At 42.8% G+C, this 287,366-nt stretch overlaps 1 protein-coding gene across 1 annotated transcript; it reads left to right on the top strand.

The window, feature by feature from the left end:
• Positions 1 to 46,824: 46,824 nt before the first annotated feature.
• SLX9 (SLX9 ribosome biogenesis factor) lies at positions 46,825 to 189,640 on the top strand. The gene is made up of 6 exons (XM_063429921.1): positions 46,825 to 47,042; positions 47,868 to 47,976; positions 133,032 to 133,094; positions 151,898 to 152,060; positions 166,264 to 166,332; positions 188,859 to 189,640. The coding sequence occupies exons 1-6, from the start codon at positions 46,887 to 46,889 to the stop codon at positions 188,983 to 188,985; spliced, it is 687 nt and encodes a 228-aa protein (XP_063285991.1). The 5' UTR covers positions 46,825 to 46,886; the 3' UTR covers positions 188,986 to 189,640.
• Positions 189,641 to 287,366: the final 97,726 nt, after the last annotated feature.

Genomic DNA, 287,366 nt, shown 5'->3' on the forward strand with positions numbered 1-287,366 from the left:
CCCTTGATTCGGCTTGTCTCTCGCTTACCTGTCTTCTGTTACCCTCGACCTCGGCTTGTCTTTGACCATTCTATACTGTACTACTTACGTTAGTCCGGCCATTCTAAGGTCCGGTATACGTATCTGGCTACTGTTTGTACTCTGCGTGTTGGATCCCTGTCCCGATCCTGACATTACGACAGGGCCAATGGATCCTGCAAGTACAAACAGTAAGCTGGCTGCTCCTGGATCAGATGGCGCTTGCGCTACAGGCTCTATTAGCTTGTTTCTCCTATCGGTTCAGGTCTAGAGGTAGCCACAGTGGGTGCTTCTTCTCACATTACCCCCCCAGTACGGTATGGTGGGGCTCCTGAGAAGTGTCGTGGTTTTTTAAACCAAATTAGTATCCACTTTGAATTGCAACCTCTCTCTTATCCTACAGATAGGGCAAAAGTAGGATTTATTATCACCCTACTCATTGAGAAAGCTCTGAGATGGGCCAACCCACTATGGGAGAACGATAACCCATTAGTTTATAACTATAACGCATTTGTAGCTGCTTTTAGAAGAACATTTGACCCTCCAGGTAGAAAGGTTAATGCAGCCAGATTACTGTTGCGCCTGAGACAGGAGAACCGAACACTGGTGGATTATGCACTAGAGTTCAGGTCTCTGGCGGCAGAAATCAAGTGGAATGAGCAGGCGTATATGGATGTATTTTTGAATGGCCTATCTGATGTAATCCTTGATGAGGTTGCTACTAGAGAACTCCCTGAGAATTTAGAGGATTTAATTTTGTTCATCTCTCGTATAGATGAACGTCTAAGAGAGAGACAGAACACTCGAGAGAGGAACCAGAGACCTTCTTTTAGGTTAGCTCCCGCTTTTCCAAGTCCTGACTCCACGATATCTTTGCTTACTGAACCTATGCAGATAGGGTATACCCGCCTCTCTGAGGAGGAAAGACAGCACAGGAGAAGAGAGGGTTTGTGTATGTATTGTGGAGTCAAGGGTCATTTACTCTCGAACTGTTCTAACCGCCCGGGAAACGCTCGCACCTAAGTCTCTCTAGAGGACAGGCCTTGGGTGTTTCTATTTTGTCCTCTACTCCTAATTATAAAGATCACAGGCTTCTGCTACCAGTTTCCTTAACTTGGGGGAAGGAAGTAGTAAGGGCTATGGCATTGATAGATTCCGGTGCTGCTGAGAATTTTATCCACCAAGCCTTTGCTAGTAAGAACAATTTCCCATCCCAGCTAACGGAGACACCTTTGGCCGTTGAGGCCATAGATGGTAGACCACTACTAGACCCTGTTATCTTTCGTGAGACCATACCCATTGATTTAAATGTTGGTATCCTACACGTGGAGAAATTATCTCTTATGCTCATTTCGTCTCCTTCCGTTCCCATAGTTCTGGGGTACCCATTGTTGAAAAAACATAACCCTATTATCGATTGGGAGTTAGGAGAGATACTCTCGTGGGGCCAGGGCTGCCAGGATCGGTGTTTGTGCAAGGTTTCTCCATTAGCTAATATTAACATACCGGAGAATCCTACTCAGTCCACAGAAAGACAAATACCAGACCTTTACCTAGACTTAAGGGCAGTGTTTGACAAGAAGAATGCCGATTCTTTGCCTCCACACAGGTCATTTGACTGTAAGATTAAGCTTCTACCCGGCACTATGCCTCCGAGGGGCCATGTATATCCTTTGTCTGTTCAGGAAAACTCGGTTCTAGAGGAGTATATTCGGGAGAATTTAGAAAAGGGATTCATCAGGAGGTCTTCTTCTCCGGCCGGGGCTGGGTTCTTTTTCATTAAGAAGAAGGATGGCACGCTGAGACCTTGTATCGATTACCGAGGCTTGAATAAAATAACTGTCAGAAATGCCTATCCTATCCCACTGATTACCGAGTTATTTGATCGTCTTAAGGGATCCAAAATCTTCACCAAGTTAGATCTCAGAGGGGCTTACAATTTGGTGAGAATCCAGCAAGGTCACGAGTGGATGACGGCATTCAATACCCGGTATGGCCATTACGAATACACTGTTATGCCATTTGGACTATGCAATGCTCCTGCAGTATTTCAAGATTTGATTAATGAGGTACTTAGGGAGTTTCAGCATGATTGTGTTATTGTTTACCTGGACGACATACTAATACACTCTAAGGAGATTGAGACTCACCATAGACAGGTCAGAAAGGTATTACACAAGCTGCTGCAACATGGTCTATATTGCAAATTGGAGAAGTGCAGTTTTGATCAGTCTCAGGTAGACTTTCTTGGATACGTGATTTCTGGGGAGGGTTTTAAAATGGATCCTGTAAAACTCCAATCTATTTTAGACTGGCCCTTGCCCAAAGGACTCAAGGCTATCCAAAGGTTTATTGGTTTTTCCAACTACTATAGGCGCTTCATTAAAGGATACTCCTCTATCATTGCGCCTATTACCAATATGACCAAACAAGGGGCTGATACTAAGTTCTGGTCTAAGGAAGCTCTTGGTGCTTTCAAGACTCTCAAGGAACTTTTTGCCTCGGCTCCCATTCTAGTCCATCCTGATACGACTCTGCCTTTCTTGCTTGAGGTCGATGCCTCTGAGACAGCAGTTGGGGCTGTTCTGTCTCAAAGGTTAGGGGTGGATAAAACGTTACACCCTTGTGGTTTCTTCTCTAAGAAATTTTCTGGGCCTGAGAGCAGATATGACATCGGGGAAAGGGAACTGTTAGCAGTCATTAAAGCCTTAAAGGAGTGGAGACATTTGTTGGAGGGGACCCTACACCCTATTACGATTTTGACGGACCACAAAAACTTGTCCTATATTGGGGAGGCTAAGCGCTTATCCTCTAGACAAGCTCGTTGGTCCTTATTCCTGACTCACTTCAATTATGTACTGACTTACAGACCTGGTTCTAAAAACTCTAAAGCCGATGCATTATCTCGCCAATATGAACCTTCTACTGTACCTGAACCAGTTCTTTCTTCTATAGTTCCGAAATGCAATATCATTGCTAATACGAATCTCAGGATTCATTCTCCATTACTGGCCGAGATCATTAAGTTGCAACATCTAGCACCTAAACAGACTCCTGCGGGCCGTCATTTCGTTCCTCCTGCTCTTCAACTGGAACTTTTACAGTGTTTACATAATAGCAAGATGGCGGGACATCCTGGTATTCGCAAAACTCTAAGGACTTCTGGTGGCCTGCTTTACGGAGGGATATTGAGGAGTTCATCGCTGCATGTGAAGTTTGTACTAAAACCAAACAACCCCATACGCTTCCATGTGGATTCCTGCACCCCTTGGAGGTTCCAGAAAAACCATGGTCCTGTTTGGCCATGTACTTTATTGTCGATCTACCTATCTCTAAAAGACAGACTGTTATCCTCACCGTGGTTGACAGGTTTACTAAGATGGCACACTTCATTCCCCTGCCTAAACTCCCGTCTTCTCCCGAATTGGCAGAGATATTCGCTAAGGAGATTTTTAGCCTACATGGGATACCCTCTCAAATTGTATCGGACAGAGGCTCCCAATTTGTTTCCCGCTTTTGGAGGTCCTTCTGCTCTCAACTTGGTATTAAATTAAACTTTTCTTCTGCCTATCATCCTCAGTCTAACGGAGCTGCTGAACGTACCAACCAGAAAATTGAACAATATTTACGATGCTTTGTTTCTGAACACCAGGATGATTGGGTCAGTTTGATTCCTTGGGCGGAGTTTGCACACAACAATCTCATTTGCGATTCTACTCATTCAAGCCCCTTCTTCATGAATTATGGTTTTCATCTGTCTATTCTTCCTTCGGTTTCTCCTTCCCAGGGGGTGCCGACGGTTGATGTTCATGTTGCCAATTTGAGGAAGTTGTGGGATCAAACTCGACAAATCCTTGTGCACAACTCTATGTTGGTCAAGAAACACGCTGATAAACGTAGAAGGGCGGCTCCGGTCTTTGTTCCAGGTGATAGGGTATGGTTGAGCACGAGGAACATCCGTTTAAAAGTGCCCTCCATGAAGTTCGCTCCTCGTTATATTGGACCCTACAGGGTGCTGACCCGTATCAATCCAGTTGCGTATCGTTTAGCTCTTCCTAATACCTTACGCATCCCGAACTCGTTTCACGTTTCATTGCTGAAACCACTCATATGTAACAGATTTTCCTCCACAATAGCCCCTCCTCGCTCCGTTCAGGTGAAGGGTCAGGAGGAGTATGAGGTTAACTCTATTATTGATTCTCGAATCTCCCGGGGGAGAGTACAATATCTGGTTGATTGGAAGGGATATGGTCCTGAGGAGAGGAGTTGTGTACCTCAGGAGGATGTTCATGCTCCCCGTCTCCGCAGGGCGTATCACTCTCGCTTCCCATCTCGTCCCGGTTCATTCCGCCCGGTGGGCGTATCTGAGAGGGGGGGTACTGTCAGGGTACCTTTGGTCTCTACCTCCGAAAGAGGTAGAGACTTAGCTGTTCCTCCATCCAGACGGTCTGATGGCTCCCTTCCCCGCGGTCTATCCGGTCATGCTAGGCCGGCCGCGAGGGAGTGACTGCCTTTTACAGCATCTAGGCAGGAAGTAGTCATCAGGACACTCCCCCGGAACGATCTGTCAGTCAATTGCTGCAGGACCAATCAGGACGCCTCAGAGGCGTGGTTACTGCTCTGAACAGGGTATTTAACAGAGCTTCTTTCATTAGCTCATTGCCCTGTCGTGGTTCTAGCTTGTTCTAGTCACTCAGTGCTTGTGTATTCTATTATCCCTTTTGGTTTTGACCCGGCTTGTTTACCTTACTCTGCTTATCTCTGTTACCCTTGATTCGGCTTGTCTCTCGCTTACCTGTCTTCTGTTACCCTCGACCTCGGCTTGTCTTTGACCATTCTATACTGTACTACTTACGTTAGTCCGGCCATTCTAAGGTCCGGTATACGCATCTGGCTACTGTTTGTACTCTGCGTGTTGGATCCCTGTCCCGATCCTGACACAGAGGCAGGCCACCCCACAGGGGCCGTCGTGGTCGTGGTGCTGTGATTCCCTTTTGCCCTAGAATAATGCCCAATTTTCAAAGGCCACGTACCCTGAACTTGAAAAGTTCTGAGGACATAGTTGACTGGCTAACACAGGACACCCAATCTTCTACAGCTTCCGCTCGGAACCTTGACGCACCATCCTCCTCCAGCTTAGCTTCGGGCACCTCTCAAGATACCACTCACCCGCCTCCCGCCACCACCAACACTAGCACCACAGCCGCTTCACTTTATCTGTCAGAGGAGTTATTTACACATCCGTTTGAAGAAATGAGTGATGCGCAACCATTATTGCCAGAGGATGTAGATAACAGGGATATGTCTCAGTCAGGCAGCATTACACACATGGACGTACGGTGTGATGATGATGATGTTGTACCCGCTGCTGCTTCCTTTGCTGAGTTGTCAGATACAAGTGAAACGGTTGATGATGACGATGCGTCCATGGATGTCACGTGGGTGCCCGCTCGGCAAGAAGAAGAACAGGGCGAAAGTTCAGATGGGAGACAGAGAGGAGGAGGAGATGAGTTGGAAGCAGGGGGAGGTCGTCTCAAGGAGCTAGTGGCACAGTCAGACAGCATGCATCGGCACCCGGGGTCAGCCCGACAGCAAGCCAATCAACGCATGCTGTGTCCACCACCAGAATGCCGTCATTGCAGAGCTCCGCAGTGTGGCATTTTTTTTGTGTGTCTGCCTCTGACAACAGCGATGCCATTTGCAACCTGTTCCAAAAGAAACTGAGTCGTGGGAAGTCCAACACCCACTTAGGTACAACTGCTTTGCATAGGCACATGATCGCACATCACAAACGCCTATGGGATCAACACATGAGTACAAGCAGCACACAAACTCAAAGCCGCCATCCTCCTCCTGGTCCAGCATCTTCAGCCACGTCAACCACTGCTGTCCTCCTTGCCCCCTCTCAACCATCCGCCACTCTGTCTCTCGCCTTGTGCAGTTCCCGCTCATTTGCCCACAGTCAGGTGTCTGTCAAGGACATGTTTGAGCATAAGAAGCCAATGTCAGAAAGTCACCACCTTGCCCAGCTTCTGACAGCTGGCTTGTCTGAACTATTAGCCCGCCAGCTTTTACCATACAAGCTATGGGGAGTCTGAGGTGTTCAAAAAATGTGTGGCTATTGGGACACCGCAGTGGAAGGTACCCGGACGAAATTTCTTTTCACAAAAGACCATCCCCAACCTGTACTCGATTATGCAAAAGGAAGTAATGGCATGTCTGGCACACAGTGTTGGGGCAAGGGTCCATCTGACCACTGATACCTGGTCTGCAAAGCATGGCCAGGTCAGGGCAGGTATATCACCTACACTGCGCATTTGGTAAACCTGCTGACGGCTGCCAAGCATGGAATGCGTGGCTCTGCAGAGGAGCTGGTGACACCGCCACGACTTGCAGGCAGGCCTGCTGCCACCTCCTCTACTCCTCCTACTCCATCCTCTTCCATAACCTCCTCGGCTGAGTCCTCTTCTGCTGCTGCGTCTTGCTCCACATCAACGGCACCCCCCCAGCTCCCCAGGTACTATTCCACATGCCGGATACGGCAGTGTCACGCCGTCTTGGGTTTGACTTGCTTGAAAGCAGAGAGTCACACCGGACAAGCACTCCTGTCCGCCCTGAACGCACAGGTGGAAAAGTGGCTGACTCCGCAGCAACTGGATATCGGCAAAGTGGTTTGTGACAACGGAACAAATATGTTGGCGGCATTGAAGTTGGGCAAGTTGACACGTGCCGTGCATGGCACATGTGTGTAATCTGAACGTACACAGGCTTACAGGACGTCCTGAAGCAGGCCAGGAAGGTGTGTGGCCATTTCAGGCGTTCCTACACGGCCATGGCGCACTTTGCAGATATCCAGCGGCGAAACAACATGCCAGTGAGGCGCTTGATTTGCGACAGCCCGACACATTGGAATTCAACACTCCTAATGTTCGACCGCCTGCTCCAACAAGAAAAAGCCATTAATGAATATTTGTATGACCGGGGTACTAGGACAGCCTCTGGGGAGCTGGGAATTTTTTTGCCACGTTACTGGACGCTCATGCGCAATGCCTGTAGGCTCATGCGTCCTTATGAGGAGGTGACAAACCTTGTCAGTCGCACCGAAGGCACCATCAGCGGCATCATACCATTTGTTTTCTTCCTGGAGCGTGCCCTGCGAAGAGTGCTGTTTCAGGCCGTAGATGAGCGTGAAGAGGAAGAGGAAGAGTTGTGGTCACCATCACCACCAGAAACAGCCTTATCAGCATCGCTTGCTGGACCTGCGGCAACGCTGGAAGAGGACTGTGGAGTCAGAGGAGGAATGTGGCTTTGAGGAGGAGGAGGAAGACCAACCTCAACAGGCATCCCAGGGTGCTCGTTATCACCTATCTGGTACCCGTGGTGTTGTACGTGGCTGGGGGGAAGAACATACCTTCATTGAGATCACTGAGGAGGAGGAACGGGAAATGAGTAGCTCGGCATCCAACCTTGTGCAAATGGGGTATTTCATGCTGTCGTGCCTGTTGAGGGACCCTCGTATAAAAAGGCTGAAGGAGAACGACCTGTACTAGGTGTCCACGCTACTAGACCCCCGGTATAAGCAGAACGTGGCTGAAATGTTACCAAATTACAACAAGTCGGAAAGAATGCAGCATTTGCAAAATAAATTAAAAAGTATGCTTTACACAGCGTATAAGGGTGATGTCACAGCACAACGGGAATCTAACAGGGGAAGAGGTGAAAGTAATCCTCCTCCTCCCACGACGATGCCGGCAAAGGACAGGACGCTTTAAAGACGTGTTGTTGATGGAAGACATGCAGAGCTTTTTAAGTGCTACGCATCGCCACAGCCCTTCGGGATCCACCCTCAGAGAGCAACTCGACCGACAGGTAGCAGACTACCTCGCCTTAACTGCAGATATCGACACTCTGAGGAGCGATGAACCCCTTGACTACTGGGTGTGCAGGCTTGACCTGTGGCCTGAGCTATCCCAATTTGCGATAGAACTTCTGGCCTGCCCCGCTTCAAGTGTCCTGTCAGAAAGGACCTTCAGTGCAGCAGGAGGTATTGTCACTGAGAAGAGAAGTCACCTAGGTCAAAAAAGTCTAGATTACCTCACCTTTATTAAGATGAATGAGGGATGGATCCCGAAGGGACTGACAGTGGGCGATACATTCGACTAAAAAAGGCCTGATGAGATGAGCTGCCTTGGGCTAATAATGGTGACCCTATGTAGGAGGAACAGTCCCTATTCTGCTCTGTGTCAGTGTGTATCAGGGTCCCTGAGGACAGGTGTCAATCCATATCTGCCAAGTGACCCTATGTAGGGGGAACAGTCCCTATTCTGCTCTGTGTCAGTGTGTATCAGGGTCCCTGAGGACAGGTGTGTAACGAGTATATACCCCTACACGCAGGATCCAGCCAAATAGAAGACAGCACAGAGGAGAGATACGTCTACCGGACCTTAGAGTGGCCGGACTCGACGTAATAGGAGAAGTACAGAGTCAGGAACGATCCGAGGTCAAGGGCACAAAGAGACAGCGTAAACGAGAACTAGCCGGGGTCTGGTACACAGGAATCAGCAAGCCGGCAAACAGTACAGACAAGGAGAAAGCGAAAACGAAGTCAGAATACAAAGCCAAGGTCAAATACGGAGAAACACAACTGAACACAACAAGCACTAAAGGGAACTGTAGCAGAAACCACGATAGGGCAACGAACTAAGGGAAAAGGGTAAGTATAAGTAGCCTTAAAACTAATGTGATTGGCTCCTGTCACTTCCACACCCCCAAAAGGTAAGTGTATGGGTTGATTGGCATGACAGGAGCCAATGGGAGCCTTTTTGCAATTTAGGCTCCCACTGTCTCTTTAAGAGCGCGACCGAGACTCGCGGCGCGCTCTTAGCTGCAGGCGGGACATGTGACCGCAACTCGCGGTCACTGCCCGTCTTCCTGTTAAGAGAGTCGGATGAGCCTCAGGCCCATAACCCTTCCAATGTACCAAGTTGTCAGACCTTCCGGCATTCGCTAACCGTGGACTTCCGGGTTCTCGGAGCGCGGCCACTCCCCCTCCTATGACGTGGTCGTTCCCAGGGTTCATAGAGAGTCCGCGTCAACACCACAGTGCTGGATCAACTCGAAAGCTCCCGCGAACTTCAAACTGAATATTTACTTCTACTGTGTATCGGACCCGGACTGTTTAATCATTTACCCTCCTTCTCCTCTCCTACGACCTCGGACTGTTTTTGGATATTCTCTTGCCTGCTGCAACCTCGATTCTCTGTGGAATCTCTATCACCAATTTGGATTAGCACTCCTTCATAAGTTAAGTAAACCAGATTGGCTCTAACTTAATATATATCCATCCTAAATCTAAGTGGTTCGCTATCTGCTCCACATCAACTCATAATCTTGTTTCCAACACCTACTTATTAAGTATCTGCATCCTAATTTGGAACTTATCGCTGGTTGTGCTAAATTCACCTTATCCTAAAACAACTTCAAACACCGCTGCTGGTTATAACCTGCCAGGAATTAAAGAGACAGTTCAATTTGATTATCTTTTTTTATTTAAAGTAATAAACATTATCAAACTCAGAAATCTGCAGTTGTTTCCATCTTATCAACAATTGAGCGTTACAGATTGATCCAGCCTAATTAATGGATACAGCAGATCTCACTTCTGAAATCACCAGACTAAACCAAAGAGTGGATACTCTCACTCAAGGCATGCAAGATCTACAGATCGCCAATGAAAGAATCCTTACTTATGTAAGGGACTTGCAAACCCATACTCCTCACACAGTTACACACTCGGCTAGTGACCCTGCTGTCTCCAACCCTGAAAAATTTTCTGGAGACAGGTCCCAATACCGAGAGTTCATCAATTCTTGCAAGTTGTTGATTGCATTAAAACCCCGATCATATCCCACTGAAAGATCTAAAGTCTGTTCTGTTATTTCATTTCTGAGAGGTGAACCCATGGCCTGGGCTCATTCCTTTCTTGAGAATGATGATCCCATATTGGATTCTCTGGATGAATTCTTTGAAGCCATGTCTCTCCTTTACGAAGACCCAAACAAACAAGCGACTGCAGATTTAACCATTAGAACACTGCAGCAAAGAAACCGGCCTGTTGAAGATTACATTGCTGAATTCAAACGATGGGCACCTGAAACTCAGTGGAATGACATAACTCTACGTAACCAGTTCCGTATTGGGTTATCTGAAGCTGTCAAAGATGAGCTCTCCAGAACTGAACTACCTACTACACTAAATACACTTATTCAACTGTCAATCAGTATCGACAGAAGACTTAGGGAAAGAAAAGCTGAGAAATCACTCACTAGCTCTCTATGGAAAAAACCCTTCACCTCTTCAAAGGCACCGGAGAAACCTATAACTCCCGCTGAACCTATGGAAATAGGGGTTGTGAGAAGTCCTCTTACTCCAGAAGAGAGAACCAGAAGAAGACAACTGAACCTCTGCATGTACTGTGCTTCGCAAGAACATGTTGTCCCAGACTGTCCCCTATTGAAACGTCCAAGAGGCGGTAAGCATGGTTCTACCACGACTATAATGAGTGTACTTCCTTCTAAACCAACCTCTCATTTTTCCTCTGTCTCTCTCATATTACAGTGGGACAAAGAAAGAATTACGACTAAGGCCATTATTGATTCCGGTGCTAATGGGGTGTTCCTGGACTCATCCTTTGTTACAAAAAATAAAATTCCTTGTGTTCAAAAACGTAATTCCGTCTCTGTCAGAGTTATTGATGGCTCCTTAATCTCCTCGGGGCCCATTCGCCTTGAAACTGTCCCTTTAAGGACTACTACTAATTATCTCCATTCTGAATTTCTCGTTTTTGATGTCATAAATTCTCCTCTTTATCCTATAATATTAGGGATAGACTGGTTACGGACTCACAACCCACTTATTACCTGGGCTCCTTTCTCTCTCACGTTTAACTCTGCATATTGCCAGAGAACATGTCTACAGCACATCCCCATTTTGCATGTTACTAGGGAATCCACTATACCTTCCAGCTATTCAGAGTTCGCTGATGTGTTCAGTAAAAAGGAAGCAGAGACACTTCCTCCTCATCGACCCTATGATTGTCCGATTGACCTTGTTCCTGGTGCTCCTATCCCTTTTGGACATATTTATCCCCTCTCTGAATCAGAGCTAAAAACCCTCAAGGAATACCTAGATGAAAACCTCCGGAAGGGGTTCATTAGACCTTCCTGTTCACCAGCCGCTTCCAGCATGTTTTTTGTAAGAAACAAGGACCAGACTATTCGGCCAATCATCGATTACAGGTCTTTAAATAAAATAACTATCAAGAATCGTTACCCTCTTCCCCTGATCAATGAGTTGATTGAAAGATTAAGAACAGCTACCATCTACACTAAACTTGACCTTCGTGGGGCATATAACCTTGTTAGAATCAAAGCCAATGATGAATGGAAAACGGCGTTCAGAACCCGATATGGTCTTTACGAATATCTTGTCATGCCCTTCGGGCTATGTAACGCCCCTGCAACCTTTCAGCATTTCATTAACGATATCTTCCGAGATCTCCTAGACGTTTGTGTCATCATTTACTTAGATGATATTCTCATCTACTCCAACAACCTTGAAGAACACAGAAAACACGTGAGATGGGTATTATCCAGATTAAGAACACACAAATTATACGCAAAACCAGAAAAATGTATATTTGAAGTCAATGAAATCACTTTTTTGGGATATGTTATCTCCCCTCATTCAATAAGTATGGATACCTCCAAAATAGATTGCATTGTCAACTGGTCTACTCCTACTAATACTAAAGACTTACAACGTTTTCTGGGATTTGCCAACTTCTATAGGAAGTTCATTAAAAATTACTCCAAGGTTGCTCATCCCCTCAACCTGCTCAATAGCAGTAAACGGTCCTTTGCTTGGAACGAAGAGGCTCAAGCAGCCTTTGATGAATTAAAACGGAGATTCACAAGTGCACCCATTCTTCAACTACCTAATCCTGCTTTTCTCTACGTCATGGAAACGGATGCTTCTGATACAGCTATCGGGGCTGTCCTCTCTCAACACCAAACGCCTCAAGATCCTCTCCATCCAGTAGCTTTTTTTTCACGATCCTTGTCTCCTGCTGAACGAAATTATCCTGTAGGAGAAAAAGAATTATTAAGTATTAAAGCTGCATTCGAAAACTGGCGTCACATACTTGAAGACACACGCACTCCTGTAATTGTTTATACCGACCATAGGAACCTTGAATATCTTCATTCCAACAAAACACTCTCTGCCAGACAAGTACGCTGGAATCTTTTCTTTTCCCGTTTCAATTTTCAAATCATCTACAGACCTGGATCCAGAAATAAAAAGGCAGATGCCCTGTCCAGAATTCACCAAGATCTTCCTGTAAACGAAACTCAACCTCCTAAAATCATAGGTATTATTTCGTCATTAACTGATGATATTAAACATCTCAAAGAAGAAGATCTTGAACTTCCCAAACAAGGCAATCTATCAAAAAAGGACGGTTTGTACTACTTCAAGGACAGGTTATACATTCCTCCCTTGCTTAGGAATAAAATACTCTCCTTGATTCATGATTCCCCTCTGGCTGGTCATCCTGGTACAAGAAAAACACTGGAGCTGTCTAAAAGATATTACTGGTGGCCTCGCCAGGACAGAACCATAGAATCTTATGTAAAAAACTGCCCAACCTGTCTGAGATCAAAATCTGACCATCATCCACCATTCGGTCAATTACTGAGCCTACCTGTTCCAGAAAGACCTTGGCAGTCCATCTCAATGGATTTCTTGGTAGAACTCCCTCCTTCGCAACATCATACCACCATTCTGGTAGTGGTAGACCGTTTCACCAAAATGTCCCATTTTATTCCTTTAAAGAAATTACCCTCTTCATCTGAACTTGCAAAAGTATTCATCAACAACATCGTGAAACTCCATGGTCTTCCTGAAGAAATCATATCAGACAGAGGAACACAGTTCACCTCCAAATTCTGGAATGAGATGTGTTCCTCCCTCAACATTCAACGTAAATTATCTTCAGCCTATCATCCTCAAACCAACGGACAAACAGAGAGAGTTAACCAATGTCTTGAACAATACTTGCGGTGTTATTGCTCTCATTTACAAGATGATTGGATCACGTGGTTACCAATGGCAGAGTTCTCATACAACAACTCGGTACACACTAGTAGCAAAATGACTCCATTCTTCTCAAATTTTGGATTCCATCCTTCTTCATTCCCCGATCAAGGACTTCCTTCTTCTAATCCATACGTCTCCAACCATAACTCGTTCATGTCTGCCCTCTTCCTCAGGTTACGTGATAACCTCAAAAATGCATCATCTGCTCAGAAAAAGTTTTTCGATACTGGTAGACGACCTTCCCCTACTTACAAGGTTGGTGATCTAGTATGGCTCTCTTCAAAAAACATTGTTACCAACCGTCCCTCAAAGAAACTAAGTTCACTCTTCCTTGGCCCTTTTCGTATATTGTCACTCATCAACGAAAACGTGGTTAGATTGAAACTTCCACCTACCATGAAACTACATCCAGTCTTCCATGTGTCATTGCTTAAACCACACCACTCCGACCCTTTCATGAGGGATGTTCTTACCACTCCTGATCCCATTCTGGTACAAGGTGAAGAGGAATACGAGGTTCAGAAGATTCTCGACTCACGAATCCATCGTGGTTCCTTGCAATATCTTGTCCGGTGGAAGGGCTACGGAGTTGACGAAGACTCATGGGTGTCGTCCTCCGCGGTGCATGCTCGTCGACTTATCAACGCGTACCATGCTCGCTACCCATCCAGACCTCGTTGACAGCATCCGGTGGCTGCTTCTTATGAGGGGGGTTCTGTCAGACCTTCCGGCATTCGCTAACCGTGGACTTCCGGGTTCTCGGAGCGCGGCCACTCCCCCTCCTATGACGTGGTCGTTCCCAGGGTTCATAGAGAGTCCGCGTCAACACCACAGTGCTGGATCAACTCGAAAGCTCCCGCGAACTTCAAACTGAATATTTACTTCTACTGTGTATCGGACCCGGACTGTTTAATCATTTACCCTCCTTCTCCTCTCCTACGACCTCGGACTGTTTTTGGATATTCTCTTGCCTGCTGCAACCTCGATTCTCTGTGGAATCTCTATCACCAATTTGGATTAGCACTCCTTCATAAGTTAAGTAAACCAGATTGGCTCTAACTTAATATATATCCATCCTAAATCTAAGTGGTTCGCTATCTGCTCCACATCAACTCATAATCTTGTTTCCAACACCTACTTATTAAGTATCTGCATCCTAATTTGGAACTTATCGCTGGTTGTGCTAAATTCACCTTATCCTAAAACAACTTCAAACACCGCTGCTGGTTATAACCTGCCAGGAATTAAAGAGACAGTTCAATTTGATTATCTTTTTTTATTTAAAGTAATAAACATTATCAAACTCAGAAATCTGCAGTTGTTTCCATCTTATCAACAATTGAGCGTTACACAAGTACTGAAGCCGACCCCTAAGGAAACGAGAGTCAATAACAGCAGACACTTCGAACTCCTCATGACCCTCCACAGAGACAGGAGGGGGAGGGGGAGTAAGCCAGGTAAAGCGGTTGCGTACATAAGGCTTCAACAACGAGGTGTGAAAGACATTAGGTATACGCAGATTCTTAGGCAGACCCAAGGCATAAGAAACGGGATTAACCTTATGTATAATGCGATAAGGACCAATAAAGCGGGGAGCCAATTTCATAGAAGGCACCCGGAGGTGAATATTCCGTGTGGAAAGCAAAACCCTGTCCCCCACAACATAGGAAGGAGCCGCTCTGCGATGCTTGTCAGCCTGAGCCTTCTGGCGAGCAGCAGAGTCCACCAAAGAACGCTGAACCTGTTCCCAAGTATTATGCGAACCAGCCAAATGCTCATCCAGAACTGGCATGCCCTGTGAGGAGAATGCAGCCGGAAGAACAACGGGATGCTGGCCATAGACAACGTAAAAAGGGCTTTTGCCGGAAGAATCATGAGTGGCGTTATTCCGAGCAAATTCAGCCCAAGGAAGCAGGTCAGACCAATTGTCCTGATGGTGAGACACAAAACAACGGAGGTACTGCTCCAGAGACTGGTTGGCACGTTCAGCAGCTCCATTAGACTGGGGATGGTAAGCGGAAGAAAATGAGAGAGAAATACCCATTTCCGAACAAAAGGCTTTCCAGAACCTGGAAATAAATTGGCTACCCCTATCGGATACAATAGATACGGGAATACCATGTAACCGAAATACTTCTCTAGCGAAGATAAGAGCCAGTTCCTTGGAAGTGGGCAACTTGCGAAGAGACACAAAGTGAGCCATTTTGGAAAACCGATCTACTATCATTAGGACGACTGTGTTACCATTCGAAGGGGGTAATTCAACAATAAAATCCATTGATAGATTAGACCAAGGTCTCTCGGGAACGGGTAACGGATGCAACAGCCCACAAGGAACTCTACGAGAGGATTTCATACATGCACAAGTAGTACAAGCACTTATATAGTCATTAACGTCCTTACGTAAGGTATCCCACCAGAAATACCGAGAAACGGCTGACACCGTTTTGGAAATACCAGGATGTCAAGCGGTCTTAGTATCATGATACAGTGACAGAATATCCCGTCTCTCGGGAACGTCAACGAACAATTTATCATTAGGCTTCTTGCTAGGTGCCATGCTTTGTTTCGCTTGTATGGCCTGCAAGAGGGACGAGGAAATAGACAATATAGTAGTTGCTATTATCCTGTCTGGGGGAATGACAGGAGTGACATCAATCTCCTGTTTGTCAATAGTCTCGAACTGTCTGGACAGAGCGTCCGCTTTAGTGTTCCGATCACCTGGCCTATAGGTGATTACATAATTAAAATGAGACAAGAACAGTGACCACCTAGCCTGCCTTGAAGACAATCTTTTAGCTTCGCTAAGGTAGGATAGGTTCTTATGATCCGTAAATATGAGGATAGGATCCTTAGTGCCCTCTAACAAATGTCTCCATTCTTTGAGTGCTAAAATGATAGCAAGGAGTTCGCGATTACCCACATCATAATTCCTTTCTGCTTTGGACATTTGTTTAGAAAAGAAGCCACAAGGATGCAATGGCTTGTCAGGAGACTCTCTTTGGGATAAGACAGCACCTACCCCTATATCGGAAGCATCAACCTCAAGTATTTATGGCAATGAGGGGACAGGATGCTGTAAAATAGGTGCAGAGGCGGACGTAGTCTTAAGAAAGTCAAAAGCCTGAAGTGCCTCGGTAGACCAGGCACGTGTATTGCCATCCTTTTTAGTCATACGAGTAATAGGTGCTACTATAGACGAAAAACCTTTGATAAAACGTCTATAATAATTAGAGAAACCCAGAAAACGCTGGATGGCTTTCAGACCTTGCGGCAGAGGCCATTCTATGACCGCAGCGAGCTTCTGGGGATCCATCCGAAAACCTTTAGCGGAAATCAAATACCCTAAAAACTGGACCTCGGATTGGTCGAATAGACATTTTTCTAGTTTGCAATAAAGACCATTAGCAAGAAGGGTCTTCAGAACTGTCGTAACATGTCTGCGATGAGTGTGTAAGTCTGTAGAATATATTAAAATGTCATCCAAGTACACAATAACAAATGAGTGAATAAAGTCCCTTAAGACATCATTAATAAATTCTTGGAATACTGCTGGGGCATTGCAAAGCCCAAATGGCATGACGGTATACTCATAATGGCCTGACCTAGTGTTAAAGGCTGTCTTCCATTCGTGGTCCTTTTTTATACGTATCAAATTGTATGCTCCTCTAAGATCTAATTTGGTGAATACCGTAGCATGTTTGAGCCTGTCAAACAATTCTGTTATTAATGGTATAGGGTAAGCATTTTTGATGGTGATCTTATTAAGACCTCTATAATCAATGCAAGGTCTTAAATCACCTTCTTTCTTTGATACAAAGAAGAACCCCGCTCCAGCCGAAGAAGAGGATCTCCTAATAAATCCCTTATCTAATGATTCTTTAATGTACTCCTCCATGACACGGTTTTCTTGAACCGATAGAGGGTACACCCTGCCCTTGGGAGGTATAGTGCCAGGCAACAAGTCAATAGCACAATCGTAGGGTCTGTGAGGCGGTAATTTGTCAGCCTCTCTTTTATCAAAGACAGTCTTTAAAGATAAATATTGAGAGGGTATAGCCGTAGACAAAGGAGGAACAGTAGGAACGTTAATAGAATTCACAGGCATGACTTCAATAGTCCATGACTCATGGCAGGTTTCACTCCATGATTTTATCTGCCCTGTCTCCCAGTCAAAAATGGGATTGTGGGCACGTAACCATGGATACCCTAACACCAACTGTGAAGAGGGAGAGGTGATGACCTGGAACCGAATGGTTTCCTAGTGTAGAACCCCTGTGTACATGTGTAGCGGTGCAGTCTCGTGAGTAACAACTGGAGATATCAATGGTCTACCATCTATGGCCTCAACGGCCAAGGGTATCTCCTTCTCCCTGATGGGAATATTGTTTTTCTTTACAAAACCAGAGTCTATAAAATTCTCAGCTGCCCCAGAGTCAACCAGGGCGTATATATTTTCAACTATACAACTCTCTCCCATATGTAAAGAAACAGGGAGAAGCAGTCTGTTAGGAGGCAATGTAGGAGACTTAGAAATCACACCCAAGGCCAGTCCCCTATAAGGTCTTCGGTGCGAGAGTTTTCCGGGAGCAAAGGACACTCCTTTACCATATGGTCTCTCCTACCACAATATAGGCAGAGTCCCTCCCTTCTCCTATGTAATTTTTCATTATCAGAGAGTTTGGCAACCCCTAATTGCATGGGTTCCTCTTCAGATACTTTTACACTCTCCGGTGTATTAACTCTCTGGTGAATAGGTGTAACAAAACGTCTATTCCTGTTCTTGGTATAGAGCCTGTCACGAATCCTATTATCTATATCGATGAGGTAGTCAATAAGGTCTTCTAAGGCAACAGGAAGCTCCTTAGCTGCTACCTCATCCAATATAGAGTCTGATAAGCCTTCCATGAAGGCGGTAGTTAACCCATTGTTGGTCCAATCTACCTGTGAGGCAAGGGTACGAAACTGTATAGCGTAATCAGCCACAGACCTAGAACCCTGTTTAACCCTCATTAATGCTCTCGCGGCATTTTTAGACCTTTTCATAGTGTCAAAAGTTCTGCGAAAAGCTGTAAGGAAACTGTGAAAGTCATGCACCATAGGTCCATTAGCCTCCCAAATAGGGTTTGCCCATTCAAGTGCTTTGTCGGTAAGTTGGTGCATAAAGAACCCAACTTTAGACCTCTCTGTGGGAAATGAACGTGGATACATCTCAAAATGAAACTCTATTTGGTTAATGAACCCTCTGCATGTCTTAGGATCCCCTCCATACCTAGGAGGAGGCGTTAAATGGGCCGTAGCATTAGGCACCGTCGATACTTCAGGAAGGGGTGTAGGAGGGTTAGGTGCGGTTGCTGGAATGGTTCTAGCTAAGAGCGTCTGGAGAGCCTGAGCTATCTGATCCATACGGTGATCCTGCTCTACAAATCTAGCCTCATGGGACGCCATCTGTTGAGCTAAATCTGCGGGGTCCATGGCCCTATTGTAATGTAACGAGTATATACCCCTACACGCAGGATCCAGCCAAACAGAAGACAGCACAGAGGAGAGATACGTCTACCGGACCTTAGAGTGGCCGGACTCGACGTAATAGGAGAAGTACAGAGTCAGGAACGATCCGAGGTCAAGGGCACAAAGAGACAGCGTAAACGAGAACTAGCCGGGGTCTGGTACACAGGAATCAGCAAGCCGGCAAACAGTACAGACAAGGAGAAAGCGAAAACGAAGTCAGAATACAAAGCCAAGGTCAAATACGGAGAAACACAACTGAACACAACAAGCACTAAAGGGAACTGTAGCAGAAACCACAATAGGGCAACGAACTAAGGGAAAAGGGTAAGTATAAGTAGCCTTAAAACTAATGTGATTGGCTCCTGTCACTTCCACACCCCCAAAAGGTAAGTGTATGGGTTGATTGGCATGACAGGAGCCAATGGGAGCCTTTTTGCAATTTAGGCTCCCACTGTCTCTTTAAGAGCGCGCCCGAGACTCGCGGCGCGCTCTTAGCTGCAGGCGGGACATGTGACCGCAACTCGCCAATCCATATCTGCCAAGTGACCCTGGAGAACCAAGCAGTACAAGACTATATAGAGAAGTTTAGATTCACGAGTTTAAAGAGCCAGTGAACCTAACTGTTATATGCATAAAATACAATCACAATAGATCAGCAAACAGTGTTATCTTATCAAGATTTAGATAGAATAGACACAATACTCATTCTACATTGTTCAAAGAACATTTCAACAAAAAACACATTTTAAAGGGCATTTAAACAAGTTAGCAGAGTTTATAAACAAAACCAAAATTTACTTTCTGGTATAATGAGCTAACTGTGCAAAAAAAAAGTTATTCAAGCAATAATTCAAAGGAAATTGACTTGATAAAGGAGATATATATATATAACAAAATATATATATATATATAGATATATATATATATGTAACAAAATAAAATGCTTAAAGCAATGGAAGTCCCTATTATTTGTGGAAACTAGGACAAAGTGTGGAACTAAAATTATAAAACATTCATGAAGTATAAGTTTATCATGCCCTTTCTTTTTAAGTTCCAGAGATTTCAAAATTCTTACTACTGTATTTTCAAAGACCTTCATCTTAAGATGATAATCTTACATTTCATGAAAGTCCTGTAAGATCTAATGAAAGATGAAAGAATCACGATCAGATCTGCTACTACGGGGGGGATTGGTAATGTTCCGATCGCAAAAGAGAAATTGATAGACTTTTAAGTGATGTTTAGACATATCAACCTCTTGAATATAACGCTACTAACCAATTTCTAGAAGAACTATGTGATCTGTTAAATGTAGGGTTATATATATATATAAAATATATATTTTAGTGTATAGTGTTTATTTCAAATCCACAACTTTTTTTTGGAATTATAGACATTTGTATTTGCAATCTGAGGGGAACGCCATGGGAACTAAATTTGCGCCGAGTTATGCCAACCTCTTCATGGGAAATGGGAAGTTGATTTCATTTGGAACAATTGCCAATTTGGTGCAACTCTAGTTCTCTGGCCAAGATTGAATAATATCATACCCTTTGGACAATTTAGAAGACAGAAGAGAAATTGTTCAGAGACAGAAATCTGTTTGTCACAGATGAGTGATATAAAACAGGATTCTCTTGCTAAAAGTTACAATAAGGACCTTTGAGATAAAGCTTTCAAACGATCCATTGAGCCACCCTCTAACATCCTTATAAAAAGGACAACGACAGAAGTTTTTAACAAAGTTCATCATATATTACTCAATCCAGCAGACATTTGAAACAAATTAAATCAATATTGAACTTACATTTAAAGATCCAATTCTCAGGAATATATTGCAGAATAAGCCCACAGTCATTTATTCCAAAGTCCCTAGCTTTAAAAGTCTATTGACTCCTACTGTAAGTTATTTTAGAACCCTTATCCAAAATAATTTCAAACCTGTTTTTTTTTTATTTTTTATAAATGTAGCAAATGCTTAGGATGGAGCCCTTTAGGGAATAATTTTATCATAGCAAAGCAGAAAAGAAAAATAAAAGTTAAAACTCGTATAGATTGTAATTCCTCTGGTGTCATTTATTTGTTGGCATGTCCCTGCAAAAAAATTATATGTGGGACATACGAAAAGACCCCTAAAGATAAGAATAGTGAAACACTTTAGGAATATCAAAAAGGTTTTAATGTCGCATAATCTCTCTAGACATTTGGATTTATTTCATAACATATTCCCTACAGATCTTAAATTCATGTGCAAACAAATAATAGCCCATCATTGGTAGGAGATGATATCAAAAGGGAACTGCATAAAACAGAAGCTTTCTGGATTTTTAACCTTCATACGTTAGACCCCGAGGGCCTAAATGCGGATTTTGTGCTTAATGCCTTTTTATAGATTTTATGTCGTCATCTGATTTATATAGTTGGTCTACATATGTGTGTTTATGCTAGTGTTTTGATTGCTAGTGTATTGATTTATTCATTCCCCCCCCCCCACACCTAACTAGAGTGTAACTATTTAAAAATGTTATTGCAATATTTTGTATGGTTTTGATTCTATTTATACCCATTTGTATACTTTGATGTTTCTTTTTCGAGAGTAAAAATTTTGATGAAATATTTATAGTTTGTATTTATCTAGCATATTCATTTTAAGATATACATTTTGTAACATACATGGTTAATCCCGTTAATATTTTTTATTACATAATATTTTGAAAACGTTATTTTGTTAATCTTTGTTTTTATTGAGGCATTATGTTCAGTTACAATAGTACAGACATGACAAGAACAGTAACAACAAGAATGCACATAGCATGACAACATAGTGAGTTGGATTAAGTTGCAGTAGTAACTACGGCGTTGACAAGATTGTATACAGCAATACAGTGCAGTAATTTCGATGTGGTCACAATTGCGATACATGCAAGAATGTGCACATTAGTGCATTACGGCAAGTTTTAATAAGCCACAGTCTAAATAAACTACCCTCTTTTATAGTAAGATAAACAGGGCAAGTGCAAGCAGCTCAATATTTTGGGGCCCCTTACACAGCTCAAGATCTGGGCTCTCAGGGCCTCACCGTGAGTATGCCTACAAGACCCGCCTATAAGCCTTATGCCTACAAGACCCACCCATGAGTTCGCTCACAGGAAGTGGAGTGTATGTGTGTAGGGAATGTGTTATGTGTAATTGTAGAGAATGTAATGTGTGTGATCTTATAGAATGTGGTGTATAGGGATATCAGTTTGTGTAAGGATGTAGTGTGTGTTTGTAAGGAATGCATTGTGTGTTTCTGTGTGTGTGTGTGTGTGTGTAAGGGATGCATTGTAGGAATCTGCGTTTGTATGTGTAATGGATGCAATGTGTGTTTCTGTGTATGCAATTTAATGCAGTGTGTGTGTAAGGGATGTGTTGTGTGCTTCTGTGTATGTGTGCGAGGGCTGCACTGTGTGTGTGTTTGTGAGGTATGCATTGTGTGTGTGTAAGGGATGCATTGTGTGTATATAATGGATGCATTGTGTGTTTATGTGAGTGTAAGGGAAGCATGTTGTGTTTCTGTGTGAGTGTAGGATGCATTGTATTTTTCGGTGTGTCTGTGTGTGAGTAGGGATGCATTGTATGTTTCTGTGCGTGTGTGTGTGTAGGGATACATTGTGTGTTTCTGTGTATGTTTAAGGATGCATTGTGTATGTGTGTAGTTTAAAGGGAGGGTTTGAGGGGTATGATGGGGTCTGAGAGGGGAGAAGCTCTTTATTTTTATTATTATTATTTTGTTAATATCTTTTTGTTTGGTATATTTTTTCTTTACGTTTTGTGTCTTACACCCACTTTAGTGTATCACTTACAAGCCCCTTGTGTGTCTAATACCCCCTCTACTTTGTATGTCTCCGACATCCTCCCAACCCCTTTACGTGTCTTACTCTTACCCAGCTCCTTGGTGTGTCTCTTTTCCCTCTTGGCCCCTTTGTGTGTCTCCCTCACAAGCGACTCTGTGTGTCTCTCTCCTGAGCACCTCTGTGTCTCTCTCTCCTGAGCCCCTCTGTGTGTCTCTGTCTCCCTTACCAGCCCTTATGTGCTTCTATTTTACCCCTTGCTCAGCCTCTCTGTGTGTCTTACACTATACCTGTCCCTAAATGATCTTTTACTTCCCCCATCCCTTAGTGGTCTCATCTCCACTTCTCCCCCTTATCTCTTAGAGGTTCCCCCTCCTGTCCCTTAGAACTCTCCCCTCTCTCCCTTAGTGTTCCCTCCTCCCTTACTGTCCCTTAGTGTTGGCCCCTTTCCTCCTTTCCCTTAGTGCCCTCCCCTCCCCTCCTGTCCCTTAGTACTCTCCCATCCCCTTATGTTCCTGAGTGCTCTCCTATCCCTTAGTGCTCTCCCATCCCTTAGTGATCTCCCCTCCCCACCTGTTCCTTGGTGATCTCCCATGCCCCCTTTCCCTTAGTGCTCTCCCCTTCCCCCTGTCCCTTAGTGCTCTCCACTGCCCCCCTGTCCCTTAGTGCTCTCCACTGCCCTCCTGTCTCTTAGTGATCTCCCCTCTCCTCCTGTCCCTTTGTGCTCTCCCCTACACCTTAGTGATCTCCCCCACCCCTAAATGATCTATCCTGCCCCTTGTCTCTTAGTTCTCTCCACAGCCCTCTTGTCCCTTAGTGTTCTTCCCTCCTGTCCCTTAGTGCTCTCCCCTGCCCCCTGCCCCCTGCCCCCTGTCCCTTAGTGCTCTCCAGTGCCCTCCTGTCCCTTAGTGATCTCCCTTCCACTCCTGTCCCTTAGTGCTAACCCTGTCCGTTAGTGCTCTCCAGTGCCCTCCTGTCCCTTAGTGATCTCCCCTCCCATCCCTTAGTGCTCTCCCCTGCCCCTTAGTGGTCTCCCCTGCTCCCATGTTCCTTAGTGCCCTCCCCTGGCCCTTAGTCCTCTCCGCTGCCCTCCTGTCCCTTAGTGATCTCCACTCCCCTCCTGTCCCTTAGTCCTCTTCCCTACCTGTTAGTAATCTCCCCTGCCCCCCAATGCTCCTGTAACCACTAGTACCCCTATTTACCACTATTAGGTCTTAAAACATAGAATTTAACATGTAATTTATTGTACAATTGCCCATCACACTCCCCCCATTCCCATAGTGCTCTCTCTCCCCCCCTGTCGCTTAGAGTTCTTCCCCCTCCCCTATCTTTTCCTTAGTGGTCTCTCCTCCCCCATCTTTCCCTTAGTGGTCCCCCCCCCCCCCCCATCTGTCCCTTAATGGTCTCTCTCCCCCCCCACCCCATCTTTCCCTTAGTGGTCTCCCCGCCATCTTTCCATTAGTGATCTCTCCTCTCCTGCCCCCACCCCACCCCCAGTATCCCTTAGTGCCGTCCCCTCCCTTCCCTGTTGTGCCTCCTACCTATTTGTAGCGTGGCCGTGCGGCACGGACCGCGGTACAGGAGCTTATGTTTCCTGTACCCGGCCAGACTGACAGGAAGTGCTCAATAAGAGAGAGAGCACTGTGCGCTACCTTCCTGCCAGGTCACTCGAATCTTGCGCCCCCCAGGCCGGTGCACCCTAGGCGACTGCATATATACATATATATACTAAATCCGTCAGTAGATAATTGAAACTAAAAAGTCACTTAGTTTAAACTGACAGTATGGGAATAGAGAAACCGCTGGGAAGCAGACATAAAAGATAAGAAATTAACAAGAAAGAGAGATGACATCATATAGTAATGGTTGTAGAGTGTGCCAAGGTCCACAGATGAGCCAGCAGGGCATTTCACCCTATGCCACATGATGTCCAATGCCAAAAAAAAAAAAATATAGAGTTCTAATAAGGATAAACCCAGAGTCTTCAACCCCAAACCTTGCAAGAGGCCAATGCCTCCAGTCCATCGATTCACCGTCTCCCAGAGGTGAGATTATGACCCCCAGGTTCTACATAGCACTGGTGGTTCTGTGGGTGTATAGACTGCTGCTTGGAGGGAACTCCGAGCTGGCCCCTGGCACAGAAGAGGAGCAGGATCCTAATGCTGTAGCTGGTACCACATGGACCGGTGGGGGGGGGGGGTGTAATGTATGAAAGTGAGATTGGATGTTCAACCAGAACTCCTGGCATAACGCATCAAATATAGAGTTAAAGATGCCCCTCCATTTCCAGGTCTTCAGATCCACTTGATGCTGCTGTGGTTCACCTGCAGAAGCCATTTTGGACCCGCCACGCGGATCCCTGCTTACTGGGGTCACAGGCTTCATCCTACAGGTTTAGCGTCCCATTGAGGACCGGGACATTTCCTCACTGGTCCAAAGAGGGGGGGGGGGGGGCTGCTAAATGAACTTTGGAGAACGCAGCATTGTGCAGAGCGAGAGATCAGCCACCTCACCAGTTTAGCAGTTGTTTTATGTCTCACTGGAATCTCTGGGAAAATATCAAAAACGCAAGCAACCTGAGTTCTACCTCACATAGGGCTCCATGTACAGGTAAGTTGCAAATTAAATCTCTTGTGGCGAGTTGACTTTTGAGAAATCAACTAAATTTGAGAGTCAAGCTGGAAGCTCACTTGATACACAACCAGCAGCCATGATGCTCAGGCCTCGTCCCTATCATTTTTATTCAATACTTTGTTGTGACCACCTATTTGCTGATAGTTATTTTTACTTTTTTTTTTTTAATTTATAATTTTTTATTTTTCAAAAAGATGTATCACAATAGACAGTACAGGACAGTACAGGACTTATTTAAAAAAAAAAAAAAAATATAGACAATAAAACAATAAATACGTTTCGACAGTACTAGCCCTCTAAGATACTGAATCTTTTAGTTTATTACCCTTAATTATCCTCTTAATTATAAATTGGACGACATACCAAATTTAGTATCTTTACTTCATCTTGAGAGAACCTTAAATAGCTATTTACTGTCTATGATAAACCATGTAAGCATAACAACAAAACAAACATAAAGTCGCACTGTGCCGAGATCTATATATCCTGATAAATAATACCTTACTATGGGGCTTGATATTTTCCCCTTTACTTTTTCCCTTTCTTCTACTTTCTCTTTCTTTTTTCTTTAAAAAAAAAAAAAAAATGTATATTATTAATCGCCAAAACAACCATTATTTTCTGTATTAATTTATTTAGAGTTTTTGTTTTATTGCAGGATACTGTCATGGTTCTCACTGTGACATCCAGACATGGTTGCCCCAGAAGTGCCCAACAGGGGATTTGAGCCTGCATCCTTCTGTGTCCTGTCTTCCCTCTGAACCACACTTCAGTTCTTGTTTCAGCCTGATGTTTATCCTTGCCTTGTCTCCAGCACTGGGTCCTGGACTTTTCCTGTGGCTGCTCCTGTCTATCTCGGTCCACCTGAAGCATATCGCTAATTAGCCAGTTATAAAACACTGCCTCTCTCTGAGGGTAGTGTCAGTTCATTGACTCTGGTTCTCATTATTGTGTGTCCTGATCGTGTGTTCTCTAGTTTGATCTCGCTCCTGACCTTGGCTTATCCCATCGTTTACTCTGACCAGGCCCGGACTGGCCATCGGGCATACCGGGCAAATGCCCGGTGGGCCGCGATGGCCGTGGGGCCGAGGCCGGCAGGGGAGATCACAGGATCTCCCCTGCCAGTCTCTGCAGGGCCAGCGCTATCCGAGCGCCGGCCCTGCTGTGTGCCTCCATGGGCCGGTGGGGAGATCAAAGATCTCCCTCACCGGCCCTGAGACACTGAGATGCGGCCGCCGGCAGGAGAGGGAGGGAGGGAGGCAGGAGAGAGGACCGGCGGAGCTCTAGCCAGCAGCTCCGCCGGGTCCTCTCGCGAGGTCTGAGCGTTGCCGCGGTAACCGCGGCAATGCTCAGATCTCGCGAGAGTGAACTCTAGCCTGCAGGGGCTAGAGTTCACTCTCACCACTGGACCACCAGGGAAGGATGGCAGCACCCTCCATGGCAGCATGGCACCCCACCCACAGGCAGAACGGATCTCCCCCCCCTCCCAGGATAAAGGTAAGAAGGGGGGGGGGGATATAACTTTTTTTTTTTTTAAATTATTAATACAAAAATATATATTTTAATTTAAATAAAAAATATATTCACACACACAGCACCCAGACACACACAGCACCCCCAGACACACACAGCACCCCCTGACACACACAGCGCACCCAGACACACACAGCAGCCAGACACACACAGCACCCCCAGACACACACAGCACCCCCAGACACACACAGCACCCAGACATACACAGCAGCCAGACACACACAGCGCACCCAGACACACACAGCGCACCCAGACACACACAGCGCACCCAGACACACACAGCACCCCCAGACACACACAGCACCCCCAGACACACACAGCACCCCCAGACACACACAGCACCCCCAGACACACACAGCACCCAGACACACACAGCGCATCCAGACACACACAGCAGCCAGACACAAACAGCACCCCCAGACACACACAGCACCCCCAGACACACACAGCACCCCCAGACACACACAGCACCCAGACATACACAGCAGCCAGACACACACAGCGCACCCAGACACACACAGCAGCCAGACACAAACAGCACCCCCAGACACACACAGCACCCCCAGACACACACAGCACCCAGACATACACAGCAGCCAGACACACACAGCGCACCCAGACACACACAGCGCACCCAGACACACACAGCGCACCCAGACACACACAGCGCACCCAAACACACACAGCACCCCCAGACACACACAGCACCCCCAGACACGCACAGCACCCCCAGACACACACAGCACCCAGACACACACAGCACCCCCAGACACACACAGCACCCAGACACACACAGCACCCCCAGACACACACAGCACCCCCAGACACACACAGCACCCAGACACACACAGCACCCCCAGACACACACAGCACACCCTCAGACACACAGCACCTTTGCTCACACACACAGCACACTCCCACACATATATATGTGTATATATATATATATATAATAACCCTCAGTGAGTTATCAAAGAAAATTAGAAACCTAGAATGTGACGGCAGATAAAAACACCCTCACACACAGCACCCCTCTTACATTCACACACACTGCGCCCCTCACAAATACAATACGTCCAAATAAATATATATATATATATACACACACACTACAGCACCCCTCACCCTGCACCACTACACACATTACGCTCCAGATACACGCTAGATCCCTTACCCTATATGCACTCTTAATCCTCTATACACACACACACACACACTCTCTCCTATACACACTCTGGGTCCTTTAACCCCTTAAGGACACATGACATGTGTGACATGTCATGATTCCCTTTTATTCGAGAAGTTTGGTCCTTAAAGGGTTAAACACTAGAACTCCTACACACACACTGCATTGCTTGTCAGCAAACACATACAACATTCTCTAAACACACCCTCTCTACAACTCCTACACACACTACGTCACCTATACACACACACACTACAGTCCGTATGCACACACTCGCTACATCCCCTATAACACTATGCCCCATATACACACACTCTCTACAGCCCCTAGCCACACATATTACACCACAAACACAAATGAAATTGACCTATTTACACAATACCACACCACACTCTACACACACGCAATCCCTCAAGCAGGCTCCAAACACATGCACCATGCACTTTCCTGGCCCTTTTGTCCTCTGGTATCCCACTTGTGGAGACACCAGAGACAATTTAAAAGCAAACTCAGTGCAAGCATGTTACTAAATTTGCTTGCGCTGCGCAGAACAAATCCAGGGCCTTTTTCTAATGCCAGAGCTCTTCAGCGGGGCTCTGCGCATTGAACCAACATGCTCACTTTGAAAGGGGGCGTGCTTGTCATTAGTGATGACAAAACACACCCTCTCTGGCCCCGCCCCCTTCTTAGGGGGCCACTGTGATTGAAAAATGCCCGGGCCTAATTTTTTTCCCAGTCCGGCCCTGACTCTGACCTCTGGCTTCCCCTGACTTTGGCTTTCCACGACTACTCTTCTACTTATCCTTGCCTGTACTCCGACTTGGAGCATATTCCTGCATAGCCCTCATGCACAGACTCACAGCCCAGTTGGCTTTTTATTTTGTCACCTTGGTCTGTGTTTATTTGCAGTTGAGTTGAGCGTATAACTCTGCACGTCGGACTCCACATCAGTTAAGATCCTGACAGATACTCATTTTGGATGCATTTTACATGATTAATTTTTATTTTTATAGGATTGGTATTGTGTACCATGACCCAATTTCAGCCAAGCTTTAGATGTCAGACATATGGCATCACATTTCACTCTGGAATACTTTTGTGTACAGAGGAGTTCATGGTCGACTCAATAACAGCAAGATTCCCAGGTCCTGTAGTTGTGTAACAGGCCCAAATCATCACCTCTCCACCACCATGCTTGCAAGTCGGTATGAGGTGATTATGCTGATATGCTGTGTTTGTTTTTTGCCAAATGTGGCACTATGCATTAACCCCTTAAGACCGGAGGGCGTACCATTACGTCCTTTTTTAAGCGGCTCTAAATGCCGCTGGGCGTAATTGTATGCTCTCCGTTTTTTTTTTTACTTACCCGGTCGCCGGCGATCCCACGCCGGCAATCGCGGTTGGGGGGACTCCCAGGGAGCCCCCCGTGGCACGTCCGCCCTCTTCAGCCCCCCCGGGCCATGTGAGAGTGAGGTCCTTGCGAGGACCTCACAATCACATGGCCGGTATAGCTGGCTGCAGCAATGCTAGCAGGGGGATTAACTGTAATGACAGTTAGTCCCCCTGCTGGCTGAAATCAAATAAAAAAAAATTTAAATAAGTGTAAAAAAAATAAATTATATACTTAGATCATATATATATATATTATATATATATATATATGATCTAAGTATATATATATATATATATATATATATATATATATACACATATACACCGTCTAGGTGTATTTTACTATTAATATATATATATAAATATATATATATATATATATATATATTTATTAATATCAAATTACACGTAGACTGATATTGATTAAATATATAATTATTGTTATATATATATTTATATATATAATATAAAAAATAAATATGTAAATACGTAAAAAAAATAAAATAAAAAAAATAATTAAAAATAAATAATTAAAAACTATATAGATGTGTGTTATTTCGTTCTAACTGTATTGTGATATTAATATATATATATTTTTATCAAAATACACGTAGAACGAAATAATATATATATCTATATACATAAATATATACGTATATATCACAATATATATACCTATATATAAATAAAAATATAAAAAAAAATTATATATATATATATATATAAATATACACGTATATGTATATATATATACATATATTAATTCTACACATATATTTATGTAATATTTTTACATAATTAGGTATCCTAATTAATTACAATTAGTGTTTCAAAACAGTAAAATGTATTACAACGATGATATCGCCAGTAAAAGTGAAGTTTTTTGCATTTTTCACGCACAAACAGCACTTACACGGACAATATTATTGCTGCAATACTTTTTACTGTTTTGAAACACAAATATTTGTGTTCAGCAAAGTCTCCCGAGTACAACAGTACCCCTCATGTACAGGTTTTATGGTGTTTTCAAAAGTCAAATATAATTTCAAATGTAACGTGCTATATTTGACCCTGTAACTTCCCAAAACACCATAAAACCTGTACATAGGGGGTACTGTTTTACACGTGAGACTTTGCTGAATACAAATATGTGTATTTTATTGCAGTAAAAGCAAACAGTATTATGACATTGACAGTTAAAATGTCATGTAGAACTAAAAAAATAACAAAATGTCTTATTTTCTCCCATTTTTTCATATTAAATTATGTTTCATAGCTAAATATTTGATATTAAATGAAAGCCCTGCTTCCCCTGAATAAAATGATATATAATAAGGGGGGGTGCATTTAGTATGAAAGAGGTGAATTACGGTTGGACAGACAAATAGCACAAATGCCAGGTTTTGTTTACGTTTTGTTTTGTTCACAACTTGTACATTTGGCTCAGTCCTTAAGGGGTTAAAGTCAAACATCTGCACTTATCTTATCTGTCCAAATTACATTGTTCCAGAAGTCTTGTGGTTTGTTCAGATACAACTTTGCAAACCTTAGCTGTGCTTCCATGTACTTTTTAGAGAGAATAGGCTTTCTCCTGGTAACCCTTCTAAATAAATCATACTTGTTCAATCTTTTTCCATTTGTATTATTATGAACTTTAAAGGGAAACTCCAGTGCCAGGAAAACAATGCGTTTTACTGGCACTGGAGGGTCCCTCTCCCTCCCACCCACCAATCCCCAGTTACTGAAGGGGTGAAAACCCCTTCAGTCACTTACCTGAGGCAGCGACGATGTCCCTCGTCGCTGTCTCCTCCTCCATGCCGCTCCTCCCTGTGATTCCGTCGGCCGGTGGGCGAGACTGATCCCGCCCACCAGCCGAGGAGACCTAATGCGCATGCGCGACAATGCCACGCATGCGCATTAGGTCTCCCCATAGGAAAGCTTTGAAAACAAATTTCAATGCTTTCCTATGGGGAAATGAGCGACGCTGGAGGTCCTCACACAGCGTGAGGACGTCCAGCGACGCTCTAGCAAGGAAAATCCTTGCTATAATCCAGGAAGTGACCTCTAGTGGCTGTCTAGTAGACAGCCACTAGAGGTGGAGTTAACCCTGCAATGTAATTATTGCAGTTTATAAAAAACTGCAATAATCACAGTTACAGGGTTAGGAGTAATGGGAGTTGGCACCCAGACCACTCCAATGGGCAGAAGTGGTCTGGGTGCCTGCAGTGTCCCTTTAACATTTAACATGCTAATTGAGCCCCGTAGAGTCTGAGATGCAACTCTTAGGATTTTTGCAATTTTTCTGAGCATTGCATGGTCTGATCTTGAGGTGAATTTACTGGGATGTCTACTCCTGGGAAGATTGGCAACTGTCTTGAATGTTTTCCACTTTTTAATAATCTTTCTCACTGTAGAATGAGGGACTTTAAATTACCGTATTTATCGGCGTATAACACGCCCCGGCGTATAACACGCACCTCATTTCCAGAAGGAAATTCCAGGAAATTTCCACCCCTCCCATAGTATTCCCCCCCCCCCCATCCCATAGTGTTCCCCCCCCTTTCCATAGTAATCCCCCCCCCCTCCCATAGTATTCTCTCCCCCCTCCCATAGTATTCTCCACCCCCTCCCATAGTATTCTCCACCCCCTCCCATAGTGTCCCCCCCCTTTCCATAGTATTCTTCCCCCCCCTCCCATAGTATTCTCCACCCCCTCCCATAGTATCCCCCCTCTTTCCATAGTATCCCCCCCCTTTCCATAGTATTCTTCCCCCCCTCCCATACTATTCTCCACCCCCCATAGTGTGTCCCCCCCCTCCCATAGTGTCCCCTAGTGCACTTTCCCTCTGTCCCATATTTACTTACCTGTCTTGAAGCGTGGGCCGGCTTCACAGCGCGCACCGCGGAACTGGAACTTAAATTTCAGGTTCCGGTTTCCGGCGGGACTGAAAGGAAGTGTGCACACAATAGTGTGCACACTTCCTTTCAGTCCCGCCGGAAACCGGAACCTGAAATTTAAGTTCCAGTACCGGCGGGACTGAAAGGAAGTGTGCACACAATAGTGTGCACACTTCCTTTCAGTCCCGCCGGAAACCGGAACCTGAAATTTAAGTTCCAGTTCCGCGGTGCGCGCTGTGAAGCCGTCCCACGCTTCAAGACAGGTAAGTAAATGTGGGATATCGGCGTATAACACGCACCCATGATTTTCTCCCTATTTTCAGGGAGAAAAAGTGCATGTTATACGCCGATAAATACGGTATTTGGAAATGGCCTTATAACCCTTCCCAGTTTGATGGGCAGCAATTGCTTCTCTAATATTATTGCTGATGTCTTTCCTCCTTGGCATTGTGTTGCATACCAACTTGCTAAAACTCCGGCTTTTATAGAGATGGTCACACTTGCTGATGATCAGTTAATTAAAGCAATTGATTAGCAGCACCTGTCTGCTATTTAGCCTCTTAATTCCTAAGGAAGCAGTAAGGGTGTACTTAATTTTATATAGCTTCCCCATTTTGGCTTTATTTTGTTTAATAACTCCTGATACAGTGCAATATGTCATGTGCTGTTCATCTGAGGTTGTATTTACCTAATTTTAAGACCTGGTAAGGAACAGATGATTGATATAATGTCCTGATATGTAAAACCATAGAATTCAAAGAGGGTGTGCTTTCTTTTTCCCATGACTATATGCAGGAGTCCTATCAAGCCAATTTCTTTTGCTTGAATTACTTTCTTTTTTTTGCACAGTTAACTCTTAATACCATAACGTTAATTATATTTAGGTTTATAAACTTTGCTAACTTGTTTAAATGCCCTTCTAAATGTTTATATATTCTATTGTATATTGTGTAGAATTGTATCCTATTGTGTAGAATTGTATCCCTAGTTTGACTTTACCTAGAATACTGTGTAAAGTTCTGGAGACATTTCCAGAAGCATAAATAGGCTAAAAGCTTTTTAATGAAAGGCTTGTAAAATTATACCTGGTTTAAAAAAGTACTGAAACTTCATGACCTAAACTATCCTAAGAACTAATTACTTATACCACTTTTACCAGACCCAGATTAGCCTCAGGGAAAGCGAGTTAATGTCTGAAAAGCTGCAATGGCAAAGGGCTGGGTCCAACAGGTGAGAGCAAAGGATCTCTCAGTCAGTCGGCCCAACACTAAATGAGCACCAGACCAAACAGAGAACTCTATTCCTTCATGGGGCGGTGGGAAGGTCAAAGATCTACTACTTCGGACCAGGATGTACACATATGCGGCAGAGGTGAGTCGGGAATGAAGCATCTCTTCTGCATCTCCGGTATGTGTGGAACAAGTAAATTTATCTCACAAGATCAAGCCACTCAGCACATTGCCGTGCTTAAACTAATTAATGCTGGAGGTCACTGGAGGAATATACTTGGCTTTTCCCTATCGAGGTGCAGGCCATCTACTCCACCCACTGGACCTACAGGCATCTACATGCTCACCTATGTAAGGTAACAAGAGGGTGGAATAAATATATATTTTTTCTATTTTGAAGCACACTCGGCATGGCCTAATGAGATACTTGTGCTGTACTAGCTAGTGACAGTTTACTGGTGTCCCCGGATGTGATACACCAGAGAACCAACCCTGGTGTTGCCTCTCCACACATTCAAAACACTCTTCACAGAACCCTGTCTCATGACATGCGCATAGTCGCCTCATCGGCATCTTGATAACCTTAACCCATATATAACCCCTTATAACCATAAAACAAAGAGATCTTGAAGTTGGGTTAAAATGATCACAGCTTTATTATTAATTAGAATTTTATTTTAAATTGTATTTAATGAAATAAAGGTCATTGTCAATAACACTTAATAACATCACAACACCATAACTTTTACATATAACTTTTATCCACAGACAATGTTCCCACCATAAATAACATCAATACATCCATATAAACATATAACATTACTATAACCCAAACAGTTAACACAGCCACCAATGGCACATTTTTCACTGCAACCAAGGGCATATTTTCCACTTGTAGGGGTATACCGAGATATCCCTACACACCCAGGTTCCGCATTACCGACGAGCTGGAACCTACCAAAACCAAACCAACTGTCCTATTGTTCCCGAACTAACAATATATCCCACTAACCCCCAATTACTCTCTCCATCCCCTGCCACAGCACAGGGCTTGACCTTCTCAAGTCACCTGAGCGCCCCCACCCCGCCTGAATAACGCCTGCCTAAGACCGTCCTGAAAATCCAGATTTAAAAAGTCAATGCCCACATCTGAGAGATGCAACCCATCATGCCAGTAATAACCTAGAAGCATTGCTTCCAACTCTTGGAGCCTAATCACCACCCCCCCAAAACTTTTAATATAGACTGCCATTAACAGATTGATCTTACGTCGACACCTAGCAATCGTGGTAGGATCCCTAGAATAGCGCCAGTGAAGATGCAGCACCATTTCTGACCAAAAGATTATCATCCCCCAGGGCCAATCCCCTAATCTTATCCACATCCTTCTTAATGCTAAGCACCAATTCCCTCTGAGGCACAAGCCCCAGATCATTCCCTCCGGCGTGAATTAGAATCAAATCCGGAGCCTTACCCTAACCTAGCCTTCGAAAAACAGTTCAGAACAGACATCATTCCACCCAAAACCACGAAAACCCAACCAGTGTAAAGAAGCCAGATCTTGCGGAAAGCCCAGCTGCATGCCTTGGTGACGAACCGAGGCTCTCCGTGAAGATTAATAGATGAAGGAGTGGCCTATCAGCCAGGCGACCCATCTTGTAGGAAGAAAGGAAACCACTTAACACCACCATAACATAACAAACCCCATTCCACAATCCATGAATCACACCAAACGATCAGGACGCACATAGGACCGGAACCTGATTCCCAACGCCTGATTGTCAGGATACTAGTTGATCCCGCACGCAGAACTGTATCACACCTAGGACTAAAAGGTAACGTCTTACCGGGCCTCAGAATGTCAGGACTTAACGTACCAGAGAAAAGTCAGAATACTTGCCGAGGTCAGGGATACAGAAAGAGACACAACGATTAGGGAAAGCCAAAAGTCAGGGATACCAGAATACAGGGAAGTCAAACGAAGTCAAAGTTAAATACCAAAAATAAAACGCTCAGGAATACACTATCGGACAAACACTAGGGAAACCACGACAGGGCAATGAGCAGAAAGAATAGGCAACCTTAAATACCCCACTTGTGGATCCAATTGACCGAAACCGGCCTTTGACCCCAGAACGTGCCTGTGTGTCCTTTACATGATGTCACGCGCATGTCAACATCTTCCATGCCGTGGGCGGACATGAGGTTATAAATTAGTGTGGATCCGCAGTGGCCGGCATCCATCAACATGCTGCAGGTGTCAGACATATTGACGTGTGGCCGCTGAATGGCACTACCACGTTTATTGGCAAGGAAACCACCATCAATGTCGCAAGGTGAGGATGAACATGTGACACCGATCTTCTTCACCAACTCATCACCCAATCCCAACCGGGCTGCCTCCGTCACCGCTCTGATATGAAAGGAATGTGTACCAAACTGCGATGCATCCAAACCCAATTGACCCAAACCGAGATGAAAAACGCAAACAAACTAAAAACTTTAACAAGGAGGAACCATCCTCATGTATGACGAAAGATCCCCCAACATTGGAACGAACTGCCATGTACTCCGAAGCACAACCCACCGTGCAGACAAGTGCCCCTGATATGGAAATCAAGGTAATTAAGCATCCCTTAATGAAGACATCAGTTTTCAAAGACGAATCAATACCTTATCACCCCAAATTTCCATGTCTGACACCTGGAGACCACCTCCCCGAAGCCGGCTACTACTTACCAGTTCACTGACTCGAAATGCCCCAAATAAGGCCCAAACAAAAGCAACCGAAAACAGTAAAACCTCAAAACGAGAAACAAATATCCGGTAATAACCCGACAAGCCGGTGAAGCAACGCAAATGACACTGGCCTCTGAGAGTCTGGAGCTTTTTTCCCTTTCCGAAAACCCTTAAGGGCTTGATAAACCAAGAAGTGTTTCGTCAGGTCCTCTCATCCGTTCAATTTATAGAGGAAAGCCAACGCAGCCATATTCCAATCGACTACTGACAGAGAAGCAACAGAAGCAAGGATTCATTAGGAGATCCTCCTCTCCTGCCGGGGCTGGGTTTTTTTTTGTTAAAAAGAAGGATGGTACACTAAGACCTTGCATTGATTATCGAGGTTTGAACAAAATAACCATTAGAAATGCCTACCCAATTCCTTTGATTACCGAGCTCTTTGATCGTCTAAAAGGCTCCAAGATTTTCACCAAGTTAGATCTCAGAGGGGCGTATAACTTGGTGAGAATTCAGCAGGGACACGAGTGGATGACGGCGTTCAATACCCGTTATGGGCACTATGAATACACAGTAATGCCTTTTGGCCTCTGTAATGCACCGGCAGTATTTCAGGACCTGATCAATGAAGTTCTTAGGGAATTTCAACATGACTGCGTTATTGTATATCTGGATGATATACTTATACACTCTAGAGAGATTGAGACTCACCACAGACAAGTCAGAAGGGTATTGCGCAAGCTTCTTCAACATGGCCTGTACTGCAAATTGGAGAAATGCAGCTTTGACCAATCCCAGATAAACTTTCTTGGTTATGTGATTTCTGGGGAAGGGTTTAAGATGGACCCGGATAAGCTCCAGTCCATTTTGGATTGGCCTTTACCCAGGGGCCTCAAGGCCATTCAGAGGTTTATTGGATTCTCCAACTATTATAGGCGCTTCATTAAGGGTTACTCTTCAATTATAGCTCCTATTACCAATATGACCAGACAGGGGGCTGACACTAAGAACTGGTCTACTGAAGCCCTTCTTGCCTTCAAAACACTCAAGGAACTGTTTGCTTCTGCACCAATTTTAGTTCACCCTGATACGACTCTGCCTTTCCTACTCGAGGTAGACGCCTCAGAGACAGGTATAGGTGCTATCCTGTCCCAAAGGTTAGGTGTGGATAAGCCCTTACATCCATGTGTTTTTTTTTCCAAGAAACTATCAGGCCCTGAGAGCAGATATGACATTGGTGACAGGGAACTACTAGCAGTTATCATGGCTTTAAAGGAGTGGAGACATTTAGTGGAGGGCACCTTACATCCTGTTACTATTTTGACAGACCACAAGAACCTGTCCTATATTGGGGAGGCCAAGCGCTTGTCCTCCAGGCAAGCTCGTTGGTCTTTATTCCTCACGCATTTCAATTACGTGCTCACTTATAGACCTGGTTCTAAGAATTCTAAAGCCGATGCTTTGTCTCGACAATATGAACCTTCTGCGATATCTGAGCCGGTTTTGTCTTCTATAGTACCCAGGTGCAATATTATCGCCAACACGAGTCTTAAGATTCACTCTCCGTTGCTTGGTCAGATCATGAAGTTGCAGCATCTGGCGCCTAGACAGACTCCTGGGGCAAGGCATTTCGTTCCTCCTGAACTCCAACTGGAACTCTTACAGTGTTTTCACAACAGTAAGGCGGCTGGGCATCCGGGTATTCGCAAGACATGTTCCTTGATCTCTAAAGATTTCTGGTGGCCTTCTTTACGGAAGGATATTAGGGATTTCATCGGAGCATGTGAGGTCTGTATGAAGACTAAGCAACCTCATACGCTTCCATGTGGGTTGTTACATCCCTTGAACATTCCAGAGAAACCATGGTCCTGTTTGGCTATGGACTGCATTGTAGATTTGCCTGTTTCTAAAAAACAGACTGTGATCCTTACGGTGGTTGATAGGTTTACTAAGATGGCTCATTTCGTGCCCTTAACTAAACTCCCGACTTCTCCTGAATTGGCGGAGATATTCGCGAGAGAGATTTTTCGCTTACATGGGATACCTTCCGAAATTGTTTCCGATAGAGGTTCCCAATTTGTTTCACGTTTTTGGAGATCCTTCTGTTCTCAACTAGGCATCAAATTGAATTTTTCTTCTGCCTATCACCCTCAGTCTAACGGAGCTGCTGAACGTACCAATCAAAAGATTGAACAATATTTGCGTTGTTTTGTTTCTGAACACCAGGACGATTGGGTCGGTTTGATTCCTTGGGCGGAGTTTGCACACAATAATCTCGTTTGTGATTCTACTCGTTCCAGTCCCTTCTTCATGAATTATGGCTTTCATCCTTCCATTCTTCCCTCGGTTTCTCCTTCCCAAGGGGTACCGTCGGTTGATGTTCATGTTGCCAATTTGAGGAAGTTGTGGGATCAGACTCGACAAATTCTCCTACATAATTCCATGTTGTTCAAGAAACACGCTGATAAGCACAGAAGGGCGGCTCTGGTTTTTGTTCCAGGTGATAGGGTATGGTTGAGTACTAGAAACATTCGTTTGAAGGTTCCTTCTATGAAATTCGCTCCTCGTTACATTGGCCCTTACAGGGTTCTGACTCGAATTAACCCAGTTGCGTATCGCCTAGCTCTTCCAGCTGCCTTACGCATTCCTAACTCCTTTCATGCTTCTTTACTGAAACCGCTAGTCTGTAACAGATTTTCCTCCACTATATCCTCTCCTCGCTCTGTTCAGGTTGAGGGTCAGGAGGAGTATGAAATCAACTCCATCATCGATTCTCGAATCTCCTGGGGGAAGTTACAATATCTTATTGACTGGAAGGGATATGGTCCTGAGGAGAGGACTTGGGTACCTCAGGAGGATGTACATGCTCCTCGCCTCCGCAGGGCTTTTCACTCCCGTTTTCCATCTCGTCCCGGTTCCTTCCGCCCGGTGGGCGTTTCTGAGAGGGGAGGTACTGTCAGGGTACCTGTAGTCTCTACCTCAGAGGAGGTGAGAGACTTAGACGTTTATCCTCCCAGAGGGGTTGTTTCTTCCGTTCCTCGCGGTTCTCTCGGCCATTTACAAGCCGACCGCGAGGGATCCACTTCCTTATATGACGCGACGCTCAGTAGTCGACGTCATGACGCCAACCCGGGTCGACCTGTCAGTCAAGTCCCGAGCACTAATCAGGACTCGTCGGGGGCGTGATTACCCTCTAGAATCAAGGTATAAAGTAAGGCTTTCGGCATCTGCTCATTGCCCTGTCGTGGTTCTAGCCTGTCTAGTCACTCAGTGCTCTTGTATTCTAGTTGTCTCTTTGGTTCTGACCCGGCTTGTTTGTACTACCCTGTTTATCTCTGTTACCCTTTGACTCGGCTTGTCTCTCGCTTACCTGTCCTCTCGTTCCCTCGACCTCGGCTTGTTCCTAGACCATTCTCTACTTACTCCTTACGTTAAGTCCGGCCATTCTAAGGTCCGGTATACGTACCTACCACCTGTTTGTACTCTGCGTGTTGGATCCCTGTCCCGATCCTGACACCTAGATGCCGACTCACCCAGCACTCCTGAGCCTGCATCCTGCTGCTCCACAATCATGTACGTCCGATGACCCACCCCTTTCCTACTTGGTAATCATATCGAAGTATCTCCAGCATACAACTCCCATTAGGAGTTGTGGCCGATCACGTGACGTAATACGGATCTTTACATTTTTGGGAATAAATATTCTTGGTGATTCAACCCTCGTTTTGATTAAATAAATGTATTTTTATTAACCTATATTAATAACTGTCATCCTATTAAACTTTCAACATGTTTTGTATAATATATGTCTCATGCAGATGTCAATTTGTAGCACCAAAATTCTAACTGCAATTGTTTGTATTGCCTATATAAACCCTCATATACCAGCTTAATGTTTTTACTGCCAGTTGATGAAGCCCTGTGTTGGCGAAACGCGTTTTGGCTGTTTTTAATACTTTTTTTGTGTACTATTAAAGGAATATTGGCCTTTTAAACTTCTCTTGTGTCATATACCTTTTTTATTTTTTACCTTCTTATTATTTTAACCTTGTCACCAAAAACATTTAAGATCCACTCGCAAAAGAATTATACCACAAAAGCGAGCAGTATATCCTCTCATTCCCCCTGAAAACACGCGTGGGGGCTCGGTTCAGAAGCTTTCATATGACGGCTTACTTTATATTGATAATTCCCCCTCTACGGCATCTTACCATTTGAGCGGATGATAAGCTAGATAAGCATTTGCATAACTAATGAGATGTGTATTTCTATGTTCGAGTTTCTGTTATTAAGATAATTGTTAATGTGCATGTATGTGTGTGGCTTATAAGAGGTGTACAGATTGCTAATTATATATATACATATATATATATATGTGTGTGTGTGTGTTTGTGTTTGTTAAATACATGCGTACGACAGGTAAGTATGTTTGAAGGTGAAACTTAAGGAAGTCTGGTATCATTATGTTATTTTTGGACCCAGGCAGTAAAATATTTTGGACCAGCAATGGCTCAATGTTTTTTTTTGTTTGTTTTTTTAACGCTTATTCCTGGTTTAATAAAACTCTACAGATTTATTTTTTATTACAGAGGGTTATTTATAAAACCAGAAATTGTCATACATTGACCATGGAATCTTACATTTTTACGGCAAAATTGGAAACTTTTTCCAATTCCTGATAGTTTTTGCCTTTAAACATTGTCCTAAAATTAGAAATTTCCGTATACATGGGCAGCTAATGACAGTTTTGTAAGAGGAAGATCGTTTCATTTTGTTGCAGGGTTCATTTATTCATGGAGAAGGTTTTTTTTTTTCTTGTTTAACATTTACATTTTTTTTTATACCAACTGGCTTTCACACTAATGTCATTGCTACATAAAGTCAGAAAAGAGGAAATGACTATGCTTATTTACACAGCAGTGTTGAAACAACTTATTTTCTAATTAATATGTGAGTGTTTAAAGGGAAACTCCAGTGCCAGGAAAACAATCCGCTCCTCCCTGTGATTTCGTTGGCCGGTGGGCAAGACTGATCCTGCCCACCGGCCGAGGAGACCTAATGCGCATTAGCGGCAATGCCGCGCATGCGCATTAGCACTCCCCATAGGAAAGCATTGAAAAAGATTTTCAATGCTTTCCTATGGGGAAATGAGCGACGCTCGAGGTCCTCACACAGCGCGAGGACGTCCAGCGACGCTCTAGCAAGGAAAATCCTTGCTATAAATCAGGAAGTGACCTCTAGTGGCTGTCTACTAGACAGCCACTAGAGGTGCAGTTAACCCTGCAAGGTAATTATTGCAGTTTATAAAAAAACTGCAATAATTACACTTGCAGGATTAGGAGTAGTGGGAGTTGGCACCCAGACCACTCCAATGAGCAGAAGTGGTCTGGGTGCCTGGAGTGTCCCTTTAAGGGTGGAGGAACTTTACACTCTAACCTAAGCTGGGAAATGTCATGGTTTTTATGGTGTAAACATTGATTGCAGCGTTACGATTCCTTAAATTACATTGCAACATTGCAAATTACATCAGAAAACTCAATTCTCTAATATTTTTTTAACCCCTTAAGGACCAAACTTCTGGAATAAAAGGGAATCATGACGTGTCATACATGTCATGTGTCCTTAAGGGGTTAATAATTACGGGGTAATTCATTAAACGCAGCATTGTAGCAGATTAATTTCCAAATAGAAAACTGAGCCAAAAATAGTTGATTTGGAAACCTCTCAAATCACAAATGCTGTTACTCAAATTTTAGTTTGCTACAATATGGAGCTTGGTGAATAATCCATACAGTGATGCAATTACATAAACATAAAATACACAAATATTACCATTTTGGTCATGAGTCTTGTCTACATGTCTTATGGTACTGAGACATGCTCAAGTCAAAAGGAACACACTACGCACCATAACCACTACATTATACTGTAAAGGTTATGGTACCGTTCTAAACAGTTTTAGAACGGGTGCAGAACTTTTTAGACTTCTTACCTGGTGGATGTCTGTTTTTGCTGTCCCCTGCCTCTTTTCGTCCAGTAGCCTTCCTGAGCTAAGCCATACTTTGTTGGACCAGATTGGCTGAGAGCATCAGCTGATTGCCCTTAACTAATTAGCTAAGCCCCAGGTAAGATGTCAAAGCACTAAAAAATGGTTTGACTACTTACATTCGGGAGGGTGGGGGGCTCTAGTGTATTACTGCCACCATAACTACTACAGTGCACTGTAGTGGTTATTGTGAATTTAGTGTTTATTTAACAATATTACAACTGAATAAATAAGTCTATTTTTCCAATTGCATTGACTTTAGACTATGATTATGAATATCTTTTGGTGACATCTAAACACAAAAGTGGCGAACATTCTAATAAAAAATATAAAGGTTGGGTGTACAATGAACCTGACCACAAAACTGTAGTAAAGATAATTCAGCACAGTATTGTACAAAGTTCTGGTCTTTGTCATAATAGTACTTAGCACTTTGTTGAATCACTGTTGCCTTTTATATACCTCAATAAATAATCATTGTTTTGGGAGTTGAGGTATACCATGTTCTGTAACTAGACCATTTATTTTCCTTCTGTTGACCCACACACAGATTGTATCAGTACTAAGCTTATATCACTACAATCACTCTAGTTCCAGTTCTCAACTGACATCTGCGGAATGGAGTTAGCTCTATATTAGCACAATAATACTGCATCTCTGTATGCAAAGAGACAGTCTAAAAAAAATGACAAGAACAAGATTAGTGCCATGATTATGGTGCCGATTGTCTTTGGGAACTGCCCCTGTTTCTTCGTCAAAACACTGGGGAATGCTTGGATGTAAATATGGAGGTGTGTATTTGGCCATTTACATGGTTATTGCTAAAGTGAATTCAAATGGAAATTCAAATTTAAAGGGACTCTCCAGTTCCAGGAAAACATATGTTTTCCTGGCACTGAAGGACTCTGCAGTGCCCCTCTCCCTCCCAGCCCCCATCCCACGTTGCTGAAGGGGTTAAACCCCTTCAGTGAATTACCTGCCGGCGGGGGAGACCTAATGCGCATGTGCGGCAATGGTCGCGCGCGCATTAGACCTCCCCATAGGAAAGCATGTGGTGTGCAGGAACGGACAATCTGGTAGGCCTGTAAAAAAAAGGGCCAACCAAATTGAATGGTTTGATAAAGGAGCGGTAGGTGGGCTGAACCAGGCAGCAACAGCACAAAGGAAGGGGAAGCCTGTATATTTATAGGCAAACTAACTTCTCCCACTATTCCAGGCAGTGGCGGATCCAGAGCCTGATCTCGGGAGGGGCACTTGTAGATTATTTAAATAAATAATCCAGACACAATAACCACTACAGCTCAGTGTAGTGGTTATGGTGCCAATAGTGCCAGGACACCCTCCCAGAGTAAGTAGTCAAACCATTTAAGAACAGTTTGACAACTTACCTGAGGTCTGCTGGGAAATGGGGCTGTCATAGGGCATAGGAGCAGTGGTGTGTGTGAGTGGTGCAATGTGTGAGGGGTGCAGTGTGTGTGTGTGAGGGGGACAGTGTGTGAAGGTTGCAGTGTGTGTGTGAGGGCGGCAGTGTATATCAGGGGTGCAGTGTGTGTGTTAGGGGGGCAGTGTATGTGTGGGTCAGTATGTGTGTGTGACAGTTGCAGTGTATGTGTGTATGGGGGGGCAGTGTATGTGTAGGGCAATGTGTGTATGGGGCAGTGTATGTGTATGGGGGCAGTATATGTGTGTGAGGGGGGAGGGGCAATGTGTGTGTAGGGTGTGAGAGTGTGTTATAAGGCATGTTTTTTTATAATATGCTTTTTTTTAAAATTTATTTAATTAAAATAAATATTAATGATGTCCCCCCCTCCCTTTTTACCTTTACTGGGAGGAGGGGGGACATTTCCCTGGTGGTCCCAGTGGGATTCCCTGGTGGCCCAGTGGTTACAGTGAACTCTAGCCCGCGCTCCAGGGCTAGAGTTCACTCTCGCGAGATTTGGAGCGTTGCCGTGGTAACCGCGGCAACGCTCCAAGCTTGTGAAAGGAGGACCAGGAGGAGCTGCAGGCTGAGCTCCCGGGTCCTCTCTCCTCCCTCTCCCTCCCCCCACCGGCTGCCAGCATAGTGCCTGCGGACAGGGAGGGAGATCTCTGATTTCCCTCCCCGGTCCGCAGGCACATTGCAGGGCTAGCGCCTGCATGTGCTGGCAGGGGAGAGGGAGACCCGTTGCCCCTGTTGCCCCCCCCCCCCGGATCCGCCACTGATTCCAGGCTTCACCCACAGGCTCACCCTTCTATTTGTGGTCGGAGACAATAAGCCGAGTTATAGAAGTAGTGGCATAAGTCGGTTGTGGTGTGCGGGAACCGACGTTCAGGTAGGCCTGTAAAAAGAGGGGAAAAGTTTAATAGTTTACAACTTATTACATGTTAACATTACATAATCAATACTTAAATATTTATCAACATTATAACCATACCTGAAAGAGAAACGGTTTGTTAATGGGAGATACTGTATAACACCCAGGTACTGGCTGACCCTTATTAAGCCAAGTGGCGAAACGATTAAGCTAAATTGGTGAATTGGGAACCTAACTTGTTGCCAAGTGGCGATGAGAGGCTCTACCTATGATTTGGCCCGTGAGGTAGGTTTGCCACTGAGCGTTGTGGTGGGGTGTTGGCCTCTCAGTGAGTGCTTAAGAGATAATATAAGTTGGCCGTGACTGATGAGGCCCTAACTACTTTGCCAAGAGGGTGGAGAAGCGAGGCAGTAACTATGATTTGACCTGAGGGGCGAAATACCTTTGCTGAGTTGGCCTCACGGGACAGCATTGTAAGGGCATAAGAGGCCGAAAACTACCTATGGCCACCTAGGGTACCCCAACAGCCAGACCAAGCTAATTATAGCATTCTGTAGAGCAAGTTGTTGTTGTAGGTAGGAAGGTATTATCGTAAAAGCAAATCACTTGCGTGGTGATAGAAAATGTGAAATACGAAATAATTCACGAGTGAAATGATTAAATAGACGTATACCTAGATGATAAATTAAAGTTGATAGTAATAAGTGAATATGTAATAAAGGGCAAATAAATACTTGTACAGTGATTCAATTAACCAAAATCTGAGAGTTACCCCAGAGAACCTGTGTTACTATTTTGATAAAGTTAACTTCCCCTCCATCTTGTTTAACTTGGACAGGGAGAGGGGAATGCTAGTCTCTGGTGATCTGGTGGTTAAATGATTTGGTCTACACTCCGGCACTGGCAGGAGCAGATTATGCGTTGCCATGGTAAACTGCTGCACTTGTGATTGTTCTGGCCAGTGAAGAAGATCTTTGATCTCCCCACTGACCAATGAGTGTTACAGCTCCATCACATTGGGCCATCACTCCTTTATTGACAGCTTTGTATGGGCCAGCAAGAAAGATCTTCTGTTAGACGTGGCCATTGGACCCACCAGGCATTTGCCTGATGGCCAGTCCTGGGCTAAAAGAGGTGAGTTATGCAGCCGTGAGGCCTCATGCGTAGTGCTGCCTAACTCTCCTAATTAGAGAGCCATCTGTGCTCCTGTCCCAGCAAAGATCAATGCTGGGACCTGTCCTGCATGACATGCACAAAGTCGTCTTTTCGGCATGTGTGTTTACTAGTGTATGCATGTTGTGCAAATAGAGCATACCCCCCACATTAAATGTAATAAATGTTATTCCCCCCTCCCTGCTTCTTACCTGGCTCAGGGAGGGGGAGACTCCATTCCCTGGTGGTCCGGTGGCATGGTGGGGCCCCCTGCTCCCTACACTTGCAGAGGAGGCCCAGCAGACTGCATCTGTATGTTACAGCTCTTTGCTCTCTCTAACTCCCCACAAGTGTGACGTCCGTGCCGCGGAGTGTTGCCATGGTAACCCGTGGCAACGCTCTGATGGCTACGGGTCTCGCGGTTAGAGAGAGCAAACATCTGTAACATACAGATGCAGTCTGCTGGGCCCCCTCTGCAAGTGTAGGGAGCCGGGGGCCTACAGCTGCACATATATATAGCGATCAAATGAGCACCTACCCATCCCAAAACTTGCCTCATAATATCAGAGACCCAGCATGTGCAAATTTGTCTCTGTTTTGCTATACCCTGGTATACCTTCAAATCATATCCTGGTGATTATTACTCATTCCTTTGTATGCTGCTGCTTTTTTATGAAACAAACCCCTACATTAAAATTTAAGACAGATTAACACTTTAAGTTATTGAGTTATGCTGTTCTTGTCAGCCTTTGCTTTTACAACAATCAAATCTATGATAACCTGGGTGGTAAGTGCAGCAGTGTAATAGAACAGATTATGGCAATTAGGAGACTCTAATTAGTATGTGGAGCAATTGGCAGGTATTCATTTTTAAGCATTTGCAAATATATATATGCAGAGAGGGAATGTGGGGCCAAAGCAGTTCGGGCCCCCAGTACTGCCGGGCCCATGACAACCGTCATGGTTGTCACCCCCTGATAGCGGCCCTGATTTCTCGATTTACTGAAGAGCCCTATTGCAGGGTTTTTACTAAAGTGATAATTCAAGGTGAATTCAAAGTGAATATTTAATTTAAGGTCAAAATAGCCTTTCAATTCTCTTTGAATTCTCACTTTAGAATGTTTGAATAGCCTGGGAACAAATCGTTGCAAAGATAACATAGGAACGTTTTTAGCGCCGCACCATGTTCCGGACGGACGTTTGTTGTGCACGGACAAGCATTAGGGTGTCCTGGAGACGCGGTCCCCACTTCCGGAATCTTGAAGTATGGTTGGAAAAGTGAAGCGTGCTCGGCAGAAACTGCACCAAGCTGCGGTGCGGCCAGCTGTTTCCGAGGAGTTACCTCCAGCTCCAGCCTACCAAGCTCCCAATGCGGAGGAGCTGCCTGGATCATTGGGCTGGAGCAAGCAGGTTGGGGGGAAGGTGAGCCAGAGCTTTAAAGATGGCATCCATCTAAGAGTCAAATACTGAGCTTTCACTCCCCTTTTCAATTAGATCTGAGCAATAAATAATTGCTCCCCTTAAATCAGGGTTTCCCCAGGGGCATCCAATATTGTGTTTGTTATACAGCTGCTCTATTATCTTAAGAATTATGGGGGTGGAGTTAGGGGGCATGTCAACACAAATGAGCACCTACCCATCCCAAAACTTGCCTCATAATATCAGAGACCCAGCATGTGCAAATTTGTCTCTGTTTTGCTATACCCTGGTATACCTTCAAATCATATCCTGGTGATTATTACTCATTCCTTTGTATGCTGCTGCTTTTTTATGAAACAAACCCCTACATTAAAATTTAAGACAGATTAACACTTTAAGTTATTGAGTTATGCTGTTCTTGTCAGCCTTTGCTTTTACAACAATCAAATCTATGATAACCTGGGTGGTAAGTGCAGCAGTGTAATAGAACAGATTATGGCAATTAGGAGACTCTAATTAGTATGTGGAGCAATTGGCAGGTATTCATTTTTAAGCATTTGCAAATGCTATGTGGTGAAAAGTTATTGGTTAAAATTCTAAAAGTGGAGCAGTCACAATGGGAGATATTAATTTCAGCTGTTTCTATAGGACTGACTAGTGATTGCTCAAAGTTTATAGGACTGTGCCATTTATTCATTTAGAACAATACTAAATTCTCTCTTCTGTAACTTGCAAAACATTCCAAAACAATTGGTTCTAGGATTATTTAAACATTGCAAGAAATATATATTTTTGCTGTATGTTTGATAGATTAATTTTCTTTGCCAGGATTGGAATTTTCTATCCTCTGATATATTTGCAACAACCAAGATTGATCTTCAGAATGTGACAAAAACATTGGAAGAAGACAGACAAAGTGTAGTCTCTGCTAAAAAAGGTAAGAGTGAGGCACTCAAGTCAGTTAAACAATGCGTAGTGTTATAGGTGATTGTTTAATTTTTTATAATCGTTTCTATCCTTTCTTGTCATATTGATTTGTATATCCCATTGCCTGAAAGTGGCTATTTCAAATGAACTTTGGTCTGTTTGTCTGTTCCAACTGTGCATTATTGGGTTGTGTCCAATTAAAAGAAACACTTCACACATACAAAGCACTTCAGCTTGTTGAAGAACTGTTGTTGCCTGGATCCTGTAATGTTTGTGACATTTTCAAAAAAATTGCAGATTGCAATAGAAATTGGCATTTTTATAATTGGAGGCAGATGAACCTCCCTATTTGTCAATCAGAAAATCAGGGACTTTTTCTTCTGCATCTCTTGGCTCCACTGAGAAGAGGCAGGTGTGCTAAGAAAAAAACACACCTGCCTTCCCCCATTGAGTTGTATTATTATTCCTTTAAATGGATACTCCAGGCACCCAGACCACTTCTCACACTGCCAACTGCCAACTCACACTACCCTTAACCCTGCAACTGTAAATATTGCAGTTTTCATAAACTGCAATATTTACATTGCAGGGTTAACTCCTCAGCTACTAGAGGGCACTTCCTGGTCTATAGCACAGGTTTTCTGTGCTATAGCGTCGCTGGACTATCTCACGCTATGTGAGGACCTCCACCGTCGCTAAAATCCCCATAGGAAAGCATTGAAAGCATTTGCAATGCTTTCCTATGGGGAGGTCTAATGCGTGTGCGCGGCATTGCTGCACATGCGCATTAAGTCTCATCCCGCCGGCGGCTGCGCATGCGCAATCGGTCTCCCCTGCTGGCTGACGTCGGCGGGGTAGGAGCGTGGGTGGACCCTAAACCACCGCCGAGGGACATCATCAGTGGTCTCAGGTAAGTCACTGAAGGGGTTTTCACCCCTTCAGCAACATGGGCTGGAGGGTGTGAGGGAGAGGGGGGACCTGCAGTGCCAGGGAAACTATTTGTTTTCCTTGCACTGGAGTGTCCCTTTAAAGCGGCACTGTCCCCTCTCCCTCCCACCCCCCATCCTATGTTGCTGAAGGGGTGAAAACCCCTTCAGTGACTTACCTGAGACCACTGGCGGTGGTTTAGGGTCCGCCCACGCTCCTACCCCGCCGGCGGGGGAGACCGAATGCGCGGCTGGTGGCGGGATGAGACCTAATGCACAAATGCTTGCAATGCTTTCCTATGTGGATTTTAGCGACGCTGGAGGTCCTCACATAGCGTAACATCGCTGCTGGGGGCCTGGTGACCAAGTAGAAATGCAAAGGTGAGTTCAGCTTTTCATGAACCTATGCCTCGTGGCCACCACTGTCCTTTTCCAGTCAGTTCTCTTTTGCTCCTGGTGCTTTAGCTGCTAGGAGCCAACACCATACGTGACAGTACAGCATTGAGGTCTATGGAGATTCTTGCGAGACTGCTTGATCCTTCACAGAGCTAAATTCTCTGCAGTTGTCACTGGTGACAGCTGGGGGATTGACACTTCTTGACGGCGGGGACAGTGCCACTTAAACAAGGAGCTTTATTTGATTATTACAGCTAGACCGCATTCTGTGGAGGATTCTCTGCTCTCACAATGATAACCACTGCTTCGCAATACTGTTTCCTGTGCATTTATCAAAATACGATGTGGATTATATTTTGAGCACACTAGCATGAAATGACCATGCTCAGGGAGCAAAAATTATAAGCACTGCCCCAGAAAGCACCTCTTGAAGCCATATTAGGAGTGGCCAGTGGAGGTATCCTTAGGCTGTAATGTAAACACTTTTCTTTGAAAAGACAGTGTTTACAGCAAAAAGCCTAAATGGAATGATTCTACTCACCAGAACAAATACAATAAGCCGTAGTTGTTCTGGTGACTATAGTGTCTATTTAACCCCTTAAGGACCAAACTTCTGGAATAAAAGAGAATCATGACATGTCACACATGTCATGTGTCCTTAAGGGGTTAAAGTTAATCATCTAATTGAAGTGGTCTGGGTGCTGTGTCCCAATATTAGTCTTTGCAGATTTAGAGAAACTACAATGTTTATATTGCAGGGTTAAGACTGGTGCTAGTGGCTGTCTCTCAGACAGCCACTAGAGGCACTTCCTGCAGTTTCACGGAGTATAACTCTGTGAAACGATGCTGGACGTCCTCACGCTTTGCATGCAAACGGCCAGCGTCTTTTAATAACCCCATAGGAAGGCATTATCCTATTTTTGATGTTGGTGTTCATTTAATGTCTGCTTTAAAAAGCACTCTAGCTGGTATTTGGTGTATAATGTTAATGTGTGATTGTTGAGTAATGCGCTAATCTAAGCAAATTGTTTATTCTTTAGAAGTAAATATGTCAGAACCATGCATGTTCCAAATTGTTCCAAATATCTGTATGGATGCTATGTTAATTTCCTTCCTTTTTTATAGAGTGTAGTTTCAATTCCATTTTATACTTCTGCTTCTCTCTATTCCCCACAGTAGCTTTATGGAGATCCAAATATGTACATTATAACAGTGATTTTACCTGCTGCTTTAAATATCACAAACCACAGAAGTGATTAACATTTTTTTTCTTTTAAATCATTTTTCTTGAGAGAAACAGAGGAAGAAACGCAACATGTCTTTTAATTTTAGGACTGCACATTAATTAATTTCTAATCCAAGCAACAGTCAAAGTATTAAAAATAGAGTAATCTTTCAATTAGATGGTGAGTTTATTTTAAAATAAAACAAGTGAGACACACACCAAAGCAGTGTAGGCTCTAGAAAAATAAGATAATAATCAAACCGGATTATTGCAGTAAAAACAAAATAATCCATAATATGCAACAAAAAGGCTAAGACACAAACCAGGTCAATGCAAGACCAAGGACTTAAAAAATCAAAGGCAAGACAGTACAGATTAGCCAAAACAACCAGGTGAGAACAAGATGGGAGGGAAGGATTTTGTGAACTTCGGTGCTGTTGGTTTTCAAAGTGTTTTTGTAATCTGCATGATGTGAATTTATCACTTTTTTTTTTTTTTTTATTAAACACATATAGTGGCTATCTACTGATCGTCTATTCTCTTTTAGAAAGCTGATACTTTTTTAAAGTTATTGTTTTCCATATTTACACGTTATGGTATAATTAGACTTGTATTGTGTTATCCAAATTCAAATAGATGCTTATTAAAATATTAAGAGTAACATCCGACATGCAACCCTGAATCTATTTACAATGATCAAAATTATACTTGATCATTTAAAACTTGTATACATTGAAAGTTAACGCCATAGTCACTGAGATAAATGGTTGCTTTAAAATATTATAATGTATATCATATACATGTGCTTCCATTTCCCACTGGTGCTGCAAACATAATATTGCTTTTACTTACCAAGATGTATTTGCAGTGCTTCTCACAATTATAACGTAACCCATTTCTCCCCTTATGCATCCCATATATAATAAACACATTATTGATGAAAATAAATGCAAAAATCGTACATACAAACCGTTTTAAATTAATCTCATAGCTAAAGACTTGCGAGCAGATCCAAAGCATTGCTCGCTCCATTTTCCAAGTCTGCTTTGGAGTATTCTTAAATGGCAAAAAATTTTTTGCTATTGTACTACGTGATCTTTAAGCCGTCCTTTAAAGTAACACTAATCCGTCCATTAAAACCACTATATGGCCCCCCTCGCCCTTCTAAATATAGTAAAGTCTTACCTTTATTACAATCTGCTGGTGCTGGATGTCCCCCTGATCTGCCTCCTTGGCTGACACCATAAGAAATGATGATCTTCGCCAATCGCAATGCTTTTCCATAGGATTGTCCATTCTGATCTGCTCAATCAGCATCGCCTCATAAAGATGCATTAAATCAATGTATCTCTATAAAGAAAATTCAGTGCCTCCATATAGAGCATGGATACATTGAATGACAGTGCTGCACATTGTGCCCCAGGAAGCACCTCTAGTGGCTGTCCGAGGAGTGGCCACTAGAGGTATCCCTAGACCAGGGGTAGGCAACCTACGGCACTAGTGCCATGCACGGCACTCAAGGTGTCTTTGCACGGCACTCAAGGCTGCTAGAGCCAAACAGGCTCTGGCTATCAGGAGACCCAGTAAAACTTCAGATATCTGCTAATACGAAGAGGTGGTGAAGGACAATCCTCAATTTATGCATTGCAGCACATAGAGGAAGTGATCTCAGATCACTTCCTATCGGCACTTGTGAATAGGAATCCACACTGTAGTAGAACAACCCGCAGCTGCTGTTGCAGCTCCTGTCCTTGACCTGTACCTTGCCAGCCTGGTCCCCACTGGAACCCAGGGAAGCCACCCACACTGCTAGATATACGCATAAATGCATAATAACCCTCCCCTCATACAAATAATAACAGCCCACACACAAACATACACACAATGCCCACAAACGCAACACCACTAACAATCCATATACATGCACACAACCACACACGCAGCCTCTCACGTGTGTTATGGTACTTTTTGAAAGTAAACCAAAATGTTCAAATGTCTATCTGTTCCTGTCCAAATCAGTAAAATTAAATTGCGTATATACGCTGAAGTAATTAAGTCTGACACACAAGGTTCAGGTTAAAATAACTTCGAGAAAGTTTATTGGCAAGTGAAGAAAAAGCGGGCGCGCAGGCCCTTTTAAGAGGCATTTTGCGTCATCATTGATTATTAGAATATCAGCAAATAAACACCATCAATTGGATTAATTGTTAAGTGTCGGTGTTAGTGTCTTACCTATTGGTTCAAAAATAAAAAGGTTAGTCCCGTGCCCACCCATCAGAGGTGGGATTATTCTGGACACGGGTGGGGATAAGGGAAGGGGGTCCTAAACGTCATTTTACACGGTCAATGATATCAGGCTTCATGTCCAGGTGCAAGGTCTCTTATGAATAGAACATTTCATTACTACTGTGTTCTCGTGGCCTTCAAACTATACTATCTTACAAATTCTAAGGAGTAGCCGGCAAGTCTTAAGGAGTAACCAGCACCTCCTGGTATTTGTCCTTGTAGGAAAACACAGTCTTTGTCTACTGTACTAATTGGGTTGAGAAGTTCAGTCACGTAATGTAGTTTTAAAATGAACAAGTTAAGTCATGAGGACAAAATGGAGGATTGAAAGAGTCAGGTTAGGGGGACAAAATGGAGGAGGAAGTCACAGTATAAGGTTAAAATGGAGTTAGTACAATAATTCAATACAAGTACAATAGTAATTTTTAATAATTCCACATCAGTCCCCCCTATGAAATGTTAGATTCTAAGAGATAAAAACTTTATTATGTTAGTATGAGAAGACGTGTTAACCCAAAGGCACAGAAACCCCGTGGCCGCTAGCTAGGTGTTAATGCAAAGTGCAAGTCTGTCCCTAGAGCTGACCCTAATAGGCTAACTCATCCATCAGTATGGCTCTCGAACACTTCACACCCATGGGTATCCCATGGCAGCTAATCCACCACTTCTCCAACACGGGGCCTTTACCATTCACTGACAGATGCTGTCCCTAAGCTAGTCCCTTCCTAGAATTCCTGCACTTTATCAACAAAAGGGAATGTTTGCAGCGGCAGACAGGGTGAATTGATGTCTTGGGATTCTTGGTCATCAACTTCGAGATGGGTGAAAGTGGGTGCCGCTTGGTCAACAGTCTTCATGAGGGATTTTCTCAGACATGGGAGGATACAACAAAAGAGAAGAGCAAAGATAAAAAGAAAAATTAGTATACCCATACCAATCTGCATTAAAGCCTTTTGCCATCCTGTCATCCAACCAAACCATCTTTCCCAGGGATCTTTTATCCCAGAATTCCTTTTTAACTCTTCAGACAGGTCATTTAATTTTTCTATGGCTAATGTAACTTTACCATTAGGGCCTGTGTTTTCTGGGATATATGTACAACATGTCATGGTGTCGGGCAAAATTTTACAAACCCCTCCTTTTTCGGCTAAGATCATATCTAGGGCCATTCTATTCTGGAAAGCCATTTGGGATGTGGCCTGCAGCTGTTCGGCCAACCCCTGGAGGGCGTCTCTGGTGTAATTAACAAAACGCTGTTGATTATAATAAATGTAATTTATCCAATTTAAATTCTTGTTTGCGGTAACTATGGTAAAAATTGATTCAAATCCTGCGGCAACTTCATCCCTTGCTTTAAACTCATTGGGCACCCCCCTAGGCACTCCAATGGCATCAATATACACATGAGGATCAAAACTTCCTTTCACTGGGGCGTCACGCTTAACCTTAGTGTGTTTGGACCCATGGGTGACGAGGTGTGTGTCAGAGATGATATGTATAGGCATAATAGCTTTAGCCAAAGTACACTCCCCCCACCACTGTTTGTCCATTCTGGATCTTAGCTGTAAATCCCCACACAACCAATAAATATCCCCTAATGACCTGGTGTGAAACTGCAACAAGTCCATAGAGACATTTCTGTAGGTAGCACAATACCCCTTGGAAAAGTTACCCAAGAATTTACCTATTCCATCGTAATTAGCATAACAAGTGTAATTACCTTTATACACGGTAATACCATCTGGGGGTTTGACATCCTGGGTTAGGAGAGGATACTCCTTTGTCCATGCAATACATATGGACCTGTTAAAATTATAGTGATAGGCAAAAAGGCTTAAAACACATTCTTCTATATCTACTGGTAGGATTAAAGGCACGGTACCCAGGTGAGGCCGGGCACCGCCACACACATAACATGCAGTTCTATTATGCTTATTAGCATTATATTTCATCCATTCTAACCATAAATTTACATCATTAAAACCTGTTTCAGCGGCCATGGTATCTTCAAAAGTGGGGTTAGCAATGGCCATCATGTCTTGAAAGGTCTGGATATGAGGTTTTAATGGGTTAGGGACCATATGGGTGGCCCCTTGCCACTCAGAAGAGTTGCACATATCTTTGAGGTAGAAATGCCCTAGCTTTTTATAGGAACCCTTTTTCCAATACATTCCCATCACATACTGGTCTGCATCTGTTGGGCTTGGATGCTCAATGTTAAGAATTAATTTCATTGGTGTACTCCCCCCAGGCTTTCTCAAAGTCATCCTCTGGAGGAGGGATCTACCATGATCATCTACTTTAGATACGGCACTTTTTGGTTTGTAACCCCAGGCAGGCCCGGCATTCCATCCCGCCGCCCCCCAATGGTCACAATTGTGCCCCCATTGCCTGTCAACTACACAAACATATGGGTCTTTCGAATGAGGGATATCTCTATAGATGCTCTGGATTTGTGGTGTGGGAAATGGGCATTCTACAATATCACAGTAGTCAAAGGTATAAGTAGCCACCTGGGTGCACGATGAATTATACCAGAAAGTGTACCCACTAGTGTCTTTGGTAATGGCTACTTGCTGGGCCTTCATAAGGCTAATTAAGGAGAAGATGTACCAGAGATACATGTTTGTGCGATATTCGCTGCCTCTGGAGCGGGAGATTTCTTGCAGTGGGAAGCGTGGACCCAATTTGGCCTACCGGCCAATTTGACGGAGGTTGCGGTAATCAGGAGAACTTGGAATGGACCGTCAAATCTTGGTTCTAGGGTATTTTTCCGCACAAACTTCTTGACCAGGACCCAATCTCCGGGAAGTAGGTTATGGGAACCTGTATCCAATTCGGGATCTGGAATTGAAGAGAAAACTTGGGCATGTATTTTGTTTAGGACACTTGCAAGTTCAGTTACATAGTCTACTAAAACATCTGATTGGAGTTGTAACTGCTGCGGATAATAACAACCTAGCCTGGGTGCTGTCCCAAATAGAACCTCATATGGGGACAGTGAATGCTTCCCTCTAGGTGTGTGCCTAACACTAAATAAAGCTATTGGTAGGCTTTCTGGCCAGGGCATCTTTGTTTCTTGTGACATTTTTAACATTCTGGTTTTTAGGGTGCCATTCATGCGCTCCACTTTACCACTACTTTGTGGGTGGTAAGGGGTATGGAAGGCTAGAGTCACCCCTAGGGCAGTCCAAATTTCTTTAGTCACAGTTGCTGTAAAGGCTGGGCCTTGATCACTCTCAATGACTTCTGGGAGTCCGAACCTACATACAATATCTGTAAGTAGGCGCCTTGCGGTTGTTTTTGCAGTGATATTGGCCACTGGGTAGGCTTCTGGCCAGCCTGAGAACATGTCCACTATTACTAGTGCATATTCATGGGGCCCACTCTTGGGCATTTGGATGTGGTCAATTTGAATCCGCTGGAAGGGGTACATGGGCTTTGCCAGGTGTTTCGCAGGTACTTTAACTGGTCTTCCTGGATTGCATTTTGCACAAATGACACAGGCCTTGCAGAAGCTATTGATCAATGTTGTGATTCCAGGTGCTTCATAATACTTCTGTATGAGGGCGGCCATCAATTCTTTTGACAGGTGTGCAGGCCCATGTGCCCATTGGACAACTGCTGGATACAAATTTCTGGGAAGACAAAATTTGAAGTTGTTGTAATATATTCCGTCCTTTTGGACAGCTCCTTTCTTTTTCCATTTCTGGATTTCTTCAGGAGTGACTGCAGCTTGCTGTTCTTGTAAAATTCGCAAATCAGTAGGAAGAGTTTGCAGAGCAAAAATAGGGACTTCTTCTTCTTCTTGTCCGGACACTTCTTCATCCACTTCCTGCAGATCCCTGGCCGCTAACTTAGCAGCCTGATCAGCCAAATGGTTGCCCTTTGCTTCATCTGTATCCAATTTCCCATGGGCCTTGACTTTCAAAACGGCCACTTCTTCGGGAAGTAGGAGGGCATCCATTAGCTCCTTGATTGCAGTGCTGTGTTTGACTGGTGTACCGGCGGTGGTAAGAAATCCTCTTGTCTTCCAAATTAGGCCGAAGTCATGTGCCACACCCAGAGCATATCTTGAATCTGTATAGATGTTGGCACGTTTTCCTTCGGAAATTTTGCATGCTGAAGTCAGAGCCTGTAATTCAGCTTCTTGCGCAGACATTGCTGGCGGTAAGGATGATGATTTGATGACTTCGTCTGTTGTGGTTACGGCATATCCTGTGTGATATGTTCCTCCTTCATCGGCATATCTCGATCCGTCCACAAACAGGGTAAAATCCGGATCTGGTAATGGATTCTCATGCACAGTTGGTAAGTGCACTGTTTCCATTTTCATCTGTTCAAAACAGTCATGAGGTGTTTCTGGGTCATAATCATTCTTTATGACCAGGTCTTGAAATTCCTTTTCCAGGAAATGGCGTGGCCATGCTTCCAGAAGGTCAGTTGTTGGGTATTTGGCAATACCATTTTCCTGTAGCTGTTCTTCATTCATGGTGGCCCATAGTTTTGCCATGGGCCCAAGATCATTCCATGACCTTGTCTTCAACTTGGTAACAGGAATATGTGGGATAGCGGTATCCCAATGGCGGTAGAGGTAGTTAAGTTGTTGAGGTAGCTGGACCAAGACCATGCTATTACCTTCAGAGTCACAATAGAAGTCTTGTGCAGTGAGCTTTACATCGGTCCGGTGGTAAAGCTCATCTTCATAGCAAGGTTCGGGAGTAATGTTTGGCTTGTACCACATGGTACAGAAGGCGTAATCCGGGCCTTCACAAAGAGGTGTCTCATCTTCATAAAATGACAAATGTGGATGCATGACTTTCTTGATACATCCACAGAGCAGGTAGATGTAGGTTTCATCTGTGATAAATCCATAATAGATACCCCCCTCAGGGAGTGGAAGAAGAGTGGACGGATTAAGCACTTGACATCTTTGGATGGAAATGTTGTCAGGCAAAAGAAGGTGACACTGTAGGCGCAGGTGTCTGGCTGGAGACACGTGCTTGAGCTGGACTTGGTTGATAATAGCAGAAATGTCATGAGGGGCCAAAACAACCAGAGGGTGGCCAAGGACCAGGTCCGAGGTTCTTTCAATGAGCTCTCTTGCGGCAAAAACAGCCCTGAGACAGGAAGGAGTCCCTCTGGCCACAATGTCTAGTTGACATGAGAAATATCCAATAGGCCTCTGGCGGCCTCTTAAGTCATTTGTTTGGGTGAGCACTCCTGTTGCGTGGCCTTGTCTTTCAGAGACAAATAATTTGAAGGGTTTGGAGTAGTCAGGTAGGCCCAAGGCAGGAGCAGAAGCAATGGCCCGTTTTAAAGCACCGAAATTGTCCAGAGCTTCATTGGTCAGACAGAACGGGTCAGACTTAAGAGCATCATAGAGAGGTTGCATAAGCAGAGAGGCTTCTGGGATCCATGCTCTGCAGTAGGAAATGAGGCCTAGGAAGGCATGAAGAGACTTTGAAGTCCTCGGAGGTGGAATGTCCAGAACAGCTCTTACCCGGTCCCGAGTAAGATGTCTGGTACCTTGAGATAGGCAATGTCCAAGAAAAATCACTGAAGATTGGCAGAATTGCAACTTGGTGAGTGAAGCTTTGCACCCTTGTTCTGCCAAATAGGAAAGAAGACTAATTGAACACCTTTCAGTAGTGGGTATATCATCTCCACAGAGCAGTAAATCATCCACATACTGGAGCAAGACAACTTCTGGGTGCTCAGCTTGCCATGGGTCAAGGATGGTGCCCATGGCCTTTGCAAATTGACTTGGAGAATTTTGTGCCCCTTGGGGCATGACAGTCCAGGTATACTGTTGCATCTCATGAGTGAAAGCAAACAGGTATTGACAGGACGGGTCCAGTGGGACACTGAAAAAGGCATTGGCCAGGTCAATGACTGTGAAGAATTTCGCAGATGGTGGGACTCCAGAGAGCAGAGTATGGGGATTTGGTACAAGAGGGGTGTCCAGGACGGTAGCTTCATTGACAGCACGGAGATCCTGAACCATCCTGTACTTCTCTGGCTCACCCTTTGGAGTTTTCTTTTTCACAGGAAATAACGGGGTGTTGCATTCAGATTTACATTTTACCAGGGCACCCTTCTCCAAGAGTGCCATGATGTGGACAGAAATTGCAGCAGACTGTGCTGGTTTTAATGGATATTGTGGTTTTCTTGGTAACTTAGCCCCTGGAATAAGCTTTACCACCACAGGGGGAACATTTAGGTGACCTATGTCCTCTGGGCCTGAGGACCACAACTTGGCGGGCACCTGTGTTTTTAATTCTTCTGGGAAATTGGACCTTAATTCTGCTGCTTCCTCACGGGGCTTTTCTAAATGCAGCATCAGAGGCAAGGAGCACAGGGCTGAAGTGTCTGATACAGATAGAGGTGTAAACATTTCTACCTGCCCATCTGGGGTAAAAGTGATGGATGCTTGCAGGCGTGAGAGAACATCAGCACCTAACAGGTTAATTGGGCATGTGGAGGATACTACAAAGCGAGCGAGCAGGCTAGAACCAACTCGTAGTGGAGTTGTTAGAGGGCTATGTCTCGGTTGGCCATCCACTCCAACACAAGAGACATCAATATTTGACAGAAAAGATGGATCTGGCAAGTCTTGTTCTCGCAGAACACTACGGGCTGCACCTGTGTCAACAAGAAATGTGGTGGGGTGGCCTTCAATGGGCAAAGTCACTGTGGCAAGTGGCCCCCCTTTATCCCCTGTAGACACTGCCATTACAGGGGTTACAGACACAGGCTTGCCAGTTTCCTATTCATCGGGCTCCTCAACTATTGGAACCTGTTTGGTGGCTTTGGGAGCCGGGGCAGGCTTGGGTGGTTTTCTGGGTTCCCTTTGCTCCCTTTTAGGTTCTGGACAGTCATTTCTAAAGTGTCCCTTTGCTCCACAATTAAAGCAATGTCCCCCCTCCTCCGGTCTGGGACCTCTTGGGGCTGGAGCGGAGCGGGATACCATGAGAGGAGCTGAAGTAGGTCTTCTTGGGGTCTGAACAGATTCCAAACCTCTAGCAACTAAAAGCAGGGTATCCAGGGGAACAACCTTATATTCAGGGCGTGCGGCAATGATTCCCTTGCGTATAGAGTCTTTAACGCCTTGGACAAACGCACCTGACAGCATTTGTGAATGAATTTTGTCAGTAAGATCAAATCCCAAGTCTGTGAACATTTGATACAGTCTTGCATGAAACCTTTCCACTGATTCTCCTTTATCTTGAATAACATCAGTAAGGCCAGCAGCCTGATCTGCAAGTTTATCCTTAGCCCATTCTCTTAATTGGGTGCAAAAGGTTACCCCGGAAGGGTAATCAACATCACTGGAAAGCAGATCTGTACTGAGGTGACGGGCCATGCTCGGCCAATATGCATCCCCCGCTTTAATAGCACAAATGCTCAGTAAGTCACGCCATGCGGCGGAATAAGTCTTTTGAATTTGAACTATCCCTCGGTAAAAAGGCATAGGCTGTTTTTCTGGGTCAGGGAGTGATTTCATTAATGCGCTAGCTTGAGTGGGGTTAAAGGCAACATATTTGGGAGGGGTCCGTTCACCCCGGCCCTTGTGTCCAAAGGGATCATCGATGGAACGATGAGTTGAGGCTCCTGCAGCGGCTCCTGCAGCCTCCGACGAGTCCTGGGATGAACTATCCTCATCTCTCTCATCTAATTCTATGATCTGAGCTTTCTTTCGTGCAGGGCCTGGGTAAGGTGACAGGACCGGAGGATGAGCGGGGGTCCCAGATGCGGGGGTGGCTAGCGAGTCATAACCGGGGGATAGGTAGTCACCGGGAATTACCGGCATCAGGGCTGTACTGGGGGCCGCCATACTGGTGGCTGGAAAGGGTACTGTAATAGGGTTAAGGGAAGAAGTGGCGGCCATGTTGGATGTGGGCACATCCGGGGCAGACTGTGCCGGACTGGGCATGACCGGAACCTGGGGAGTGGCTTGGGGAATGGGTAGTGGATATCCGGGATAGGGCAGGGCCATGGGATATGGGAAGGGGTAGGGCCAGGCTGGGAAGGGGAAGGAGGTGGGGTATTGAACTGGGGTGGAGATGGGAGGGAACGTAGAGGGATTGGTAGGGGTGGGTGTAGAGGGAGGAGCCGGGGCAAGGGTGGAGGAGGTGGTTAGTTGGGCGGAGGAAGAGGGGAGGGGATCATTAACGGAGAGAGAGTGTAGGGAAGGAATGGCAGGTGAAATTTTAGGGGGAGGTACAGCAGGTAGCGTAGGGATGGATGAGGATGATGGGAATGTTAGAGACGGGGAGGGGGAAAAGAAAGATCCATCAGAATTCAGGACCGGGCAGACAGGGGAGGTGACGGGATGGGTGTTAGGAGGATTGGGAGTGGGGAACATAGTCAGCTGGCTATCACCTACTGCTGACTGAACCTTGGGGATAGACGTCCCCTGGGCGCCACTTTGGGGCGCTGGCTGAGGGTAAACCCCAGCAACACAGTTATTATGATACACAAACAATTTCACACCTTTGTGATTTATCTCTTCCTCAACCCAACCTTCTAGCTGAATAGCCTTCGCTACTCTGTACCATGCTTCAGCAGTCTTTAATAAGCCATTATCTGTAAGCTTGCCTTTCATTTCTGCCAGTAACTTGCGCCAACTTTCTGGTTGCAATCTTCCACCCGTTGGTATAATAATTTTACATACTTTTGCAATCTTTTCAACACCTTTAACCATCTCCTCACCTTCTCTGTTTTCTACCAAATCACATGCTAACCAGCCCTTACTGGGCTTGTTTAAATCCTGTCCCATAATCCCTTTACCCCTATACCAGCGTCCTGGATATAGAGAGAGAGAGAGAAGACTGAACAAGAACGTCTACAATGCTCGACTGCCACCCGAGAACCGTGGGACTTTCTCAGGTGCGTCTTCCCAAAACGTAGACTAGTCACTGAATCCGCCTACCCGGGGTGGTAGACACGGATTGGAGCGAGGTGAGAAGTGTGTGACCAATCACTTCTCTTTTAAGAGGAATGGGAGTGGATAGTATAATAATATAGGAAGTATAGAAAAGATGAAAGGCAAGGAAAATCCTTAGAGACAGACACAGGAGTTCATGAGACTCCTAATTAGACAAACAAGACAACAATACAATTGAAATACAGTGCATGCATCACAGTTCAAATGAAATCAACAATAATCCCTTTCCTTTACTCGTGTGCTTACTCCAAAGTCACCTCCCTCAACCCCGTAGTGTCTCTGCTCGGAGAACGACTTTCGTAAGTCTTACTACCAGCGGCCACGGAAAACAACTGACACCGGTCCGAGTTCCGTCAGCCTCCCTCTACACAGCAGTCCACAAGAATGTGGCCACCTCTATCCTCACTCCCGTAGTGCCCCTATAAAACCCACTTATAAGTCTCACTACCACGTGATGCGGAAAACAAGCAATGCCTACTTGAATCCCCCCAGGAAACAAAGTCCTCTGCCACAAGACTAAGCCCCCTCACAAATAAACAGAAATACCATGTGCACAAAGAAGCTAGCTAGGCTCTCAAAGTGACACAAGAAGGATCACAGGAAATTATGAGTCTACACAAAATCCACAGTTCCAACACCCCCCTTTTTCCTTACAGCCACAGCCACGAGGCTCCTAAAAGAGGTAAACAGGTAAAGAAGACCCCCAGGAACGCATCCGCAGGTCAACCCCTCCTTTTCCTTACAACCACAACACCGTGGTTCCTAAAAGAGGTAAACAGGCAACAGAGACCCCCAGGAACGCATCCGCAGGTCACCCCCCTTTTTCCTTACAGCCACAGCCACGAGGCTCCTAAAAGAGGTAAACAGGCAAAGAAGACCCCCAGGAACGCATCCGCAGGTCAACCCCCCTTTTTCCTTACAACCACAACACCGTGGTTCCTAAAAGAGGTAAAACAGGCAACAGAAGACCCCCAGGAACGAATCCGCAGGTCCACCCCCCTTTATCCCAAAAGAGGTAAAATACAAACAGATAGAGACACACACTCTGAAGACCCAGGCAAGTCCCCTCAGGTCCACCCCCCTTTATCCCAAAAAGGGGAAAACAAGCAAGACAGAACCCCAGGCAAATCCCCTCAGGTCCACCCCCCTTTATCCCAAAAAGGGGAAAACAAGCAAGACAGAACCCCAGGCAAATCCCCTGCAGGTCCACCCCCCCTTTATCTCAAAATGGGGAAACAGGCAAACAATTCAAACACACCCAGGCAACAGATAGACTAAAATGCAGGTAAACAAGTGAGTAACGAGGCACCGGGCAAGATATTACCTGTCTTTGATGTCCTCCCGGGAAGCAGTCACAGACACGTGGACGGGTCAATCAAAGGGGCCGGAACATACCGGTGGCTCTGCAGAAGTCTCTACCGTGTACCTGGAGGTGATCAGTCTCCTTTCCTTCCCCCCGGATTCCTCCGTCCACCCTTGTCTTCCTTAGGACGGCTCACCGGCCGGACATAGCCCGATGCCCCACGTTGGGCGCCAAGTTGTTATGGTACTTTTTGAAAGTAAACCAAAATGTTCAAATGTCTATCTGTTCCTGTCCAAATCAGTAAAATTAAATTGCGTATATACGCTGAAGTAATTAAGTCTGACACACAAGGTTCAGGTTAAAATAACTTCGAGAAAGTTTATTGGCAAGTGAAGAAAAAGCGGGCGCGCAGGCCCTTTTAAGAGGCATTTTGCGTCATCATTGATTATTAGAATATCAGCAAATAAACACCATCAATTGGATTCATTGTTAAGTGTCGGTGTTAGTGTCTTACCTATTGGTTCAAAAATAAAAAGGTTAGTCCCGTGCCCACCCATCAGAGGTGGGATTATTCTGGACACGGGTGGGGATAAGGGGGTCCTAAACGTCATTTTACACGGTCAATGATATCAGGCTTCATGTCCAGGTGCAAGGTCTCTTATGAATAGAACATTTCATTACTACTGTGTTCTCGTGGCCTTCAAACTATACTATCTTACAAATTCTAAGGAGTAGCCGGCAAGTCTTAAGGAGTAACCAGCACCTCCTGGTATTTGTCCTTGTAGGAAAACACAGTCTTTGTCTACTGTACTAATTGGGTTGAGAAGTTCAGTCACGTAATGTAGTTTTAAAATGAACAAGTTAAGTCATGAGGACAAAATGGAGGATTGAAAGAGTCAGGTTAGGGGGACAAAATGGAGGAGGAAGTCACAGTATAAGGTTAAAATGGAGTTAGTACAATAATTCAATACAAGTACAATAGTAATTTTTAATAATTCCACATCACGTGCAATACCCCAAACAGCCCCACACATACACACACTACCAAACACACAATGTGACATATCCATCCACACACAATTCCACAAGCAGCCCTCATACACAGCCCACATTCAAATGTATCATACACAATACCATAAACTACTACTGAACATCTACAATATCATAGCTCATGTACGCACAAATACAACAATACAAAGCAATTACAGTAAAAATAACACAAGCAGAATACGGCAACATGCACACCTCAATTTAAAAAAAATAGGATTGGCACGCTACAGGACATCACAATTCTATATCGGCACAGTGCTGCTAAAAGGTTGCTTACCCCTGCCCTAGACTGTAATGTAAACACTGCCTTTTCTCTGAAAAGACAGTGTTTACTGCAAAAAGCATGCAGGGACTGACTATACCCAACAGAACAAATACAATAAGCTGTGGTTTTTCTGGTGAAAATCGGCTGTTCTGATGATGCCATCAAGGAGGCGAATCAGGGGCGGGGCCAGTGCCATCAGACCCGCCGGTGCTGGAAATAAGGTGAGATTTAACCCCTTCTAAGGGGGGAGGGGGCAAGCCACTTAGTTGGTGGATTAAACACTATAGGGTCAGGAATACATGTTTGTGTTCCTGACCCTATAGTGTTCCATTAAACTGTCCTACCAAGCACAAAACAGACGTTTGTTTGAGAACCTGAGCTCATGAGCTGTTAAACTTTGAGCCACCTACTCACAACTCGCCACACAACATATGTGTTTGACACAGGCAAGGTTTCTTCATTTGAAGTTGTGTAAAAGCAGAAATCACAATGCATTTGAACTTACTGCCACCCCCTCAATGTTTATCACTTTGGTTTAACAGTTCGTTTGAGTGTGGGTTCATTTTCTTTTTCCCTTGTTAGTCATTGTTTTATTTTTCTATACATTGTGCTATATACAAGTACCAAATTAGGCAATTTCCTTTTAAGTTGGCTTTTTTTTTTTTTATTGTAAAATATATATACCAACTCTCTTCTTTAGCAGCTTTTAATTTTGGAAACATTTCCTGTAACAGACACACCCACCTATGAATAGTTTAATATCACAGAACGCAATTTAGCAGTACATATTCTGCAGCTAATAGGAAGGGAGAAGCCATGATCGTGGAAGCCAGTATTTATGGGTAAACAAAATACACTGAATATGAAATATTGGTATACTTACTAAGATGACTCGGTGCATCAATATGAGGAGATGCGAATTGTGAATAACGACAATTGACGCACATGCGCTCTAGACACCAGTGTTACCTTATAGGGAAGCATTGGGCTGACTGAGATTATCCACATGATTATCTGTGATGATTTCAGCCAGAGGAGGAGCGATGGGCTGCTGCGAGACCAGTGCACCAAGGGAAATAAGGCAATTTTATTACTTCTGGAAGAAGTGGATAATCTAACTAGATCGCATAACACATTAGCATTAGGCGTTAATGGCACGTTAGTCTTGTCTGAATGCACCCCAAGCTGCCTGTAGATCCTGCAGGCCGGCCCACTGAGGACAGAAATACCCTAAAAAATTGGGACTATCCTGCCCAATTTGCACGATTACATGACAGACTACCGAACACAGGCCACTTCAATGAGATAAAGTGCTCTGGGGTAACTTTAGTGGTCATAAACAGCCAGATTATTATTATTATTTTTTTTTTACTAGTTGCTGGCTATGAACAGTACAGAGGTTTTCCTTTGAGACTTCTGTTCATCAGTGTGACATGATGCACAGAAAAACTTTTGTAAAACAATACTATACAGTGCAAGTCTAGAGGTCATCAAAGAAAACATAAAAATGTTTAAAGGGACATTATGAGCTCCATAATCACAAGAGTGTGCTGTAGCGCTTATGTTGCGAGTAGAAACCGGGCACGGTCATGCGGTAATGAGTCAAAATGTTTTTTTCTTTGGTTTTATTTTTTTTGTTTTAATATTTTAGATTGACTGACAGAGTTTGGGTAATATTTATACTATCTTGAGTTCACCATTTTGTATTTTTTTCTATCACTTATTGTATTTGTGGTGGTGTGGCCCACAAAGGTGATTGTAGCACCATTTCATTTTAGGAATTTTTTATTATATCTTTATTGTTCATTGCATTTCAAAGCTTGGCGACACTTAACGTGCAGTACTGACTCAGGAATTCTTTCTCTTGGATCCAGCGTGGGGCTTGCGTGATCTTTATGCTCTTCCAGCACTGCTCGCTCGCGTGCTGCTTAGTGATGCAGGGACCGGAGTGACCTGATAACCTGGCTCCTGGTATCACCGTAGGGAGCAGTGCTGGAAGATCATGAAGACCACATCTCCCTTTCTGCCTCCATTCTTCCTCTGCTAGCCACATCCTGGCGTTCAGCCTGCTTTTGGTGTGCATCTAACCCCTGGACTACGCGTGCCAAGTGTTGAGAAACTAGGCCATAGGATACAGTTGGTCAAACATTAGTATTGCCATTGCCAGCGAGGTATATTCAGAAGCTTTTTAAAAGGGTGAAATCTAGTCATTATGACACATTTATTCTTACATTCTTCCAGTGATTGCAGGATACATTAGTCTTTTCAGCACTTAGCATACAGTCCATTCCTGTTTGTGTTCTATTTGTGAGATTGATAAGCTTATTGGGTTTTGTCTCTAGCTAACATATTCATTTCTCCTTTGGGATGGAGAGGGCAGCAAGGTTATATTACATGTTCTTTGTGTACATAATACAGAGATGTGAGATTGCTGTGGTCCACTGGGATAGGAGTAGAAACAGTGATATTTATCTTTTCTGTTTCCCAGCACAACGTGCTCAGCTCATTCTTCTCATCGCTACCATTGAAGAATCATGCTTCATGGATACTGTTGTACTTGTACCTTTTCACATCCGTGAGTGCAATCTAAATACGCAAGCCTGCAGGTCCTATTCTTATACAGAATATAGCTGTAGAAAATATCAAGAGGTGGCTTTATATAAATAGAACATGGTTATATGTACATATACATAACATCAAGATGATGTGGCATTTTGTAAATGGTCATACCTTCATATTAATTTCCTTTTGGCGCTAGATTTGCTGGCCAGTGGTTTAATTGCTTTACTTGGGTATAATGTCCATAATTAAATGGGTGTTGAAAGGTGCTCTATGTCCCAGAAGGAACAAAGATGTTAATATTGAACATACATTTATTTTATAACCTGGCAACGGTCTGATAGAATTACTCACAGCCAAATTCTCCAATTAGAAAGTGGTTCGTTATAGGTACCACTGTATCTGCACATTGTGAGTTACAGTTTTACGTTGCTTGACTTTTTAAGAGGCGGTATCTTGCAAATGCTTCGCATAGGGAGGGAATGGGGAAAAAAAAAGGAATAATGCAGAATGTAGAAAAGCAGGGATTACTGGAAGGAAGCGTACCACGGTAGGAAGGGTAGGGAGATACAAGATTCCCCTTGAACAAGCGAATTGTGTGCAGTGATAGCGACAGACGTAATTTTGGACAGAACGAACATTAGGCCTGCCTAAGTCAAATGTGTCAGTGGTGCAACTAGCCCTGACACAAAAGTGCACATATCTGTATGTGCAGCATTTCAAGGAGAAAGGCTTTACATACAGATTCCTACCACCATGACCCTTTCTAAAAGTAAAGGTGGTCATGGACATTGGAGTAGCCCTTTAAGAAAATTAAATAAAAATCAGATCTATATGTGGAATCTTATTTGTTTATTTTTTTTTTAATGTGAACTGGATTTGTTTTTATTTTGCAAGTGCATTCTGTGTTTACAATTTTTTGCAATTCGCTCCTGTGACTCACTATCAGTACCTGTATAGTCAGGGGATTTCTTTTCCCTTCCATGATTATTTTTGGCATTTTCTGCATTTCCACTCTTCCTTTTTGTAAAATTTAATTTCTTAGTCTGAATCTGAATAACAATTAGTACTATATTTAGGCTCATTTTTTCACCCCAATATATGTCCCACCGTTTCCGAGCAATTTGACCCAAACCTGGGTTTTCCTGTAACCTAATATAACTTTGCTGAGTAAAATTCCACGTTAACATGTCCACATTCCGGATTGAAGTGCATCACTGCTGCCAGAAGGTTTGCACTTGGTGTCCCATAATATGAATGAATATATATGATCATGCTGCTACCATATGTTCATACATTGTGGTACTTTGTGTTTCTTCTTTGTTACTCTTTGTGGTTGGTTGTGCTTCTTTGTAGACTAGAGTGATAGAATGTGACCACATTTTGCAGTATTGCACAGAGCTGGTAAGCCCAAAAAGATGCTACACTATGTCACTTATTGTCTGTGTCAAAACTCATATAGTAGTGATTGACGGCAGGTGGCATAGTCTGATGACTACAAAACCTTCTCCCAGACCAGCCTGTTCAAAGTGCACAACCAAATGATATGGAGACATGTCCCATTTTCTTAAGCAGTCATAGGAGGAAGTTGGGTAAATGTCAGCCTCAGAGTGTGCAGGTACCATGTTGAGGACCTTCCAGCAATTATTTTAAATGGTTACAGGCCATGATTTTGAATTCCTTCCACTATTATATTAATCTAGTTTAAAGCGGCACTGTCATGCCGAACTTACCTTTCTTTAATCGATTCCTCTTCTCTCCCACTGTCAGGATCTGATCTTCATTTCTTCCTGTCTGCTCTAGTTTTCTTTAAAACATAAGACAAAGTAGGATTATCTTGTCTTCTGGAGGTATCATACGCGTGACCAGCGGAGGAGCAAAGTGTGCTTCATTTCCAGTGGTCAGAGCAATTTTCCCACAATTCTCACCTTTGATCCCTGATCTTGCGATGCTTCCTGTCAGTATTCCCGAATGTCCTTAGACAGAACGCAGGCGAAACTACCGAATTTTGTCCTAACAGAATGAGAACAGTTTCTCCATTCGTGTTAGGATGCAATTCAGGACTTTGTTTGGACTGGAATTTCATTAGAATGAATGAAACTCCGATCCTATTCGTGCCGCGGCTCCCTAATTCTCACTGTATCAGGGAGCTATCTACCAAAAGGCTGAAAAACCTAAGTTGGTATTTTAGCCAAATTTACTAATACCAAGTAAAGATTACTTGTCTATTATGGGCATGTCTATTAACCCCTTAAGGACAGAGCTTCAGAAGCTTGTCTTTCACTTAATGACAACGGCATTTTTTGCATTTTTTGCTATTTGCGTTCAACTGCAATTTGCATTTTACTAATTTATTGCACCGACACATATTATATACCGTTTTTTAAAGGACAGAAAGGGCTTTAATTTGATGTAACACATGTATATATAAATGCTTATTTATTATAAAAAAATACAGAAATATGCAAAAAAATGAATTTTTGTGTGTTTTTTTTACAGTTTTTGCAATAATAATGTATACATAATTAGTGCAGGTTAAGGAAAGTAATTAAAAATAAATTCATTTAGTTGTTCTGAATTACAGAATATATAATGTGTCTGGGATTTTCAGTTTTTTTTGGTAGTTACAGGTCACAAAGCACAAGGAGTAAAATAAACTTTTTATGTGGAGCGATTTTAGAATTTGGTATGTTTGTCTTGTAAGCCTAATAGCCATAAAAGAAAACAAAATTGCCACACAAAAGTATATATTTATATAAAGTAGACACCACAGGCTATTTACCTAAGGTTGTTTTGACACTTTCTACGTAGCCATTTTACCGCCAACCTCTGCTAAATATTGGAGTAAAATTGTGTTTTTTGGGGGTTTTCGCACACAAACTTATAACAAAGAACTTCTCATGTGTATTTTGTAAATTTGGTGTGTGCTATTCCTGTACAAAGTTTTATTATGTGTTCAGTTACTTCTGCTGAGTACAACGGTACCCCCATTGTATGTCTTTGGCACTATTTCGTGAAGCTACAGTGCCATATAGGAGACCTGTCCTTTTCAGTATTCACAGTAGAATTTTGAGAGACGGATTTAATGAGCCTATGCTTCCATTTGGGGTATTATAGTAGTTTGACTGTTCAAAAAAACCCCACAAAGGCCTACCATTTGTAAAAGTAGACACTCCAGGGTATCTCATAAGGTGCATATTGTGCCTTAACATGCCCCCATTTTTTTACCATTACATGCCAAAGTATGTGGTAAAAAATAATTTTGTGCATATTTTACATACGGATTGCATTTTTGCTGGGCATTTTGTATATTTCATGTGTGCCACTAAGTTCAAACCCCCCAAATTATGCTCAGCTAAGTCTTCTGAGTAAAAGGACACCCCCATTGTATGTCTATGGCACTATTTCGTGAAGCTACAGTGCCATACAGGAGACCTGTCCTTTTCAGTATTCACAGTAGAATTTTGAGAGACGGATTTAATGAGCCTATGCTTCCATTTGGGGTATTATAACAGTTTTACTGTTCAAAACACCCCACAAAGGCCTACCATTTGTAAAAGAAGACACTCCAGGGTATCTCATAAGGTGCATATTGTGCCTTAACATGCCCCCATTTTTTTACCATTACATGCCAAAGTATGTGGTAAAAAATAATTTTGTGCATTTTTTACATACGGATTGCATTTTTGCTGGGCATTTTGTATATTTCATGTGTGCCACTAAGTTCAAACCCCCCAAATTATGCTCAGCTAAGTCTTCTGAGTAAAAGGACACCCCCATTGTATGTCTATGGCACTATTTTGTGAAGCTACAGTGCCATATAGGAGACCAAGCCATATCAGTTTTGACCGAACTTTGAATTTTGACGCCGGGCCTATGTGCAATTTCCAAGCATCTTTGCAGGTTTTAAATTCAAACTACCCCACAAAGGCCTACCATTTCTTAAAGTAGACACCCCAGGGTATTTCAAAAGGCATATTTTGAACCTTAGCGTGGGATCATTTTTCCGCTAGCTTGTACCAGGTGTAGTGGTAATAAGCGTTTTTTCTGCCTTTTTGACACACAAAGTGAGTTTGCACAGTATATTTTGCAAACCTTATGTGTACTACCACTGTATAATACTTCATATGTTGCTCAGCTATGTCTGCTGAGTACAAAAATACCCCCGTATGTACCTTTGCCAGGTATATGTGGACATCGGAGGGGCACATTTGGGACAGAGCCATTCCATTTTTTTTCAAATTTTGAATTTTTACGCTGTGCCCATGTCCCATTTTAGAGTATTTTACCAGGCTATATAATCCAAATACCCCATAAAGCCATACCATTTCTTAAAGAAGACATCCCAGGGTATTTCAAAAGGCATAGTTTGAACCTTAGCGTGGGATCATTTTTCCGCTAGCTTGTACCAGGTGTAGTGGTAATGAGCGTTATTAAATGTATTTTTTTACTTTTTAAAACTTTTTTTACTTTTTAAAACTATTTTTTAAACTTTTGTTTTGATTATTCATTTTTTTAAAGTTTCCTAAACTTTCGTAAAACTTTTTTTTACAGATTTAACATTTTTCTAAGCTTTTTTTTTTACGTTAACCCCTAACTAGCAGTAAGCAGCACTAACAGTAAATTCCCCATTTTCCCATAACTCCCACCCACCCCAGCTAGCAAAATATTTAATTATACAATATTTAAATTAGTTAATTAAATAACTTTAACCCCTGAGGGTTAAAAAATAAATAAAAGTTAATCGTCAGGGGTTAAAAAAAAAATTAGATCACAGTATAATACTGTGATCTGTATTTTGATCACTGTAGGCAGTGATCGACTGGCAGGGAAGGGGTTAATTTTTATTTGGACTGGGTAAAGGGTTTATTTTTTTAAATTTTTTACTTAAATGTTATTAAAACTTTTTTTTTAACTTAATTTTTTAACTTTTTAAAGCGTATTTTTAAACTTTTTTTAACGTTAACCCCTAGTTAGCGTAATACTAAATCCCCCAATTCCCCACTAACTTCCACCCTCCCCAGCTAGCTAAATTTATAATTTTAAAATATTTAAATTAATTAATAAAATAAATTGAACCCCTGAGGGTTAAAAAAAAAAAAGAATTAACCCTCAGGGGTTAAAAAAAAAATCAGATCTTAGTAAAATGTAATCCCTGCCAATTGATCACTGTAGTCACTGATCAATTGGCAGGGAAGGGGTTAATTTTTTATTAAAATGGGTAAAGGGGGGGGGGGATTTTAATTTTACTATATTTTCTTTCCACCAGGGGGCAGGATCACTGAAGATCCGTCTCCCTGCACTTCACACAGAACCAGGAAGTGCAGGGAGGCAGAGGTGAGTATACACAGCACATGTGCCCGCTCTGGCATGCTGTCAGAGCGGGCACATGTACTCTGACAGCCCGATCCGGTGCTCCCGGTCTGCCTCTAATGCAGAGGCAGACCGGAGCACCATTAACCCCGCGATCGCCGCGATTGCGGCGATCTGGGGTTAATTTTAACGGGTGACGGACGAGGTCCGTCACTCGTCATTAACGCATTCCCCTGAGTGACGGACCTCGTCCGTCACTCGTCGTTAAGGGGTTAAACAGTGAGAAGCCTGCTCACTGTTATAAAAAAAAAAAAAAAACACAACCCTAGTGTCCCCCCTCCAGAGCCCCCACCCGAGCTGCGTGAGTGAGGGCTACTATTACACTGAATGGGGGACCTTTTGCTTCCACCCTGAGCGGCGGGTGGGGGCCCTGAATGAAAATGGGGGAGGGACACCTATTGTCCTCTCCCCTGGCCCCCACCCCCGAGCGGCGGGTGGGGGCCCTAAATAACAATAAGGGGGGGACCTATTGTCTGTCCGCCCCCTCCCGGACCCCACCATTGAGTGGCAGGTGGGGGCCCTAAATGAAAATGTTAGCCCCCCCAGGTGACTAGAGGTCCTCAAGCCCCTAGTCGGCCCCTACCCAAAAAAAAAAGAATAATCCCTTCCCTATCCCCCCTCACCCTAAAAATAGTGAGGGGGGAAGACACAATAAAACTATCCTTGTAAATAAAAAAATTACTTGCCATTTGATGTCTTTTTTTTCTTTCTAAAATCTTATTTTTTTTCAGCCCCATTAAATGCCAAATAAGTCTATAATACCCATCGAACTTTGAAAATAAAATAAACCCGAGCGCAAAAAAACTCAGACGCTAGGAATTAATCCATCTTCACCCATGGAGGGCAGGGCGGGGAAAGGCTTATAAAGCCTTCCCACGCCCTGCAGTTAGGCTCAGAGCGGTCTGATTGGTTGGTTTAAGCCAATCAACCAGAGGGTTCTGACAGGTAAATTTAGAGACTTACTTGTCAGTCTCCATTTACCTGTCACAGCACTCTGGTTGGCCTGAAATCCAACCAATCAGAGAGTTATGAGTCAAATTACACAGCATGGGAAAATTCCAAAGAACTTTCCCACACTGTGTAAAATGACACAGAGCACTCTGGTTGGATTTCAAGCTAAAGAGCTAAAGAGGTTTGAACAGGTAGAAAAATACAGAGTGGGTATGAGAAAACATATGAAATTCACTTAAATAAAAAAGGGTAAAAAAAAAAAATGAAAACAGTTAAACAGTTCTTTGATTCCCTCAGCACTTGGTCTGTCTCTTTCGATGTAGATGTGACCTGGGAACCGAATGCACATGTGCAGCGAGCTCCGCATGCGCATTATGCCTTCCCCAAAAGGAAAGCATTGAATCAATGCTTTTCTATGGGGTTTTGCTAAATGCTGGATGTCCAGAGTCATTTCACGGAGTTACACAGCCACTACTGTCAGTCTTAACTCTGCAGTGTAAACATTGCAGTTTCTATAAAGGGTTAAGGGGACCTGGGTGTGGATAGTATCCCTTTAAGTTGTATTGGCAGCCAGATTGTTCCCGATTACCCAATTAAAGCTTACAGAATGTGTATTTATTTTCTTTAGTATGGAATATCCATAATGACCGTGTTGGGTTTTCTGTATCAACACTGCCTGTGGTATGTTCATATGAAGCTCATGCAGTCTTTTGGATGGCTGACATTGATGAGGAATCTGTTCTGCTACTGTTTGTTTAAAATATCCTTTTCTAAGCTAAAAGGATTGTCCATCTCTGTGACAGAAGATCCCATGACAAATTTGATACCTTTTAAGTAGGTTAATTGATCTTTGAATGTCAAGTGATGTTTTCAAAGGGTAAGCCTCTTGACTTAAATCAATGAGATAAATTTGCTTTGGGTTAATGGGCCAAAATGATTTATTAATTATTCATGTACACTGCAGCAATCTGGGTCTCTGGTTTTCCTTCATGTATTGTTGAAAGGGCTTACACTTCCCTTTACATGGTTTTCTTTTTATAAAGAAATTGTGGTTGATGACTATCTTTTTGACATGCTCTGCAATTCTGCAATGAATCACTAGAGGATGTACCCTGTTCGGAGATATATCCTCATGAAACTGAGAATTCAATTATCATCTTTACACAGTTGCTGAAACTGTACTTTCACACCACCAAAGGCTGATGTGTTGCAGAGAAGCACTGTCTCCTACAGGCACTAAATAGAATTGTCGGAACTTGACACAAAAGTTTGGATAGTTAGAAAAGTGTTGGGAATTTAGTGTTCTTATTTACAATTATGTACAACTCTATGAAATGATACAAAATTGTTTATGTCAAAAAATATTGTTAAATACTCAGATCACCACAGCAAAATTGTGGACCGTTGGCCACACTTTTTTCCAAAATTGCAAAACTACAGCCGTGTGATTTAAGAATAAATTTTATAGAATATATTTGGTGGATAATTCTAAAACCATTCACTTTTAAAAGTGAATATTGGGACATTCTAAGCTCTCGTTATGCTCTAAATCAGTGTTTCCCAACCCAGTCCTCAAGGCACACCTACCAGTCCAGGATTTAAGGATTACCCAGTTTTGTCTAAGGTGTTTTTTCTTTTTTTTTTCTAAAAACACCTTAGACAAAACTGGGTAATCCTTAAATCCTGGACTGGTAGGTGTGCCTTGAGGACTGGGCTGGGAAACACTGCTCTAAATAGGTGAAGGTGTGATTAAAATTTAGGAGCCATGGGGGAAGATAATCTCGGCACTCCAAGTCCAACCTTATGCCTGCTGCACAGATAATGAATACATTTCATTTCCCAATGTTTCTCTTCAACGCTGTTGACAATGTACAATAAGAGAAAAGGTAGTGTTTACATTGGTGCCTAGGAACATCTCTAGTGGCAGTCACTCAGACTGCCACTAGAGGTGCTTTCTGGTCCAGTGCTGCACAGTGTGCAATACTGACGTTCAGTGTCTCCACGCTCTGCATGGAGACGCTGAATGTTCCTTATGCAGATGCATTGATTCAAGGCATCTCAATGAGGAGGTGCAGATTGGCGCAGTGTGGCAGTGATTGCTCTGATGACTTCTTAGCCAGCACTTCTAATAAGGAGTATTTTTTATTTTAATTGTAATTTTTTTAGATGTCAGCACCATGGATGAGATTTACCCTGCTTGGGTAGGTGTCCTGAAACAGATCAAATCATAGCATTGGCCAGATATTGTAGTGACCTGGCGAGGCTGTTACAATTGTGTAATATCCTACCGAGTTGCAAACATGGCGGTGCTGGAGCAAAGTAGTGTAGTAGTAATGTATACTCAAGTTTTTAGTTGAATCTATAAATTTATCCACGATAAAGGTATATTAGTTGTCTATTATAGGTGGGGGCTGTTTCAAAGTGAACCTGTCTTGACAGGTTAACGTTAAGCTCTGGTTGGGCTGTCGAGCAAATCATTGCAGTTGTACACACACACCCATATTAATTCCTGTGCTGAGTGATGTAAAGAGGTATTCAATGTTTGTTTTTTAAATATTTACTATTATAATCATACCAGTGTTTGACTTGAATACGTACTGTATAAAACTGATCTGTATCTTTATTATTAATATTATCATATATTGCCATTTATATAGTGCCAACAGATTCCGTTTGAGAGAGGGGATTTAACTATAATTAGGACAATTACAAGAAAACTTACAGGAACGATAGGTTGAAGAGGACCCTGCTCAAACAAGCTTACAGTCTATAGGCGGTGGGATATAAAACACATTGGGACAGGAAATGGCACTCATAAGGTTGGAGTGAAGCAGAGCGGAAGGAGAGAGTAGAGTGCTGCCCTTTAGGAGAGAGCAAGAGGCAGTTATGTGAGGTAGAGCTTATTCTGGGAGGCCATAAGCTTTCCTAAAGAGAATGGGTTTAAGGCACTTCCTAAACAATTTAAGACTAGGGGAGAGTCTGATAGCGGTAGGCAGGCTATTCCATAGGAAGGGAGTTGCCCGCGAGAAGTCCTGCAAGCGTGAGTTGGCCGTACAGGTGCCAGCAGCGGACAGGAGAAGGTCACTGGTAGAGCGGAGAGACCGAGAAGGGGCATTCTTATGGATATGTGAAGAGATATAAGATGGGCTAGAATTGTTCAGTGCTTTTATAAGCCTCTAGAATGTAAGCTCATGGAGCAGGGCCCTCCACCCCTCTGTTCCTGTACGTCCTGTTGTCTGGTTACAATTACGTGTCTGTTAGTCCACCCATTTTACAGCGCTACGGAATCTGATGGCGCTATATAAATTAATAAAATAATAGGTATGTAAAACACGAAAACAGAAATGAAAAGGGTGCGCCTAACTTACATAAAAATAATATTATGCATAAATAAATAAAATAATAATAAAATAATAGTCCAAAGTCCTACAATAAGTCCGAAGTGGTAAGTTCCACAAAGTATGGAGGATGCTTGAGGATGATGTCAGTCTTTACGCCTATGCACTTGTAGTTCGGTGATGATATGTGAAGATAAAAGCAGGAAAACAAAAATCCCAATGGTACAGTATGTCAGCAAGGTGAAAGGGGATAAAATAGTGATAATGAAAATTACTCACAATTTTCAGAGCTAAAATCCAGCTCTGATATTATATGCGTGAAGTGGAATGATCCCCACTCAAGGATATATAGGGTGACGCTGGTCAGCAAGTAGTGCAGGTGAAAAGTCCAGCGATGATCCGGCTCGGCCGATAATAAGAGAAAATAAAATATAGTGCTCTCTGTATGGCAGATAAAAATGCTAGAAGAAAATAAAAATATACTCCCAGTATATAGAGCAGGCTGAACTGCTCGGTGTAAGCGTATGGGTGGTATAATCCCCACCTATGGATTCTTTGCGCTATTGCGTGGGTTTATAAATTATAAGTAAGGTCAGGTTAAAAAAGGTAAAAAAAAAAAAAAGGATATTTAAAGGAATATGGCAAACAAGATATTTTGGTGCCAAAAATTCCTTTATTACAAATATAAAATATAAAATGTATAATATCTAGACGCGTTTCGCCTAAAGAGGCTTCTTCAAGTAGATAATAGAAAACATAACCTGACATACATGAACTTATGTAGGGTACAATAGTATTAGTAAAATTTGAATATCCCGCCAAAATGGCGTCATTACCATAATTAGCATAAAACATAAAATATAATAAAAGTGTTTTTTAAACACAATAGGATAAAATATTATAAGAGGCCAATCTTATGGGACCAGAAAGAACAGGAAAAGAGGCTTTAATCCTGTAAAAAATGATATATTAAGAACGAATTCGGAAATTAGCATAAAAAAATAAAAATGACTTTTACAGGTATAGAAGTGAAGCTATAACCCAAACTAACTGAGTGGTAATATTGGTTTATAAAAACGAAGCTTGTAGCTTGATAAATTAAAGAAAGAAAACGGGTCATGTGACGCGCGACTAGAATACTTCCGCGTCACGTGACTGATGTTTAGATAAATTAACATACTCCCTGGAGGGGATAATGGGGATATAAACAGGGAGGGGGGATAAAACTTAGGCACAGTGAGGGAAATTATAATTGTCAACAAATTTGATTAAGGTTAACATCATATATGCATATCTTGGGGAAGGTTAACTAAACTGTGAAATACAAAGTTTATAAAAACATAATAAAGATAATAAAATTAATAAAAATATATATGAAATGTAGTTAGTACATACTCATATAAGTAATATTTGTGTAGATAAACAATGATTGGAATGAGGAGCAGAAAGTAGTAGAAAAGTTATTGTTGCTGTGTAATAAAAAGTTATTGTTACTGTGTAATAAAACCATTATTGCTACCATCATTCATATCATAAAGGATTAGAGGGGCATTTTTTATTTTTATAAAAAGTTAAAAAGGTCAAAGTCTATATTGAGACCTTTTGGAGTAAGGGTTTTTAGGTTATAGACCCTCTCCATTTCTTTTTTTCCCAGAATCTTTTTGATGTCACCTCCTCTCCATGGGACATTACATATATCTATACCAATGCATTTTAAAAGTTTTGGATTTTTATCGTGTTTCAGAAAGTGCTTAGATACCGAATGGTTATCATAGCCTTTTGCAATGTTGCGACAATGTTCGGCCAGTCTTGTTTTTAGATCTCTAGTGGTCATACCTACATATTGTAAGCCACATGGGCATTCTAATAGATAAATGACGTTTTTTGTATTGCAGTGAATAAAGTGTTTTATCTGATAGTTTTTTTGTGTAATTGATGATTTAAAATAAGTAGTTTTAGACTTAATAATGTCACTGGTGCGTTTACATACTATGCACTTGTTGCATTTAAAAAAACCACTAGGTTTAGGTAAAAAAGTAAGAAGGTTAGGAGGGGGTTTATCGTATTTTTGTTTGGTATAGTTAGTTGTGAGGATGGACTTAAAGCTGGGTGCCCCTCTGAATATGACATGTGGATTATCTGGGATAACTCCAGCTAGAGTTTCATCCTGTTTTAATATATGCCAATGTTTCTTAATAATCTTCTTCATAACATTGCTTTTGTTATTGAAGTCGAAAATAATTGGCAAAGATGGTGCATCTTTAGTGTCTTTTTTATTTTTGTATTCAAGAAGTTCTGATCTGTTTTTATCTTTAATATTTTTTAGAGTGAGGTCTAAATTTTGTTTGGGGTAATTTTTCTCAGAAAATTTGTCTAACAGCGTCTGAGATTGGGCTTCAAAGTCTTGGGTAAGGGAGCAGTTCCTCCGAAGACGGAGGAACTGGCTTTTTGGTATGCCTTGGAGCCAGGGTTTATGATGGCAGCTAGTAACATCAATAACATTATTAGTGCATACTTTCTTAAAAAAAAGTTTTGGTGTTAATTGCATCATCTTTAATAAAAATTTCTAAATCTAAAAAATGAATGGAAGAGTTACTGTATTCCCAAGTTAAAATAATACTTCTGTCATTTTTGTTTAGATGCTGTAAAAACTGGTTCAAGGAATCCTCCGTCCCTTCCCAAATAAAAAACAGATCATCTATATATCTAAAATATGTGACCAAGTTTGCCCGCCAGTCATGCCCTCCCAGAATGGCAGTGGATTCCCAATCTGCCATAAAGAGATTGGCATAACTAGGGGCAAACCTGGTCCCCATAGCCGTACCCTGTTTCTGTAAATAAAAAGAATCTAAAAACCAAAAATAGTTGTTTTTTAAAATAATATTAATACCTTGTATAATAAAATCAAAAAATGGGTTAGCACTTTCAATCAACTCTTATAGGATACAGGAAGCTAATGTATGGACTGACAGGGGTGAGGTGAGAGAGGACTGACTAGAGAAGAAAATCAGTCTGGCGGCAGCATTTATTACAGACTGTAGCAGGGCAATATGGCTTTTGGGAAGACCAATTAGGAGAGGGTTACAACAATCCATGCGGGAAATTACTAGAGCATCTTGTGTAAGAAAGGGGTGGATGCAGGCTATGTTTTTAAGATTGAATCTCCAGGATTTGGCAACATACTGGATGTGAGGCCAGAATCAAGTATGAAGCAAAGACAGCGCGCTTGCAAGGATGGACTGATGTGGATACCACTAACTTAAAGGGAGAGTGAAAGAGGAGGATCAGTTTTAGGGAGAGGAAAGACAAGGAGCTCCATTTTTTTTGTTTTAGAGAGAGATTTAGTTTCAGAAAGCAGGAGGACATCCAGTCAGAGATTGAAGAAAGGCAAGCAGTGACACATTGCAGGATGGCAGGGGAGAGGTCTGGGGAGGAGAGATATATCTGGGTGTCATCAGAGTACAGGTACAGAGAAAATAGAAGGGAACCAATGACCGATGCCTTGCGGGACTCCAACCGAGACAGGACCTGCAAGGGGAAGAGGTATCATTAGAAAAGGAGAGACTGAATGAGCATTGGGAGAGATAAGAGGACAGAGTCACAGAGACTGAGTGATTGAAGAGTTTGAAGAAGGAGAGCATGATCAGCGGTGTCCAAGGCAGCAGAGAGGTCAAGAAGAATTAGTATGGAGTAGTGGCCTTTGGATCTAGCTGCAAATTAGGTCGTTGGTAACTTTTGATAAGATCAGTCTCAGTAGAGTGGAGAGGATGGAAGCCAGATTGAAGAGGATCATGGAGAGAGTTGGAATTGAGGAAGCGAGACATACGGGCAAAGACAAGTCTTTCCAGAAGCTTATATGGGACGATGGTTAGAGGGGGAGGATGGGTAAAGAGATTTAAAAAAAATTTAAAGGGACACTATAGTCACCTGAACAACTTCAGCTTAATGAAGTTGTTCAGGTGAGAGCTACAGCTCCCTGCAGCCTTTTTCTTGTAAGCACTGTATTTTCTGAAAAAATGCAGTGTTTACATTGAAAGCTTGGAACACCTCTTGTTGCAGTCAATCAGACGGCCACCAGAGGGACTTCCGAGTTAAAAGGCCTCTCGTCTGATGCATTCTGGGTGAATACTTCAGACGGGCTATCAGCACACAAAGCACTGTGAACGCGCTTTGTGTGCTGAGGCTGTCAGCACTGCTGTGGGCGTGACTTCAGCTGGCAGCTGAAGCCCGAACCCACAGGGACGCTATCTGGCCACAATAGTGGCTTGAAATCCATCCAATCACAGTGCTCTGTGTCATTTTACAAGCGTGGGAAAATTCCAAAGAACTTTCCCACGCTTGTAAAATGACAAAGAGCACTCTGATTGGCTTAAATCCACCAATCAGAGTGTTCTTAGCTTAATTGCAGGGCGGGGCAAGGCTTTATAAGCCTTCCCCCGCCCTGCGGAGCTCAGTCTGCGCGGAGCCCTCCATGGGTGAAGATGGATTATTTTTTTTGCGCTCGTATTTTTATTTTTATTGCGTCGGTTATTATGGCTTTTTATTTGGCCTTTTTTGGGGCTGAAGAAAGAAGATTTTAGAAGAAAGAAAACATTGAATGGTAAGTTGTTTTTATCTCTTATTTTTTTTTTTTTTTACAGGTTTTTAGTTAAAGGTCCCCCCCTCATTATTTTTAGGGTGGGGGGGGGGTAACTAGGGTCCCCCCCCTTTGTACTGCTCAGGGGTGGGGACCGGGGGGGACTGTAGGTCCCCCCCTATTGAGAATTTTAGGGCCCCCACCCGCCGCTCAGGGGTGGGGGCCGGGGGGGGCAGTAGATCCCCCCCCCTATTGAGAATTTTAGGGCCCCCACCCGCCGCTCAGGGGTGGGGGCCGGGGGGGGGCAGGAGGTCCCCCCTTATTGTGAATTTTAGGGCCCCCTCCTGCCGCACAGGGGTGGGGGCCGGGGGGGGACAGTAGGTTCCCCCCCTATTGTGAATTTTAGGGCCCCCACCCACCGCTCAGGGGTGGGGGTCGGGGGGGACAGTAGGTCCCCCCCTTATGTTTATTTTTAGGGCCTACACCCACCGCTCAGGGGTGGGGGCCGGGGGGGGGACAGTAGGTCCCCCCCCTTATTGTTAGTTTTAGAAAGCGAGCTGAGCTGTCAGTCAGACAGCTCAGCTCGCGAACGCGCACATGCGCGGTAAAGCGCTGAGGTTCTTCATAGGGCGGCTGTCAATGCCGCTCTATGAAGAACGCGATTGGTGCAGCGCGAAGCCGCGCATGCGCACCACATCGCGATGCCGCTTCTCTGTGAGAAGCGTCCTATTGGGACCCGCGATTTCGTCATTTTTACGAAAAAGGGGGCGCGGCATGGCTGGGATTTCGGCGCTGGAACGGAGGTAAGTTTTTAATATAAAAACACCTCCAAAATAATTTTTAATCCATGAAAGTTCATATAAAAGCAAGAAGGAAGGCTGGGGGACCTGTCTTTCTTGCTTTTATATGTTGACTATAGAGTCCCTTTAAGGTCAGCAGGGACAATGCCAGAAGAGAGAGAGCAGTTGAAGATGTGTTAAGAAAGGCACAAGACAGGGGAGAGAGATCTGATAAGGTGAGATGGGACAGGATTTTGCATTTTGGATTGATGATCTCAGCCAATTAGGTGGGGCCAGTTGCGGAAAGAACTGTGTGTGGGGAAAAAATGTGAGTAAACCTAATCATAATAATTTAGGATCTTTTGTCTCAAATGTTATGCTTGCTGGTAGACAACATACATGAACCATGTGTGTCAATCTGTGTGTTTCCATTTCTTAGAGGTAATTTGTTAGGCTGTAAATGTACAAAATTAAACTAGCATAAACTCCTTTAATCTCGTGCTTGCAAGTGGTCTTTTTTTACTTTACTGATGATACTAAATACATGGGAATGTATTTACTTAAACTAGTGAGTTTAAAACATATTTTAATTTAAGAGAACAAAGTTGAAAATAATGCCAAGTTGGGTATGTTTCAAGTACAGCGGTCTTGGCAGTAATGTCTGCAAAATGATAAATTAACTATACTTCACTGTTAACAAAGCAAACCAAACATTTTTGTAAACATTACTTGCACATTGGGTCTACCTCTGGTCTCCTTTTCTTTTTAGACAGCATAAGTGAAAAGGAGCAGTAGAGCTACACTTCATGCTCAGATCTTATTAAAGTCCATATTACCCACTTCAGGCCTTTATGAAGCAGCCTTGGATGTTTCATCCTCTAGTACAGGCTTCCCCAAACTCCGGCCTTCCAGATGTTGCTGAACTACAACCCCCATGATTCTCAGCCTATTTCATTCATAGAATCATGGGAGTTGTACTTCAGCAAAATCTGGAAGGCCGGAGTTTGGGGAAGCATGCGGTCTAGAAAATGGTAAATATTTTTTAGACATGGTATCACATAAAAATCCCAGTTTGTTTTTTTCTCCCAATCTAAGATTTAACTATATATTCAGATTTTGTTGCACAATCAAACAAACCTTAAAGTGAGATTATTATTTTATATGTATTTTTATTATTTAAATTTTTCCCCCGACTTCCAACTGTACCATATGTTGCTCTGTGGGATGATTTTTTTTTTCACATTCTCGCGTTCATACTTAGCTTTTCTTATTTTCACACTTGGTACCTTGCTTTTATCCAGCCCACTGAGTGTGGGCTGCGAACCACACATTCTAATTTCACTTTTGAATGTTTATGCATTCAGACACTGTTCCAAATGCCTTGCTTTTTTGAGGAGCATATTGAAGAAGTAATTGGGAAAATGTTGTATGTTTTTGTGTGTGTATTGCTGTAGCAGTCCAACACACAAGCGTGCTTACTTGGGGCCTCATGCTCAACCATAGATTAAAATGTTTGTGTTTTTATGTCTAGTTTCTGTGCAAGGGTACCTCTGTGTTGCTTAAAATTGAAGATTATGCTAGCGCTAGTGTACTTATAATCTTAATTTTAATAATGACAGGAGGCGAGTATTTTGCATAAACTCTCTTTACTAACTCACACAGCAGTAAAGAAAAGTGAAAACATTAACCAATCAAAAAATAGTAGGAGGTATAGTATTCACAGAGATGAGGCTCCTCCCCCTCTTTCGAAAGCGACATCAAATACAAGATAACATATTTAAGAAAAACGGATAAAGTCTTGAAACATGCACCAACGGGTGACTATCCAAAGTACGGAGTCCTAGAGGTTGGAGGAAGGTCCGAACGTGTACCAATGGTTGATTTTCCAAATTACGAAGTCTTGGTGGCTGAAGGAAGGTCCAAACATGTCCATCCTGAGCGTAAACTGTAATGTCTTGGAGTTAAAGGACCACTCTAGTGCCAGGAAAGCATACTCGTTTTCCTGGCACTAGAGTGCCCTGAGGGTGCCCCCACCCTCAGGGACCCCCTCCCGCCCGGCTCTGGAAAGGGGAAAAGGGTTAAAACTTACCTTTTTCCAGCGCTGGGCGGAGAGCTCTCCTCCTCCTCTCCGCCTCCGTTCCTCCCCGTCGGCTGAATGCGCACGCGCGGCAAGAGCTGCGCGCGCATTCAGCCGGTCGCATAGGAAAGCATTCATAATGCTTTCCTATGGACGCTTGCGTGCTCTCACTGTGATTTTCACAGTGAGAATCACGCAAGCGCCTCTAGCGGCTGTCAGTGAGACAGCCACTAGAGGAAAAAGGGGAAGGCTTAACTAATTGATAAACATAGCAGTTTCTCTGAAACTGCTATGTTTATAAAAAAATTAGTTAACCCTAGCTGGACCTGGCACCCATACCACTTCATTAAGCTGAAGTGGTCTGGGTGCCTAGAGTGGTCCTTTAAGCTGAAAAAGAGCGTGGGAAAGGTTAGGAACCGGTCTGGCAACTGTTTGCAGTAATAAACCCAACACAAACTCCACCGAGATGTAATTAGTCTAGGTAATACATTGAACGGTAACAAGGTTGTAGCTAAACAAGGTACAAGTCCGCCTATACAAGGTGAGAATGGAAAATAGAGAAAGGAAGGAAAACTCAGAGTAAAGGTATACTTACATGAGATCTCATCCCTCGAGGGTGCGGAGGGTGGGAAAATACTCGCCTCCTGTCATTATTAAAATTAAGATTATAAGTACACTAGCGCTAGCATAATCTTCAATTTTACCACATGACAGGAGGCTTCATATTTTGCATTTTTAACGCTGAAACAGGAGAGACGTGGCTGCCCCCGAGTTCGGGCTGAAGTAGAAGGTCCGAAAGGTTGATTCTCGTGACCAATCTGCGGCTCGTAGAATGTCTGCCAGGGACGCTCCTGCGACGAAAGCTGAGGAGGCCACCGCACCCCGGATGGAGTGGGCTCCGAAGGTCTCCTCTACGCCCGCCAGAGATAGAATCCATCTTACCCATCTGGCCAGGGTGGTGGTAGAGACTGGTATGTGGGGTCTAACGTAGGACACCAAGAGTTGGCCCGAAGGTGAGACCCGTAATCGGGATGTGACTTCCACGTACCGATGTAGGGTGGACACCACGCAGAGAAGCGGTTCTGTAGGGAAAAAGGGGTAGAAAACTGATGTGAAGTCGGATTTCGTACGGCGTGAAATTTGGAAGGTAACTCCCTCCGGGGAGACCGAGAAAGCATCGATGTCGAATGCTCGTACGTCCGAGACTCTGCGGAACGAGACCAGACAAAGCAGAAGCATCAGTTTAGCTGATAGCTGTCGGAGCGAGAGTCTGTTGTTGTCCGGCCAGTCCCTAAGGAATTGTAGGATGATCTCGACATCCCACAGTCGGGAATATTTAGGTCTTGGAGGCCTCTGTAGTCTGATGCCCCTGAGAAGACTGCATACCAGTGGGTCTTTTCCAACGGGGATCCCCCGGGCCGGTACATGGGCTGCCGAAATTGTGGAGCGTACTACGTTGAGGGACCGATAAGATCGGCCCATGGAGAAGAGGTGGGAGAGGAAATTCAGGATGGCTGCTATAGGTGCCGTAAAGGGATCGAAATTCCGCACACTGCACCAAGTAGACCAGGAGTTCCATGCTGATAAGTAACATCGTCTGGTTCCTGGCGCCCATGAGTCCCATAGGAGGTCCCGAGACGTTTGCGATAAGTCTTCGGTTTGCCAGGCTCCCCTGAAAGCGTCCAAGCCACCAGCGTGAGACGGTCTTCCAGGATGAGCGGGTGTTGGTTCCCTTTCGGGTCCGTAAGGAGCGTCGGATAAGACGGTATGAGGAGAGGATCCTTGTAGGATGCTGTTAGGAGGTCCGGAAACCATGGTTGACCCGGCCATAGGGGCGAGATGAGGAGCAGGGAGCCGCGTTGGGCCTTCAGGTATTGCATCGTCCTTGCCACCATGGCGAATGGGGGAAAGGCATACGCTCCCAAGGGAGGCCAAGGTTGGAGAAATGCATCTACTGCCTTGCTCTCTGGATCCGGGAGCCAGCTGAAGTACTCGTCTGTCTGCCTGTTGCTGCGGGAAGCAAAAAGGTCGAGGTGGAGGGGACCCCTCCTGTCCGAAAGACGTTGGAAGATCGCTGGGTCCAGTCTCCAGTCGCTGCTGTCCCGCCAGTGGCGTGAGAACCAGTCCGCTGTCAGGTTCGTTTCTCCCGGGAGGTATTCTGCCATGAGGGAGATTCTTCGGGGTAGACCGAATTTGAAGATGTCCTTGGTGATCTTTGAAAGGAGCCTGGATCGGGCTCCCCCCAGGCGGTTGATGTAGCGGACCGCCGAGATGTTGTCCATCCGGAGGAGGATGCAGCAGTCCGTCCGGTCCCTCGCTAGGCTGCGGATCGCGAATGACCCCGCCAGGAGTTCCAAGCAGTTTATGTGGAGGTTGGTTTCCTGAGAAGTCCAAGTGCCTCCTGTCGAACAGCCCTCGCCTGTGGCGCCCCAGCCCCAAAGGCTGGCGTCCGATTCCAGGACGATGTCGGGAGTATTCCCGAAGATGGCTCGGCCATTCCAGGCTTCCATGCTGTCCAGCCACCATCCGAGTTCTTCCTTGACTTCTTCCGTTACTGGAATGGACTGGTCATAGGATGGGTTCTGGCGGAGGAAGGAGGCCTTCAGATGTTGCATCGCCCTGTAGTGTAGTGGGCCCGGGAAGATTGCCTGTATGGATGCGGACAGAAGTCCTACGATCCGAGCTAGGTTGCGTAGTGGAATGGTGCGGCAGCGGATGACTGCGCAGTTCCTTCTTGATGGCTGTGTTTTTTGAGATCGGGAGTCTTAGGGTGCTGGTCCTGGAGTCGATCTCGAAACCTAGGAACTGTATCGTCTGGGTTGGGGCTAGTTCCGATTTTTGCTAGTTCACCACGAAGCCTAGGGACGTCAGGAGTTGAATGGTATATCGTGTGTGTTGCGTTAGACTTCACCTGTCTGAGGAGAACAGTAGCAGGTCATCCAGGTAGATAATGCACCGAATTCCTTGAGTTCGTAGTCGTGAAACGACTGGTTTGAGAAGCTTGGTGAAGCACCACGGCGCTGAGCTTAGGCCGAAAGGGAGGCATGTGAACTGCCAGGGTTGGTTTCGCCATAGGAATCTGAGGAATTGACGGCAAGATGCGTGGATGGGGACCGACAGGTAAGCGTCCTTGAGGTCTAGCCTCGTAAACCAGTCCCTGTCTTGGAGGAGATCTCTCAGAAGATGAAGATGGTCATCCAGTTCTGAAAAGACAGAGCAATACGGCCTGCGGTATAAGGGGTAAGTGAAACCAGAGGAGAGATATTGCTTACCTGTGGGGAAGCGTGCTCTGCCACGGCTACGAGGTCCTCTGCCTCGGTCTGCTCCTCGGGTATAGGAGAAGGGTTGTCTGAAGCCCACTTCCGGGTAGAAGGGTTGTGGTCTGTGTGACCAGGGGCCAGAAGGCCAGAAACGGCTGGCTGCAAGGCCCCTGTAGCGGCCAGCCCGTCCAAAAACACCCCGACTGGGGTAGCCTCTGAAGACTCACTTCATGGATGTCTGAGCTTTATTCAGGGACGTAAAAATGTTAACATGCTTGTTCAGCTCTTTTAAGAAGGGTTCCCCAAATAGTTTGCTCTGTGCCAACGGTCCCAGTTCCTTGGTGCCCAATTCCACCAGTTTTCCGTCAATACGGAGTAAGGCTGCCTTGCGTCTCTCAGAGGAGAGGGCTACGTTGGTGTTGCCAACGAAACCGAAGCACCTTTGTGCCCATTCTCTGATGTCGTGTGCCCATTCCTTGACCATGCTAGAGTCAAATTGATCGGCTCTGGTGAAAGCATCATCTGCCAGGTATAATATGCGTGAGAGTGGGCCGATAGCGTCCAGAAGCTTGTCCTGGACCCCGTGGAATCCCTTCTCCACGCCCCGTCGAGGGTCGCGGCCACCCCGGGACATAAAGGTGTTCATCACCTGGTCAAACTCCGGGGTTTGAGTTACGTGGTCGGGAAGCGAGGGGCGCGGGCATTCCGAGCGTAGACGGTTGCGCACCGTTTTATCAAGTGGTTTGCGAAGCCAGCGGTGCATAAATTGGGAGAGGTGGTCGGGGGGCGTCCAGTCCCCAGAGCGTGGGTGGCGGATATTGCGAGGGTCAAAAAGATGTTGCCCTGTGGGGTCTAGGATGGCTTCCTCTTCCTGAGTAGGTGTGAGGTCGTCTGGTAACTGACTGTCATCTCGGAAGGTGCCTCGTAGGAGGCCCTTATGGGAGCCGGAGTCAGAGTCCCAATTGTCATCTTGCGGATCAGAGTCCCCGGCTTGCCACTCGTCCAACACGGCCATAGAGCGCGTGTGTTCTTCCCCCTCATCCGAGGAGTAGTGGGCAGGTGTAGGTGGGGCTGGCCTATGTCGTTTAGGCGCCTTACCCTTGCCCGGTGCGTCGCCCGCTTTCTCACCTTTCCAGTGACGCTTGGTGGGGCGTGGGTCCGCCAGTACGTGTGACTCCGAAGCCTCAGAGTCCTCGTCCTGAGGTTGGGTCAGCGTGGCTTTTTTTAGATTTGTCGGTAGATGCCGACATAACTCTGGACAGTGCTTTTTCCATAGAGGCGGAGATGGCTTCCGCAATCATAGACTGGAAGTCCGCAGGGGTTTGGGATGCTTCCATCGTGATTATGTTGGAACAGGGTAGATGGCTAGGGGTCAAGTAACTAGGTATGCACTCAGTAACAATAAAGTTAGCAATAACAACACCCCAGCAGGATGTGTAGCAGTATAGGTACAAGTAGTAGTACCAGGAAAAAACAACCCCAGCAGGGTAAATTGGGTTTTTGTCTTACTGGGCTGCACCCAGGAATGTATATGTATATATATCTGTGAGGGTGGCACGAAATCCACCTAATCTGATAGCAATATGGGGTTGGACTGTCCCTTTAACATATACATATATAGGTGGCACGAAATCCACCTGAAGGCGGCAGTGTAATAAGGGCTTCACCCTGTAGAATTAAGGGTGGCACGAAATCCACCCTGTAAATAAGTAGGGAACAACAAATTGACAGTGGACTCACCACTGAGTAGGGCCAGCAGCCTCTGAGTCCTTACAGGACGATAGTGACCCCTGCCAGAGCGATAAGTAGCGTTTCGGAACAAATCTTGTATCCCCGACGGCTGGGATAAGAGGAGAGCGTGCGGTCGGAGCCTGCACTAGATCGCGGAACACCCAAAATGGCGGCAGAGAATCTCGCGAGACGCGAGATCCAAGATGGCCGCCGGGAAGAGGTTTCCCTGCGTGTCGGCAATACAGAATGCGGCTGGGGAGCCGCAGGGGAGTAATGGAGACAGGGTGAGCGTTACCCTGAGGGAGAAAAGAGCTGGGAGGCCAGTGAAACGGAGGGGAAACGGAGGAGTCCCTGAGGGCAGGGGAAAAAAAGGAAGGTAAAACGAAATAAATCGAAAAATCACATGAAGAAAGTAGAACATGAGATAAACATGTAATAAAGGGGTAAAGCCCCTCAGGATTGGAGGGGGAAGTCCCCCAGAGGAAAAACAGTAATGTAAGAAAAGAAAATATACATATATAACAGGAATACAATGTAAATAAAGGGAAGAGCCTGAAACTCTGACCTGTCTGCTGATGGAGCAGTAAAGAAAGAGGGGGAGGAGCCTCATCTCTGTGAATACTATACCTCCTACTATTTTTTGATTGGTTAATGTTTTCACTTTTCTTTACTGCTGTGTGAGTTAGTAAAGAGTTTATGCAAAATATGAAGCCTCCTGTCATGTGGTAAAATTATGAGCCGCCCTTTAAAAATGATAAAAAATAAATAAAAATAAACTTACCAGCAGTCCAGTCCAGGAATGGCCTCCTCTTGGGAGCTTCTCCAGTGCCAGAAAAACAAAGCCGTTTTCCTGGCACTGTAGAATCCTGGGTCTCCCTCCCTCCTACCCCCTATCCCATGTCGCTGAGCCACTTACCTGAATCCAGCGCTGGGTCTGGCTCCACCCATGCTCCTCAGCTGATATCAGCGAGGGAGACCTAATGCACGGCATGTGCGGCAATGTTTTACTATGGGTAAAATCTGATGCTGGAGGTCCATGAGGCCATCCAGCATCCGATAACAGACCAAAAGTCTGTTTGAATTCTGGTAGACAGGCACAGAGGGCAGACTTGGAGCTGCAATGTAAACATGTAAATGGTGTGATTGGGATCATATGAGAGTTGGTAAGGCAGTTGGTTGTGGTTATTGAAGTTTAAATGTTTTTAGTGTTGGAGGGGTTAAAGAAAGTTTAAGGAGATGCCTTAGTGATTAAAAGGTTGAATTAGAGGAACAATATGTTTGGGCTGTGGTAAAGGAATGAATCACGGATCCCAAGAGGTTTTGGTGCACTGTTGCTATGACAACATTTAAATATTTCCTTACGAAGACTGCTTTCCACACTTGTCAAAAAAACTGCCCACTCCATCCATACTTTTAAAAAAAAAATATTTTTTTAGAGAATAATTACAATCAATTACTGTCTGCAGCTGATTCTGTGTGTTTTTTTTTATTTATTTTTTGTGTGTTTTAACCCCTTAAAACCGGAGGGCGTACTATTACACCCTATTCTAAGCAGCTCTAAACGCCGCAGGACGTAATAGTACGCCCTCTGTTTTTTTTTTTTTTTTTTACTAACCCGGACGCCGGCGGTTGGGGGGACTCCCAGGGAGCCCCCCGCGGCACATCCGTCCTCCTGCAGCCCTCCTGGCCATGTGAGAGTGAGGTCCTTGCGAGGAACTCACAATCACATGGCTGGGTTAGCTGTCTGCTGCATTGCCAGCAGGGGGACTGCCTGTAATGACAGGTAGTCCCCCTGCTGGCTGGAAATAAAAGTTAAATAAGTGTAAAAAAAAATATATATATATACTTAGATCATATATATTGTATGTGTATATATACATATACACACTTACACTGTCTAGGTGTATTTTACTATTAATATATATATATATTATCAAATTACACGTAGACTGATACTGATTAAATATACCGTATATACTCGAGTATAAGCCGACCTGAATATAAGCCGAGGCCCCTAATTTTACCCCAAAAAACTGGGAAAACGTATTGACTCGAGTATAAGACTAGGGTGGGAAATGCAGCAGCTACTGGTAAATTTCTAAATAAAATTAGATCCTAAAAATTTATATTAATTGAATATTTATTTACAGTGTGTGTATATAATGAATGCAGTGTGTGCGTATGAGTGCAGTGTGTGTATGAGTGCAGTGTGTGTGTAGTGCGTGTATGAGTGCAGTGTGTGTGCGTATATATTAATTGAATATTTATTTTCAGTGTGTGTATATAATGAGTGCAGTGTGTATGAGTGCAGTGTGTATGAGTGCAGTGTGTGTATGAGTGCAGTGTGTGTGTGAGTGCAGTGTGTGTGTGAGTGCAGTGTGTGTGTGAGTGCAGTGTGTGTGTGAGTGCAGTGTGTGTGTGTGAGTGCAGTGTGTGTGTGTGAGTGCAGTGTGTGTGTGTGAGTGCAGTGTGTGTGTGTGTGTGTGAGTGCAGTGTGAGTGCAGTGTGTGTGTATATATTAATTGAATATTTATTTCCAGTGTGTGTATATAATGAATGCAGTGTGTGTGTATGAGTGCAGTGCGTGTATGAATGCAGTGTGTGTGTATGAGTGCAGTGTGTGTGTATGAGTGCAGTGTGTGTGTATGAGTGCAGTGTGTGTGTATGAGTGCAGTGTGTGTGTATGAGTGCAGTGTGTGTGTGATGCAGTGTGTGTTTGTGTATGTGTTGGTGGGGGTGGGCATTTGATATATTATTATTTTTTTTATATTATTATTTTTTTTATTATTATTATTTATTATTTAATTATTATTAATTATTTTTTTTTAATTATCTTTTTTTTTTCGTCCCCCCTCCCTGCTTGCTAGCTGGCCAGGGAGGGGGGCTCCTTCCCTGGTGGTCCATTGGCAGTTCAGTGGGGGGAGAGGGGGGCTGGCAGAGCTGTACTTACCTTTCCTGCAGCTCCTGTCAGCTCTCTCCTCCTCCGCGCGGTCTGTGCAGCTCCCTCTGTCAGCTCCCAGTGTAAGTCTCGCGAGAGCCGCGGCTCTCGCGAGACTTACACTGGGAGCTGACCGAGGTGCTGAACGGACGGCGCGGAGGAGGAGAGAGCTGACAGGAGCTGCAGGAAAGGTAAGTACAGCTCTGCCAGCTCCCCTCTCCCCCCAGTCTGTATTATGGCAATGCAAATTGCCATAATACAGACTCGGACTCGAGTATAAGCCGAGTTGGGGTTTTTCAGCACAAAAAATGTGCTGAAAAACTCGGCTTATACTCGAGTATATACGGTGTATATATATAATTATGGTTATATATAATATTTACAAAATTAAATTAAAAAAATAATTAAAAATAAATAATTAAAAAATATATAGATGTGTTATTTCGTTCTAACTGTATTGTGATATTAATATATATATATTTATATCAAAATACACGTAGAACGAAATAATATATATATCTATGTACATAAATATATACATATATATATATATATATATATATAAAAATTTTTTACAAAATTATAATATATATACACGTGTGTGTATATATATATATATATATATATATATATATATATATATATATATATATATATATATATATATATATATATATATATATATATATATATATATATATATATATATAGTAATATTTTTACATAATTAGGTATCTTAATTAATTACAATTAGCGGGACCTGGCTGACAACCCATGCCGAAAGTATAGGGAATTTAATTTGCTAGCACTATATTTAACCCTATAACTTTCCAAGACACCATAAAACCTGTACATGGGGGGGGTACTGTTTTACTCGGGAGACTTCACTGAACACAAATATTAGGGTTTCAAAACAGTAAAATGTATTACAACGATGATATAGCCAGTAAAAGGGAAGTTTTTTGCATTTTTCACGCACAAACAGCACTTACACGGACGATATTATTGCTGTGATACTTTTTACTGTTTTGAAACACATATTTGTGTTCAGCGAAGTCTCCCGAGTACAACAGTAACCCTCATATACAGGTTTTATGGTGTTTTCAAAAGTTACAGCGTCAAATATAAGGCTTGTGTTTCATTTTTTTTCACATTAAAATTCGCCAGATTGGTTACGTTGCCTTTGAGACAATATGGTAGCCCAAGAATGAAAATTACCCTTATGATGGCACACCATTTGCAATAGTAGACAACCCAAGGTAATGCAAATGGGGTATGTCCAGTCTTTTTTAGTAGCCACTTAGTCACAAACACTGGCCAAAATTGGTGTTTTTTTGAATTTTTCACACACAAACAAATACTAACGCTAACTTTGGCCAGTATTTGTGACCAAATGGCTACTAAAAAAGACTGGACATACCCCATTTGCAATACCTTGGGTTGTCTACTATTGCAAATGGTATGCCATTATGGGTGTTAATTTAATTCCTGGGCTACTATACAGTCTCAAAGGCAACGTAACCAATCGGACGAATTTCAATTTCAAATGTAGCATGCTATATTTGACCCTGCAACTTCCCAAAACACCATAAAAGCTGTACATAGGGGGTACTGTTTTACACGTGAGACTTTGCTGAATACAAATGTGTATTTTATTGCAGTAAAAGCAAACCGTATTATGACATTGACCGTTAAAATGTCATGTAGAACTAAAAAAATAACATTTCTTATTTTCTCCCATTTTTTTTTTCATATTAAATTGTTTCATAGCTAAATATTTGATATGAAATGAAAGCCCTGTTTCCCCTGAATAAAATGATATATAATAAGGGGGTGTGCATTTAGTATGAAAGAGCTGAATTACAGTTGGACAGACATATAGCGCAAATGCCAGGTTTTGTTTACGTTTTGTTTTGTTCACAACATGTACATTTGGCTCAGTCCTTAAGGGGTTAAACTAGGGAGTGTGAAATATATTTAGTTTTTCATGGGTTAAGCAGAAATTCCATCATACACTCTTCCTTAAAATACGGACCCCCCCAATAATCCATATTTTATCGAATGTTTCTTTATACTATGGATTCTTGGGTGAATAGGTCTGAAAGATGTTCATGTTACATTGTACCCACATCTTTCCAATTGATTAAGAATGTTCTGCTGCTGTCGTCACTAATTGGTAGTCATCTGTTTCTCCCAGGCATGCTTCATCCTATGCATATATATTTTGCAACTATTAATGCCATAAATGGCATGTGTGTGAAAATGGCATGGGTACAATATGAAGTGATTAGAATGTCTGGGCATTGTGCTAGTAAATGGTTATATTAATATTTTATCTATCTAATCATACTCACATATACACCCAGTTGCATAGAAATCTAATCCCTTCTTGATCTGCTCACTGAATGTGACTTCAATGTACTTAAGAGCATTATTGGGCCAAAGCCCAGCTTCTTGTTCCAGGTGGAGAGAGGACGTGCAACTTTTTGTACTGGGGGAAAAAAAACTAATATTTAATTTTATTTTTTTTGGTGCCCATCTTGCTAATCTCACTTTTTGGGTTGTCCTACACAATCCAAACACACACCCTGGTTTGACAGGTGAGAGAACCAGTAACTACAGTTAAATTGAATTGTACAGCATGACCGATTCACAGAATCTGTGCATGGCTGAGCGGCTCAGACCTGCTATCTGTAGGATGTGTTCTACATCTCATGAGCACTGCCTCATATTACCCTGCAGTCACTTTCAAACACCTTGGGGTACTTCACACATACTCCTCAAAGTATAACCTTTTAGTCGGCCCTAAATAATGCAGTCCACTGATAAATATCACAGTGGCAAGTTCAGGCCTGGAAACCATTGAGATTGTGGGCCACCATCCCATTCTAAGGCCCAGACATCCCAATCTTCTGCCTGCTATTTCTATCTGCAGAAGACTGGTTTAATGCTGTAGACTACAACTCCTGTAGCAGTCTGAGATAATTGCTCCCCTACCCTCTTTTGCTAGCTCTAACCTGTTTTTCCCTTCGTATAGTGGCAGTACTCACAGTTGGGATGTTCCTTCCTATCTGGGACAAGAAGCTCCCCCTTCTTCCGGTTTTTATGCCTGTGCTCCGCCTGCTGCCTCCATAAATCCTGTATGCCCTGTACACTCGCCAGTTCTTCTTGTCCCGATAACGGGACGGACAGGTTCCCCAGCTGGTGGAGATGGTGCGATCAGCACAGGCTGCTGATCGAGGAGGTGTGCGCCCGATAGCTCCCCGGGTGGGAGCTGAGTGGCAGAGAGGTTTCCGGTCTGGCGTTACGGAACCAGACCAGGTAGGACTTTTTATGTGGCTTCCCCTTTGGAGTTCCCGGGCGGTCCTCCTCGTGGGACTTGCGCATGCGCACAGCAGTGGAACGCACGCCCGGGTGGCGTTGCGTTCCACCAGACCCGGTATCGCGCTACTGCGCATGCGCGATCCAGAGTTTTTTGGCGCGAAATTCAAAATAGGTATATAAGCTGTGCTAAACCCTTCTGGCCCCAAAGGTGGGTGTACAGTTCGGTTTCTCCGTGTCACCAGCCCTCCTGCACGGATCTCAGGTGGATAAAGGTGAGGTTTATCTATTTAAACTCTCCTCTTTATCACCTATTATAATGCATGCGTAAATTTTAAATTTTAAATTTTTATTAATTGCTTCCTTATTCTGGTTTACAGATATGTCCAGCCCTATAGCTCCGGACAAGGCAGATAAGGACAAGATGTCTACTTCTGTGCCCAAAAAAGCCACAAGCAAGTCTAAGCACTTAAGTTGTCTGGAATGTGCTGTTCCTCTACCTGACGGATGTCGTAAAAAGACGTGTAACCAGTGCGCTTCTGAATTACTTGAAAAAACAAAACAATCGGATATGACATCCTTCCTGAGCTGGTTTCAGGAAAATTTGTCCCAGACATTTGAGTCCTTTAAGGATACCATGAAGAAAGATCCTGCAATTCAAGAGAAATTGCCTAAAAAACGTAGGAGGAATAGATCCCCTTCTGAGTCGGACGTCTCTTCTGGAGAATGTTCCCTTTCTTCCCCTTCGGATATTTCCAGCCTGACTTCTAGTGTGGAGGAGGGTTTTCCACCAGAAGAATTGAAAAGATTCATTAAAGAAGTGAGTGCGGCTTTTCAAGAGACGGAACCTACCAATGTGAAAGTTAAAGGTTTCCCTATGTCTCCAAAAATATTGGATCTCCTTCACAGGGAATGGAAGAATCCTGAAAGGCGGGCGTTCATTTCAAAACATTTTAAACTACTGTTCAAACTACAGTCTGAGGAAAAGTGGGAAGATCTTCCTAAGGTAGATATTCAAATTGCCCAACTATCTAAAAAGACCACTATACCTATTGGCGAAGTCTCTGGCCTCAAGGATCCTATGGACAAAAGAGCCGAAACTTCATGTAGACGAATATACCAGGCCGCAGGCTTTCAGTGCAGAGCTGAAATTGCGGGTTCAGCAGTGCTCAGAGCCCAGAGTGTTTGGCTTCACGCACTGGAAGATTCCCTTATGGGAAAATCCGATATGGACCCTTCCCATCTCATGTTCCTGCTGAAGCTATCCAATGAATTCCTTTCGGATACTGCTGAAGAGTGTCTTCGTTTCTCAGCAAGAATTATGGGGTTATCATCAGTAGCCAGGAGGGCCCTTTGGCTTCGTACATGGACAGCTGATTCAGCATCGAAGGCAGCGTTATGTGAATTACCCTTCGAGAGGAACAAGCTGTTTGGTACCCCTTTGGAAGACATTATTAAACAAATGTCAGATACGAAGAAAGCCCTTCCGCTGGAACCAAGAGCCCAGGGATATAAGAGATTCCAGTACAAGAACCAGCGGTCCTTTCGTTACCAAGGGCGGTTTCGCAGGTTCCACAAACAGGGTGGCAATAACAGCCAGTGGTCTAGGCATGAATTCAACAAACAAGATAAAAAGAGGAAGTTTTGACGCCAAAAGAGTGGGAGGACGCCTTCGGTTCTTCTCCCACGAATGGAGAAAAAGTTCTTCAAATGGGTGGATTTTAAGAACCGTTTCAGAAGGTTACAGGATAAAGTTTTCTTCAAGTCCTCGACCATCCTTCCTTCTGTCAAGCTATCCTTCAAAGGTAAAATCAGAGGCCCTGCTTACGGAAGCACTCATCCTTTTAAGAAAAAATGTAGTGGAGAAGGTACCCAAAGGTTGGGAATTTCAAGGAGTCTACTCACGTCTTTTCCTGGTGCAAAAACCAGATGGATCCTTTCGTCCGATCCTAGACCTAAAGCAAGTCAACACCTGCATACCATACCAGAAGTTCCGTATGGAGAGCATTCTGTCTGTAACACACATATTACAAAAGGGAGATTTCATGGCAAAGTTGGATTTAAAAGACGCCTATCTGCATATTCCAGTGGCAGAACCTTCCAGGAAGTTTCTCAGATTTGCAGTTCTAACGAGAAGGCGAAGGATTCTCCATTTGCAGTTCAAGGCGCTTCCCTTTGGCCTATCTTCGGCTCCTCGAGTTTTTACAAAAATTCTGGCACCCGTGGCAGCAGTTTTGCGTCTGAAAGGTATTGCAATCGTTCCATACCTGGACGATTGGTTCCTGAAGGCACAGTCAAGGCAACTGCTGGAACTTCATCTAGAGATTGCAATGAAGGTTTTAAAAGATCACGGTTGGATCCTGAACCTGGAAAAGTCCGAATTAACCCCGTCCCAGAGTTTAGTATTCCTGGGGCTTCGGATAGATTCCCAGTCCCTATCTCTTTTTCTTCCAAAAAAGAAACAAGTGGGGATTTTCAAAGCAGTATCAAAGCTGCAAAGAAACCTAAGCTCAATCAGAGATGCTATGAGGTTGCTAGGCCTCCTAACGTCTTCAATACCGGCCGTCGCCTGGGCAAAGGCGGAATCCAAACCATTACAGTGGGACATTCTGTCCCAGTGGACGCGAAAACAGGAAGATCTGGACGCCCCATTCCGTCTATCCGACACGGTAAAAAGACAACTGAACTGGTGGAAAGTAAGAGACAACATTTCAAAGGGCCTGTCGTTCGCTCTGAAACGATGGATTACAATAACCACAGATGCCTCCCAGAAGGGTTGGGGCGCTCATCTAGGCTCTCATTTCCATCAAGGGCTTTGGAACAAAGAAGAGGCATGCGCTTCCTCGAATTTCAGGGAGTTAAAAGCGGTCTGGGAAGCCCTAATTGCCTTCCGTTCTCTCATCGCCAATCAGTCGGTGAGGATTCAGTCGGACAACGCCACTACGGTGGCCTACTTGAATCACCAAGGGGGCACAAAGATCAAAGCTCTTCAAGGTCTTTGCTACCACATAATGTCTTGGGCCCAAGCGAATCTTCGCGCAATATCAGCTACCCATATCAAAGGGTCTCTAAACGTGATTGCAGACGACCTCAGCAGAAGACATTGGTCTCAAGCAGACTGGGCTCTATCAAACGAAGTTTTTTTGGAGCTGGTTGCACGCTTCGGCAGGCCAGAGATGGACTTGTTGGCAACAAGGAGGAACAGAAAGGTGCGGAGATTTGCGTCGCTTCATTCAGAAGATTACCCAGATGTCCTAGACGGTCTATCGTTCCCTTGGATTTTCGATCTGGCTTATGTCTTCCCGCCTATAGCCCTTATCCCAAGAATTGTTCAGAAAATAAGATGGGAGAAGGCAAGAATTCTGGCAGTCCTGCCCTTCTGGCCGAACAGAAGTTGGTTTTCGGAAGTAGAAAACATGGCCATCTCTCATTGGCACCTCCCGGTCTCTTCTCACATTTTAGAGAACGTGAAGCTTCCAGAAGAAACTCTGTCAATGTTTCACCTGACGGCATGGTTGCTGCAAGGATGATACTCCAAGGTCAGGGTCTTTCTGACCGTCTATGTGACGTTTTGCTGTCATCTGTCCGCTCGTCTACTTCAAGAATCTATTTCAGGGTTTGGATGAAGTTCAGAACCTGGTGTCGTCTCCGGAATTCTGATCCGGCCAATGCCTCAGTTCCGGAAATTCTTTCTTTTTTGCAAGATGGGTTTGAAGCCGGCCTAGGGGTATCCACACTCAAGGGCCAGATTTCTGCGCTTAGTCACTTCCTGGTTCAGGATATTGCTTCTAACCCTCTGGTTCGAAGGTTTATTAAGTCCATACGGTTGAAGAGGCCTCCCAGGCTGGTTTCCTTTCCTACGTGGGACTTGTCTCTGGTTCTTCAAGCCCTTTGTGAACCTCCTTTTGAACCTTTGTTTCAAGTCTCCATCAAATTCCTTACCCTCAAGACGGCCTTCCTGGTGGCAATTACCTCCGCTAGGAGAATTGGTGAGATCCGAGCTCTATCTTCTTCGCCGGAATTCACCATATTTCATCGAGAAAAAGTAGTTCTACATCCCAGACCTTCTTTTTTGCCTAAGGTTATTTCAAGTGCTGCAATCAACCAGCCTATTGTTCTGCCAGCCTTTTGTCAATCGCCCACGTCTAAGCTGGAAGAGAAATGGCATTTCCTTGATGTTAGGAGATCCCTGAAATGTTACCTTCATAAAACTCGGGAGTTTAGATCCTCAGATCATCTTTTCATCTACTTTCAAGGCAAATGTGTGGGTAATGCTGTCTCTGGACCCTCATTAGCTAGATGGCTGACCAATACCATCAGGTTGGCCTATCGCTCCAAAGGGATTCCCCTAAAATTTCCATTGAGGGCTCATTCGACTAGGGCTATGGCTACCTCATGGGCTGAAAGAGCTGCGGCTTCGCCTGAAGACATCTGCAAAGCGGCTACCTGGTCTTCATTGCATACCTTTATCAAGCATTATAGGCTGGACATATTCTCATCATCTGAGGCTGAATTTGGGCGTAAGGTGTTGCAAGCTGTGGCCTGCTGAGTTCCCACCCTTTCTTTTTTACGGGGATCTTGATATATCCCAACTGTGAGTACTGCCACTATACGAAGGGAAAAACAGCAATTTTACTTACCGTAAATTCCTTTTTTCTTTGTATAGTGGCAGTACTGGCTTTCCCTCCACTTTTTGTATAGATTAAATGAATTTTGCATGATTCTGTCTCCGTTTGGGTTCTTTTTTATTACTGGCGAGTGTACAGGGCATACAGGATTTATGGAGGCAGCAGGCGGAGCACAGGCATAAAAACCGGAAGAAGGGGGAGCTTCTTGTCCCAGATAGGAAGGAACATCCCAACTGTGAGTACTGCCACTATACAAAGAAAAAAGGAATTTACGGTAAGTAAAATTGCTGTTTTCCAGCAAGGGATGGTAGGAGAAATTACATTATTCTGTAATAAAGTATTTTACCTCAAGCCTCCAGGGCAAACCAGTTTGTTTTTTCCAAAATATTTCAGTGCTTTGTAGTTGAACCCTGTGCATTTAGAGAGCCAACACATTAACACATTAAACATTAAAGAACACTATAGGGTCAGGAACACAAATATATATGGTAAGAACACTAAATATAGTAAAATCTTACCCCTGGGCCAAGAACCCGCAGGGAACCCAGACCCGGCTGGAAACATGGCTCCGCAGGGTACTTACCGAAAAACAAAGCTTTGCCGGAGAGTCTAACACTGGCCCAGGATAGACACGGGAGGTAAAGCGGAAGCCTCCACCGCTCCTTTACTCAGCGGGATCTCTGACTCGTTCCTCCGCACCGAAGCAGCGTGCAAAGCACACAAAAAGAGTCTTTGGACGCTGCGTTCCACGGTGAAACACATAACAATGACAGTGGTGGAACCCGTTTGAATTGGATTCATCGTTACTGGAGATGAAGTAGATAGAAATCACTGGTAAACACTGCTGTGAGAGCTTTACATATTATTTATTCGGTGTCTGCTTATATAACGGTTTCACACTCATAGCTGTTATAACTGCAATGTACTTGGTGTATAGTGTGGAGGCAAATTGTGCAATGTAAGGTACAGTAAGGAAGAGGCTTTGTGATTGCTGTAGTGGTTTAAAAGTGTGGCTGACTATTAGAGCTAGTCACTAAATACGGAATTGTGGTGAATATAAAATGGTTTTAAAATAATTTGGAGAAAAGTCGTTTTCTGGCAAGGGCATCCTGAATTTTTGGTTTCGGTGCATCCCTAGTTTAGACCATTGCTTGACAAATTTGTTTGGAATCTAGGAGCCAACTAAAAAAGTTAGGAGAGTTTTTTTGTTTTTTTTTTAAATCTAGCGAAGTTTAAAGGACCACTATAGGCACCAAGACCACTTCAGCTCAATGAAGTGGTCTGGGTGCCGGGTCCATCTAGGGTTAACCCTGCAGCTGCAAACATAGCAGTTTCAGAGAAACTGCTAGGTTTACAATTGGGTTAATCCAGCCTCTAGTGGCTGTCTCATTGACATACGCTAGAGGCGCTTCCGCACTTCTCACTGTGAAAATCACAGTGAGAAGACGCTGCCGTCCATAGGAAAGCATTGAGAAATGCTTTCCTATGGACTGATTGAATGCGCACGCAGTCGGCAGATGACGTCGGAAGAGGGAGGAGAGTCCCCAGCACCAAGGGAGCCCGGCGCTAGAGAAAGTTAAGAGTTTAACCCCTTAACCACTCTTGAGCCTGGCGGGAGGGGAGCTATGAGGGTGGGGAGGACCTATTAACACTACAGTGCCAAGAAAATGAGTTTGTTTTCCTGGCACTATAGTGGTCCTTTAATTTACAAGAAATATACAATTCTTATAGGGACACTATAGTCACCAGAACCACTACAGCTTAATGTAGTTGTTCTGGTGCCTATAGCCTGTCCCTGTAGCCTTTTCAGTGTAAATGCTGCCTTTTCAGAGAAAAGTCAGTGTTTACATCGCTGCCTAGTAAACCTCTAGTGACAGTCACTGAGACGGCACTAGAGTCCTGTGTCAGTGCTGCACAGTGTTCAGCGTCTCCACGCTCTGCATGGAGGTGCTGAATGTTCAATGCATCTCTGAGGAGATGCTGGTTGGCCACCAGGGTTTTTGGCCCTACTTCTTGGGCAATCAAGGCCAATGTGATTGGCTGAGATGTTCAACTCTGATGTCAGCCAAGGAGGTGAATCGGGGCCAGTGCTGTAAATAAGAGGAGTTTTCACCCTATGTAAGGGTGGTAAGGGGCTAAGTATTTGTGTTCCTTTAATACAAAATTATTTATTTATATATATATATATATATATATATATATATATATATATATATATATATATATATATATATATATATATATATATATCATGCTATTATGTGAATCATTTATTTAGTTTAGTTTTCCTATGTCACATAGACTCAAATTTGACCAGTTGTCATGGAGACTAGAAATTGCATCATTCTTTGGAATTTTCCCACGCTGTGTAAAATGACAAAGAGCACTCTGAAGATGTATAATTTATTTTATTTTTTTGCGCTTTTTTTTTTTTTTTTTTTTTTTAATTGCGTCGATTATGGTCTTTTATTTGGCCTTTTTTGGGGCTGAAAAAAGAAGATTTTAGAAGAAAGAAAGCATTGAATGGTAAGTTTTTTGTTTTTTTGTTTTTCTTTGACAGGTTCTTAGTTAAAGGTCCCCCCTCATTATTTTTAGGGTGAGGGGGGTAGGTAGGGGGATATTTTTTTTGGTGGGGGGGAGGGGGTGACTAGGGTCCCCCCCATTTGTATTTAGGGCCCCCACCCGCCGCTCAGGGGTGGGTGCCGGGGGGAGGACAGTAGGTCCCCCCCCCTCATTATCATTATGGCCCCCACCCGCCGCACAGGGGTGGGGGCCTGGAGGGGAGGACAGTAGATCCCCCCCCCCCCTCATTATCTTTATGGCCCCCACCCGCCGCCCAGGGGGGGGAAGGAGAGTAGGTGTCCCCCCCCCCCCCCCTTCAATCACTATTGTGGCCAGAAAGAGTCCCTGTGGGTTTTAAAATTCGCCTGCCTATTGAAGTCTATGGTGGCTCGCCCGGTTAGCGAACATTTGCGGAAATTCGCGTTCGCGATTCGCGAACCGAAAATTTTATGTTCGCGACATCACTAAATGTAAATGTTATTACCCTATTCAATAACACAAGGGTTGTTGTGTTTTTTTTTTTGTTTGTTTGTTTTTTTTGTATATAATTTTTGCTTTGCGTGTTTTTTTTTTTTGATACTTTAAACTTTTTTTTTTTCATTGAAAATGAATGTAGTTGTACTGTTTTTCAGTATGATTTGCGTGTCCACACTGCACACATACCCACAAAAAAAACTATTTTAGCATTCTAATTTTAAACAGTTCTGCTTTTAAGGTATGAGTGAGCAAGTAAGGTACTTTAATGATATTAAAGATGCACTGTAACATGTGATTTTGAGAAATTCCAACTCAATCTTAAAATTTACATGCAACACAGTAGAAACAACTTTTTCACATGTAGCAAACACATCCTGCCATTTCCTTTCATCCATCCGTCAAAGCTTATTGGTCACAGTATCCACTTGCATATCTTCAATATGAAGAGTTTTTTAATCTTGTGCATGAACAAGAGAAAGTAGTGATGGCTGCTCTTGGCAGGGAAAGGTCCAGGAGATGAAGAAAGAAGATGGAGCATTAGTTCAGGTAAGTATAACTAGCTTTGCCTTCTCCATCCTAGCACTACCTTCCAAACAGAAATGTCACATTGGGAAGTCTTTACAAAAACTGAAAAGACTTCAAAAGTGAGTGCTACTGTAAAGGGTCACTCACACAGTAACCAGGTTTGGCCTACTTACAGAAGTTTCCCAAAGCAGGGCAAAGAAACAGAGGAGGAGTGTGGGGCACTCTCTTAAGTGGCTGTTACAGAAGTGTAAAACCCACCTCTTTAATGAGATTGCAGCATGGGAGCGGGGACTAAGTTAGTAGTACAGATTCCCTTCAAATAAGGGGTGCTGATCCTTTTTGAATTTGAGAGCCACTGTGAAAATGTGGTACTTGTTATACTATAGCAGTGAAAGGAATTATAAATTCAGTTAATAAGTAGTTTTTTTACACTATTCAATATTAGGAGCCGTTTCTCTAGTACCTATTCAGAGAGTTGTCCAGATGACTATAAGTAATTGTTTGTTGTCCATTTAGGACTCCAGGTAAGAAGTTCAGGTGTAGTGATGTCCCGAACAGTTTGCCGGGAACCGTTTGCTGGCGAACATAGCTTGTTCGTGGCGAACGCGGCGGGCGAACATATGCGATGGTCGGTCCGCCCCCTATTCGACATGGAGGAGGGAGGGTCTGCTGCTGATTGGCTGGAATGTGTCTGCTGACTGTGAGGTACAGGGTCAAAGTTTACTCAATGAGGACGAATAGGGGGCAGACCGACGATCACATATGTTTGCCCACCGCGTTCGCCACGAACAAGCTATGTTCGCCAGCGAACGGTTCCTGGCGAACTGTTCGGGACATCACTATTCAGGTGTATTGCAGATGAGCAGACAAACCATACAAAAGGTATGACTGGGACAAAACAATCTGACTGTACATAGGGGGTGGAGTGGAGGCAGGGGGGAGTTCCAGGGAACTCCTGGCTCCATAAATCACTACAGTGATTTTTTTTTTTTTTTTTTTTTTATAAATGTTTTGGTAAATTGGTCAGTAATTGTTTCTGTGATAGCAGGTTTAGCATTGTGGGAAACTACGTTTGCAATCCTCTGCACTACCATGGTTGTCCATCAATGCACAAGGTTCTACACACACACACACATATATATATATGACAAACATCCTCTGAAGGAAATGTACAAGATATCAGAGACTTACAGCCTTTGTTAACAGAGGATGCATATTACCAAAACTTCCTATCCTGCTATTCAAACAGCCGTCAACATGGAAAATTTATAGAAAGTATGATCTGTGAGTAAACACATGTGAATAAGACATAATCAAGCATAACCAAGCATAGTGTGTTGCTGTAAGCATTGACGAAAGAGTTGATAAAAAAACTAAAAAAAGTTCTCCATACTGTGCATGTGATGATTGTGTGTAATGTGTGTGTATGCATGCTGATTTCGCATAGGCCACAATGCCTCGGATGTGGAGAAGCTCAATTAAGGTATCTCCAGAGTCGCCTCCTTAAAGGGACTCTCCAGTGCCAGGAAAACAATCTGTTTTCCTGGCACTGCAGGTTCCCCTCTCCCTCTCACCACCCATCCCCGGTTGCTGAAGGGGTGAAAACTAATCCCGCCCGCCGGCGGCGGAGACCTAATGAGCATGAACGCGCAGCAATGCCGCGCATGTGCATTAGAGCTCTCCATAGGAAAGCATTGAAAATGCTTTCCTATGGGGAATTGAGCAACGCTGGAGGTCCTCACATAGCGTGAGAACGTCAAGCGACGCTCTAGCACAGAAAACCTGTGCTATGAAGCAGGAAGTGCCATCTAGTGGCTGTCTTGTAGACAGCCACTAGAGGAGGAGTAAACCCTGCAAGGTAATCATTGCAGTTTATAAAAACCGCAATAATTACAGTTGCAGGGTTAAGGGTAGTGGGAGTTGGCACCCAGACCACTCTAATGGGCAGAAGTGGTCTGGGTGCCTGGAGTGTCCCTTTAACCAAGGATCATGCTTGATTGCGGTCATATGAGCAAACAGGCTGGGGATATCACCCGATTTTTTTTTTTTTTTTTTTTGTGCCAGACATGGGAGTCCTTGCAGCACACGTCTGGTCTGCTTGACATTCAGTCTCCGGCCCGTGCGATAGCTACTTTATGCATGATAAGGGCTTACTTGGGGCCATGTGGGGGGAGCTCGTGTTGTCCGCATCAAAGTTATCACCCGCGATCTCCTCCAATCTATGGTGTCTCATAAAAAAAGCAATGGGTTGGAACAAGGCATGCACAGCCAAATGCAGTGCTCCTTCAATCAAATACTGCAATGAGCAACATCTGATTCACAGATAATTTACTCGGTTTGAATGAGGAAGCACCTTCAGTGCCCATCAGGAAGACATCTGTTAGAGGGTGGGTTTAACCTCTTAAGAACTGAGCCAAATGTACACTTTTTCAAAATAAAACGTCAACAAAACTTGGAATTTGACTGTCTGTTCAACCGTAATTCATCTCTTTCATATTAAGTGCACCCACACTTATTATATAATTTTATTCAGAAGAAATAGGGCTTTCATTTAACATCAAATATGTAGATATGTAACATAATTTAATATGAATAAAATATAAAAAAAAAATTGAAAAATTAAGACATTTAATTTTTTTAGTTCTGCGTGCCATTTTAACTGTGAATGTCATAGTTCTGCTCGACATTTTAACTGTGAATGTCATGTACACATGTTTTGATTCAGCGATGTCTCACGTGTAAAACAGTACCCACTATGTACAGGTTCTACGGTGTTTTGAGAAGTTACAGGGTCAAATATAGCATGTTACATTTTTCAGTTTTTTTCACATTGAAATTCGCAAGCTTGGTTACGTTTCCTTTGAGACCGTATGGTAGCTCAGGAATGAGAATTACCTCCATGATGGCATACCATTTCCAATAGTAGACAACCAAGGTAGTGCAAATGGGTTATGTCCAGTCTTTTTTAGTAGCCACTTAGTCACAAACACTGGCCAAAGTTAGCATTGATATTTGTGTGTGAAAAATGCAAAAAACAAATTTGAATGCCAAGTTTGCTTTGGGACTAAAGCCCCAGATGTGCGACTCTTTAGCCCTTTAACCCCTTAAGGACACATGACGTGTGTGACACGTCATGATTCCCTTTTATTCCAGAAGTTTGGTCCTTAAGGGGTTAAAGCGGCACTGTCACGCTGAACTTGCCTTTCTCCTATGGTTTCCTCTTCTCTTCCTCTCTCAGAATCTGTTCTTCTTTTCTTGATTTCTGATTTTAGTTTTCTTTAAAGCATAAAACAAAGTAGGGACTACTTTGTCTTATGTATTTTTCCTACGCTTGACTTTCTTTGACCGAAGGAGGAGCTTAACTCCGCTCCATTTCCTGTGTCAGAGAAAGTACTCAACCTCCTTCTGGACACAGGAACTGAAGCTGACTTAAGCTCTTCCTTTGGTCAAAGAAAGTCAAGCGTCAAAGCTTTTCCATCTAGGGTATATCTACTAAACTGATTTTATTTTGTATTTGGGCAGTGGAATTTTAAATGTGAAATTCACTTGAGTAGCCTTGCAAGTATTATTTTACTGCAGTTAAAACTGTTAGTCTTTGGGGGTTTGTCAGTTTTGTACTGGATTCTGTGATTTAAAAAAATAATAATAATTTACCATATCGGTATAATTGCTCAAGCTCTGATATTTTGGATATGTTTAAGTCAATTTTCAAGACTCGGGAGATTCTGTTGCACTGGGGTCTGGAAATGTTTTTGGGAGGATACTTACTGCGATATTTATTTGGAATTTGAATCGACATTTTATAGTATTGTCAAACATGGACATCTCCTTTTCCATAAGGGTATCAGCAAGCCTGTATCTGCTCTTCTCCTGCACTAATCCTTCAACTATTTCAGTGGCCTTTTTAGCATCACACCCTACTTGGCCCTGTCATGTTTGACTTGCCTGCTCACGTTCCTATGGAACCAAATGCTTCTGCTGTGTTATATGTCTTTGTTTCAAATCCCCCTTTTCAAGATTGAACATTTGCTTGTTTTCAAGATTCCGGCGCCTTTTCATTTTCAACAAAGTCCAACTGTCTCTTGTCTATCTAAGCAGACCTGGTTTACTGAATTAATTCAGGGAAAATCATTCAGCAAGCTCTGTTAGAGTGTGTAGAATATCTGCTTAATTTCAATGCAAACATTACAAACATTACAGATATCCAGGCCAAGCCCCAGTGCATGTTACTTCTCAGAAAATTTGGCTTAACTGCACAGGGGAGATTATAGGTTAGGACAGAATTAAAGTTCTGTGGTTTTAAATAACTATTTTTAAAATTGTCCCTTGTGTTCTGCGTGATGTACATATACGTTAATGGTTTTGCGCACAAAATATCAAATGTTGAGTGTATTGATAGTTCTTGCTAATATTAGAAATGTTTTTTTTCCCATTGGTTTCCGTTCTCTGTATAGTTCACGTAGAGGTTGGATGACTGAGAATCTTGTTGTAGATTTAAATTAAAGGGACACTCTAAGTACCAGCACAACTACATGTTTATCTAATGGTTTTGGTGCATAAATACTTACCCGTTTCTCAGACAATGTCAGACACTGTCGCTTGAGCCACTTAATTTTCACAGGTCTTCATGTTTATCAGCACACACATCATTACTTTTCATTTATTTCTTTATTTTTATAAACCAGTCTAGTAATCTCAATTAAAAAAAAAAATAAAAAAAAAAATACTGTTAAAAATAAACATCTAGTTTTTAATTGTAATAAAAATCAAATCAAGTTTAGGCCAAAATAGCCGAACTGGACAAAGTCTTCAACACTTTATCTTACCAACTTAAATATTTTGGCTTAACATTTTTAAATCTACTGATCAATTCCCAGGTTACTTAATAACCCCACCACTCTATCCGTAGCTGAGATCATCATTATTGATTAAATAAGGCAATGCAATGCAAAAAAATGCCTTCGTGGAGCCTACTGTGCGTGCACAACAATTGCTGCAAGTCATAAATTTATCTCTATGGGGAGTGTTTGTGTCTTCATGCTGACGTTGGTCCTGCAATCCTTGGAAGCACCTCTAGTGGCTGTCAGAATGACAACAAATAGAGGCATCCTTAGGGGTAAATGTAAACACAGAAAAGGCAGTGTTTTTGGACCACAGGGTCCAGGAACAGGCTTTTTGCAACAAAAACACTACATTAAATGGACACTCTAAGCACCAAAAATACTTCTGATTTAACGAAATAATCATTTGGACTTTTATCAGGAAATGTGTAGGCAGACTCCGCCACGGGAGGTGTGACTACGTAAACAAATGGATTTGGTCCTTTAGATTTTAAGCTCACGGGCTATCTAGCTAAGCACTTTAAATAAAAGAGCTTCAATGACTTGATATCTGCTTAAGGGCAGGGCCCTCTTTACCGTTTGTATTTGTCTGTGTATATTGTACGTCCTCCACTAATTGTACAAGGCTTTATAAATACCAGTATTAAAGAAATCCTAAATGGCATAGATTTGATCAGCGAGACTGCAGACGCATGACTTGTACACCAAGACCACTTCATGAAGATAAAGCTGTTTTGGTGCTTAGTGTTCCTTTAAGCTGTAGTGGTTCTGGTGCTTCGACTGCTTTTTAACTCCCAAAGTGCCAAAATCTGCTTTTTGATGCAAGTTGTTGTGATTACTAACAATTGTTCTGTGAACTTACAGGGATCCTATAGTTCTAGGAAAACCTGTTTTCTGGCACTATAGGCTCTTACGGATCCCCCCCGCCCTCGGCGCTGAAGGGGTAAAAACCCCTTCAGCCACTTACCTTAATCCAGCACCGGGCTCCCTCCGTGCCAGTGACCTCTCCTCCTCCGCCGACGTCAGGGGGAGGAGAGCCGAAAACGAAGGCGCGGCCAGAGGCACGTGCGCGGATTCAAACCCGTGCCCAGACCACTTCATTGAGCTGAAGTGGTCTGGGTGCCTATAGTGATCTTTTAATAAAGGTTGTGGTTTCTTGTTTTTTCTGCATAGTCTGTGCCTATTGCCTGTAATGTAAAAAGATTGCTGCTTAGAGAAACTGCAGTGTTTACATTCAAGCCACTTAAGGGGAACTTTCTAATTGAAGACATTACATTTTTGAAGTCTTCACATTTGGCATCATCATGTACAGTTTGATTGTGCCAAACTTGATAAATGAGCTGCATAGAAAAGCTTTGCCAATTGGATGCTCCTCATAGGAAAATATTGAATTTGGAGTGTGGCAATAGTTGCACTTTCACCAAAGTTCACCCATTGATTCTCATGATAAGTATTGGATTAGACCAATAAGACTTCAGAAGAGGAGAAGCAGCTGGCTGTCAGTCTGTCTCGGTGTTTAAAACCTGTGAATCAAATCATGTGTGTTTTATTTTTTATCATTATTATTATACAAGGGAGAGCCCTTAATCTAAAGAGAAATAAAACACACCGGTTTATGTTGTATCTTAGAATGTTCCTTTAAGAATGATTCACCTACTGTAATGCATTTGTCAGTACTGATGGTTTTTGTGAAGAAATGTGCTGAAAACTGTATACTATTTTAATTTGCTATTTATCCAAAGTGCAGACTTTTTGTCTTGAGGTTGTGAGGTCCAAGGACGCGATTGTGTATAGTCTTTTCTCTGCTTTTCAAAAGAAGTAAAACACATTTAAACTTAATATTGTTTTAAAAGGTTTTTGGCATAAACATGTGCTGTTAAATTGCTCGTTAATGTATATAACAAATATATATAGAACATTAAATATGTTCTTTCTGTGAACTGCAATTTCACATTAATGCTTTGGTTCATTAATCAGTCTGACAGAGGCAGAAAAACAATATGGGATACTGTTTCAGTTGTGATGGGTAAATGTCAATGATTTTTGCTGCCTTTGGACAGTGAGTGGCTAAATTAAGCAATTCCATGCCTAGGCCATCTGTAATGCAAGTGCGATCTTGAGATACTGTTGTTGATGAAGAGCTGGTATTTTTTTATTTAGTTTTTTTACCAAGTCTGGTTTAAGTTTAACATAGAGATTGTAACTTTTTTATTTTTAATATATTAGCAAGGATGTCAAGAGCAGCCATCAAACTGCAACAAAGAGCAGACTTTATTTGCTTAGTATCATAACTGTTAAAGGTAGACGCAGAGCATTATAACATTTGCTCTCCGCATAACTTTATAGTTTTGCTGGTCTGAAGCTCTCATCTCTTCTATTCCAAAAAGGACGGGAGACACATGGACAGGGCAAAAAGGTTAATGGAACACTATAGGATCAGGAACACAAACATGTATTCCTGACCCTATAGTGTTAAACTATTTAGCCCTCCTGGTCCCCTTTAAAACTAGTAAAAACTCCACTTATTTCTAGCACTGCGCAGGTCCAGGTCTTTTATGTTCGTCAAAGAGGCAAATCGGGGGGCAAAGACAGCTTTGCCCCCTGATTTGCCTCTTTGACTAACATAATCCGAATCCCTTAGGAAAGCATTGGATTGGCTGAGATAGTCTCAGCCAAGTAGGCAGGCTGGGGGCGGAGCCAAACTCTACCCTGGCCAATCAACATCTCCTGCATTGATTCAATGCATCTCTATAAGAACGTGGAGACGCTGAACTTCATGGCAGCACGGCCCCAAGAAGCATCCCTTTAACCTTGACTCAGGAAGGTTCTAAGCATACTAGTTACATACTAACCTGTATTTCCAATACTATAATGTTCCTATTTTGATTAAAGGGCCCTCTAAATGTAATTAAAAAGGAGGGGGGCGGAGCCGAACGACTGAGGCAAACGGACGCATATCTCTGGAGCTCTGTACTAAGCGCTGAGAAATAAAGCCTAATTACAGCAAAAACTATCCCCACGAAACACCGACCACAAGTAGACACCCCACGAACTCCATGGGCCGTAAAAATAAGAAAAAGTCGCCAGACCACCCAGCCCCGGGGCTCACAATAGGGGAAATGTGGAGGCAAGCACGCGGCCCCAGTGAAGCCAATATGGCGGCGCTCCACGGAGGCTGCACGGATTTCTCTGATGGCTACTCAGAGGAAGATGATGAGGAATACCTCCGAGCACCAGACCCAAAACCAAAAGAAAAGCCAAGCAAGATAAGGACTGACCCTGATGCCGATCTAGTGACCACCGGGGTGCTGAAAGCCCTCCTCGCAGACCTGCAGAAAAACATTCTCGCGGACGTCACAGCACTGAGGGGAGAGCTGCAGGGATTGGCAGGCCGCATTACTGAGCTGGAGGCCTCCTCTCACGACCAACAACGCACTATCGCTACACTGCAGAGCGACATGCAGGATTTGAGCCGCAAAAACTCGATGCTTGAACGGTGCCTGGACGCCCAGGAGGACGCGAGAAGGAGACACAACATTAAGGTTAGGGGAGTCCCGGAGGAGCTGCCGGAGACACAACTCCCGAACACGATCAAACGCCTCCTAACACACACACTGCCCCCGGGTCCAACTAAACCTATCGCACCCACAGACCTTTTCCGGATCCCAAAACCCGCTAAGGCCCCAGACACGGCCACAAGGGACACTATTCTAACCTTTAAAAATGGACCGGACAAAACAACAGTCCTCACCGCCCTACGGGGAAAAAAATTTGAAAATGCGCAGTTAACCTTTTATAACGACCTGTCAAAGGGAACCCTGGAGTGGCGTAGATCGCTCCGACCCCTCACCGCCATACTCCAACAACGCAAAATTCAATATCGCTGGCGGTCCCCTCACATACTATCTGTGCAGCGAGGTGAGACATCCTATCAAATCCATGACCCACAGGACGCAACGGAGTTGCTACAGGCCTTGGGCCAAACCTGGGACTCACTCCTCCAAACGGGCCTTCGAGCCCCCACAACACCGAATCGGAGCTGGGATCCGGCGAACAGCGCCACGTTCGTACCCCGAAACCTCACACCAGTCACCTTTGCTGCGGTTACTACCTAAATGGAGCTGAGGAACTTGCGCTCCAACCCCAGCGCCACCATTACCTGGCTATACCGGACTAATACATCCGCCCTCTCAGAGCAACCTATAACCCCAAGGACTTATCTAACCAACGTCTGGGATAACGACACCAGCCCTGCACGAACTGTCTTCACAGGGAAGTTTACAGCCCAGCCAGGGAATTGGTTGAATGACTGCTTGACTGTACTGGCATGCCAGGCTTACTGCCAGGGCAGATCACTCCTACATTGCCAGTGCTGTATGGCTAACTGACCAAGTTCTCTTTGCCACCAGTTGATGCTTAAATGATTTCGTTAGCTATGTCTTTTTCAACATTTATGTAATTTTTGTAAACATTTTGTAACTTTCTTCTCACGCTGACATAGCTTTACATACAGGCTCTTAAGCCATGCACGGTTATAATTGGAGTGTATCTTATAAATGCAAAGCCAGCATACAATCACACTTATGAGCCTCAGAATTATACCTAACCTGTGTTATTGTAGATCAGATCTGTCGGCAGTATATACAATGCAGATTTCTCATCTATATATATAATTAAGACTTAGTGTTGTCGCATTTAGCGTGGTTTACCATGTTTAAGCTGTCTCCCCTTAAAGATCTAAAGCGACAGTAGCAGATATTGATGCAAATGCTGATGATTAACCTTATGTTGCCACTCAACACGCACACCCTTAAATAACACTTGATCTAACATAGACGCTAGCATAGCATGTTAGGTCCTATAGGATTTTTGTTATCAGTTCAAGCTTTATCTTTTGTTGTTATTAAGTCTAAGACCTGGTTACCTCACCATAACGTGACCTACCAAGCATTAACACTAAGGCACTTATTCGGAGACATACTGGTTGCAAGCATGTTAACTTACAATGAGTGAAATAGCCTCTGGAGCAATAGGGCAAACAGCGAGTAACCAGTCCTTTTCTATCACAATAGTCAGCATGTTCCTGCTAGATCACGGTTTCCTCTCATAAGTGTAATTCTACGTGCCAGAGCAGTTAGGATGATACAAACATATATACTCGCGAATAGAAAACTACTTAATTTACCAAACCTTTAAACAAAATGTGCAAGTTTTCAAAGCCACTGTTTAATCTTACGATGTTACCATATTATTGAACGCTGTTGTGGCGCATGACTATACTCTGTACCCACCTGCACAATAAAAATAAAGAATTTAAAAAAAAAATACAAAAATTCTTACCTACCCTTTTCCAGCTCAGAGACTTAACTCGGTGCTGCCGTCTGTTTCTTCTCTCGTGATGTCACTCATCAGGCATCGCTTCCATTGTGTCTTGTCAATGGTTTTCATAGAAAATGTGCATGGTCAGCAAGTGCTGTTCATCCACTGAAATGTTTCTCATAGGGAAGCATCCAATCCAATGCTTTCATAAGACTGGCATTTGTTGACATTCCGCATCCTCATGCAGTGTATGAGGATATCAAACTCTTTTTGCATTTGTCCTGGGTTGCATGGACCAAGCAGCCAGCCAACCAGTCCCAAAACTGTTACTGGTATCCCTGAACAAATCCACAAAGGACATTCTTTATTTTGAACAAGGCCTCTGGGGGACAGTCTTTAGCCATGTGGTGATAATCATTTAAAATATAAATATATATAACATTGGATCAGCCAGTGCTGGTACAGATTATCGGTCGCCTTCCGCACCAATTGCCAATGACCAGTGCTAATATTCTGTACATTTAAAGTTTTGAAAAAGTAACACAATTTCTATACAAGTCTGGCATTAATTGAACATACTGACAGCAGTCATGCTCCTATTACTCTCAGGTAGCTAGTACATGCTGAGATCAGTGAGATCCCAGCATGTACATTGTTAGTGATAGGAGTGCGGACAGCAATCCCATTCCTATCCCTCTTGGTCTGCCAGCCCATTAAATGAGTAGATTATTCACTCTCACTTCCCTGCCTTAGGCTAAGCTCTATATGCGGAGACTCGGGGAAGGGTGCCTTTTTTAATTTAATTTAATTTATTTATTTTTGGCGGCTAGAGTTACTGGATGTAAAATATTGCGTACGGTGACTGAGAAGGATAAGTTATTGATAAATTACAAAATCAATACCAATTATCCGAAATACACAAAATGTCGACTCTGATAATTGGTCTATCGCTTGTCCAAATTTAGTCACTTGTGTAAAATAAATAAATAAAATACATTATAAAATTGGTGTGGTCGGATGAACTGGGATTCATCTATGTATTGGTTTCTACGAACTCTCAATGTGATTGTTTCAAGAAAATAAATCAGATCATTTAAAATGGTGCAAAAAATGAGCCTGTTAGTCCTTCATAATACAAAATGGCTACAGTATTGCCTAGAGATTAAAGGGACACTATAGGCACCCACACATTATGTCAATGAAGTGGGCAGGATGCCATGTGCCTGCAACTAAATACATTGCCATTCCTGAATAACCACAGTGTTTTAACACTGACAACCACTAGATTTGCCTCCACCACAATAGACACCATTTGATTGGTGCAGTGTGGCGTTTTGCCGCGCATGCACACTAGTTTTCTAATGTCCCTTTGGCGACTTTTTGGATTGGCTGAGATCATCCATACTGAGATGCAGATGAGCTGCAAGGAGAGCAGTGCGGTGTGGGCTGTTTTTCGTTTTGCAGTCTTGTCAATTAATGAAAAAGAGAGCACCAGGAAGAGTAACTTAACCCCTTAAGGACCGGACTGTTTTTGCGATGTTGTACATTTGCGACCAGGCCTCTTTTTACACTTTTGTGGTGTTTGTGTTTAGCTGTAATTTTCCGCGCTCTTATTTACTGTTCCCATACAAATTAAATATATATTTTTTTCAGGACAAAATTGGCTTTTTTAACATACCATTATTTATATAATCTCGGGTAATTTAATTAAAAAAAATATGATGAAAAAGGGGGAAAAAATACATGGTTTTTTTTTTTACTTGAAAAATCTTTTACTCATCTACAAACGCTAATGAAAAAAACTGCTAAATAGATTCAAAATTTTGTCCTAAGTTTAAAAATACCCAGTGTTTATATGCTTTTTTGCTTCTTCTTTTTTTGCAAGTTATAGGGCTATAAGTACAATTAGGATATTGCTGTTTCAAAACATACATTTTTAAAATTTATCAATAGTGACATTGTAACACTATTATCTGTCATAAATCTCTGAATAACACCCCACATTTACATATTTTTTTTTTAAGTAGGCAACCCAGGGTATTCAATATGGGGTATGTCCAGTCTTTTTTAGTAGCCACTTAGTCACAAACACTGGACAAAGTTAGCGTTCATCTTTGTTTGTGTGTTTAAAATGCAAAAAATGCTAATTTTGGCCAGTGTTTGTGACTAAGTGGCTACTAAAAAAAAAATGGACATACCCCATTTGCAATACCTTGGGTTGTCTTCTTTTGCAAATAGTATGCCATCATGGGTGTAATTCTCATTCCTGGGCTACCCTACGCTCTCAAAGGCAATGTAACCAACCTGGCAATTTTCAATGTAAAAATATTTGACCCTGTAACTTTCAAAAATGCTATAAAACTTGTACATGGGGGGTACTGTTATACGCGGGAGACTTTAGTGTTTCAAAACAGGAAAACGTATAACAACAATTATATCATCAGTAAAAGTGCTGTTTGTGTGTGAAACATGCAAAAAAAGTCACTTTCACTGACAATATCGTCACTGTGATATGTTTTACTGTTTTGAATCACAATTTTTTGTATTCAGCGAAGTCTCCCGAGTAAAACCGTACCCCCCATGTACAGGTATTAGGGTGTCATAGAAAGTTACAGGGTAAAATACAGTGCTAGCAAATTAAATTATCTGGACTTTCGGCCTGGGTTGTCAGGCAGGTCCCTCTAATCGCAATCAATAAAATTACTTAATTATGTAAAAATATTACATAAATACGCACGGAGAATTTAAATATATATGCATACTTGTATATTTGAAGTCTACGTGTATATTTATATAATTATTTATGTAATTTTGTATATGGACATATGTATATTTCGGATTTTTATTTATTTATATATACATAGATATATATACAATTTCATTCTAAGTGTGTTTTGATATAAATATACATGTATATTAATATCAAATACAGTTAGAATAAAATTTCATATAGATATATTATTTTTAAAAAATAATTTAATATTTTTAAATGTTTTGATTTAATTTACTTATTTGTATTTTATAATATATATCTATACACATGTGTATTTTTATATTAATATATGTATATATTATAAAAATACACTTGGTGTGACATTTTATATATATATGTATGTATGTGTATTGTGTGTGTGTGTGTGTGTGTGTGTGTGTGTGTGTGTGTATATATATATATATATATATATTTTTTTTTTATTATTATTATTTTTTATTAACATTTAAATTTTTTATTTTTTTTTGATTTTACACTTGCAGGGAGACTGCCTGTCAGCACAGGCAGTCCCCCTGCAGGCAGACACATGGACACCTTTTGTGACCATGTGATCGCTCTGTTGAGCGATCACATGGCCCCAGGGGTCCTAATCCACCATGGGGAGACTGCCAGTCTCCCCACACCGGGAGCGACGCCGATCGCCGCGGGGTAAGTACATCTGACTGTTGTGACGGTTCAGGACCGGCAGCGGTCAGCAACGCAAAAATGCTGATGACGGTCCTGAACAGTCACTGGTCCTTAAGGGGTTATATAATTTTTTTTTTAAAATTGAGTGAGCAATTGATGGCCCATTCACCTGATACACCCCGAGACATAAAGAGCTTTCCCACACATTGGATCTTTAGCTTGAGTGACCTACTTCAGTGTTGGAATAAACCGTGCTCTATCAGCATGCATCCTCAGCACATGATGAGTCAGACTGTCCTTGTCCAACCTGCCTCTGTCGACTATTACCATTATCCTCAACATCCCCCTGCTCTGCCTTAGTGTGATGGTAGTGGAGGAGGTGCTGTTGCTTGCTGCTCTCCCTTTTTAAATGCCTTTTATTGTTGTTTCACCCTGCCTTATGTTGAAAAAGTAGTTGCTACTAGGTGGATTTCGTACTACTGTAATGTTACTGTAACTGCACTAAACCTAAACCAGTGATTTAAAGTTAGTGTAAGGGGCAGTGGCTAGGGGCGCAGCAATAACCTAACAAACAACCTCACCAGTCGAACACTAGAATCTGTGAGAGCCCATCTCCTATGCTAACACAGACCCACCAATACCATTGTACAGCGCTGTGGAATTTGTTGGCGCTTTAGAAATGGTAATAATAGTGAAATACACAATCGCTGCTGGTCTGCCTCCCTGAATAGCTGAATTTAAAACATCTTGAAGTATTCTGCTTGAAAATAGATTTATATATATTATTTATTTTATATTCTATATAAAAAATTATGCTCCTCCTTTGTCCCCTATGCTGGTCACTTCTCACTTGATCTGTAAATAAAATAAACATTTAGTGACTGCTAGCCATTAAACATCATATTGGGGGAAAGTTATCAAGGCCAAACAGGTTGTATTTTAGATGCAAAGTGCTACGTTTCCATGGAGATTGCTCCTTCTTTAGCACTTTGTCCCAGAATACCACCTGTTTTTGCCTTGATAAAAACACCCTCATGGTTTATTTATGGATCATAATCTTTTTAGCCCAGAGAGTTTGGAGTGTCCATGAAAACAGACACTTGGCATCAATAGCAACTGTCCGACTAGATTGCAAACACGTGTGGGGGGAGATAAAGGGGGGGGGGGGGGGGAGTTTTAAATAATGCAGAATGTACAGTCTCCTTTGATTAAGGCCAGTCTGGCTGCTTACATCGAAATGTGACAATATTTACTGTCTATTATCACTTTTCTATTTTATAAACATCAGCCACAATGTTGGCCTCTGAAAGCATAATGAACCGCAAAAAGGAAAAGCAGAAAATAAATTATTTATTTTATTTATTTATAAAATATTTTACCAGGAAAGATACATTGAGATTTCTCTTGTTTTCAAGTATGTCCTGGGTCCACAAAACATTGCATTGATACAATAGGGTACAATATTAATACACAATATATACAAAATTTACCATTAAACCGGTAGGAAATATATACTGTAATCAACCATGACAGGTGCATTCTGTTTTGAGGTATGTAGAGAGGGATCTCTTAAAGTATTTTAGGCCTGGGGAAGATTTGAAAGTGTGCAGGAGGTCGTTCAATAATTGCAGTGCTCTGTAGGAAAATGAGGATCAAGCTGCTTTCTTTTTGTATTGAGGTAGATTAAATAAAGGGCTGGTACTGGATCGGATGTTATAGGAGGTGGGAACAGCCGGGGAGAGCATTCTGCTAAGGTAGGGTGGGAGTTTCCCAGAAAAGCTCTTAAACACAAGGCTGGAAAGAAGAAAGGTGCGTCTGGATTCCTGCGACAGCCAGTTTAGTTCTTTTAGCATGTCACAATGGTGGGTCGTGTAATTACATTGTAGCACAAAGCGACAGAACTAGTTACACAATGTATTGAGTTTATTAAGGTGGGTTTGCGGAGCAGGTGCATATACTACATCCCCATAATCAAGGATTGGCATCAGCATTTGCTGTACAATCTTTTCCTTTACCGTAGGGCGTAGGCAGGATTTGTTTCTGTACAGGGCACCTAGGTTTAGATGGAGTTTAGATGCAAGTTTTTCTATGTGGAGGCCAAAAGATAGATTTGGGTCTAACGACATACTCAAGTATTTGAAAGAGTGGACTGCGGTCAGTGTACTAATTGAATTTGTTTTGATGCATAGATGAGAATTTTGTAATTTGTGTAATTTAGGTACTGTTCCAAATATCATTGTGACAATTTTGTCAGTGTTTAGGAAGAGTTTTTTCTTTTTTTTCTTTTTTGTGATTCACTTTTCTACCTCTATGAACTGGTCTTGGAGCACAGCCTCAAGCTGCGATAGATCGGATTTGCTTGCATAGATTACTGAGTCGTCTGTGTACATGTGTACATTTGATGATTTGCAGATCATTTAAAAATAATGTGAATAGTAAGGGGACGAGAATGGAACCTTGGGGAACACCACACGTGACTGGGAGATGTATGTATGTATGTGTGTGTGTATGTGTGTATATATATATATATGTGTAAATATGTGTATGTGTGTGTGTATATATATATATATATATATATATATATATATATATATATATATATATATATATATATATATATATATATATATATATATATATATAAAATGTGTGTGTATATATAACGTCATACTAAGTGTATTTTTTTATTAATATATGTGTGTGTATATGTATGTATATATTTATATCAAAATACACTAAGAATGAAATTATATATATATATATATATATATGTATATGTATATATATATATGTATATTTACATACTCTGTGTATATCCCCTTTAACGACCGCTGATGTACTATGTACATCCGATAAAAAAAAAACAAACAAACAAAAAAAAAAAACATTAAGGAACACGGACTTACCTAGTACGACCGTGGCAAATAGGAGTGGTCGGGGGGACTGCCGCAGACCCCAGCAGCTCTCGCCCATTCACCATGATCACATAGCCGCAATAGGAGTCTAGGAGCTGCCAGCAGGGGGACTGTCTGAACTGTCAGACAGTCCCCCAGGCTGCTAAAAAAAAAATATATATATATATATATATATATATATATATATATATATATATATATATATATATATATATATGTATGTATATATATATGTATATATATATATATGTATATATATATATATATATGTGTGTGTGTGTGTATAATATATTATAAAATAATTAAAGCATTTTATAATATATTTATACATATTTATTTATTTTTCAATTCTTTATTTTATTTGTGCGTAAAGGAACAACAAGTGTGCAGAGCCACGACAGCAGCTGCAAGCATTTTCATATTATTGCAAAGTGTGGCAATTTAATACAGCACTTTTTGTTTTTTACTTGAAAATAACAAGTTATGAGGCGTCAGTAGTTTGTAGTACACATGCTAAGTTAAAGATTCATATGATAACGTTAATTACGTTTAAGCATCTGGTATGATATGTAACATTACATTTTCAAGAGGGGAGATGAGTATACTTATGGCAATATTACAACGTTATAGAAAATTGCAGTCTAAATGAATGTTTGCTACCGAAGTGATCGGCTAGATAGCCTGAGTTGCCTCTCTATGAGTGTTACATGTTGAGAAATAATAAAAATGAACGATTTTGAAACTAAAGTAAAACAAGCTTAAGTCATACAACTATTATTTGCTAAGCGAGGGGCGTTAGCTTTGAACATGAGAGGCGTCTAAGCGGTTCAGCCATTGAGCCATGGTTGAGCTCAGTAGTCTTCCGCTAAGTATGGCCTCCCTTTTATAATATGATAAAGATAAGATGGCCATGTCTGGCTACGAGATTATAACAAGGAGGGTCTAGTTCCGTACATCAAGCTTGTTATGCTCGTTAATTGTTGAGGACCAAGACAGCCAACTAAGCATGTTAGTATATACAAGTGTAATTGTAAATAAACACGCTATCCAATTTGAAGCTGAGGTGTAGCAGGGAAGTTTATGGTCCTTATTGCATGAGTGTGCCCTGTGTGGGGGACATTAAAGCTGTGTGGTGTAGTCACAGGTGTGGGGGGGGGATGAGCTCTGTCGTGATGGTGATCAGGGTAGCGAGCCAGTTAAGGTGGTGTCCCCATATTGTGTCTGGTCAGTGTGGGCTGCTTGTGGTTAGTGGGTAATCGCAATGCTGTTTGGGTGACTCCTTAGTCTTAGAGGCATTGAGGTAGTGGGAATATATATATTAGACATCACAGAATTGTGAGAAAAGGGAGAGGTGTGATCTATAGTTTGCCTTGGGAAACAGTCCATGACCGTATATGGACATCTGGTGCTCTTCTTGGTCGCTGACCCAGCTTTCAGGTCTCAGCTCCTGCCGGGTCCAAGCTAGCCAGGCTAGTCTCCCCATTCGCAGCCGTCAGCATAATACCCTGGGCTCTCATGAGATCCTCCAGCTCCCGATATGTGCCCGCTCTGTGTGTTGCACCTTTAAAGGTGAGCTGGATGGTGCGTGGTTGGCTCCACCTGTATTGGATGTCCCGGGTCCGGAGCACTTGCAAGAGGGGTCTCAGGGACCCTCGCCAGCTCAGTGTGTGTCTTGTTAGATCCGGAAAGACCAGCAGCGTCACTCCTTCAAGTTATCGGGGTCTTCCCCCGGACAGCCGCCAAAAGTGAGGACCTGTCCTGCAGGGATTGGAATCGGAGGATGAGGTCAGGTGTCATGTCCTGCGGGGCCCCTGCTGGCCTGTGGAGGCGGAACATGCCGTCCAGTTTCATGGCTTTGGCCTGTTTAGGTGGGAGGAAGGCTTCCATGAACCGCCGTATGAAATGAGGTAGGTCTGTAATCCCCTGTGATTCTGGTACTCCCCTTATTTTGAGGTTGCATCGCCTCCAGTGCTCTTCTAGTGCATTAATTCTGCTGTCTGTCTGCTGTAGTTTGTATTGTAGGTTTTCCAGACCTTGTTCTACCGCAGTCAGCCTGGTGGTGTGGTCGTTGTTGGAGATTTCTAACTGGGTGAGCTTCGAGATGTTGCTTTCGATCGCCTTTCTAAAATGGGCCATGTCTCCCTGTAGGTTTGCTTTAATTGTGGTGCAGTGACCGGTTCTCTGTCCCCCGCTATTGGGGGGGTAGGTCCTGTTTTTTTGCTGGAAGTGGCCCCTTCCCTCAGTCCTGGGGAGGATTTCTCAGAGCAGCACGATGAGCCCTCATCCAGGAGTGCCATTTTATCCCACACAGCCCTCTGCGAGCAGCGGAATAACTCGCCAATGTCATGGCTTATCGGTCGTTTGTCAGCCTTTGGTCGTTTGTTTTTGCGTCCTATGTTGTCAGGCGTATAACAGTGGAGTTTGATTCCCCCTATTTCTTCCGATGTTTCAAGTTTTAGGGCAATAGTTTGCAGAGCACGGGGAAAGTGCGACTGCTCTGGTTCGCTGCTTGGCTCCGCCCCCCCATATTATACATATTTAATGCATATATATGATTTCATTATAAGTGTATTTTGAGATATGATATAATGAAATCATATATATGCATAATATATTATAAAATGCTTTAAAGGACCACTATAGTGCCAGGAAAACATACTCGTTTTCCTGTCTCTATAGGGTCCTTGGGTCTCCCTCACCCTCGTGGCCACCCAGCACCGGGCTCCCTCGGTGGTGGGGACTCTCCTCCTCCTTTCCCGTCATCGGCTGAATGCGCATGAGCCGCACACGCATTCAGTCAGTCTCATAGTAAAGCATTCTCATTTCTGTCATCTTCTCACTGTGAAAATCACAGTCAGAAGCGCGTAAGCGCCTCTAGCGGCTGTCAATGAGTTTCTCTGAAACTATGTTTTCAGCTGCAGGGTTAAACCTAGATGGACCTGGCACCCAGACCACTTCATTAAGCAGAAGTGGTCTCGGTGCCAATTATAATATTTTATACATATATAGGAAATGATAGTGTGTGTGTGTATATATATGTATATGTATATATATATATAGCCCCTGCACTCCAACCATGCCAATAAAATTGAAAAAATACCGGGTGCTCTGGTAGCTGAATAATACAAAACAAGAAAAATACCGGCACTCAAGGGTTTTCATCAGATTAAGTCTTCATTTATTGAGAAGAAAGAGGATCGACGTTTCAGCTCCTCACAGGAGCTTTCATCAGGATTTCATCAGTCTTTCGGTACTTTCTTCCAATCTATGTATTCGTGACTTTTCTGAAGAGCTGAGGCTAAAATGTATTTCGTGCGGCGTTCGGTTAATTGTACTGCGATCTGAGCGGTACTTTCACAAAGTGTGCGCTCAGACCCCAGCTGTCTGCCGATCGGTCATTCGGTACAATGGCACGAATAAAGTACAAGTTACAGATTTTTGTGTGAAAAGCCGGTTCTGCTGTACAGAGGGATAATTCACTTGACAGGATATTCTCGTGGGAGTATCCCTCTCGTACAGGAGTGCATGGTGGGAGAAATGTCCTGTATGTTAAGTTCCCCATGTAGTCCTCTACTGTATAACCCCTGTAAAGTGATTAAGGAAACCCCTTGCATTGGGAGCCACATAAATACTGGAGCTTGTGAATAAAATCGTCAGTTGACTCCCAGAACTGTGTTTCGTCCGGTTACTGGGGGGATTTGGGATATTGCCTTACTTTTCAGCGTTTTCTTTGGATTACCTTCTTTTACCAGCGGAGATATTGGGATTTAATATTGCAGCTCCACTACAATACCCTAGTATTGCTGATTCCTTACTGTCAAACAGCAAGATTTGCTCGGGTAATCCGTTTTAAATTTATATATATATATATATCTGGCAATATAAATCAGGATTACAAGGACAGCTGTATATTTATTATTTATTATAAACAATGATTATGTGAAAGACATTTTGTTGCTGGATTGAGAGAAGACAAGTCTGGAATAAAGATATTTCTAAATCTAATCTATAAATCATGTTTTGAGATGCTTTTTTTTTTTTTTTGAGGCTTCCGAAGCTCTGCCTGTGTGCGGAGTGGGTCGAGGCACTCAGTGAAGATAAATTAATAAAAAAATAATAATAATTAAAAAATTACCTCCGAGGTAATCCTATTAATCCTATGTACTTACCCGATCGCCGCCATTCCCCCGCCGGCGATCGGTGGTCTTCTCCACTGGGGGGACTGTCTGAGCCCAGCCCAGACTTTCCCCCCCCCTCTGCAAATTAGCCGGATCCTGACGAAAGAACTGAAACGTTGATCTACTACTGGCAGATGCCTGACTAAAAGCTAAGTTTTTTCACAATATATTTCTTTGAAGTCCTTGGAGTGCTATCATTACTACATTTCTATATATAAAAAAAATATCATTACTACATTTCTATATATAAAAAAAATACACTTAGTATGACGTTATATACAAAAGAATATATATATATAGATATATAGATAGATATATAGATATAGATAGATAATCTCTTGTATATAACGTCATACTAAGTGTATTTTTTTTATTAATGTATACATAATATAAAATTTCGTGTATATATATATATATATATATATATATATATAACATGGGCTAGCACTCAGTCTTGTAGTTAAAAGGTAGAAAGCTTTATTGCGTTATTCCATAAAATCGACGTTACAGTCCACGTCCGGGGCTTTCCTCAGGATCAACAAACAACGTTGTTCACAAATCTGTCTAAATCTGTGTTAGTGAGCATTTCTCCTTTGCTGAGATAATCCATCCACCTCACAGGTGTGGCATATCAAGATGCTGATTAGACAGCATGAATATTCAGATATGTTCAGAGCCCACACATTTGATGACATAAAAAAATTGGCAGAGTCTTAAGTTACTTTGGCTGTTATTCCAGGTGGGCTTACATCTGTATTGCAGCCCCTAGATGTGTGTTTAAATAAACCTTTCAAAGACCGTGTGCGAAAGATGTGGCATGAATGGATGTCATCTGGTCAAGCCTGACTGACAAAAGTTCGAAATCTGATGAAGCCCGACCATTGGTAGCAAAGTGGGTTCGTGATGCATGGGAAGAGATCCCAGAGGACATGGTGCAACGCGCCTTCAAGAAATGTGGCATTAGTAATGCTATGGATGACAGTGAAGACAGCGCATTGTATGAGAATGACCGCAATGGTGGTGATGACTGCGAACTCAGTGATGATGACAATGTCTATGCTGATAACCTCACACCAGCTAAAGCTGAAGCTCTGTTTGGACATAGAGATGACGATGAGGAGGAATCCAGTTTTGAAGGATTTTAACTCTTGTGTTTTAGCTTGGTTGCTGATTCAGCTAAGGTTTTTGTACTTTTAAAGTTATTGTTGATACCATATTGTTTTTATTGACCCTCTTTTCTGCTTACAGAGCTAGCTTACTGTTTTTCTTTGAAATAAATATGCAAAAACCTTTAACCTGCTGATGCCTCAATTAATGTAATTTTATTGGTATCTACCGTATATACTCGAGTATAAGCCGAGTTTTTCAGCCCATTTTTTGGGCTGAAAAACCCCAACTCGGCTTATACTCGAGTCAAGGTCTGTATTATGGCAATTTACATTGCCATAATACAGACTGGGGGGAGAGGGGGGCTGGCAGAGCTGTAACTTACCTGTTCTGCAGCTCCTGTCAGCTCTCTCCTCCTCCGCGCCGTCCGTTCAGCACCTCGGTCAGCTCCCAGTGTAAATCTCGCGAGAGCCGCGGCTCTCGCGAGACTTACAGTGTGAGCTGATAGAAGGAGCTGCACGGACGGCGCAGAGGAGGAGAGAGCTGACAGGAGCTGCAGAACAGGTAAGTTACAGCTCTGCCAGCCCCCCTCTCCCCCCCACTGAACTGCCACTGGACCACCAGGGAAGGAGAGCCCCCCTCCCTGCCATGTATCAAGCAGGGAGGGGGGACGAAAAATAAATAAAAATATAAATAAAAAAATAATAATAAAAAAAAAAAATAATAAAAAAAAGGGGGTATAAGGACCACTATGGGAGGGAGGGGGTGGGATAAGTACCACTATGGGAGGGAGGGGGGGTATAAGGACCACTATGGGAGGGAGGGGGGGTATAAGGACCGCTATGGGAGGGAGGGGGGGTATAAGGACCGCTATGGGAGGGAGGGGGGTATAAGGACCGCTATGGGAGGGAGGGGGGGTATAAGGACCGCTATGGGAGGGAGGGGGGGTATAAGGACCGCTATGGGAGGGAGGGGGGGTATAAGGACCACTATGGGAGGGAGGGGGGGGGATAAGGACCACTATGGGAGGGAGGGGGGGATAAGGACCACTATGGGAGGGAGGGGGGATAAGGACCACTATGGGAGGGAGGGGGGATAAGGACCACTATGGGAGGGGAGGGGGGGATAAGGACCACTAGGGGAGGGGAGGGGGGGATAAGGACCACTAGGGGAGGGGAGGGGGAAGTAAGGACCACTAGGGGAGGGGAGGGGAGGGGGAAGTAAGGACCACTAGGGGAGGGGAGGGGAGGGGGAAGTAAGGACCACTAGGGGAGGGGAGGGGGAAGTAAGGACCACTAGGGGAGGGGAGGGGAGGGGGAAGTAAGGACCACTAGGGGAGGGGAGGGGGAAGTAAGGACCACTAGGGGAGGGGAGGGTAAGGACCACTAGGGGAGGGGAGGGTAAGGACCACTAGGGGAGGGGAGGGTAAGGACCACTAGGGGAGGGGGGTGAAGGAACACGGGGGTGGGGAGGTAAGGACCACTGAGGGAGGAGGAGGGGAGGTCAGGACATATGGGGGGGGGGGGCAAATATCCTTGCACCGGCCCTGCACACACTGCATTCATACACTGCATTCATACACACACTGCATTCATACACACACTGCACTCATACACACACACACTGCACTCACACACACTGCATTCATACACACACACACTGCACTCATACACACACACTGCACTCATACACACACACTGCACTCACACACACTGCATTCATACACACACACACACACTGCATTCATACACACGCTGCACTCATACACACACACGCTGCACTCATACGCACACACGCTGCACTCATACGCACACACTGCATTCTTTATACACACACTGTAAATAAATATTAAATTAATATATTTTTTTTAGGATCTAATTTTATTTAGAAATTTACCAGTAGCTGCTGCATTTCCCACCCTAGTCTTATACTCGAGTCAATAAGTTTTCCCAGTTTTTTTGGGAAAAATTAGGGGCCTCGGCTTATATTCGGGTCGGCTTATACTCGAGTATATACGGTATTTTTATTTTTGAAATTTACCGGTAACTGATGCATTTCCCACCCTAGGTTTATACTCGAGTCAATACGTTTTCCCAGTTTTTTGTTGAAAAATTAGGTGCCTTGTCTTATATTCGGGTCGGCTTATACTCTCGTGTATATACAGTAATTTTTTTTTTATTTTTTTTTTTCATACAGGTTTTATTATGGGAAAAGTCAGACCACGTGTGTCCCACTACTGCAAACATCCAGAGTTTGTGTTTTGCTGTCATTCCTGGGTACAATGATAACCCACATGTATACCTTTTGTCTTAATCCTGCCTATAATCCAACCATAACCCTACCTATAATTCTATTCCTAATCTCACCTTTCAAGGGATTCCTTCTGCTAAAGTCCTAGCTTACACAGTCCACAGGACTCGATTTCAGTAAGGCTTTTGGCACTGTTGCACATAGAAGGCTTATCAATAAACTGCAATCTTTGAGTTTGGATTCCAATATTGTTGAATGGGTAAGGCAGTGGCTGAGTGACAGGCAACAGAGGGTTGTAGTCAATGGAGTATATTCGAAGCTTGGGCTTGTCACCAGTGGGGTACCTCAGGGATCTGTACTTGGCCCCATTCTCTTTAATATTTTTATTAGTGATATTGCAGAAGGTCTTGATGGTAAGGTGTGTCTTTTTGCGGATGATACTAAGATATGTAACAGGGTTGATGTTCCAGGAGGGATAAGCCAAATGGCAAATGATTTAGGTAAACTAGAAAAATGGTCAGAGTTGTGGCAACTGACATTTAATGTGGATAAGTGCAAGATAATGCATCTTGTACGTAAAAACCCAAGGGCAGAGTACAGAATATTTGATAGAGTCCTAACCTCAACATCTGAGGAAAGGGATTTAGGGGTGATTATTTCTGAGGACTTAAAGGTAGGCAGACAATGTAATAGAGCAGCAGGAAATGCTAGCAGAATGCTTGGTTGTATAGGGAGAGGTATTGGCAGTAGAAAGAGGGAAGTGCTCATGCCATTGTACATAACACTGGTGAGACCTCACTTGGAGTACTGTACACAGTACTGGAGACCATATCTTCAGAAGGATATTGATACCTTAGAGAGAGTTCAAAGAAGGGCTACTAAACTGGTTCATGGATTGCAGGATAAAACTTACCAGGAAAGGTTAAAGGATCTTAACATGTATAGCTTGGAGGAAAGACGAGACAGGGGGGATATGCTAGAAACATTTAAATACATAAAGGGAATCAACACAGTAAAGGAGGAGACTATATTTAAAAGAAGAAAAACTACCACAACAAGAGAACATAGTCTTAAATTAGAGGGACAAAGGTTTAAAAATAATACCAGGAAGTATTACTTTACTGAGAGGGTAGTCGATGCATGGAATAGCCTTCCAGCTGAAGTGGTAGAGGTTAACACAGTAAAGGAGTTTAAGCATGCGTGGGATAGGCATAAGGCTATCCTAACTATAAGATAATGCCAGGGACTAATGAAAGTATTTAGAAAACTTGGCAGACTAGATGGGCCGAATGGTTCTTATCTGCCGTCACATTCTATGTTTCTATGACTCTAGAGCCCTCTGTACAGTGTAGTAGCAGCATGAGAGGGAGTGCCAACTGTCATGCTGCAGCACACAGAGATTGGTGCTGGGCAGCTGACAGAGCCCAGCACCGATCCTGTTGCAGGGCATAAGCAGGGAGGCCCTCTTGGGTCTCCCTGAAATTTGGGGAGACAGTACCAGGCTGGGGAGATTTAGAACATTCTTAAAATTACGGGTGTCATAGCCCTCCTGTCAGTCTGACAGAGTGGACCCTCAGGTAATCGCGGCAAGCCTTTGAATGAGTGGGCAACAATTACAACAGGAAAGTCTTCCCAGAAGAGTCGGTGGGACCTGTTATTGTTTTTTTTAATGCACTAGAGAAATTTCATACCAGGATGCCCTTCACACCCTGTCATTCTGGCTTTGTTTTAGATAACAACCTGGGCATCTTTATGGCTATTTTGAAAGATAACATGGCTTACAGTTCTTCCATTCAATGTGCGCACCCACCCTGTGTGTCCAGACAAGCTGATAAAACATATAGTTTCCCAACGGCATAGAAAGATTGTCCGGGAACAGCAAAACACAGTAAATACAGATTGTGCCAGAATTCACAAAGATATGAAGAAAAATTGAGTTATCTGCCAAGTCATTGAGATGTTCCTGAGAACAGCTGGCTTACTGCAGCTTCCCAGATGATGGTATAATGTTTTTGCTATTTTTGAAAGAAAGTCTTGCTTTAATGCTCGGGACAAACACTGCTCTTTTTATTAGCACTTATTTAGAACTGATTACTGTATTTCCCCCATAATTAAAAGGTGAAAGAAAAAAACATAATAAGAGAAATCCTATCCATCTCATTAATTTGTAAACTCCCCATTCATCCCTTCATTGTACTCTTACTTTTCTTCCCTTTTTCAATCAACACGTGTGGAAGGCAAGGTCAATGTAAATCAGTTGGGTGGGGGGATGAGGTCAGTCCCGCCCCCCACAGTCCCAGGGGGCCCGCCTGCAGCTGCAACCGTGGGCCACCTGCATGCCTTTTTGGGCCAGTGCATAGCCGCACCAGCCCAGGTCTGTGGTTCCCGGGTGTCTGGCAGAAGGGGAGAGCTATGCTGCTCTCCTCCTGCCTGTGTGTAGCGTGGCCGAGCGGTCTGACAGGAAGTGCTCACTATGAGAGCACTTCCTGTCAGACCGGGAACCGCTGTGAGACATGCTGGTACCAGAGGGGCAGGGGAGAAAGAGGAAGGAATTGGACACAGAAAGTGGTGGGGGAGAGAGGGAGGGTATGGGATGCATGGAGGGGGCAGGAGAGGGAAGAATGTGAAACATGGAGAGGAGTGGGGAGAAAGGGCGGTATGGGACACATGGAGGTGCTAGGGGGGTAGATGTAATGGGAAATGTGAGTGGGGAGGGAATGGGACACATGGAGGGGCTGAGGTAATGAGACACATGGGAGGAGGGACCCCAGGGCAAAGGCAAGTTTCTAGTTACGCCTCTGGATGAGGTATAACTGTTACATATTTGATATTGGTTTTCAAACACTTACTATTAGAAATAGTTTTTTTTTTTTTTTTTATTATATATTCTTGATTCTTTTTTTTTTTTTGGTTAAATGGTTGGGACCATAAGAAACTAAAATATATTACTAAGTATTGTGTTAGCCGGAACAGATGTTTTATGGTTTCCAGCCTTCATGTGCTTTTATGTTCTATATTTAAAGAGGCAAGAATAGCACATTTTAGCTTTGAAAAAAATATGTTCTTACAACACAAAATCTTGTCAGGCTGTGCCACAGGGAAATTAGCGAACTAAAAGATGCCGGGTGTTTTTATTTTTTTATTTGTATTTTTTTATTTTTTTTAATTCTTCAGTTACATGCATTCAAGTGATACAGTATTATTCAATCATTACAGTGTTTGCATGAGCCCATGATTTTATCAAATTTATTATTGGCATTTATATAGTGCCATCTTATTTTGCATTGCTACAGTGATAAATGTAATTACTGCAACCTAAGTCACTTTTATTTCCTGTGTGTCTGCTTGTAGATCAGAAGTTAATAACAAATATAAGTGGAAAGAGGTACACAAATTTAAAATAAAACCCCAAAACAAAAGTCCATGTTTTTTTTTTTTGTTTTTTTTTTGGTGCATTTCAACCTTGGTTTTTTTTTTGTTTGTTTTTTTAACATTTCTTCTCTCTCGCAGATGACATTCAAACGTTACATATATTTTAATGCCTTCTGCACAGTATTTAAAATTTTTCATTTATTGCAATGGATTTGTGACCTCTCTTTTTCTGCAGATCTATTCTGGGGCAATACTAGCACTTCTAAAAGCCCTGCAAAATTTGCTGGTCCTGCCAAGAACTGCAGGTCATGAATTATTGACCTGTGAATATGAATGTTTAAAGATCATATAAAACGTCTGTTTCCCTCAATTGTTTTGTTTTTGTAACAAGTAGGGCAGCAGTGTTTATATAACTCAATGACACAAATTTTCTTACTCATTTGGTTTATTATGATGATTTTATTAAACCAGCTTTGTCATCTGAAACTTAGTTTAATTAAATCGCAAAAAACAGTAACATTTCCACAAGAGAGCTTTGTCATGTTTAGAATTTTATATCAGCTGACTCTAATCAACTAATCTCTAAGGTACCTTATAAAAATGTGGTTTGGAAGTGTCCGTGCTCAGTTGCATGGCATTCTTGGAGTCTTGTGAAAACACGTTGTTCCAGAGCTGCTCTGCTGAATAGGGATTCATTTGATGAAATCCAATTTGGAATATGCATATGATAAGTAAATGTATATTTAGGGTTCAAATTCTCTTCTTGCCCACTCATGAGCTACTCAGTGTAGCAGTGAAAAAGGTGTCTGAAGCACCTTTGTCTTCATTCACTTGACTCCATTGAATCCCCCCACCCCTGAGAAGAATGGATTTTGTTCAGAATAAAGGGGATGATGAGAATTTTATTTGTATTGTGCAGTCAGTTTGAAAAGTGACATCAATGTATATTTGTACATTCTTGTTTTGTTATTAAATCCTTTGTGCAACATTTTTGGTTGGATGGCTGCCTACTGCCCCTTAGGTTATGTAATAAATCACTAGTGACCACCTTTTTCAGAAATACTAGTGGCTTTTTATTTAATTTTTACATATGTTTGAGAGGAGGGGGCATTTTCCTTGCCAACATCTGACAGTGTCCTCTCCACCAAGATTATCCCTCCCATATCATTGTCCACTCCACCCAAATTCAAATATTTTGCCTCTGCATTATGTGCGATGACAATGTTGATAGATCCCTGCATTCACACGCAGTGACATGTCGCATATAGATCATGCTGATAGACCCATGCAGGGACATGCCACACATAACTTGCTCATGTACTACTTGTCTGTGTAGATTGTACGTCCTCCACTAATTGTACAGTGCTGCGGATTCTGTTACCTTATAAATACCAGTAATAAAAAAATTATATATATATATATATATATATATATATATATATATATATATATACCCCCTTCTTTCACATGCGATGACATTCCCTATATGACCCTTGCAAAAACCATTTCTGCATTCATCTGCAGAGCTTTGCTTATGCTTTTTTAAGGGAAAAGTACATTTTAGTCATTGCTTATAGAATTGAACTTGCAATTTTGAGTCCTGCTATATTAGGATATCAGAAAGGTAGCTTTACTAGCTGCCTTAAAGGGACTCTCCAGTGCCAGGAGAACAATCCGTTTTCCTGGCACTGCAGGTCCCCTCTCCCTCCCACGTCCCATGTCCGGTTGCTGAAGGGGTGAAAATCCCTTCAGTGACTTACCTGAGACCCTCAGCGGTGGTTTTCGGGTCGCCGCCGCTCCTCCTCTTCATTACGTCAGCCGACGGGGGAGACTGATCCTGCCCGCCGGCTGAGGAGACCTAATGCGCCACTAGAGGAGGAGTTAACCCTGCAAGGTAATTATTGCAGCTTGTGAAAACTGCAATAGTTGCAGGGTTAAGGGTAGTGGGAGTTGGCACCCAGACCACTCCAACGGGCAGAAGTGGTCTGGGTGCCTGGAGTGTCCCTTTAATGTACACAGAAGTTTTGTTTGTTTTTTGCATGTTTATCTAGGTTTTTTTTTTTTTTTTTTATTGCTTTCAGTTCTGGAGCTATAGCATAGTACCTAGAAGTACCAGGTTGTCATAGCTTTTAGAAATATTAATCCTAATATTATATATCTATTTATTTTTTGTCTCTTTCATTTCAGAAAAGAAAGCATTAGTACCCAAGAAGGAAAAGGCTAAGCAAAGACGGGAGCAATGGCTGCAGAGTAAGAATTTTGCTCCTAATAATCAATTATTTTCTCATATGTTGTAAAATCTCTTTAAACTCAGAAACCAAGGAAAAGTGTATTTTATAGTGGTACTGGAAGTATTAAAAGAGTATCTTAATCCTCTTGGTTTTATTCAAACAATGCACGGAAGTCCTGTTATGATATCCTTCATTATTATTCTAAAACAGTAACAGAGTTGGTAAACAACTAGAGATAATGAGTGTGGTTTTCTCGCAAACAGTAAAGTGTTAATGGAGTCTTTGATAAGTAATGGCGTCTGTGCAGCTATCACGTTTGCTAACTGTTAAATTGAATAAAAAATGTTTTCTCTATAGGGGGAGCCATAATTTTAAAATGTCCAAGTGTTATGTACCTTAAATTTACAGTATATATGTGTTTATCACAGATATTATTTGTTTAAAAATGTTTAACCAGGATGGATACATTGATATTTCTCCAGTTTTCATGTCATGGGTTCACAAAACATTGCATTGATACAATAAGGTACAATAAAATACAAAAACAATATTAATACACAATATATACAAAATGTAACATAGAACAGGTAAGAAATATATAATCAACCATGACTGGTGCAGACATTTCTTAAACACACGGCCGGAAAGAGGAAAGGTGCGTCTGGATTCCAGCGACAGTCAATTTAGTTCTTTTAACATGTCACAATGGTGGGTCCTGTAATTACATTGTAGCACAAAGCAGCATAGATAAATATAATATATAGAAAGAGGGAGAGAGAATACTATGTACTATGACATTGTAAAATGAGGCTACTTCAGTGGAAAAATCCCTCTCCCCATCCCTACATTTGCACAGTTCCTGATTCTCCATAGATGTTTGTGGTGACCAGTAACTTTCAGGCCTGGTTAGAAGGCTAGAATTTGAAATTGTGAGCGGAGTGCACATATAAAATATTTGCTTTTACTAATGATAAAGGAAAATGAATTGCTGTTTCCAATTTTTGTCTTCTGCAATACTGTGATATTTGTTTACAGTGAATTTGTGTACAGTATACAGATAATCTTTTAAAGCAGCTTTGTCACCTTATGGGTCTTTGCATATTTTGCAAAGACCTCTGACTGTGTCTGCTCTGTTTCCATTGTAGGGTGCATGGGAAGGTAGTGTTTATTTTTTTTTGTGTGTAATTCTTTATTTTAGACCTGCAGCTTAAGAATAACATTGATATGAGTTGGTGTCCCATCACTCACCATGTTAGGTAACCTTCAAAGAGGTATCACTGGCTGTCATACAGTAAACTAAAGCATGAAAGTGGGTAACTGCATTCTGTCGGTTAGATACTGAAAACATGAAAATACGACCATTGCTAGCCTAATAGTCTGTTAATTCTAAAGTGGCAATTGTAGTTTCAGATATGGGACATATGCAATAGAAACCACTAACCTAAATCACTAAAGAATAGCTAAAGCCACATTAAGAGTGCGAAGTCCGCTCTGTGTAATACAACATATACGAAACAAACTCATACAGTAAACATTAACAGATCGTAGTGAAAAGACTACATTTTTTTTTGTTTGTTAGTAAGATAGTAAGTGCACGGTATGCTTAAATCTCAAGATGGTTAGGAATGAAAGCGTGAACTCTGCTCCGGCTGAGAACATAAACATAAAATTAAAGTTGGAAATAGCCTATACTGTAAGGGCTGAATAATGCTTTAGCCAACATTAGTAGAATTAAGTGTGCTGCTATAAGACCTCTGAAGCAATTCACTACTAACCACTAACCTTTAGATTTAGGCCTTGTAGAGATTAGAAATCTGTATGTTGCACTCGATGGAGGCATGAAAAGTACTGCAGTAACCAGAGTTGCATTTACGCCATTGCAGTACTTGAAAGGGTAAGTGTCTGTTGATCATGAACTTAAGGTTAGTATAGTTAATATGACCCCTTGTCTGCGCCTTTTGCAGTATCACTATTTTGTATTCTACGCGGGTGAATTGTGCCACCACATTCCGGAAAGAGTCCACCAGGGCCACAATGGCCCTGTGTATTCTGTATACCCCATCCACCTCACTGCCAGTGAGTCCACAAGACCCTGCTGCACAAGTCTTTTTGTGCAATACTATCTGGTATTCCCCTGATCCTCACGTTTCTTTTTCTCTGCTGGAGTAGAAGGGACTCCTCCCGACAAATCCAGGATCTTACTCTGCTGGTCGGGTGGAAACAAAGAAGGTGGCTGGTGCGGATGCTAGGCAGATTCCAGGGTAAGTATGCGCTGGGATAGTTTTCTCACCTCTTGTTGGAGGCCTTCCAAATCAGCTTGGAACATCTGCTTAAATTCCCGGAACAACTGATGGGGTAGTATCATCATTCGAACCTTTTGTTCTGTAGGAGAAGGTCTTCAGGTTTGATACAGGCTACCCTTCCTCGTAGTCATCTGAGCATTCTGATTCGGTGCGTTCCTCGGCCACCATCTTCAGTAAAATCCGCGAGGGCCTTCGTATCAGGAAGGACTCCATAGCAGCAAGTTTAGCAGGCTGATTTGGAGCATTTTTATTGTCTCCAGCCCATAGTGAATCGTGGGAGCCTCAAGTACTATGTGTCCTGCTAGCTCAGTCGGATCCGCCCCCGGGAAGGTAGTTTTAACTTACCGAACATGTCCCTAGCGACAGCCGTTATTTCCTTCTGCGAGGTGCTCTTTAAATCTTGACCCTTAATCTTCCAGGAGCTGATGTCTTTGCTGTACTCTTGCGCATGCACATGGATCCTCCATAGAAAGAGCTTTTTCCCCCTGTCACTAGTGAGGGCTGAGGGCTTGACAAAGATTAAAACTAATCTGCCACTGTTTAGTATTTCATAAAAAAATAATCCCTGAAATTCCAATATAATCCAGATACAATAGAAAAGTTGGGATTACTTGAGGGGCACTTCTGTCAACTTTTGGCAATCCCCGCAGCTGTCACAAATGATGGCTGTGGGATTCAGGTATTGTCTATGGCGTATACTGCCATCTCACATTAACAAGAGTACAGAACTAAAGTGACTCTAGGGAGCTGAAGCGCCAGGAGCCAAAGAGGACCTGTATTATGAACATGGCAGCTGCTGCGAGGGACAGCCGGAGATATGTAAAACTCACTTCCCTTGTGTGATGGTAGTAAACTGTATAGTAGAATAATCACAATAATCCACAGGAATAAATATCGCTGATATCGCCAAATAATCCACACATGAGCCAAAGCTTAATGCTGGAACAAGACTGATTTACTGGAAGCAACAGGCATTCAATTTATACAATAAGACTCCTCCTCTGGGCCAGGCTAGATAATTGAGTTTCAGCAACATACTAAACTCAATTATCTGCTGGCCAGAAACATTACGATTTTCAACATTTTTAGAAAAATACTTTCTGCATAACATTGAAATATATATATATATATACCACATCCCTGGGTAGCTGAGGATACTAGGAGTCACATATCCAAATTTCACGAAAATCCGTTCGGTTATTTCCGCGTCGCATCGTGTGTAAGTTTGACCGGCTCGCCATGTGGTGGTATCCGATTTAGAGTTCCATGAAATTAGTAGCAAGACCCGGTCTCCGTTCGCGCATAATTACACGAAAACCTACCACAGCTATGTTGCAGCTTGTTACATGAGAATGCTCCCCCCGTTCGGTAGATTAAAACTCCCGAATGCCGGTTTGATACTTTGAGTGGAAAGGAGTCAGCCGGGACTTCCATAATGACCGGACGTTCGTGTGATTGCCATGCCGAAAACAGCTCCAGGCAATCCACGAGTAAGTCCCGCTGACCGCATTCGGGAGATTTAAGATGGCCGTCATCCTTTGTTCTCGCCACGTGATCGTATGCCAAATGGCGGCCACCTAGGAGCACTCAATTAAGTTGCGTTTTTTCGTGTGATTACTCGGTGTTCCAAATTCTTATTGCTACCCAGGGTGGTCTCCGTTCGGTAGAACTAATGCATTTCCCGAACACATAGTTAAAACGAAACGTTCAAAAGTAGTTAAACAGCAGGGAGAGGACATAACCGAATGAACACCGGTGAATACAGGAAAATCCTTTACACCTTGCTACCCCGTGGTCACTAGACCCCCACTGGATCCGTCTGTTTCGGGGGTCTTTGAGAAATATGCAAAAAATGACAGATCCACTTTAACAGCTGTAGTCCAGAAAATAAAAAATACAAAAGACAAAGTAGTGTCTTATTTCTTTTCACTGAAATTCCAACACCATCTTGTCCAGGACATACTTGGAAAATAGATAAATCTCAATGTATCCTTCCTGGTAAGATATTTTATAAATCCTTTTTTTTTTCTTTTTTTTTAGGGGTAGAGGGGGAAAAGAAACTGAATTTTAGCTAATACAAGCTCCTGGTATTTTCAGTTCTCTGTCAAAGGTTGGAAGTTGGGAATTGTGCCTGTCAGACCCCAGGTAATAGGTCCAACAGTTCTAAAGACATTTTACAATTTTCAGTGGGAGAGGGCAGGGCATTCCTGGCACCATAACCGCTACATTGTGCTGTAGTTGTTATGGTGCTTGTAGTATCCCTTTGAAGAGCCTATGCCATTAATGATTAGCTTACTTGACGTGCTAGTGGTCAATGGTAGTGTATTCCTTGTCAGAGCAGGACCTCTAAAAATCTGATTTTTATGATGAACTATACTAATATTGGTCCATAATGGGTTAAAAGCATAATTCTTACATTGACATATTTTAATAGTCTATGTTTAAATGCAGGATCAGTTCATGCCATAAGCGTGGGTACAGAGCACTCTGTAATTTTAAAATGCAACCAGTTTATTAAGTCCCTACAGCAACATTTCACTTCTATTTAGCAACATTTATCAAGGGCTAATTATTTGCAGTAAGGGTATAAGTCCCCTGTGAAAGTTCTTATCCAAATATAAACATCAATTTCAAGATTGCATGAATTGGTTGATTGATTTTACACTTTGGAGTGCCCCATTCCCACGATTATCTACGGGTTAGATTGTTTGGAAACATGCAAACAAGATGCAATAAGCTATATATGGTACCATTAAAGTAAAAGTAAATGAAGGCAATTCTAAATATAGCATCTCTTATCTCTGAATTCTTTGTCAGATCAAATAGTATTTCAGCAATAACCATTAACTATTTCGGTGTATCTAATGGAATTATTGTGTTCTACAAGTTTAAGGCTGCCTATAACTCTTTGCATTGCTATCTTCATATTCCATTCTTCTGATGTCATGCATTTGTCCTTTGGTAGTCTTGACCCATCCTACTGCATGTAGACCCCCCCCCCCATTGCAAGTAGTCTAACGGTAGTTGGAACGTTTTTTCTACTTACCTGGGGTCTGCTGGGTGCCGCTTCCCCACTTCTCTACCTGGCCAGGGAGCTCTTGCTTAGGAGACTTCTGTTGGCTCTCCCGAGTTAAACCTTGCAGTGAAGGACTTACTTATGACAGAGAGCTTCTGGCTCACATAGTAAAGAGGGAGGGGGGACAAAAAAAATAATAAAACATAAATATTAAAATGTAAATTAAAAAATGCCCCCCCCCCCTCTCCCATTTTACACAAATTACATCCCTTCAGAAACACACACACTCTGCATTCATTATATACATACACTATACACACACACACACACTGCATTAATTATATACATATACTATACACACACACTGCATTAATTATATACATACACTATACAAACACACACACTGCATTAATTATATACACACACTATACAAACACACACACTGCATTAATTATATACACACACTATACAAACACACACTGCATTAATTATATACATACACTATACAAACACACACACTGCATTAATTATATATACACACACTATACAAACACACACACTGCATTAATTATATATACACACACTATACAAACACACACACTGCATTAATTATATATACACACACTATACAAACACACACACTGCATTAATTATATATACACACACTATACAAACACACACACTGCATTAATTATATATACACACACTATACAAACACACACACTGCATTAATTATATACACACACTATACAAACACACACACTGCATTAATTATATACACACACTATACAAACACACACACTGCATTAATTATATACACACACTATACAAACACACACACTGCATTAATTATATACACACACTATACAAACACACACACTGCATTCATTATATACACACACTATACAAACACACACACTGCATTAATTATATACACACACTATACAAACACACACACTGCATTAATTATATACACACACTATACAAACACACACACTGCATTAATTATATACACACACTATACAAACACACACACTGCATTCATTATATACACACACTATACAAACACACACACTGCATTCATTATATACACACACTATACAAACACACACACTGCATTCATTATATACACACACTATACAAACACACACACTGCATTCATTATATACACACACTATACAAACACACACACTGCATTCATTATATACACACACTATACAAACACACACACTGCATTCATTATATACACACACTGCATTCATTATATACATGCACTATACAAACACACTGCATTCATTATATACATGCACTATACAAACACACTGCATTCATTATATACACACACTGCATTCATTATACCCTGTTCCAAATTATTATGAAAATTATATTTTTCTCATTTACCTAAATAATTGATGTAAATAACAGTCAGCATAATTCTCATGTTATCAACTATTAAGAGTACAATTCAAATTTTATTGAACAAACCTCCTAATAACAGTTTTTTTTTTTAAACATAAAAAACAATGCACTGTTCCAAATTATTACGCACAGTAAGTTTCAAAACACTTTATAGGTTGTAAAGAACTGAAAATTGTCATTTGTTGTGTTTGCAGCATATGTACTGAAATCAAAAGCTATTTCAATCAAACTTATAACAACATTTTAACAGGTCACGTTACATTTCAACATAGGACCCCTTATTTGATAGCAGCTTCACAAGTCTTGCATCCATTGAACTTGTGAGTTTTTGGACAGTTTCTGCTTGAATTTGTTTGCAAGATTTCAGAATAGCCTCCCATAGCTGCTGTTTGGATTGTGACAGAGTCTATGGGAGGGTAATAGAAGGAAGGTATCTAGGACCCATAATCCTCCATAGTCTATACTCATTCACCTGCCCAATTAGCAACTGCTGATGCTTTAATTAGCAGGTCTCAGAGCAGAAAGAGTGAGATACAATCTGACCTGCAGAGAGAGAGCAGGTCTGTGCAGAGCAGCATCTAAACAATGTGCTAAAGGTTGGTGAAACCAATGCTTATTTTTGATTTGTGTAGTTTATTACCCTGGTGAGTAAGGGACATTTCTTTTTGAACAAACTGATTGCTGTATGGATTTTGTGTACGCTATAAATAAACCACACCACTTTTGCACCAGAGACTGTTGTTCTATGCCTGTTACCCTAGAGGACTGTGTTGCTTTGCCCATAAAGGTCACAAGATGGTGGAGGATGCGGGCATTTAAAGCACATTTATACGGTCTGTGGGTATAGAGGCCTAAGGTACTGCGACTCTGCAAACTGAGACTGGTTGTTTGAAACAGAGGCCTGCAGGTGTGGTGTGTGGTATTTACCAAGTGGCTGAAAAAACAACAACAAGCAAGATGGAAGAGTTGGTAAAAGCCTTGGTACAGGCCACTACTACCCAGCAAGACACAAACCGTGTAACAGCGGCGCAGATCAGTAGCCTCATGGAGACACAGCGACAGGCTGTTGCGGTCCAACAGGAGACAAACCGCTTATTGGCCACACAAATAGACTGCATTATGGAAACTCAGCGGGAAAACAGAGACAAACTAACAAGTGCTTTGCAACAAACCATGCTGTCAAGTGTAACTACCCCTACTATGGATAGGGGGCGCCGGATTAGTGTTACTGACTTTTTACATAAAGTGAGTGAGGTTGATGATATGGAGGCTTACCTGACAACCTTTGAAAGGATTGCTACCCAAGAAGGATGGCCTCCAGGTCAGTGGGCAGGATTATTAGCCCCTTGCCTCAGTGGAGAATCACAGAAAGTGTATGATGATTTGCCTCTCAGCCAAGCACAAGACTATGACCGATTGAAAGCGGAAATACTAACACGGCTTGGAGTTACGCCTGCAGTGCGAGCCCAAAGATATAATGCTTGGGTTTATGATACCGAGAAACCTACTAGGTCACAAATGTATGACCTCTTGAGACTTGCCCAGAAGTGGCTACAGCCAGAAATCAACTCTGCTGCAGTAATCATTGAAAAGGTGGTTATGGATCGCTTCCTCAGGAGTCTGCCGATAGCGCTACGGAAATGGGTCAGTCAAGCGGATCCAAAGGACCCTGAATAAATGATGAACTTGACAGAGAGATACCGGTTTGCTAATGAAACTCAGAGTAAAGAACCTTACCTCAACGCCAAATTGCAAGGTAACCGGATACCTTCAAAGAAGTCTGGTGGGTTTAAAGAAACCGATGGGGAAAAAAGATTATGTACAGACCCATAGACAGACTGACTACCTGGAAAATTGGGTACCCAGGTTCCCAACCCGGCCACAAGGCCAGACTGAGAAAGAGAGAAAGTGTTATAGATGTCAGGAGATTGGACATATTGCACGTAACTGTCCACAGACTGATGAACCTATGGAATGTAATTTGGGGAGGGGGGAGAAACATGGTGCAATGTTGGTATACACACAAATGTCTGCTTTAACAAGTACTGGTGGTATTAATCATGTCAAATCTGTAAATATGGAGCATAGAGCTGGTAAAGACCAGGGGAATGCAGATGGTTTATCCAGAGTCCATTGTTCGTTGTCAAAGGTCACTACGACCGATGGGTCTAAGCTGGCGCGGGGGGGGGGGGGGATATGTGACAGAGTCTATGGGAGGGTAATAGAAGGAAGGTATCTAGGACCCAGAATCCTCCATAGTCTATGTAACGGAACCGCTGGCACCCCGACCGGGTACCCTCCGCTGACGGATGCTCCTAGTGCTTTCCGAGGTCTCCAAGCACTCCACCAGACACCATAACCACTGTAGACTCCCACGAACCGCCGCAGCTTGGTTGGGGTCTCGCCACGCTACCCACTCTGGACCCAGGACCAGGGTCTAGCTTCCAGTAGATGGACCTCTCCGAATTCCAGAGAGCAGGCACAGGAACAACTCTTAGCAGAGCTCAGCGATAATACCCTGGGGAGTATAGTGATTATAGCAATCCCCAGAGTGTAGTTCTCCAATCCCCCAAACATGAGCCGAAACTTCATGAAGGTACAAGATGATCTGAGGTGCTAGCACACCCAGTCTGCTTTTATTTCCATCTTACACATAAAAGACCGCCCACAGGGGCGGGGTAAAACAGCCAATAGCATAACGGTTACAACCCACAAGTTCCCTCCCCTCAGATAACCAGTTAACATAATTATTACAGCCAGGGAAAATGCAGTTTTTATACATGTGCTATAACTTTAAAACCGTACATCCAATCTTCCCAAAAACCACATATTTAGAATCAGCACACTTTAAACATACACCCTTCCAAAATTCAGCCAAATCCCTCCAGCGGATCAAAAGTTAGCTGGAGGTCCCTTTATGACCGACCGCAAGCACAATTTCCTGCCCAAAACAGTTCCATAGATTTGGGCTGTGCGGCCGGTCAATTTCATGCGAAAAAACGACTAAGTCCCATTTCGAACGGGACTTAGTCTCTGGAGCTGCAAGTTCCGTATGGGAGAAGGTAAGGGTCAGCGGTGTTCGGTAAAATGTGTAGCCGATTTTAGTTCCACAGAATCTTTAGCATACACCGCTGACCGCATTCGACTGAACAAAGATGGCCGCCGCCACGTGCAATTAACCGGCAGTAACCTCACAGCCTGGGAGGTAAATTGCCTGCACACTTTATCTTCTGGGTGGTCCGCCTGTGTGGTACTTGGTTCAGTAAGCCCTATTTACTGAACCAAGTGTGGGAAAGCCAGGAACAAGTTATTTTACAGGTCTGGTGACATAGTCTTAAAGGGGCATTGTTCAGCAAAGTCACAATATGTCCCCAGACGGTTCTTAAAGGGCCATACACACACAATAAAAGTTCATACTTTTCAGGGGCCATAGTCTTAAAGGGTATTGTTACCCAAAGTCTCAATATGTCCCCAGACAGTTCTTAAAGGGCCAGCAGCAGTACAATAAAATACCATTCACTGTGCTTAAAGGGCCAGCAGTCGCACAATAAAATACAATATGCCCAAATATAGTTCTCTAAACGTACCAATTTTCAAGGGGCCATAGTCAGCAGGTAGGAGGCGGGCAAACAGGCTTCTCCAATGCCCAGTGGCGAGGTTGGTTTCGTCACAGTCTATACTCATTCACCTGCCCAATTAGCAACTGCTGATGCTTTAATTAGCAGGTATCAGAGCAGAAAGAGTGAGATACAATCTGACCTGCAGAGAGAGAGCAGGTCTGTGCAGAGCAGCATCTAAACAATGTGCTAAAGGTTGGTGAAACCAATGCTTATTTTTGATTTGTGTAGTTTATTACCCTGGTGAGTAAGGGACATTTCTTTATGTTTAGTTAGTGCTCAAATTTGAGCTAGGATTTATTTTGTAGATTTTCCTTTCTGTTGTGCTGCAGTTTTTGAACAAACTGATTGCTGTATGGATTTTGTGCACGCTATAAATAAACCACACCATTTTTGCACCAGAGACTGTTGTTCTATGCCTGTTACCCTAGAGGACTGTGTTGCTTTGCCCATAAAGGTCACAGGATGTAAACTGCATCCCACCCTCATAGATCTTTTGCTTGAGGATGCTCCAAAGGTTCTCAATAGGATTGAGGTCAGGGGAGGATGGAGGCCACACCATGACTTTCTCTCATTTTATCCCCATAGCAGCCATTGATGCAGAGGTATTCTTTACAGCATGAGTTGGTGCATTGTCATGCATGAAGATGATTTTATTACGGAAAGCATAGTTCTTCCTTCTGTACCAGGGAAGAAAGTGGTAAGTCAGAAACTCCACGTACTTTGCAGAGGTCATCTTTACACCTTTTGGGGAGCCTAAAGGGGCCGACCAGCTCTCTTCCCATGATTCCGGTCCAAAACATGACTCCCCCACCGCCTTGCTGACGTTGCAGCCTTGTTGCAACCGGGTGGCTGTCCACCAACCATCCACTACTCCATCCATCTGGACCATCCAGGGTTGCACGGCACTCATCAGTGAACAGGACTGTTTGAAAATTAGTCTTCATGTATTTTTCTGCCCAATGCAGCTGTTTCTGCTTGTGAGCATTGGTTAGTGGTGGCTGAATAGAAGGTTTATGCACAGTTGCAAGACTCTGGAGGACTCTACATCTTGATGTCCGTGGGACTCCAGAGGCACCAGCAGCTTCAAATATCTGTTTGCTGCCATGTAATGGTATTTTAGCAGCCGCTCTCTTGATCCGATGCATGTATCTGGCAGAAATCTTCCTCAATGTGCCTTTATCTGCACGAGCCCTTCTGTGCTCTGAATCAGCCACAAATCTCTTAATAGTGCGATGATCACGCTTAGGTTTTCGTGAAATATCGAATGTTTTCATACCTCGTCCATATTGCATGAAAATGGTGCTTTGCTTAATAACGTGGAACACCCTCCTTTAGTAGTTTTTCATTAAATTGGGCTCACCTGGTTGGGCTCACCTAATTATCACAGGTGTCCGAGATTGTTTTCAGTGATCAAAAGAGCCATGAGACATAATGCCATCCATGAGTTAAACTGAAAAACAAAATATTTAATCTTTGTGACACTTATATAGCATTTGCATAATAATTTGGAACAGGGTGGATATACACACTGCATTCATTATATACACACACTGCATTCATTATATACACACATTATATACACACACACACACACACACACTGCATTCATTATATACACACAGTACATACACACTGCATTCATTATATACACACACACTGCATTCATTATATACACACACTGCATTCATTATATATATATATATATATATATATATATATATATATATATATATACACACACACAGCTCCCCTGTCTAAACACACTGCATCCACTACATGTTGCATGTATATTTTGTGCATTACCTTTAGAAATGGTTTCATTTTTCAAAATGGTAAATGTACAGAATATCGGCAAGTTATCTGCTCCCGGCCTGAAAGTTCAGATTATCTGTATCGGTATCGGCTCTAAAAAAATCAATATCGGTTGATTCCTAATATTTACTGGGACCATCAAAGGGTCAAGTGCCACCGGACGGCACAGATGTTGATGTCCATCTAGAGGCTCTAATCCATGTGAGTTTACATCTCATAAGTCTCTTCTCTATTTCCATGTATTCATCACAGATTTATGCTGTGATTATTTTTTTTTTTCCTCTCCTTTCTCCCCCATTTATGTTCCATTAATGTCCGAACATTCCATCTGTTTGGAGTTAGTGTGATCACCCTTTCTGCCCCTAACTATAGCGCTCAACTCATATATACGACTTGGGCTGATGTATTTCAGACCTAGCCAGATATTTATCCAATTGTGGTTTAAACATCTGTATGGACTCTGATAAAACCACCTCTTTAGGCAGAGAATTCCACATCCTTATAGTTCTTACTGTAAAAAAAACTTTTCTTTGCCTAAGACTAAATCTCCTTTCTTCCAGCTTAAATGCGTGACCTTGTATCCTATGTATAGCCCCGTTTATGAATATATTTCCAGATAATCGTTTGTACTGGCCCTGAATATATTTGTATAATGTTATCGTATCCCCTCTGAGGCGCTGTTTTTCCAAACTAAAGAGATTTAAATTTTTTAACCTTTCTTCATAACTAAAATGCACTAGGGATGCACCGAAATGAAAATTCTGGGCCGAAACCGAAAATTCAGGATGCCCTTGGCCGAAAACTGAAAACGAAAATCACTTTTTTTCCCCCCTCCAAATTAATTTTAAAATAGTTTTTTCTAAAATTTTATTATTAGCCTTTTTAATGAATTAAACAAGCAATATAAATTTTTGTGAAGGGCAGGGCGCAGTGCTTTAGAAGGAAAATACATGAAAAGCATTAAGCTCACATAGGTTGGTATACAGTCAGAATACCAAGTACTGAGCGTGTTATTAAATGTATCCCTATACACAAAGGGTGGCTCTGCACACATGCAAGCACTGTCCACAAGTTAAAGAAAAATACAAATTTATATTCTGCACATTAATGAATAATCACCAATATGTTCATTGCTGTACACATCTATATAATGAATGAAAAGGGAAACAAATGTGTATATTGGCTGATCTACACAGCACTGGATATACTACAGGCAAAACTACATGAACGCTAATGTAATCCTATGTATAGTAGCCAACTCAAAATGCATTGGGAATACTGTATTTCATATTTGGTAATCCCCATGTTGGCACAGCACTGGTTATATCACAAGCATTAAAAGCCTTTTTTTTATTGGAGGCTCACATGCCATGATTTGGGAATCTGCAGGCATGTAACACTCACTGTACACAGCACAGAACTCTTTGTAGATGATCATGGAAACAGCACTGTGTATATACAGCATGTGAGTCTTTTTACTGGATTGTCATGGACACAGCACCGAATATACAGCAATACTATAATAACCCTTAGTACACAGCACTGGGTATACTATCTCCCCCTGGGTGACCTTGCTTGTTACCTTGACTCTTTCTCCTACTGGTTCTCCAGTCTTCGGGGGTCTCCGGTTGCCCCCCATACACCCCGCCATGATGCCCAGCCAGGATGCCTGGCCTCCATGGAAGCCCTCTCTTTCTTCAGTGGGGTCCTCTCCAGAGCGACCCCGGTGTCCGGCGAGGTCATGATCCCGGAGGAGGATGATAAGGAGATGGAGGGTAGGGGTAGGGTCACCCGTGGCCGCTCTTTCTTCTTCACAGTCAGCATGGAAGTGGGGCGTGGCCAGGGGAAGCGGTGATTCCTCTCTTTTTGAAAGGCAAGCTGTCTTTTCAGCATATTTGACCCTTTTTCTACAGAAATGGGATAGGCCCATTTTCGGCCAAAATTTTTAGTGCATCCGTAAAATGCACCATTCCTTTTGTAAATGTTGTAGTCAGTCTCTGCACTTTTTCTAGTGCCATGATATCCTTATTTAGAACAGGTGCCCAAAATTGCACAGCATATTCAAGGTGTGGTCTTACCAGCGATTTTATAAAGAGGCAAAATTATATTTTCATCCCGAGAATCCATGCCCCTATTTGTACATGATAAAACCTTACTAGCCTTAGCAACTGCCGATTGACATTGCATATTGCTGCCTAATTTGTTGTCTATAACAATTCCCAAATCCTTCTCATGTGTTGTTATCCCTAATTGACTATCAGTTAGAATGTAAGTTGCTTGTGCGTTCTTTACCCCAAAGTGCATAACTTTGCATTTCTCTACATTAAATTTAATCTGCCATTTTAATGCCCAGTCCCCCAATCTATCTACATCCCTCTGCAGCAAAACAATATCCTGCTCACGTTTTATTACTGTACAAAGTTTTGTCATCTACAAACACTAAAACATGGCTTTCAATGCCTATTTCAAGATCATTTATAAATAAGTTAAATAGAAGCGGTCCCAAAACAGAACTCTGAGTTACGTCTTTTGTCCAGTTAGAAAATGTACCATTAATGACAACTCATTGCACTCTATCCTTAAACCAATGTTCTACCCAAGAACAAGAATATTCATCTAGACCAATTTCTTTTAGTTTGAACACTAACCTATTGTGAGGAACTGTATGAAATGTCTTGGAAAAATCCAAGTAGATCACATCCACTGCAACACCCTGATTTATACTTCTACTTACTTCTTCGTAGATTGCAATTAGGTTAGTTTGACATGACCTATGTGTCATAAAACCATGCTGATTATTGCCAATAACAATGTTCTTCCCAATGAATTCCTGAATATTATCCATTAATAGCCCTTAAAATACTTTCTCAGTCACAGAAGTTAAGCTCACAGGTCTATAATTTCCAGGCAATGATTTTGAACCCTTTTAAAATATAGGAATGACATCTGCCCTCCTCCAATCCTCTGTTACAATTCCTGAAAGAAAGGAATCTTGAAAGATTAAATACAGAGGTTCACTTATTTTCACATGTAGCTCCTTTAGTACACATAGGTGAATACCGTCAGGCCCCGGAGCTTTATTTACATTAATTTTCTTTAACTGCTGTAGCACCTTGCCTTGAGTCATCCAATCAGCAAGTTTTTTGCAGCAATCATTTGCATATCTCTTGTCATAGAATCCTCAATATATACTGAAGAAAAATGGTTATTTAAAATTTCTGCCTTTTCCTGGTTTTCATTAACGAATAGACCCCGTCTCTGTTTCTAGTGTACCTACACTTTCATTTATTGTTTTTTTTTTTTTTTGTTTTTTTTTTTTTTAGAATTGGTGTACTTGAAAAGAAATTTGGGGTTGGTTTTGCTTTCTTTGGCTATCAATTTTTCATTTTCTAGTTTAGCCACTTTAATTGCCTTTTCCCTCTCCTCCCTGCTGTCTACAGTAGCATGCCCATACCAGCTTCATTCCTACAAGCACTCTGGTTGGCTGCAGATTTCAAAGTCATCCCCTGGTGACATCAGAAGGCTAACCCTAGACTGCAGCTCACTCAGAGCTCAATCAGGAGGAGAGAAATGAGTCAGCTGCAAGATTGACAGGTCAGCCAGTAGTGTGCACCTAGAACAGCAGGATGGGCCTGGAGCTGGAGATCCACCCACCCCTGTGTTAATCCGACCCTGGGTACTAGAAGAGCCTATGCCAAAGAATTGATTGACAGCTGGGAGGAAGACCTGTTTTTAAATAGGTATTTCTCCTAATCTTTACATTTGCTAGTAAACTGCTAGCACAATGTATAAATCAAATTTGATGCTCTTTAAAAAGACCAAAGGAGCTTTGGGAATGACAGGTGACCTTTAAATAACAGATGAATTTACTAGGTACAACTACCTTTAACCTGCTCGCTCCCTGAAACTGAAATTTCAGAAGCTGGATGCAGCCTGGAGGGGAATGGAGATCGGAACTGGAGGCAAGTTTGGGGTTAAACAATTTAACCCCTGGAGGTGAGAGCCTGTAAGGGCTTCCTGGCACCATGACAACTTAATGAAGATGAAGTTGTTATGGTGCCTTGGGCAGCCTAAACTGCCTTTTTAAAGGTGGTTTGTGGCCCCTTGTTTTATGAAAGCTTTGATAGTGAATCTGGCAGTTTAACTAGCATCTTGGCCACATAAACCCATATAAAGTTTAATTTCACATCCTGCTTGCAATGAAACTTCAGTCTGGTGTCAGAGCCCACGTAAGCATACACATGAAAGCAAGCCATGGATACAAGCCATGGCAGCTGTTCTATCAAACTGCTACAGTAGGATGGATAATTTATTTGGTGTCAGGAGTCTCAGAACTATATTTTTCTTGCACCTCAACATCTGTGTTCCATTGCACTTTGTCTCTGGATTCCCTCCATGTCAGTGCACAGCCTATTCAGAATTAAAAACCTTTTCTCTTGTAAAAAGGGTTGTACAATCTCCATTGCAGGGGCCAATAGAAAAGGCCAGGTGAAACCAGAGCTGGTGTAGTTCAAGTCCACAAAGAAATGTATTTTCCATTAATTGTAAACTCATAGTAAAACTGTATTTTTGTGATGTGCATTTAAGCAGCTGAATGCTTTAGTCGGATAACTCAAAAACCAGATCCACTTTTTTATGTGAATCTAATCCTCTTCCCACTGCACTGACGGACAGCAATATGACGCACTGTTTAATAGACAGCCTGTTGATATTTAAAGCTTTGTATAATTATTGTGTAGTTACGGTAATCACATTTATAATGCATAACATAGATGAAAACAAAATTTGATTTAAACTTTTGATTTTAAACTTGTTTATCTTGTTACTTTTTGTTTTCTGTTTTTATTTAAATTTATATTAAAAAAAAATCAGCAAATAACATCTGAAACCAGTTTAAAGCCAAGGCAAATATTGCAAGTGAAAAGGAGAAATAGAAACATTATTTAATTTCTCCTCTCCTCTCTTTGCTAGTTGCCAAGTGCAAAAACAGATCTTCTAAGTATGTTTAATAGGAAGTTAAAGGAACACTAATATAGCCATAGGAAAGCATTGGGAGGCTGTTGCACCTGCGTGGCAAAATACTGCGCTATGCCAATAAGCACCTCCTCTTAGTGATGCATTGTGTCAATGCATGCCTATGTGGAGCGTTCAGTGTCTCCATGCAGAGCGTAGAGACTCTGAACGCCAGTGCTACACACTGTGCAGTACTGGACTCAAAAGCACCTTTAGTGGCCGTCTGAGTGACAGCCACTAGAGGTGTTCCTAGGCAGCAACGTAAACACTGCATTTTTTCTGAAAAAGTTTCACATAAAAAAAAAACCTGCAGGGACGGAAAATAATCTGTAGTGGTTTATCTTAGTGTCCTTTTAAGATGGCAGCACTCTGTTACAGGATAATGAGGTGTGGATTTCAACATTTATAGGGACACTATAGTCACCCAGACCACTTCAGCTCAATGAAGTGGTCTGGGTGCCAGGTCCCTCAGGTTTTAACCCTGCAGATGCAAACATAGCAGTTTCAGAGAAGTCTTCTGGCCAGCCACTAGAGGCGCATCTGCGACGCTGGAGGCATATTATGCCTCCATCGAGCAGAGCATCAATAGGAAAGCTTCGAGAAATGCTTTCCTATGGACACTTTGAATGCGCGCGCGGCACTTGCCGCGCATGTGCATTCGGCTCCGCTGACGTCGGCAGGGGGAGCTGAAGTCGGCGGGAAAGGAGAGGTCACCAGCGCCAAGGGAGCCCGGCGCTGGAATAATGTATGTTTCTGAAGGAGTTTTAACCCCTTCACCGCCACGGGAGGGGGACCCTGAGGGTGGGGACATCTCTCAGGGCACTATAGTGTCAGGAAAACCGCTATGTTTTCCTGACACTATAGTGATCCTTCAACTTCATTTTCAACATCTCACAAATATCTGTTAAATATATGGACAAATATAGTGTTACTATACTATAGTTAAAATACTGGGAAATTATAGTTCCTCTTTAAAAAAGGATACATTTTGAAGAATAAACGTATTGGCATATTTTAAAGTTGTTTTGTGTAAATTTAATGGACATAAGTTTAAGCTGCACTTACAAGCAAATGAAGATTAAATTGCTACACTCTGTGTGGTTGCTTGTGATGACAATATAGTCAAATACACATGCCGATAATTTGTTTTTTTATTATTTTTTTTTAGGGGGTCAAAATGTGTAAAATCTGAAGGCAAATACAGATCATACAAGTGAAAAAGATTGGACTTCTAAAACATTTTCACTTAATCACTAGTTGTAAACACCTAACGTTGGTGACCAGGGGATTGTTTTTACCCCTGTTATGGAAATTGAATTTTTGTTTGCAATTGTTTGACAACTAGCTACCAAATTAATCTGCCCTTGGTCCTTGTGAGCCATTACTATTTACAAAGTGTTTTTAAGTTACACATTACTTGATATATTGTGCTTTTAAAACCCCTTAAGGACAGACGACGGATATATTACGTCATGATTCCCTTTTATTCCAGAAGTTGTGTCATTTTAATAGAATATCTGTCTTCTAATTGTGCAATGTAAATGCCTATCAATTCTGATTGATCCATTTAACAATGTATATCAGTTTTTGGTGGTGTGAATTATTTTACCTAATTGCCACAATGATTTAATTTCTACAGAAATCGAATCTTTGGCTTTGGCTCGACAGAAACTAAAAGCCCAAGTCAAGAGGAAAGCTACACCTATAGTTGGGGACATGCAGCCGCTTGTGGACGCACTGCCAGAACTTTCAGAATTAACCACAGTTCGCAAGCCGAGAGCCCCCAGAAAGCAGCCGAACGCGTAAGTGATTTACTAACTTCAACATTCCTTTCTCTAATGAAGTAACACTGTACTGCTAACATTATATTGATTTATTGCACCCACATATTTAATCTGCAGTGCTGTACAATGAGCAAAAAATAAATAATGCAAAGTAGCTGGAATAGCTATTCTGACAGTTTTTTAGATGTCACATCAGCCAGCACTTTGGACAAGTTCAGTGAATTGTCACTCCCAGTTTCTTGTCTTGTAATTGTCTCATTTGTTGTTAATTCTCCCCCTCTTATAATATTGTAAAGAGCTACAGAATTTTTCTCTGATGCCAAAACTATGCTGCCCCTGGTGTTAGGATGTGTGCTCTTTCTCTTTACTCCCATTTATATATATATGTATGTCTATATATCTTTCTAGAAGTAGCTTTGTGCACCACATTTCCTATGAATAGACGAAGACCTTTGGCTCACATACATTCACAAGAATAAGGTGTAAAAAAGTTTACTCCCCCTTTTCTCCCACACAGCACTGCTTTCTCCGCAGCTGGCCCTGCATCCTTGTGTGATCAGAGTGATGGCCACTAGAGACATTTAAACCCTGCAATGTAAACATTGCCGTTCCATCAGAATGCCACTGTTTTGTTTTTTTGTTGTTGTTTGTTTGTTTACACTGCAGGGTTAAAACGAGGGTAACATGGCACACAGACCAATTCAATCAGATGAATTAAGTGGTCTTGGTGCTATGGTGTCCCTCAAAGCAAGTTGAATGGGTAGCAGCAGGTAAAAAGTAGGGTCATTTTTTATTTTGATAAAATGAGTGTGCTTGTAATTAACATGTAGTAACAAATCCAGCTTGAAGCGCAAGTTACATATATGTAGAGCAAAGAACTAGTGTAAAGTGTATTTATAACTTTATAGTACTAGTAATATGATCCTCAAACTGTGTAGCATGCCCTGCTTATTTCAATCCGGGAGCGGAATTGATTCATGCATTTGTTAAATGATTAGATTTAATCCGCATGTATGCTTTAAGGCCAGAAACTGAAACCATGCAGCTATGTCATCTAACCCATGTCGATAAGCTATATCATTGTCAACGTATTTAATTGCATTTTAATGTAAATGTAATTGAAGTCATATGCATTTGTATCATTTTAATGGCATATGTTACCTTTCAATTAAAACATGGCAAAATGAGAAGCTATACTTGTAAGCCTTTTGATTTTTGGCCAGAGTTGGCTCCATATTAAGAATAGCTATTAGTGCAGATCTTTTCACATCATTATTTATCTGGGGACTAGTAGGGGATGGTGGACAGATGTGGCATTGTGAGAATTGAGGATTAAATTCTGCAGTGACGTGGAAAGGATCTTGTTTATAGCATTTCAGTTTTTAAACCCACATGAGGCCCCATGAGGAATTAGGAAGGTTTTTGGGTCATTATTGTTTTCTTAATCTACTGGTTTAGGCTTATATTTACTGAGTAGGGCTGTGTGGTAATTCACTTTCTGATGCTGAGAGATAGAACAATGATTCTATTTTTTGTGATTTGTAGCGATCATTTTTTTAATGTTAAAACCATTAAAGTATGGAGAATTATCAAACACGATTGGATAAAGAAAAAGAGTGCGGCAAGCTCTCTTGTGCGAGACTATATATTGTGTAAATAGCAACTTGAATAGGCACACTGAAATGGATTTTCCACCATTCAAATGCATTATACAGTCTGCAAAATCCTTAGAATTTAAAGATAACACGTGTCCCTCATTTGCAGTAATTCCCGTGATCTGTTTCTCTAGTGTTGTCCATATACAGTATATAGATAAAGAGAGAGTTAAAATATATCAAAATACACTTAAAATGAAAAAAAGAGAGCTGATTTTTTTTTTTTTATTTTTAGTATTACTCATCACTGAACACGTGTGTTTTAGAGCAGTAAAACGTATAATGATGTTGATATCAATGAAAGTGCCGTTTTGTGTGAACAATGCAAAAAAACAAATGAGTGCTAACTTTGGCCAGAGTTTGTGACTAAGTGGGTACTAAAAAGACAGGACATATACCCCATTTTGAATAGCCTGGGTTGTCTACTTTTGCAAATAGTATGCCATGATGGGGGTAATTCTCGTTTCTGGGATGCCAGAATAGGCAAGCTCTTTATTTGACCCTGTAACTTGCCTAAACACAATGAAATCTGTACATGGAGGGCATTGTTGTACTGGGACATCACAGCTTTCAAATATGTGTTTTATTGCACTAAAAGATAACCATAGTATGACATTTAGAGTTAAAAGGCCATGCAGAATGTGAAAAATTAAATTTCTCAATTTCTCACTCCTATTTATATTTTAAACATAATTTAATATGAAAAGAAAAATTGATGTGCAATGGAAGCCCGGTTTCTCCTGGACAAAATTATATGTGTGTGTGTGCACTTAATATGAAAGAGGTGGATTACGTTTGAACTGACAGCTCAGATTTTGGGTTTTGTTTTTGTTCAGAAGTTGGACAATTGCCTCTGTCCTTAAGGGGTTAAAGTGAACCTGTCACTCAGCATGAGGGAAGTTTATATGGCATTTCTCTGTCACTAAATCCTTGGCCTTAGTCTCTCTGTGCCACTGGTATGCAGGTCTAATGCTGGGATTGAGTGACGGGTAGCGGAGAGACCATATTTTTAAATTATATTACATGTATATCCATACATTTTGTAGTATTTCTACTGGCACAATGTATGGATGATGTGTGAATTTAAGCCCACGTTTTGTTGGATTGGCCAGTACACTTAAAAGTTTCCACTAGACCAGCGGTTCCCAAACTGTGTGCCGTGGCACCCTGGGGCGCCGCGACGTGCACACAGGGGTGTAGCGACTGGACCCCTGTAATGTTGGCCGGCTGGGAGGAAATGCCAGCCTGTCACTTCCTCCCAGCATCATGCAGGGAGGCAGCCGCAGCATGAGGGTAGAGATGCATGAAGAGCTCCAGACCCCTCACTCCCACCAGCAGGAGGACTCCAAGCCACCCTCCTGGCACAGAAGGTAAGCTAACAGAAGGGAGGCTGGAGGTGTGTGTGTGTGTGTATATGTATGTATGTATGTATGTATGTATGTATGTATGTGTGTGTGTGTGTGTGTGTGTATATATATGTGTGTGTATATATATATATATATAACCTACTATACCTTGCACTCAGGCTTCAGTTATGTGACCGGGTGCATCACCGAGGCTCCAATATCCAAAAAGTAGTGATGGTAGGCTGCACTCACGGATTCTTTAAAACGTAACTTTTATTTTTTAGTATAAAGAGCAGATCAACGTTTCAGTCCCTCTTTTGGGCTTTCATCAGGATTATCCGTGAGTGCAGCCTACCATCACTACTTTGTGTGTGTGTATATATATATATATATATATATATATATATATATATATATATATATATATAATGTATATGTATGTGTGTGTGTATGTATATATGTCAGGGTGTGTATCTGTTTGTGTATGTGTCTATATGAATTTGTGTCGTGTGTTAATGTGCATGAATATCTGTGTAAGTACGTATGTGGTAGTAGTGTATGTGCATACAACCAAGCAGTCAAACACCAGCACAACATACAAGCACACTCCTGCAATCTAGCTCAAATATTACATACACACACCCTTGCATTTAAACTAAAATAATTATATATACAAACATACCCCTTTACTCAAACACAAATACTTCACACAAATCTACAACTGCACTCAAACACAAATATTACATACAAACAACCCCCTGTATTAAAACACAATAACTCTATACATGCACCCCTTCAAACACCAACACTGCACATTACACTATGCCAGTAAATGCCGCAACGCTGTACATATATGCAACCTAGAAATTTTGACTTGGGGTGCCTTGGAAAAATACTGAAATATTAAGGGTACCATGAACCTAAAAAGTTTGGGAACCAACAAATGAAAGATCTCCTCCCGTGCATACATTAGTAATGTGTGTCACCAGTCTTATTTTAGATCCGTTCTCAAGTGAATAATAATGTCTGTGGGTCCAATGCATGTCTCCTTCAGTACATTATTGTACACAGTACTGTGTTAGAGATCTGACATCTTTGCAGAAAAAGTAAACAATTCAGCAACATCTGTAAGGAGAGATTTTTCTATCTTAATTTATCACCACCCACACTCTGTACTTTGTCAGGAAAGCGGTTTCATATGAGCCGGGGGAGTATTCGACATATGTTTGCACAGTTAACTGAAGGCACTAGCACACATTAGCACAAGGAAAAGCTGTTGAAAATCCATTCAAGACCTGGTACTGAATATCTGATCTAGCTGCTCATACAAAGTTATGGCCACACTAACTTGTAACTGATTGGTTGACAAAACCCTTACATATTAAAGGAACACTCCAATCATCATAACCACTTCAGCTTATTATAGTTTTTAATGTACTTGGAATATTTCCTTGAAAGTGTACATTTTAAATCCTTAACATTTTCTTAATTTCTCTTGTTAATCTGCAATGCCCACACTCCGCCTCCATCCAACAAACTTCATAACTTTATAGGGCCATTAAAGGCACCTAGACTACTACAGCTCAATGAAGTGAGACAGGTTCACTTTAATGGAAACCCACCCCCATAGATATTGAATATATAATTTATCATGTGGTTAATAAAATTACTGACCTCCTTTGCAGCCCCCCTATGTCCACTGGCATGTGTTACACTATTGCAACACACACTTTCAGTCTCTCCTTCGTGCTCTGTAAATTGATTGACCCTGCGTAGGGACACTTACCCGGCAGAGCAGTTGACCTTCATAGAGCTGTCATATTAGCTTCATTGCCAGCGTCACAGCATCTCAATGGAGTGACATCACTCAGTCTGTTCCTGTAGACCTCGGGAGTCTAGCCAATTCTAGAAGTGCTGCCTAGGCAAGTAGCCCTGGGCGCTAATGTGCATTCACTGTTCCTATGTTTGAGTAGTAAGGGGAGCCTCTGTAGATGGTCTCTCCTGCTTTCCCTGTTAGGTACTGCTGATTGACAGGTCGAGGAGGCACCTATTTTTAAATCTGTTTTTCTTCCAATCTATACATTTGTTAAGAATACTGTTGGCATAATGTATCTATGGAATTGAATGTAATTTTTAAAACTGCACGCAGTATGAGACTAAAGTAGAAAATTATTTTAGAGATCTATGCCATATTAAAGGGAATCTCCAGTGCCAGGAAAACAATCCGTTTTCCTGGCACTGGAGTTACCCTCTCCCTCCCACCCCCCCCCCCCAAAACCCTTCAGTCACTTACCTGAGGCAGCGGCGATGTCCCTCGTCGCTGTCTCCTCCTTCTGATTCCGTCAGCCGGTGGGCGAGACTGATCCCGCCCACCGGCCGAGGAGACCTAATGCGCATGCAATGCTTTCCTATGGGGAAATGAGCGACGCTGGAGGTCCTCACAACAGCGTAAGGACGTCCAGCGACGCTCTAGCAAAGAAAATCTTTGCTAGAAATCAGGAAGTTCCCTCTAGTGGCTGTCTAGTAGACAGCCACTAGAGGAGGAGTTAACCCTGCAATGTAATTATTGCAGTTTATAAAAAAAAAAAACTGCAATAATTACACCTGCAGGGTTAGGAGTAGTGGGAGTTGGCACCCAGACCACTCCAATGGGCAGAAGTGGTCAGGGTGCCTGGAGTGTCCCTTTAACTTTTGGAGGGTGTCTCCATGTTTCAGCTAGAAGCATGCAGACTAATAGGGATACCAGTAGTCACTCACTGCTACACATATTAAAGGACCACTCTAGTGCTAGGAAAACATACTCGTTTTCCTGGCACTAGAGTGCCCTAAGGGTGCCCTCCCCCTCAGAGTCCCCCTCCCGCCCGGCTCTGGAAAGGGGAAAAGGGGTAAAACTTACCTTTTTCCAGCGCTGGGCGGGGAGCTCTCCTCCTCCTCTCCGCCTCCTCTCCGCCCCGTCGGCTGAATGCGCACGCGCTGCAAGAGCTGCGCGCGCATTCAGCCGGTCGCATAGGAAAGCATTTACAATGCTTTCCTATGGACGCTTGCGTGCTCTCACTGTGATTTTCACAGTGAGAATCACGCAAGCGCCTCTAGCGGCTGTCAATGAGACAGCCACTAGAGGATTAGGGGGAAGGCTTAACCAATTTATAAACATAGCAGTTTCTCTGAAACTGCTATGTTTATTAAAAAAAAAATGGGTTAACCCTAGCTGGACCTGGCACCCAGACCACTTCATTAAGCTGAAGTGGTCTGGGTGCCTAGAGTGGTCCTTTAAGTTACCTGTTGTAACATGAGAGTCAATAGAGAGAATTTTTTAAGGAACACTTGAAGCACCATAATCACTATAATCTGCTGTAGTGGTTTTGGTTCCAGGTGGCTCTGTCCTACGGTGACATCAGACTTTGCAGTTTCACAATGCATCTGGCCTTCTCAAACAGGCTGTGTGGAACCAAATTGTATTATCCAGGACATTGCTCGCTGACAGAGCACCAATCAGTGTGGTCCTGCAGCAGCTGCACCTTTCTCTACCGAGACAATAGCTGCAGTGGATGCTGCATCGGCACCCGTTAGGACTCGAGGTATGTTGTCAAACCGTGCTGATATGATTTGACATCTTACCTTGGGACAGCACCAGGGCACTCCTGGCACCATAACAACTATAGTGTACTGTAAAGGTTATTGTGCTTGGAGTGTTCGTTCAACTATATGCTGTTAATGAATTTCATATAAAAGCTAATTGTTGTCTCTGATACCAGTAAGAGAGTATTAGTATGCAACTGCCTTAAGCTGCGTCTGATGCTCTCTGTGCCCACTATTGGCTGGAAAAGAGGGCATGATGTTTGGAATACATTGGTTAAAAAATATATTTTACAATAGGAGTAATAAATGCATAGTAAATCCCTCCAGTGGATGTTGAAAATGTGAGCACAGTAAAGGAATGATGACCGGGTTGGTTCTTAACTACTATAATATGTTTCAAACTCAATGTGAATCCAGAGCAAATTGTGTGGTTTGATTTAACTTTATTAAAGGACCACTCTAGTGCCAGGAAAACATACTCGTTTTCCTGGCACTAGAGTGCCCTGAGGGTGCCCCCACCCTCTGGGACCCACTCCCGCCGGGCTCTGGGGGGAGTAAGGGGTTAAACTTACCTCTTTCTCCAGCGCCGGGCGGGGAGCTTTCCTCCTCCTCTCCTTCTTCCTTGCGACGTCATCGGCTGAATGCGCATGCGCGGCAGGAGCCGCGCTCGCATTCAGCCGGTCGCATAGGAAAGCATTTACAATGCTTTCCTATGGACGCTTGCGTGCTCTCACTGTGATTTTCACAGTGAGAAGCACGCAAGCGCCTCTAGCGGCTGTCAATGAGACAGCCACCAGAGGATTTGGAGGCTGGATTAACCCTCAGTATAAACATAGCAGTTTCTCTGAAACTGCTATGTTTATAAAAAAAAAAGGGGTTAATCCTAGAGGGACCTGGCATCCAGACCACCTCATTAAGCTGAAGTGGTCTGGGTGCCTAGAGTGGTCCTTTAAAGTATTGTATGGTTACTGTAGGTAGCCAAACTAATATTAGTGTTCTTTCCATGAATGAGAAGTATTCTCCGCTGCAGAGCTTTTAATACAGACATCTTACTCCCCTTGTGTGTACTAGAGTATAAACATGAGCCCGGAAATCCTTTCTTATATTAAAGCTGAAAGATGTTCTAATAGAACACTTAATGAATTTCTAGTGGGATACAATGTGGCTGACAGACCAGACTCCCGGCGCTCACCCCACAATGTGGTTACTGGTTGGAAGGCTTACCTTTTTATTTTAATTGCTTTATGACTACCAGCATTTTCTCGCTGAGCTCATATCTGATGAAGATAATCCATAAACATTTCAACAGATGCGTTTATTTGAAGAGATTATAATTGATTGTGTAGAAAGATAAAAATCCTTGAGCCATTTCCAAGGGTTATTAATAAAAGATTAGTGCCTACTGGAAGCACGGTTTCCCCGCTGCTGCAGAAAGCAGAGCCCTGTTACCGTTGTGTTTTTTTATTGGAAAGGGATTTTGATTTGTAATGCACAATAGAAGCATAGCACATTGAAGTAAGGGCCTCAATTGTAAATGCAAACAAAGCCAGTACAGACACCAATCATTGTGCCACCCTAGATAGGAAGTTTGAAACAATAGACCCAGTTAGGAAAGCAGCCAGCCAAAATGTGCAGGGGCAACCCGGCCTGCAACCACTCTGCCAACACGATTTATTCTTCCTCCTGCAATTCATTTTCTATTATGCAAATCTAATTGTTTAAACGATCGCTGAGAATGTTTACACATGAATTGTTTTCGGAACGGAGTGCTTCTTAAAGATAGGGTGACCAGATGTCCCTGTTCTCAAGGGGAAATGCTCTGCTCTGGACCTCGTGTGTTTGAGTAATATAATAATTTGTCTATAGAGATACCCACTGATCCATAGTGAAATGTCAGGACAAAGCATGTCTAAAAACTAATGTGCTCTGCTGATGTCAATGTCATGAAATGGTATTGGAAAACTCTGTTCCATTATGGATATATCCATAGGCAGATGCACTTTAGTGAGGCGTGTTTATAACGGTCTGAAATACTGAAACTGACTAATGCATTAAATATTATCCCAGATTGTATTTAAAAAAGAAAATCATCTGAATTAAAGGAGTAGTATGCTACAAGATACCCAGTTTTAATAGATAACCCTGATAATGCATTATAGTGTGAAAATAAATGCAATAGTAATAATAGGAAACAAAGTTTATCATTCGAAGTGCTAAAACTACTGCAGTGCAGACAAGTGTTATTTAGCAGGCAGAATCCTTCCAGGAAAAGACTGCACCAGGAACCTCTCCTTTTGATGTATGGAATTTTTGTTCAACCATTAAATCCATGTCTCACAGGATAAGCAGTTAATTCCCCGGCTGCAGTTCCACTTATCCCATAGGGTGGGTGGAAATGATCAATAAGCTGCTATAGGTCAATTCACATCCCTTTTCAAAATTCTGTATCACCTCCGCATTGACATCTTGAAGACCATTGACTTCAAGTCAATTATAAAGCAATTCTCTGCAAAGAAGTTTCGCAAATGTTTGAACACTTGATTAATAATAAATAATTCATGGTAATTTCTTATAGTGTGCCTTCTATGTCTGTATGATTTACCAACGGAGCTCAATTTTTATGTTTAATTTCTTTGTTATAGTGTGCAAACATTTGTGTGGATTAAGCTCTGCTGTGCAGTATGTTATTTAATGTTTAAACACTGATTTTGTTGGAGGTACCAATAAATATAAGCTTCATTATATCGATAATTAGAATTTTTATTCCTACGAGTGGTTGTGTAGGCAGGGCAGTTAAGAATGCCATGGCATATTGGTATAAAGGCCAAACCTTCCTCATACTGCATTACAAAGAGGGAGCAGCCTTGGGATGCCAGAACCCCAACTTTGGGGATAAATGTTCACAAAACATCTTAACACCTGAATACTGTATATGAACAAGTTATTTGAGCTTAGTTGTTATGAGGGGAGTGTTCCTTGAACTCCATCTGCTCATTTTTCCTAACTCTTCATATTTATTCCCTAAAGGGAGAAGAGGAAAAAATATATATATTTATTTTTATTTTTTTTCTTCATTACATGTATATCCATTGGACATTTCTTGAATGCAGGACATAATGAACTGTTGGGAGATGAGGCATAAAGTCGATCCATAGTAACCATGTCTGCAATCACCTCTCAGAATTATCTCGCGGGGTCGCAGTTCGGGACTCTATAGCATAAATATCTTTAACCCTCGACACCCATTCCAGGAGAATGAGAGCAGAATGTTGTTGCAACATAGTCTGGATAAGGGTCTTAGCTGGATCTAATAAGGCTAAAGTTTCATTCGGAATGTGGTATGGTGCAAGAACATCGACAAGACAGTTCTTTCCTTGATCTCTCACATTTTTTTCTTTAGCTGATTTTTTTTTTTTTTTAATATAATTCGACTCTAACATCTGCCTGTGTTGCCATTTTGAGTGATCATTCACAGAGCAGTTCACAGTCAGCCATCTTTCACGTGTTTTGAGTGTGTAAACATGGTTTGAATTAACAGTTCTGAAAGTTGTTGAATAAGCAAAATAATGATAATGGTCAGAACTCCACAATGATGTCCAGGGTTTATTATATCATACAAACAAAGGGGGAACATTTCAACAACCTAAAGTGCCTCTCAATGATTAAGGGTGTCAAAATGTTTGGTGGAATGATCGATAGCTGGAAATCATCATAGAGTGCTTAGTATTACTATTGTATTGCTTATTGAAGTTTAGAATAGGGGCTTATATCTCAGCGCACCCACTCCTGCACCTAGATATGGGGACTTTTCCATAGGAGTGCCTGCTGTATGTTATCTCTTGTTTATGTACTCACCTTGAATATTGAGCATCTTTTTGCTCTCTGAAAGTATTGTACCTGTTATCAGGGAAGTAGACATGGGGGAGAGGATTTCAGCAGAAAAGATGACACCTGTCACGAAGGAGTAGGCAGATCAGTTATGTTAACAAGGTTGTACAGATACCAGGAAATCATGCAGGTTTCTTTTTCCGTGACATGTTTCTTACATTTAATGCATACATTGCGTCCTCCTCCATAGGATTAGATTAACAGTTAATCTTCTGTTGTACATTAGTTCCCATTGCCCATAAACAAAATTTTTTTGACAATCTGCCCAAATACCTTGATACCCTTAGAATCTACTCATTCATTTTAAGAACCTGGGAATTTGCCCAAACACTCTGTGATTCATTTGCAAATTTTAAAGCAAAACATCTGCAATTGAAACATTCTACTCCTCTATTTATCCAGCTTGTCAGTGTATTAAAGCAACACTCCGAGCATCGTAACTCCTACAGACCAGTTTAGCTGAATGGAGCCACCTGGGGCTTTCTCCTTCAGGAGTAGATTGGACGTGACACAGACACCCAGATGGCCCAGGTAACCTGTCAAACTATTCAAAACAGTGACAAAAAGGGGGCGGGGCCGGGCCGCCGAGCTGAGCGGCAGCCATCAGAGCTAGCTCCGGCAATGGGCCGCATGAATATAAAGTAATAATGCTTTAAAAGCCCACCTGGACCCGAGACAGACATGGGCATTGAGTGAGAGGTGGAACGGGAGCACACCGCATGAGCCTCAGCTGGATCACGACCGAGTTATCCGCATGACTTGCAAGACGAGCCCACGGGGCATACGCACATGTGGAGATGACAGGAGGTGAGAGACAGCATGACAGAGGGAGAGAGGGGGACCAGGCCCCGCTCCCCCCCCCCTCGGGCCGGCGGGGGTGATCCCGGCCCACAAGTCGAATCTCCGGAGCCTGGAGGTGAAGGGCCCATATAATGAGGAATCCTTCCTCATGAAGGGCCAAGATGGCCGCTGAATGTGCCAGATGCAGGGAGTTACGCGGGGTCGCCTGGGCCTTCGGTGTGGCGGATCCCGTGGATGGACCCCTCCAGGCGGCAGAACGGTCGGCGCGGAGCCGGCCCTTACCCCAGGATTTGGTGGTGGTCCAGGGAAGGATGCCCCTGACTTTGTGAGCCCTGTGTCGTTGGGGTGAGCTGGACCCCCGGCGGACCGGTGACCGGGGAGGCGAGCGCTGGCGACATGCATGAGACCGGAGAAGGGTGAGGCACCATGGGGCTGGAGCTCCGACGGGGTACTGCAGGAGTTGGGGAGGTGCAGGGGATAAGGGGCCGAGGACTTTTCAGGGGTGGGAGTCTGCCGGACCGCCGACATCCCTGAGTGCCCACAGCACCGCAGTGTTCCCGGTTGCACGGCCGGAGCAGGCCTGGAGGGGAAAAGAGTGGGACAGATGCACCGGAGGTGCTAGAGAGACCTTGCAATGACCGACTGACTGGACACATAGAAGCACACTTGGCATAAGCACACTTGGCATAAGCAAACCAGAGGCCACGGTAGGGAGCAGCCTGCACAATTACACCTTATCTTGCCAGGCACTGCTATGCCACCTCCAGCGGAGAGACTTAATTATTATTACTAACCTCGTCTGAGCACTGTCCCAAGCAAAGAATAAATAAAACAACGAAGGACAGATAAGGATAAAGGGACTGTTTCATGATAATGGGATTGAGAAGCCGTTCTTCATGCAATTTTAGTTTTTCCTTGCTTTGATTAGTTGATACTCGTTGGTCCTTATTAAGTTAGCTTGAAAAGCTACAGGAATTCATAGTGTATGCTATAATACCCATAGGGATTAATGATTACATCGCTATATTAAGTTTGCTCTATGTGGGCTAAACATGCCACTTCTTTTTAAACGTGGAAGCCCTTGTGCAATAGATATATATAATTTGTTTGCTTACCTATGTTCATCTTTTTGAAAATCCTGCATATGAAGGATTCTTTATTATTACTATTATTATTTTTTTTTTTATTATTATTATTTTTTTTTTTTTAACCCCTTAAGGACACATGACGTGTGTGACACGTCATTATTCCATTTTATTCCAGAAGTTTGGTCCTTAAGGGGTTAATCAAGCGCACTTCCAGGCACTATTTGAAGTTAAATAACGGTTGAGTCTCTTTTCTGAACTGTCCATACTGGTAATAACACACAATATACAGTGTACAATGTCCTATTTGGTTATATATAAGCAAGGTAGATGTAATGTTTTAATACTGCACAAATACTGCATTATACGTTCCAAAGTCTCAGTACTCACGCATCCTACCTAACATAAAACACAGACACAAGCCAGCGACCACAAAACTTTTGCATACAGCCTGCTGACACAGACCAAAGGCATACACCAACGGCCATGGGATAATGGCTCGAACAGCTAACACAAGGCACCCTCGTATCCAGCACACACGCAGCACTCGCACGCACCAGTCAACGGACAACATATGCTTAGGGTTAGACAGGAATATGGCTCAGATGACTAAACAGCTTGCATAGTACGTTAATAAGCCTGATGAATATGCCCTTGATATACCTAATCTAAATTTAGATTTTGTAAAGTTTATGTACACTTAATTTACTTAAATGCATGTTTATTTGACTAAGTATGGGACAACCCATGCGGAAAGCGCCATCGCACACATGGTTAGACATGGGTATGGCTCGGACGACTAAACAGCCTGCATAATGCGTTAATATGCCGATGGAATGCCCTTGATGTCTTAAATCTCGCAAATTTATGTATAACCAGTTTACTATACTACTCGTTTGTTCTGACTTATATGCCTCTGCGCAGGCACCCTTATGTTACTTTTACCGATTCATAACATGCCTGCCCACGCTCTAGTGCGGCTTTAATAAACATATTTAAAACAAAACAGTGACAAATTACACTCGGACCGCTCCTGGCACCATAACCACTGCAACAGGCTGTATTGGTTATGGTACTTTTTAATTTATAGTAACTTGTTTTTCCACGAGCCGTGTGTGAGAAGCAGCGCCATACCCTGAACATCTAACATCACCCTCAGTCCGTTAAATACTGGCTAGTGATGGTGGTCGTTGTAATCCAAGAATGGAGAGATGCTGAAAACTGTTCGTTTTATTTTTATCTCCCTTCCCCTCATGTTCACCTGTAGCTAGCATTGCAATGTTTTTGTATCCACACTTTTATGCTCAGCAAAATCAAGGAAGGAGATGGGTTCATATCGGCAACTTTAGATGACTTTCCATCTGTGCACCTCTGAGTGATGTGTTACAACCAATTCATACTTAATCTCTGGTGCACAGGAGAGCAAAATTGCACCTGGTCTACCAGATAGCATCTGGTAGGAATGTCAGGAATGACAAGAGTGTTGTCAGGTGATGGGTCTATCTGGAGATAGAAGTCCATGCTCCCTCGAGTGTTTTCATGCTGTGTTTATACAGCTGGCTTTGACAGTGTCCCTTGTTCTATAACTCACTTGGTAGTTGTTTAAGATGCCTGTATAGCCAGGTCAGTTGGTCATGGACCAGCAGTTGTGCATATTTTGTATACACATGCTCACATACTTGTATTATATCTTTGAATTTGATCGATACTCCAGTGCTCCTCAACATACGATTTACTAAAGTAATTTTTTCTCCCTATCCTACTGCATATCTTTGACAACAGAAAACTATATTTGCAATATGTGACACACAAGCTGTTCACTGACACAGGAGATTTCACTTAATCCTCGTTTTCCTTCTGTTTTCAGAGCGGTGAAGAAGAAGCCAGAGCCAACAGACTATACCAAAATGAAGCAGGCACAGAAGCGCAAGATCATGTGAGTATATCAAACCACGTTCTAATGGTTGGGTGGCTTAGTGTGATGGGTTCAAGTGTTATGGACAAGAATGGCAGCTATGTTGCAAACCGTTGATTTGACAATTATTTTGTACCCAGGCTTGGCCTAGTGGGGATATGCCACATACAAACCATTGACATACACTGAGGGGAAAAAAGTATTTGATCCCCTGCTGATTTTGAATGTTTGTCATTTTAATGGTTGGTGTATTTTAACTGTGAGAGACAGAATAACAAAAATAGATCCAGAAAAATGCATGTCCAAAAAGTTATGAATTGATTTGCATGTCAATGAGTAAAATAAGTATTTGACCCCTTCGACTTAGTACTTAATAGCAAAACCCTTGTTGGCAGTCACAGAGGTCAGATGTTTCTTGTTTTTGGACACCAGGTTTGCACACATCTCAGGAGGTATTTTGTCCCACTCCTCTTTGCAGATCCTTTCCAAGTTATTAAGGTTTCAAGGCTGATGTTTGGCAACTTGAACCTTCAGCTCATTCCACAGATTTTCTATGGAATTAAGGTCTGGAGGCTAGCTGGGCCACTCCAGGAACTTAAAGTGCTTCTTCTTGAGCCACTCCTTTGTTGCCTTGGCTGTGTGTTTTGGATCATTGACGTGCTGGAATACCCATCCACTACCCATTTTCAATGCCCTGGCTGAGGGAAGGAGGTTCTCACCCAAGATTTGATGGTACATGGCCCGTCCATTGTCCCTTTGAAGCGGTGCAGTGACCCTGTCCCCTAAGCAGAAAAACACCCCTAAAGCATAATGTTTCCACCTCCATGTTTGATGGTGGGGATGGTGTTCAAGGGGTGATAGGCAGCATTCCTCCTCCTCCAAACATGCCAAAGAGCTCGATTTTGGTCTTATCTGACCACAACACTTTCACCCAGTTCTCCTCTGAATCATTCAGATGTTCATTGGCAAACTTCAGACGGACCTGTACATGTGCTGTATTGAGCAGGGGGACCTTGCTGGCGCCGCAGGATTTCAGTCCTTCACGGCGTATCATGTTAGCAATTGTTTTCTTGATGACTATGGTCCCAGGTGCCTTGAGATCATTAACAAGATCCTCCTGTGTAGTTCTGGACTGATTCCTCACCATTCTCATGATCATTGAAGCTCCACAAGGTGAGATCTTGCATGGAGCACCAGACCAAGGAGACTGACCGTCATTTTGTGTTTCTTCCATTTGTGAATAATCGCACCAACTGTTGTCACCTTCTCACCAAGCTGCTTGGTGATGGTCTTGTAGCCCATTCCAGCCTTGTGTAGGTCTACAATCTTGTCCCTGACATCCTTGGACAGCTCTTTGGTCTTGGCCATGGTTGAGAGTTTGGAATCTGATTGATTGCTTCTGTGGACTGGTGTCTTTTATACAGGTAACGAGCGGAGATTAGGAGCACTCCCTTTAAGAGAGTGCTCCTAATCTCAGCTTGTTACCTGTATAAAAGACACCTGGTAGCCAGAAATCTTGCTGATTACTAGGGGATCAAATACTTATTTCACTCATTGACATGCAAATCCATTTATAACTTTTTTGACATGCGTTTTTCTGGATTTTGTTTTATTTTATTTATTTTATTCTGTCTCTCACTGTTAAAATACACCTACTATTAAAATTATAGACTGATTATTTGTCAGTGGACAAACTTTCAAAATCAGCAGGGGATCAAATACTTTTTTCCCCTCACTGTATGTTAACAATGGAATGCTTATGGGATGCTTTTTTTTTTTAATTTGTACTTTTTTTATATTTGTATATACTGTATAAATATTTTAAATAAACAGGTCTCTTACACATTGAGTGTTGAATATAAAATTCTATTCTAAAGTTCTAAAATACTATTAACTTGCAATAACACTATTCAGACCTGTTACAGACAAGTGGGGCTAAGAGATAATCACAAGGGAAAAGTAATACTCAAAGAATGGAGTCAACTGGAAAAGGGACAACATGGCAGAAAATAGAGCGAGATCAAGTATTCTGGAGGCAGCTAAGAAAAAGTCTATGTATATGTGGCAGGATGGTACAGAAAATAAGTCAAGGGAAATATCATTGGAGAAGAGAGAGACAGCTTCAAGTAGCAGGAGACTGGATAAGAATCAAGAAAATTTATTTAAAAAATGTGCAGTCTGCAAAGGGCTAGATAGAGCAGACTGGATGGAGTAGTTGAGGTTAAATAGGGTACAGATTGGTGGAAACACTAGTTCGGGATGTGGGGGACACAATGTATAGACTCCTATCTAAGACAGTGTGCACACTTGTCTCCATGTTGATCATTTTTGAAGTCTGAGATTTGTAAATTTTCTGGTAAACAAACTCAGGCTGGAACTGCTGCAAAGCCACTGCCGCAGAGACATACTAGGAATGGCAGATGGATCACTGTAGGATCTGGTAGACTTAGAGTTGTGGATAAAAGGCATATTGCACAGTCTGTTGCTCTACATAATTCATTTTCTGCACTTTCAGAGTGTAATGGTGTTATGGAGACGGGCACTGAGGCTAGTGGTGTTGTGGAGAGGAACTGAGGCTAGTGGTGTTGTGGAGAGAGGAACTGAGGCTAGTGGTGTTGTGGAGAGAGGAACTGAGGCTAGTGGTGTTGTGGAGAGAGGAACTGAGGCTAGTGGTGTTGTGGAGAGAGGAACTGAGGCTAGTGGCGTTGTGGAGAGAGGAACTGAGGCTAGTGGCGTTGTGGAGAGAGGCACTGAGGCTAGTGGTGTTGTGGAGAGAGGAACTGAGGCTAGTGGTGTTGTGGAGAGAGGAACTGAGGCTAGTGGTGTTGTGGAGAGAGGAACTGAGGCTAGTGGTGTTGTGGAGAGAGGAACTGAGGCTAGTGGTGTTGTGGAGAGAGGAACTGAGGCTAGTGGTGTTGTGGAGAGAGGAACTGAGGCTAGCGGTGTTGTGGAGAGAGGCACTGAGGCTAGCGGTGTTGTGGAGAGAGGCACTGAGGCTAGCGGTGTTGTGGAGAGAGGCACTGAGGCTAGCGGTGTTGTGGAGAGAGGCACTGAGGCTAGCGGTGTTGTGGAGAGAGGCACTGAGGCTAGCGGTGTTGTGGAGAGAGGCACTGAGGCTAGCGGTGTTGTGGAGAGAGGCACTGAGGCTAGTGGTGTTGTGGAGAGAGGCACTGAGGCTAGCGGTGTTGTGGAGAGAGGCACTGAGGCTAGCGGTGTTGTGGAGAGAGGCACTGAGGCTAGCGGTGTTGTGGAGAGAGGCACTGAGGCTAGCGGTGTTGTGGAGAGAGGCACTGAGGCTAGCGGTGTTGTGGAGAGAGGCACTGAGGCTAGCGGTGTTGTGGAGAGAGGCACTGAGGCTAGCGGTGTTGTGGAGAGAGGCACTGAGGCTAGCGGTGTTGTGGAGAGAGGCACTGAGGCTAGTGGTGTTGTGGAGAGAGGCACTGAGGCTAGTGGTGTTGTGGAGAGAGGCACTGAGGCTAGTGGTGTTGTGGAGAGAGGCACTGAGGCTAGTGGTGTTGTGGAGAGAGGCACTGAGGCTAGTGGTGTTGTGGAGAGAGGCACTGAGGCTAGTGGTGTTGTGGAGAGAGGCACTGAGGCTAGTGGTGTTGTGGAGAGAGGCACTGAGGCTAGTGGTGTTGTGGAGAGAGGCACTGAGGCTAGTGGTGTTGTGGAGAGAGGCACTGAGGCTAGTGGTGTTGTGGAGAGAGGCACTGAGGCTAGTGGTGTTGTGGAGAGAGGCACTGAGGCTAGTGGTGTTGTGGAGAGAGGCACTGAGGCTAGTGGTGTTGTGGAGAGAGGCACTGAGGCTAGCGGTGTTGTGGAGAGAGGCACTGAGGCTAGCGGTGTTGTGGAGAGAGGCACTGAGGCTAGCGGTGTTGTGGAGAGAGGCACTGAGGCTAGCGGTGTTGTGGAGAGAGGCACTGAGGCTAGCGGTGTTGTGGAGAGAGGCACTGAGGCTAGCGGTGTTGTGGAGAGAGGCACTGAGGCTAGCGGTGTTGTGGAGAGAGGCACTGAGGCTAGCGGTGTTGTGGAGAGAGGCACTGAGGCTAGCGGTGTTGTGGAGAGAGGCACTGAGGCTAGCGGTGTTGTGGAGAGAGGCACTGAGGCTAGCGGTGTTGTGGAGAGAGGCACTGAGGCTAGCGGTGTTGTGGAGAGAGGCACTGAGGCTAGCGGTGTTGTGGAGAGAGGCACTGAGGCTAGCGGTGTTGTGGAGAGAGGCACTGAGGCTAGCGGTGTTGTGGAGAGAGGCACTGAGGCTAGCGGTGTTGTGGAGAGAGGCACTGAGGCTAGCGGTGTTGTGGAGAGAGGCACTGAGGCTAGCGGTGTTGTGGAGAGAGGCACTGAGGCTAGCGGTGTTGTGGAGAGAGGCACTGAGGCTAGCGGTGTTGTGGAGAGAGGCACTGAGGCTAGCGGTGTTGTGGAGAGAGGCACTGAGGCTAGCGGTGTTGTGGAGAGAGGCACTGAGGCTAGTGGTGTTGTGGAGAGAGGCACTGAGGCTAGTGGTGTTGTGGAGAGAGGCACTGAGGCTAGTGGTGTTGTGGAGAGAGGCACTGAGGCTAGTGGTGTTGTGGAGAGAGGCACTGAGGCTAGTGGTGTTGTGGAGAGAGGCACTGAGGCTAGTGGTGTTGTGGAGAGAGGCACTGAGGCTAGTGGTGTTGTGGAGAGAGGCACTGAGGCTAGTGGTGTTGTGGAGAGAGGCACTGAGGCTAGTGGTGTTGTGGAGAGAGGCACTGAGGCTAGTGGTGTTGTGGAGAGAGGCACTGAGGCTAGTGGTGTTGTGGAGAGAGGCACTGAGGCTAGTGGTGTTGTGGAGAGAGGCACTGAGGCTAGTGGTGTTGTGGAGAGAGGCACTGAGGCTAGTGGTGTTGTGGAGAGAGGCACTGAGGCTAGTGGTGTTGTGGAGAGAGGCACTGAGGCTAGTGGTGTTGTGGAGAGAGGCACTGAGGCTAGTGGTGTTGTGGAGAGAGGCTTGGAGACTATGGTGAGGCCTAATAGAAAGCAGTTGTTGTTGGGGGATCCATCATAAGAGGTGTGGAGATGGACAATGGTGGTCTTGTGAGGTGTCTTCCCGGAGCTACTGCTCACAGAGACAGGAGACGTATCTGTAATATTGTTAAGCGAGCAAAGCAGGAAGGGGAATTGGATGTACTTGTCCATCTAGGGACAAATGACTTGGCTTGCAATGAGGTTTCAGAGGTTAAAGGACCACTCTAGGCACCCAGACCACTTCAGCTTAATGAAGTGGTCTGGGTGCCAGGTCCAGCTAGCTGTTACCCTTTTTTTTATAAACATAGCAGTTTCAGAGAAACTGCTATGTTTATACTGAGGGTTAAGCCAGCCTCCAGAGCCTCTAGTGGCTGTCTCATTGACAGCCGCTAGAGGCGCTTGCGTGCTTCTCACTGTGAAAATCACAGTGAGAGCACGCAAGCGTCCATAGGAAAGCATTATGAATGCTTTCCTATGCGACCGGCTGAATGCGAGCGCGGCTCCTGCCGCGCATGCGCATTCAGCCGATTTTGTCGCGAGGAAGAAGAGGAGGAGGAGGAAAGCTCCCCGCCCGGCGCTGGAGAAAGAGGTAAGTTTAACCCCTTCCTCCCCCCAGAGCCCGGCAGGAGTGGGTCCCTGAGGGTGGGGGCACCCTCAGGGCACTCTAGTGCCAGTAAAACGAGTATGTTTTCCTGGCACTAGAGTGGTCCTTTAAGGACGTTTTTAGTGTTTTTGCCAATGATATACGGCAGGTTGCTTCCACACTGTCATTCTCTGAAGTTCTGACAGGCGGATGCGTATTAGGGACTTTAACTTGTGGCTTGGTGAATGGTGTCGGGAGCAAGGATTTGGCTTTATTTCTCATGGTAGCTCTGTTTGGAATGGAAATAAACTGTACAAAAAAGATGGTTTGCATCTTTCTCAAAAGGGAACAAATGTTCTCAGTGAGCAGTTCAGAGGTTTTGCTAGGATGTATTTAAACTACGAGGGGGGGGGGGCAAAAGGGTGATAAAACATCAATCCAATTGTCCCCCAAAACAAGGACAGAAGGTGCCTGTAGCAAGTGGGTTAAAAGATGATAAGCTTAGAGTCATGTCTACAAATGCTCGCAGTTTAGGGAATAAGATCCATGAACTTGTGGCAATAATGGCAACTGATAGTGTAGATTTAGTCGCTGTTACTGAGACATGGTATAATGAGAAAAATGACTGGGACATAGCAATACCAGGGTACTCTTTATATAGAAAAGACAGGGAAGGCAGGAAAGGGGGAGTGGTGGCCCTGTATGTGAAGGATAGCATAAAATCTAGCCTAATAAAAGTTATTGAGGTGAACATAGAGTTACGTTAGAATTTGGTAATCACACAGTAATTCGTGTAGGTGTGATTTATAGGCCCCCAGGACAAATTGAAGAGTTAGATAATCTACTAGTTGAGGAAATGGCTAAAATGACAATGAATGGGGTAGTTATCATTATGGGTGACTTTAATCTTCCTGATGTGAATTGGAAAACAAAAATAGCTGCTTGTGCCAGGAGCACACATATTCTAAACTCCCTACTGGGATTGTCTCTAAAACAACTCGTTGAGGAGCCAACTCGTAAAGAGGCCATACTAGTTTAGTGTTAACAAATGGAGATTTGGTATCCGATATTACTCTAGGTCAAAGTTTAGGATCCAGTGATCATCAGTCAGTGTGGTTTAATATAAGAACAGTGACTGAGTCACACCACACAAAAACAAAAGTTTTAGACTTTAGAAAAACAGACTTTTCTAAAATTAGAATATGTGTAAAGGAGTCATTATCAGACTGGAGCAATTTAAATGGTGTCCAAGAGAAATGGGATTATTTAAAAGTTGCACTACTGAAGGCAACAGAAAATTGCATTAGGCTTGTCAGTAAAAGCAAAAAATTCAAGAAACCACTGTGGTACTCCGCAGATGTGGCCAAAATAGTAAAAAACTAAAAGTTAGCATTTAGTAATTATAAAAAAAAAAAACAGTGAGGAAGACAGAATGATCTATAAGATTAGGCAGAAAGAGGCTAAGCAAGTTATAAGAGCTTCCAAATTACACACAGAAGAGGAAATAGCACAGTCAGTAAAAAAAAGGGGGACAAAACACTTTTTTTAGATACATAAATGAGAAAAGAAAAGTAAAACAAGGATTAGTTAGATTAAAAACAAAAGAAGGAAGGTATGTAGAAGAGGATAAAGGTCTAGCTGACTGCCTCAATTAATATTTTTGTTCGGTGTTTACAGATGAAAATGAAGGAGAGGGACCTCAGTTAAGAAAAAGGATAAATTAGTTATTTATTACACGTGAGTTTACAGAGGAAGAGGTTCTATTTCAACTGTCAAAAGTAAAGACAAATAAGTCAATGGGACCTGATGGAATACACCCAAAGCTATTAAAAGAGCTTAGTGGTGGGGGCGGAGCTTACCTGCCGAGCGAGCCAGACGTGCATGGCGAGAGCTCCCGCATCCGACGTCCTGATTCTGGGCATAACGCCCGACTGCCGGCCGCGGACAACTCTCTACTTATCCAGGAGGGGATGCTGCATCGGGGGATACCTGATATGGGGCTCCCCGTCGCTGTACCTTCCGCATCGCGGCCTGCGCGGGTGGGAGCTGCGGAGAGACGGCCGCTCTCCTGGTTCTCAGGCGGAGGAGGGGGCACTCACACATCGCCCCCCCCCCCCCCTGGACCGGTGGGGGATATCCCGGTCCCCGCCAGAAGGGGAAGCTGCAACCTTAACCATATCGGCAGCAGCCGATGAAATCACAAGCAGAGCTGAAGCGGCGATTCCCAAGATGGCGGACATGCCTGTATCCACTACACGTGGCATGGAAACTTTGCAACTCAGGGTGGATGGCCCTACAAGCAAAGCGACTGACACACTCAAAGCGATCTTCGACAGATTCTGGGCACAGCTAGCAGACAGAGCATGGTACACAGGTATGGCACAAGAACCACCTGTAAGCGACAGCAAACACTGCAAGATGAAGGGTGGGGGTAAGCCTATAAGGGGACAGATAGCCCAAGCTCACACATTCAGGCGGAGGGCCCTGACCCACAAGTCCCAGTCAAACGCTCAGAGGGCTATGAACCGCAAGAGACAGACCATAAACCAGTTACGCAAACCCCGGAACAAGATGGGAGCCTTATCACCGCCTCACCCTAAAGATCCCACCCTTATGGTCAAGCGGAGGAGACCGGCGCACCAGCAAAAGAATTGGCCAGGGGTGGCCACCCGCAAGCCACCAGACGACAACTCCAGGGCCACAGTGAGTCCACAAGAACGTGGTAAAAAGAGGCAAGACCCAGCACAGTCCGCAGGCAAGAGGAGCCTCACAACGCCACATTGCACACGGACCCTCCCACGTTATACCTGCTTCCTTGGGGCACACCTCACCGACGTTACACCGCTCCCGAGCGAGGGGGTGGGTTGATACGAGACTTTCCTCCTGAGGCATGCAGCGGACTTTGGGTGAGAACCCTTCCTACACGTATCTAGGCCTCCGAGCCACGTCTTGCCCTCACACTTGAAAAACAAGACATCCCCACTCTTGTTTGACCACAGTTGTACTTTCCATAATTGTTTGTTTCGTTTCCCTGCTAGCAACCAGAGTAATTGTGCTTCTTAAGATGCCGACCTGTAACAGAGATGTTTTGTTTTTTTTTTTTTTAGCTCCACAGTGATCTGCAGTATGTTTATAACAGGTCTCTGTGTAGTCCAGCCACCCACAAAAGCGAAGATAGAGGAGGTTTAAATGTGGTGCGTAACGATTATCTATGTGATGCCACTACTACTGAAAGCATGTTTCATTATTAATAATGTTGGTTAGAAACGCGTGTCTGGGACCGAGCTTTATATAACCGAGGCCGACTTTCAAAAATGCCACCAGACATGCTAGACGTACCTCACACTGTTTATTACTGTACCACATGTATGCTCCTATCTGCATAAGATGCGGCGGTACACGCAGCATGACACTTTAAGCTTGAACCGTCCCTGGAACAAGCATTGCATAGTCCTGTAACTCAAGCCGTGGGTGACTGCCCGCTTAACTTTAATAGTTTTCTATTAGACGGATCATAGTTTGTTACCGTTCATAAAACCGTTGTCTTATGCTATAACCCCTGATATGACCTCACAATATCATTACATAATGCGTGCCTAAGCTACGGCATAGTGTAACGTTGCTCTTTTGTATACCTAAGATAGATATCGCTACAAGAATAGTCTGTTATTTACATATAAAAATGTGCTGATATTCACATGCCATGAGTGTACACCAACTGTGTTTAAATATTTTGAATATGCTGTTGTGGCATTGACGAACGTCTTGTTATTCCTCGCACAAAGAAAAATAAAGAATTAAAAAAAAAAAAAAAGAGCTTAGTGGTGTACTAGCAAAACCATTAACAGATTTATTTAACCAATCATTGATAACAGGAGTAGTCCCAGAAGATTGGAAGTTGGTAAATGTTCTGCCCATTCACAAGAAAGGTAATAGGGAGGAGTCGGGCAACTATAGGCCAGTAAGCCTTACTTCAGTAGTGGGGAAAGTAATGGAAACCATGTTAAAGGATAGGATTGTTGAACATCTAAAAACACATGGATTTCAAGATCAGAGACAACATGGGTTTACTTCAGGGAGATCATGCCAAACTAATCTTATTGAATTTTTTGATTGGGTAACTAAAATTATAGATCAGGGTGGTGCAGTAGACATTGCTTACCTACATTGCACATAGAAGGCTTATCAATAAACTGCAATCTTTAAGTTTGGATTCCAATATTGTTGAATGGGTGAGGCAGTGGCTGAGTGACAGGCAACAGAGGGTTGTAGTCAATGGAGTATATTCGAAGCTTGGGCTTGTCACCAGTGGGGTACCTCAGGGATCTGTACTTGGACCCATTCTCTTTAATATTTTTATTAGTGATATTGCAGAAGGTCTTGATGGTAAGGTATGTATTTTTGTTGATGATACTAAGATATGTAACAGGGTTGATGTTCCAGGAGGGATAAGCCAAATGGCTAATGATTTAGGTAAACTAGAAAAATGGTCAGAGTTGTGGCAACTGACATTTAATGTGGATAAGTGCAAGATAATGCATCTTGGACGTAAAAACCCAAGGGCAGAGTACAGAATATTTGATAGAGTCCTAACCTCAACATCTGAGGAAAGGGATTTAGGGGTGATTATTTCTGATGACTTAAAGGTAGGCAGACAATGTAACAGAGCAGCAGGAAATGCTAGCAGAATGCTTGGTTGTATAGGGAGAGGTATTAGCAGTAGAAAGAGGGAAGTTCTCATGCCATTGTACAGAACACTGGTGAGACCTCACTTGGAGTATTGTACGCATTACTGGAGACCGTATCTTCAGAAAGATATTGATACCTTAGAGAGAGTTCAGAGAAGGGCTACTAAACCGATTCATGGATTGCAGGATAAAACTTACCAGGAAAGGCTAAAGGATCTTAACATGTATAGCTTGGAGGAAAGACGAGACAGGGGGGATATGATAGAAAAAATTAAATAAATAAAGGGAATCAACACAGTAAAGGAGGAGACTATATTTAAAAGAAGAAAAACTACCACAACAAGAGAACATAGTCTTAAATTAGAGGGACAAAGGTTTAAAAATAATACCAGGAAGTATTACTTTACTGAGAGGGTAGTCGATGCATGGAATAGCCTTCCAGCTGAAGTGGTAGAGGTTAACACAGTAAAGGAGTTTAAGCATGCGTGGGATAGGCATAAGGCTATCCTAACTATAAGATAAGGCCAGAGACTAATGAAAGTATTTAGAAAATTGGGCAGACTAGATGGGCCGAATGGTTCTTATCTGCTGTCACATTCTATGTTTCTATCTGTATATAACTATATACTATTTTACACACACAGAAAGGAGTGTCTGTAAATGTTGGTTTGGTGGAGAATGGGATTGAAATTTTGGGATATATAGTTTTAAAGTCATGTTTAACTTGGCAAGTTGTAATATACAAGGCTTTCTATAAATGGTTGCGTGCTGTGCCTGCTGCATTCACAATCTATTTGCGGGCTGTCTCATGCTGCATATACCATCACTGATTTGTCCCTCTGGAAGCAAACAAAAGAGATGGATCAGCTGTTAGCAGCTGGCAGGCAGCCGTCTGAAATGTTCTGGGATTTATTGCCATGCTCCAAAACTCCTGGAAAACCGGTGTGAAGCCATAGGAGACAATGTGAGACCGTTGGAGAATATTACTCTGCTCCACAGGCAGCATTTTAAGATATTTTTTTAAAAATCCACATTTCCTTTTAGGGAAAATATCTTGATTTTGCTGTGTGCTAGATGTCGACACTCACGTTCCATTTGCTATAAATTGATAATTATTCAGAAGAAATTATTAGCCTTCATATAAAATAAATATTTTAGAAATGCTGTTGGCTTTACACTTGCTATCATGGGAAAGCTGGCAAAGAGGTTGCAATTGCCTCCTGCTAATTAAACCTTGTGTGGATTTAACTAGCAGGAGGTACATTGTGATATCTGTTGGCACAGTACTGCAGGAGTGAGGCAGCAGGTAAGAATGGAGCATGATCCTTGCTAGTCCAGCACTGTGTAGGTTTGTGCATTGGATGGTGACCTGTGATCATCATGTTATTATGGCCTGGACTGACCAATGGGGACATTTCCTGAGAGACTGCAATATCTGGGGCTGATCAGTCTTCCAGTCTCTGATACAAATGACAGATTAATAAAACATAGCATACATACATAAAAAGGTGGAGCTCAATGCAGCAAATATTCTGAAAAACAAGATAATGCAGCAAAATAGTGTAACACAGTACATGTAAAATTTTGGTTTAAAAATATATAATGGTGTCACTCACAAGCCTGGAGTCATACCGTCATATGACTCCGGTGGTATATGCCTCTGGACCATTCAAGGTTGTCCAAACCCCTTCTGTGTGAGGTGTTTTCCTTTAAAGTGCTGTAGTTCTTCTTTCCAGTGCTTTGGATTCTTTCTCTCACTTTGTTTGCCGGTTTGAAATAATAGATACACCAGGTCCAGGGTAGTGAATCCAATAAAGTGCTTTATTACTTTAAAATCAAAGAGTAAAAAATAAATAAATGAATCTGTGCCAGGTAAATACCTGGATAGACTAAGTAGTCAAATGTCCAATGTCCAAAACGCGTTTCGCCTTGTTAAAAGGCTTCCTCAGTTGGTTGTTCTGTCTCTTCCTCTCTTCTCCTGTTTTTAAATCGCCCGCTTCAGGTTGTTAATTGTTTGTGTTTCCGGTCTTTCATTTCCGGTTTTTCGTTTCGTGGAACGCACGTGCGTTCCACTGTGCGTCCTCGCTTCCTGAATCATCATTCTGGTGAAACGCACCTTGTGTTCTGTTTCCGCTTCCGGTTCCGCGGTCAGTGGAACGCACTTGCGTTCCAGCGAGTGTTATCACGGTCACCTTAGTTTTACCTTCTAGGCATTAATGCATGAGGTTTACTTTATATGTAAATAACACAATCTTTAGTGGTAAACCTTATTTTTATAAAGATTGTGTTATTTACATATAAAGTAAACCTCATGCATTAATGCCTAGAAGGTAAAACTAAGGTGACCGTGATAACACTCGCTGGAACGCAAGTGCGTTCCACTGACCGCGGAACCGGAAGCGGAAACAGAACACAAGGTGCGTTTCACCAGAATGATGATTCAGGAAGCGAGGACGCACAGTGGAACGCACGTGCGTTCCACGAAACGAAAAACCAGAAATGAAAGACCGGAAACACAAACAATTAACAACCTGAAGCGGGCGATTTAAAAACAGGAGAAGAGAGGAAGAGACAGAACAACCAACTGAGGAAGCCTTTTAACAAGGCGAAACGCGTTTTGGACATTGGACATTTGACTACTTAGTCTATCCAGGTATTTACCTGGCACAGATTCATTTATTTATTTTTTACTCTTTGATTTTAAAGTAATAAAGCACTTTATTGGATTCACTACCCTGGACCTGGTGTATCTATTATTTCAAACCGGCAAACAAAGTGAGAGAAAGAATCCAAAGCACTGGAAAGAAGAACTACAGCACTTTAAAGGAAAACACCTCACACAGAAGGGGTTTGGACAACCTTGAATGGTCCAGAGGCATATACCACCGGAGTCATATGACGGTATGACTCCAGGCTTGTGAGTGACACCATTATATATTTTTAAACCAAAATTTTACATGTACTGTGTTACACTATTTTGCTGCATTATCTTGTTTTTCAGAATATTTGCTGCATTGAGCTCCACCTTTTTATATATGTATGCTATGTATTTTTAAGTGGTGTAGGGGATACCACTTTTTAGGTGTTTGAGCATCAGTCCCTAATCACCCCCACATTGTGCACCCATTTTATTAGATTAATAAAACAGTTTGGCTATTACTGGTGACAATGGAGTCACAGGAAATAGTCCAGAGATCTTTTTAAATGCTCAGTTATGCTTCACAGGTCTTGCTTATAGAGGCTACAGGAGCTTATGAAGTTACACATCTTCATTCCAGAAGCCTCAATTTGTTTTATTAGTATATTGTGTGCTCCATGGGAGTAGGGCCATCCACACGGAGATCTGTGAGTAATAAAGTTATTTCTTTGTACTCGCCAGCCGTCTCCCATAGCAAAGGGTACAGATTGGTGGAATCAGTAGTTTGGGATGTAGGAGGCACAATATATAGACTCCTAAATAAGGCCATGTGCATACTCGTCTCATCTATAGCCCCCAATCATCCAAGGCTATTCATTGAACACCTTTTCTCCTCTAGCACTCCTTCCCTCATACTTGGGGACTTTAACATCCCAATCAACAACCTCAACTGCCCTGATGCCTCTCGTCTGCTCTCTGTAACCTCCTCCTTCGGCCTCACACAGTGGTCTACTTCAGCAACTCATACAGCGGGAAACACTCTTGACCTCATCTTCACCAATCTCTGTACAACCCATAATCTCTCCAATGTTCAATGTCCTCTATCTGATCACCATCTGCTGACCTTTGACTTCAGCATACCCCTTACCCAAATTTCACCACCCTTAACTCCAATCTCGCAGAAACCTTCACTGCCTTAAACTCCAGCATCTCTCCTTTTACCCATCTTAAATCTCACCTGCCCTAATTCTGCAACCTCACTCTACAACTCCACTCTCTCCTCTCAACTAGACATCATGGCACCTCCTACATTTAAAGGCAGCAAGCGTTCCCAATTACAAACTTGGCACACCACGTTGACCCGATATCTCAATTTTTTTTCCAGAACTGCTGAATGCTGTAAGAGAGTCTCACTCTGCACCCGGACTTCCTCCCCTATAAATTTATGATCCATGCCTACACTCTGGCTCTTTGCTCTGCAAAAGTAAATTACTTCAACGCCCTCATCAGCACACTGTCCCACCAACCCAAATGCCTATTTCACACTTTTAATGCCTACCCTGTTGCTTCCCACCTTCTACCACCATGGTCTTTCCTCCCTCAAGTGTTGCTACTCCCATGTCTGTCTGTCTCCAAGTCAACATGGCCACCATCACCTCTACATCGCAGGCTCGCTGCCTAGGTGTTCTCTTTGACTCCGACCTCTCCACCCCTCATGTCCAGTCGATCGCCAAATCCTGCCGCTTCAATCTCAAAAACATAGCTCGCATCCGCCCCTATTTAACACCAGACCCGGTTCAGGTGCTGGTCCATGCCGTTGTTCTTTCTTGCCATTACTACTGCAACCCCCTTCTCAGTGGTCTTACATGTTCCCAGATTGCACCGCTGCAATCTATAACGAATGCGGCGGAAAAGCTCATTTTCCTTTCCGCATGCACCTCCCACGCCTCCCCCCTCTGTCAGTCCCTAAATTGGCTTCCAGTTAGATATAGGGCTCAATTTAAGATTCTGGAGTTTGCTTACAAGTCACTACATAATGCTGCTCCAACCTACCTATCCTCCCTAATACATAAGTATGTCCCGTTTAGGCCCCTCCGCTCTGCCGAAGACCTATGTCTATCCTCTGTCCGTACTCCCACATCTGATGCTTGCCTCCAAGACTTCTCCAGGGCTGCACGTTTTCTGTGGAACTCCCTTCCCTTCTCCGTTAGACTTTCACCCAGTCTCCACTCCTTCAAAAAATCTTTGAAAACACACTTCTTCAGGAAAACCTATCATTTAAAAGAATAAAGAGGTGGGTGAAAAGTAGTGAGACCCAAGTGCAGGCAAGCCTCTGTGTAAAGGTCACTCCAACCCTAATTGCAAAATATAAAAACTAGAAAGTACAGGGCGCCACAGTCACTATGCTGGTAATACGATGAATGGGGGTTTAAAAAGGAATAAAGTGATAAGGTAAAAACAGCAAAGTTGAGCATAACCTGGGACCCTGCAATTTGGTATCAGCGGTTCCTTATTTACATGTACACTGGTTATATATATTGCTTGTGCGGTATTTGTGTTTGGCTGAGTGTTGTTCACCTATACTAGTGATTGGCTTTATGCTCTCTCGCTTTGTTTGCTTTGCACTCTAGCATTTGCACTTTATGACTTAGCACAGTACCATGTTATATTGAGCTGCTATACTTATGGGTCCTTAGCCTATTGTGGCTTTTATATATCTTTTGTATATTGCACATATTTTGTGCTGAGATTGTTTATATGTTTATCAATAAACTTTGCTGTTTTTACCTTATCACTTTATTCCTTTTTAAACCCTCATTCATCGTATTACCAGCATAGTGACTGTGGCGCCCTGTACTTTCTAGTTTTTATATTAAGCATATCATTTAAACTGTTAGTAGGTTTTTATTTCCCCCGCCCCCCATGACTCCTCTCCTGCAACTGTCAAAAGTAAATTTTTTACTTTAATTTTTTAAGTTTTCCGTGAATACTTTTCTAGCAACCTATTTCATTACCCCTACTTATACCCTTTGTGTCACTATACCCCACTCCCTCTTGCATGTAAGCTCATTGAGCAGGGCCCTCATCCCCTCTGTTCCTGTGGTTCCATTTGTCTGGTTACAATTACGTGTCTGTTAGTCCACCCATAGTACAGCGCTATGGAATTTGCAGGCGCTATATAAATAATACAATAATAATCTGCTTATATAACACACAGAGAAAGGAGTGTGTGTAAATGCTGATTTGGTGGAGAACATGATAGACAATTTGGGATATATATGTCCCTTTTGTCTGGAAGAATGTCCAGACAACAGGGATATATTCTACTCTTGTCATATAAATCTTTTTGTACAGGAGCCTGGATTTGCTGTTTATACAAAGACTGTCCTTTGGTGGTCCTTTGGTGGTCTTCACTTTACCCACAATCCAAGACAAGCGGAGATTAAAGGTGGCGGTGTAGGTTTTCTTCTCTCACCCCACTGCTCCTTTAAAACCCTGCCCACCCCCCCTTCCCTCTCTTTCCCATCATTCGAAATTCATTCAATTCGCCTTTTCAAACCCTTCTCTGCTAACATTGCCGTCATCTATCGTCCCCCTGGTTCCCCTCTCCTCTTCCTTGACCACTTTGCTGCCTGGCTACCCTACTTCCTCTCTTCCAACATTCCATCCCTAATTCTTGGAGACTTCAATATTCCCATTAACCCACCTTTAACCCCAGCAGCCTCTAAACTACTTTCAATTACTTCCTCCCTTGGACTATTGCAGTGGGCTAATTCTCCCACTCATGTAGCTGGCAATACCCTCGACCTTATTTTCTCCTATTCATGTACATTATCTAATATCTGCAATACTCCATTTCCTCTCTCTGATCACCACCTCTTATCGTTTGCTCTCAATTACCCCCTCACCCAACAACCTCAGCCTAACCCCCCTCAGCTCAGGAGGAACCTTAACTCTATTGACCTCCAGCAGCTGTCGGCTGACATTGATTCACAACTGCTATCCATCCCTTCCCTCTCCTGTCCCTCACTGGCCATCTCCACATATAACACTACCCTCACATCTGCCTTGAACACTGCAGCCCCACTCCAAACATGCACCACGAGGAGAACACGACCCCAACCTTGGCATAATAAATCAACACGCTATCTGCAGAGTTGCTCCCGCTGTGCTGAACGCTCCTGGAGGAAGTCCCGCACCCAGGCAGACTATCTTCATTATAGATTCATGTTGCTTTCGTACAGCGCAGCCCTTGCCCTCGCCAAACAGTCCTACTTTTCCTCTCTCATTAGTTCATGCTCCCGCAATCCCAGACGTCTCTTTGACACTTTTAATTCCCTTCTCCGCCCTGCTGTGGCCACCCCCCAAACTAACCTTACAGCTGATAGCTTTGCATATTACTTTACTGACAAGATTGAACAGCTAAGGAAACAATTCTCCCCTCCTTGCCGTTCTCTTTCTCAACCACACATAAATCATGCTTTCCCTACTCTTCAGACTTTCTCCCCAGCTACTGAACAAGAGGTGGCTGCACTTCTCCATTCCTCTCACCCCACCACTTGCCCACTTGATCCTGTCCCATCTCACCTCATCAGATCTCTCTCCCCTTGTCTTGTGCCTATCCTAACACACATCTTTAACTGCTCTCTCTCTTCTGGCACTGTTCCTGCTGACCTTAAACATGCCACTGTAATACCTATCCTGAAAAAACCATCTCTTGACCCGTCCTCCCCCTCGAACTATCGTCCCATATCCCTGCTCCCTTACTCATCAAAGCTTTTGGAAAGACTTGTCTTTACCCGTGTGTCTCACTTCCTTAATTCCAACTCTCTCCTTGACCCTCTTCAGTCTGGCTTCCGCCCTCTCCACTCTACTGAGACCGCTCTTATCAAAGTGACTAATGACCTAATCTCCGCTAAATCCAAAGGTCACTACTCCATATTAATTCTCCTTGACCTCTCTGCTGCCTTTGACACAGTTGATCATTCTCTCCTCCTTCAAACTCTTCAATCACTCGGTCTCTGTGACTCTGTCCTCTCTTGGTTTTCCTCCTATCTCTCCCAACGCTCATTTAGTGTCTCCTTTTCCAAGGATACCTCCTCCCCTCGCCCTGTCTCGGTTGGAGTTCCCCAAGGCTCTGTCCTTGGTCCCCTTCTATTTTCTCTTTATACTGCCTCTCTTGGAAAACTTATTGCCTCTTTTGGATTCAACTACCACCTGTACGCTGATGACACTCAGATATACCTCTCCTCACCGGACCTCTCCCCGGCCGTCCTGCAACGTGTCACTGCTTGCCTCTCTTCCATCTCTGACTGGATGTCGTCACGCTTTCTCAAACTTAACCTCTCTAATACTGAACTCCTTGTCTTTCCTCCTCCTAATACTGATCCTCCTCTCTCACTCTCCCTTCAAGTCAGTGATATCCACATAAGTCCATCCCTACAAGCGCGCTGTCTTGGCGTCATACTTGACTCTGGTCTCACCTTTGAGTCTCACATCCAGTTTGTTTCCAAGTCCTGTAGGTTCCAACTCAAAAACATAGCCCGCATCCGCCCCTTTCTTACGCAAGATGCTACCAAGGAGCTTGTCCATGCTCTAGTAATTTCCCGCATGGATTACTGTAACCCTCTCCTGATTGGTCTCCCCAAAAGCCGTACTGCCCCGCTACAGTCTGTAATGAATGCTGCAGCTAGACTGATTTTCCTATCCAGTCGGTCCTCTCACACCTCGCCCCTCTGCCAGTCCTTACATTGGCTCCCTGTATCCTATAGGAGTCAATTCAAAGTGCTAACCCATGCATTTAAAGCACTGAACAATTCCAGCCCCTCTTATATCTCTTCACTGATCCAGAGGTATGCCCCTCCTCGTACCCTCCGCTCTGCCCGCGACTACCTCCTGACCGCTGCTCGCACCCGTACGGCCAACTCACGCTTGCAGGACTTCTCACGGGCGGCTCCTCTCCTATGGAATAACTTGCCTACTGCCATCAGACTCTCCCCTAGTCTTCAATCATTTAAGAAGGGCCTTAAATCCCATCTCTTCAGGAAAGCGTATGGCCTCCCAGAGTAATCTCTCCCTTACATACCTGTCCCTATGGGATAGTGCTTTGCTCTCTCCTCCAGCTCTGCTTCACTCCTACTTGATATTTCCTATCCTAATGTTTCTAATACCCCACCTCCTATAGACTGTAAGCTCATTTGAGCAGGGTCCTCTTCAACCTATTATTCCTGTAAGTTTTCTTGTAATTGTCTTATTTATTGTTACATCCCCCCCTCTCAAAATATTGTAAAGCGCTACGGAATCTGTTGGCGCTATATAAATGGCAATAATAATAATAATAATAATAATACATGAATAGACTTAACACTTATGGTGACACCTTAATCTAGATTTCTGCACATGCTAATGGTTTGTCTCTTTTTACATCCAATACTAAGGACAATAATCCATGAATGCATATATTAATAACACCGTATTTAACCAGGAAAGGTACATTCGGATTATTCTGGTTTCCAAGTACATCCTGGGGAATGCTAGAATACTAATAGAATTATTCCATTCTCTCCTAGAGAATGATGAAAGGAGCCAATCAATGCCTGTAATCGCGGATAGGCATTTGTACATGTGGAATTCAAAACACCATAACAACTTATGCCATTTGCATTGGTTATGGTGCAAGAAGGCCCCCTGTCTTCCTGAACATTCTTTTATAACTGGAATTATTCATTAAGAATAAGACCTGGCAGATGAGAATACTTCAGGCATGACCATACTGCAGTCATTGTAGGAAGGAGGAGAGAGGGGTGCGGATATAGAGCTCCTAATTCTCAAATCCTGAAGCCTGAAAGTGGACTGCTGTTCTTTCAAATACCCAGGCCTCTAATTTAGTCCTAGCCTGGTCCTGTAGGCAGCCTATTGTTGGTTTCCATTAAATACTTGGTTTGTACACCAAGATGTGTGCATGTCTGCTGTTCAATCTCCCAAGGGTGGTAGAAATGAGCAAGAGTATGTATGTTCTCATTCTGGCAGACTGAAACCACCTGGGAAATCATACAAATACTATCAGCTGGGGAGGTGTCTCTGGAGGCTTATACTGAATTCACTACACCTCATTCTTATCAAAATGTTGTGATCTCCAAAAGATAATAAGGGTAGCCTACATTTACTTGTGTGCTCAAGGCAGATTAAAATGCGGATATATAACATTTTGTGATTCACATCACCTCTCATCCCTCTGCAGTTTGCTTTGGACAGCGCACACATTTTCTTTGGCTGTCGGCCTTTGAATTTTATGAACGTTATGATTTCCGAGGCCCCAGGGAATCAGAGCCACTTCTCAGTCATAACAGCCCATGTGCAGTTCGAGCTGGCACAGCTGCCACAGCCAGAGCTTCAGATTGTGATGCATACAAAGCGTCATAGTGAATGATTACCTCTCTAGACCCAGTGGATCATCTGCATGTACTGGGTGCTCACCGTACTGTCTCAATTACATATCTTTCTCTTGAACATTTATTAATGTGACCTGCAGTAGGCCTACATGGTCAATACACAGAACTGTTTTTAACAGGCATAGAAATGATTTGATTTAGTTTAATATTTATCTGAGGTTAATTAATGGAAATAACATGTACTGAAACTCTGAACTGAAAGCACAGAAACCAAAATAGGAATAATTATCATATATCATGCTAAAGTAAATCTAAGTGCATTTAAAATGTGATGCTACGACCCAAATAACGCAGATTAAATAATAGTGATTCATAGCCATTTTTGGTTGGGTCATATAACCCTGTGTGTTTATAGTCTAATGTCATGCACATAATTGGAGTCCCTTTCTTTAATTGTAATGCGGGATGTGGCTTTTCCAGTCATTGGCAATCTAGTTCTGGGGCACGAACCAATGATCTAATCAAGAACTGAGAATATTTTGATTTGAGTGCCAATAAGTAGAGTTTTGCATGAGAGTGCTCACTCCAATGTGTTCAGAAGGCAGAATGGGCTGTTTCTCAGTTTCATTAATTAGTTGAAGCTCCTTTTGGCAGCGATTAAAACCTCAAGTCTTTTTGGATCTGATGCAACATGCTTCGCAATCTGGATTTAGATAGTTTCGGCCATTCAGATCTACAGATCCTCTCAAGCTCTGTCAGGTTGGATGGGGAGTGTTGGTAGCCAGCCATTTCCCAGTCTCTCTAGTGATGTTCGATTGGGTTCATGTCTGAGTTCTGGCTGGACATGAACAGAGTTGTCCCAAAGTCACTCTTGCATTGTCTTGGCTGTGTGCGTAGGGTAACTGTCCTGTTGGATGGTGAACCTTTGGCCCAGTCGAAGGTTCCGAGCGCTCTGGACCACCTTTTCATTAAGGATATCTCTGTATTTTGCTATGTGCAGCATTCCCTCAACAGTCTCCCAGTCCACGCTGTTGAAAAACTCCCCGAAAAGCATGCTGCTACCACAGCCATGTTTCACAGTTGGGATGATATTGCACCGGTGATGAATGGAGACTAGTTTCCCCTAGATATACATCTTTGAATTGAGGCCAAACAGGTTCAATCTTTCTTTCAGATTGTAAGAAACAAGATTCCCTGGTCCTTATTTTGTAAACTCCAAGTGGGCTTTCATATGTCTAGCAGTGATAAGGTGTTTTTGTCTGGCCAGTCTGCCATAATGGACAGATCTGTGATATGTTGCGTTAATGTTTGTTTTTCTGCAAGTTTCTCCCATATCCACACACGATCGCTGGAGCTAACCCAGCGCAACCATCAGGTCCTTGGTCACCTCTCTTAGCAAGGCACTTATACCCCAATTGCTCAGTTTGGCTAGACGGCAAGCTCTAGGAAGGGTCCTGTTTTTTTCCAAATTTCCAGTTAAGAATTATAGAGACCACTGTGCTCTGGGAAGCCTTAGATACAGTAGACAATTGCACGCGTGTGTGTGTGTGCTGTGACACAATGCTGTCTTTGAGCTCTGCAGATAGTTTTCTTTGACCTCATTGCTTGGTTTGTGTGCTGATCTGCAATAACAGGTGTGAGACCTTGCATAGACCTGTGTGTGTGCCTTTCCAAATCATTGTCAAATTAATTGAATTTTCAACAGGCGTACTCGAATCAAAGGGTATAAACATGTCAGAGCTATTCCAGAGAAATGGGATGCATCAGAGCTAAATTTTAAGTGTCATAGCAAAGGGTCTGAGTACTTGTGCTAGTGTGATATTTCAATTTATTCTGTTTAATACATACAAGTTTGGTGTGTTTTTTTTTTTTTTTGTTTTTTGTTTTTCGAAAATGTTTTTGGTTTGCCCTTATGGGGTATTAGGTGTAGATCAACGTGAAAAAGAAAATTATGTAAACTATTGTAGCAAAGCTGCAACATAACAAATGATAAAGCTAGACATATAGATCTATAGGTATAGACTAGATGTAGTCAGGATACGGGATTGGTATATGAGAGGAAAACAAATACTATATCTTTAAGTTTGTTAGTTTTCACAGTTCTATTTTAACATAATATTGCATGTCTCTTTATCACTATAATTTAAGTAAAAACACATTTTTGTTTACATTGAGAAAAATTGTAGAGCAGTTATTAACAATAACATACCGAGACTCAGATGTATAGTGGCCTATATCCTCAATATTTTTCTCCTTAACAGAGAGGAAGAAGTATCCCGGGTTCAAGAACTGATGAAAAACCCTTCCTTCAAAGCCAATCCTCTGGCCGCTGTGGGACAGCACCTTATGAAACGTATGAGAGAAGAGCAAGAGGGTAACCCAGGCTAAATCATCAAGAGTTTGGAGCTTTAAGAATGGACAGCTAATCTCGTGAATGACCAACTGCATAGCTCTGATACATTATGGAGTACTTGTAATTGTATTTCAAAGTTTGTTTTCTCATTGGAGATTGCATTTCCAAGCTACAAACCCCCTATACTCCAGTCTCTGTCAGAACTTCATTCTTCCTAAACTGACAATAGGATAACCCTGAACACTGAATTTTTTCTGTGCCTTTGTCAAGCTCTTGCAATGCCTGTGACAAAAACTATGTGATAAATGTTATTTACAACCTATGAAATAAAGCATACCTCTTGGTCGGTGTAAATAATCACAACTAGCCTTCTTATTGGAATGGCTGAACCATGGGCCAGTTACTCAAAAGCCATCCCAAGTCAATATATCCTTTTAATGGGTGTGAATAATCACAGGTAAATATTGCAATGTTACAAATATATATATAAGTAAAATATCGTATATATTTAACCCCATCCATGAAAAATCCTGGAAATACAGATTCCACTTGTGTGATGAATCAAAATCCATAAACTGGTTTGAAATAATGTGTGCAAGGTTTATAAGTTTAATGAAATGTATTTGAATTGTGTAATGTGTGCTTCATTAAGGCAACTTGTTAAATAAACCATTTGTTTAAGTTTCTGCACACAGTCTGATTGTATGATTGTCGTTACATGGGTTAATGCTAATTTAGTTAATGGAACGGCCTCGCTACTCACATCAGGGTGAACTCTACAAACCATTACTGAAGATCAGAGTACATTCAGTAAATATGATGGCACACGTCAGAGGTTAGGCCTCCAGGCCCTTTTTTTGTGGTTTTCCTGAGCATCTGCAACTTATTTTCTAAGCTAAGTGTTTGATTTATTACAGCAAGTCCGTTCCAGCTCCATCACAGGTTCTTGAGCCAATCTACGCTGGTTATATATTTCATATTAGGAAGATAATGATAAGCAAATGTACTGATGCACAGTGGGCTTATATCAATGGGTTAAAGCAGGTCAATGCATTGACTCGTGTTACAATCTAATGTGCTTATTTTAAAGTAAGAGTTGGAGAAAGAGCTGGAAATATCCAATATTTTCACTAAAATGTGCAGTCCTGGAATGTGTTTATTTACAGACTGGATATTAAGGCTCAAATATTGCGTCTGTGGGATTTTCATCCACTATGCAGTGGAAAATGCCTCATGGCTTCTCCGTACATGTGCCCAGGGATATCCAACCTATGCCATCCAGCTGTTTTATCAGGACTTGCGATCACTGCGTTAACAAATTAATGTTACATTACATTAAGTCAGCTGGGGCAGGTGGCGTGCTGTCTTCATAATGGAAAAATGCCATATTACCTATAAATACAATAAAAAGCATGTATTCAGAATTATCACACACCTATATCTTGTAAAGGAACATATTCCTGCTTGTACACGTACCCTACACCAGGGTCTGTGGATCTTGCAGGCCGAGTCGGGGGAATTGATGGAGCACATTTGCTGACTCTGACTATATAAATATATGCACACAGGGCTTTGTGTTGGAAAAGCAGCTTCATAACATGCTCAGTCTTATGGAAGCATAATATAATGCAGATCATTTCTTATTTGAAACTGACTGCAGATTTCAGTGTGAATTTGATGCAGCATGCATCCCAAGCAAAGGACTCCCTATTGAATTGGGCTAAGGGTATCTTGGGAACATTCCTTCTTATCTTTGTTTGCATGTTTACTCCTGGAGTATTTATACTACTCTGGAAATCTTACAAGCTTTGGGTTTTGTTTAAAATACTTATCTCACCAAGTGGTTTCATTACCTGTTAGTGTATATACACATAATTTGGCCCCCAGCAGCACCCATATATATATATATATATATATATATATATATATATATAATGAAACAAGGGGGGTTGGCTGTACTCACCTGAACATGCATAAATGGGGGCCAAATTATACAATACACAAGATCCAGTGCACTCACCCTCTAGGTGAGTGTGCTGGATCTTGTGTAATATATATATATTTATTTAGTGCACTTAACTGGGAAGGTACAGTAAATCAAGTAGTTTTCATTTCTGTTTTACCATCTGTATAATCCATGTGAATAGATTAAAAGGAAACTCCAGGCACCCAGACCACTTCTGCCCATTGGAGTGGTCTGGGTGCCAACTCCTATCACCCTGTACGCTGCAAGTGTAATTATTGCAGTTTTTATAAACTGCAAACATTACATTGCAGGGTTAAAGGGACACTATAGTCACCTGAACAACTTCAGCTTAATGATGTTGTTCAGGTGAGAACTATAGCTCCCTGCAGCCTTTCTCATGTAAACACTGTATTTTCTGGGAAAATACAGTGTTTACATTGAAAGCTAGGAACACCTCCAGTTGCAGTCACTCAGAGTGAACCAGAGGGACATAATATGCCTCCATCCACTCAGATCTGCTGTGCACGAGCATCCTGTGATTTAGTATCTCCTCCCACTGCATGCACACACTGAACTTTCCTCATAGAGATTAATTGACTAAATTCATCTCTATGAGGAGATGCTGATTGGCCAGGGCTGTGTTTGAATCATGCTGGCTCTGCCCCTGATCTGCCTCCTTGTCAGTCTCGGCCAATCCTATGAGGAAGCACTGTGATTGGATCAGGCTATCACATGTCAGCAGATAGCTAGTTTTTATCCTGAGTCTAACAGCATATGCAGATTTACAGCTTCTGGCTTGAATACAGTAAGTGTTTTACTATATTTATGGAGGCATGAGGGGCCCAGGGGGGCTAGATGATCGTGTTAACACTATAGGATCAGGAATAGATATAGTTGCACTGGTGACTATCAGACAGCTGCTAGAGGGACTTCCGGGTTCTTAAAACACAAAAAGTGTTTTAAATGACACTGGGCGTACTTGCGCTTTGCATGAGGACCTCCAGCGTTGCCGGAATCCCATAGGAAAGCATTAAATATAGGGGGGGGGGGGATAGTGGGAAGGATGGCTGCTGCTAAAAGGGTATTATAGTGGCATTCCAATGTAAAGTTGCTTGTGACGTTATTTGTGAATGGTTGGAGCTAAGCTCACCTATTATGCATGTACAAACACAGTGATATGTCAGAGCCATTGCTTCCAGGCCAAGAACAAGAGGCTCCCAGTTATGTACATAAGTATACTTTGTCACAAATCTCTGCCCTTCCGTAAAGTGTAATCAATTGCTTTCAAATCCAGTCACTACTATTAACAAAGCTGACTCATTATTCAATAAGTGAAATGGTTTAATGTTTAAATAAAGGGATACACTGCTGGCCATAAAGATGTCCTTTTCACTCTATGAATGTGTGAATTAGTATCTACTAATAGGCTGAGAGTGTCAGGGCCCACTTTAAGGCTTCCTGATACGAGCCTCTGGCTGGAACAAAAATTAAGGGGCAGAGTTGACAAATTGAAGACTTGTGAGTTTATCCGTTCGTTAATGGTTTAACCTTGTGAGGTAAGCTGGTGCCGTGACATCCTCGCACCATAACAACTTTATTCCAAATAATTTTGGTGCCCAGATTGTCCCTTTAAGTGGTTTTGGTGTATAACCTGCCATCTCACTTCTCTGCTATTTAGGAGTTATCGTATATACTCGAGTATAAGCCGAGTTTTTCAGCACATTTTTTGTGCTGAAAAACCCCAACTCGGCTTATACTCGAGTCAGTGTCTGTATTATGGCAATTTACATTGCCATAATACAGACAAGGGGCTGGCAGAGTTTACTTACCTCTCCTGCAGCTCCCTCCTCCTCCGCGGCGGTCCTTTCAGCACCTCGGTCAGCTCCCAGTGTAAGTCTCGCGAGAGCCGCGGGGTCATAGTGCGGCTCTCGCGAGACTTACAGTGTGAGTTGACAGAAGAGCTGCACGGACCGGCGCGGAGGAGAAGGGAGCTGCAGGAGAGGTAAGTAAACTCTGCCAGCCCCCCTCCCCCCCCCCCCCTGAACTGCCAATGCCACTGGACCACCAGGGAAGGAGAGCCCCCCTCCCTGTCATGTATCAAGCAGGGAGGGGGGGACGAAAAAAATAAATATAATAAAATAATATTAATAAAAAAATAATATAACAAAAATAAAATAATAATAAAAAAATATATTCAAAATTCCCACCCCCCACCAAGGCTCTGCATCACACACATACACACTGCACTCATACACACACTGCACTCATACACACACTGCACTCATACACACACTGCACTCATACACACACTGCACTCATACACACACTGCACTCATACACACACTGCACTCATACACACACTGCACTCATACACACACTGCATTCACACACACACTGCACTCCTACACATACACACTGCATTCATACACACACTGCATTCATATACACACACTGCATTCATTATATACACACACTGTAAATAAATATTCAATTAATATAATTTTTTTAGGATCTAATTTTATTTAGAAATTTACCAGTAGCTGCTGCATTTCCCACCCTAGTCTTATACTCGAGTCAATAAGTTTTCCCAGTTTTTTGGGGTAAAATTAGGGGCCTCTGCTTATATTCGGGTCGGCTTATACTCGAGTATATACGGTAAATCATTTTGTGTATGTTCTAGCCCTCTATCTAGAGTGGATTTCTTCATAATATCCAATGAAGATAAGACAGCTGTCACACTCCAAACAACATTGTGCTAGCAAATGTATAGATTAGGAGAAAAACCTAAAAATCGTTTTTTTTTTCTTGTTGTCATTCAGTGCCTCTGCGTACGAGGGCATTGACTGAAAATGGAGAGCAAAAAGGACCTCCCACAGGAAGTCCCTTTGCTCTCCACCCATAGCAATCACAGCACATGTGTTGTGGTTGCATTGGAAACTCTAGCTGACGCTTCTATAGCTGTCTAGGGAGTTTAGGAACATAATGATGTGACGACACAACGTTTAGACGCTGGTAATACACCCTGCCAATATTACTGATTAAATTTACCCTACTTGGGCATGCGTACCAAGCAGGGCAAATCAAAGAAGACTTCAGGACGAGTGGAGTCTGGCCATGGGGCGGATGTTACGCGAAGAGCTGGCGCAGACATTTCTGATGGCTGCCCTGGCCTTCTTTTATGGAACACATTGAGATAATTTCATTTATTAGCTCTTCTTGGTCCAATCCACTTAACTCATTTTTTTTCCATAATGCTGGCATAGCTTGGTGTCTAAGTAGGCAGCTTACTGCCTGTGAAACTTTTTTTTTTTTTTTTTAAGGTTTAATTTTTCAAAAATGTCTCTGGGTCAGCTCATTTAGAAAGTTCTCAGGTATCGTTATATATAAACTAAAATAATAGGCCCTGAAGTCTAGAATAAATAGTAATTGTTAGAATGACGCAATGCGTGAGTCCCAAGTGGGAAAAATCTACATGAAGCATCAACCTCTTTTTGACTTTGATGAGATGAAAGAAAACCGTATGCAGAGAACCTTTTCGTCTGTTGCGCTTCAGTAACTCGTGGAGGGCTTGGATGCTTAGTGAATGCAAATATTGTTTTCACTGAAGTGGCAAACTTTTATACTTTGTTCCCACCAGACTTGGGAAGAAAAAGTTTCTACCTAATATTTTAACTAAAAGTTGGCTCTGTATAAATAACTTGTAATAGTACCACCGCTATCCACTGAATCCCCAGTGCACCCCAATCTCTGACACGTGCCCACAGTTCTTTTGCAAAGAAAGAGAAAGCATTGGAAATGGTGAGAGTTCAGTAGGAGAGGGCAGAGAATTAGTTGTCGGGTGACAACAGTGGAAGAGAATGTGTCATGACAGGGGACGTGGGTTGTTTGGGGCTGGGCTGTCTATGAACACCCTTCGTTTCAGTATCTGGAAATATATATTTAAAAAGTTTATTACGTTTATCTTTATACAAATACAGGATATCATACCAAATACATACACTCCTGTTCTTTTTCTTTCTAGCTTGATAGATATTTTTTTGTTGGTTTGTTTTAACCACTGACCTTAAGAATCAAAGACTATTGTTAAACTGCTGTGGGTGAGAATATGTATGTCCGATGTCCCAAGTGCACTTTATCTTTGTTTTACCACTTCCTAGGGAAACAACATTGGATGCTGTTTTTCAAAAGGTTTATGATTTAATTTTCATCCACGCTCTTGACTTCCTGCTGCATCTTACAACAGCCTCCTGATCAGGAAACGAGAAGAGATGGTTCGTTGGACACTCTACTTATTGAGCCACCAAGTAATTCCATGTAACTTATACATTTACCTGAAATTCTGCTCTCCATGATGGATTCCACACCACCTCCGTTGTCACAGCCTCTCTTGTGAAGTCCACTAAAATGCTGCTCTTATTTCATTTGGCCATTCTGTACAATGAGCCGGTGAGGAAGGGGTGTGACCGAAAAGAATGGAGGTGACTAGAGGGAGGATGGCGGGGGTGGGGGGGACTGAGGAAACATAGAATGTGACGGCAGATAAGAACCATTCGGCCCATCTAGTCTGCCCAATTTTCGAAATACTTTTAATTAGTCCCTGGCCTTATCTTAAGTCTAGGATAGCCTTATGCCTATCCCACGCATGCTTAAACTCCCTCACTGTGTTAACCTCTACCACTTCAGCTGGAATGCTATTCTCTGCGTCCTCTACCCTCTCAATCAAGTAATACTTCCTGATATTGTTTTTAAACCTTTGCCCCTCTAATTTAAGACTATGTCCTCTTGTTGTGGTAGTTTTCTTCTTTTAAATATAGTCTCCTCCTTTACTGTGTACTGTATTGATTCCCTTTAGGTATTTAAATGTTTCTATCATATCACTCCGTCTCGTCTTTCCTCCAAGCTATACATGTTAAAATCCTTTAACCTTTCCTGGTAAGTTTTATAATGCAATTCATGAACCAGTTTGGTAGCCCTTCTCTGAACTCTCTCTAAAGTATCAATATCCTTCTGGAGTTACGGTCTCCAGTACTGCGTACAATACTCCAAGTGAGGTCTCACCAGTGTTCTGTACAATGGCATGAGCACTTCCCTCTTTTTACTGCTAATAACTCTCCCTATACAACCAAGCATTCTGCTAGTATTTCCTGCTGCTCTATTACATTGTCTGCCTACCTTTACGTCATAAGAAATAATCACCCCTAAATCCCTTTCCTCAGATGTTGAGGTTAGGACTGTATTAAATATTCTGTACTCTGCCCTTGGGTTTTTACGCCCAAGATGCATTATCTTGCACTTATCCACGTTAAATGTCAGTTGCCACAGCTCTGACCATTTTCCTAGCTTACCAAAATAATTTGCCATTTTGCTTATCCCTCCTGAAACATCAACCCTGTTACATATCTTAGTATCATCAGCAGGGCCGCCACCAGGAATTTTGGGGCCCCTAACTCAGCTCAGGGTCTGGGGCCCGCCCACAGGGTCCGCCTCCAAATCCTGCCCACCGCAATACACACCAGAAATGTTGGGGCCCCTAACTCAGCTCAGGGTCTGGGGCCCGCCTCCAATCCCGCCCACAGGGTCCGCCTCCAAATACCGCCCACAGCAATACACACCAGAAATTTTGGGGCCCCTAACTCAGCTCAGGGTCTGGGGTCCGCCTCCAAATCCCGCCCACAGCAATACACACCAGAAATTTTCGGGCCCCTAACTCAGCTCAGGGTCTGGGGCCTGCCTCCAATCCCGCCCACAGGGTCCGCCTCCAAATCCCACCCACAGGAATACACACACGGACACAAAAACACACACTGATACAAAAGGACACAGATACATACTAACAGACATACACGCATATAGGCATACATAGTGACAGACACATACTAACCTATATACAGACACACATGCATGAGGACATACACATACATACACACAGACATACATTCATTCAGACAGACATACATACACTGACATCCATACATACAAACATTCATACTGGCATACATGCATATATACAAACATACTGACAGACATACATTCATACATACTGACCTCCATACACACAGACATAGTTTCATAATGACTTGCAGACATACATTCATACTGACATACATGCATATATACAGACATACATACATAATGACAGGGGTCCTCAAACTTTTTAAACGGGGCCAGTTCACTGTTGAGGGCCGGACAATAAACAATATGAACAACATGAACGAATTCCTATGCACACTGCACACACATGCATAAGGACATAAATACACACACACACACACACACACACTGACATACATACATATATAAACAGACATATACATACATATTGAAATACATACAGATACATACACACAGACAGACATGCGTACATACACGTACTGACTTACACATACATACTGCCTGACACACATACATGCTGGCATACATACTGACACACACACATACTGACATACACACTGACATACTGACACACACACATACATACATGCATACTGACATACACAGATACATATTGACATACATACATAGATACATACTGACATACACACATACTGACATACATACACAAATACAGCTAATTTTGCTTACCTTTTTTTTTTGCAGATGGAAGGCTGTGACTGATGGGAGTCGGCGTGGCTCCCGCGCCCTGGCTTTCTTCCCTCCCGCGCGGAGGGGAAGGTGCTGGGAGGAAGTGACGGCCACTTCCTCGCAGCAGTACTTGCGGCTGCGATTTTTATTTTTTTTAAAGTGGCCCGGTCGCGCTATTGCATGGCCGCAGTGGTGACCGGGCCCCTGAAGATTTAGGGCCCATCAGGTGGCCCTAAGTGCGTGGGCCACCCGATAGGCCCCAACAGCGTGTGGGCCCCCGGTGCAACTGCACCAACGTCAATTCCACCGCTATACGTGAGGCCTGGGCGGCCAGGGCCGCCGGGCCATTGACAACCGTCATGGTTGTCACCCCCTGATGGCGGCCCTGATCATCAGCAAATAGACATACCTTACTATCAAGGCCTTCTGCAATATCACTAATAAAAATAAATGCAGGGAGTTGGGCAACGCTGAAAGGAAGGAGGGAGGGGACAGGCACATTACACCTGTTTCTTGCCGATGACACATCATTTTTTGGAACAGTCACATGTGCCAGAGGTGCAATTGGCCCTCAGCACAAAAGTGAGTACATATCTGCATGCATAGCATTTGAAGCTCAAACACCGAGTATACAGACTCCTACCACCATGAGCACTTCTAAAAGAATAAATGGTCATTGGAATAGCCCTTTAACAATAAGATATGAACTGTTGAAGAAAGCAACCACAAGATGCTTGTTGTGTCCCAAGGGCCACATCTATGCTACTCTAACTATAATGGCTTCCCTAGGGAGGTGTAAAGAAGCCTATTCTCCTTAGTGGCACAGGCCCATCTTCTCCTCTTCCCTTACTGGTCTGTATCATTTTAAAAAGTCAATTGGTAATATATAGCATCATGACCCAAATAACCTTCAGTAAATGATGACATTCCTGAATAACAAAAAACAAAAATAGCCTTCTGTTTGTACCTGCAAGCACGCGATAGAGATGTAGACCTAATTTTAAGATTTTAGGTATATTGTCTCTGTTTAATAAACTGGCAGGCAGAGAAAAAGATAACATAACACTGTGCCTTGGGTGGGTTACCAGTGTGAGACTCTTCTTCACTCTTAGGGGTCTGGATGCTTAGAAATACCTGGCCAGGCTTAGTCTCGTTCACCATCCATTACCCAGTTTCAATATTCAGTTGATTTGAAAATGAAGTGTGTGGTTGTGTGATTTACAATACATGAAAACAAATACGAGAAGAGAAGTCTCCAGAACAAGTTAACTTCCATATAAATGGATTTTATACTCTTGTGTAAATCTTATAGTCCTGTTCTATGAAAATTGAAATCTGCTTTGTACATTACACTGTGATGGGATACCATATCAGCTACAGAATTCTAACAGCTGCCTGTGGCACAGTCTGTTCTCTGGAGAGCAAAAAGGTATGAAGGTTTTTCCTAACACTTGATTTTCTTTCTTTTCTTCACTTGCCGCATCATATCTAAAAATACATCCTGCCATCTCTTTCCTGTAGAGTTATCCATCATCTTAATGAGCATTCACAGCTGACCTTCCACAGGGAAAACTTTACTATAAAGTCAGCCAGGGACAATGAAATATGTTCCACCTATATGTAACACATTATGATTATTAGAATTCACAGAGCATCAACTTATTCTGCAAAGTTTTACAATGATACAGTTTGGATATGTAACATTAAGTAACCGACATGTTGACAGATACAGGAGGTGCACAGACCCCTGCTCACACAAGCCTACAGTCTAGGAGATATATGTGAATAAATATATATATATATTTGTGGCCAGGGACAGAGATCGAGGGAATGCAGTAAGGTTTGAGCTATACCAGTAATAGTCGGTTGAGGTGTGCTGAAACTGAGAAACGGGCAGGCCCGAAAAAAAAAAAAAGTCTCGCCTATTGAAAGACTATAATGGGAAAGATGGGTGGAGTTCTAAACATCAGCAGAACGTCAGCAGATAGCTGGGTAGGGGGTAGATAAAGACCCGCAAAATACCCCTCCAACAACTCCAGGCATACTTTACATTTGTGATCGAGGACAAAGGCTGAGGACATACAGTATGGTGTGAGCTACACCAGAAAGAGCGAGTCAAATAGGTAGACCTGAAAAAGAGGGCAAAAACTATGGATACCACCTAATCTTAGAACAGAAATAGTTAACAAAGCCCCCCCTATTATTCAGCATACTTGAACCTTAACTGATTCAGCAACTGTTAGATATAACTGAAAATGTCCATGGTTGCTAGGAAAATATACAAGAAGGACGTAAGTAATTGCTAAGATTTGGCAAAATTTATATTGTACCCCACTGAAAACATGAAACTATGCTGGTTGTAAGATAATGTATTTGATGTAAGTACTGCTCCTAAAAAGCTGCTGTAAGGAAATACTGTCTCTTACCAATGGCTCGTATTTCGGTGCATAATCCAAAGCTGGACCTGAAAACAAATTGTCAAAATGCTTATCAACCCCTAATCACCTCTTTATCCCCAACACTCTGTCATTCCTTGTGTTGCAGCAGCAACAGCATTCATAACCATACCTGAAACAGAAGAAAATTGTTTTACCAAAAGGTTTTTTAAAGGACCACTCTAGGCACCCAGACCACTTCAGCTTAATGAAGTGGTCTGGGTGCCAGGTCGAGCTAGGGTTAACCCATTTTTTTTATAAACATAGCAGTTTCAGAGAAACGGCTATGTTTATTAATGGGTTAAGCCTTCCCCCAAATCCTCTAGTGGCTGTCTCATTGACAGCCGCTAGAGGCGCTTGCGTGATTCTCACTGTGAAAATCACAGTGAGAGCACGCAAGCGTCCATAGGAAAGCATTGTAAATGCTTTCCTATGCGACCGGCTGAATGCGCGCGCAGCTCTTGCCGCACGTGCGCATTCAGCCGACGTGGCGGAACGGAGGAGGATCAGAGGCAGAGATCTCCCCGCCCATCGCTGGAAAAAGGTAAGTTTTACCCCTTTTCCCCTTTCCAGAGCCGGGCGGGAGGGGGACCCTTAGGGTGGGGGCACCCTCAGGGCACTCTAGTGCCAGGAAAACGAGTATGTTTTCCTGGCACTAGAGTGGTCCTTTAATGAGGCTCTCTATGGTTAGTTGGACCCAAGTACTGGCTGACCTATCTTATGCCATGCGGCAAATCAATTAAGCTAAGATTGATGACTTGGGAGGCCTATCTAGTTGCCCAGTGGTGTTGAGTTGGTCTTGTAGTTGAGGATGGGAGTTGGCCTTGTGGGGAATACTACCCTATGCTTACAGCCAGACCAAGCTAATTGTAAAGTTCTGTAGAGCAAGTGGTTGTCATAGGGAGAGAGGTAGTTTAGGAAAAGCAAGTGACTTGAGTGGCGATCTAAAAAACATGAATGCAAAAACAATGACATTTATTTTGACTAAATAGATATACACCTGGAAGATTGATGAGAGCTAGAAGTGAATGGTATGAATACATAAATAGAAAAGTTGAGGGCAAAAGGAGTACGGTGGTTCAATAACCTAAACTCAAAACCGGAATGTGACACACGAGAACTTAGTGTTCATAATTCAGAACTACATTACTAACACGGTGGAAATGCAGCGGAGTAATTGCCGATAAGGTAGGTAAAGTAATTAAAATGAGCCCAGAATGATTAAAATACTCTAGTTACCTGTTACCAAAAAATCTCTTGAAATTGAACAATATATTAAATGACCCAATTAATGACGTATGCTAAAACAGCCCCAGATATTTAATGACCAGTATAAAGCATACTTGGTGAGATTTGATGTACTGATATAGTCTGAACATGAGACAGGCTGCAAATGAGGTGGCCAGTATACAAGAATATCACGACCCCTGTAACATACATACCAAGAGGCGAAGGTACATATCCACCGCAAGTTTGGAGCAACTGGGTATTGTGACAGAGAGGCATGGTATAAAACATAAGAGTGAGGATGTGTGGAGTTACAGAAAATTAACATATATAAATTGTACAGCGCTACAGAATTTGCTGGAGCTATATAACTAATAAAATAATAATAACAAAAAGAGTGGATGACATGCCCCCAAACAAACATGGAATACTGATGAGGTAGTGAGAGGTGCATACGTCATACCCTTGCTGTTTCTTACAGCAATTGCCAAATAAATGTAATAAATTGAGCAATGAGAAACTGTAAGTGTAAATAAAATACTGTAGATGGGGGCGGAGCTTAACCGCGGAGCCGAATGGACGCCATTCCTCAGGGCTCCACAGCACCATCTGAGAATCTGCCGGTAATCACAGGTACGGGGGACCATCGACCCGCGAGACCCATAGCCACGGCACCAGGGCTCACAGGGCTACCCACCGATGCCCTTTTTACACTCACCCTCGGGCAAAAAAAGAGTCCGCAAATCTCGGGCCTACCTCGCCCTCCCGCCGGTATCACACTTACCCGCGGCATCTCTCCTGGGCCTTGAGGACTGGTACATACAGGCGGCCGACCACTACCACCCACCAGACGACACAATGGGGAGGCGATCACAGAAGCCACAGCAGGCTGCGCCCAGGGACTCCCAAGATATAGGGGCCCTGCTACAGCGCACTGCAGGCCACAAAATGGCGGCCGACCAGGACCAGGAGACTGGCTCCACAGACACAGAACAACTACCTCAAGGCAGCAAGGCAGACAGGCGCTCAGAAGCCCCCAGCAACCTACAAGCAATAGGGGATGATTCAGCCCCAGCCACTAAAAAAGATATCAGACACCTGCTGCAAGAAATGAAGCAGATGTTCAACGCCGACATAAACTTAATGCGCACAGAAACGCAGGCAGTGACAGCACGAGTACAAGCCTCTGAAGAGGACATTCTGGACCTCAGACAAGAGGTGAAAAGCATGGGGGATACCCTGAAACACTTACAAACGGCGAACACAGCGCTCCAAAACTCACTAGACGCCATGGAGGATCGCAGCAGACGCACACATATTAAAATTCGGGGAATTCCTGACACAATCGGCCCAGCAGAACTACCACAATACCTGAGGAGGCTCACGGCAACAATCCTGCCACACACACAAGCTAAAAAGCTGGAATTTGACAGCCATTTCCGCATCAACAAGGCCAAAAGGGCACCCGCAACGGCTTCAAGAGATGTCATAGTCAGGTGTCACTCAATGACAGACAAACGTTGCATACTGGCAGCGGTGAGGGACAAGACACCCCTAGCCTTCGAAGCCTCACAACTCTCCTTTTTCCAAGATATCACGAGGAGCACCCTGCTCTGGAGAAAATCCCTGAGCGAAGTCACGGAACAACTGCGGAAAGGAAAAATAGAGTACAGATGGCTACTACCGAGAACACTGGCTGTCATCAGCGGAGCGGAGGTCCTAAAACTCACTTCACTCTCGGAGGCCCCTGCACTTCTCCAAAAAGTAGGACTTACACAGAATGCCTCAAAGACGGGAACGACACCTGCCCCCCACCCGTGGGACCCAGAGCGAACTGTTCCATTCTACCCCAAGGGCAGCAAGAGACAAGAGACTGGGACCTGAATAAATGTCTACCGCTGATTTCCATGCCCTGCTGTTCTCCTACTATCTAAACTCACTCTAAAAATCTCTCTATATTCAAAGTTGTTTAATGTCTCCCACCACATAGACCGTGACGCGACCCCCCCGCCCCCGCGACCCTCTTTGGTTAAGGGCCGACACCACTCAACATTTCACGTATACCATACCAGACATGCAAACTACACTAAGGCACCGACAAGACACAGGGCCCACACCGAGGCATAAACGCCAACCCAAACTGCGATGGGTGACAAAAACTACTAACCCACCTTAGACCCCCCCCCCCCCCCCGAGCAACTGGGATAGGTGCCCTTCAACCACTCCTGAGACCCTACTACCATCTACGCACTCGACCTATTTCACTACACCCAACTCGCCCTATGGGTACCAACACCATGGGCAAACTCGACTCACAGAAAAAAAGGAAAAGTGCACACACAATTCTAATAGGCTCTCTCTGAATACACACACGCTAGCCCCCACGACTGTCTACCTGAAAGACAAACACAATATGCTTGTTGCCTACTCTTCCGTTACTATTAATATTCATGTGTTAAATTGACTGATCATCTCTGTAATAAGTTACTGTCAATTCCTTTTACCAATTTGCCTCAGTTAAAAGGGCAACACAAGCATGTTTTACAACAAATTACAGAAAATAAAGAATTAAAAAAAATAAAAATACTGTAGATGAGGGGGGTTTCTTGTGAACAGGGTGCCCAAAACCCTTTGCTTCTGGCAACTGGTAATCATATGGTCCAACTAAAAGCAAATTGCACTCTAGTAGTACTGTGTACGGATTACGTTATGTAGAACCATGTAACATATAATTAAATACTATTAATAACAATAGTAAATATATAATACTGGTCAAATATACTATCCCTGGAGATAAAGTAAGTATATCAAAGTATGCTGTTTTGCCAGACTGGGTTTTAAGTAGAAGGTAGCTGAGAGCAATACACATCCGAGCTGGATTCTGCATGAAAATAAAAAGCATATGACTAAGAAGGAACAAACCAATGATGTGAATAAAATTATTACAGCAATTTGATAGGCATCAGCAGTAATGCCGTACTATACAAGTGATCTTTGCATGAGAGTCATCATGTTATACTGATTAACATTTTATTTCCCCCAGCAAAGCTGTGAATGTGCACCAATGTGCACCACAGAGCTCTGCAGCGCCAAAACCGACAGACATAAGCAGTGACCCTGAGTACGACAGTGCTCCTCTCAAAACAAATACCTACCAGCAATCGCAGTGTGACTACATGTCCGGCAAAGCTCTACAGTAGCAAAAACCTCCCATTACTGTACAGCAAGCGACAGAGGTCCACAGCCACAAAACTCTGAATCGTGCAGATAATACCACAATTATTAACTGATAAAATGTGCCATATCTTGTCGCTTTTGCTGGCTTAAGTTGCAGTCGTAAAGAATAAGTTATTAATGAGCTTGAGATGTAACTTAGCCAGCAGTTATTAATAGTAACAAACAACACCCAATTTAATAGAGGTGTTATAAAGAGCTTCTTGAAATATTAATATTTAATTGTGAACTGTATCCCAACCTCCTGCTAAATGTTTGGAAATAAAAACCGCTCAATTATGAAGTCAAATATGTTAGACTGAGAAATATAGAGATGCAGTGTTGGAGCCACAGATATGATAATGGTACATTTCTGGCAACTTTGTGACTTTAGATGAAACATGCGTAGCAAATGATAAATAGTTGGGATATCATCAGATACTATTTGGTGAGAAAGGTTTAGTTTGAAGTATCCTGTAGTAATCCAAAACTTGTGAATTCAGCAGCAGACAATGAACAATAGGTAGATTCATAAAAACACAAATAGGACACTTAGTACAAATTACACTTAAGGATGCGGCGTATTAAAAATGGGTAAAATTACCTAGATTCTAATTGATGATATAACAAATTATATGCAAATTCCAGGTAGCGTCGCCGAACGAGACTAAAAATAAAGTAATAAAGGCACGGCCAGACGTAGGTCAAATGTAAATATGTAGCATGGCCAAATTGACTATGTAGCATAGCCGAACATAGACCGAAGGTACTAAATCAATATGACTATGTAGCGTGGACAAACAGAGGCTGAATATACTAAAACAAAGTCACTATGTAGCATAGCCAAAAGTAGACCAAACGTACTAAATCACAGTGAAAATGTAGCACAGCTGAACTTAAGCCAAATGTACTGATCCAAAGTGAATATGTAGCGTGGCTGAATGTAGGCCAAATGTATTGACCCAAAGTAAATATGTAGTGTGGCTGAGCGTAGGCCAAAGTACTAAGCTAAAAGGAAAATGTAGAGTGTCCAAACATAGGCGGAAAGTTGTGAACCATAGTGACTATGTAGCATGGCCGAATGTATGCTGAGTGTACTGAAACGTAAATGTAGTGTGGCTGAATGTAGACCAAATGCACTGAGCCAAAACGAAAACATGGCATGGCCGATCGTAGGCCGAAAGTAAGGAACCACAGTGACCATATAGCGTGGCCGAACGTAGGCAAAATGTACTAAACCACAGTGAATATGTAGCATGGCCAAATGTTGGCCGAATGTTATGAACCTCAGTGGATATGTAGCGTGACCGAACATAGGCCGAATGTACAATGTCGAAGACTTCGGGTCAGACTTCACAAACTGATTCTCCTCCACATCATATACCAGAATTACATCCTAAGCTGGAAAGCATGCGAACCACAAGTTGTGTGCAGAAACTTAGCAACTAGGTTCCAAACATTGGCAGTACTTCAAGAGGTAGCTGGGATGAGGGTAGATATAGACCTGGAAAAAACAAACCTCCCACAACTCATATACATACACCACACGCACAGTTCACCTCAGGTCCACCAGTTGCTGGTTCTACCTGTCTGTGGCTGATATTAAGAGCTAGAAACGCTTGGTATAAGCTTACATTAGCTCTCTTGAACATTGGATGAGAGTGTCAGCTGGTTCCCATTAGCCAATGAGCTAAGCTCTGCATAGAGCTTCCAGATGCATAGAGGAAGAGAGTAATCCGGGGTAAGAATTCAAAACTAACAAATGCCACTCACAAAATGGCTGCAAACATATGAAGTGCAAAAGTAGGCTTTAAATATAGCCTTCCAGCTATATATAAGCCTTAACGGCAAGTTAAAGAGTAGAGGCAGTGAGAAAATGTATCAAATTCCAGAGAATGAAAACATATATGTATATAATCACTACTAACGGGAGATGAATGTAACAAAAAATTGTAATAAAAATGAAAATATATAAACCTAAACTGTTGCTTGAGCCCTCAAATAATTTTAACTACTTACCCTAGGAGGGTGCTAGGGCAATCCTGGTGCCATGACCACTAAACAGGCAGTGGTTATGGTGTGTTGAGTGTTCTTTTAATATGTAAAATTATCTGTAAATAAACTCTAACTTCCAAGACTATTATTCTGTTTGAGAAATAAAGTACGGTGTGTTTCTCAAGGTAAGTGTAATTAGGTAACATGCAAAAGTACAGTTTGATTTCTTGATTACTGTTAATGAGAAGGATGTTGCTTTCTACACATTTTCCGGGTGCCAGTCATTATGTGCAAACTCTTGTCTCTACATCTCACAACGCCCCATCTGATGTGTAGAAAAATCTGGTTCATTACAACATCCTTGTCTTCTAAATGCCCCCATTCTACGGGTGATTTGTCATTTTCATGTTTCATTTTAACAGATGCTTTGTGTAGTTTAGAGAAAGAACATCTACGTTTAATGTCTCCTGTGCTGATGTCACCAATATGCGCATTGAGCGTTGTCAGGGTGAGGTCATTCTTCTCTTCCAGCTGTCCAAAACGTGCAGCAAGCCTGATCCAATTAGCTGTTCAATTGCTGTGGTGTATTCCCAAGGAGATGCGTGTGTTTTTAGGTCATAAAAATTTGATGCCTGCTAATTTGTGGTTTTGCTATTGTAAGGATAGCCTGGAGGTGTGCATACACCGCTCACATTACACACTAACACACTCTTCCTAGGAATAGAAAATACTCTCTCTGGCGCACAGCATTGTGATTACATGCTACTGGAAAGAACTGGACACATTAAAACAGGCATAGTTAACCTTCGGCACTTTAGATGTTTTGGACTACACCTCCCGTGATGCTTTGCCAGCATTATGGGGGATGTAGTCACCAACATCTGGGGTGCCGAAGGTTGCCTATCCCTGCACTAAAGTAATGACAATGTAAAGTGGGAGTTTTGTATGTTTTTTTTTTATTTTATTTTATAAACTCATATCAGAATTTTTGCAAAACATGTTTCACAATTTCAAAATTCCAGGCACTTGATTGGAAGGTAAACCAATGGACGGGAGAAGAGAAAACTGCAGGTGTTTGTGAACTACATTTCCCATGATTCTCAACCTGCATTCAAGAAATATTGTCACACACATCTGCAATGCGAAAATTAGCCATCGCTTGAATAGACAGAGCCTAATATATCTCGCTGAGGTTTAGGGTGACCGCACCTAATAAACTTTACAATCAATGCTTCTCTCCAAGTGAGGGTTATAGGAAGGTTATATGAGCTCAGTCAATCAGGCGACTAAGCACAATGCTGTTCTTGGCAGCATATCAAGTTAGACTTTAATAATAATAATAATGAAATACTAATAATAGGACAAGTACGGTATGTGGACTTGTTAGTTCAACCCGATTCTTACAAAAAGTGTTTTCAATTTACAGATATCTTTTACTGGAATTGTTACTAAAGACATGGAAGGGCGTCTGTTGTGCCAAGGTCAGTCGTCAGTGGAGAAGGCAAACATTAGGTTATCGCCCTGTGGTTTATGGTGACTGCTCCTAATAAACTTTATGATCAATGCTCTGCTGTCCAATGGAAGGTCATTGGAAGGTTAAGCATTTAGTTGGAGTGAGATTTAGAAAAAAAGGGAATAGACAAGTGTGTTGGCAGCATAAGTGGGGAATGCATATCTGTTGTAAGAGCCTAGCTCTGTTCCACCAAAAGCAATTTGTTTTCTTAATTGTGCAAGAATAAAAGCAATTTGTTGCCAAAGCAAAAAACAAAATACAGCTCTGTTCTTCCTATTATCGTCTGCTTGCAGGTGGTCTCTGCTTGCGTACTTGTTGTGAGCCACTAGCTTCCATTCTAATGGAATTTGATCACCCAGGACCTCTAAATTAAATACAATATAAGAGAGTAAGATTCATATTGGTTTTCATAATGCTTACATTCATTAAAAGCAAAAATAAAAAAGATGGCTTATCATTATAACATGTTATGAAACAGCTTGTTCTGTAAATGTTTATGTCAATTTTAAACAGAAAAAAGTAAGAGAAAAGGGAAGCTGAAGGAACACTCTTTAAGGGGTTAACCCATAGACCAAAGTGAATAAACAAGAAATGAGTGTCCTAACAATAAAACTTAACTTTTAATGATTCTATTAAAATTATTTTTGGTAGCTCAATAAGGATAAAATATCCAATATATATAGGTGGATATTCAAAATAATAAATAATAATAAAAAAAATACCAATGTGCTGTTACTGACTATTAGGTATAAGTAGATCTCATATACATTGTTTTAGAATCTTTTCAAATAGGTCGAGAAAGTACATCGAATTTATTCTTAGAACTCTGAACTTCCTTGTGCAAAGAATTGAGCATTAAACAGAATAAGATTCTCTTAAACTAGTGAATTAAATAGCCATAGCTTCACCTTGTGCAATAAATTAAGCACTAGATAAAATCGAATTTTCTTAAATTAGTGAGTTAAATAATCATAAATTCGATCTAAGGATATGAAAAATAACAAAAAGGATTAGTAAGAAAAAGGGGAAAAGGTTCTGTTCAGAAGTTTTCAGAAACCTACTTCCCAGGTTTTTGGAGCAAAATATAATTTGCAATCCACCGTTACCAAATTATGAGAGAGTTCATTTTGGTATAGTCACAATTTTTGCACTCTTCCACATTTAGTAGATCAAAGCAGAGAGACTATTCTTGCAGTTATCAAATTATAAGGTGTTAACTACTAAATAGTTCATTTTGGATAGTCTCCACTCTTGCACTCTCACGCATTAATAAATCTAAACAAAAAAGCTATTCATTTGTCTTCTAAATGATAATTATATCTCTTATTTCTTATATCCAAATAGAAATGTAATGAATAGTATCAAAGTGCACTGAAAAGTTAGCATCCGTTCGTAATTGTATCTATTTGCGATGTATAAACAAATGTTTCTAAGTGCACTATGAATTATCCACCTAGAGGTTCTATTATATTTCCTCCGTGGATAAAAAACAAAAAACAAAACGTTATTGCTGTGGGAACCGAGAAAAGAGAGTTTTTATTAGAGGTGCATATTGACAATGGCAAAAATGGCCAGACATAATAAAGAAAAAAAGCCCTAATCCTCCAAAATTAGTAATAGCAATAAAGAGAATGTATACTCAGGGCTCGAGCTGCGTTCAAATGAAATATACAGATATTAGATGTCAGATGCTCTAAGTCCCTGAGTGCCCGCTATTTAATTCACTACTTTAAGAGAATCTTATTCTGTTTAATGCTCAATTCTTTGCACAAGGAAGTTCAGAGTTCTAAGAATAAATTCGATGTACTTTCTCGACCTATTTATGTCAATTTTCATACAATTAAAGGGGCTCTGTTACTGTCTGGGGTATTTGCATATTTTACAAAGACCCCTCCCACCATGGTGACACCGCCACTTACAGTGGCAAGAAGCCCCCAGCACCTAGCCACTCTCCCCCCAAATTATTCATAACTACCCCCTCACAGTAATATTAAGACAGCCCAATAATTTGAAATACTTTTTAAAATAAACATTTTGGCCCTGTTTCAGGTGAATGAGCTCAAGAGGTAAGAGACTGCAAAATGGGCACTGCCATTTTAAAGAAAGCCTCATATTCCAAAAGCAATAAAATAAGTAGGGGAATTAAAAAGGCAAGGTCAGGCAGGCAAAAGGTCAGTCTGGGTGGCATAGGTTCGAAGTCAAGAGCAAGGAAGAGTCTGTACACCAGAAATCACTATAGCACTCAGGTTAACCCACAGGAGCTCAACAAACATCTGAGCATGGAACTGAGGGCAGAGATAGTTTTATAGGATGAGGGAGGGGTGACATGCCCACTGGGCAGGGCCAGGTGGGATGTCTGGGTTACTGGAGTGACAACTCTTTGTCTACATATGTGTACACTTTTTGGAGGGAGCGCTCACAGCCTAAGCATGTGCCAACAAAAGTTTTTTATTATAATTTTTTTTATCACCCGCCAGAGCCGCCACTTCTTTATTCGTGTATTTAGATTTTGTTGGGGAGGGGGGTTGCAGCCGCCGGAGCGTCACAGAGCACATAAAAAAAACTGCTCCTCTCCTGCACTGTGTGATGCTACTGACATCCCTGACTTCTCACGCGGGGCTCGTAGCAGTATCATTCTCTCGCGCAGATGCTGGGTTACGAATGGTTACTAACTTACCATACCAATACCCAGAAAGTTGTAAGTCTGGCTGAGGCAATAGGGAGGTTTTATTTCTCTCGTTACTTATAATCGGATTGCGTTGACCCTTCAGAATTTTTTTAAAAAAAGTTTACAATTCAGGATCAAGACTCTCAGGCACCCCTACTTTATCCAAAAGAAAACCAGTTTTCTGTTGGCTGCTCCATGATTTCAAGGACAGGAAATAGATCAGAAAATACATCTTTCAATCCCTCCCTCCACAAATAAAACATATATATACAATTACCATGTAGCTAAAAAAAAGTATATTAAAATAATTTATTTTTTTTTAAATGCTGATTTGTAGTCAGGGAGGCGCCCCTTGTAGATAGATGTCTGGAGACGGATAACTAAGCTGATTCCTGGCAAATCCAACCCTGCAGACACATGTATATAGATACATAAAAAAAACATTCCATCATATATCCATGCATACGCACACACGTCACAGACACATACCTCCACTCACCCTTATACATGTAGTCACACACTCTTATATGTGAACACACATCTGCACACACACAAATACAGCCACACTCATGCATGCACACTTGCCCACTATAATATACTATAATCTATAATATAGATTATAATATATAATATACACCATACCCACAAACAGTAAATATGTATGTAGAGAGAAACATATTAAAATAGACCATAACTGCCTTGGTAGTGGGGGAAATTGCAAAACGAAATTCAAGATTATTTTCAGATCATTAATCATTTTCACATCCCTTAGAAAGAAATGTGCATCAACATAAACGGGAGATTTTCTCTTTGGAATCTTTTTTGTCAGGGAGGATGAATGGACGTGTGTTGACTTGAAATGTATTCTGTGAATATCTTGGCAAATATAAATAAGATTATACAAGTACCTACCCACACCTTGATCACCTCTTAGAACAAATACGGGCAGGCCTGGAGCCAACACACATTCTCTGAATCTAGGATTCTTGGTTTGTGTCAGACACATACCGGTATCATTAACCTAATTAGTTATGTGTTATGTTACTGGTAACGTGATTGGGATTGCCTGTGTATTTTGGGTGAGGGTGATGTAACATAAAACTAGCACCAGATTTGGAAAAAAAAACGGAGTAATTTGGAATATGAACTCATGTTGCAGGGCTACTCAAAAAATTAAATCATAAACTTTGCATTCTAAACATTGTTTGTTTTCTTTTACTGTTTTATCTTTTGCAGAAAATAATTGACTAAGGGGCCTGTCTTGACAATAGAACTTTAAAAAATTTGAAACATTTGGAAAAACTAAGACACTTGCAAACTATAGTCAGGCTTGTAAGGCACATCATTATTTTAAAGGAACACTATAGGGTCAATAATACAAACATGTTAAAAACACTATTTAGGTGGCCCCTTAAAGATGGTAAAAAGGTTAAACGCCGCGCCTGTCAGCATCTTCTAATAGAGATGCATTACATCAATGCATCTCTATGGGGAAAGCGCCTCCATGCTGAACGTAGAGATGCTGAATGTCAGTGCTGCAAGTTGCAAAACCCAGGAAGCACCTCTAGTGGCCATCTGAGTGACTGTAGGCAGCCACGCAAACACTGCCTTTTCACTGAAAAGGCAGTGTTTACATTAAAATGCCTGCAGGGACAAGATATAGACACGTGACTACAGTGTCCCTTTTAATTAAAGCTCCAAGCACCATAACCACTACAACCCACTGTGGTTATGATAGGAGTGCCCTGGAAGCTTTCCAGTGTAATTTGTCAAACCATTTTAGAAGGGTTTGAAAACGTACCTGGGACCCGCTGAGTGGCCGCAGCCATATGACCTGCCTTTGCATTCTCCTTCCGGTTAGCTTCACTCAGCAGTGGTTATGGTGCTTGGAGTATACCCTTAATAACAATTTAATGATAAATCAGGGGCTTCAGGTATAGCTGCTTCTGTGCTTTAAATTGTGCACCCTAGCTCCAGAAGTGTACAGGTAATAGTTAATAGTAACACAATGTATGAATAAAATTAGAAGCATTACAAAATGTAGCTTTCATATTTTCCATGGCACTATCACTTTGACGACAATCAAGGTTAAATAGTGGTTAAATGAAACCTTCATTGTGCTGGACCTCCTGCAGAAACCTCTTTTTGTGCTTTAGCTTTTGTTTTACACAACGACGTCTACCTGCATGACAGGAGGTACTTTTCGCAATAAATTGTTATGAATGAGATTTAATTTCACATTCTTGAAATGTAACATTTTGTTCTATTTTAATGTTCTAAGCACTTTATGTTTTTGGACAGTAAGAAAGCATTGCAAAGCTTTGGCCAAAAATGGAACTCGTCAGTGGAAATTTACTTCACTCCATAATACATTGTCTGTGTTCTTATGAACAATCCAATGACAAGCTCCCCTTTTAACCCGTGAAACTGAGCTGCTTTTATTCAATTCTGTTCATTAAGCCAACAATAGCCAGGTAACAGATAACAATAATAGAACAGAAAACTATCTGTGCTTGCAATTTACTGTGTCCAGGAAAGAGGATCTTGAGTTTCCTATGCCCTAAAAGAAATCCAGGACAAAAGGCAATGGGCTCAGTACAGGTTACACAGCCGTACATGACCACCGAAACCTGAATATGCTGTGTAGATAGCATAGGTCAACGGGTATAGAATATTGTTTTGGAAAAAAAAAAGACTCGTTCTGATGGAGACGCAAGGTCAGAAATTCATTGCCACATTGTCCATTAGCCGCACTAGCATCTCTTACAGTTACATTGTGTTGCAACAGCAACAAGTACTAAAAGTAAATATATGCGCGCTCGTGCATGCGTGTGTGTGTACACACTTGTGAGTGTGCATTAATCTAGAGCATGGGTTGGAAACCTTTTAGTAGTACTGTGCCAAAAAAGATCTTGAAGTCCCTCAGCGTGCCGATCCTATTTTATTTTTTTAAATTGAGGTTGTCATGGATGGTCAGTGGCGTTGTGTTTGTGGGGAATGTGTGTGTGTGTTTATGTGGTGACTGTTTGTATTATTTGTATGAAAGGGAGGATTATTCTGCAGGACTGTGTATATCTAGCAGTGTTGGTTGCTTCCCTGGAGACAGGTGGGGATCCGGATGACCAGGTACAGGTCAAGGGCAGGAGCTGTGACAGTTCTTGTGGGCTGGTCTACTCCAACATGTTGTTTTCCTAGCACAATAGAGGCCTATAGTGCAACTCTCCCTCGCCCCCAAACGCCCTTCTGTCACTTACCTGATTCTAACACTGATGTTCCTCAGCACTGGATCTGGCTCCACCTCCGCACCACTCCCGCCGACGTCAGCCGGCAGCGAGGGCTTAATGTGCAGCAAGTGCCACACTCTCATTAGGACTACCTAATAGGAAAGCATTGCTCAATGCTTTCCTATGAAGTTTTAGTTTGTGCTGGAAGTCCTCAAGCCTGGAAGTCCCTCTGGATTTATGGTAGACAGCCACTAGAGATTAAGTTAACCCTGCAAGCTAATTATTGCAGTTTACCAATAACTGCATTCATTACAATTGGAAGGTTAAGGGGGCTGGGACAGTGCACCCAGACAACCTCAATGAGCTGAAGTGGTCTAGGTGCCTATAGTGGCCCTTTAATGCAAAGCGAACATTGAAGATTGTCCCTCACCACCTTTTTGAAACAACAAGTATCTACCAGTATTCCACTGGGACTCCTGATAGGACAGAGCCTGTTTGACTCTAGCAGCCTTGAGTGCTGTGCACAGGCATCTCGAGTGCCATTCATGGCATACATGCCACAGGTTGCTGACCCCTTATCTAGGGCATGCATCTCTGTTATCTGTTACAAGGTCACTGGACCTCATTTGATGCTCTACACAAGGGATCTAGTAAACATCACCTTCAGTCAGAATACATTATGGGGATATGGGGATAGCCATGGTATGCTTACCCCACTGCTAAACCAAAAAGCCCACATGTTGGTGGGCCCAAGCCGAGTACATACATTGGATAATAATTTCAATGGACCAACATCCTTTCTGTTTACACATATAGTTACACTATCCTCCAATACAAATGCGTGTTCTGACCATTGTAGTTCCCAAATTACTATTTAGGTGACTGGGCCCTCATTGCCAGCTTTAAAAAAGGTGAGTTAACTTTACTTTTCCACCATGCAGCGTCGGTCTCCTTGGTGAATTTCTGCCTCGATTATCTCATCCAATCCAATGTTCTCCCATAGGAAAGTATTGCGAGGCTAGTGTGTGTCAAAACGCCTCACTGCACCAATCACCTTACAGCAATAAGGGAGTTTTCGACTATTTTAAAAAAAAAAAAGCGCCTCTAGTGGACATCGGTGTGACAGCCACTAGAGACAGGCTAATGAAGACATTGCCTTTCATGCAGAATAGCAATATTTTCAGCTGCAGGGTTAAAAAGGAGCAGGGGTATGGCACCCACGTCTATTCTTTGAGATGATGTGGTTTGGATGCCTGTAGTTTCCCTTTAAAGAAGTAGTTGTATGGCTGGAGGGGTGCACACACAGAGCTATGATCGTAGTTTCCAATAAGAAAAAAATAAAATATTAGAACTACCCTGAAATGGGTTACATTGGCATAGTGGTAGGGTAAGCATGACATGTCATGTCTCAACTATCATATTTTTCTTCTGAGATAGTTGTTTACTGAAGATTTCAAGAAAACGTATCTCGTATAATGTGTAGGAATGCTAGTCCCCATGTGTGTTATATATCATTTGTGGTCATTTCAGAGCTTTCCAGTCCAGACATGCTTGTTTAGGGTCGTGCTTTCCTGTTTTGTTTTTTCTTATTTTAGCAATTTATATTGAGTTTGGTTTTGCGCCATCTGCCTGTTCCTTTTTTTAATAAACTCCACTTACTAACTAAATACAAACATTCTGATCTGCATTTCCTCCATCTTACCGTCACCACTAACACAAAAAAACACAATTTAGTAAGTTTGGAAACAAAATATAAAGAAAACAATTCAGACATAAGTAAAATTATTTAATTACCCTGATTTACAACAGACCTTTTTGTGTTCTGTGTTACAATTCTAAAAAAAACCTTATTGAATGTTTGCTATAAATAATGCATAAAAACAAATGCTTTAATTTCCCTTACCCTATCCATATGTTAGATATAGGGTGGATTACAGTCTACTGGCAATTAGCAATATGTTAATGGGTGCCACTCAGCCGCTGATGATGTTGAAGTGATCACAATCGCATCATTCCGATACTTTTATTTTTACCATTATCGGTTCACTGAAAAAGCACCCTCTAACTTACATAGAAAAATTAACTTTAAAGGGACACTGACATTAATTGTTTTTTTTTACAGTGAATCTCCTATCTACCTTTTTGTCTCCCATGATAAAAGCACCAAATTAACGCTTCTTTGGTCGGATCAACCTGTCACCTGACCAAGTGCAGGGGAGAGGAGCAAGAGAGTCTAGAACCTCAGCTATGAGCTCTCTCTGTTAGTTTAGCCTTTTCTTAGTCCCAAACCATATTTTGTATCAGTTTTTGAGATTCTTTTTATATAGAACTAGGTTTAGAGCTAGACAATAAACTGCAAGTGAGATTGGGCAAAATCCCAGACTGTTGGGAGCTGACTATATAAAACAGTGTGGCTACTTAAATGGAGAAAAATGTGATTTGGGACTAATAATATGTCCACGCTAATGGGTAGAGCTCTTAACTGATGTACCAGACAGCCCTGCTTTGGTGAGAATGAGGGATGACATCACAGACCTGTGCATGAGCTGCAGCAAGGTTGAATAACAAAAGCACTCAAATGTCCCTGTAAGCTATCTGAAGGTGCAGCAATATGGCGATTTTAATAGGGAAGAAGCAAAGGCAGGCAGGTCACTCAGACATTTTAATAAACATGAGTTTGAAAAGTTTTATACATGAAATCATCACTTTAAGATTAATTTAAGTTAAAACAAATTTTGATGACAGTGTCCCTTTAAGTGATCACAATCGGACATTTCTCAAATTCAGCACTATAAAGGACTTATGCGCACTGTTTACATAATGCAATAATTTATTCAATTTTACATTTTGAAGTATTCCTGCTGTAGTCATATTTTCTGGCACAATATGTCTGACATTGCAGTAATCCTTTAAGAACAAATTCCATTTACTTCATATGTGCCTGCTCTGCATACCTTTTAAATAATATTCAATTTGTACTAAACGTTGAGAAACAAAAATCTTGGTAGAGGAGAAGTTAATGTAGTGAAATCCTCTTCTCTAATACGGTGCTGCAGAATTTTCCATTTTTAAATGAATAAATAAATATATTTGCATCAGCATAGTTCAAAATCATATTTAATTATTTTCACAAAGGATTATTGACCAGTTCTACCCCTTCCCAAAAAAAAGGCAAACTGCCAATCACATTAACTGCTTCATAAATTTTGGGAACGTGGCATCTGCTAAAATCTAATTTTGTTTGTTTTTGCTAATAAATAACATCAAATTATTTAACCAAGCATGGGACATTTAACTTTTGGAATGTTTCAAGTACGTCCTGGAATGTAGATGCTATTATTATCTAAAATAATAAGGTATTCATTTTTTATTGACATCATGAGGATGAAATTCTGAGTCTGTCCTGCCAAGAATCCAACCTGGTAAAGGATAAGCATTGTGATGAGCTCGGAATCTGAAAATTAAGCAGTGGTGCAGTATTTGACTTTTTGGGGATACTGCAAGTGAATGTCTGAAGATCAAAATGTGATAAGCATTATTTGCTCCGGGGGGCGGGGCCTGGCCGCCGAGCTGGATGGACGTGGGGCACCTCGGCTCCTCTGTGAAACCCTAATATCCAGCTCAAAATTACTCTCTCCCCCCTAAAAAAACACCACACAGCAGCTACTAGCAGGCAAAGGGGACCCGAGCACAATTGTCGGTGTACATACCGACCCTCGTCCTAACGGCGAGGCTGACTGCTGGGCAGCTGGGACTGCGGCCTGCCGTGAGGCTCTGGCGGGAGAGGCGGCCGGTCTCCCGCGCTTAGTCTGGCAGGACCCCCCATGCACCTACCGAGGGCCCCGTTCTCCCCTCCTGTGGGCCGCGGGGGTTATCCCGGACCCCACCGGGAATGCAGCGAACACTCAAGCCACTTGAGCGGTGGAAACACAAACCTGAGACCGCATGGCAAAAATCAAGATGGCCGCCTCGCCTACAATAAGCCTAAGAACAGAGGCGGTCACAGCAGAGCAACAGCAGGACTGTCTAGCCCGGAGGGAGCAATCCAGAGCAAAGTTTTAAGCGCACTGCTCGCAACCTTGCTAAGCCATCAGACCCACTACAGCAAGCAACCGTAGCAGATCATCACCCTCCTTCGAGGTCCGAAGCCTGTCAGGTACTTACCCCTCCTGCCGCTCCACCAATCACATCAGCCAACCCAGCGCCCCACTCTTCTTCTGGGCTGGGGGCCCGCAGGGAGGGACATCCAGACACCTGTCCATATACCCCTGGGATACCCCGAGTTGTGGAGTAACCCAGTTCTTCATAAAAAGTGTACCTCATGATTTAAGTTTATATGCCTCACGATCTCTCTCACACTGTTGTCTACCCGGTGGTACTAATACACAATCACATTGTCAGCTAGAGTAGCCTGTTGATGGATCTATTCTAATCTCTCTTCCCTGACAAGTCTTTGCTTTATCATTTTGTTTTGTGCTACTATAAAATAAGTGCAGTACATGTCACTGTATGCCTGTCTGTTATACCCTGCACTTATAAAATCTTGCAACTAAACTACTACAAAAGCAGACTAACCATAAAAAAGTGCAATTACTAACATACCCCTGATTATTGAAAATGTTGCGTAAAAGCATGTGGACTGCCTTTGGGGTACCCCATGCGTGTTGTTATCTCTTTTGCACTGCAAAAATAAAGAATATTAAAAAAAAAAAAAGAATGATTTGCTCCAGGCAGGGAACATGTATCCTCTAAGGGGCTTTCTCTAAGAAATGATGCCTCGTTCTACCTATCAGGGCAACGAAACTGACTCCAGTAATCAGCTACAAATATAAGTGTTTGGATCCAATAATTAAACAAAATATTACCACTTCATATAACATATGGGAGATACATACTTTCCCATCCCTCAATTAAAACTGAAAAATAAAATATTTATAGTGTGAGGAATAATTAATTTAAAAATATATGAACATTTATGATTGGCAAAGTTATTTTCCTGTAAATAACTAGTACACATATCTCTATTTTATGATAATTAATATTCTTTATTAAGAATTATAATAAACATATTAACTTACTTTTGTTTACTATTATGTACATTTTGAATTAAAAAAAAATGAAATATATATAAAATTCAACACAATTATTACCGTTCACCAATCTCAAGCAATAAATGCATGGGCCTGGTATAGAAGGAGGTTAAATATATCAAAACCCCTCAGGGAAGTTTTAAGGCTTGAATGGGTGGATGTTGGAGGCCATTATGGCCTGTATTCGGCTCCCAACTGCAAGAGTACTTGGGGTGACTTCAGCTCTGACTGGTTCGATCTGGTAAATGGAACCAGGCAGGGTTGTCCGCTCTCCCCGATTCTATATATTATGTCACTAGAACCGCTGGCTTCTCAGATTAGAGATAATAATAGGATTAAAGGGTTCAGAACAAAGTCTGGTGAATTGAAACTGAACCTTTATGCAGATGATGTGATAATGACCTTGAAAATTCTTTGGAAGAAACGGTTAGGGTCATAGAACAATTCTCTGAGGTGTCAGGTTATAAGCTACATTTTAACAAAACAGCTTTAATAAACAACGTTTCGGTTCAAACTAAAAAGCTATTACAAAATAAAAATAGATGTGTTTGGTCATCAAGTATGAAATATTTGGGTATAATGATATACTCGAACCCAAACAAAATAAAGAAAATTTCTTACCTCTTCTTAAACAAACGTCTAAACAGTTGAAAGAGTGGGGAAAGATGGAATTCTCATTCTGGGGTAGAATAAATATTTTAAGATCATATATCCTCCCCAGATGGCTACATCTCTTTCGTATGGTACCACTTTCTGTCCCCAATAGCTGGCTATCTATGATTCAGGCTGCATTTAGGAACTTTGTATGGCGTAGGAAAAAATCGAGGTTAAAATTAGATTGTATTAAATTGAGACCCGCCCAAGGGGGTCTGTCTATGCCAGATATTTATGAATATCATAACACAAGCATGTTGGTGCATGCATTTACGACACAAAAGGAATCATCAAGAGAAGAAAACTGGTACAAGGTGGAAAAAGATCTAACACAACAGAAAGACTTAGTGTATGGTTTCTGGACAACAGAAGCATCAAAAAGGCCAATAGTGGGAAGGAGTTTAATTATGAGGCACATTTTAACTAATTGGCAGAAATTTAGGAAGAAAACAAAGTTAAACAACAAAGTCCTAGTAAAAACTTCTCTGGGAAATTTAGCGAATAATATAAAAGATATTAATTTGTGCAAATGGCATAGTAGTGGGCTAAGGACAATAAATGACCTACTAATGGATAAATTTATTAAAACTTTGACAGAAATTTCTGAAAAAGCACAAGAACTTAAAGGAGAAATGTTTACTTATTTACGAATAAAAGGATACATTAGGAAACATCTATGCCTAGAACCCAAAGAAATAATTACAAAGATACAAATAATCCGAAGAAAGACTGAATCAAAAGGTATACTAGAAAGATCTGCTAGGATTGGGAGAGAAAATAAGCCCAACCAATTCCGCAGAGAAATGGGAAAGGGACATACAAGTTAAAATCACTCAAAAAGAATTAATAAGAGCTTTTCAAAAGGTTTGTAAATCAGTAAGATGCCTGAATTTAACAGAGATGCAATTTAAGATCAATAACCGTATTTACCTGGTTCCTAGTCGTCTAAATAGGATGTGGTCTGGCCACACTGATAGGTGTTAGAGATGTGAATCACAGAAAGGCGATTTATTACATATATGGTGGAAGTGCAAACCGATTCTGAGGTTTTGGGGATAAATAAAGGATAAAATCCAAGCAATTAGTAACAACAAACTCCAATTAAAGCCAGAATCCTATTTATTACATTTAAACTTTCCAAAAATGACTAAAGCATGACATAGTGGTACATACTTTGCTGGCAGCAAAGATCAGTATAGCTAGGAAATAGAAATCCTGTATTCCGCCTTTATGGATCAAAGTTAAAAATCAACTCCTCTTCCAATTAAATATGGAAAAAGGAATAGAGAAGTACCAAAATTTTACTCTGAAGAGTAATTTAGTCAATAATAGTCAAAAATGAATAAAGAATAAATACATAAAAAATATATATATCAAAACCCTTATTCTAGGTATAAAGGGGAGAAGTGGAGATTGTATATGGCCTAACTAACCCAGTAATTATAATCAACCCATATAAACATGGGACAAGACAGGAAGTGAATCATTCTAAATAGATTACCTAACAATGTAAACAGAATTAAATAAGCAATAAAAGAAGAAAAAAAACATTATATATGCTCTATTTTATAAATAAAAGTAAAAAAAAAGACTTTTGAGATACAGAATTTTGAGATGTTTTGCTGTTTACGCTTTGTTTCTTGTACTCTGATTTTGGCTATATTATACTCTGTAAGCAAATTGTCTGGAATGTTTATACTAAAACAAGCAGCTATCCTATACACAAAACACACTTCAACTGCTCCCACACACACACGCATTGACACAGAGATACACAGACACACATAAATAAGCATTCCAGATACACATACACACAGGGTACCAATACACACTGCTAGACACACTGTAATTATGTGTCTATATCTGTCAATATGTGTGTCTATGTATCATTGTGTGCCACTGTGCATTAGTGTGTCTGTGTGTAAATGTATGCGCTTGTTTATGTGTGTGTATGTACCTGTGTGTGTGTGTGTGTACTTATGTGTGTGCAACATGGTTGCAATGCTGTGTGAGCAATATCATGGTAATGTGGTATATGTATAATATATACAGCTGGCAAATTATAAAATTATAAAGAAGTAAATAATAAAGTGATTTCACTTTTAAATGGCAGAGAATTCAGTGAGCAGTGAGACTGCAGAAGAATGATCTATACCAAAATGATCTATACCAAAATGGAATGATATATACCAAAACTGCTTAAAGGGACACTATAGGCACCCAGACCACTTAGTCCTGAAATGTAAAACATTGCAGTTTAACCCCTTCGTTTTTCAATTTTCTTGCCGTTAAGGACCAGGGCTGTTTTTACATTTCTGCAGTGTTTGTGTTTAGCTGTTATTTTCCTCTTACTCATTTACTGTACCCACACATATTATATACAATTTTTCTGGCCATTAAATAGTCTTTCTAAACATATCATTATTTTCATAATATTATATAATTTACTATAAACAAATTCTAAAATATGCTGAAATTTTTTTTAAAAAAAACCCACTTTTTCTAACTTTGACCCCCAAAATCTGTTACGCATCTACAACCACCAAAAAAACACCCGTGCTAAATAGCTTCTAAATTTTGTCCTGAGTTTATAAATACCCAATGTTAACATGTTCTTAGCTATTTTTTGTGCAAGTTATAGGGCTATAAGTACTAGACATGTGTATTCGTTTTCGTACGAATACGATTTCATACGAAAATTCCGTTTTTTTCGTATTCGTTTACTAAAACGTAAAAGAAAGTCCTACAAACGAAATATAAACTAAACGAACGGGCGGCAAATGCCGAATGCATTACCGTTTAGTTTTGTTAATTTAACCCCTTAAGGACTGGACTTTTTTTGCGATGTTGTACATTTGCGACCAGGCATCTTTTTACACTTTTGTGGTGTTTGTGTTTAGCTGTAATTTTCCGCTCTCTCATTTACTGTTCATATACAAATTATATATTGTTTTTTTCAGGACAAAAGGGGCTTTCTTTACATACCATTATTTATATAATCTCATGTAATTTAATTTTTAAAAAATGAAAAAATATGATGAAAAATTGAAAAAAATACATGTTTTTTGACTTTTATGTGAAAAATCTTTTATTCATCTACAAAAGCGAATGAAAAAAACTGCTAAATAGATTCAAAATTTTGTCCTGAGTTTAAAAATACCCAGTGTTTACATGCTTTTTGCTATTTTTTTGCATGTTATAGGGCTATAAGTACAAGTAGGATATTGCGGTTTCAAAACATATATTTTTAAAATGTATCAATAGTGACATTGTAACACTATTATCTGTCATAAATCGCTGAATAACACCCCACATGTACATATTTTTTTTAAAGTAGACAACCCAGGGTATTCAATATGGGGTATGTCCAGACTTTTTTAGTAGCCACTTAGTCGCAAACACTGGCCAAAGTTAGCGTTCATATTTGTTTGTGTGTGAAAAAAGTAAAAAACTAAATTGAACGCTAATTTTGGCCAGTGTTTGTGACCAAGTGGTTACTAAAAAAGACTGGTCATACCCCATTTGCAATACCTTGGGTTGTCTTCTTTCGCAAATGGTATGCCATCATGGGGGTAATTCTCATTCCTGGGCTACCATACGCTCTCAAAGGCAACGTAACCAACCTGGCCATTTTCAATGTAAAAATATTTGACCCATATATTTGACCCTGTAACTTTCAAAAACGCTATAAAACCTGTACATGGGGGGTACTGTTATACTCAGGAGACTTTGCTGAACACAAATATTAGTGTTTCAAAACTGGAAAATGTATCACAACAATTATATCATCAGTAAACGTGCTGTTTATGTGTGAAAAATGCAAAAAAAGTCACTTTCACTGACAATATCATCGCTGTGATATGTTTTACTGTTTTGAATCACTAATATTTGTGTTCAGCAAAGTCTCCCGAGTAAAACAGTACCCCCCATGTACAGGTTTTAGGGTGTCGTAGAACGTTACAGGGTAAAATACAGTGCTAGCAAATTAAATTCTCTAGACTTTTGGCCTGGGTTGGCAGGCAGGTCCCTTAAATTGCAATCAATAAAATAACTTAATTATGTAAAAATATTACATAAATACGCACGTAGAATTTAAATATATATGCATATTTATATATTTGAAGTCTACGTGTATATTTATATAATTATTTATGTCATTTTGTATATGGACATATGAATAGTTCGTATTCTTTTTATTTATTTATATATACATAGATATATATACAATTTCATTCTAAGTGTATTTTGATATAAATATATATATATTAATATCAAAATACAGTTAGAATAACATTTCGTATAGATATATAATTTTTTTTTAATTTTTATTATTATTTTTAATTTTTTTAATTTAATTTAAATTATTTATTATTCGTATTTTATAATAATATATATATACAATATATATATAGTTATTATATATATTATATATATACGTGTGTAAATTAATTATAAGTGTATTTTTATATTAATATATGTACATATTAATATAAAAATACACTTAGCATGACATTATATATGATATATAGACATATATTATATAGGTATAATATATGTCTATATATCATATATATATACACATATATAATAATATTTTTTTTTTATTAACTTTCACTTTACATTTTTTTATGATTTTACAGTTGCAGGGAGACTGCCTGTCAGCACAGGCAGTCCCCCTGCAGGCAGAGACTAGGACACCTATTGTGACCATGTGGTCGCCCTGTTGGGCGATCACATGGCCCCAGGGGTCCTAATCCGCCATGGGGAGACTGTCTGGGCTGCAGGCAGTCTCCCCACAACGGGAGCACCGCCGATCGCCGCCGGGGGAACGACGGCGATCGGGTAAGTACATTTTAAATTTAGGACGGTTCAGGACCGTCGTCGGTCGGCAAGGGAAAAATGCCGATGACGGTCCTGAACCGTCTTGCGTCCTTAAGGGGTTAATAGACTCTGTGCTGCAGGGGAATTAACCCCACAGCACGGGGAAATAACAATGTGCATGTGCGGGAAAAAAAAAAACAAGGATGGAGCCGGCAAATTGAAAGATTACAACAACAAAAAAAATCACACAGAGCACTCTGATTGGTTGGATTTCAAGCCTTACCTATCAGTTGTCACGATTCGGGGAACCTAACACACTAACAGGTCACAGAGAGGAAAAGGTGCAGTACCGGTCCTTAGAATGGCTGGGTTAAGCACACCAAGAATAGTCAGGAGACAAGCCGAGTAAGGGGAGCCAGAAAACAGGAGAACGTGAAACAAGCCAAGGTCAAAGGGATGGAGAATACAGGAGAGTCGGAGGAACAAGCCAAATAGTCGGTAACCAGAGAGAAACACAAGCAAACAGCAATACAGGTAACCAAAGACCACAACAGGGCACTGAGGGACAGGAAAGGTAAGTATTTAAACCCTGTGGTTAATTCTGATTGGATAACTTCCAATCAGAATTAACAATCACACGTGGGAGATATCTATACCTCCCACTGTGATTGTCATACTGTGACTTTAACGCCGGGTCACGTGGCTGACCCCGGCGTTTGCATAAATGCGCGGTCTCCCAGCGTGCAGCGTTATACACGCTGCCGCCGGGAGACGAGAAGGAGGATGCGAGCGGTGTCCGAGGCTGTGAGGACGCCGCTCACCAACAGGCATAGGAAGGGGAGACCGCGGGCGGCGAAGAACCAAGGGTGAGTGCTGCGAGCGGCTTGCAGCCTCCCCTCACAGCCGTCCGCGGGACCCTGACATCAGTCTCTTCCTTTACCTGTCAGAGCACTCTGAGTGGTTGGCTTAAACCAACTAATCAGAGCGCTCTAAGCCTAATTGCAGGGTGTGGGAAGACTTTTTAAGCCTTTCCCCGCCTTGCGGTGCTCATTCTGAGTGTTGCCCTCCATGGGTGAAGGTGGATTCTTTTTTTATCGTTGGAATTTTTTTTTGCACTCAGGTTTTTTTATTTTATTTTCAAATTTCAACGGGTATTATGGTTTTTTTATTTAGCTTTTTTTGGTGCTGAAAAAAATATTTTTTTTTAGAAAAAAGAAGACATCAACTGGTAAATATGACATTTTATTTTACAGGGATAGTTTATTGCCCCCCCCCCACCCTCACTATTAATAGGGTGAGGGGGTAGCTAGGGTATTGTTATTGGGGGATAGTGACTAAGGGCTTGGGGGCCTCATGTCACTTTATTATTTGTGGTCCCCACTCGCCGGTCATGGGTGGGGACCTGGGTGGGACATTAGGTTTCCCCATTATTTATTTAATTAGGGTCCCCACCCACCGCTCATAATATTATATAATTTACTATAAACAAATTCTAAAATATGCAGAATTTTTTTTAAAAAAACACACTTTTTCTAACTTTGACCCCCAAAATCTGTTACGCATCTACAACCACCAAAAAAACACCCGTGCTAAATAGCTTCTAAATTTTGTCCTGAGTTTATAAATACCCAATGTTAACATGTTCTTAGCTATTTTTTGTGCAAGTTATAGGGCTATAAGTACTAGACATGTGCATTCGTTTTCGTACGAATACGATTTCATACAAAAATTCAGTTTTTTTCGTATTCGTTTACTAAAACGTAAAAGAAAGTCCTACAAACTAAATATAAACTAAACGAACAGGCGGCAAATGCCGAATGCATTACCGTTTAGTTTTGTTAATTTAATAGACTCTGTGCTGCAGGGGAATTAACCCCACAGCACGGGGAAATAACAATGTGCATGTGCGGGAAAAAAAAAAAAACAAGGATGGAGCCGGCAAATTGAAAGATTACAACAACAAAAAAAATCACACAGAGCACTCTGATTGGTTGGATTTCAAGCCTTACCTATCAGTTGTCACGATTCGGGGAACCTAACACACTAACAGGTCACAGAGAGGAAAAGGTGCAGTACCGGTCCTTAGAATGGCCGGGTTAAGCACACCAAGAATAGTCAGGAGACAAGCCGAGTAAGGGGAGCCAGAAAACAGGAGAACGTGAAACAAGCCGAGGTCAAAGGGATGGAGAATACAGGAGAGTCGGAGGAACAAGCCAAATAGTCGGTAACCAGAGAGAAACACAAGCAAACAGCAATACAGGTAACCAAAGACCACAACAGGGCACTGAGGGACAGGAAAGGTAAGTATTTAAACCCTGTGGTTAATTCTGATTGGATAACTTCCAATCAGAATTAACAATCACACGTGGGAGATATCTATACCTCCCACTGTGATTGTCATACTGTGACTTTAACGCCGGGTCACGTGGCTGACCCCGGCGTTTGCATAAATGCGCGGTCTCCCAGCGTGCAGCGTTATACACGCTGCCGCCGGGAGACGAGAAGGAGGATGCGAGCGGTGTCCGAGGCTGTGAGGACGCCGCTCACCAACAGGCATAGGAAGGGGAGACCGCGGGCGGCGAAGAACCAAGGGTGAGTGCTGCGAGCGGCTTGCAGCCTCCCCTCACAGCCGTCCGCGGGACCCTGACATCAGTCTCTTCCTTTACCTGTCAGAGCACTCTGAGTGGTTGGCTTAAACCAACTAATCAGAGCGCTCTAAGCCTAATTGCAGGGTGTGGGAAGACTTTTTAAGCCTTTCCCCGCCTTGCGGTGCTCATTCTGAGTGTTGCCCTCCATGGGTGAAGGTGGATTCTTTTTTTATCGTTGGAATTTTTTTTTGCACTCAGGTTTTTTTATTTTATTTTCAAATTTCAACGGGTATTATGGTTTTTTATTTAGCTTTTTTTGGTGCTGAAAAAAATATTTTTTTTTAGAAAAAAGAAGACATCAACTGGTAAATATGACATTTTATTTTACAGGGATAGTTTATTGCCCCCCCCCACCCTCACTATTAATAGGGTGAGGGGGTAGCTAGGGTATTGTTATTGGGGGATAGTGACTAAGGGCTTGGGGGCCTCATGTCACTTTATTATTTGTGGTCCCCACTCGCCGGTCATGGGTGGGGACCTGGGTGGGACATTAGGTTTCCCCATTATTTATTTAATTAGGGTCCCCACCCACCGCTCATAATATTATATAATTTACTATAAACAAATTCTAAAATATGCAGAATTTTTTTTAAAAAAACACACTTTTTCTAACTTTGACCCCCAAAATCTGTTACGCATCTACAACCACCAAAAAAACACCCGTGCTAAATAGCTTCTAAATTTTGTCCTGAGTTTATAAATACCCAATGTTAACATGTTCTTAGCTATTTTTTGTGCAAGTTATAGGGCTATAAGTACTAGACATGTGCATTCGTTTTCGTACGAATACGATTTCATACAAAAATTCTGTTTTTTTCTTATTCGTTTACTAAAACGTAAAAGAAAGTCCTACAAACTAAATATAAACTAAACGAACAGGCGGCAAATGCCGAATGCATTACCGTTTAGTTTTGTTAATTTAATAGACTCTGTGCTGCAGGGGAATTAACCCCACAGCACGGGGAAATAACAATGTGCATGTGCGGGAAAAAAAAAAAACAAGGATGGAGCCGGCAAATTGAAAGATTACAACAACAAAAAAAATCACACAGAGCACTCTGATTGGTTGGATTTCAAGCCTTACCTATCAGTTGTCACGATTCGGGGAACCTAACACACTAACAGGTCACAGAGAGGAAAAGGTGCAGTACCGGTCCTTAGAATGGCCGGGTTAAGCACACCAAGAATAGTCAGGAGACAAGCCGAGTAAGGGGAGCCAGAAAACAGGAGAACGTGAAACAAGCCGAGGTCAAAGGGATGGAGAATACAGGAGAGTCGGAGGAACAAGCCAAATAGTCGGTAACCAGAGAGAAACACAAGCAAACAGCAATACAGGTAACCAAAGACCACAACAGGGCACTGAGGGACAGGAAAGGTAAGTATTTAAACCCTGTGGTTAATTCTGATTGGATAACTTCCAATCAGAATTAGCAATCACACGTGGGAGATATCTATACCTCCCACTGTGATTGTCATACTGTGACTTTAACGCCGGGTCACGTGGCTGACCCCGGCGTTTGCATAAATGCGCGGTCTCCCAGCGTGCAGCGTTATACACGCTGCCGCCGGGAGACGAGAAGGAGGATGCGAGCGGTGTCCGAGGCTGTGAGGACGCCGCTCACCAACAGGCATAGGAAGGGGAGACCGCGGGCGGCGAAGAACCAAGGGTGAGTGCTGCGAGCGGCTTGCAGCCTCCCCTCACAGCCGTCCGCGGGACCCTGACATCAGTCTCTTCCTTTACCTGTCAGAGCACTCTGAGTGGTTGGCTTAAACCAACTAATCAGAGCGCTCTAAGCCTAATTGCAGGGTGTGGGAAGACTTTTTAAGCCTTTCCCCGCCTTGCGGTGCTCATTCTGAGTGTTGCCCTCCATGGGTGAAGGTGGATTCTTTTTTTATCGTTGGAATTTTTTTTTGCACTCAGGTTTTTTTATTTTATTTTCAAATTTCAACGGGTATTATGGTTTTTTATTTAGCTTTTTTTGGTGCTGAAAAAAATATTTTTTTTTAGAAAAAAGAAGACATCAACTGGTAAATATGACATTTTATTTTACAGGGATAGTTTATTGCCCCCCCCCCACCCTCACTATTAATAGAGTGAGGGGGTAGCTAGGGTATTGTTATTGGGGGATAGTGACTAAGGGCTTGGGGGCCTCATGTCACTTTATTATTTGTGGTCCCCACTCGCCGGTCATGGGTGGGGACCTGGGTGGGACATTAGGTTTCCCCATTATTTATTTAATTAGGGTCCCCACCCACCGCTCATAATATTATATAATTTACTATAAACAAATTCTAAAATATGCAGAATTTTTTTTAAAAAAACACACTTTTTCTAACTTTGACCCCCAAAATCTGTTACGCATCTACAACCACCAAAAAAACACCCGTGCTAAATAGCTTCTAAATTTTGTCCTGAGTTTATAAATACCCAATGTTAACATGTTCTTAGCTATTTTTGTGCAAGTTATAGGGCTATAAGTACTAGACATGTGCATTCGTTTTCGTACGAATACGATTTCATACAAAAATTCTGTTTTTTTCTTATTCGTTTACTAAAACGTAAAAGAAAGTCCTACAAACTAAATATAAACTAAACGAACAGGCGGCAAATGCCGAATGCATTACCGTTTAGTTTTGTTAATTTAATAGACTCTGTGCTGCAGGGGAATTAACCCCACAGCACGGGGAAATAACAATGTGCATGTGCGGGAAAAAAAAAACAAGGATGGAGCCGGCAAATTGAAAGATTACAACAACAAAAAAAATCATGGATTTCAAGCCTTACCTATCAGTTGTCACGATTCGGGGAACCTAACACACTAACAGGTCACAGAGAGGAAAAGGTGCAGTACCGGTCCTTAGAATGGCCGGGTTAAGCACACCAAGAATAGTCAGGAGACAAGCCGAGTAAGGGGAGCCAGAAAACAGGAGAACGTGAAACAAGCCGAGGTCAAAGGGATGGAGAATACAGGAGAGTCGGAGGAACAAGCCAAATAGTCGGTAACCAGAGAGAAACACAAGCAAACAGCAATACAGGTAACCAAAGACCACAACAGGGCACTGAGGGACAGGAAAGGTAAGTATTTAAACCCTGTGGTTAATTCTGATTGGATAACTTCCAATCAGAATTAACAATCACACGTGGGAGATATCTATACCCAGGGGCGGACTGACCGGTCGGGCACTTCGGACATGGTCCGAGGGCCCGGCCGGGAGGGGGGCCCGCCATCAGGGGGCCCGGCCGCCCCTTTAAATGCTGCAGCCGCCTGAGCGCTCTCTTAAGAGCGCTCAGGCGGCTGCAGCTTCTCACCTCCCCGTAGCGTGGCGGAGCTGCTCTGCGTCCGCGGTCCGGCCGGATTGATAGGAAGGTGCACACACACTGAGTGTGCACCTTCCTGTCAGTCCGGCCGGGTACAGGAAACAGAAACTCCTGTTCCGCGCGGAACAGGAGTTTCTGTTTCCTGTACCCGGCCGGACTGACAGGAAGGTGCACACTCAGTGTGTGTGCACCTTCCTATCAATCCGGCCGGCACCGCGGACGCAGAGCAGCTCCGCCACGCTACGGGGAGGGGGTAAAAAGAGAGAGGGAAGGAGGGGGGGGGGGGGGAGTTAAAAGAGAGGGGAGGGGGGAGTTAAAAGAGAGGCGAGGGGGGAGTTAAAAGAGAGGGGAGGGGGGAGTTAAACGAGAGAGGGGGGGGAGTTAAACGAGAGAGGGGGGGGAGTTAAACGAGAGAGGGGGGGAGTTAAACGAGAGAGGGGGGGAGTTAAAAGAGAGAGGGGGGAGTTAAAAGAGAGAGGGGGGGGAGTTAAAAGAGAGAGGGGGGGTTAAAAGAGAGAGGGGGGGTTAAAAAAGAGAGGGGGTGGGTTAAAAAAGAGAGGGGGGATTAAAAGAGAGAGGGGGGGTTAAAAGAGAGAGGGAGGGGGGTTAAAAGAGAGAGGGAGGGGGGTTTAAAAGAGGGAGGGGGGTTAAAAGAGAGAGAGAGGGGGGGGTTAAAAGAGAGAGGGAGGGGAGGTTAAAAGAGAGAGGAAGGGGAGGTTAAAAGAGAGAGGGGGGTTAAAAGAGAGAGGGGGGGTTAAAAGAGAGGGGGGGTTAAAAGAGAGGGGGGGTTAAAAGAGAGAGGGAGGGGGGGTTAAAAGAGAGAGGGAGGGGAGTTAAAAGGGAGGGGGGGTTAAAAGAGAGAGGGGGGTTGTTAAAAGAGATGGGTTAAAAGAGAGAGGGAGGGGGGTTTAAAAGAGGGAGGGGGTTAAAAGAGAGAGGGAGGGGGGGTTAAAAGAGAGAGGGGGTTGTTAAAAGAGAGGGAGGGGTTAAAAGAGAGAGGGAGGGGGGTAAAAAGAGGGAGGGAGGTAAAAAGAGAGGGAGGGGGGTAAAAAGAGAGAGGGGAGTAGGGGGGTAAAAAGAGAGAGGGAGGGGGGTAAGAAGAGAGAGGGGGTAAGAAGAGAGAGGGTGGGGGGTAAGAGGAGGGAGGGGGGTAAGAAGGGAGGGGGTAAGAAGAGGGGGAGGGGGGAGTAAAAGAGGAAGGGGGGAGTAAGAAGAGGGGGAGGGGAGAGTAAGAAGAGGGGGGAGGGGGGTAAGAAGAGGGGAGAGTAAGAAGAGAGGGGGGGAGTAAAGGGGGTAAGAAGAGGGGAGGGGGGAGTAAAAAAGAGGAAGGGGGAGTAAGAAGAGGGGGGGGTAAGAAGAGCGGAGGGGGGAGTAAAAAGAGGAAGGGGGAGTAAGAAGAGGGGGGAGGGGGTAAGAAGAGCGGGGAGGGGGTAAGAAGAGGGGGGAGGGGGTAAGAAGAGGGGGGAGTAAAAAGAGGGAGGAGTAAGAAGAGGTGGGAGTAAGAAGAGGGGGAGGGGGGAGTAAGGAGAGGGGGAGAGTAAGGAGAGGGGGAGGGGGGAGTAAGAAGAGGGGGAGAGTAAGAAGGGTGGTAAGAAGAGAGTGGGAGTAAGAAGGGGGTAAGAAGAGGGGGAGGGGGGAGTAAGAGGAGGGCAATTGCCCCCTCCCCTGTCCGCAGGCACTGTGCGGGCAGCCGGCAGGGGAGGGAGGAAGAGAGGACCCGGGAGCTCAGCCTGCAGCTCCTCTGGGTCCTTCTTGCGCGAGCACAGATCGTTGCCGCGGTTACCACGGCAACGTTACGGCTCTTGTGAGAGTAAACTCTAGCCCTGGAGCTACGGGCTAGAGTTCACTCTCAACACTGCGACCACCAGGTATTCCTGGTGGTCGCAGTGGTGAGAGTGAACTTTAGCCCCATAAACAAACTGCCCCCACACACCAAACACATTCACACACTGCCCACCCATACACACACAGCCCCCCATACTAACATTGCCACACACATACACAGCCCCCTCGTACACACATTGCCCCACACACCCTACACATTCACACACTACACCCCCTCACACACACTGAACCTTTCACACACATTGCACCACTGCTCCTATACCCTACTACAGCCTCATATCCCAGCAGACCCCAGGTAAGTTGTCAAACTGTTCTTAAACGGTTTGACTACTTACTCTGGGAGGGGGGCCCGGCCCTCCTGGCACCATAACGACTACACAGAGTAGTAGTGGTTATTGTGCATGGATTATTTCTTTAAATAATCTACGAGTGCCCCAGTAGCCAGCAAGCCAGCCAACCCACAGGCCAGCCAGCCCACAGGCTGGCCAGTAGACAGCCAGCCAGCCTACAGGCCACCAGTTAGGCTTAAAGCCAGCAAACCCACAGCTTGCCAACCGCAGCCAGCAAGCCACAGCCTGCCAGCCAGCAAGCCACAGCCAGCAAGCCACAGCCTGCCAGCCGCAGCCAGCAAGCCCACAGCCTGCCAGCCGCAGCCAGCAAGCCCACAGCCTGCTGGCAGTAGCCAGCAAGCCCACAGCCTGCCAGCAAGCCCACAGCCTGCCAGCCGCAGCCAGTAAGCCCACAGCCTTCCAGCAAGCCCACAGCCTGCCAGCCGCAGCCAGCAAGCCCACAGCCTGCCGGCAGTAGCCAGCAAGCCCACAGCCTGCCAGCAAGCCCACAGCCTGCCAGCCGCAGCCAGTAAGCCCACAGCCTTCCAGCAAGCCCACAGACTGCCAGCCAGCAACAGTAATTAAGGTAAGAGGAGCCAACTTGGCCTAGGTATCAGCGAGCTATGTTGTGTTGCTATATTGTGAATAGGAACCAGAGTGTTGGAGAGACCCCCCTCCAGGCCCCATTAGACTCCATTGTAGTCTCTAATGGGACCTGGAGGAAATTCTTTCTAACACACTCTCTAAAGGACACTGAGATAGCCTCTGCTAGAATGCTCCCCCCCTCCATGGCCCATTAGCCCTCAATTGTAGTCTCTACTGGGGCCTGGAGGCGACTGTTTCCAGCAGGGACACTGAGATGGCCTCTGTTAGAAAGACCCCCTTCCAAGCCTATTAGACTCCATTGTAGTCTCTAATAGGGCCTGGAGGGGATTCTTTCTAACACACTCTCTAAAGGACACTGAGATAGCCTCTGCTAGAAAGACCCCCCTCCATGGCCCATTGTAGTCTCTACTGGGGCCTTGAAGGGATTATTGCACTTTTGTTCCTTGTGTCTAAAGATTGTGTAGGGTGTGGCTGGAGGCGGTGCATGGAGGCGGGACATGGGTGGCGCTTGCTGCGGAGTATGGGTGGGGCCTGTAAGGGGCCCTTGATTTATTTTGCCCGGGGGCCCTGAGGGTTCTCAGTCCGCCCCTGTCTATACCTCCCACTGTGATTGTCATACTGTGACTTTAACGCCGGGTCACGTGGCTGACCCCGGCGTTTGCATAAATGCGCGGTCTCCCAGCGTGCAGCGTTATACACGCTGCCGCCGGGAGACGAGAAGGAGGATGCGAGCGGTGTCCGAGGCTGTGAGGACGCCGCTCACCAACAGGCATAGGAAGGGGAGACCGCGGGCGGCGAAGAACCAAGGGTGAGTGCTGCGAGCGGCTTGCAGCCTCCCCTCTGTCAGGATCGGGACAGGGATCCAACACGCAGAGTACAAACAGTAGCCAGATACGTATACCGGACCTTAGAATGGCCGGACTAACGTAAGTAGTACAGTATAGAATGGTCAAAGACAAGCCGAGGTCGAGGGTAACAAAAGACAGGTAAGCGAGAGACAAGCCGAGTCAAGGGTAACAGAGATAAGCAGAGTAAGGTAAACAAGCCGGGTCAAAACCAAAAGGGAATAATAGAATACACAAGCACTGAGTGACTAGAACAAGCTAGAACCACGACAGGGCAATGAGCTAATGACAGAAGCTCTGTTAAATACCCTGTTCAGAGCAGTAACCACGCCTCCGAGGCGTCTTGATTGGTCCTGCAGCAATTGACTGACAGGTCGTTCCGGGGGAGTGTCCTGATGACTACTTCCTGCCTAGATGCTGTAAAAGGCAGTCACTCCCTCGCGGCCGGCCTAGCATGACCGGATAGACCGCGGGGAAGGGAGCCATCAGACCGTCTGGATGGAGGAACAGCTAAGTCTCTACCTCTTTCGGAGGTAGAGACCACAGGTACCCTGACAGTACCCCCCCTCTCAGATACGCCCACCGGGCGGAATGAACCGGGACAAGATGGGAAGCGAGAGTGATACGCCCTGCGGAGACGGGGAGCATGAACATCCTCCTGAGGTACCCAACTCCTCTCCTCAGGACCATATCCCTTCCAATCAACCAGATATTGTACTCTCCCCCGGGAGATTCGAGAATCAATAATAGAGTTAACCTCATACTCCTCCTGACCCTCCACCTGAACGGAGCGAGGAGGGGCTATTGTGGAGGAAAATCTGTTACATATAAGTGGTTTCAGCAATGAAACGTGAAACGAGTTCGGGATGCGTAAGGTATTAGGAAGAGCTAAACGATACGCAACTGGATTGATACGGGTCAGCACCCTGTAGGGTCCAATATAACGAGGAGCGAACTTCATGGATGGCACTTTTAAACGGATGTTCCTCGTGCTCAGCCATACCCTATCACCTGGAACAAAGACCGGAGCCGCCCTTCTACGTTTATCAGCGTGTTTCTTAACCAACATAGAGTTGTGCACAAGGATTTGTCAAGTTTGATCCCACAACTTCCTCAAATTGGCAACATGAACATCAACCGACGGCACCCCCTGGGAAGGAGAATCCGAAGGAAGAATAGACGGATGAAAACCATAATTCATGAAGAAGGGGCTTGAATGAGTAGAATCGCAAACGAGATTGTTGTGTGCAAACTCCACCCAAGGAATCAAACCGACCCAATCGTCCTGGTGTTCTGAAACGAAACAACGTAGATATTGTTCAACTTTTTGGTTAGTGCGTTCAGCAGCTCCATTGGACTGAGGATGATAGGCAGAGGAGAAATTCAATTTGATGCCTAGTTGGGAGCAGAATGATCTCCAAAAACGGGATACAAATTGGGAGCCTCTGTCAGAGACAATTTGGGAAGGTATCCCATGCAAACGGAAAATCTCCCTGGCGAATATCTCCGCTAATTCGGGCGAAGATGGGAGTTTAGGTAAGGGAATGAAGTGAGCCATTTTAGTAAATCTGTCTACCACAGTGAGGATGACAGTCTGCTTTTTAGAGATAGGCAAATCAACAATGAAGTCCATTGCCAGGCAGGACCAAGGCTTTTCAGGAACCTCTAAAGGGTGCAGAAATCCGCATGGAAGCGAATGGGGTAGTTTGGTCTTGGTACAAACTTCACATGCCCCGATGAATTCTTTAATATCCTTGCGTAAGTCAGGCCACCAAAAATCTTTAGAGACCAGCGCATAATTCTTGCGGATGCCAGGATGCCCAGCCACCTTGCTGTTATGGAGACAGCGTAGCACCTCCAGTTGGAGAGCGGCAGGAACGAAGTGTCGATCCCCAGGAGTCTGTTTGGGTGCCAAATGCTGAAACTTCATGATCTCAGAAAGCAATGGAGAGTGAATCCTGAGATTCGTGTTCGCGATGATATTCCCCTTAGGAACTATGGAGGACAGAAGTGGTTCAGTTATAGTGGATGGTTCATATTGACGAGACAAAGCATCGGCTTTAGAGTTCTTAGAACCAGGTCTATACGTAAGTACATAATTAAAGTGAGTGAGGAACAAAGCCCAGCGAGCCTGCCTGGCGGACAAGCGCTTAGCCTCCCCAATATAAGACAAATTCTTATGATCCGTTAGGATAGTAACAGGGTGTAGTGTCCCTTCCAGTAAATGTCTCCACTCCTTTAAAGCCTTAATGACCGCTAACAGTTCCCTCTCCCCGATGTCATATCTGCTCTCAGGCCCAGAAATTTTTTTAGAGAAGAAACCACAAGGGTGTAACGGTTTATCCACCCCTAACCTTTGAGACAGAACAGCCCCAACTCCTGTCTCAGAAGCATCGACCTCGAGCAAGAAAGGCAGAGTCGTATCAGGATGAACTAGAATGGGAGCTGAGGCAAAAAGTTCCTTGAGAGTCTTAAAAGCACCAAGAGCTTCCTCAGACCAGAACTTAGTATCAGCCCCTTGTTTGGTCATATTGGTAATAGGCGCAATGATAGAGGAGTAACCCTTAATGAAGCGCCTATAGTAGTTGGAAAAACCAATAAACCTTTGGATAGCCTTGAGTCCTTTGGGCAAAGGCCAGTCTAAAATAGATTGGAGTTTACCAGGATCCGTTTTAAAACCTTCCCCAGAAATCACGTACCCAAGAAAGTCTACCTGAGACTGATCAAAACTGCACTTTTCCAATTTGCAGTATAAACCATGTTGCAGAAGTTTGTGTAACACCTTTCTGACCTGTCTATGGTGAGTCTCAATCTCCTTAGAGTGTATTAGTATGTCGTCCAGGTAAACAATAACACAATCATGCTGAAACTCCCTAAGTACCTCATTAATCAACTCTTGAAATACTGCAGGAGCATTGCATAGTCCAAATGGCATAACAGTGTATTCGTAATGGCCATACCGAGTATTGAATGCCGTCATCCACTCGTGACCTTGCTGGATTCTCACCAAATTGTAAGCCCCTCTAAGATCTAACTTGGTGAAGACTTTGGAGCCCTTAAGACGATCAAATAACTCGGTAATTAGTGGGATAGGATAGGCATTTCTGACAGTTATTTTATTCAAGCCTCGGTAATCGATACAAGGTCTCAGCGTGCCATCCTTCTTCTTAATGAAAAAGAACCCCGCCCCGGCCGGAGAAGAAGACCTCCTGAAGAATCCCTTTTCTAAATTCTCCTGAATATACTCCTCTAGAACCGAGTTTTCCTGAACAGACAAAGGATATACATGGCCCCTCGGAGGCATAGTCCCGGGTAGAAGCTTAATTTTACAGTCAAATGACCTGTGTGGCGGCAAAGAATCGGCATTCTTCTTGTCAAACACTGCCCTTAAGTCTAGGTAAAGATCTGGTATTTGTCTTTCTGTGGACTGAGTAGGATTCTCCTGTATGTTAATATTAGCTAATGGAGAAACCTTGCACAAACACCGATCCTGGCAGCCCTGGCCCCACGAGAGTATCTCCCCTAACTCCCAATCAATAATAGGGTTATGTTCTTTCAACCATGGGTACCCCAGAACTATGGGAACGGAAGGAGACGAAATGAGCAGAAGAGATAAATTCTCCACGTGTAGGATACCAACATTTAACTCAATGGGTATGGTCTCACGAAAGATAACAGGGTCTAGTAGTGGTCTACCATCTATGGCCTCAACGGCCAAGGGTGTCTCCCTTAGCTGGGATGGGAAATTGTTTTTACTAGCAAAGGCTTGGTCGATAAAATTCTCAGCAGCACCGGAATCTATCAATGCCATAGCCCTTACTACTTCCCTCCCGCAAGTTAAGGAAACTGGTAGCAGAAGCCTGTGATCTTTATAATTAGGAGTAGAGGACAAAATAGAAACACCCAAGGCCTGTCCTCTAGAGAGACTTAGGTGCGAGCGTTTCCCGGGCGGTTAGAACAGTTCGAGAGTAAATGACCCTTAACTCCACAATACATACACAAACCCTCTCTTCTCCTGTACTGTCTTTCCTCCTCAGAGAGGCAGGTATACTCTATCGTCATAGGTTTAGGAAGCAAAGATACCGTGGAGTCAGGACTTGGAAAAGCGGGGGCTAACCTAAAAGAAGGTCTCCGGTTCCTCTCTCGAGTGTTCTGTCTCTCTCTTAAACGTTCATCTATACGAGAGATGAACGAAATTAAATCCTCTAAATTCTCAGGGAGTTCTCTGGTAGCAACTTCATCAAGGATTACTTCAGATAAGCCATTCAAAAATACATCCATATACGCCTGCTCATTCCACTTGACCTCTGACGCCAGAGACCTGAACTCTAGTGCATAATCCACCAGTGTTCGGTTCTCCTGTCTCAGACGCAACAGTAATCTGGCTGCATTAACCTTTCTACCTGGAGGGTCAAATGTTCTTCTAAAAGCAACTACAAAGGCGTTATAGTTATAAACTAATGGGTTATCGTTCTCCCATAATGGGTTGGCCCATCTCAGAGCTTTCTCAATAAGTAGGGTGATAATAAATCCTACCTTTGCCCTATCTGTAGGATAAGAGCGAGGTTGCAATTCAAAATGGATACTAATTTGGTTTAAGAAACCACAACACTTCTCAGGAGCCCCAGCATAGCGTACTGGGGGGGTAATGTGAGAAGAAGCACCCACTGTGGCTACCTCTAGACCTGAACCAACAGGAGAAACAGGGGTATTACGTATCTCCTCTGGTGGGTTATTGGCACGAGATAATAGAGCCTGTAGCGCAAGCGCCATCTGATCCATTCTGTGATCCATGGCTTCAAACCTAGGATCAGGAGAACCAAGCTGACTGTTTGTACTCGCAGGATCCATTGGCCCTGTCGTAATGTCAGGATCGGGACAGGGATCCAACACGCAGAGTACAAACAGTAGCCAGATACGTATACCGGACCTTAGAATGGCCGGACTAACGTAAGTAGTACAGTATAGAATGGTCAAAGACAAGCCGAGGTCGAGGGTAACAGAAGACAGGTAAGCGAGAGACAAGCCGAGTCAAGGGTAACAGAGATAAGCAGAGTAAGGTAAACAAGCCGGGTCAAAACCAAAAGGGAATAATAGAATACACAAGCACTGAGTGACTAGAACAAGCTAGAACCACGACAGGGCAATGAGCTAATGACAGAAGCTCTGTTAAATACCCTGTTCAGAGCAGTAACCACGCCTCCGAGGCGTCTTGATTGGTCCTGCAGCAATTGACTGACAGGTCGTTCCGGGGGAGTGTCCTGATGACTACTTCCTGCCTAGATGCTGTAAAAGGCAGTCACTCCCTCGCGGCCGGCCTAGCATGACCGGATAGACCGCGGGGAAGGGAGCCATCAGACCGTCTGGATGGAGGAACAGCTAAGTCTCTACCTCTTTCGGAGGTAGAGACCACAGGTACCCTGACACCCTCACAGCCGTCCGCGGGACCCTGACATCAGTCTCTTCCTTTACCTGTCAGAGCACTCTGAGTGGTTGGCTTAAACCAACTAATCAGAGCGCTCTAAGCCTAATTGCAGGGTGTGGGAAGACTTTTTTTTTTTGTCAATCTTTATTTTATTTGTGCATAAGAAGAACACATAGGTTTGCACTGCCACGACAGCTGGTGCAGACAGATTCGAAACATATTATAACATTGATATGGCATCGATAACATAGCACATTTTTTGTTTGCAAGAGACAATTTATGTAACAAGTCGAGTGTTGAGCATGCTTCCATTGGATGGGGCATGCACAGTTTTTGGTTATAATCAGGAGAAAAACAGGATAGTACAATTCCCAGGTAGGTCTATCCAACCAAAGATCTTGGTACAGGCTAGGTGCGGGCGTATATTGGAGAGTTTAGCTATGAGACCTGCCAGGTTAGGTAACTTACACTAAAATCGCAATATAATACAAGGCTGTGTTGGTATTAAACACGCTTGACGCATATGAAAGGCATTTTTCCCATCTATAGGTAGGTTGGGTAGTTAGGAGACCTGCCCATTAGGAGTCACAGGAGGTGCATGTACAACAATAGTTAGCACAATCCTATATGATCGTCTATCTTTTATATTCTGTATTTAAGGTGTGCAGAGAAGCATATTCAATTAGACAGCGACATTTAGTGTGGAACTAAATAAGCTATTACAAAGCATTGGTTAGGTCTCTGAGTGTCCAAGTAATATGCACACTTTAAAAGATAAAATAATTAATCAAGAAACACAAACTAGCCATTTTTGATAGGACTCTATGATGAGAAACAAAACTGCTGAATCCTGGCTAGCATGAAGATTTTTACGAGCTGATTTAAAGCAGTAAGTATGAAATTACCTGCTGAACATAAACATGTTAAATAAAACATTTGAGTGACTAACAGTTGTAACTGCTCGTCAGGCCACACCATGGTAACTGTGCTTCGAGTAGGCAAAGGCAAAGTGAGAATCAGTGAAAACATATATTAAAATAAACATATTTAAAATAACAGGCTAATAATGAAGGTGTCTACACTGGCAGAGCAGAGACTTCTATGGTAGTATAGTGTGATTCAGACTAGGGCTAGGCTAAACAAAAAGGATACGGCATGCTATTAATATTCAGGCTAATTTTCGCTGTAAAAACATGTTATAACATTAACAACATTCGTCTGTCTCAGGGAGGTCAGGCTTGAAAATATTGCGGGACATAGTCCTCTATGACTGTATAGATGTGGTGGCGGGACAGCTGTCCAGGCCACCGTGCGGCAGTGAGAGTTGGTGAAAGTCAGCCTACACCTGTAGTTGGCACCGGCAGGGCATATACCGAAAAGTCCCATAGGGCCTTGGCGTCGCGGATCATGGATGCTGCAGGGACTTCTTCAGTGCCTCCTGGTCCTGCAAAAATACGTGGGCTATGGTGTCAAAGTTTGCGTCCCAGTCAGGAGATTCCCAGGGGCTGGGGTGTTTTTCCGGCGTGTCAGGCGGTGTCTACGCTGTACCTCCGATTGGTCGTCGATAGTGTTCAGTGGAGGCTTGTTCGTTGGAGTGGAGCTCGCCGGTCGTCGAGCATGCTGAATCACGGCAGGGTACGTTAGGGCCACCGCCAGGGGAGGTCTGTGGAGTCCATGAAACTAATAACTAGGAAATAACAATTGGGCAATAGTTCAACGGCATATTGAGCTGCCCTCCGGGCATCTCAAGCCCCTGTGGGCGGTTCATGGTGCTGTGCTGGTAGGTGGAAGCGTTTGTAAATCCCATTCAGGTGGTGATCGAGGCGTAGGCGTCTGGCGTGTTGTTATTAGGTATAAATACTGCAATTCGAGCCGGATCCCAGTTGTGAGTCGGGGAGGCATGTTCTTGTGGTCCCTCTTGTGAGTGTGGGTCTTGTGGTAGGCCCAAGGTTCTCAGGAGATTTGCTGTGTCCCGGGTGTCGTGGATCTGGTGCGTTTTTCCCCCTTGTTGTACGAGGAGCGTTTGGGAGGGTCGCCAGCGGTAAGGTATGTTGTGCCACTGGAGCAAGGTTGTGAGGGGCCGCAGCGACCTGCGCCAAGCTAGGGTGCTTCCAGACAGGTCAGAGTAGAAGGTCAGGTGCATGGCCTCGAACTTCAGTGGGGTTTTATCACGGAGGGCCGCGAGGACCGCTGACTTATCCTTTCCATTTCTGAAGGTGATTATGGTATCTCTTGTGGCCGTGGCTGGGGCCTTGGGGGGTTTGGGGACCCGGAACAGGTCAGTGGGTGTGATGGCTTTAGCTTGGTTGGGAGGTAGTATGGCCGACAGTACCCTTTTGAGTGTCTGCGTCAACTCCGCCTCTGGTATCTCGTCTGGGAACCCCCTAACCTTAAGATTATGTCTCCTCCTGGAGTCTTCCAGGGCAGCATAACGTCGTTCATGGAGTAGGTTCTGGCGTTGCAGTTCTTGTACAGCAGCCTGCAATGAGGATATGTGCTGTTGGTGATCTTGAGAGGATACCTCCAGTGTCGATATGCGGCCTGTCAGGCCCTGCAGTTCGCCCCTCAGAGCGGTAACGTCCGTGAGGATGTTCTTTTGCAGTTCTGCTAGCAGAGCTTTTAATACCCCAGTGGTCACCAGGTCGGCATCCATATCAGCCCTTGGTTTGGCAGGGTTCCCCTTCTGCTTTGGGGCTGGAGCCGGGGTGTAGTCGTCCTCTGCATCCCCAGAGCAGTCATCTGAGTAGAAGTCCGAGCAGCCTCCGTGGAGAGCCGCCATGTTGGATTCGCCTGTGAAGCGTGCTTGCCGCCACATGTCACTGATTGTTGGCCCCGGGGCAGGTTTGTCCGCTGTCGGTCTTTTATTCTTCCGCCCCATGACTCTGGGTGTATTCCCCCGTTTGTGTAGCTGTCTTTGGGGGTGATAGGAGTGGTATTTCTGCGGTATTTAGGGTTTATTCTCGTTTTTTGCTCGGAGCTTCAGGGTTTTGCATCCGCTTGCCTCGGCAGTCAGGCTCCGCCCCCGTGGGAAGACTTTTTAAGCCTTTCCCCGCCTTGCGGTGCTCATTCTGAGTGTTGCCCTCCATGGGTGAAGGTGGATTCTTTTTTTATCGTTGGAATTTTTTTTTTGCACTCAGGTTTTTTTATTTTATTTTCAAATTTCAACGGGTATTATGGTTTTTTATTTAGCTTTTTTTGGTGCTGAAAAAAATATTTTTTTTTAGAAAAAAGAAGACATCAACTGGTAAATATGACATTTTATTTTACTAAGTGGACAGTTAGATTTCACAGAAGTGTGATTGACTTGGAGTTACATTGTGTTGTTTAGAAAAAAAATTGAGCAGGGTATATAGTTTATATGTGTGTGTGTGTGTGTGTGTGTGTGTAATATTTTAAGATTTATATTTTAAGATTTTCATATAGTGTGTGTGTGTGTGTGTGTGTGTGATATATATTTATTTATTTAATTTACCCCCCACACCTCCCCCCTTTCCCTACATTTTATGTTGCACAAATACAATATATGCAACATTACAACACTCAGTATGCTGGTCCCATATATATAGGAGCTGTATTGATCCTGATGAAAGCCACAGATGATGGCTGAAACGTCGATCATATTTTAATGGGATGAAATAAAAAAAAAAATGTATGAAGAAAAGACCGTGAGTGCAAGCCTTCATTAACTATATATATATATATATATATATATATATATATATATATATATATATATATTTATAAGTATATGGGTATTGTAATATAGAGAATATATCATACACTAATGTATATCATATGTATTACTTCATTTACAAAGATTTTTAAGTAGTTTTTATACCACTGATGCACTTTCAATTTCAATTGTATGTACAAATTAGGAATTTCCTATAGTTGCATTTTAGCTTTCATACTACTTTTATGTATTTAAATAATTTTTTCTATATTCAATATATACAGTTGCAAGAAAAAGTATGTGAACCATTTGGAATGATATGGATTTCTGCACAAATTGATCATAAAATGTGATCTGATCATCTAAGTCACAACAGTGGACAATCACAGTCTGCTTAAACTAATAACACACAAATAATGAAATGTTGCCATGTTTTTATTGAACACACCATGTAAACATTCACAGTGCAGGTGGAAAAAGTATGTGAAACCTTGGATTTAATAACTGGTTGAACCTTCTTTGGCAGCAATAACTTCAACCATACGTTTCCTGTAGTTGCAGATCAGACATGCATGACGGTCAGGAGTAATTCTTGACCATTCTTCTTTACAGAACTGTTTCAGTTCAGCAATATTCTTGGGATGTCTGGTGTGAATTGCTTTCTTGAGGTCATGCCACAGCATCTCAATCGGGTTGAGCTCAGGACTCTGACTGGGCCACTTCAGAAGGCGTATTTTCTTCTGTTTAAGCCATTCTGTTGTTGATTTACTTCTATGATTTGGGTCATTGTCCTGTTGCAACACCCATCTTCTGTTGAGCTTGAGCTGGTAGACAGATGGCCTTAAGTTCTCCTGCAAAATGTCTTGATAAACTTGGGAATTCATTTTTCCTTCGATGATAGCAATCTGTCCAGGCCCTGACGCAGCAAAGCAGCCCCAAACCATGATGCCCCCACCACCATACTTCACAGTTGGGATGAGGTTTTGATGTTGGTGTGCTGTGCCTCTTTTTCGCCACACATAGTGTTGTGTGTTTCTTCCAAACAACTCAACTTTGGTTTCATCTGTCCACAGAATATTTTGCCAGTACTGCTGTGGAACATCCAGGTGCTCTTGTGCAAACTGTAAACGTTCAGCAATGTTTTGTTTGGACAGTAGTGGCTTCCTCTGTGGTATCCTCCCATGAAATCCATTCTTGTTTAGTGTTTTACGTATTGTAGATTCGCTAACAGGGATGTTAGCATTTGCCAGTGACTTTTGTAAGTCTTTAGCTGACACTCTAGGATTCTTCTTCACCTCACTGAGCAGTCTGCGCTGTGCTCTTGCAGTCATCTTTACAGGATGGCCACTCCTAGGGAGAGTAGCAGCAGTGCTGAACTTTCTCCATTTACAGAAAATTTGTCTTACCGTGGACTGATGAACAGCAAGGAGATACTTTTATAACCCTTTCCAGCTTTATGCAAGTCAACAATTCTTAATCATAGGTCTTCTGAGAGCTCTTTTGTGTGAGGGATCATTCACATCAGGCAATGCTTTTTGTGAAAAGCAAACCCAGAACTGGTGTGTGTTTTTTATAGGGCAGCAGTAACCAACACCTCCAATCTCATCTCATTGATTGGACTCCAGTTGGCTGACATCTCACTCCAATTAGCTCTTGGAGATGTCATTAGTCTAGGGGTTCACATACTTTTTCCACCTGCACTTTGAATGTTGACTTGGTGTGTTCAATAAAAACATGGCAACATTTCATTCTTTGTGTGTTATTAGTTTAAGCAGACTGTGATTGTCTATTGTTGTGACTTAGATGATGATCAGATCACATTTTATGACCAATTTGTGCAGAAATCCATATCATTCCAAAGGGTTCACATACTTTTTCTTGCAACATTATATCTTCTTATTCATGGGTCATTATTTTTAGCTACAACTTGGTATTTTGTAGCACTCATTTATTAATACATCCCCTTTCATGGTTGGGATGAGAAAGGTAGCTCCTAGCTCTTTAATACATATCTATAATACAAAATGTGCATTGTTTTTAGTTTGTGTTACCAGCTACGTTGAAATAAGATAGATACCTTTTGCATGCTCCGCCCCAGCGCCTTCCATGAGCTCCATATGGGCCGGGGGACAACCACTGACCATACCGGCACCAGATTGCTAACAGAGCATGGCATCTGCCCATTTCGGTCTTACACGACTGGATAAGGTCCATGGTATTACCCTTCTCTAAATCACTCCTTGAAATATAAAAATTGAAATATAAAAATGTCTGGACCCTGAAATTAAACGCCTCAAGGCTACACATTCCAGGTACACTTACCCTCACCTCATACCCCGAGTACCTTTACACCTAATCCAGACCAGGCCATAAGAATTATCAGGTTTCAGCCATATGGTCTCTTCTCCACCCTGTGCGCTGTCCATTATATAAAGGAATGTCCCAGGATCTATACAAATCAATTAACTTTATTTGAGATGTGGGTGAACGTACAGCTGACACCTATGAGAGTTCCAGTGCCCTAGCCATTGCAGAGAGGACTCAGGGAATTCTAACAGACTTGATTGGAAAGCAAATGAATACGAGGAGAATCCAACTGGATCCACTCACACTGCCACCAAGCCAGACTTAAACATACTAGCAAATTGGCAACGTGTAACCACGGATCCATTTTCATAAATAAGCAATGCATGCATGTATCAATGCTAAATAACATTGAAGGAGGAAAACCAGCCCCCCAGGGGCCTCCTGCATACAAATTCTAACTGTGGCCCCAGACACAGCCTGGTCTGTCTTGGGCCTACGGATCTGAAGAGACACCCAACCCCCACCCATAACCACATCAGTAATGACAGACGAGATGTAGCCTTAATGGAAGGGGCTATTAATTTGCCACAAAGCAGCGTTAAAGCATAATGTAACCACTACTTGGAAATGGCTGCAAAGACTGATCCCAATACCCCACAGAGTCCGTGTAACATGTGAACTGAAAGGGTGCGTCTCTGGTCAGCTGGTGAAAGGTGATTTACAACCTGCACTAAAGCTAATTTTGTCTGTGTGAAAGACCACCCGCCTGTTCTGCAATGCGGGCCCCCATAACTTCAAAACCACAATGGGGAATAACTCCAGAAATTTTAGTAGGTTCTTAACAAGATCCGACTCCCTCCACCAGAGACCCAGGAAACAGGCACCGAAACCCACCAACCCAAACAAATGAAGAATCGAGAACTTTCAAATCCTGCCGGAAGTTATGTCTGTCTGCTAGGCTCCATCAACAGTGTCTAGGCGTTATCTGTCACCTTCTCCCAAGATCCCTTAATTCAGGTAAGGTCCAATAGATTGTATAGATTTTTGATTACTAAGACTCCAAGGGTGGCAGCAATTATTCCTGCCCCTTTTCAAGGCCCAGGAAGAGAGGCCTTGTGATGTTTTGTTTGATAGTTTTCCTTTTTGTTGTTTTCACATTCTTCACTTTAGCTATACTTGCTTTGGGTGTTTAGAAATGTAAACCCGGCACCCAATATGTTTTATTAATGTGTTTAAACTCCATTTTTTTCAACTAATTTTGACTTTTCTGGAAAATAAACCATTGAATTAAACAACATTAAAGATAATCTTTTTTTTTTTTTTATTGCAATGCCACGTTGTTTTCTTTTAAATGCCACTATAGTCACCATAACAACTATAGCTTAATGTAGTTGTTCTGGTGAGTATAATCATTGCTTTCAGGCATTTTAATGCAAACACTGCCTTTTTAGAGAAAAGGCAGTGTTTACATTGCCCCTAGGGACACCTCCAATGGGGTCACTCCTCAGATAGCCACTAGAGAAACACTGAGGAGGTTTTTATTGGCCAAAACAGCGTTTAGCCCCGCCCCTTGTCGATTTTAAAGCATTGGATTGGCTAAAAATTCTGCAATACGGCAATTCTGATGTCACCAAGGGGGCGAAGCTAGCGCCAGCAGACCTGCGCTGTGCTGGAAATAAGGTGAGTTTTAATTCCTTTTACGGGAGCGTGGGGGGGCAATGATGGGTTTAGCACTATAGGGTCAGGAATACATGTTTGTGTTCCTGACCCAATAGTGTTCCTTTAAATATTTTGCAACTGACACAATGCAGTTCAGTCCTTGCACAGCCACGGCACACAATACCTCCTCTACTTACTATGTTCAGTTACAGAAAAGGGCAGAGCATATAACAATGATTTTCAGGGAGTCAAGATCAAGGAGCTTAGTTCTAGAACTGATGAGCGTATTTCTATATGCAAAAATATATTTGTTAAATGCAGAGGATAATTCAACATTATATTAAAAATCCTAGTTATACTTCTCACATCCACTTGCATCTTCATACATTCTCCTGAGCTTTAGCCTGTGGGGACAAATGTTGTTAGACATGATAAATGAACTCAGGCAAGATATATGTAACAGGTTTACACAATTTGCCACCCAAATAACTTAGCTATTATGTTTCAGAGGAAGTAACTTTGTGTGAGAGATGCGGTGTTGAGTGATGAGGCCCTTGTTTTGCCAAATGTCAATTCTAAAACAAACAGACAACCCACACAAGGAATGATGCTGTGCCCATAAGTGAAAATCAGATATTCTCAAAAAAGAAACAAACAAAAACCTAGAAATAGATCTTTCAAATCTATGCAAGCTGACGCTGCTTCCAACCACATGATGGCTTTCCGAATCTCTCAGGATCCAATATAAACAACTGAGATTAACATACAAAGCCCTTAAGGGGACACTCCAGGCACCCAGACCACTTCTGTTCATTGGAGTGGTCTGGGTGCCAACTCCCACCACCTTTAACCCTGCAAGTGTAATTATTGCAGTTTGTATAAACTGCAATAATTACCTTGCAGGGTTAACTCTTCCTCTAGAACACGAAAAGTGTTTTAAGCGATGCTGGATGTCCTCACGCTATGCATGAGGACCTCCAGCGTTGCTGGAATCCCCCATAGGAAAGCATTGAATAATGCGCATGCGCATTAGGTCTCCCTCACCGGCTGTCGTCCGCGGGGGAGGAGTGTGGGTGGAGCCTGACCCACCACCGAGGGACATCAGCGCTGGATTCAGGTAAGTCACTGAAGGGGTTTTAACCCCTTCAGCATCATGGTATGGGCGGTGGGTAGGAGAGGGGCATTGCAGGGTCCTGCAGTGCCAGGAAAACTGATATGTTTTCCTGGCACTGGAGAGTTCCTTTAACAATTGTATACCTCTCCCCCACACATTTCCTTTCTAATCCAAAAATATATCCTATCTCATTCTCTTTGCTCCACCAATGATCTCTTATCCTCTGTTCAATTCACCTCTGCTAATTCTTGTCTACAGGACTTCTCAAGGGCTGCATTTTTTCGATGAAATGCTCTACCCTATTCTATTAGACTTTCTCCTAGCCTCTAGTCCTTTAAGAAATCACAAAAATGCACCTCTTTAGGAAAACTTACCATCTTCCTATGTAACTTCTATCATCATATGTTCTGTTGTTTGTATTTACTTACAGGAACTCTAGGAAACATATGTAATATGCACAATACCTATATCGTCCCATCATCTGCATTCACTGTGATTATTAGACTTCATGCATGTGACACTTCTTGATCATTATACAAATATACCAAGCATATCAGAAATACCTCAGTGGAAAAGGAGAAGCAGGGCTAAAATAAATAAGTATAAACAAGGTAGTATGGTGAGAGCAAGTATTAATACACCAAAATAGAAAATAAATAAAGTATATAAAACCAGGTAATATTACCAACAGGTCTTGAATGTCCTAAAAATATAAAATAAAGGACATAGTATAGCCTGTATAAAATAATGACAGTTAAAATAACTATTTAAGATTGTCCACTCACGTGGTGCTGAGCCTTAGACAGCGGCTCAGACTTCAAGCGCCTTTATAATGATATCGTGAAGACCGCAATGCTGGTTAAAAATGATCTCTGTCAGAATCCCCTTGTACAAATTTGATAGGAGCCAAGTCGGATAATGCAGGAACAAATTTTATTAACAAAGCATAAACTAGGATCTTCCAAGTCCATAAACTAGGATCTTCCAAACTAGGATCTTCTAAGTTCTGCCCGAATGAGAAAGATTGAGGGATTTAATAAAATGATACTAAGAGATTTCGAGAAATTTAACAAAAGGACTAAGAAGGATAAGTCATACCATAATCTAACGCAGGAAGAAAGGCACATACTAAAAACACTAAAACAGAGGAAAGATCTAACTATTAAGAGTGCCGACAAGGGAAGAGGTATAGTTGTTATGTCCACAGAAGATTACCTGACAGAATCTTATAGATTGTTAGGTGACAATAAGACATATATTAAATTAAAAAATTATCCTAATTTAAAATTTAATATGGAACTAAGACAACTTTGAAATAATGCCCAAAAGGATGGCTTTTTCTAGAGTTCCCCAGGATTCCAACCTTTTATTACCTTCCGAAAATTTATATATGTAAAGAAAAACCTTACCTCGAAACTCTCAGAGTTCATACAAAATATGCCCAAAACGCTTTGTCGCATATAAAAGATACTAAGCACCTTATTCAGGAACTTGACTCAATAGAGTGGCAAGGTGATTACATATGTGACATCTCTATATACTATTATTGATCATGAAATTGGTTTAGAGGCAGTCAAAAAAAATCTGACTAACGACTCAGAAATAGATTTGAATTTTAGTACCTTTCTTATCCAATCCATTCATTTTATCTTAAAGGGACACTCCAGGCACCCAGACCACTTCTGCCCATTGATCCTCATGCTGTGTGAGGACCTCCAGTGTCGCTCAATTCCCCATAGGAAAACATTGAAAAGCATTTTCAATGCTTTCCTATGGGGAGCTCTAATGCGCATGCACGGCATTGCCGCGCATGCGCATTATGTCCCCCCGGCCAGCGGGCGGGATCAGTCTCGCCCACCGGCCGACGTAATGCAGAGGAGGAGCGGCGGCAGAGGAAGAAGCAGCGACGTGGTACATGTCGCTGCCTCTGGTAAGTGACTGACCGGGGCTTGGGAGATGGGAGGCAGAGGGGACCTGCAGTGCCAGGAAAACTGATTGTTTTACTGGCACTGGAGTTTCCCTTTAACCCATATTTTTTTTTTAATTTTAATGAAGAGTTCTTTTTACAGATTAAGGGCAATGCTATGGGCACCAAGTTTGCACCAAGTTATGTCAATATTTTTATGGATAGCTGGGAGTCTATTTGGACTGGTAACCCATTTGGTGCAAACTTGGTGCTCTGGAGGCACTATATAGATGACGTCTTGATTATATGGCAGGGCTCTACAGATAGTCTTAATAGTTATTTTAGTTTTGTTAACCAGAACTCTATGTCGTTGGGTTTTACTGTGAAAATTGGTTTCAGACAAATAGACTTTTTGGACTTAACGATCTATATAGAAAATAAAGTTATTAAGACCAAAACTTTTTTTAAATCAATTGACTCCAACAGTTTCATTCATATCAAGAGTGGCCACCATCCGAAACCCCTCAAAGGGGTTTCGAAGAGTCAATTCATTAGAATTTGAAGAAATTGTAGCGACCCCTCATCTTATTACACACAGGCCAATGTCCTCAGAGAGCGCTTTTTGGGAAAAAGGCTACTATAAGGATTTTCTTGATACTGAAATCTGCAGAGTAGGCAATCTTAATAGAAATTACCTACTTCTGGACAAAAATAAAGATGGTCGGACTAAGAATTTAGACTATGAGTTCGCTTTTAATACACGTTTTAATTCAAAATCCTTTGATGTTCAAAGAATTACGAAACTTTGGGGGAATTTTTTAGAAGATTAATATTTAAAACAAAAATTACCCTTTAATCCCAAAGTGATTTTTAGAAAAGGGACCAGTTTTAAGGATATTTTAGCACCTAGCACTTTCTATTCTACTAAACCTCCAATTAAAAACATAAAAGAAGGTTTCTATACATGTGGGGGTTGCAAAAGCTGCAACCACAGATATAATGTTGTTCAAAAGTTAAAGAGCAATCAAACTCTTGAGCAATGTAAAATTAAAAGTCTAATTACTTGTTCATCCACTCATGTTGTCTACCTGCTTACGTGTGCTTGCGGTATGCAGTATGTTGTAAGGACAGGAAGGAAAGTTAAAATTAGATTTATGGAACATAAAAACAACATTAAGAAACAATTACAAACGCATTCAGTCCCTGTACACTGAATGAAGTGTCCTGTGTTTAATTTGAATAACTTGTGTTGTATAGCTATTGAACAAGTCTGTCTAGATCACTGAGGTGGAGACTTGGTGACCAAACTGAGACAGAGAGAAAGGTATTGGATCCATAGGCTCCAAACCTTACAACCCAGGGGTCTTAACGTTGATTTTGACCTTGTGTGTTTTTTATAAAGTTTTTTTCATATATATATATGTTTATTTGTATATTTTATTTTTTCTTATTAGATTTTTTTTATATATATATATATATATATATATTTTTTATTCTTTATTTTCTGTTGTGCATGAAATAACAATAGGCTTACTCAGCCACGATAGCAGTCGTAAGCGGTAACATGCATAACAATTCAAACATGGCATATGAATATACGGCAGGTGGGGACCACCCGATCGCCTCTGAGCCGGGAGAGTGGCCGTCTCCCGATGGCTCCAGCAAGAGTAGGCCGCAATCCTCAGGTCGGGCAAGCCGGTTAAGGAGGTGCACATGATGGGTATCCCCGGATGCAGCATCGACCCGTGAGCCAGAGGGTTGCTGGCAGCGGCCGTCTCCCGACGGCTCCAGCACAAGTAGGCCGCAATCCTCAGGTCGGGCAAGTCGGTTAAGGAGGTGCACATGACGGGTATCCCCGGATGCAGCATCGACCCGTGAGCCAGAGGGTTGCTGGCAGCAGGCAATTGGAGTGGGTGAACCAGGATTAGTCCCCCTAATTCGGGACTAGACGCGGGAGCTCTTGCTGAGCACGTCCGATCCGCATGGGAGTCAAGCTCCGCCCCCCTATATTTTTTTACTTTTAATTTTTTTTTTTTTTTTTACAACGTTTAATGTTAATTTAATTTAAAGGGACACTATAGTCACCTGAACAACTTTAGCTTAATTAAGCAGTTTTGGTGTATAGAACATGCCCCTGCAGCCTCACTGCTCAATCCTCTGCCATTTAGGAGTTAAATCCCTTTGTTGATGAACCCTAGTCACACCTCCCTGCATGTGACTTGCACATCCTTCCATGAACACTTCCTTATTGCAAGTTCTGTTTAATTAAGATTTTCTTCTCCCCTGCTATGTTAATAGCTTGCTAGACCCTGCAAGAGCCTCCTGTATGTGATTAAAGTTCAATTTAGAGATTGAGATGCAATTATTTAAGGTAAATTACATCTGTTTTAAAGTGAAACCAGTTTTTTTTTTCATGCAGGCTCTGTCAATCATAGCCAGGGGAGGTGTGGCTAGGGCTGCATAAACAGAAACAAAGTGATTTAACTCCTAAATGGCAGTGAATTGAGCAGTGAAAAAAGTGGAATGATCTATACACTAAAACTGCTTTATTTAGCTAAAGTAATTTAGGTGACTATAGTGTTCCTTTAATTTTTTATTTGCCTATATATTCATTCATTTTTTCTTTATTATCATTTTGTTATTATTATTTTGTATTCGTTTATTGATTTATTAATTTATTTATTTCTTGAAATGATTGTTATTTTTTCATGCCCAGACATCCTGTCTCCATCTCTCTCTCAGTTATATGGTTGTAACACACACATTTTGATGTCTATTTACACATATGGTATTCAAAGTGTTATCTTTTGGCTATTATCCTTTCTTTCGGATATAGTTGATAATTGATCCTGTATTTTTAACTTATATCTTTGTATCGCCTTTACTTTGTATTATATGGACTTATAATCTTTGGAATGTAAATGGAACGCATTCATGACCGTGTCTACCTATAATCCTGACATTTGCACATTTCTGACTCTCTCTGTTTAATACGGTAAGTCAGGCTACTCTAAGGCCTGGTAATACTTGTAATTTTGTCTTTCCTGTTTGGGTTTCCCATTTCCTCCTAGTTTGGGTATATTCCCTATGACAGCAGCAACAACTAAAGAATAAACAAATAATAATTATTCCATAATTGCATCCCCAAATGTTTTCTTTCTCTCTCCCTTTGGTTTGTTTATACATTTGCTTAGGCCATTCCCTTTCTTTGATTTTTCTTTCATTGTAGGAGCTAGGGATGTGCATGGGAAAAATATTCGGTTCGGTTCGGCATTCCAAAATTCGAGACTTCAGCACTTCGGTTCGGTTTGGCACTTTGGAACTTCAGGACTTCGGGTAAGTGTAGGGTTAGAGTTAGGGGTAGGGTTAGGCATAGGGTTAGGGATGGTTTAGGGTTAGGGTAGGGTTAGAGGTAGGGTTAGGGGCTGGGTTAGGGGTAGGGTTAGGAATACCCTACCCATAACCCTACCCCAACACCTAACCCTACCCCAACCCTTAAACCTACCCCAAACCCTACCTCTACCCCAACAACTAACCTAACCCTACCCCATCCCCTAACCCCTAACCCCTAACCCCAACCCTCTCCTGTTTTGCCACTTTTCAGAAATCCAATGCACTTTGGCAATTCTGCACTTCGAAAATTTGGTTCAGTTCGGCATTCCGAAATTCGCACTTTGGACATTTGGAAGCATCCGAATGTCCGAATTTCCGAAATTCGGACGGATTTGAATTCGGAACGAAACAAATTGAACATGTCTAGTAGGAGCTACAGTGAGGGAAAAGTTTTTTGATCCCCTGCTGATTTTGAACGTTTGCAACTGACAAAGAAATGATCAGTTAATACATTTAATGGTAGGTGTATTTTAACAGTGAGAGACAGAACAACAAAAGAAAATCCAGAAAAACACATATCAAAAAAGTTATAAATTGATTTGCATGTCAATGAGTGAAATAAGTATTTGATTCCCTATCAATCAGCAATATTTCTGGCTCCCTGGTGTCTTTTATACAGGTAACGAGCTCAGATTTGGAGCACTCTCTTAAAGGAAGTGCTCCTAATTTCAGCTCGTTACCTGTTTAAAAGACACCTGTCCACATAAGCAATCAATCAATCAGATTCCAAGCTCTCTACCATAGGTAAGATCAAAGAGCTGTCCAAGGATGTCAGGGTCAAGATTGTGGCTACAAAACCATCGCCAAGCAGCTTGGTGAGAAGGTGACAACAGTTAGTGGAAGAAACACAAAAATGGAAGAAACACAAAATAACGGTCAGTCTCCCTTGGTCTGGTGCCCCATGCAAGATCTCACCTTGTGGAGTTTCAATGATCATGAGAATGGTGAGGAATCAGCCCAGAACTACACAGGAGGATCGTGTTAATGATCTCAAGGCAGTTGGGACCATAGTCACCAAGAAAACAATTGGTAACATGATACGCCGTGAAGGACTGAAATCCTGCAGCGCCCACAAGGTCCCCCTTCTCAAGAAAGCACATGTACAGGCCCGTGTGAAGTTTGCCAATGAACATCTGAATGATTCAGAGGAGAATTGGGTTAAAGTGTTGTGGTCCGAGGAGACCAAAATTGAGCTCTTTGGCATCAACTCAACCCGCCGTGTTTGGAGGAGGAGGAATGCTGCCTATGACCTCAACACCATCCCCACCATCAAACAAAAAGGTGGAAACATTATGCTTTGGGGTTTTTTTCTGCTAAGGGGACAGGACAACTGCAACGCATCAAAGAGACGATAGACGGGGCAATGTACCGTTAAATCTTGAGTGAGAACCTACTTTCCTCAGCCAGGGCCGTGGTTGGGTTGTGGATGGTTATTCCAGCATGACAATGACCCAAAACACACAGCCAATGCAATAAAGGAGTGGCTCAAGAAGAAGCACATTAAGATCCTGGAGTGTCCAGACCTTAATCCCATAGAAAATCTGTGGAGGGAGCTGAAGGTTCGAGTTGCCAAACGTCAGCCTCAAAACCTTAATGACAAAGAGGATCTGCAAAGAGGAGTGGGACAAAATACCTCCTGAGATGGGTGCAAACCTCAAGGCCAACAACAAGAAACGTCTGACCTCTGTGATTGCCAACAAGGGTTTTGCCACCAAGTACTAAGTCGAAGGGGTCAAATACTTATTTCACTCATTGACATGCAAATCAATTTATAACTTTTTTGACATGCGGTTTTCTGGATTTTTTTTATTTTTTTATTTCTTTTTGACTCTCACTTGTAAAATACACCTACCATTAAATTATAGACTGATCATTTCTTTGTCAGTGGGCAAACATTCAAAATTAGCAGGGGATCAGATGCTTTTCCCCCCTCACTGTATATGTTCCCTCACCTTTTCTAATAATCCAAAAGCAGTGCAAACCAATCAACATAATAGTGTTAATTTTGTAGACTACCAATTTTAGTCAAATTTTTGTTAACTAAATTTTTTGAGATTTAGCGGACTAAAACGAAAAAAATTCAGATGACTAAAATACGATTAAAACTAAAATAGAATTTTAGTCAAAAGACTATGACTTTAAAACTAAACAGAAATGTGCCTCGAAAACTAACACTGCAACACAACTGCTCTATGTTGCTTCTCTACAGCTATACATGCTCTTATCAATTGGATCCTTGTCTTGGGATCCTTGCTTTAGGACATATAGTGGGAAGAAAGAGCCTATTCCATAAGGTATGTTCATGTGAACAAACACACTATTTACTGATGATAACTTAATTTGATTTGTGTAGTTATTTGAATTCTACGTACACATGGTGTTTATTTTTTAGTTTTTTTATAATTCTTTATTTTTCAGAGTGCAGGGTTTAATACACAAATCATAGTGGATGCATGACATACCATATGTTATATACATTAAACAATACGATTTACTGCACTCTATTTTTTTTGAAGAAAAAAGTAGCTCAAGAAACAGTAGCTGTGTTGTCTTACTTGTGCTAAACAGATTATAGAACAATATTTCAAGACTGCTAACAATTGTCCTGCTTGGGTGTAGTTGGAATGTATGAGTTGATTTAGCTATGTATGATGTAAGTCGACGCCGTGGGAAGTTGTGAGCGCGAGACCAGTCGCAAGTCTGTCGCAATTCTGGGATAGTGTGTTCGGTCTCTGCTGATGTCCTGGAGTGGGAGCCTGTGGTGGTCGTCGTGTGTCGCCGAGTTAGGGTTAAGTGCGTGGCTGTAGCTTGGGAGTGCCTGTATATGGTTCCCTACTGCATTTGGGTGTCCTCTGTGTTTGTGTGTTCAGGTGCCCGGTTTGGCCGGGGTCGTATGAGTTCTTGTAGGACAGGTTGTTGTTGTGTTGGATGGGGGTGGGGGGGGAGTTGTCTGGAGTCGGGCTTGGCGTTGTCTGGTTGGTAGGTGTAGGTGCGATCGGTGGTGGCCGTCAGGGGTAGGTCGGGTCCCCGTTTGCTGTTGGTGGGTCATCTCTGTGTTAAGGTGTCTATGTTCAGGTCTTTAGGGGAGGAAGAGTGATTTTGGTAGTTGTGGGCTCTCCTGTCAGCAGGGTAGGTCATCTCGCTACTATTGTGTGTCCCCATATTCCCCTCGAGTGGTGAGTAGGTAGGGGGGGACGGTGGGGGTGTGTTAGCTGGCTGGTTGCCGGGTGGATCAGGGCCTGGGTCCGTGTCCACTGGACCTAGTTGAGCTGTTGAGTGTTAGCGCTATACGCTTAAGGCTCTCTGGGAGGAGGAGAGAGCAGTGCCCAAGAGTGTAGATGGTGATAGGACAGGGTGTTTTGTGTAAGAAAGTGTGAGCGCCAGTGAAATCAAAGTAAGACAAATCAAAGTAAGAAACTTGAGTAACGTCTTAATGTTCATTCAATAATCCCAAGGGCCGTTGTGTGTGCCCAGGTGGAAGGAAAACGTCCTGGTAGGTTTTCTATCGGGTGTCGTCCCATTTCAGGTTGTGGCTACGGCATATGGTTCCGCGGGCGGTCCTCTGGGCACGATTTCCGGGGCTCTAACTGCGTCTCTTCTGAAGGATCGTTGTATACCTGACAGTATCTCCGGTGGTTCAATTGCATCCAGGGGGAGGCCCAGTTTGCCCAGGGCCCTCGTGGCTTCTGCCATGTCGCGGATGATCTGCGTGGTGTCACCTGTGGTGATATGTATGGTGCGGCCTGGTCCCCAGCGGTATTTAATGTGGTGTCATCTCAGTAGTGTTGTGAGTGGATTTAGGGACCATCTCCATGCTAGTGTTCCACTTGAGAGGTCGGCGTAGAACAATAGGGCCATCTCCTCAAATAGATATGTTGGCTGGCCTCTGACGGCCTCCAGGACTGCTGTTTTATCTTTCATGGTTTGAAACCGGAGCACTTCATCCCCAGAGGCGTTCAGTGGGGCTTTGGCCGGTCGTGGGATACGAAAGATTCCATCTAGGGTTATTGCCCTGGCTGCCTTCGGGTTTAGTGTCGCTGTGAGGAGCCGTCTGGCGAAGTGTGGGAGCTCTGCCTCTGGGACTGTGTTGGTGACCCCTCTGATTTTCAGATGTGTTTGGCGCCTTTTGTCCTCCAACGCGGACATTTGCTGATCATGAAGTTGGTTTTGCTGGCGCAGTTCCCGGGCAGCGTTCTGCAGTTCCGATATCTGACGGGTGTGATGGCTGGCGGTATCTTCCACTGCCCCTACTCATGCTGCTATGCTTTTTAGATCCTCTCGGATCTTGGCCACTTCTGCTGATATTCTGCCATGGTGTTCTACCATTAGTCCCCCAAGGGCCTCCATTGTCACCGGGGTAGGTGCTGTCTCGGAGGGTGTGGTAGGGTTGGGGCCGGGGCGGGTCTCTTTCAGTTTCATCAGAGGACCCCTCCGTGAAGTCTGAACACCCTCCGTGGAGGGCTGCCATCTTGGTGCTTGCTGCGTTGTGGGCCTGCTTCCAGAGCTCCCCGATTCCCATGCCCTGCCGGTGCTTTTCTGTTTTTTGCTTCTTTGTTTTCCGACCCATAGGCCCCCCTGAGTTTTGGGGTCGCTCTGGGGTGGATGTGGGTCGAGTTTGAGTGTCTGTGGTGTTCTTTGGGTTCGTTTTTGGTCGGGAGCTCCGCGGCCATGCGACCGTCTTCTTCAGTTGTTTAACTCCGCCCCTCAGTGTTTATTTTATTAATCAATCGTTTTCATGAGTTTTATCAAAATAATAACTGCCTGTTTCTGTTTCATTTTAGCTAGGCTAGAGCATTGTTCCATACTTCTGTCCAAATTCTGTGAATGATTGATCAACATTTGTAAAATTGTTATAGTCTCCAGGCAGGACAACATTATTATTTATTTATTTATAAAATATTATTTATTTATTTATTTATAAAATATTTTACCAGGAAAGATACATTGAGATTTCTCTCGTTTTCAAGTATGTCCTGGGTCAACAAATCATTGCATTGTTACATTAGGGTGCAATAAAATACAAAACCAATATTAATACACAATAAATACAAAATTTAACATAGAACAGGTAGGAAATATATAATCAACCATGACAGGTGCATTCTGTTTTGAGGTATGTAGAGAGGGATCTCTTAAAGGACTTTAGGCTTAGGGAAGATTTTAAATTGTGCATGAGGTCGTTCCACAATTGCGGTGCTCTGTAGGAGAAGGGGGATCAGGCCGCTTTTTTTTTGTATTGAGGTAGACTAAATAAAGTGTTGGTACTGGATCGGAGGTTATTTGAAGTGGGAACAGCTGGGGAAAGCATTTCGTTCAGGTATGGTGAGAGTTTCCCAGAAAAGCTCTTAAACACAAGGCTGGAAAGATGAAGGGTGCGTCTGGATTCCAGCAAAAGCCAGTTTAGTTCTTTTAGCATGTCACAATGGTGAGTCCTGTAATTACATTGTAGCACAAATTGGCAGAACGAGTTATACAATGTGTTGAGTTTATTAATGTGGGATTGCGATGCAGATGCATATACTACATCCCCATAATCAATGATTGGCATCAGCATTTGCTGTACAATCTTTTCCTTTACTGTAGGGCTTAGGCAGGATTTGTTTCTGTACAGGGCACCTAGTTTTGGATAAAGTTTAGATGCAAGCTTTGCTATGTGCAGGCCAAAATATAGATTGGGGTCTAATATCATACCCAAGTATCTAGTTATCTATGTCAGATAGAATGGACAAGACTTCAATTAACCACCTGCTATATTGAAAATTTTTACCCACTGTATGCATTAAAAAACCTTGCAGTAGGAGCTGCTTAATGCAAGATAGTTTCGAGGCTTCTACTGAGATGGTGATAGTGTTGCAACATCTAGCAGTCTGCTCTCAGGAGGGGATTGCATATGTTTCTTTGTCCTTTCTGAAAAGGGCTGCTGCTTTGTGATGTTTCTAAAGAATTCCTCTGGAGAATGGAGAACACTTTTATTTTACACTTCAGAGCAGAGATGTTCAAAGTGAATTCATTTAAGAAGTCTGATCTCAGCTATTTAAACAGGATTGTATGGAGATAACTCATTTAATTTATACATATAACTAAAACACAGGACTATGTGACCACCTTTCAGTCTAATCTCTCTCTCCAGGAATATGCACCAAATAGCTCCTATCATCGCCTTAGTGACTTTTTCAATTGGTATGATTGCTACAGCAGCAAAACGCATCTCGGGAGTCCTTGGAAGTAAAATTGGGTATATGCGTTAACTGCTAATTTGTGTACAGTGTCGCTTTGGTGTCTATGCGGTCTGGCCCTTAAGTGAGAGCCACACAAAGGGATCCTCCCTTAACCAAGGTTGTGAACGTAAGTGGTCGATTCAGCCGACTTAGTTATTATTGTAAGCCGTATGGCTTGTGGTGTTTCTTTACGTCAACTAGTCCCAAGTTTGCGGGTTGGGAGGTGCTGGAGTCGTACCCCATTTTGTTGAATGCGTTGGTGTATAAGTGGGTAGCCCCTATGGTAGGGTGAAAACTTGGTAGGGGGGTAGGGGGAAATCTGGTTAGGCAGGGGGTGGGTGAGGGAGGTGAAGAGGAGTGTGAGAGTACTGGTAGAGTGTTGTACGAGTACCGTATGTGTACTGTATGTGTCCTGTCCTCACCAGAAAGCAGCGTCTTGTGTCATTCGTGAGGAAGTTGTTAACTTTGTCGCCTTTTTCGTTGTACTGTGTTACATATTTTGCCCGGGCATTCCTCTTGTTTCGTCCACCTCCCCCTCCCAGTCTCCCCAGCTCACGTCAAATGCAAGTTTATTTTGTGGGGATACTATTGGCATTCTTTCATAGATTTTGTATTGAGTGAGTTTGGTTTGGAGTTGGGCTAAGGATGGGCAGGTCTGTGATTTCCAGTGCAGTGCTAGCAAGTTCCTTGCTGCCAGTATAGTAAGATCTGTTTTTGTGCTAGGGTGAGGTTTTCTGGGAGTAGTAGCAGGAGACATGAGATTTTCGACAATTGGAATTTGGGGATGTGAAGTTGGTCTAGTGTCGTGGATACGGCGGTCCAAAGTGGTTGGATGCTGCCGCAAGACCACCACAGATGCTCCAAGGTTCCTGTAGTTGCATTGCACCTCCAGCAAGTATTGGGCGTATTGGGGTATATGCGGTGAAGCCTCTGTGGGGTCATGTACCAGCAGTAAAGGAGTTTTTTGTGGGCTTCAACGTGCGTGTAGCACTTTGTCCATTTAGAGAGGCCGTTGAGGGCACGTAGCCAGTCACAGACCGTCAGTACTGTCCCACAGTCTGTCTCCCAATGGATTTTATAGGGGTGTGATGTGGTTGTCGAGAGTTCTTGCCATGCCTTGTAGCATAGTGTAAGTGTTTTGGGTTTTGTGGGTGTTGCCCAGCATCTGTCTAGGAGTAAGTAAGAGGTGAGTCTAGTCGCGTCTGGTGGTGTATGCAGTGAAGGTGTGTGTGCCTGTATCGCACTTTTTAGTTGTAGGTAGGAAAATATAGCTCTGTTCGGGAGTTGCCACTGTGTTTGTAGTACCGGGAATGGTATTATGCCTTTGGCGTCCAAGAGCTGTGATATTTTTGTCACTCCTGCTGTGTTCCAGTCTTTGAGAGGGATGTTGGGTACTATTGTTCTTAAGACTGAGATTGGGGATTTGGTGTGTAATGTGTCCTTGTGGCCTATAGTCTCCATAAGGGTGTCCCATATGGATATGGTGAGTTGTGTGGTTGGGAACAGGTCAGTGCGTTTAGTTCTAAACTTCCTCGGTGCCCATAGATAGTCGGTTAGAGATATGTCTGTAAATTGTGTTCTTTCCATGTCTACCCACTGTAATGTGCCAGGTGGAGCATGAAGGAGTATGCCCGTGGAAAGAATCGCTGCTCTGTGGTATTGCCTTAAGTTTGGGAGTCCCACTCCTCCAAGTCGTGGAGTGGTCTGGAGAAGTGCTAAGGATACTCGCGGTCTTTTCCCGCCCCAGATATAAGTGCCACATAATTTTTGTGGTGCTTTACAAAATTGGGGTGTGATCCCTAATGGTATCATCCTAAAAATATAAAGGATACGTGGGAGGATCATCATTTTGTATGTGTTAATTCTTCCTAACCACAAGATTTTTCCGTGTTTCCATCTGTTCATTTCCACTTTACATAGTGTTAGTAGAGGTTTGTAGTTTAGCTGTGAAGTGGCAGAAATTGAGGGTGCTATCTTTATTCCCAGGTATGTGGTTGAGTGTGGTTTCCAGTCGAACTGGTAGGAGGTCTGGAGTGTGTCCAACAGGGGCTTTGGCAGGTTTCTTGGTAGGGATTGGGTCTTGTCTCAGTTTAGGCGGTAGTAGGAGATATCGCCAAATTGCTGTAGGAGGTCTAATAGGGGAGTAAGAGAGCGTCGTGGGTCTGACAGTGCTATAAATATGTCGTCGGCAAACAAAGCTAGACTGTACGTTTTGTGGTGGATATTGACTCCTAGTATCTCGGGGTGCGATCGGATCTTTTGGGCCAGGGGTTTTAGGGCGAGTATGTACAGAAGGGGTGACAAAGGGCATCCCTGGTGGGTCCATTTGTGATGGAGAATGTAGTGGAAAGGAACCCTCCGTGCGATACTTTTGCTGCTGGGCGATGGTATAGAGCCATGATGCTAGTTATGGTGGACTATGGGAAGTTAAATTGTGCTAAAACTTTAGTCATATAGGCCCAGTTCAGGCGATCAAAGGCCTTCTCCGCGTCCAAGGTGAGGAGGAGGCCGGATGATCTTTTGGACTCCAATGTTGAGATCATGTTTAACATTTTTCTGGTGTTATCCGAGCCCTGGCGGCCTCTGATAAACCCGGATTGGTCGTTGTGAATTATTTTATGCAGGAGGGGGGCAAGTCGGTTACTGATTAGCTTCGCGTATAGTTTGGCATCTCCATTTAGGAGGGATATAGGCCGAAAATGTTTACATTGTGTAGGGGGTTTGCCTGTTTGGGGAGAGTAGAGATATGTGCCAAGAGCATTTCTTCTGGGAGCGCGCCCGTTGTAGTGCATTTGTTGACTAGTTGGAGGAGTAGTGGCGCTATGGTTGGTGAAAAGGTTTTATAGGATTAATTTGTTAAGCCATCTGGGCCCGGTGATTTGTGTGCTGGGAGTTGGGAAATTGCTTTCGTGAGTTCGTCTAGAGAGAAGGGTCTTGTCAGCGGTGCTAGGTCTTCCTCTGTCAGTTTGGGTAGGTTCAAGATAGCTAGGAATTCGTCTATTTTGTCTGGGGTTGGCATTTTCACATTGGGGTCGTGTTTGAGGTTATATAGTTCGCCGTAGTATTGAGCGAATTGGTCTAGAATGTTTTGGGGGTTTGTTACCTTTGTACCCTTAGGGTCATTGAGGAAGGCGATCCTGGAGGCGACATTCCTTTTTTTCAGTTGTGATGCCAAAATTGCACCAGCTTTGTTGCCACTTGTGAAAAAATTGTGTTTTAGTTTCCTGAGTAGGTATGTTGTTTTGGCTAGTTCAATGTTGTTTAGCTTGTTTTGGAGAGCTAGACGTTTTGTTTTTGTGGCTGGGTTTGGGTCTCTTTTGTTTGAATGTGTTAGAGTTCGTATTTCTTCCAAGAGTTTGGTATACTCTGCCGTTCTCTGTTTTGTAGCGTAGCTGGCATGTTTTATAAAACTGCCTCTTATGACCGCCTTATGTGCCAGCCAGATTTGTTCGATCGCGGAGTCAGCGGTCGTGTTTTCATCAGTATAATTTGTAGATCTTTCGTTATCTGGGACACTATTGATGGGTTTGCTAAAAGGGATTCATTAAGTCTCCAGGAGCCGGACCCCTTATTGGCAAACGCTTCTTTAATGTTGAGCGTAATAGGAGCATGGTCGGACCACGTCATTACCCCCAGGGCCGGCCTTAGGCATTTAGACGCCCTGTGCGAAAAATCTTCACAGCGCCCCCCCCCCCATCATCCATGTATGCTGTAATGTTTGTGTTGTCTGTGTATGTGATAGTAGGTGACTGTGTGTGATATGTATGCTATGTGTGATATTTGTAATGGGTGTATTAACAGTGTGTGATATGCGTGTATTGGTTGTATGTGACACACACACACACACAGAGTCAGACGGCCATACACACACACACAGGAAGACATCCACACACACACACAGGCAGACAGTCATACACACACAGACACACAAAGGCAGACAGTCTCACACACACACACACAGGCAGACAGTCAGTCATACACACAGACACAGACAGTAATACACACAGACACACACAGAGGCAGACAGTCATACACACACACACACACGCAGACAGTCATACACACAGACACACACGGAGACAGTCATACACACAGACACACAGAGGCAGACAGCCATACACACAGAGGCAGACAGCCATACACACAGGCAGTCATACACACAGAAGCAGTCATACACACAATCACACACACAGAGGCAGACAGTAATACACACAGACACACACACAGAGGCAGACAGTAATACACACAGACACACAGTGGCAGACAGTAATACACACAGACACAGTGGCAGACAGTCATACAGACACACACATGCAGGCAGACAGTCATACACACAGACACACACACAGAGGCAGACAGTCATATATACACACACACACACAGGCAGACAGTCTCACACAGACACACACAGGCAGACAGTCAGTCATACACACAGACACAGACCGTAATACACACAGACACACACAGAGGCAGACAGTAATACACACAGACACACACAGTCATACACACAGACACACAGAGGCAGACAGTCATACACACAGACACACACACAGAGGCAGACAGTCATATACACACACACACACACACACACACAGGCAGACAGTCTCACACAGACACACACAGGCAGACAGTCAGTCATACACACAGACACAGACAGTAATACACACAGACACACACAGAGGCAGACAGTAATACACACAGACACACACAGTCATACGCACAGACACACACAGAGGCAGACAGTCATACACACACCTAGAGGCAGTAATACACACACAGAGGCAGACAGTCATACACACACACACAGAGGCAGTAATACACAGAGGCAGACAGTCAGACACACAGACACACACAGAGGCAGACAGTCATACACACACACACAGAGGCAGTAATACACACACAGAGGCAGACAGTCATACACACACACACAGAGGCAGTAATACACACAGGCAGACAGTCATACACACAGACACACAGAGGCAGACAGTCATACACACACAGACAGTAATACACACAAACAGGCAGACAGTCATACACACACACACAGACAGTAATACACACACACACAGGCATACACACAGAGGCAGACAGTCATACACACACACACAGAGGCAGTAATACACACAGGCAGACAGTCATACACACAGACACACAGAGGCAGACAGTCATACACACAGACAGTAATACACACAGGCAGAGAGTCATACACACACACACACAGACAGTAATACACACAGGCAGAGAGTCATACACACACACACACACACACACAGACAGTAATACACACAGACACACAGAGGCAGACAGTCATACACACACAGACAGTAATACACACAGGCAGAGAGTCACACTCACCTGACAATCACACAGTTACCTGTGGAGTTCATTGTGGAGGCAGTGCAGCTCCTGGTGACTGTTTGGTGGGGAAGCAGGGAATCCTTCCTGCTTCCCCTGCAGCAGTTTTCCGGCGCTTTTAGCTCCGCCCCTGCCGCACGGTAAGCTCCGCCCCCGCTGCAAATTAAAAAAAAAATATATATATTTTTTTTTAATCCCAGCCGGCTGTGCGGCTGCACGGCGCCCCCTGCTCCATGGCGCCCTGTGCGGCCGCACAGCTCGCACACCCCTAAGGCCGGCCCTGATTACCCCAATTGTCGCTCCTTCTATTTGGGCCATCGATGTGGTGGGGATGAGGAATCTATCTATCCGGGAATAGCTGTTGTGAGCTGCCGTGTAGCATGTGTGATCTATGTCTGTTGGGTGTAGAATGCGCCATGGGTCTACCATGCGGGCTGCGGTTAGTGTGGAGCATATTTTCGTTGTTAGTGTAGTTCTGTGTCTGAGTGTGCAACTCTTGACTTGGGCTGTGGTGGAGGAATCTAGTCTGCTGTCCAATAGACAATTTGTGTCACCTCCAATGATCACCTCCCCGTGTCTATACATATCAGTTAAAGCCAGGATCATTTGCAAAAACTCCTTGGAAGGTTTTTATACATTTGTTTTGTTTTAGTATATTGTAATAAACCTAGATATTTTTTATCCCACTTGGAGACTCCACTGCCTTATTCTTGCTACAAAGAAGGGTGTATGTGTCCCCATTATGTGTCACCATAGTACACAACCACTTAAGTGATCTGAGCCGGTCCTATGTGGCTCAGCTACATGTGAGTGTACACTCTATATAGAGGAAAATGTATTCATACTTACCGTAATTTTCTTTTCCTGGCTATTATTCATGACAGCATATACACATGGGTTAGCTCCTCCCCTTACAGCCGATAGGACAGAAATAAACCAAATTCCTTTAAAAGGAGTATCGCTGCATAGGTTCCTCAGTCAGTAACAAGCTCCTACAGAAGAAGTAAAACCAACACTGGGTGGGTAGTATATACTGCCATGAAGTATGAACACATTTTCCTCTTTCCTGGCTAATCATGGCAGCATATACACATGGGAATACCCAAGCTTACCAGGGAGGGACAGAAACAAACATAAGTGGCAATCAAATAATCAGAACAATTCAACATAGATTAGAAGATTGAACTGAGTTAAGGATGTGACGTCCAAATTGCGCTACATTGATTGCTTCAATGTCCAGTATGCAATGCTGGACAAACGAGTTAAAAGAGGTCCAATTGCCAAAGTTTTAACAGAGACCATTGCCATGGAAGCCCACGATGCTGCAACTGCACTAGTGGAGAGTGCCCCGAAACCTGAGAATGGCATTGAAAATCTTTCACTTTAGGCAGGATCTCTGGTGCTAAATGCAAGACAACCATATCCTGTTGTAATTCAGTGAATGGGGGTAAACAGGATCAAGCCTGGAGTTCACACATTCACCTTGCTGAGGTACCAGCCACCAGCAACAGCACAGTCTGTGCTAACATCATGGAAGCTCCTGCTAGAGGTTCGAATGATGGTTTAGTCAGAGACTGTAAGACCAGTGGTAGGTCACATATGGACTTCAACACCCTCAGTGAAGGCTTGAATTTAATTGCTGCTTGCATTACTTATCATGGGGATTTAGAGTCTTCGTGGCCTTCCACTGTCTCCTTTGAAATTCCTTTACGAATGTTGAAGACAGGAAAAGTATGTACCTCAGACTGAGGATCCAAATTTGAGTCAGAGTATCCTGACCTTGAGCATTCTGGTCCTAAAAATGAGAAAAAATAACTTCTTGGTCTGGTAGTTCCGATAAGTGGCCATCAAATCTACATAGGGTATCAGCCAAATCTGAGTAAACCCTAAGAATACGTCTGGACAAAGTTGCCATTCCACCTTGACCACTGTTACTTGGCTCAGGTAATCAGCCATTGTATTCGGAGCCCCTGGTTGTACTCCTGTGCCCTGCTCATCATGGGCTGTAATTGCTTCATCAATAAGTGGCTGTGAGACCCACCTTGATGATTGATAGAGGATACATTTGCATTGATATTTGACCAAATTCTGACCCACTTGTTCTTCAGCAACCTTCGAATAATTCCATAATTCCATAACATTGGATGGAAATATTGTTCCTTCCCTTATTCACAGACCTTGTGTAACATAGTCCAGACAATGTGTATCCTATCCTTGAAAACTGGAATCTGAGTTTATAATTGCCCAATGAAGTTCTGTTCATAGGAAACCCAGAGACATATTCTCTCTGTCAGCTACCAGGTAAGGTGTAACTCCACTGATGGTGACAATTCATCTTTCTCTTATTGAACTGAGATAGGAAGGACCTTTGAGGAATCCTGAGATGCCATTGAGCCCATCTGACAGTGAAAGCAATGATCCCGAGTAGTTACATCTACTTTCTTGCGGTTACCAAGCAAAAATTAAGAAACTGGAAGAGAAAACTTCACCATCTGTGGAACTGTTGCTGAGATAGGGGAAAGCAGAGTATAGAATACTCCACCCAGAAAAGTCATCCTCTGAGCTGGCGTGAGACTACTCTTGCTGGTATTCATCAAGCAGCCAAACTTCAGGCGTTCTGAAAGAACTCTAACCCTCTGTGCGCATGCCTTCTGTGGGTCTGAGGCTACCAGTAGTAGATCGTCCAGATAATGGAACCAGGTGGTGTTCTGGACTCTTAATTTCACTATAAGCACACATAAGATTATTGGGGCTGCAATGAGGCCAAATGGTAGGGCACTAATTGGAATTTCTCTTCCGCGATAATGCTGAAGATCTAGGACTATTAGAATGATAGTAAGCATCCTTGAGCTATATCGAGATAAGGAACTTGTCCTTCCAAATTGCTGGGGATATGGATCTGATTGACTCCATCCTGAAGGCTCTGTCATTCAGCCTCTTGTTGACCCTTCTTAGGTCCAGTATAGACTTCCATGTGCCTTTAATTTTAGCATCAGAAGAGAGACCAACATTGTCCCAGGAACCGCTCTTGTTAAGGGACCTAAGAAATCACATCTTTGTCCAGATGGTTTCATACATATTCCTTTAGTGCTCTACCTTGGATTCATCTGTCTGAATTATCTTGTTGATATAAAGACTCTTGTGTCTGAAGCTTCAGTGTTATACCTTCTTCATAGCTCTATTAGAACCTTGGAAGGCAGGTTAGCCACTGCCACGAGTTACCTCTGGAGTATCCCCTGCAGAGTCAGTAATTCCATGTATCTCAGAAATGCTGGTCACTGGAGGTTCTCCTGTCTGACCCGGAGGAGCCGGATTCTTGGTTCTTCAGTCCTGAGGTAAATACCTTGCAGCCCTCCGCTGCCTTTTAATAGATTCATCAAAAGCTTTCCCAAACAGCAGCTCCCCTTCAAATAGAATGGCGTAGAAGGCAGAATTGGAGGATGAGTTATCATCCAAGAAGCAGAACCATAATGCTTTCCTAGCTGCTATAGATAAAGCGCGTTGTTTTGGAGAATATCCTAGTTACATCTAAGGAAGCTTCTGTGAAGAATTCACTTCTAACCTGAAGACTCCAGACTGCATCTTCAATCTTGGCTCTTAATATCTCTATCCACAGTAGCATCTAGATCTTTAAACACTCTTTTCATGGTTCTAGAAACAGCAGTGAAAACTACAGCTGGATGACAACCTGCATCAGCAGACGTATAAATTTGGACAGGTATGCGTCCACTTTTGACCCACAGGCTCAAAAAAAAAAAAAAAGCAGAAAAGCAGAGTTGTCAAGCGGTAGCATCGTCCCACCTGTCATGTGGCTGCGCCGGTATAGGTGATGCTGAAGCAGCTACCTTATGGAGACAGTCAGAGGATAACTGTTTTTCTTACACTGCATTCTCCTCATTACCAAAACATGGTGTAGATTCAGAAAATACCTTGCAACTTCCTTTGTAAGCTATGCCAGCATGTCCTGTGGCTGTGCAGCTATAGGTGAAGCTGAAGAGGTTACCTCCTGACATAAAATAAACCCCCCAAAAAATCACATGTGGTGAAGTATAAAAGTACAAAAGGGCACTGTCAAATTCTATAACCAAGAAAACAGTCAAACAGATTTAAAACTGGGTTAAACAGCACTTACTAATGCATGGAGAACCTGAAATACTTTCCAAATACTTTTGGGATTGTAACGGACCGTTTCACACACAAGAGGATAAAACCCAGTTTAGGCGATAATCCCCTTTCCAGATGCACAGACAGCTACTGCAAACACCATTCTCCCGACTGGAACCACACGAACACTGGAACAGCTGAACAAGAAAAGCAGACATCGGCTTACACTCTTGGCAGTCAGCATACAATCCCATTCCCCCAAAGACCGAGACGACACATCGCTTTGAGGGTTAAGCAAGAACTCTAGACTGGGACACCCAGTCTGGCTTTTATTTCCAACTCACACATACCGGCCACACCCAGGGGGAGGCATAAAAGAACCAATGACATAGATGTTACCTCCCACACATCCCCTCCCCTTAGTGTGACACATAATCCCATTATGCATACAGAGTAAAATATACTTTTACACAACTTTCATAACTTTAAAACCATACATCACATTCACATAAAAATACATATCCACAATCAATCCATTCAGGGGAACAACATATTAAAAAATGGCATGAATCCGACCAGGGGTTTAAAAGTTACTAAAAGTATCTTTTGGGCCCTGGCTTGCAGCATGGCACAATCTGGCCCAAACAGAAGTAAAACATCCCCCACAATGCATCCCGGCTTCCTCCCTTCTGCCCTGGAGATAATTGGAGAAGTAATCCAATTATCTAGGACTAGAGTCAGACTCCATTAACCACATGGTTGCAAAAAGACAGTAAAAGACATAACATTACATACTGATACATTTAACACATAAAACACACATTTCTACATATCCCCAGTTTAACTGAACACATAAATACCTACATAATATTTAAGACAGTATTACTGTGATATGTTACAAAGTCTTAAAGGGACATTAGTCCCAAAAGTCCCAATATGTCCATCGCTGATTTTACAGGGCCAGTAGCAGCAATATAAATTATTACATGCCCAAATATAGTGTTTATAGAGCAATATGTCCATGGGCCGTAGTCGCAGGGCAGGAGGCTAGCAGCCAGGCCTCTCCAGTTCACAGTGGCGAAGCTGGTTTCGCCACATTTCTCCCCTTTGCCAATTAGACTAACAGGGTACCTGACTTTCTGCCGGTCAGTGCCCTGGTTAGTCCAGCAACCCACCCACGAAACAGAAATAACAGAGCAGCCCACCCACACTAACCGGTTACTACATCTGGGTGAGGAAGGATTTTGTCCAAGTTCTGGTGTTTCACCACTGCTGGGTGGGAGACGGGTAGGCTGCCTTGTTGGGTTGCTGAGGGGGCAGAGACCAGCGGTACTCTGTCCTGTTGCCAGCACTACCACGGGAGTAGTCTGGTGGGCGCCTGGTTGTTGGAGACTGGCTGTCTCCCCTTTAGGTGCACAGCTCGACTGCCGGAGGGGGAGACCGACTGTCTCCCCTTTGGATCCATCACACTGAGGCTGGGGAACAGGACCGACCGTCCCTATCCCTTGTGCTGTAAGTGCAGAGACTACGGTCCCATCTGCACAGTTGTGGGGCTTAACATCTCCCCTTGGTGGGTTAGGTTGCCGTGGGAGAGAGGGTGTAACAAGTTCCTCTCTCTGGATGGCAAACTGCCGCTGGGGAGAAAGGATGGCACCTTCTGCTCCCTGGGGTACACACTGCCGCTGGGGAGGAAGGATTGCACCTTCTGCTCCCTGAGGTACACACTGCCGCTGGGGAGGGAGGACGCTGCTCTCCTCTCCCTTCACCTCACCCTGCCTTCCTGGCACATCACTTTGTTGCTGGGGGGGAAGGACGACACCTTCATCTCCCTGGGGTACACACTGCCGCTGGGGAGGGAGGACGCTGCTCTCCTCTCCCTTCACTTCACACTGCCTTCCTGGCACATCACTTTGCTGCTGGGGGGCAGGAACAACAACCTCTGCCCCCTGTAACTCAGCCTGCCGCTGGGGAGGATGGACGACACCATCAGCTCCCGGAGACACACACTGCCGCTGGGGAGGGAGGACGCTGCTCTCCTCTCCCTTTACTTCACACTGCCTTCCTGGCATATCACTTTTCTGCTGGGGGGCAGGAACAACAACCTCTGCCCCCTGTAACTCAGCCTGCCGCTGGGGAGGAAGGACGACACCTTCATCTCCCTGGGACACACACTGCCGCTGGGGAGGAAGGACGGCACCTTCAGCTCCCTGTGATACAATCTGCCGCTGGGGAGGAAGGACGACACCTTTAGCTCCCTGGGACTTACTCTGCCGCTGGGGAGGATGGACGACACCATCAGCTCCCTGGGTTACACACTGCCGCTGGGTATCTGGGCCGACTGCCCAGCATCCCTGTAGGGCTGGTAGAGAGACCTCGGTCCCATCTCCACCTGCCTGTTGTGGTTCCTCACAGGACCAATCTATGAGGACCCCTACTTCGGGTTCTTCCTGCCGCCTCAGGGGGGGGCGGCTAACCTCCTCGGATGCAGCCTCTACTCTGCTGCTGTACCACTCTTCCTGCTCATCATACTCTTCGTCCATCTTTGAGTTTTGCTCAGCCATGACCTGGTTCCAGATCCCCTGGAATGTGTCCATGGATATATAACCCCCATACTGGGCCACTTGCTGCCTCACCTTGGCCATAAAATCATCTTCAGCGTCAGAGCCTTCCATACTTGTCTGCTCCAAGTCGCTGGATACCTCTGCTGCCAGGGGCGCTGCACGAGTGCTAACGTTGCCCTCAATTTGTAACTCCAAGGAATTGGTGTTCTGTAGCTGTCCTTCTGGCTGTGGGAACAATCCCGCAGCTTGTTGGTTCCTCTGCGTCGTTCGCAGCATGAGGTACGCCTGTACATCGTTGTAGACCCGGTCTGCCATCCGCTCCGCTCGGGCTGGTGAGAATAGAGCCATCCTGCTCCTATATTCCCTGGCAAACTCGGATTCCTCCTCCTCCCTCGGAGGTGCTGCAGCAGCTGCGACTCTGTCTCCTTCCATTTTCCTGATTTCCTTTGTAGATAGGGTCGCTGTACGGATACTAGCGTTGCCCTCAATTTGTAATCCAGAAATGGTGTTGTCTGTAGCTGTCCCTCTGGTTGTAGGAACGATCCCACCGCTTGCCACCAATTGTAACGGACCGTTTCACACACAAGAGGATAAAACCCAGTTTAGGCGATAATCCCCTTTCCAGATGCACAGACAGCTACTGCAAACACCATTCTCCCGACTGGAACCACACGAACACTGGAACAGCTGAACAAGAAAAGCAGACATCGGCTTACACTCTTGGCAGTCAGCATACAATCCCATTCCCCCAAAGACCGAGACGACACATCGCTTTGAGGGTTAAGCAAGAACTCTAGACTGGGACACCCAGTCTGGCTTTTATTTCCAACTCACACATACCGGCCACACCCAGGGGGAGGCATAAAAGAACCAATGACATAGATGTTACCTCCCACACATCCCCTCCCCTTAGTGTGACACATAATCCCATTATGCATACAGAGTAAAATATACTTTTACACAACTTTCATAACTTTAAAACCATACATCACATTCACATAAAAATACATATCCACAATCAATCCATTCAGGGGAACAACATATTAAAAAATGGCATGAATCTGACCAGGGGTTTAAAAGTTACTAAAAGTATCTTTTGGGCCCTGGCTTGCAGCATGGCACAATCTGGCCCAAACAGAAGTAAAACATCCCCCACAATGCATCCCGGCTTCCTCCCTTCTGCCCTGGAGATAATTGGAGAAGTAATCCAATTATCTAGGACTAGAGTCAGACTCCATTAACCACATGGTTGCAAAAAGACAGTAAAAGACATAACATTACATACTGATACATTTAACACATAAAACACACATTTCTACATATCCCCAGTTTAACTGAACACATAAATACCTACATAATATTTAAGACAGTATTACTGTGATATGTTACAAAATCTTAAAGGGACATTAGTCCCAAAAGTCCCAATATGTCCATCGCTGATTTTACAGGGCCAGTAGCAGCAATATAAATTATTACATGCCCAAATATAGTGTTTATAGAGCAATATGTCCATGGGCCGTAGTCGCAGGGCAGGAGGCTAGCAGCCAGGCCTCTCCAGTTCACAGTGGCGAAGCTGGTTTCGCCACAGGGATGTTTAAAGTAATTTTTCCCTCCATTTTAGGTACTTTGTGGCAATTGCCCTAATCCAAGATGGCTGACGAAATCTGTATTCTCATAATGCAAGTCATCGGTATTGGGCCCTTAGGGCACAAACTGCACATGCGCAGGCGTCTTCCAAGTGCATTTGCTGACTAGAGACCGGGGAGAGAGCTCAGTCTGTAGCATACATGGCTCCTGAACACCCAGGGAACCAGGAATAAATCTCTGGGACCGAGGGGGAAACATAAAGTAAAAGTGCCTGCAAGGTGATAAAAAGGCAACAAGGTGCAAAAAAGGCATCTTAGTATAACATGCATCACAGCATTAGGCAGTAAAGGCACAGCTGCAGAATGCACCACAGTTTAAAGATATGTGATGCATAATGCATCACAGTTTAAAGGCATTAAAGCATAAGGTACAGCTGCAAAATGCATCACAGTTTAAATGCATTACAGCATTAGGCACAGCTGCATAATGCATTACAGTTTAAAGGCATTACAGCATTAGGCACAGTTGCATAATGCAACACAGTTTAAAGACATCACAGTTTAAAGGCCTTACAGCATAAGGCACAGCTGCATAATGCACCAGTTTAAATGCACCACAGTTTAAAGACATCACAGTTTAAATGCATTACAGCATAAGGCACCCTAAAATAGCAGAAACAAATAAAGTAATGAAGAGAAAAAACATATATGTCCATGAGTAAAGGGAGCAAAATCCTCACATCCTAAGGGCTGTAGGACAGGAAAAAGACTGAGGGACCTATGCATGGATACTCCTTATTTTAATTTTTTAATATATTTTTCTTGTGCATGGTAGGTGTTACATACAGGCTCGTGGTGCCCCAATAGCATTCCTCAAGCACATTTTAGTATCTGACAATCGGAGCATTAGTTATACAGGCACATTTTAGGATATATATGATTTCACATAAGCATATACAACGTGGAGTTAAGTATTTGCAGGCTTTGTCGCTTATTTGTCTAGTGGGCTTCATAGTTGGGCTACAAGCTTGAGTTACCACGGGCACCAACGCTTAATGTGGGAGACTATGCGGGGGCTATCAGCATTTGCTCCCCATGTGGGGTCTGACGCAGGTGTAGCAGGTGTGGGGGCGTCTGTCCAGGCTAGGGTATGCTATGACCCGGTAAGTGTTGTAAATTTTGCCGTTCATGTGTTGTCTTATGTCGGATGTGTGTGGCTTTATGGAGATTGGTCGGTTAGGCGATAATGTGTGTGTGGCCGTGTGTTCTGGCTGGTGTGACAGTGTTTGCAGGGGGTAGGCCAGCAGTTCAGAGTTAAGTGCTAAGTCCAGAGTTAGCCAATGCCCTGGCTGGGTGGTAGGCTTGGGGGTATTAAGAGATTCGGAGGCAGTCCAAGCGGGTCCTCCCCAAAGCCCCGGGCCATCTTGGAGACCAGCATCTGTGGACCACGAACTCGAGTATTCCAGTCGGGGGCTGCTGTGGATCCTGGTGGAGGGTCACCGTCTGTGGCGCCGGATCCTCTGAGCCAGTGGGTGATGCTCAGGGTGTATTCCCCTGGAGGTCTGCAGCCCGGGTGGGCCTATCTGGTGAGGTTGCATGTTTGTGCCATATTGAGTGCCCAGAGGGGACCTACTTGGTTCTCGCCCGTCCTCCCTTCACTTGGTTGTAGCTGCCAGGGCTTTTGGCTGCCAGGGGGGGTCAGCTCGCTTGTCACTGAAGCTGTCGTGGTTTGCAGGTTGGTGCGGTATGTTGGGCTGGCTTGTTTCCCGCATCGGCTTGTGCTGTGCCTGCACACGTGGCTGTGGACTGGTCGCCATCTTGGGATAAGCCGTTCAACCTATACTCTGTGGCTTGGTTGAAGCTTGGGTCTGGTGGTGTGTAGTTGTGGTCACCTGTGTGGACTGGGATTACCCCCACCAGTCCAAGGCAGGGGGGGGAGGTGGACAGCCAGACGCCAGTCGGAGAACTGGGAGAGCGGCCATCTCTCTCCAGCTCAAGCTCGATAGGCATCGGGCCTCGATCGGGTTACTCCAATGCTGTGCCGGGTCGGTAGTTGTATCACTTTGTTTGCCCATTCCCCGTGAGTGACATGGGCATCTTTTTAGGTTGCTGGCTGCAAATGGTACAGAGTTGGATCCGATAATTTAGCCCTGTCGCTGGAGCTCAGGCGGGACACGCAGTTCAGCAGTCAGGCTTTGCCCTCAGGGATACTCCTTTTAAAGGAATTTGGTTTATTCCTGTCCTATCGGCTGTAAGGGGAGGAGCTAACCCATGTGTATATGCTGCCATGATTAGCCAGGAAATAAATAAATATATATATATATATATATATACACAGTCATATACACTATACTGGATATACAACGTTATGTTAGTATTTTTCATTATAGGATAATATACCTCACCTATATAGTGAGAGTAAGTGGAAATATGTTTAAGCGCTCCGTGTGTTCACTGGGGTGGGTGCGTTTACCAGACACAGTGAAGCTTTTTACTATTACCATTGTTGTGAATATGAGGGCTATTCACATAGGTGGTAGCAGCTAGTCATTATTATAATACTGTACCTATTGTTTAAGCGCCTATTACACTACTTGTTACTTTAAGCCTTGTAAATACCCTGGACATAGAAACAACACAATTTGTGAAGTTAATCAATCTATCCTACCGAAAACATCCCTTCATTTGGATTTATACATTTCTCTGTCTCAGTGTAATATGAAAGATTTCAATAAGGCATTACTTTAAATTCATGGCACCTCTTTTACCCTGTAAAATACACTTGTAATTTTTCAACAATTTCCTGCTTTCATCAGAGCTTTGAACAAATGTTTTGAAGAGGCATCTGGGTGTTTAGTACATTTTCCCTTTTTTTAAATTTCACACGGACTGTGTGACATTTAATACATCCTGGATCTAGTGTTGGTTAAAACCATATGGATATGAAGTATCCAAAATATGTTACTGTTGTAAGAAAGAGAAGTAATGCTATTCGGCAATAAAATTAACTTTGGAGAGGTTAAAAAAACAACTAATTATACACTCCTAACACCATGGACTTGTAAGACTATTTGCGTATGCACTCACTCTTAACACCCCTATATTTAATTGCAGCTGAGGTTTCATGCCCACAAGGCACTTTGAAGCTTGACATGTTTGGAAATAAAGACATATTCATTCCCCCTCCATGTCTATGCCTCCCATAAATTGGCTGCCAGTCAAATCCCATTTATTTCTCTGTATTATTCTTTCAGATTGTTGTGGCTCTCAGGCCAGAATTTCGGCTGTGACCTAACCTCTTTCGAATGTTCCCAGACATTCCAGTCCGCAACAGAACAAAAGCATACGGTACCATTAGTCCTCATCATCAGCCATTTGGACACAAACACAGATCTCCTGACAAAAGGCATCGGACTGGTTCTGTTTTATTCATTTTTTTATTATAAATTAAAAATGTTTTCAGCTAGAGTGGAATAGCTGCAAAGAAATGGTTATAGAAAAATTATAGTGCCAGGAAAACAAAGTTGTTTTCCTGGCACTATATCTCCCTATGGTGTCCCCTCCCTCGCAACCCCGCACTGTGATGAAAAACTCCTTCTGTCCCTTACCTGATTCAAGCTCCGATGTCCCTCAACGCTAGTTCTGACTCAGACTCTGCTCCCGCCGCGTCAGATGCACTTGCAGTATACAATGCTTTCCTATGGGGTTTTGGATGATGTTGAATGCCCTCATGCATAGCGCGAGGACGTCCAGCGTCAGTTAGGTGATCTAAAGTCGCCTAACGACCCGGAAGTCTCTCTAGAGGCTGTCTAGTGGACAGCCACTAGAGGTGGAGTTAACCCTGGCAGGTAATTATTGCAGTTTATTAAAAACTGCAATAATTACCACTGCAGGTTTCAGAGACCTGGTACACTGCACTCAGGCCACGTCAATGAGCTGAAGTGGCCTGGGTGCCTACAGTGTCCCTTAAAGATGTCCAGCAATACCATTCTGTCTAAAATAGTCGGTAAGATATTTTACGTGTCACAGAGACAATGTTAAAAAAAAGTCCCATACGCCTGTGTTATTAGGTTAAATATTGAGCTATGTCCCATTATTAATTTTGTTGAGCAGTACATAGTTTAGTTTGGAAACATTCTTATTTTTCTTAAGAATTATAAATCAGAGCACACTGAGCAGTAATAAAGACCTAGCTTGGTCATGAAACAAGATCTTTTCAGTCCAGGTTTGTAAATATTTGTAATAAATTTCGGCTTCGAAATCAAATGAAACACTGACTGATAGATAATGAAAAGTGATATAAATAAGAGAGAATTAAAGTTATACATATGAAAGTCTGGTCTTCTTCATTAGGACATTCAGTGTAATATAAGATCAACAACTGGAGTTCCCAACTCAGAGATTTATTATAAGCGTTCACACCTCTTCTTTATTTAACACTTTGGATCTGTTGAAAGGTTATCTGGGAATAGCCATCTCTGCGTTAAGTTAAACATTTAGAGTTAAACATTGCTTTGATGAGCATTTAAATTTAGAAAGCATAGATTAAATTAAATTTATTAGCGTTTAGTATGTCTTAGAAAATGGGTTGTAATTTCTAAGCTCCTTTGTGCATTTAGATCCCTATAAATTAGTCTTTTGTCTATAATATGTGCTGCAATAAAGGACTAAGGAGTGCAGCTTATTTATTAAAAACTAACAAATTAACACTAAGTGCTGTTGCTGGTTTACAAATGTCAATGTCTTTGGTGGTGTTGCATCTTCCCAATGGTGTGGCGAAAAAAAAATCCTTAAAATTGTAAAATAAACTGACATATTTATATTTAGTGGTTGGTTCAATAAACAACGCTGAATAGTCAAAGCTATTATCATAGGTTGGCTTGGCTATTTGTCCTAAAATGTCAGATTCCCTTATTAATTCTCCCCAATTATTGGTTTATAAACAATCACCAATGTATATCTATTTGATACAAGGTATGCACTTTTCAGTGCTCTTTTCATGAATTGGTGCCACATATTGTGTCCCATGCACCCTGGGGCTTTATTGAGACCTCATCCCTTGCTATACAGTACACTTATTCTATATATATATATATATATATATATACACACACCTGACTTTCTATTATTCTACAAGAGCCCAAAGGCAATGCCTCGGGAAGTTAAATAATTGCTAGATTTTACACTATATTCTCTACAGTGGATGGAATTCGGTCCCGTGTACCTAGCAGGTTTGTGTACATTTTCATTCGAGAAATAGAGCCAGTATAATCTAGTATAGTATAATATCACTCGACATGCAAGCTTATTAAATGTCCCTATAGGCTTTACTGTAGGCACATTTCCAGTAAACAGTGCCCAGAGGCAATAATGAGGATCAGGAAGGAATATCACACAGGGGAAATATAAAGTCCAACATCTTTCATAAATATCTTTCAATTGTTTCCATCCATTGTCTGAGACACATATGTTTTAGCGTGAACTCTTTGGAAACCTTATAAAACTATTAGGAGGTTAATATGTACTGACAAAATTATTGTGCAGTTTGAAATGTGTTTAATTTTCTCACCTCTGGCCCTCCATGCATTAAATGTATTCCTACTCAATGTCAATAAAAATATTTATCAGAGCATGAAACACAAAATTGCCCAAAAGAACCTTGCAATTCTCAAGGACTGTGCAGGAAGCCACGCATGACTGGTGAACTAACGTTAGTGAACAGTGTATTGTATCCAGATGCACTGACCGACACCATGCTAAGGAGAAGGTCTGAGTTATTTGATTAAATCTCTGTATCAGCAAGAAATGTCCTGCTTATTTAGCATTGATAAGTCACTGCAGAGACATGAGCATTTTAAATTAACTTTGAATTCTCACTTTAGTTAATAACCATGTTTATCCCCACTTGTGTATGTATAAACTCCTGTAGCTGGAGTGTTCTGTCTTTTGTCTAATGTCTGCGCTGAAAGTGAGCATGTCTTTTTCTATGATCAAGAGTAAATATCAGCTTGTGTTTGTGAAAGAAAATAAGACTGTGTGTGTTTATGTATCATTGACAATGGATGTGAGTGAGTGTGTTTGTGTATTAGTAATGGAAAACTATAGCGTTAGGAATACAAATCTGTGTCCCTACTTGTTTTCAGGTTCTGAACACCGAACAGACTATGTGTGGTCCTCTTTGTTAACACCTCGTAATCACAGACCACCCCTGGCTGTTAACCACAAACGAGCAATCACCTCAAGTGCTTCCCTGGGTGGCTGCCATTCACATATGCGACCACACGTGCTATGAGGACTGGTGGCCATCTTGTCTCCAAATGCAAGCAGGGGTACATGGTCGTCGACAGCATGGATCTCTGAGTCAGCTACGCATGCTCGTGAACCCCTGCCCTTTTTACTTTCTGACCAGCTAGGAGAACGAAGTTCAGGAGTAAGAAACTACCGAACAACGGAAGCATTCATTTCTTAAAAGCCATGTGTTTGTCGCCGTACTCACAGGAACCCCCAAAAGTTGAACAGCCAGCCTGACCAATTCTCTGTAACTGTTTTGGGATACCACCTCAAAACTTTGTTCGAACCTAACTCTCGTTTTACTGAACCAATCTGAGTGCTTTTTGCATATGTTGTGTGCTCAGATCGGGGCTACTCAGAAATAGTTTTTTTTATTTTTGTGGGGTTCCTGTATGGTTTTCATGTATTTTTGTGATATGTTAAAATTGTATGTAAATTTTCTTATTTGAGAGATAATTGAGGTATCTTAATTGGAGCTCAATTATTTCACAAACACAATGGCTTGTGGGAAGGAAACCCCTGTGATTTTGTCTTGGAAACAAGCTAGGGGCACTGTATGAAAAGTCGAGTTTGGCCTAATAAAGTCAGATTTCTTCTTCTACCCAATACGACTGGTTGTGCCCATTATATTGGGGAAACTCTAGACAGCGATAGCACTATCACCCTATTCAGCACATATGGAACTAGGACTAGTGGAAGAGTGAAGGAATAACAGCAATAGACTAGCAAACCCATGACACTATCTATCACCCATTATTTTAATGTTTAGGTATCCCTAGGCAGGTATCTATGATGTTTTGTCCTAGTTTCCTGTGCTAGCTACTCATCCTTCGTTTCACATAAACATGCTTACTTTTGTAAAGAAAGATAATATGCATGGAAAAGAGTTGAAATGTTAATCTAAGAATCTCTGTTCCAATAAACACTATTTTAGAAAACCTGAAAATATTTAAATGTGCGTTACCTGTACTGAGTACATGCATATTTATGCATTTAAAAAACATTTTTTTTATAATATATTATAAAAAGTAAAAAAAACCTTTCCATAACATATGATTATGTAGTAACACAAAACTAGTTCTAACAAAGTACACAATTTTGTTATTTCTTTGCCCATAATTAAGAGGTTTGTGGGCAGCAATGCTACTTTTGAAGTGGAATGAAAATCTAAACTTACAGTGGTGTATCAGGGTTTATGGACGGGCTTTCAAAAAGCCAACAGCCTTCAATATTCATGTAATTAAAGAGGGCCTCAAAATATTTATGACAAGACAGTTCATCCTGTCCATGGAACCATTTACAAATTCTGAGATAATTCTACTTTACATTCATACTATGTCCATAGTATAAAGGAGCCCATTTGTTTTGGGAGGAAAACAGGTAAAATATACTTTCCCCTTCCTAAACCAGCTCCATACTTACATTGCCTCATGTTACCCACAAGATGTTACTGTTCAGAAAACTACAAAAAACTTTGCCCATATTAATTGGTGGAGATTGACCTTAGTCGGTTAGGTGCATATAGTCTGATGAATGTTATTATTATTATTACTACTATGTAAATAGCGCCAACATATTCCACAGTGCTTTACAATTATAAAATGTGGATATTTGGCAACAAGAAATTTACATATGGAATTTAAATGAGACGAGAGGTGAAGAAGGCCCTGCTCAAACAATCTGTGATTGGCACAACTAATTTCACTGCCCAAGTAAACAGCAAATATACAAAAAAAAGCAGACTGATAAAACCCAGTGTTGTTATTTTGCTTCAACAACTTCCAGATGGCTCAGTTAATGCTGTAAAAGAGGCCATATAAGTAGGTTTAGAGACAGGAAGAGGTTAATCGCTAAGATTGAACTGTATGTCAGTGGTCAGCACTCAGCACCATGGAGAGGTCCTAAAATCCAAACAGTTGCTCCCCGCACTCGTAATCCTGTAACAGTTAAATTTCTGTTTACATAAAGGCCAGACAAAACAGCTAACAGGAAAAGTATTTAAAATATTCATTCTGTTAGTCATATTTAGAATGGATGCATTGAGAGAGAAAAATAGCTTGTGCACAGACTGCCGGTTTGTTTCTTAACACACCCACAAATGTTTCCCTACTGAAAGTGGTCATATATCTATTATTTTAGATATATTATCTGTTCTATGCAAAAATGAAATGTGTTTGTGTTAGGGGTAGAAATCTTGACTAGTTTACAAGGCCCATTATTATAACCATGCTAACAGTAGGAACAGCTCAAACCTTATAAAGTTGTTTGATTCTGTAAAATACATGTCATTGTTGCAAGAGCTGTAAGGAGGACTTGTAAACAAGGACAGGCCTCCACTGCCCATTGGGTCTGGGAAATAAACCAAATTTACACCCAAAACGAGAATCTTGCTCACCAACAACACGTTTTTCCCTTCAACACCCTTTATGGTGGGTGTTCTGATTGGGCTTTCTACAGCACCATTCAGGGAATCTAAGTTTATAATGCAACTCATCACACTACTACACTTTATCTATTAACTATACATTGTATGGTTTATTTCCGGTAATAAACCATTAATAAATTGCAGCAACAGCAAATACCAAACTGCAATCTATGCGCCTATTCATGAAACACAATTAAAGTAGGAAGAACTACAGGTATCATCTGGCTGCAATATAAATATTCAGCCCAAGCGCTGATCTGGCCCTGATGAAGATTTCAGTGCTTAGCAAGTGTAATTTGCTGTGGTTTTAAAAACAAACAGAGCACAATAGATGACTAGAAATGTGGGCAAGCACATATAAATGGGAGCAATTAACACAAAACTGTGCTCCTAGCACAGTAAAAAAAAAAATCATAACAGAAAGACATCTATTCCACAGGTCACAAAACCAGCCAATCATTTGGAGGTATCTCATAATGGTAATGCCTTTTTTGTTCTTTGAAGAAGTATAGTTTTCATGATATATGTACATCTGTTGGCAATTTATATATTGTTCATCTCTACGCCTTGATGCTATGCTTTCAAACCTACTAATGTTTCCAGAATAATAACAAATATATTAAATTTCCTTTTTCCACACACTGTCTCGTCCTGCATATCCAAATTAAGCCATGTGAAGTAACTCAAAAAACACCACAAATAAAAACAAATAAAATATGAAGTCTCGGGTTGTAGACACATTTGTTAGCATTCTGACCATTGTTCTCTCAAATATTTGAAGAACATTGGTAACTCATTGCTAGCATTTGGCTTTAGGGGTTGCAAACCTTGTTGAAGAACATCCTTGACAGAGGTTTTTGCTCGGTAGTTAAATCACTGTGCTAATCCGAAACCCATTGGTTTGAATGACCACAAGTCACAGGGTCTGAGAAGGACAAAGGCATAAACAATACAAATCAGACTTTTCCAAAATAATACGTGGAGAACATCAAGCTGAATCAGTCAACAAGCAGATTTCAAGGGCAGACATTGTACGTCCTACACAAAAGGTTAAATGGAAGAGTTTGTGAATTACCTGCACACTGTCTGTTTGTAGAATCTAACATATTTAACATATTTTATGTTCCTGTTCATATTCAAATAAGGTACAGATGACTAATGGGTTAAAAAGAACAGATGGTAATTTGCTATGCTCTACCATTAGATGTCTGGAATGTGGGTGTATAATGAAAGGATTAAGAAGGGTCTTCATATGTGCCCTTACAAGGTCGGAGTTTTAGTTAGAAGTTATGACGTCATTATAGTCATGTCTATAAAAGAACAGCAGACAAAGGACCACATCTACTCATCTATTGTTCCTCTGACTTTCTGGACAAAGATGATTACTCTCCATTAGAGATCTCTCTCTCTCTGTAAAATGGTTAAGCTGTACCATCTGTTATGTTTTTACGTATGTACTACTGTTTGTATTGTAAGTAGAATAAATGTAAGTTTTTTTTATAAAGTCAAAATGTCAGATTGTTTATTAATATTTTTGCATAGAAGTATATTACGGAAGGCATTTTATAACAAAAAATGTAAACAGTCATGGGAAAAAGAAAATACACCCTATTTGAATTCTATGGTTTTACATATTAGGAGATAATAACAATCATCTGTTCCTTAGCAGGTCTTAATTAGGTAACTACAACCTCAGATAAACAACAACACATGACATATTACTCCGTGTCATGATTTATTTAACAAAAGTAAGCCAAAATGGAGAAGACCAAGCTTGAGCTGTCGGGCAGATGTCCTCACATTTGACTCGAGAATACTTTGGTTTACAGAGGAGTTCATGGTCGACTCAATGACTCAATGATCCCAGGTCCTGTGCCTGCAAATTAAGCCCAAATCATCATCCCTCCACCATCGTGCTTCACAGTTGGTATGAGGTGTTTATGCTGATATGCCGTTTTTTTGTTTTTTTTGTCGCCAAGCATGGCACTGTGCATTATGGCAAAATATTTTCACTTTGGTCATCTGTCCATAGGACATTGTTTAAAAGTCTTGTGGTTTGTTCAGATGCAACTTTGCAAACCTGAGCCGTGCTGTCATGTTCTTTTAAGAGAGAAGAGGCTTTCTCCTGGCAATTCTTCCAAACAAACCATACTTGCTCAGTCTTTTTCTAATTGTACTATCATGAACTTTAACATTTAACATGTAGACTCTGAGATGTAACTGTTGGATTTTTTGTAATTTCTCTGAGAATTGCATGGTCTGTCCTTGTGGTGAATTTGCTGGGACGTCCTCTCCTGGGAAGATTGGCAACTGTCTTGAATGTTTTCCGCTTTTGAATATTCTTTCTCACTGTAGAATGATGGACTATAAATTGTTTGGAAATGTCTTATACTCCTTCCCAGTTTGATGGACAGTAATAATTGCTTCTCTAAGGTCATTGCTGATTTTTTTCCTCCGTGACGTTGTTTTAACACACACCTGAATATTCCAGACAAGCAGATTGCTAAAACATTGCTTTTTATAGAGGTGGTCACGCTTAATGATGATCAATTAATAAAGGGCATTTGATTAGCATCCCCCGTCTGCTATTTAGCCTCTTAATTCCTATAAAAGAAGTAAGGGTGTACTTTTTTTCACTCATGGCTTCTCTTTTTTAGCTTTATTTTTGTTACATAAATCATGACACGGTGTAATATGTCATCTATTGTTGTTCATCTGAGTTTGTATTTACCTAATTTTAAGACCTGTTAAGTAACATATAATTGTTATGTCCTGATATATAAAACCATAAAATTCAAAGAGGTTGTACTTTCTTATTCCAATGACTGTACATATGGGTTACATTTGTCACACCTAGCCTGGCTTTTCTAGTCTTTTCACACATCAAAAGGGGGTAGAGCGAGAAGAGAAGAAATTTTAACTATGACTTGTGAAAAATGTTGAACTTGGATTTTCATTAAAGGCAAGTTTGTTGCAAAAGAGTCTATTGAAACTGACTGACACTAGTTGGTTATAATTAGTTTGTGTTCTAAATCATGCAAGCTGTAATTAAATTAATTAAATTAATTGCAGCTCTGATATGTACTTACCATTTGAATGATGCTTAGTAACCTGCATGTGTCTTTCCATAGCCCAGTTCACACACAGAATATGTGACCACAAACAAACAGGGGATGGGTAGCACACATCCAGGAAAGGAGCTGAACTGCAACAGATTTCCTAAAAGGAATGGAAACTAGTATAGGTGATCTGAAAGGGTCATGTCCACCAATGGATATAGTACACCCAGTAGGAGAGGGGTACACTATAGGTGGCATACTTTTCATGGATAAAAGTAGTCCTCTCTGAGACCTGCTCAAAGGGATAGGCACCAGACTCTGGATATAAATAGTATATTTTGACTATGTTTCTACTATTCAGTGGAACTTGGCCTCATTGCAGACTAATGCCTCGTTTCCACTGAGCGGTACGGTTCGGGTCGGTACGCTATTTTGAGTGTTTCCATTATGAAAGTGGCCCATACAACCGAACCACACCATTCCTGGGCCCCCTTCAGATGTAGGTCCATAGGAAATGGTATGGTACGGTTAGGGCGGAGCTACTGGCTTCACACTATACAATCCATTGATTGACGGACAGGAAAACATCAATGCTCACAACAAATAACACGCTAGGCATGTGGTCTATACCCCACATCCCCCCTGGCGGTCCGACTTGCAGTGGAAACGCTAACCTGAATAGGCTGGACTATTCGAACCCTTCCGAACCGTACCGACCCGAACCATACTGCCCAGTGGAAACGAGGCATAAGTGAATTCTTGTTGAAATACACTACCTTCTATAACCAGTTAGTTCATTTTGGAACCCAGAATGCTATATGTTTTATAAAGTATGTTTTTAGTAAGTACACACTACTGAAATTAATACACAACTCTTCCCTGTAATCCTGGAGATTAGGACCCCAAGACATTGTACATGTTTTCTAATTGCTGGATGGACAGGAGCTTTAGACAAAAAATTATTTTATTTTTTTTAAATATCAGCCAAAAGCTTTTATTCTCACATTCCCTGTTATATTTAAACTCAAACATATGAGACAACAGAAGATTATAGATGTTGGAGAATCCACTGGAAAACATTCCAGGATGACTATAAACACGCTATGTACTTGGCAACAAGTAAATACTATGAATAAAGTGTATAGAGCAGACATATATTTATGTTCATGTGAAGTCCTTTGCACAGTTCTTTTCCTTTTGAAAATATACACTCATTTTTAACTTATTTATTCTTTGCACATACATTGCATTTCCTTGCAAAATATTTAGATTCCAGCTAAAAGAAAAGAAAACTGGAATGTAAAAATGTTGATGAAATGAATACGCAGAGAGATATTTTGTTTTATTTATGAGGGATGTCTTCAAACACTGATAATGGCAGTTTGGCATGAATTTTGTTGGGTAGTGCATGGGATTAATATATCAGACAGAAAAGACAGAGAGACAGATTTCCCCCCCCCTCCCCAACCCCCCCACCCCCACCTACAAAGAATAGAAATAAAAATAAACCACAAAAAACACATCCATGTGAAAAACCCCCCACAATTTTCTGGTGTGACTGAGAGGCACAAAAAGCAACGCGTATTAGCAGACAGAGCTTTTATATCGTCTTTTCAATCTGTACTGTAATATAAGCAGGGGTTCTCCTACAATATCACTGTACAAAAGAAGACATCAGACTACAACCTTGAAAAGTGTGGATTACATTGCGGACAATCAACAGATGATCGAACTCTGTGAAGGAAGTGAACAAAAAGGCCAGTATTCTCCATATCCTGATACACTGCACCAACCTCATTTAAATGCCACCTCTAGCATTCTGCATTACTCATTACACTAAATACAAAGATTATAAGAAACAGTGATGGCTCCAGGCTATTCATTTATTCAGACACTTAGGATGAGTCACTCTTCATGTCTTTGTCACTCTAACTTTTTTGGCTCACATCAATAAAAGAGAAAAAAAAAAAAAAAAAAAAGAGAAAAAAAATGTTTAACCATAGATTTCAGGGAAGGGCTCAGAGTGTGTATGATCCCTCCAGCACAGAAATAGTTAAGTGGTATCATTCTATTCCAGCCATTCAACAACAAATTAGAGACCCTCTGAATATTTGTGTTAACTCCCATGGATGGCAGCAGAGCTACCCCCTAAAGGGAAAATTCAGATAACTGCAGGCTGTTCTGCTAATGATCACAGCAGACCGATTCCTCTAATTATCACTAACGGCAGTGACAGAACATCAGCCTTGTGTAATCAATGGATGAAACTGCTGCTTAAACATGAAAATGTGCTTTAGGTATGGCATAGTAAGCAGAATTCCAGACCTAGCTGATATATGCCATAAAGAAGTCAAAAAAGA

Source organism: Pelobates fuscus, chromosome 8 (genome assembly GCF_036172605.1).
Source record: "Pelobates fuscus isolate aPelFus1 chromosome 8, aPelFus1.pri, whole genome shotgun sequence".
NCBI classification, from domain to species: Eukaryota; Metazoa; Chordata; class Amphibia; order Anura; family Pelobatidae; genus Pelobates; species Pelobates fuscus.

Excerpts from the sequence above, each read along its gene's own strand:
- SLX9 (XM_063429921.1), top strand. The coding sequence starts at position 46,887 with ATGGTTGGAAAAGTGAAGCGTGCTCGGCAGAAACTGCACCAAGCTGCG. Across the intron at positions 47,043-47,867 it reads GCAAGCAGGTTGGGGGGAAG|GATTGGAATTTTCTATCCTC; the intron begins GTGAGCCAGAGC and ends TTTCTTTGCCAG. Across the intron at positions 133,095-151,897 it reads ACGGGAGCAATGGCTGCAGA|AAATCGAATCTTTGGCTTTG; the intron begins GTAAGAATTTTG and ends TAATTTCTACAG.